The 285,956-nt window shown below is 41.1% G+C and overlaps 9 protein-coding genes, 5 long non-coding RNA genes and 1 pseudogene across 33 annotated transcripts; 5 read left to right on the top strand and 10 right to left on the bottom strand.

The window, feature by feature from the left end:
• Window positions 1–28,680: 28,680 nt before the first annotated feature.
• On the bottom strand, window positions 28,681–30,607 carry LOC311431300. Its single transcript, XR_014689335.1, has 2 exons — window positions 30,388–30,607; window positions 28,681–30,296 (listed from the first exon to the last, which is right to left on the bottom strand). It is a non-coding gene; the product is annotated as an uncharacterized lncRNA (long non-coding RNA).
• Window positions 30,608–56,610: 26,003 nt separating this feature from the next.
• On the bottom strand, window positions 56,611–68,661 carry LOC311431299. Its single transcript, XR_014689334.1, has 6 exons — window positions 68,499–68,661; window positions 66,768–66,902; window positions 66,359–66,502; window positions 65,391–65,427; window positions 64,538–64,702; window positions 56,611–57,222 (listed from the first exon to the last, which is right to left on the bottom strand). It is a non-coding gene; the product is annotated as an uncharacterized lncRNA (long non-coding RNA).
• A 16,453-nt stretch (window positions 68,662–85,114) lies between these two features.
• ATPSCKMT (ATP synthase c subunit lysine N-methyltransferase) lies at window positions 85,115–94,359 on the bottom strand. Of its 2 annotated transcripts, XM_084508653.1 has the most exons (5): window positions 94,102–94,359; window positions 93,475–93,758; window positions 90,788–90,925; window positions 89,711–89,761; window positions 85,115–86,075 (listed from the first exon to the last, which is right to left on the bottom strand). In XM_084508653.1, exons 2-5 carry the CDS (start codon window positions 93,754–93,756, stop codon window positions 85,878–85,880), a joined length of 669 nt encoding a protein of 222 aa, XP_084364779.1. In that variant the 5' UTR covers window positions 93,757–93,758; window positions 94,102–94,359; the 3' UTR covers window positions 85,115–85,877. The 2 variants fall into 2 exon arrangements, with proteins under 2 accessions (XP_084364779.1, XP_084364780.1); XM_084508654.1 differs by lacking the exon at window positions 94,102–94,359 and having other exon boundaries at window positions 93,475–94,015.
• Window positions 94,357–101,966, top strand: CCT5 (chaperonin containing TCP1 subunit 5). The gene is made up of 11 exons (XM_084508650.1): window positions 94,357–94,592; window positions 94,947–95,007; window positions 95,096–95,260; window positions 95,758–95,956; window positions 97,049–97,241; window positions 97,969–98,118; window positions 98,455–98,574; window positions 99,013–99,198; window positions 100,209–100,346; window positions 100,555–100,735; window positions 101,692–101,966. The coding sequence occupies exons 1-11, from the start codon at window positions 94,488–94,490 to the stop codon at window positions 101,817–101,819; spliced, it is 1,626 nt and encodes a 541-aa protein (XP_084364776.1). The 5' UTR covers window positions 94,357–94,487; the 3' UTR covers window positions 101,820–101,966.
• A 14,427-nt stretch (window positions 101,967–116,393) lies between these two features.
• Window positions 116,394–126,021, bottom strand: LOC311433058 (serine/threonine-protein kinase SBK2-like). Of its 2 annotated transcripts, none has more exons than XM_084511799.1 (4): window positions 125,908–126,021; window positions 119,633–119,822; window positions 118,663–118,865; window positions 116,394–118,402 (listed from the first exon to the last, which is right to left on the bottom strand). In XM_084511799.1, the coding sequence occupies exons 2-4, from the start codon at window positions 119,811–119,813 to the stop codon at window positions 117,833–117,835; spliced, it is 954 nt and encodes a 317-aa protein (XP_084367925.1). In that variant the 5' UTR covers window positions 119,814–119,822; window positions 125,908–126,021; the 3' UTR covers window positions 116,394–117,832. The 2 variants fall into 2 exon arrangements, with proteins under 2 accessions (XP_084367925.1, XP_084367924.1); XM_084511798.1 differs by lacking the exon at window positions 125,908–126,021 and adding an exon at window positions 125,229–125,259.
• A 17,333-nt stretch (window positions 126,022–143,354) lies between these two features.
• LOC311431297 (carboxymethylenebutenolidase homolog) lies at window positions 143,355–149,693 on the bottom strand. Of its 2 annotated transcripts, none has more exons than XM_084508651.1 (6): window positions 149,418–149,693; window positions 146,873–147,100; window positions 145,991–146,098; window positions 144,720–144,862; window positions 143,940–144,031; window positions 143,355–143,612 (listed from the first exon to the last, which is right to left on the bottom strand). In XM_084508651.1, the coding sequence occupies exons 2-6, from the start codon at window positions 147,085–147,087 to the stop codon at window positions 143,433–143,435; spliced, it is 738 nt and encodes a 245-aa protein (XP_084364777.1). In that variant the 5' UTR covers window positions 147,088–147,100; window positions 149,418–149,693; the 3' UTR covers window positions 143,355–143,432. The 2 variants fall into 2 exon arrangements, with proteins under 2 accessions (XP_084364777.1, XP_084364778.1); XM_084508652.1 differs by lacking the exon at window positions 149,418–149,693 and adding an exon at window positions 148,157–148,475.
• Window positions 149,694–152,099: 2,406 nt separating this feature from the next.
• LOC311432460 (carboxymethylenebutenolidase homolog) lies at window positions 152,100–158,263 on the bottom strand (annotated as a pseudogene). The gene is made up of 6 exons: window positions 158,170–158,263; window positions 157,854–158,076; window positions 156,925–157,026; window positions 155,317–155,459; window positions 154,469–154,559; window positions 152,100–152,268 (listed from the first exon to the last, which is right to left on the bottom strand). The product of its transcript is annotated as a carboxymethylenebutenolidase homolog (transcript).
• A 3,756-nt stretch (window positions 158,264–162,019) lies between these two features.
• On the top strand, window positions 162,020–179,141 carry LOC311431295. Of its 3 annotated transcripts, XR_014689331.1 has the most exons (5): window positions 162,020–162,739; window positions 163,662–163,798; window positions 164,246–164,279; window positions 169,436–169,547; window positions 178,625–179,141. It is a non-coding gene; the product is annotated as an uncharacterized lncRNA (long non-coding RNA). The 3 variants fall into 3 exon arrangements; XR_014689332.1 differs by lacking the exons at window positions 163,662–163,798; window positions 164,246–164,279; window positions 178,625–179,141 and adding an exon at window positions 171,519–171,645 and having other exon boundaries at window positions 169,439–169,547; XR_014689333.1 differs by lacking the exons at window positions 163,662–163,798; window positions 164,246–164,279; window positions 178,625–179,141 and adding an exon at window positions 171,519–171,645.
• Window positions 163,162–171,740, bottom strand: LOC311431294 (carboxymethylenebutenolidase homolog). The gene is made up of 6 exons (XM_084508649.1): window positions 171,604–171,740; window positions 168,208–168,421; window positions 167,465–167,572; window positions 165,550–165,692; window positions 165,039–165,130; window positions 163,162–163,550 (listed from the first exon to the last, which is right to left on the bottom strand). The coding sequence occupies exons 2-6, from the start codon at window positions 168,411–168,413 to the stop codon at window positions 163,371–163,373; spliced, it is 729 nt and encodes a 242-aa protein (XP_084364775.1). The 5' UTR covers window positions 168,414–168,421; window positions 171,604–171,740; the 3' UTR covers window positions 163,162–163,370.
• A 6,391-nt stretch (window positions 179,142–185,532) lies between the features above and the next one.
• On the top strand, window positions 185,533–231,443 carry MARCHF6 (membrane associated ring-CH-type finger 6). 2 transcript variants are annotated; one of them, XM_084508647.1, is made up of 26 exons: window positions 185,533–185,645; window positions 189,466–189,562; window positions 190,436–190,509; window positions 199,205–199,348; window positions 200,824–200,896; window positions 202,902–203,070; window positions 203,618–203,810; window positions 204,118–204,179; window positions 206,693–206,725; window positions 208,136–208,187; window positions 211,164–211,222; window positions 213,114–213,194; window positions 213,623–213,691; window positions 213,817–213,891; window positions 214,707–214,841; window positions 215,292–215,411; window positions 217,567–217,667; window positions 218,116–218,253; window positions 219,835–220,036; window positions 221,824–221,893; window positions 223,077–223,258; window positions 224,387–224,521; window positions 224,864–224,953; window positions 226,374–226,506; window positions 227,475–227,610; window positions 230,361–231,443. In XM_084508647.1, the coding sequence occupies exons 1-26, from the start codon at window positions 185,627–185,629 to the stop codon at window positions 230,449–230,451; spliced, it is 2,733 nt and encodes a 910-aa protein (XP_084364773.1). In that variant the 5' UTR covers window positions 185,533–185,626; the 3' UTR covers window positions 230,452–231,443. The 2 variants fall into 2 exon arrangements, with proteins under 2 accessions (XP_084364773.1, XP_084364772.1); XM_084508646.1 differs by having other exon boundaries at window positions 185,588–185,645; window positions 189,463–189,562.
• Window positions 231,444–246,472: 15,029 nt separating this feature from the next.
• On the top strand, window positions 246,473–254,790 carry ROPN1L (rhophilin associated tail protein 1 like). Of its 3 annotated transcripts, none has more exons than XM_084507466.1 (6): window positions 246,473–246,724; window positions 247,568–247,725; window positions 250,431–250,554; window positions 250,735–250,899; window positions 253,237–253,412; window positions 254,289–254,790. In XM_084507466.1, the coding sequence occupies exons 2-6, from the start codon at window positions 247,595–247,597 to the stop codon at window positions 254,350–254,352; spliced, it is 660 nt and encodes a 219-aa protein (XP_084363592.1). In that variant the 5' UTR covers window positions 246,473–246,724; window positions 247,568–247,594; the 3' UTR covers window positions 254,353–254,790. The 3 variants fall into 3 exon arrangements, with proteins under 3 accessions (XP_084363592.1, XP_084363593.1, XP_084363594.1); XM_084507467.1 differs by lacking the exon at window positions 246,473–246,724 and adding an exon at window positions 246,971–247,149; XM_084507468.1 differs by lacking the exon at window positions 246,473–246,724 and adding an exon at window positions 247,167–247,268.
• Window positions 250,335–251,988, bottom strand: LOC311430668. Its single transcript, XR_014688928.1, has 4 exons — window positions 251,954–251,988; window positions 251,383–251,572; window positions 251,033–251,224; window positions 250,335–250,933 (listed from the first exon to the last, which is right to left on the bottom strand). It is a non-coding gene; the product is annotated as an uncharacterized lncRNA (long non-coding RNA).
• Window positions 254,781–261,180, bottom strand: SNRNP48 (small nuclear ribonucleoprotein U11/U12 subunit 48). Of its 2 annotated transcripts, none has more exons than XM_084507464.1 (9): window positions 260,974–261,180; window positions 260,757–260,870; window positions 260,485–260,545; window positions 259,595–259,669; window positions 257,895–258,083; window positions 256,853–256,974; window positions 256,361–256,476; window positions 255,208–255,372; window positions 254,781–255,078 (listed from the first exon to the last, which is right to left on the bottom strand). In XM_084507464.1, exons 1-9 carry the CDS (start codon window positions 261,007–261,009, stop codon window positions 255,039–255,041), a joined length of 918 nt encoding a protein of 305 aa, XP_084363590.1. In that variant the 5' UTR covers window positions 261,010–261,180; the 3' UTR covers window positions 254,781–255,038. The 2 variants fall into 2 exon arrangements, with proteins under 2 accessions (XP_084363590.1, XP_084363591.1); XM_084507465.1 differs by having other exon boundaries at window positions 255,208–255,369.
• Window positions 261,181–263,945: 2,765 nt separating this feature from the next.
• On the top strand, window positions 263,946–270,216 carry LOC311430701 (uncharacterized protein). 8 transcript variants are annotated; one of them, XM_084507532.1, is made up of 5 exons: window positions 263,946–264,717; window positions 264,838–265,045; window positions 265,447–265,529; window positions 268,581–268,639; window positions 268,906–270,216. In XM_084507532.1, exons 1-5 carry the CDS (start codon window positions 264,432–264,434, stop codon window positions 269,020–269,022), a joined length of 753 nt encoding a protein of 250 aa, XP_084363658.1. In that variant the 5' UTR covers window positions 263,946–264,431; the 3' UTR covers window positions 269,023–270,216. The 8 variants fall into 8 exon arrangements, 4 of the variants coding, with proteins under 4 accessions (XP_084363658.1, XP_084363657.1, XP_084363660.1 ...); XR_014688951.1 differs by having other exon boundaries at window positions 263,946–265,045; window positions 265,447–266,145; XR_014688952.1 differs by having other exon boundaries at window positions 263,946–265,092.
• Window positions 270,217–279,012: 8,796 nt separating this feature from the next.
• On the bottom strand, window positions 279,013–284,091 carry LOC311430702. Of its 3 annotated transcripts, none has more exons than XR_014688955.1 (4): window positions 284,016–284,091; window positions 283,752–283,808; window positions 280,953–281,098; window positions 279,013–279,408 (listed from the first exon to the last, which is right to left on the bottom strand). It is a non-coding gene; the product is annotated as an uncharacterized lncRNA (long non-coding RNA). The 3 variants fall into 3 exon arrangements; XR_014688956.1 differs by lacking the exon at window positions 284,016–284,091 and adding an exon at window positions 283,960–284,000; XR_014688957.1 differs by lacking the exon at window positions 284,016–284,091 and adding an exon at window positions 283,916–283,960.
• Between the last annotated feature and the right edge of the window lie 1,865 nt (window positions 284,092–285,956).

The following is a 285,956-nucleotide window of genomic DNA, read 5'->3' as shown; positions in this document are numbered from 1 at the left end:
ACCTTTCTGAAACCATAAATGGAACTCTGAGGTCTCAGAAAAAAAATAATAATAATAATGAAAATACTCATTTTTTCAAAGCAGATATTCACACTTTATTTGATCTCAGCAAATTTCCAGTACAAGTTTAGAGACCTTTCTTTTTTCTTTTACAGACATCAAGACCTTCTAGAAGCTTATTCCCACATGAAATGATAAATCTATAAGTAAGAAAAGATGCCTAAAATTAAGAAGCCCAAGTTAGAGCTCAGAATTATCATTCTTTAAATATTATGAAAGAGGTAAGCTAAACATCAGAGAGAAAAACCTGAGAGAGAATTTATTCAGGCTGCTCATCTATGAACACTAAGTGACAAAAGCAGTTTTCTGGTAGTCATTACACTCAGTTTGAGTTCCTAAAAGGCCACTTACTCTGATACTCTTACAGTTACCCATGAACTAAATCAGAGCACTACTTCATACGTAATGATAAATTCAAATGCAAAACAGGAATGTGAATAGTGGCACAATAACAATCCTCGTTTACATGAATTCACCTCCATAATTTTCAGCAAATCTACAAATTCAGATGGATCAGTTATACTTAATCCTGGAGAATAATTGAACTAAAAAGCCCATTTTAAAAAACAAACTACCTAAGGATTGATTGCAATATTTGGCCAACTCTTTTGCAGAAAGACTGTGACAGCAACCTCAAAAGAATCACCGACTCAAAATAATCAAGGTTCCAGCAAGAAAAGTGGAGACATACTGAGAATGAAGAAGCAATATGACCTTTTTTGGCCAAAGCAGATTATCACAGAATCACAGAATCACAGAATTTTCTAGGTTGGAAGAGACCTCAAGGTCATCGAGTCCAACCTCCAACCTAACGCTAACAGCCCTCCACTAAACCATATCCCTAAGCTCTACATCTAAGCGTCTTTTGAAGACTTCCAGGGATGGTGACTCCACCACTTCCCTGGGCAGCCTGTTCCAATGCCTCACAACCCTTTCTGTAAAGAAGTTCTTCCTAACATCTAACCTAAAACTCCCCTGGCTCAACTTAAGCCCATTCCCCCTCGTCCTGTCACCAGGCACGTGGGAGAACAGGCCAACCCCCACCTCTCTACAGCCTCCTTTAAGGTATCTGTAAAGAGCAATAAGGTCACCCCTGAGCCTCCTCTTCTCCAGGCTGAACAAGCCCAGCTCCCTCAGCCGCTCCTCGTAGGACTTGTTCTCCAGGCCCCTCACCAGCTTCGTCGCCCTTCTCTGCACCCACTCAAGCACCTCGATGTCCTTCTTGTAGCGAGGGGCCCAAAACTGAACACAGTACTCGAGGTGCAACACAGTACTCGAGGTGCTGTTGCATCATGTTACAGTACTCGAGGTGCTGTTACAGTACTCGAGGTGCTGTTACAGTACTCGAGGTGCTGTTGCATGCTATCATGTTGCATCAGTCAACACAGAAAGAATATGAAAGAGGTGATAGGAAGGGAATCCATTGCAGCTCTGGAAATGCAATTATAATTCTGGGAAATGAGAACCGATTTACAGGCAGCTCTGACAAATGTAGTCCTTATAAAGTTGTTTGAATGCATCAGTCTATGAGTCAGTACAAATATGCAATATCTGAACTGATCTTTTCCCTGCACTGCCACATTTACCACTTCAAGAATATAATGTATATAGTACATACATATATTTTTAATAGGTTTACTGTACTTTTTATTTACAATAGTTTGTCGTTTTCTTTTTGGCAGCTATGATATGCTCAGCCAAAATTTTTACTCTTTGTATCGCAAAAGCATAAGTGACTTTTCAGGGCAGAAATTCTTCGTATCTCTGTTCTGCAGTCAGGTGTGGAGGATTGCCACACCGTGGTTTATGTCACAAATCAGCAGGTCAGGAGGTCACTCCTCTGAAATGGTTATCCACACACCCACATTGCCTAGAGCTATTGTCTGATCTTTTACTGCCCTTTCCTTCCAAACCAGCAAGGAAGTCCCGTAACATTTCTGACCTGCTGCAAAACTTAATGTCTGTTCTGTGAATGGAATTCAATTTACACCCCAAACATCATTCTTTTCCCTTGATTCAGCATCAGTTTTTACAATGCCATACTTACACCAGGATATAAAATGCACTCTTCACACTAATGCATTCAGAAGTAATTTCAATGACAAATGCTGTTATCAGAGATGTGCAACATATCTGACATACTGCTGCAGGACTATCTGTTTGGTGCCAAAGCATTAGCTGATAGCATCCATTCACCGAGAAGAGTTCAGCTTCTCAGGAGGCATTCTCTTAAAAGTGGGTTTTAGCCACTTCAGTTTGACAACTTCTGCTTGGGAAAAGACTAACACAATAGAACTACCTAAGATTTTCAGCAGAAATTTGGAAAAAAAAAATCTCTTATATTTAAACAGGTGAAAAACAGCAAGAGATTACTTGACATTTTAAGAGAAGGTAACAACAAAAACAAATAAGACTTGTCATGTTGTCCTACACAATCTTACTCTTAGCACAACACGTACAAAACCCAAAGGTGATATGTGCAGAGGTGTTAAAGAACAGAGTGCTTCACTGCCATGCTGGAGATTGGTGGGAGAAACCAACAGTTGTCATGTGGATCTGAAAAGTAATGAACTCACCTTGAAGTGACAACAATAAACCACCACTAGGTACATGCCACTGCTGCTGGGATCCAAACTTACCATTAATTTGATGACTGTTGTTCATTATCAATAATAACTGATCATAACATGACCCTGCATTGACAGACATGATCCAAATGGAAGAAAAAGGAGTCCTTATCTCAGATAGTGAAAGGTTTATAAAGATCAACAAATGTAAAGGAGTAATTCAGGAACACGATGAAACAGGTGTTCGAAGTTCTGGTGAGCACTAAAGCCAAATAGCAGCAGCAGCCCTTTTCCTTGCCATCAAAGAAAATAAGGGTTTTGATGGAGGCAGATAAAGAAAAGGTTTGTGGTTTTGCTAAGGCATACCAAAGAATATGAATAATTTGCAGACTACTGCAGACTATGTCATATATTAGATCTGGGTGGAAAAACAGATTATATCTTGCATGTTGATAGAGTTGATTTGGGAATATTCTCAGGTAAAACAGTAAAATCAAATTAAAGTTACTTACTGTTTATTCTGCAATCTAAATGCAGTAAAATTTTTTTAAAGTGGTCAAAATGACTAGTAGTAATACACAAAAATGTGAAAACAGATCTCTCTTCTTTTTTATCTCTATGGTTTAAATGAGATATCTTTTCCATTTATTCTCAGTATTATCATTACTCTCGTTGTGACTATAGCATAGACAGAATATGTTCCTCACCTCTTATATATACGAAATTTGCTGGGCAGAATGCCTCTGATGAAAAAAAAAAAAAAAAAATCTTTAAAAAAGAAGAAAAGCGAAAAGAAAACCAGCAAGACTGCTGAGATTAGCTTTTCCAAAAGAAGAAAAAGAAAGATTAAATATGGCAAAGTGGGGAGTCTGGTAGAGAGAAAATGAAAGATTTTACCAATAGTTGCTTCCCATTGTCTAATTTAATATGTAACTTTAACCTTTTTTATGAAATACTGAAAAGTAGGACCTCAAAAATAATGCAGCATAGCTTAATGGCATAAAGATTTTAAAGCAAAACCATGCAATGTTACATTTGTGACAGAAGGAGTGGGGGTGCTTTAAAGAACAGGGAACTTTTAAAAATAATGGCAGCAAGTAAAAAGGGCTTTAAAGAAGAAAGCATTCAGACAGAAGATAAGTATCTAATGTTGAAAAGAACTATTTGTAAACAGATATCTGAAATCCATTTTGATGAAGAAAAGAGTAATGCCAGCAAGTCAATAGTACAGTCAGACACTAAAGATTTTCTCATACTGTGATAATGATGCAAAAGCAGCATGCTCTAAATATTACACATATCTTTAGTAACTTAATTACAACTAATGGGATATTTTTTTAAGGCCAAAACACAGGAGAAACCTTGGAAGGAATTTTATAATTGCTTAGGGATTGTTGTTATGGTATTTGACATCATATCATTGCCATAAAACCAGTATAACCACTGGGGAAACAATATGTAGGTTTGGAAATCAGACAGGCAAAAGTGAAACTTTTTGTTTGAAATTGAGCAAGTTTCCATGCTTCCACGTGGAATATTTACACGATTTGATTTTTGTGTATGTTTTATGCTCAGCTTCAAGTATAAAAAAGCCTAAACACATTTACACAAGATTTTCATCCATACTCACTCATGATGTGAGTATGAACAAAGAGAATTTCTTTCCGGTTGAGTTCGTGGAATAGGACTCCATTTACTTATACAAACATGAAATCAGTGTTCAAATGATTCAGCTGAGAACCAAAGGAATGAAAACATGAGAGAAGAGATGGAGCTGTCCTGATCAAATACATTTAAACAGGAAGGCTTTCTCTTTAGGCATGCTTATAGAGGCAACCAAGATCCATCCTCTTTCTGTCCTTAGCAAAAAGGTTACCCTTTTACTTTCACATCAGGACTTATCTCCTGCTCTTTTGGATGCTACCCTTTAAATCCTAGACTGCCTTTGTTAACGGCTAGACAATTCATTGATTTGCTGTCAATATTCTAATACAAACTTTACTCACACTGGTCACGCATGCATATTTATCCTCAGATTGCAACAAGCATTGGCTCCTGATGAGTGTAAGTGGACTTGCAGAATGAAGATCTCGGGAAGTGGACAATCTATTGATTCTTTCCCCTCTAATTTGAAAGAAGGTATACAAAATAAAACATAGATTTCAACTTTTTTATTTTAAAGTTTCAGATAGGAAACAAAGAAGGGTCATGTGCATGTGTTAGGAGAGATGTGCTTTTTCTATAAATAAAATATCAGCAATGTCAAATTTGATGATTATCCATTTAAAAGGACTTTCTGGTGAGCCTGAGAACATTCATTGCATTTCAATTAAATTTTGAGAAACCTATGTATTTGAACAAGCTTTTCTCCACTTAAATTATAACATATAGAATAAGTGATAAACAAGAGTCAACATAACCAAAAAGGCAGACTAATTTATATAATTATATATATATATATCTTTTCAGATTCTCAAAATAAAAATTCCAATAAGAAGAAAGTAGGGGGAGAGAAACTCATCTTTCCTCTTATAAGTTTTATTTAGTGTATTTTTACTAAGACAAAGGCAGAAGCAACATCACTTAGCATACTGAAGAATATTCTTCTAAAATTGCCACATCTTGTTCCCTAGAAACTACCTCAAACTAACAGGCAGCACAGAAGTTATCTGGTAGAGTTTGAAGACTGAATGTACATATAAATACATGTATTTGCATATATACATGTACGTATCCATCTGCATTCAAGACCATCTATTTAGAATAAGGTTAAGGGTGTAAATTTATGATTACTCAGTCTGTCCTTTAACAGGTTCCATCATTACAGCTTGCAAGAAGAGGAGGACAAGATTCTGGTGAATCAGAAGATGAAAAAATATCTAAAAGACACTGTTTTATGAAAAAATATATATAAATTTTATCAGAAATTCTCTATGCACTCTGGACTGTATGTCCTTTAAGAGCATTATTATACTTTCTTCAGGTGAAGTGTGGACCAGCAAAAAGATGACCTATGTTTTAATCACAAAAAAAAAATCATCTGAAACTGTTCACATTTATTTTTTCTCTTGATTTACAATATTAGGCATTCAACTGTAAGGTAGCCATAGTTATCCTTGTAAACACCTATATTGTGGGAAAGAGGATATTTACAGTGGGATGTGCTCCCTGAACACACTCTTTAAGAATAGAAAAGGTGGCAAGAAAAAACTTATCAAGTTGTACAACAAGGATTATTACTTTATTTCAATGAGGCCAGAACTCTTCCTCTCCTCTAAATCTCACTCCAACATTAGAAATTTAAGTTCAGCCTTGCTTGTGGTGAAGGAGAGGGAAAATAAAAAAATCAGCATATTCCAAGAAAGACTCAGCTAGAGAGTCACAAGGGAAAAGATCGCTGTCACTGTTGCCTATTTTGCATACAGAAATAAATGATTCACTGAGACAACAGAGGGAGGCAGGAGGGTGAGCAACAATCTCCAGCCTTGTGATTAGGCTGCACATACAGGAGTGTGGGAGACGACGTATTTTTTTTCCTTTTTTTCAGTGGCCTTCTTTTCAGTACCTTCTTATTTATTTATTTGTTTGTTTGTTTGTTTGTTTATTTTAATCTAAAGACACATTAGCCAGCCCAGACACAAGTGAGCATGCAATGTGTGTCACAAGTATCCTGTTTGAACATTCTACCATATGTCCTGGTTAATCAGCACCAGGGGTACAGCACCATGACTTCCTCTGCCAATCTTCACCACCACCACTAGACTTCTAGACTTGCACAAAAAAAAAAAAAAAAAAAAAAAAAGAGTTCATGAAGTTCATGCATGTGAGGTACAACAGCAATGCAGTCCTGGAGATCAGGACTCACAGGCATCACCTACCTTGGTAATCTCACACAAGACAGCTATAATCTCATCCTTGTTTTATAGCAATATGTTAGTGTTTAAAAAGCACAAACTGGTGCTTTGTGTGAGTATGGCAACATAGCTCTTGAATCAGCTGAATTGGGTACTGCAGGCAAAGTAGCTATGTTGGCATTGTGACCTTGCAGAAAATCTATATTATCTGTCTCTGAGGATCCTGAATAGTATGTTATTTTGTATATATTTCATATAAAAATGAATATGGTGTTACAGAATAATACTGAAATTTGGAAGGCAATGGATAGGAGCCAAAAGGTCAATCTCCTGTTGAGAAGTTATCTGGAAGATTTCAAAAAATCTCAGAAGAAACTTCTTAACAGGTGTATATGTGCATGAAGTGCAGCACCTCAGAAGAGCAAATACTGAACAAGTCGTTTTTTCTGATCAAGTACTGTCTTCTGAAATGTGGAGGTCTTCTGAAAAACTTGAGGTCTCCTGAAACTTCTGACACCACATAAGTGGCAACAGTATCACTAGTGACATCCAGTGATTACTGAAATGTAATTCTAAAGGACAATTTGCTGATACAGTAGAAAGAGGGAGAAACTGATTTCCCAGGAGTGTTGTACTGATGATAAATACATCTGATTATAGGACACCATCTCTTCTTCTTTTGAATAATGACTTGTACATGTAGGACTAGTTTTCACTGTCCTAGACTGGCAGAAGACTTTGTGGGCTTACATACAAGATGCCTCAGGTACCACAAATAGTCTTAACTCATGTCTGAAGTGGTCATGTAGTCATAATATGCTTCATACCAAGGCAGGAGGAGTTGCAACCATGTCAATAATCCATAGGCAACACAATGTCCAAAGCTAACAGGACAGGCAGTAGCCATTTAAAGCCAGGTTGGATAGGGCTTTGGGCAACCTGTTCTAGTGGGAGGCGTCCCTGCCCATGGCACAGGGGTCAGAATTAGATGATTTTTAAGGTGATCTTTAAAGATGAACTTAAGAAAAGAAAAAGGGGAACATTTTTTTCTAAAAACTCAAGAGCTAGCAGGGAAAAAAGTCTGTACAACTGAAGTAAGATGCAGGTCAAGATCTGAGAGGATGAAAAATTTGTTCTTACTCAGTGAAAAAGCTGAGGTGAACTCTGAGAGGCTATTTACTCTTTCCCTCTTTGAGATGATTCATGGATAGCACCTCTCAGAGATGGGGTAGGGATTTGTCTCATGGGTGTTCCCAGGGAAAACTTCTTCAGCAATACTCACATATAGTCACATACCAAGTGTGGACATCCATGAAGATAAATAAAGGAAAATAAAGGAAAATTCCCACTAAATAAGACTTCCTGGAGAAAAGCAAAAATAATCAGATGAAAGACTAAACCATATGTGTTCATTTATACATATATATATGTGTGTGTCTTAACATCACATTGAATAAACTGTTCTTTATGTCCTTGGCAGACACTAAAATAATAAAACTACAGCAAGGAAGAGTTAGGCAGGGCATTAGAAAAACAGAAAGGATATTCAGGCACTTGAATCTTGCCATAAAATCTCCAGTACCCAAGAGCAGATCAGACAATCTGTTAACATCAAAAATACAGCTGAGCTCTACTTGCAGGGGTAATATTGAACGGGGGGAATCCATTAGCTGGCCTCCAGATCTCTGTTCTCACCCTATCTTTATCCCCATGATTGAGGAAATAGTTCTTAAGGAAAGCCTTGCTACAATGAATCTTAGGAATGCTTTATTTCTGTGACAAATTCCGAGCTCAATAGTGTATGTTTTCCAGCAGTAGTGATTTCAGAGGTGAGGTTCTATGAACAACACAGAAAAAGCTGGTTTAGCTCCCTTGAGACCTCTTCTTGGGACAATTTGTGTTTGTCAAACATACACAGAACTTGCAGCAGGAATTGGAAAAATCTAACCCTGTGATAAACTATTCTTAAATAATTCATGTGGCTCTGGACAGTGACCAAAGCCTTGTATGTCTTTTGGGAATTCTGATATAGCAGGAAATGTAACTTTTTATTCTCCACAACTCAAGTAGTTAAAATAAATAATTCTAATCAGCTCTGTTTCTTAAGCCACAAAATCCTCTCTAATGACACCATGCATAATTTACCAACTAACTGTCCATCCTCATGAACAAAGTATCACTATCTATCTGAGATGTACCTCAGGAAAAAAAAAATAAAAATCACCCTGACCATATAAGTATTTACAAGTCTAACTTTTAACTGACATTCATTATAATCAGTTTTTTAAACCTGATATGAGAATATTCTCCCCTAAAGTCATCATCAGCATTCTGGGCATAAGTTTCTTCACTGAGGCATAAAGAATGAAGTGTTCTAAGATTAATAGATATATTTTATAAAGTAACATTAATATGATTTACATTGTAAAGCAAAAAAAGTGCAACTTGTTTTTACAAAAATACATTCCTTTCTATTACTTGGAGATCTGACTGCCCTAAGCATCCTGGGTCTAAACCTGCTATTTAGTCTCTGCTAACTTAGCCTGTTTTGCATCAATCCTTTCTGCCAAACACAGTTCCCATGGGCACAAGGTTGCAAGAGACAAAATGGATCATATGTTAGACCTAAGTCTCTGCAGATTCTGATCTCAACTGATGGGCAGCTTGGGGTCCTCAACAATACTTTTAAACTCAAATTATCTATATTTATTACCAACGTTACATGGTTTTGAAAGAGAAAAGATGACTATTTTGGTCCCTGAAGAGACAGATGGGTAAGTACAATGCAGGATTAATTCAGAGCATCATCACACTTATTTCAGTGAAAATCCTGGTATAGTTGTGGAAACACCAGAAGATCTTTGGCAACAAATTTAATAGCACTAAAGTCATGGTATGTCTATCCCTGCTGTCCAATGTACACTACAGGATGCAACCTAGATGTTAGCCTTTTCTGTTGAAGCATTCCAGAACTAAAGAGATATTTAGGGATAATTTCCCACACCTACTCAGAGAGAGGTATTTTAAACAATTCAGCTGCCTTAATCTGGAAGAAGAGACATCTGTCGTAGTCTAAACCACATCCTGTCATTCTCTCTGTTTCCTATTCTGATGGTGAAGTTCTGTTGAACCCCAGGTTTAGGCATCTTCTTTCCTCATACAGCAAGCAGCATGACATGCCTAAGCCATGGCCCATGGAGACAAGTAGTGCAATGTCCACTCTATCTGTTCTTTCTTCTGTCTACTTAAGGGAAAATGATGCTGATTAACATAGAAAGTCCTTAGACCTACATTTTGTTGTGAGTTTGTGTGACTTTCTAGAATATCACTATTTTTCCTGTTAGACAAGATAGTAAATTTTGTTGGAGGAATTGTTTGAAGACTGTGTCTTCATTCTTTCTGATTTTTTTCAGCGTTGATAATGTCATGTCTTGATCACAAAAAACTCTTCCTAGCCTCACTTGATCTGTTTTCAGTGGTAATCCATTTCTCCAAAGCTGGTTTGCTTTGGCTGTCTAACTGCAAATTCCTTTGTATTTCCCATATAAGAATATGTATACACAAGGATGAGTACTACCACGCCCAGTTCAAGTCCCATTTATGCCTTGGCCTAGTCACAACCTATGTATGTTGACATACTCTACAACATTAATGATACTTTTTCAAAAAGCATTGGGAGAAGTAGTGAACAGAATGAGCTAGGACCTGCTGCAGAGTTAAAAACAAAATAAAATTGCATGTTAAAACTGTCTATGTTGATTATGCATAAATGATCAGGATTTGTATAAGCATTCACTCTTCAGATTTAATTTAAGCACACCGATGATACTCACTGGAGTATACAAAAATATATAGGTTACATCAGGTTGAATGGCATAGTCATGTTAAAATTCTTAGTCGACGTACTGAGAAACTGATAAAACAACCAAATGAAAGCAAAAACCTGGCATTAGTATTTGCAATATGCTAATTTAAAAACTAGTTTTATGGGACATAGCTCCAGCAGTAGAAACCACCTCTAAACACTAATGTATCAAATATACTAAGAAAATAAAATGAATTTACTACTGAGAACTTCCCAAACTGGTATGTAGTTTTAGTCAACAATTCCAAAAAGGTGTGGAAAACACTTAAAACACAGAAGTAGATCAACATTTGACCTGAAAATGTAAAATAACTAGAGAAATGAGTGAAAAGAAGATAAAATGTGAAAATAAAAATGAATATTATAGAGATGCCCAAAATTAGGATAAAAAAGATAAGGTTAGTCTACCCAATAAAGACCAGGTGATCCATCATTTTTATATAGGTTTGAGGTTTTTCACTTGTTTAAATATTAACAAAGTTCATATTTTGTCACCAATATAGGATGCAGAGTGGAATAATACAGCTTTCACAGCAATCATCAAACTCTTCTTCATTTAGTGGGAAAGAAAGCATAAATAATGCAGAAACAAACTATTCAACTCAAGTTCGAAACATTACTGTATTTTAAAAGCAGTCAAAATATGAAAGGCTGTTACATAAGCATTTATCATTTATACTGTTCTGTGCTTTTTACTTTTTATATTATGGATCCATAAAATTAGGTAGGGAACTGTAAAACATAATTCTCTACCCTGTGGCAGAGTGATTATGATTAAGTACATAAATGAGTGTTGCATATTTAAAGGTCAATTATTTCCATTTATAAATGGATTAATGCAGTTCTATTTTGTTTTTCAAAATAAAGGTTTATTCTTTTAAAGAATGGCATTATTCTCTTATTTCATCTGTCTTTTATAAACCCTTTTTATGTTGATGTATAAAAAACATTTGGACCATTTTTCTTATTGATACGTAAAGAACCCTAGTACACCTAAGGGGGAAAAAAAAAAAAAAAAAAAGAAAAAAGAAAAAAGAAAAAAGAAAAAAAAAAAAAAAAAAAAAAAAAAAACAGGAGAAAAGTATGATGTTGTAAGAGAAGCACCATGCCCTACTCAGACAGTAACATCACATGCTTTTCTTAGTGGTTCCTTTGAGTGCTAATAACACTTTGTATATCACAACTTTTAACAGTTGAGAGCAAGTGGCCCCCAAAAAGTCAGTACAGAGTAAGACAGCTATCAGAGCAGATGTGCAAAAGTTCAGCACCTCAGATTTCTTCCAGCTGTATTTTGGGAGTAAAGGGGGCTGCCGAGTTTCTTACAAGAATGAAGCAACAGGAGATGCTTCTGACTTCCCAGCACTGAGCAGACAACCTGGTTCCTTTTGAATTCTCTGCAGCACAGTGCTCTCAGGAGCAAACCTGGAGTACAGATACTACCTATGTGTGTATAGATGCTGGTGTCTCTGTTTAGGTATGGCAAAGAAGCAGCATGCTGATATTCTCTTGTACATAACAACCACAGCCTACACTGTTCAGGAACATTTGTCTCTTTATGTTGCCTGAAGGAACAACTGTACTGTTTTTTATTACTTTGTCCCACAACATGCCTTAACTTTAAAGGGTAAATAGAAAATTCAGGAATGTGCTAGAAGAATTTGCAGTTTGACAGAAAGATAAGGTTCAAAAACCTCTAAGTGCCTTCAAAACCACTACTACCTATATTAGTTTCCAATCTCCAAGTACTTAAGACTTTCACTATGGTGTTTTTTTATTTTTATTTTTTTTTTCCTTACAACAGTCATATAATCAACAGTTACAGTATTGCCTTACAGGAATAAAATGAAATGTTTATTGGCTTTTCAATGTGGTAATGTCAGAGCTTGGCACACCAGAACCCACTGCTGATGGAGTCATTCTTGCTTGTGACCCCAAGACCACAGAGCCACATTACATCCTCAGCACAATTCACAAGCAATTCCCATTCCTGCCCCTGTTGTGCCCATTGCAGTGTAAGCTACTCTATGATGCACTTCAGCAGCACAGGCAAGCTCCATAACGTTTTCTGATGAGTGTAGCTGCCTTATGAAAATACAACTCTACAACTCACTGTTGTGAAATTTTCTTCTTAACTGCATTTATTCTTCTCTACACTACATTATGACAGCTTGGAATAGGAACATCAACTTGAAAAACAGACCTTAAAACGGCATGCCTGAGACACCAAAAGCTTCAAACTTCATTTACATGTACCAAACTGTTGTATGAGTACAGACAATACTTCATTTAACAGGCTTAGCAGAGCTGATTAAACTTTGCCTCTGCAATGATGCTTCCCAGCCACTCTCAGTGTCTGTCTGTGTCTCTGTGAGTGGTACATGTTAAAGTACAAAATTGAAGGGCTAAAAAGATGGCATACAAAAAATCCAAAAGCATGCAACTTTAGAAACAATTAAGTAGGATGCACTATTTTGTTGAAAGACAAAGCCTTTACAACCCAATTTTCCCCTCTACATGTGAAAATACCCTTGTTACAGCTTTTACTCCAACCATGTCAGCTACGAGCTATCAACCGTTCTACCACCACTCATTTCTTACTTAGGTTTTATTAATAAGCCTGAAGTTTCAAAACGCAGAAGAATGTGACCTATGCAGATAGGGACCTATGGACTGTATTTAGTTTTTCTTCTTATTTTTTTTTTTGTTCTTTTTCTTTTTTTTTTTTTTTTTTTAGGGGGGGCAAGGGCGGAGAGGGGAGGTTCCACTACAATGAAGCACATCGCTGCTGCGTCTTATGTAGGACCATGAAACACTGGGGTTTCACTGATGATTTAATCAAACGAAAAGGCTGTCTGTGGCTTTTTTAGGATAAAAAAAAAAACAAATGCAGAAGGGCCTCTAGTCCTGCTGCTCTCTTGCATGTAAGTAGAATGGATACACACCTGATTCCAACATGTCCATTTAACCACATTGCATATGTCCACACAGGGTAAGCAATCAACAGGCTTCCCTGATGCAACATTCCTTCTCTGTTGGAAAAAAATAGAGAGAGAGAGATCAGATTAAAATATCTGTCAGAATCAGGGTAGGGCATATCACTGGAAGAGATCACAACCTGCTTTCACTTCCTGTGTTACAAAGGCCATTGTGTCTGGCCTGTATCTTTCAGAACAGTAAGTCTGGACTGAAAGACTTTCAATGGTGATAAAAATCGTCACTCTCAACTGTTAATTGCTCTGTCAGTCACACACATAGCTAAACAGCTATTCCTCTTCTAGATTAAAGAGCCAAGCTGCATGGGAGAGTTTCTCCCACAGATCTGCAGTTCCATCACTTGCACCCTCCCCATGAAGCCCCAGTTCCTCAGACTGAAGCGGCTTCTCACAGCAGTGTAGGGAGCTCAGTGTCTCTGCACCGAGCCACATGCATGGTAAGGGAAACCATCAGAGGCTGCCTGTGGACTCATGATTGTGTGTCACTGTTTGTCATAGGGTGTACATGTGGGTGCAGGGAAAACATCGTGTCAAGCAACAGCTGCTTCAGCAGCTAACCAACTTGCAAGCCAAATAAACAGGACTCCCTGCCTCTTCATACTGTCTGCAGGACAGGACAGAGGTTGAAAATGTTGTAGTGTACAGTGCCACCACAATGGCCTCAGCCTCTAACTGGTGCGTTTGAGGAGCAGAAGGTGCTGTGTGGCAGGGTCTCTGTATGGAAAGACAGGAGCATGGCAGTGTCAGAACAGTTATGTGCACCACTGACTTGGTCACCAGTATTGACCTCATCTAGAACAGCAGCAAGGGAATCAGTTTCTGACATAGGTGTTTCACAGTCATGGCTCACTTACTCCAGGGAGCTGCTTTTATAGGGCACAGGATCCCTCGCAGTCAGACAGGGTCAGAAAACTCAATCAGGGTGAAGACAGGAGTGCTGGAAGCAAGAGGTCATTGTTAATGCACATCAGAAAAGTATCCCTGGATGTGTTATGCTTGTGAGGGATCTTGAGACATGAATCCCAAAGCACCTCTTTCAGACTCTCTCCTACATGACAGTTTGTCCTGGTTTCAGTTAGAACAGAATTAATTTTCTTCCTAGTAGCTGGTGGAATGCTGTGTTTTGGCTTAGGATGAGAAGAGTGCTGATAACACCCCGATGTTTTAATTGTTGCAGAGCAGTGCTTATACCAAGCCAAGGACACCTCAGACTTTTGCTCTGTCCTGCCAACAGGCAGGCTGGGGGTGCAGTAAGAGCTGGGAGGGGACAGACCCAGGACAGGTGACCCAAACTAGCCAAAGGGGTATTCCATACCATCTGACGTCATGCTAAACAATATATAGGGGTGGCTAGCTGGGGGAGGGGGCCGGACTGCTCGGGGTTAGGCTGGGCATCGGTCAGCGGGTGGTGAGCAATTGCATTGTGCATCACTTGTTTGTACATATTATTATTAGTAGTACTATTATCATCATTGTATTATTATTATTATTATTATTTTCCTGTCTTATTAAACTGTCTTTATCTCAACTCACGGGCTTCACTTTCCATTTCTCTCCCCCGTCCCAGAGAAGGAGGGGGGAGGGTGAGCGAACGGCTGCGTGGTGTTTAGCTGCCAGCCGGGTTAAACCACGACACAGTTCTAGGAGACAGAGATATAAACCAACACCTGGCTAGGTGATGCAGGGTGTGGCGGGGGGGGAGAGATCCTGCAAAGGACTATGGCAACAAAAGATAAAATACGGAGAAAAAGAAAGAGGTTATATACCAGGAAAACTGTAGATGTATAAGGAAGGAGCAGCAGTCAAAATGAAGCACTGAGAGACAGCAAAGGATGGCAAAATGAGGATGCATATGACATTTAGTCCTTGATACAGTGCAAGAAATGCTTCAATATAGCACAGGAGTTCTCAATGATTCAAGAACATCCTTCTGTGTGTTAAGTACTGCATGGTGAGGTGGCACGTTGTTGGTTCAGACCCTTACAGTTGTTCCAAATGGGCTCCAGAGTTCTTCTGGATTAGTTTTCCCTGAAAGAAATCCCGTTCACATACAGCACGACCACCCTGAAAACTGAGTCCACGTGCAGTAAGTGGAGACATTCAGGGGGGTTGCTTCAGAAACGCATTACTGCTCAAAACCAGGCTGCTAATGTACACACAGCCCCAGAGATTGAGATCAATATTCAGCTACTGTTTACTCAAAATGTTGATACCTAATAACAAAGGAAATACAATATAAATGTTTGAGAGTGGTACATGATGATGCACTCCCTAAACAATTAACTCCAATTTGATAAGTTCATGGCAATAAATTCCCTAATTGCAAAAGGAAGTGCTACAGTCTTCTAATCGTGACTGAATACAGGAAGATCTCTCCATCATACATTATTTAAGTGGACTCAATCAAAACAACCCTAAATTACGTAAATACAGATCTCACCTCTGGAAATGAAGCCTACTTGGAAAGTTAAAATTAATTCAGTAGTGAGACTGCAAATCATTTGCGTATCCCAAATAGAAAACCCTACATGCACTGAACCGCAATCTTGTTATTGTTAAAGCAAAACTACAAATATGAGTCAGCTGCTGGCATAATGTCACTCTGAATTTTAAGCTGAAAACATCCTTGAATGGAAATATGAGAAATGCAAGAAACTCTTCTCTCAGTGGAAGAGTTCAAGGCTGCACGATCAAGTATAGGCACTGATATATTCATTATCTATCCAGCAATTTCCAGATCTAGATATCTTGTCCTTAAAATACCTTCAGGTGTTTTCAAACCACCTGCAAAACCCACAGCAGCAAAGACCAATCACAGAACTTAAATATGGTAATAACAAGGGCCTGGAATAAAGAAAAATAGAGCAGAAATCCCATACATTTGACCTGTTTGAAAACATCAGCTTGCCAGTCTGATTAATTTGTTTATCTTGATTTAATATACCAGCGAAGGGAACTAGTTAAGAACAATTCTCACACTTCACAGTTTACACTGTGTTTGCAAGAAAATGATGAACGTTCATAGTCAAGGCACTGTGTTTGAGAGTAACAATTACAGTGAGATCACACAGAGCAATTAAGAATATATCTAAATATATGTCATTGTACCCTTCAGGATTTCCTATCACAGTTGACTGCCAGAAAAACTGATCCCTGGAACACCTCTTTCCTGAGGCCAGCTCCCCCAGTTTATCAGAAACTCGAAGACACACTGGACATGAGTCTTCCATGCCCTTGCAGATGTGCAGTGATGGTCGGATTTTTCTCAGTAGTGTAACAGCAGATAAACATTTCTGTTGCATAAAGCAAAATACAAACCATCCCCATTTTGACTCTAGCCAACTACTCTCACAGCACGTTTTGCACAAACCATATATTTCTAAATCCTTTGTAGGTGTTACTGAAACAATTATTTGCAATAGCCTCAGTTACAGGAATAATTGATCATCAGGCAAAGTCCTTATCAGACAGCAAATAACTATGAGGATGCCCTTCCTTTAACAATGACAAAAAGGAACTGAAAGACAGAGGAGTTGACAACCCACCTGTTTCCAAATAAGCTCCCATAAGCTCCATAAATCTGGAACTGGCTCCAAAAAAAGAAAAAGCCTCCTAGCTGAGGCTGTCCTTTCCTAGAAGATAATTCCTGCATGCAGAATTTTCTCATGGATATTTATCATACACTTAAGCTGTCATGTCAAACTCCTGGAGGTGAATCTGCCACAGTATAGATATAAGGCAAATAAAAAAAAAAAAAATAAAAAAATAAAAAAAATAAAAAAAAAAAAAGGAAAAAGGAAAGGAAATGGAAAGACAAATTAACTAACATGACAAACAGTAGGAATCAAGACAGCTGAAGGTGTTATATATTATCTTAACCAAATTTCATATTTCCATAACAAAATTCCCTGTTGAAATAAAATGATACTATTAAATCCACATCAGTGGAATAGCATCTGCTAGTATCAGAAGGAACCCCATCGATTTTGTTTCCTTTTTCTGAAGAGCGGGAGAAAAAAGCGTCTTCTTGCAACAGTCACTGCAAAACTAGTGTAGTAGATATACAAATAGAAAATTATGGTTTGTTAAAGACATTGAATATACAAAGGCCAAATGGTTTTAACTAACACATTTGCACACACAGACAGACAGAATTGCAACTACTTATAGCCTTCCTGCCTCGCTTTTCAATAGAGGCCCAGCAGTCATATTCTTTCACACCTAACTGTTCTTTGGCGTCACTGCTTTGGGTCTGGCAATGCCAAGCCCCTTCTCATTCTCATTCTTCTTCTGTCCACTTATCCCAGTGTGGTGTGTAGTAGTGATGTGTTGCTTCTTATGGCTCTGCCAGGTCACTGAAAGCTGATATTACAAATCAGAATTTTGGGGGTGGGGTCTTGAAAGGAAAACAAAAGAAAATGTTGGAACTAGGCTACTCCCCCATAGCTTGGAAAAGAAATAAACTTTATAAAAGAATAAAAAAGTATTTCTCAGAAGAGTAAGCAAATACAAACAGCAGCCTTTATTATTAGAGTTTTCAGCAAAGTCAATACTACCCTGCAAAGCAGAAAGCTTTCTGACCGTACAAAAATGTGTATTTATTCATTAAATAAATGAATTGCACTATTCAGCCTGTAGTCACTCTGAAAGACCACACAGATCTTACCAGCAGTTAGAGTCTATCAAAGGCTAAAAGACATCTGGAAATGTTTGTGTGTTTTTCGAGACAGGAAGTCAAGTTTGGGGCCCCCCAGTGTAAGAGAAACATTGACAAACCAGAAGGAGACAAGCAGAGGCCACTAAAACAGCTGGGGACTAGAGCACATGGGGCAGGACAAAAGACTGAGGGGACGGGTTTATTCAGACAAGAAACAAAGGCTTCAGGCTGATTTCATCACTCTAGTCATCTATAGAGGGAAGCAGGAGAGGGGACAAAGAAGACGGAGCCAAACTCCATGTAGGAGTGCACAGCAAAAGGACAAAATGTCATGGCCACAGGTTGTAGTAAGGGAGATTCTGACTACAGATAAGGAAAAAGAAAATTTATGATGAGTGTGGGTAACAGCTTGAACAGGTTGTCTGGAAAAGCTGTGAAATCTCCATTCCTTGAAGATTTCAAAATTTACCTGTATAAAACCCTAACTTTGAAGGTACCTGCTTTGAGCAGGGGGCTGGATGAGATAATCTCCAGGGTTTCCTTCCAAATCTAAGCCAACCCTATGATTCTAAGTGCAAAGAGTTGTAATGATACCAGGGGATGACTGTAAATCAATGTACTGTATCAGTGAATTCATTCTGCTCCCTACTTTATATCTAAAACCATTACTGTAGATGTTAGACAGATGCAATTCATCATGCTTTCATGATAGCTTCCTGCAAGGATAATAGTGTAATCCATGATGAATATATACTGCTGTGCAAAAACAAACCTGCACACACTGTTATACACACAGAGCTTCTCACTGAAAGATTAAAAAAAAAAAAAAAAAAAAAAAAAAAAGTGTCAAGACTCTGAAGCAGCAAGGGAAATAAAAAAAGAAAAAAAAAAAAAAGAGTGTTCTATCTTTGAAATCTTCTTTTTCCTTCAGCATTAATCTATTACTAGTCCTTCCTGTCTGGCTGAAGTTCTGGCTCTCAGGTAAGAAGTCCAGGTTACAAGCCCTTTGCATGCAGCCTGCTCTGCTGCACAGCAACTCGGATAAATCAGTGGACTTCAGGGTAGGGAGCACAGATGAAAGACCTTAGCAAACAGGTCAAGGTATGAATGCAGAGTCTGCAGAGCCAGGTGGGGAGTCTGAGAAAGAGTCGTGACCACTTACAACTCAGCAGTACAAATGTCAAGCAGTTCATTCCAGCTTGCACAGACCACACTTCACAGAAGAAAAAAAAAAAAAAAAAAAAAAAGAGGAAAAAGCAGAAGCTGTGTATGGTTTGTGCTATGGCTTCCCAAAGAGTGCTTCGTTTACCAACCTGCTGGTTGTTTTCAGATGGCTGTTCATCAGCTTTTCCTGGTGAAGAAGATCTGCTTTGTATAAATATTTAAATGGTATCAGAAGGAGATAGTGAAGAGGAATGACTTTCTAAAGCTAGTAGCCAAAATGCTCACTTAAAAAAAAAAAAAAAAAAAAAAAAAAAAAAAAAAAAAAAAAAAGAGAACTTGGACTCTGGTTACATTCCCAGGAAATATTTACACGTACTAAAATAATGTCAATAGAATTTGAAAACATTTTACAGTCTTGCCTCTCTGGAGACTAGTTAATTCATTTTCTCTTGGAAAATGAAACATGAGTTTTAAAGCCCCTTCAGACAGAGAAAGACCTGAATTTACACTTTTCACATTCTGGATCAATATTCTGAGGCTTGTGCTCTCGATTAGAAGAATATTACTGTTATCACCTCCCATTCCTAGTAGCAAGTATTTGTTTCTGCATTTTTTCCTGAAGCCTCTCAAAGTAGTACCAAGCATAAATCGAGTTATCACATAAGGCTCCATGCAAGCAACATGTGCAAAAGCACATTAAGGCTTCTCCTCTAAAAAACGATTTTCGTTACCAGCACAATACTAAAAGCATTGCATTTCTCCTTTGGCTGTTACCACTTTCTTTCACTTTCCTGAACTCTGCCATATGTAAGAAGATAAATTATGTATTGATTTTTCCTTTGTTTAATAGCCTCATGAACAAAGAGGCAGTGATGTTGAAGATGGTGCTTCTGGGAGAGAATGGACATCAACAGCAAAGTATTTTGAAGCATAGCTCTCTTCTGGCTGTTTTTTCTTCAAGCTAACAGACTTATCACTACAGAAGCACGCTTCCAGAAAGTGCATTCTACTGATTACTCCCTGCATTGGAGCAAAGGAGAGCCATATGCATCTATCAGTATAGCTTTTCTGCCAACAGTCTAGCACAGCTAATGATCCTTTTCTACCTCTGTCCCCCTCCCTTTGCTCCTTCATATGTTTTATGAAGAGCATACTATCCTCAGTGTTGGTACTTTGGGGCTACTCCTGTACCTGGTAACGTTAATGAGCCCATAAAAACTATTCCACTGCTAGAACTGCCCCAAGTTATGTATCACTGGCAATTTTGGCCTTAGGTGAACTATCACTCTACCATTATTCAGCGTGCTGTCCACAATTATGACTACAATAGGTTACTTCTTTATTGAACACTTCAAATCCCTCAGCTATAAATGGCAGAATTTTTAACATTCAGCAGTCAAACATATTCAGTCTGTCTCCTCTTAAAGCATATTTTTTGATGGTGAGTTAATTTAACCAGGTTAACAAATACCATGAAGATAGCCCCCTCAAGTTTTTTTGTAATTTCTTATTTGTTTTGTAGCACCTTCTGAAGTCCTCAGCCAGACTAGAGACCAGCTTTGCCAGAGGCTGTATGAATAAAGTCAAATTGTTTATTAAGCCGTACTACCACAAGAGAGCTACCACAAATTTTTAGGCTTTGCTTCAAAAACACACTAACACTGTCAATCTTCTTTTGATCTACAAACCAAATAGTTGCACGTATCCCAGTGGGACCACTCTATTTCATATCAATATTTAAATGCCTGTACTCTGAGATTCTTCTTTCAAAAATTCAGTAGAGTATTTAATTGTATCTTGCTCTTGTACTAGGAGATACAAAGGAAAATATTATTTAACTTGTACCAACAAATGTGACACTAAGGAACGATGTTCACCCATCAGCTCAGAGCACCACTCTGTGCTATTTTTCAGGTTGAGAAGTACTTTACTCCACAAATAGCCCCATTTGGGTCAATGGTAAGACACTATACTCAGTGCATAAAAGCAATACATTTAAGCTTCCTGGAATTAGCTATTATGAAATTAACTATTAGGAAAGGAAAACTGCAATGCATAGGGAGCTATCTGCATAAATTATATTATTTGATTTTTTTTTTCACTCGATGCAGAATCATTACTTCCTGTTTAACTTCCTTCTTTCTTACACAGAAAGAAATACAACAGGACAGACACAATTTTGGTTATGTCAGAAAAGCGTAAAACTTAATGAAAATCTATGTGAATCGCAACTAGAAAGCTGAAAGCAAATCCATTCAAACTTTGTTTCCCTCCACTCTTAGAGATCCCATATCCAGTTCAGTAATTCAGGTTACATATCAATGAAAACAGACATTTGTAACAATACAGTTTGAAATGATGGGATTCCAAGAGATATGCTACACCCATCACCTATAAAATAAGCATTTCAAAAAGTTTATTGTTGACCAGTTGCATATGGTTTTTGCTGGAGAACGCATTTAGGTGCAACACGGTTCCTTGACAGGACCCACAAAGTGCAAAGTGATAATACCAACATAAAACACAACCAACAGCATTAAAGCCTGGCTTACTTTTATTTCTGTTAGGGTCACTGTGTCACTAGCTTAGGTGTGTTTCTCTGCTCTCCTCCTGTGCCTCACCTCCTTCGCATTTTAATTTTTATTTTTTGAAAATCCAAGAAAATTAAAACTGAATTAATGCAGCATTAAGGGCAAACATTTAAATATGCAGAGGTCAGGAAAATCAAAAGCTATGGTTCTCAGAGCAATATTATTTAACCATACTGATGACACTTTACATATAATTGATTGCATGTGCTGCTACTAACAATAATGTTAGATAATATAAATCACTCACCACAGCCAAGTAATTATTACTATGGAAACCTTTAGATTTTTTAATTTGCATGACTTTTTATAGCTATATTTTTAATTGTGGCAGTAGAAGATTTTAAATTTTCTCATTTGCTTCATAGTTTTTCTATAGTATACTTCAGCTCCTCCAATACGCTCCACAAATAGTTACTTGACCACTCAAAATGGAGAACTGGAAATGCTGGGATTTTTACTAGATAGAGCAAACGTCAGGAGATTTCAAAAGTTCTCATTTACAGGTAACCAGGAACTGTGAGTGTATTATCAATGAAAATTTTGGACATTTCGCTGCAAATTTATAGAATTCTCATGAAAGAGTTCCCTCACTGTATACAACAACTCTTCCAAGGTTTAAGAAAAGTTCAGAATGTGTTTTAAATTCTAGCAATAAAAGCACAACAATTGTAAAGGCTTGGAGATACTGGGAATTCAAATTTATATTCAACCATCAAGAGAAAAACACTTCAGTGTAAAAAAAAAAAAAAAAAAAGGTGCTACCAGCTCATGAAAAGTAAGCAACTTCCTTTTTAAGGAAGAATAACTATGTAGAACTAGCAGCAAAAAGGTCCATATCCATCTCATTACAAAATGTTCTGAAAAACAGCAACAATAGGAAAGGAAAATCATCAAATTCAAATGCCAGCCCAATCATCAAACTAGGAAGCTAAGATTGTATCTTTGGGGTTCTTCTGATAACAAAGCACAAAATCATAAATCATGAATTTTATTTTTCTTTCCTTATTGAAAGGAAAAAAAAAAAAAAAAGAAAATACCACTTGTAGACGTCCATGTATTAAGTCCATAATATTTACAAATTGCCCTCTGAGCACTAGGCTATCTTGGTTATGTTCCTTAGAAGCTGGTACTATAAGATGGCTTCTAATTCTCCAAGCAGTTAATAAACACTTAGCTGAGATGCAAAAACCAAACCCACAGTGGACTAGGCTTTCATACAATGAAAACTGAGTTACGATCACTTAGACCTTCACAATTGGCTTAAGCTGACTGTATCACAACAACCACCATCAAGAAAAATGGGGTTATTGTCATAGGGTACTCCTTTCTGAGGGGAACAGAGGGCCAGACCCAACCCACAGGGAAATTCTGTCACCTCTCTGGGGCTAGGGTAAGTGAAATCACTATAAAAGTCACCTGATATGGCCCTCTGATTATTACCTATTATTGTTTTTTTCATGTTGGCTGTGATGAAGTAGCAAAGAGAAGTCCAAGGACAATCAAAAGGGACTTCAGGGCTTTGGGACAATTGGTTAAAGAATCAGGTGCACAGGTATCATTTTCCTCTATCGTTACAATAGCAAGGAACGATATTGAAAGGAATAGGTCGAATAAGTTAATTATACATGACTCCAAGGGTGGTGCCACTGGCAGAATTTGGGGTTTCTTGATCATGGGAAGGTCTACATGACACCAGGTCTAACGGCACCTGATGGGATGCACCCTTCTCATAAGTGAAAAGGAATTTTGTGCCAAGAAAGTCTTGTGGGTGAAGTGGCAAGTGGTGGCCATTTTAGCCATAGTGACCATGAAGCAGGCAAATTTAAAATCCTCGGTGGTAGAAAATCCTTTGGTGGCAGAAAAACTGCCACCAAAACTTCAATCCTGTGTATAGGGAAAGCAGATTCAAGCTGCTCAGGGAACTAGTTAGTAAGGTCTCCTGGGAAACTGGTTTTGAAGATATCAAGGTCCATCAGTGCGGGTAAATTTCTAAGACCATCTCCTAATAGCACAGGAACAGGCAATTCCAAATTGTCCAAAGTCAATCAGGCAGGGCAGAAGGCAAGTGTGGTGGAATATGGATCTTCTTCTAGAGCTTAGGTGGAAAAAGAAAGTGTATAGCTGCTGGAAGCAAGGTCAGGTGAAATTGGAGGAATACAGGGACGCTGTTTGCCTTTGTAGGGAAAAAATTTGTGTGGACAAAGCTCAATTATAGCTGAAGCTGGCCACTACTGTGGGGAACAATAAGCACTTTTTTGTTGTTGTTTGTTTGGTTGGTTGGTTTTTTAATGTCAACAGCAAAAGGAGGACCAGAAGCAACATTGGTCCAATACTTGATGAGGATGGTCACCTCACAAACGAGGACATAGACAAAGCAGAGATGTTTAATGCCTTCTTTGCCTTTGTCTTCGACACTGATAATGGGCTCTGGGACCCCAGATGCCCTGAGTTGGAGGACCATGACTGTGGGGGGAATTATAAACTCCCAGCCAATCCTAAACTTGTGTGGGATTTGCAGCTCCACCTGAACACATATAAGTCTATGAAGTCTGATGGGATTCGTTCCAGGGTACTCAGAGAGCTGGCTGATGCCATCATGAGACCTCTTTCAATTTTCTTTCAACAGTCATGGGAGTGGAGTGGTCCCAGTTGATGGGAAGCTCACAAACATCATTCCAACTTTAAAGAAGGACAAGATAGAAGACCCGGGTAATTACAGATCTGTCAGTCTCACTTCAGTGCCTAAAAATTGTAAAATTGTGGAGAAAATTATTCTGGAAGTTACTGAAAAACACCTGAAGGACAATGTGGTCATTGGTCATAGCCAACACGAGTTCACATGGGGAAGATCCTGCTCAGTAAATTTGATTTCTTCTTATGACAAGGTCACCCATCTAGTTGACCAAGAGAAGCCAGTTGATGCAATCGTTTTGGATTTCAGGAAAGCTTTTGATACTATTTCTCACAGTATCCTTCTGGAAAAAAGTTTCAGCATACAGCTAGATAAAAACGTAATATGATGGGTGAACAATTGGCAGATGGGTTAGGCTCAAAGGAGTTTAGTAAATGGGGTTACAAACAGGCTTGCAGTCAGTCACTAGTGGGGATCCCTAGTGTTTCACTCTGGGGCCAGTTCTTTTCAATGTTTTTATAAATAACTTAGATGTAGGACTAGAAGTTGCTTTGAGTAAGTTTACAGATGATACTAAATTGGGTGAAGCTGTTGATTCCGTTGAGGGTGGAGAGGCCTTGCAGAGAGATCTTGACAAATTAAAGGGCTGGGTAATCACCAGCTGCATGAAGTTTAACAAGAGCATGTGCCAGATTCTGCAGCTACAATGGGGTAACCCTGGCTGTATGTACAGACCGGGGGATGAGGGGCTGGAGAGCAGTCCCATGGAAAGGGATCTGGGAGGTTTGAGTGGCAGCAAGTTGAATAGGAGACAGCAGTGTGCCCTGGCAGCCTGGAGGGCCAACAGTTTCAGTCCCAGCTCAGGAAAAGAAGGCCTCTATCAGAGCTAAACACAGCTCAGTAAATGAAGCAGGGAAAACTAATACATGTTTGTTTCCTGGTACTTTTGAAACACAGAGCCAATAAAAACACCATGTATCAACCAAGCACTGCAAAATAAAATACACTTCATAAAAGGAAATAGAGTGGGGTTTTAATTTAAATTCTCAATGTTTATGGGTCAGACAAAGAATAACTTAATTAAATCAGTCTGCAGATACTGAGTTTTACTCAAGAGTTTAATAACATATGCTGTGCCTGACTGGGATGGAGTTAATTTTCTTCACAGCACCATACAGGGTGTTGAGTTTTAGATTTGTGAATTTGTGACTAAAACAGTGTTGATAACACACCAGCATTTTGGCTACTGCTGAACAGTGCTTGCACAGCATGGAAGTTTTCAAGGTTGTTTTTTCTTTTTTTTTTTTTTTTTCCCTCACTTCTTTTCTCCCCACTCTGTCCCTCCAGGGAAGTGGGCTGTAGGTGAGAAAGAAGCTGAGATGGGACACAGCCATGACAGCTGACCTGAACTGACTAAGGGGATGCTCCATACCACACAATGTCATGCTCAGCAATAGAAGCTAGGAGAAGGCAGGGAGTATAATATGTAGGGTTACATTTGTCTTCCCAAATAACCATTACTCGTGCTGAGACTCTGCTTTCCAGGAAGGGGCTGGAGATCTGCCTGCCAATGGCAAGTGAGGATAAAGTTCCTTATTTTGCTTTGCTTGTGTATACAGCTCTGCTTCACCTATTAAAGTCCCTTTGACTTGACCAATGACTTTTCTCACTTTTCCCCTTCTGATTCTCTCTGCCTACCTGCTGGAGGTAGTGAGGAAGCAACTGGGTGAGTGCTTACCTGCCAGTCAGGCTCAACCTAGCACATAAAACAAAATGAATGCAATAATTAGATTCTGCTACATATACAGAGCCAAAGCAGACATATGTGATTTTAGTTCCCAGCTGTTATATTCGGAAGAGTAGTCTAGAGTGATAAAGTTAGTTGGTAGTGCAAAATAACAGGAAAAAAAAAATTAAAAAAATAAAAATAAAAATAAACAGATTCTCAGTGTCATGCATCAAATTCATGAACTTTGATAAAGGCTTAAGGAGAGAACATCTGAGTGGTTGCTGCCAGGCAGTTCTAACTATTAAGAAAATTCATTAGCAACAGACAGAAAATTAGAACTAAGTGCAGAGAATGTTAGAAACACCTACTGTAAGGAGAGGTCTTTTACTGAATATTAACATACTGAGAGGGAAAAGGAGAAAGATCAGAGGAAACAATGTAAGAAAAAAATGTAAATGATTTCATATTCTCAAGAAAATGGAGGAATATCCCTTCACTTTTGGACTGGAAGAAAGTTTCTTTCGAGGAAACTTATGGCCACTGCTAGAGGGCCTCAGGAAGGAAACTGTTCCATGAGCACCCTAATAGATTAATCTACTAGTCACCTATACCATATTTCATACTTTGGCCACCACTTTCTTTTCCACTGCAGGAACAATTAACATCACAGAATGAGAATCTTCCAGGAGAAATCAGAACGGAACCTCAGAAACTTGTCACTCTGTTGAGTTTATTCTTATAAAAAAACAACACCAAATGCTAAGCACTCAACAGCTTGTACTTATGCACAGTTTGGGGTTCTCATGCATAGCTGATGCATGTGCATCATACGTTCAAGCACATCTTTATTCAGGCCCAAGCTACAAAAATGATAGCACAGTGAGAGCAGAGACCCCACCTCACAGTTCTTTGCAGAAACATTCATAATGGCTTTTTCTGCCCCAGGAATAAGGCAGTTATCAGGTTTCTGGACTTCATAATTTCTATAGCTAAATCAATAAGGGGTGGGGAAGGAGCCCAGAAGGCATGCCATGCACAGAAGAAAAACAAAAAGTCTTGAAAAACATTGCACTGTTTGCTAGGAGTGGCAGACACTAATGAATAAAAACAGAAGAGGCACTACAGAGGATTTTGCAACCCTCATATTGAAGTGTGGAACTGCTCCACAGCACTGGATACAGTGAAAAATACAAAACAAACGTGCATAATTTTGAATACCTAGTGAAAAAAAATAGTATTAGCTACCTAAAAGTTGTTTGCTTGAGTGTCATTTTCCATGAGTTGTGCTACATGTAATTGCTCTAAAACAAATGAATCAAGATGTGCTCTTGGGTATTCTGCAGCTTCTTCAGTAATTAATTCAGGCCTCTCACCACCTGCATTTGATAGAGGATCTGACGGTAAGAGAAGGAGTTTTGTTTTTGTTTTCTATAGCTTGTCTCATTATGCAGCTGTGTGAATGAGCCCTTGTCCGTACAGTCAGCAAGCAGAACAGAACTGCTGAGCACTAACAACTGTGACTGAAATCAATAGGAACTGCAGGGATATTGTGACTTTGAGAAACAGTTTATCCTTCTTCAGGAGCCTAATTATAGAAAGGTTGATTCTAGAGCTGCATACGAAGTTTTCAGTACTGGTGAAGTTTTTTCAGTTTAGATTCATTTCTGGAGGACAAGATCAGGCACACTGTGTCAGACAGGCTAAGTCCCAGGGCATGGTCAGAAGGAAAAAAGAAGACCTTTCAAGAAGGTCAGCAGAGTTCAGAAGTACCCTTGAATCTCTTTGTGCACAAGGGCAACAGGTCCACAATCAACAATGTATTCTAAGAGCAACACATAACTGAACATTGCAAATGAACAGGCCCAGCTGGGGTGCCCATGAGAAAAATCCTTCTTTTATCTATGTTTGTGTGTTGCACGCATTTGCCTAGCTAAGTTAAGTGTGGAGCATTTGGCATTCGAAGTTGATGTAATGAAGATGTCCTATCAAGGGAATTTTAAAGCTTGTCTTTATTCTCTCTCTTGTAAAGCATTGCTATCAGAAGGAGTTGAGTGGTTCATAGTGGTCATAGCACAGGGGTCAAAAGGCCAAGCTGTGCAGCTATAGGCAATTCTTTAAGGAAAGACCTTTGTTTTAGAGTACAAGAATTGCAGATAGCACTGCAAAACATTACATCAAAGAACATGAATGCATCAAGAGGGAGGTGTAAAATATAAAGAGATTACCCTGATCTTTCAGCAAGTTCTCCTGGGTTTGGATTCCATCCTTTTCCTGGCATGGGGCTTAAGTGAGAAGTAGCAACACAAAATTCAGTGGACAACACGAGCAACTCCCTGGCTCAGGCAGTGGGATGTGGCTGTCAAACAAAACCAAAGAGATACTCTGCTGAGACAGAAGATGCAGAACCTGGCAATAAGTTCAAGAAGTCCTGAAGATATAGGCAGCCATGGGATAGTTAATTGAAAGTTAATTTGCATTATCTGCAAATAGTGTCTCAGGAGGAAATAAAGAGTAGTTGAAATGGCACAACACTCCACCTACCTTATGCATACTGCACACAACGGAAGATAGGAAATAAACATATTCAATGTTTATGAAAATATTCAACAAATCATACAAGAGTAGTCCAATAAACCTACAATACCAATGCGGATAAGGAACACTATTTGACATGAAATATCCAGAATATACACAAAGTTTCAGCTTACTGCTTCTAAAAAGTTACTTTTTCCTCCTATATTTTAAATCAGTAGGCCCTGATGTGCAAAATACTACTCCACATTCCAGTGTATTAGGATATATGCAGAGGACAGTGCATTTGAAATCTTTGTAGCTTTGAATTTTAACACATTAGAACTTGAACGCTATCTACTTTCATCTTTTGTTTCTTGACATCCAATTTCCCTTTGTCCATCCATTCCTGCTATTTCATTTTTTCTCAAGAGCCTCTTAGAACAAACAAACAAAAAAATCCCAGATAGTTAAACCCAGTGGCTCATTACCACTCTTCTGCATCAGTGTCCTTGTCATACCAGTCCTTTGTCCCTGATTAACTTCAGCAATGTCTCATATTTTCCCACGTCAGACTTTATAGATAAGATTATTATGCAGAACAAATGCATTTAGAAGTACACATGAGAGTATTCTGAAGCAATGTATTAATATCTTATGTGAAATGCCTAATCAATTACAGTTTAATATTGAATATTTAAATTAGCCCTCATTCCATGACTGAAGAGAGCTTCTTACAAAAATGCTGATATTGGTTGCTTTTACAGGAAAAAAAGAGCAGATCTCCAAAAGGCCCTGCTGGAAAGACAACGTGGGTCAGGGAGCAGCAAGGGCGAGTGCCTCCCTTTGGGATGGGAAGCCAGCAGGGCCTGGCAGCCAGGCCCCATCCTAGGGTATCCTAGGGATGGGCCAAGGCCAGGCCCATGGCCAGGCATGCTGGAGGCCAGCCTTGTGCAGCATCTATGGGACAGGCAGCTCTAGGGGGTGGTCATGCACAGTCAAGGCTAACTGTGCCCCCAGAGCCACGACAACTTGCACAACACCATCAGCAAGAGCTGGAAAGCAGAGCACATGAAAGTTTTGTCTAAAATCATAAAAGTTTCACAGTCACCTAATAAAATTTTACCTGCTGCTTGTAAACCCCACAACATCCAGTTAAAGGTCTTCACATTTATTTGTTTTCCAGTATAAGAAGTGCATGGATTTACAGTGGCTTCACAGAAAGGGAATGTCTCATTGGAGACTAAAAGTAGAAAAACACCTGTAAAGCTGAGCAAGGAATATATGGGCCTGCTGCTGAATGAGGCAGGTGATTTAGCAACACCAAACACAGATAAGGCCAAGGTATCTAATGTCTACTTTGCCTCAGTCTTCACCATGGTATCCCACACCCCTGTGATTAGTGAAAGGAGTCATGAAGATCTACCAGCAACCTGTGTGGACTCAGCTAGGGATTACTTCAGATAATTCAACTCATGCTAGTCCATGGGATCCAACAGGCAGCATCCAAGAGTACGGAAAGAGCTGGACAATGTCCTTGCAAGGTTACTCTGTATTTTCTTAGAAAGCTCATGGATATCAGGTGGTACTTGACAACTGGAGAAGGGCGAATATTGTATCCATCTTCAGAAAAAGCCAGGAAGTAAACTGAGGGAACTCCAAGCCCCGCTTTGCTGGAAAAATCACAGAGCAAGTCCTCTTCAAGCATGTTTCTGGGCACATGAAGTAGTTGAAGGTGACTGCGAACAGTCAGTACAGATTTACCGAGCACATATTGTCATCTAGGATAAAGGATTACATTCATAGATGAAGAAAGAACAGTGGATATTATCTACCTTCAGCTTTAGAAATATGGTTGACTGTCTCCCACACTATTCTTGCATCCAAATTAGGATGTTAAGAACTGGGTTGGTAGGCAGATAGATGGGTAAAAAGCTGCTTGGATGATCAGGCTCAGAAGACACCAATTAGCCCATCACACTCAGTGACCTTGAGAAAAGTGATGGCATGCATTCTCAGCAACTTTGCAGATGACACCAAATCAGGAGAAACAGCTGAGATGCTTAAGAGCAGGACTGTTGTCAAAAGGGACTGAATAGGCCAGCAGGAGCCTTATGAAATTTAACACGGATAAATTCGAAGTCCTGCACCTAGGAAGGCTGGTGAACAGCTCTACTAAAAAGGCAGACAGCCAGCAGTACACCCTGACAGTAAAAAAAAAAAAAAAAGTCATGGACTCAAAGTCATGGACTCCTGGGTTGTGTTATCAGGAGCATAGGTTGCAGATAAAAGCCCTTATTAGAACACATCTCACATATTGCATCCAGTTTTGCTCCCTTCCATACAAAGAAGACATTGATGAACTGAACCAAGCCCAGCAGAGTTCAGTGCAGTGCTACCAAGAGGTCAGGAGTCTGGAGCACTTGTTGTAATTATACTGTCTTATAGTATAGAAGGTCTCAAAATTTCTCTAGATCAAGGTGTGGACTTTTTGCAAGTGCTGTCATGACAGTAATACTGTTCTTTTCCAGAACATTCTAGATTATATAACCCTTTGACAGACAAGTAAAAAAAGGAAATCACAGCTGAATCACAAAATCACAGAACTGTTGATATTGGAAGGGTCCTCTCACGATGCCTAATCCAAGCCACCTGCCCCTGCCCAAGTTTGATCAGATAGATGAGGCCACCAAGGAAAAACAACATATGCAGAGGAATTTTTTATTCACTCTCCTATTAAAGAAAAGTTCCTGCCTTTCTGGAAACCTTTGTTTAAAGAAGAAAAACAACATGGCACCTCCTCATCTGGATGTGAGCAAGCTAATCTGTCTTCTCTCCTCTAAACAGTAACAAGAATATATTAAGCACTGCTAGCATAAAGTTGGTGAAGTACTAGAGCTGTGCAAATCTGGCAGAAGATGAGTGAAACAAAGACAGATAATTCTTAGGAAAACAGAATGGTTATGGTCTCTCAAAGATCTGATTTTAAATGTCCAAACGAACTTTTGGGGGGTTACTTTCTTTCAACTCATTGAAACCTGGACACACAACTACAGTTAAGAGCCAAATCCTTCACAGATCAACCAAAAGTAGTGCTATGGATCCCTAATTAAGAATTGTCAAATGCTAGAGTAGCAAAGCAGATCATGCCTTTGTTCAAACTGAAATATTACCTAGGACTGAATTATATTTTTTGTTCATCTTAACATAGGCATTGGAGAAAATAGGAAAGTAATGAATTGAACAATACGAGGGCAGGGCTAACGAGCTTTCCCAAACTCATCTGGGAAGGTGAATTTTAAATATATTAGAGAATGAAATTATTCAACCAAGAGTTATTTCTTCCCCACAAGAAGTTACACTTTCTCACCTCGAGTGCACAATAATTTATTTATGAACCGATTAACTTTTAATTTCACAATTACTAGTCGATATTTCATCCAAAATAGAGAAAAGTATCACTTTTTTTTTTTAATATCTGAAGGTTTATTAGTTCATTTTCATAACATAGGGGCAAAAAAATATATAATTAATACATCAGTGAATTCTACTGTGCAATATAAAGTTTTGTAAGTGACTTACAAATATAACATTTCTAGGACCCTCTTCCCAGGTAGCTGTGTTTCCTAAAATGTCACCATATTCCTGGAAAAATCATACCTTAGCCAAAGGCAAACCTTTAGCTTTATGCAGAGTTTCTTTCCTTCTTCATCAGGATGGAAGTTATCTATACCAGTAAAGCAGGTTATTCCTGCTTCTCCCCTCCAGAGATGAAATGCCTCTGCTGCTGCCAGTAGTGCATTGCATTTATGTGGCCTTGTCTCAATGAGAATATATCTTTTCTCTACAACTCATGTTAAGACAAAAGGGAATCAATATTTAAGAACACGAAGTGACAAGTTCATCAGGAATAGTTAGCAAGGATTTACCTAGGCCAAGTTGTGTTTGACCAACCTGATTGCTTTCTATGATGAAGCAACTATCTGTACAGACAATGGGAGAGCAGTGAATATCAGGTCAAGGGAGCTATCACATTGAAGAGGCCACAGCTGGTAAGCTGTGTGCAGTTTGAGGCTCTGCAACCCATGAAGGATGCTGAGAAGTGGAAGACAGTCCAGTAGAAGACTCTCCAGTAGATGGTCAGCACTTGACCCATGAGGAGAGGTTGAGGGAATTGGGCTTGTTTAGTCTGGCAAAGAGGGTTATACAAAGGTAGGTCTAATAACAGACTACTACAGCTACTTGAAAGGTAGTTACAGTGACAATGGAGCCAAACTCTTACAGTAGATCATACTTGGCAAACCAAGAGCAACAGGGAGTAGTTGCACTTTGGAAGACTTATGGACATCAGGAAAAAAATCTTCACTAGAAAGATAGTTTAGCACTGAAATATGTTATTCACATAGGTGGAATCCATCCTTAGAGGTTTTCAAGACTGGCTAGAAAAAAATACAGCTGACTTGATTTGGAATATATAACAGTCCTGCTTCAAGCAGGAAAATGGACTAGATGGCCTTCAGAGGTAACTTCCAAACATTTTTATGATTCTGTGAAAATGTGTGAGAAAAATGACATTGGCCAATGTAACTTGCTTTTCACAGTAATGCTTAGAAGGATTATGGTATATGCCTCTTGTTCATGAAGCATCCTGCATAAACGCAACCATATTTGCAAAAGGACTAATCCAAAACAGATGGATCTCCCTTTACGCTACCTATAAAAATAAACAATGATAATGGTTTAGGACAGTACTTCACCTACTTAGGAACTGGACGTATTTACTGAATTACTAATTAACACTGAAAGGCAATTTCATAGGCCGAATGTAGTTTAGACTTGCTTCTAGAAAACAGCTTCAAATGTCACTCCCTTTTCTACATACTTAAATGTATCAAACTTTTTTTTTTTTTTTTTTTTTTTTTAATAAACATGGCACCTTCATCACAAAAGTGCCAAAAGCTTCTAGTATTTGCTTAGGGAAAAGAATCATAAACATTATACCTCAACTTCTTGGCAGCTCTCCCATACAAATATTGTTTTGCTTCTTTTAAACAGGACTGGAAATAGCTACACACACACACAGACTTGAAACTAATAAACTATAAATTAAAAAAGTGAATTTAAATCTGCAAGAAAGTAATGACATAATGAATTTCATTCATGTTTTTCAGTGTAAGTATGGCACAGTGTTGCATTCCCACTGACAAGTAATAAACATATACCACTGAATTTGGCTTCTTCCTGACTATGAAGGAAACCCCTGGATATGATGCCTACCCTGCCAAGTTGTCTTTTAAAAATCCTGCCTCCTACTATGCACATTATTTAATACATACATATTAATATACACACATATTAATACATACATATTCTAGTGTTATGCCAAATGCATAAATGGTCTATGCTGATTATTGACTAGTGATTCCAAATAATTGAAAAGTAGAATTGTATTTGTAAACTGCATTAATTGGTAGTATCCACATCATACCTCCACAAAAAAAAAAAAAAAGCATTAGCACAGGACCACATTCTCCTGTACCCCAGGATCAGAACTGACAGCAAAATCCCAGGCAGTATCAGTTGGTATCAATGCACACTGTCTGACTCCAAAATCAGTTCTCCACTGCTCTTTATACTTCAGCATATATCCACTACAGCACTTAACTGCTCTTTCAAGGAGCAAAGGGTATGTCTGGCATTCACTACTGTAACCACAGCTCACGTAGACATTCATGATAAACCCAAAGCACAGAGGCTGGATACTGCTGACGATGCAGCCACAGCAAGACGCATGCTCAGGCCAGTGGGTAGTTTTTAACCAGCTTTCCACTGCAGCTGTAATGCTGACAGTACCTGAGCTAAGCAGCTTCTAGCTTGCTCAAACTGGCTCACCCGAACCGCAGCTGCTGTAACACAGCCATACCACAAGTCCGGCACTCGGCAGCCATAGCCATCTCCAGAAGCATCCCTCAGCTGCTGACCAGCCCGGTGCTGGTTGGAGCTCCCAGGAGCAGGCAGAGAACAGAGACTGAGGTGAAGCGCAGGCCCCAGCGGGACTGTCAGAGAGCCCCACTGCCACCCCTGGGCCCGGCCTGTACCCAGACACCGAGCACACCCCAGGGGGCAGCCCCACAAGCAGATAAGGGTAAGATCCCCCCCTCTACCAAACCAGAGGGTTTAGTCACATCAGGCAGAGGTAAACTAGTTTTAAATGTGTACACATGCAGTTGCACAGCCTCAGCAAGAAAGGCACTGAATGCCACCCCAAAGCACATCACCAGCCTCCGCCCTTTCTAGGTGCTTGTGTGTGTGTTTGGCAGTCGTACTCCAGCTCCTGGATGAACTCTCTAGGAGACAGCTTTTTCTCCGCTCCTTCCTAAGTGTTGACAGGTTGAGAGGTTCCTGACTGACAATCCCGAGTGGAGACAAATGCCACTCTCTGGCCACGAGTTCAGCACTTCCTTAGCATTTCGCACTCTCTAGCTTAATGGGCTGTGTACTCAGCTACAGTTTTGAGTATTTCTATTCTGATGTGCATGGCTTTCCTCAGCTACTTCACAGATAGGTCTTCCAAAACAGGATGGTGTTCCTTAAAAAGCATTGTTGTACCCATTCCTGAATCTGGACAGCGTCTGGACAGATCCCAGTAGTAGCAACATGGTCATGGCAAATGTTGCCCAGAATATGGATGTAAATGTTCCGCTCTAGTGTCAGTGGAACAAATTAGTGTTTCCCTAAAAACAACAGGAAAGTACTTCGTGCTGTATAGTCCCATCAAACAGATAGAATTCAGTAAGCTGTACACAACTCAGTGCGTATGTATATATGAAGCTACATTTCACTCAGTGAAAAAAACATCTTACTTGAGCTGACATTAAACTATTTTGTTAATGCTTGAACAGTTGCCCTAGTAAAACATTAGTTTCTCAATTGGATCAAACTAATTTGACTAAGAATAAGCAGGAGGAACTGTTTAATTAGCACTACTGAAAATATTCTGCACCAGACTTGATTTTCTTCTCAGCATCAGGCTGAACTCATTAAAAAAAAAAAAAAAAAAGAGAACTGAACCTTTTGCTTATAATCACCTTTGGAAGACCAGCACTTCAGACAATTTTCTAATTGCAGAAGAGAAATTGCACAAAGCTACTATTCAAATGCATCTATTAATTTACTTTTATTTTCTGCTCAGCCTTCCAAAACTAATTATCTAGAACTGAAGTTAGAAAATTGGAGAGTGAGCCTCAAGAGGGTGGTTTCCTAAAAAATAGCATTTAAGCCTTAGGGGAAGGGGTATTCTACAATATAATGTTTGTGAAATTGCCCCCTCCCCCCCCAACAATCCCTGTAAAGGGCAAGCACTTCAGCATTGTGTATTTTTTATTTTCACGCAAGTGTCTTACAAGATCAGATAGTTATGTGGCAGATGAAATACACAGCTGATAAATGTAAAGCAATGCATATGGAAAAAGAGTTTCACATACAGAATGATGGGCTCTGAGGTGACTATAACTAGCCAGAAAATACAACACAGATTTGCATTATGACAGTAGCAGCCATGAAAGCAACCACTGAGATTGCCTCTGATAAAGAAAAGAACAATGTACAAAAACAAAAGCACAAAAGGCAGGGTTTCCTGCTCTGCATTTATTACTTAGAAGGCGTGCACTGACTACACATATAGCAATCTGGGTGCAAGAAAACATAGGAAGCCACCATTTTAAATTAAATTTTAAAATAGATTTTGTGACTGTGAGGAAATTACTTTCACACAATGTAATTCATCATCACCTAAGTGGCTGGCATAATGTTCATACATCAGTGCTCCCACTGGACACCCTTAATCTGGACAGTATCTAGAAGAAAGGGCACAAGAATTACTACAGTAACTGTGTTACCCAAATGTTTTCCATTGCAGGAAGCAATCCTTATACCAAGTTTAAGACTTACTTTGGCTATGTTTAAAGCACAGCCAAAGATCAAACTATGCAGTCTTAACAGTAAAGAATGGATGTCAGCAAATGGTCTTAAGCATCTTCCAAGATTTACCTCTGAGTCTATACATTGTCTTTTGAGTGATCTCAGTGTTTTCTTGCTTACAAGAATGATTTCTCTTGCTTAATGCAGCAAATATGTCTTACAGTCATCTGACTGTGTCGATCTTCTTAAACACCACTTACCATAACTATAGCTAGAGCACGGACGGGAAGCCACTACTAAGAAATGTGCAAACACCTTCTAAAAAGGTACTCTCTCTGCTAATTTACTTCAGTAGCAACTTCATCTATAAAATTATTGACAATCAATTCTTTTTTCAATGTAGAGCTTCAAGTATTGGTTTCTCAATGATGGAAAGAAACAACACCTAACATTGTTCATTAACAGGTGCTGCAGAATTCTGCAACTCCATCTAAGGTAATTGTGCATTTTAATGAACAACAAAGTGAATCTACATGTCTACATTAGGGTTCAGCATTGACAGCAGTGTTCAATACATTCACTAGCTACAGTAATATTACTATTCACAATTATCAAATACAGTTAATCAACTACTTTCACATAAGCATCAATAAAGAAGATGAGCACGGGCATCACAGAAATCTTCACTCCAGCTTAAAGCTTAGAGAAGAGTAACTGTGATGGTTACAGATCATGCAGTGCAGAGAACACTGAATAGTGACAAGGAGCACTGAGATCAAAGAACAAGCCAGTGCCCTGGCTGGGCAGTACCAAGTCAAATCCTCAGACAGTCTAACCAGAACCCTGTGCAGGAATCCTGTAGCTTAAGGAAAGCACTGCCCCAAATCCACATGAATTCTATCCCATATCTCACTTGTCCAAAATCACCACAAGTCAACAGTAATCTCTGGCAGTATGCTACCTAAATTTTAGCAAGGAATTCTATCTTCTTTAGAGAAACTGAAAATATAGTTTTTCATTTCACCTCATTAATTCTAGTTTTCTTTAATTGCATCTCTTATACAAACCACAGCTATCTACTCATAAACTAACCATGGGGACTCTTGCCCCATGACAAGAGTAAGCCTATGGCTTGATGGTATTTTCATTTATGAAAGCAGATCTCTCTTTACATTTTGTGGTGGAATGGGCAGAAAGGGCTCCTCATTCAGACCAATGTGACTGACATCAGAATCAGACTTTTACTCTTTCTCCTCAGAAAGAGACTTGGAATCAGTAAAACCAGGCCTAAGCTTTTAATAACCTTCTCGAAGAAGAGCTTGATTTGAAAATTTACACCACAGAAAAGCAATGGAGGATTACTCAGCACTACGGGATAAGATTTGTTGTTAAAAGAAATAAAGAGAAAATGCAATTTAAGAAAACCCTAACTATAAAAAGAAAGGTAATGCGGTATGACAAAAGCACAGGAATTATATCTAGAATAACGCACTTCTTATAGCTGCAATTTAATTATTATGAAATATCTTACACTAAGACTTGAATAAAAATGGAAAGAAACAGGAGTAATATCTAAAGCATAAAAATTATTATATTTTATGGTGTTTCATCAAAATTATACCTAACAAGATATAGAATTATGTACTTCACAAGAATAAATCATATGAAGATTTCGAATATGAATTTAACCACAAAAAAAAAAAAAACAAAAAACTTATGATAGGCCCTGAGTAAAAGTCTTTTTTTTAAATTCAAGACTATCTGTAGCACCCAAGTAATTAAAAATGAATATGATTCAGAACTATTAAAGGAAGAAATTTGTGTAAGATAAACTAAATCCATTTCAAAAGTTCAAATCCTTCATCAGTGAGATAGTGCATTGCAATCCCTAAGAGCCGCATGCACATGAACAATACTCTGTATGAACATAAATATTATTAAATAGGTATCACTATTACAGGGTAAAATAAAATACTGTTTTTTTTCTGTAAATGTGTCTCTTTTTAAAAAAAGGGGCACACTCTTTGTGCCCCTGCACAAAGAGTAAAAGAGACACATTTACAGAAAAAAAAACAGTATTTTATTTTACCCTGTAATAGTGTCCCTGCACAAAGAGTAAAAACACAAAGAAAGATGTGCTTGCAATAAATTAAAGCCCTAGATGCATCTAAAAATAATTATTATATGAGTCTTCCAGCATGTACATGCCAAAAGGCCTGTTAGCTCTAAGAAAGATCAGGGGAAAAACGAAATTGAGCATTATCCTCTCGCAGGGTAGAGAACACTATATGCCTGAAATGTAATCAAGACTTAATTTATTTGGGCACCACTTCCTAACAATCTTAAAGAATATTTCCACTCCAAACATGGAAGCATATACTAAATATGGAGTTTCCAAATCTTCTTTTTTTTCCCCTTCTATCTCCTGACCTCCTATAGAGGATGTCTTCACTTCAGTGGGCTATGGATCAGGCTTTTAATTAAATGACCACCTAACATAAATTTTCAGTATTCAAATGGTCCAAAAATACTTAGCCTGATCCTCTCCTTCCCAATTGATCCTCTTCTTCCCAATTGCTTCCTCTCTTTGTAAGCAGACCAGTACTTGTTCCCCCCAAAAAAAAATTGTTTTAAAAAGATCAGCAAAATGAAAGAGCTACGAGAATAAAAAACCTCTCAAGGTTTCCCTTCTGCTATTCTTAGAAACAGACTCACTCCTTCAGAACTGTAACATCCCTTTCTTTCCTTTTAGGAACTACCACAGTTCAGAGGGAGAATCCAGCTAACATCTGCAGGATGTTGTGAGAACCATGGCGGTGGTCATGAGATGAGAACTCCAAAACTACTACAATTTTTAGGTGACTCTACAGGAAGCGTTCTGTTATTTTGCTCTTGTTTTTGTAATAGACAAAAGACATGTAAACCAGGTGGCATTATAAGATAATGTATAAAGGAATAAGAAGTATAAAGGAATTCCAGTGATGTCCATTAAAACTGAATTCAGCTGAGTGCTTTTGCTGTGCTTTAAGAAACTTCTTTCTAGATTTTAGAATTTCTATTATGTATGTAACCTGTATGTATTGAAAAGAGGCAGAAATATATTGCGAGCATCAAGCACATTAAAAAGACCTAGAAAAACATGACATTTTCATGACATCAAGATCATATTTGTTCTTCTCATATCTGAATATTTATAAAAATAATTCAAATTGTGTTATTAAGGTTTGGAAAGAAAGTGGCAATACACTAAGAATGCCAAAATGAGAGTTTGAATCTTCATCTCATCTCAAACTTTTTATTTTTTTTACCCATTGGATGCATTCAAGAAACAAGAAGAAAAGGCATTTCTGATCTCTCTGAAGTTCACCAGCCGGCTGCTAAATAGCAGCATTCTAGTTGCTAGGCTACACCATGTTTTGCAGGTTCCACGCCGCCTGAAATTCATAGCAGAGGACATTGAAGAGAGACTTGTCTGTGGGCAGAGCACCATTTCTGAGGGTGGCATGCTTATTGGCAATAAGCAACCAAAAATCAAACCACCACAAAGCTAGATAAGAGATTCAGCTACATTGTCTCCACAGTCCAAGGAACAGTAAAAAATAGTTCACCAGGTGAAAAGAGAATTCAGTCACTATGTTCAGTCAGTCCGCTGCAAATGGAAGTGTTGAGAACAGGATTTTTCCCATGGGGATACAAAATGGAAAACTAGTTTGTTTTACCTAGACCTTTGCATTCCACTTTTTCTCAGCCTCAAAAGGAGTACAATGGTATCGGTTGCTGGAACACTGATGTAAAAGTACCAGTACAACATAAAACCAGAAGCAAAGGAGTCCCCAGGTGCCATTGCCGGGCCTTTCAAACCATTCATTAATCTTCTTCACCTGGAATATACAGGTATATGGACAGTGAAAACCATGCTGAGGAGACACTGGGGAGAATCCTTCTCTCTTGGCTTCTTTTGCCTTCACTTAACTTGAAGAAAAAGCCTTCTGAATGCTGAGATGGGACCAGAGAATGGTGTTGAAGTTGTTTGGTAAATCCAAACTTTTTTAAGAATAGGGAAAAAACATAAACTAGCATCTAATTCCTCTTGGATAACAACTTCCAGATATCATTCACATAGGCATTCTCTGATGTAATCATGATATAAATCCTTTCTAAGCTCTAATCTGCACACCTGCCTTGTGTCTACCCCAACTTCTCTGATGTTTTTCATCCCAGACTTCAGGTATTCAGTTCTGACTGAACCTCAGCCTCATTTCTTCTCCAAGTACTGTTCACCCTGATGTCCCAGGTCATGACAGGCCTTAGCAGTACCCCAAGTCCCCTGCCTACACTAAATGTAAAAGAAGGAAAGAGTAGAGAAACTGTGCTACTCACTAGCTACAAGGATTCTGCAGACTGCTCAGTTCTTTCTGCCATTTTCTTTTGTGCTCCAGATGCAGCAGGAAAGAAGAATGAGTTCAGCATATCTCCATGGCAGACTTAACTGGATGCCACTGCCTCTGAAAGTGAGCAAACAAGGTAGCACAAGGCACTTTTTTTTTCCCCTACTACTGTTCCACCCATTTTCAAAAGAAAAGAAACACCACCATCATTCAGTATGACAAACAACAGCAACAACAACAAAAATGCTTAACAGTGCAAAACTAAAATTGCTGCTGAAGAATTCTGTAGAGGCTAAGTCCTGTGCACTGATTAAGACAGCTTTATCCACCTTGCGGTGAAAGGCAGCTATCTGGCATCTTCAGCACCATGTGTCTAAAGATTGCTGCGGGTAGCACTTTTCAATAGTAAGGCAGGCCAGTTGTAGCACTAAAAAAAGGGGAAGGGGAAGGACAGTGGAGCTCCATCATATTAAATCCTTCTGCCTCGTTAAGTTTATGAAGATAATAAATATATTAAATTGCAATATGGCATATGAAAGCTGTAGGGAAGAAACGTCTGAGGAAAGAGGAATCTAAAAAGGACAAAGAACAAAAGGGTTAATTTTTTGTATAAAAATTGATCTTCCTAGTGCTTGTGTAGAAAACAAAGTCTTTTGTTAATGATAGCAACAATGATGTCCAATAAATCAATCTAACAGGGCAACTGGTGCAGAATTTACAGCAAGAAAACACACAGGAAAATATTCAATTTTCCCTGCAAAATTTTCACCGCTTAGTACCTCATTAAGTACAAAATATGTCACTGAAACTTTCTAAGCCATCTTTGAATAAATATCTATAACCTGTAACTTTACCCTAGTGGAAATCTTTAAAAAACTTATTTTGCAATTTCTAAAATACTGTTCTAGCATTTTAATCAAACTTCAGCCATGTAACCAGAGTAACCTCACTTTTCTAAAACATAACGCTCATCAATATGCTAGATACATCATTCATTCCCGTCAGTCAATCAGAAAGTCGGGTGGATGAAATGTGAAGTAAACATTCATTTGAGATAAAACCATAATTGGTAGATTTACATTTTAGTCACAAAGCTGCACTTCTGTAGTGTGATCTCTTGCTAAAAAATACTACTGCTCTGCCCATTTTCGAAAGTACATGCTACATTTCACTTTTAAATTTACTGGTGTTTATTCCAGTAATTCAGAAGTAAAGAACATAGAATTACACAGGAGCGTTCAGAATAAATTCAAGATAATTTCTTGGTAGAAACACATAGAGGAATACAAATAACAGCTTCTAAAACAAAAAGAACCTCCATATTTTATTTCTAACTCACGGGCATTAAGGATCTGAAATCTGAGTCATGACTGCAGGATATTCATCCAGGATGAAATTCTTAATCAACTGTTGTAAAAATTAGCTCTCAACATCATTCTGAATTAAGTATGAGGGGTATTTTTTCCCTAAAATACAACTGCTACTGAAGCTTAAGTGGTTATGGTGTTCAATATGCTCTGCAGTTCCTCTCTTAAAGACTTAATCACTGTGTGTACATACAGAAATTGTTCTGGGACTAAAACACTGGAGCTAAATACTGTATCATTCCAATACTACTTGTTAAGAAAATACAGACAGCCTTTAACAGGAGACTGACTTTTGGATTGGACATTTGAGTGTCCTATTCATTTCAAACCTTATTCATTTTCTAAACCCACAGTCAGAAAGATCACATTTGTTAACTGAATGGCCCTCTTGCCTTTATACTAAGTAGTACATTAAGTCATTCTGGAAAAATAAGTTCAGGAAGGAGTGAAACCACAATATACCTGTAACAAAAATGATAATAGCAGAATAATTTCACATTATGATAGGAACATTTAATTTTTTTAACCTGTCTGGCTACCGGACGAGTGTGCAAATGGAGGACTGAGAGATGAATGCTTAGGATCGATGAACAGACAATTCAGAATAAACTGGACTTTTAAAATGCCTGGGAAACAGCACAAATGGATATGTGACTATTTTAGTCATACAGTTCATTTTATAACACTACCTGTAGTGATAACAATTTAGCATCTGCTGCAGACAGGGTCTTTAAGAAGATGTGAATTAGAGTGGTAAGAAATAATCTCTCCCCCCAACACAGAATAATTCCAAGAGCTGTTCCAAATAGGAGAGAATAGAGTAACATTTGGTCAACATGAAAGCGATCTCATATGACAGCTAATGAAAATGAAAGCAGAACTGTAACCACGGATTCTTACTCTGTCTCTATGTTGCAATATACAAAATGGATTATTAGAGTACTCCATTCAGACTTTTAAACTATGATTTTACTATTGCTATGCTCTTTCCAAAATTTGAGTGGAATGCAAAGCTTAATAGCACTCTGACTGAGTTATACTTCAATTACACATGCATGATGGCTCTGTGATGCTATTCAGACCCATTAATAGATGAAATAGAGGAACGGAACAAAATCTGTTTAAACTACAAATCACAGGCAATTATTTCTGCATGTTTTGCATCCCCCTTTTAAAATAGCCCTTCTTACTATTAAAGAATGAGGAGAGGGACAGTTGTCCAGACTGCAAACTAAACAATAGTATCTGCTAACCAATAGTAGATACAAGAAACTGCTGAGGAAGAAACAAAAAGCAGAAGGAACCAAACAATCTGTTACAATGTTCCACTAAGCCACTATGTAAGAAGAGCTCCCATCAAGACAACAGATCCAGGCTAGAACAACTGGGACTGATATGGAATTCCATATCCTGATATGGAATAAATCTTCCATCAGCCTTGCAGATTTAGGAATAATATTAAGGACTGCAGAATATTGGGAAGATGAGCAGAATCCCTCACAGAAATAAAAACAGGAGGTCTTGCTGATGAAACAGCGAGAGAAAAGCTATCTGTAAAAGATGGTAGATCCTTGCAATTTCAATAATGTTTTTCTGCTGAAATAACATCATGTTATTGTTAGATTTACATTTTAGTCATAAAGCTGCACTTCTGTAGTGTGATCTCTTGCTAAAAAATACCACTGTTCTGCCCATTTTCAAAAGTACATGCTGCATTTCACTTTTAAATTTGCTGGTGTTTATTCCAGTAATTCAGAAATAAGGAACATAGAATTATACAGGAATGTTCAGAATAAATTCAAGATAATTCTTTGGTAGTAGCATTTCAGTCTTACATAGGAATGAAGCAAAGTTTCATTGTGGCACCAAAACTAGGTGTAGTGTTTCCAATCAGAAAATTCAAGAAATTCATGGGGATGGGTTGTGCTAGCAAATGTTTCTTCATTTAAATAAGCGTAGTGCCATAAGGTTATGCACCCAATGACTTGGTAAAGGGGAGTTCAGGCTATTTGTATAGGTACTACATGTGGAATCAAGTACAATGAAAATGCAAAACAAAGCAGGATTTTTTCAACACAGACATTGTGAACTCAAAGCACATCATGACACTCACATACAGCAGGCTGACAGGAATATTTCTTAATGTGCACTCAAATAAATTCATGCACACATCAGACCAGATTGAAGATGTTTTCTTCAGAGGAATACTTTACTAGAATGTACTTTAACAGAAACACAATACACCAATTACTGTGGAAACTCTTGCCAAAATGTTTTAGCATCAATTTTGAAAGGGCTGGCAATAAAAGGAAACAATGAATTCATACCAATTTATAATGATTGAATTACACTGCAGAACTCCTTAGCTAACATATGTATGACTGCATAAAGTTAGGCACAGCAAAGAGAGTGACTACATTGCACTATTTCCTTTGCAACACACTATTACATTTTGATGTTGAAAGTCAAAAAAATGACAGCACTAATGAAGCAAATGACAGTGCTAATCTCTCTCTTCATCTGAGTTTTGAAAAGAAAATGCCTCCTTACTCATTTCAGGATCTCAGCTTAATTGCTACTCAAAAAGCATATGTGAGACTGTACATTAATTGTGATCTAGAACTGTCCATGTACACCAGATAACTGTCTGTTTTATAATTTGCTCTTAATTAGCTTACAGAGAAAGCAGAATGTACTATGTAGTAAAAACTCTAACTTTTTTAAAGTTTACAGACACTTACTAGCATGATATCAAATTGATAATTAAGCCTGGAATAACAGCACAATATTACTGGGCTGCAGTATGGCTTTTACAACTAAACCTCATGAGACAATTCAGCAACCTGCCCAAAGACTGTTTAGTAGACAGGCAACCACTCTAGGGATCTGGGATCCCAGCTGTGATCCACCAGACAGAGCTCTGCACTGATTCAGGACACCTAAATTCACCACATGAACTTTGAAGAATCATTTCAGATTTCTGTAGAGCAAAACCAAAATTACTTGTCTGCTTCTGAGAGCTAAGATTAGAAGATAAACAGCAAGAATTATGATAAATACAGCTGGCAGGATTGCTTATAGTTAAGGTTGCTATACTTTACTGTCTGAAACACCCCTTTCACTTTAATAAAAACGTTGCCAGACTTTAAACAATCTACTTCCATGCTGCATCTCTGCTTCAACCTCTTGCAACTTCTCCTTTCTCCACTCTTGCATGCAACCCTAATTTAGTATCATTTGATGTTTCTGCACCCCCTGTCATGCCAAACAAAGCCTGACTTTTTGCCTGTACAAGGGGAGAAGATGCCTCTCCTGGGAGTCACTCACTGTAGTCTTCAATCTGTGGGACACTTGCATCCTTTGTTACGGGACCTGGAAAGGTCTGCACCAAATGAGTCATGGGACTGCAGGAGACAGAAGGATGGTCATATGATTAAGGCAATTTAATACCTTCCTGGGAGGCCTGATTTGATCTTCACCTCCTCAGACCTGAAGCTCTCAGTCTTAAGCAAACTAAACTTCTCACAGCTGATCACCAAATGTTCTGCGTGTCTATCTGCTGAGGCTCCAGATGAAATGCTGAAAATGCTGATCATGTGAAAAGATACATCTGAAGACCCTGGGAAGTCTATTTTCATTTATATATATATATATATATATATAATGCCATGCCTGGTCTTTTAAAAGTGCATATAAAACTCAAGAACGTGTGACAATTTCAGCTTTAAGACTCTTTGTACCTCATTATTTTCTCTGTAAAATGAAGACAAATTATTGCTTTCTTAGCATATTCCTTTCACAGCACCTCTGTGATACTTGTAAAACTATCATCCTCAGTAGAAAATTTATATTAAAAAAAGTGTTTTCAATTTTCAGGAGAAAATTTAAATCATTCATTAAATAAGGTATTGGGGTAAGTATGGAGGGGATTCATTTACTACAAATTGCTTTGCTATTCTGTTTGCTGAACTCTGTGATTTGTATTTAAGCACTATCCTAATGCTGAACTAATCTTCATTTCAATATTTCCCAGTTTCTAGGTACTCTGCTTATGCTGCCGCTCTGCTGTCCGAAAGATCACCAAGCTTTATATCACAAGAAGAAATATATATTAAAGGGCATAGAAACAAGGAATATTTGTGGAATATTAAAAATTACTGAGTGTGGTTTCAAGTTCAGATCAAACTTTCTCAGTAATTCACATTTGATGTGCTCCAGCTCATCCTTCCCCAATTAAAATTTGTACGTTTGCCAATAAAGATTAAGAGATCAGCAGTTCATTTATCATGTTTGCTTGAGTTACTCATCTCTAAATCATATGCTGGTTCCAGCTACTTACCACACAGCAGTGCTGGAAGGATTGATTAAAGACCCTGGTTTCTGTTGCTAGTGACAACTACGATAAAAGCACTTTTGACTGAAGAGGAAGGATTGGATCCAATGCCATGAAAATACTGTGTGGAAATATAGCAAAGTTTTTAAATCTAAAGATGAAAGTATGTTCCAACAAGACAGATGTACTTGCTCTGATAAAACAGAGGCTATGAAAAACACGGCCTGCTAAATACAAATTGTGTGAGTTAAGGAAAGATAAATAGAAAATTGTGTGTTCACCTGAAAAATCTTATATATTCCAGTAGCTGAAAACCTTAAAGAATATTCAGTTTGTTTAAAGTTTTCTAAAAAATTCATTAACAACAAAACTAAGTATGAAAACTCATCACCAAAAGCCATGGCAGGGAACAAGGAATTAATGTGTAAAGGGAAATAGAAGGGAATACTACAAGGATAGCAATTCCTGTGATCATACTGATAAATTCACTTGAACCTGTTTGCTTCCCATAGAGGATCCAGTGCTCAGCAGTGAACATTTTTTCTGTCTTATTTGCAATACTAAACAATTTGAAAGATTTGAAATCCATCTCTTACTGATTCCACTCTGTTTTGCTGCAGGGTATTTTTTTTTTTTTTTTTTTTTTTTTTTTTTGGTGAGGGTTTTTTAGGTTAAGTCAGTCAGATCTTAAGCAGCTAGCTGTATAGTACATCTGAAATATAAACCTTTCATCCACTTTGGCAAAACTCAAATTATAATAATGACTGGAACACTTAAGCAAAGAGGAGAAATCAAAGGATTAAATCTGACTCTCCAGGAGAGTCTCCAGGATAAAATGAAGCCCTAGAAGATTAGAAGTATTCATGCAACCTCTTCAGGAAAACCACTCTTTAAACATTTAGAAATGAATGTCCTGGATAAACAATGCTTTGTTGTGTTTTTTCACTATAGAGGTACCAGAAGAGAATAAAATACACTCACCCAAGAAAGTGCACCTCAGGCATGTTTTTATCTTATTATTCAAATAGGAATTTTCTGACCTACACCCTCGGTTTACTTACTCAGCAAAGCTGCTCATGGTTTCAGTATAGATTCTACCTTCATAAGGTGCATGTGTAAAGAGTACACCAGGAAAGTTAAGTGGCAGTAATACCTATAGAGGACAGCTCAAATGCATCCACTTTAAAATTCCAGGCTATTTTGATGATGCTCGTGAAATTTTAGTAATCAGCTCGTGATCATAGTTTAAAGGAGGCACCACTGAAATTATAATAATAAAGGCATACACATATAAGAGTATGAGTATATACTTTTCTGAGTATATTTTTTCTCCAAAAGTTAAATTTTAAGAGTTAGGAAAATACTGAATTTGGCAGTTGTTCTTTGCTACCACCTTGCATTACTATATTGACATTACTGCATGACCCTGGCTCCATAACAGACTCTGAAAAAACACAGCAATTGGTCCAACTAGACTTTTCCACTCTTGCTGTTTCCTCACATACCCATAAAGTATCAGTTACCCACCTGCATTCTCAGGACTTTTAAAAATACATTTAACATGCTAGTGAATGTTTTGATATAGCAAAAATACTCAAATTTTACCCACCTACTCCAGGGTTTTCACCCTAATGGGCAATTGAAATCTACCACAACCAATCAGTCATTTCCCCTCCTCAAAGGAAAAGGGGGAAAGAATACAGTGAAAAAGGGCTCAAGGATTGAGATAAGGACAGGGAGATCGTTCACAAATTAACATCAAGGGCAAAACAGACGAAGCGTAGGGAGAGTAATAAAATTTATTGCCTATCAATAGCAGACCTGATGAGCAAAACTAATACCTTCCCCATTCACCCTCTTCTAGCAACTTTCCCCAAATGGCACAAGGGAATGAGGAATAGGGGCTGTGGTCAATCCATGACACTTTTCTCCACTGCTCCCTCAGGGTCCCTCCCTGACCCTGCTCCCCGTGGGGTCCCTCCCACGGGATGCCGTCCTTCCCCAGCTGATCCCACACGGGCTGCCCACAGGCAGCAGCTCCTCAAGCACTGCTCCCACATGGCTCCGTCCCACGGGGTCCATCCATCCATCCCCCAGGAGCAAACTGCTCCAGCATGGGTCCCCCACGGGTGGGCGGCAGCTCCCCCCAGACCCCCTGCTCCTGTGGGGGCTCTCCATGGGCCGCAGCCTCCTCCAGGCCACATCCACCTGCTCCACCGGGGGCTCCTCCACCCACGGGGGGGCTGCAGCGTGGAGATCTGCTCCATGGGGGACCCATGGGCTGCAGGGGGACAGCCTGCTCCACCAGGGGCCTCTCCCTGCACAGCCCGCAGGGGAACTGCTGCTGTCTCCTGCCCTCCTGCTGCACTCACCTGGGGGGGCTGCAGGGCTGCTTCTCACTCCTCATTCTCCCAGTAGCTGTTGTCACACAGCAGACTTTTTTCCCCATCTCTTAAATCTGCTCTTCCAGAGGCCCAACCAGCCTCGCTCCTTGGCTCAGCTCCAGCCAGCATCAGCTCCCTTTTGGAGCCGGCGGGAGCTGGCTCTGATCTGACATGGGGCAGCTGCTGGGCTCTGCTTCCAGAGGCCACCCCTGCAGCCCCCCTGCTACCAAGCCTTTGCCACATAAACCTAATTCAGGTACATGCCAAGGACCTTGCCTCTGAACACCCTGCAGATCCTTGCAATTACATGAAAACAACATTTTGGGTCACAACATAGCTGTCCTTTTAATGGGTGACGCTTCAACACAATAACAAAAACTATAGCGAATGATACCCTTAGCAAACATCCTTCAGGGGTTTACAAATAGGAATGGAATTTAATTAATTTCTCAGTAGAGTTTTGCAAAGGTGCCTAGGCATAACAGGCTAGGTCTGTAGAACCTGGAGAAGGCTGAGAGGGGATTTTATCAGTGTATATAGATATGTTAGGAGAAGGTGTCCAGAGCATGGGGTCCACACTCTTTTCAGTAGAGCCCAGATACAGGATGAGAAGCAGCAGGCACAAAGCGAAACAAAGGAAGTTCCATCTGAACATGAAGAAAAGCTTTACTGTGAGGGGGACAGAGCCCTGGAATAAGTTGACCAGAAAGACTGTGGAGTCTCCTTCTGTGGAGATACTTAAAACCTGCCTGAACATAGTCCTGGGCTAGGTGCAGTAGGTGACCCTGCCTGAGCAGGAAGGGGTGCGCTGGGTGTCTTAGGCAGGCAGGAGCTTCCCCCTGGAAATGTGCCTGAAGGCTCCCAGTCGGGAGCTACTTGTGATTCTTCCAGCCAGACAGGAGAGCTCTTCCTCTGAACGAGAAAGCAGAGAAGCCACAAAAACGTTGAGAAGGTTTCACCTGAACACTAGCGAAGAGAGCAAGGGTGAACCTCAGACTGACCCCCCCCCACCCCTCCACCTCCAGGCCCCGAGGACCTCGGCAGCCCTCCCACAGACTGCCCGTGTTGTGGCGGCACAGCAGCGCAGAGACCAGGCGCTCTCCTCCCCCATGCCTTGGGGCACAAGCGATGGCACCTCTTCATGCTCTGGGGGCAGGGGTACGTGTGGGAGATGGCCCCTGAGAAGGGCTCCCGCAGGACTTGAGCATCAGCAGAGCTTTTATTGACCTGGCGCCACCTGGTCGTGCCTCCCTTGCCCATCTGCAGGGTGTCTGGGTGCTTTGCCCCCTCTCAGATGCTGTCAGCACGGGGGGCTGCACCACTTGCAGGGAGCCCAGTCAGTGGCAGGGGGGTAGTGCAGGCCCTGCCCCTCCAGAAACACTGCTGCCACCATCTTGTGGCACAGGGAGCCCAGGCACAGGATGAGGAGGGGGCTGGAGGGCAGGGCACAGGAGGGGGCTGGAGGGCAGGCCCTGTGCCCCAGGGGCAGCCTGTCTCTCTGGCAGGCAAAATGGCCAGGGAGAGCCATCCCCAGGAGAGGGGCCCTCTGCCCCCCGACCCTCCTCCTCCTGCCTCGTGAGGGCGTCTTTCAGGCCACCGACACCTCTCCCAACACAGCCACGTCTGGCCATGCCTTGGCCACCGTCACAGAGGCTTCCTGATGTCACAGTGGCATCTGCCCCCCGGATTGTTCCGGGCCCTATAAAAGGCCCCTGCGCAGGGCCCGCCACTCGCTGAGCTTCCAGACCCTCTTACAGCCATCATGGATGGGAGAAAGAGGGCCTGGAGCGAAAGCTGCCCACGCTTGCGTGGGTCAGGAGAGGATTTGGTCCTCAAAGCAAAGAGAAGAAGGCCACTGCCTGCAATGAGGAAGTGGAGGAGAACCAGCGCTCGTGGCAAAGGAGCGGTGCCCTGCGCTACAGCTAATGCTGCGGAGCCCATGGAGGTGGATCTGCCTCCGGATGAAGACCTGATGGAGGTGGATCCACCTCCAGATGAGGCAATGGAGGTCGACGTGCCTGGGCTCCCTGCCGCCAAGATCCATCGGCGGCACCGCAGGAGCAGCCAACCAGCTCCATATGCACGGCCCGGCTGCCGTGCCTCATAGCACGGCCATCCTTCCCTTCCCTTTCCTGTCCCCCATCCTCCATCCCCCACCCCCACCTCGTCCAGAGGTGTCATCTCTTCTGCACAGAGTCTCAAGGAGTGGACGAGAGGGGACTTGGCTTCCTCTGGGATGCTGCACCAGGGCGGCAGAAGGAACCCCTCAGAGAGCCACGGTGGACCTTGGGACCTGGAGCCCGGCGATGTCTCTGTCTGAGGACAAGAAGGCTGCCCCATGGCTGCTTGAAGAGGAAGCCACACCTTCCATGGCAGAACACAAAGAAGAGCTGCAGATCAAAGCTGTTAGGGAGACAGCTGCTCCTCTGAAGAAGCAGAAGACTTCACGTCTGCCGGGAAGAAGTGCTGGAGCGCAGCGTCACTGTTCATTCAGAGAAGAATGAATAAGAGCTTCATTAGTAGGTCTTCCAAGACCGGGCAATAAATAGCAATAAATATATATATATATAGTAATAAAAATAACAGAAAACCAGTTTCCTCTCTTCTTTGGGGACAATTTAGTGACTGTGTCTGGACTCCCACATCCCCTTCTGGTGTTCCCAGTAGAGGAAAGATACTGATGTGCGTGCAGTGTGTGTAGTGTAGTGTGCCCAGCCCAGGGCATTCAAGACAGCCTGGGCCCGGGGCACACGGCGTACAAGGGCAGGCTGAGGGAGCTCCTTGGGTCAGCATTAAGGAGAGAAGGCTCAGGGGTGGACCCGACTGCTGCCTACAGCTGCCTACTGGGAGAGTGTAGAGAAGATGAAGCCTGAGACTTCTCAGTGGAAAGGCAAACACCCCCATGGCCACACTTGCCGATGGAGACATCCCCATGGATAAAAGAAAAAGATTGTCCCCACAAGGGTGCTCAGATAGAAGAGGTGTCCAGATAGGCAGCACAGTCTCTGTCCTGGGGGACACCTGAACTTGACTGAACAAGGTTGGATGTTCCCAGAGGTCACCTTGCCCTTGGTATGCCACTCAGGGATCTTCAGGCAGATGTAGCCCCTAGGCTTCCCAGATAAGGAGGGGAGGCTGGTCAGCTTGTTGCTTCTTGGACCCTCTGATTTACCTGTCCTGAAGATGGTCCCAATGCTTGCCTCTTTCTAGTGCTCAGAAACCTGCCCCTGCTCCACGTGAGGTCCCTCCCACAGGATGCTCTCTACTGATCTTCCAGATAGATGGGGAGGACGCTGCTTCCCGTAGTCTGAGGGGAATGAAGAAAGATTTCAAGGCCTTGGGACAGTTGATGAGAGTCTGGGGCACAAATCATTTTCTCTTTGCTCTTTCCATTATGGGGTGATGACGTGAGATGGAATAGAAGGATCCAGTCCATAAATGGCTCTGTGACTGGTGCTACAGGCAGGGCTTTGGGTTCTTGGGAAATGGCTGATTTTATAAGACACCAGGCCTGACAGTAAGATGCAGGAGAGGTTTATCTCACAGGAGCAAAAAGATTCTGGGACAGGAACTAGCAGGGCTCATTAAGAAAGCTTTCAACTAGATCCAAAGGGGGACATGGTTGTAGCTGGGCTTGCACCGCTACATCTCTGCATCACTGACCTAGCAGTGATGAAGACTGGGAGACCTCCCACCCCCTAGGGTGACATCAGCTTGCTCCCTGAAGTGCCTGTACACCAATGCAGGGAGCATGGGGAGTAAGCAGGAGGAGTTAGAAATCCATGTTCAGTCGGGAGACTACGATCCAGTGGCAATTACAGAGACATGGTGGGACACCTCACGACTGGAATGTGGTCGTGGATGGGTATGTCCTTCTCAGGAAAGAGAGGCCAGCAGGGCGAGGTGGCAGAGTTGCTCTTTACATGAAAGAGCGACTACGTTGTATTGAGTACTGTCTGGGGTGGATGAGGAGCGAGTTGAGAGTCTGTGGGTGAGGATTAAGGAGCAGGCTGGCATGGGGAATACTGTTGTGGGTGTCTATTACAGGCCGCCAGATCCAGACGAGGAAGTTGACGAGGCCTTTTACAGGCAGCTGACAGCAGCCTCGCGATCACAGGCCCTGGTTGTTGTGGGGATTTCAACTACCCTGACATTTTCTGGAAGGCCTACTCAGCCAGCCATTCACAGTCCAGGAGGTTCCTTCAGTGTATTCATGATAACTTCCTGATGCAACTGGTGGATGTGCCAACTAGGAGAGGAGTGCTGCTGGATCTTGTCCTCACTAACAAGGAGGGGCTGGCTGAAGCGGTGAAGGTTGAGGGCAGCCTTGGTTGCAGCGCACGCAAGATGGTGGACTTTAGGCTCTCATGTGGCAGGAACAGAGTACCAAGCAGATCTGCAACCCTGGACTTCAGTAGGGCTGACTTTGGCCTTTTCAAGCTATTTGCTAGGGGAAATCCCATGGGACAAAGGAAGGAAAAGGGGCCCAAGATAGCTGGTTAGCATTCAAGGACTGCTTCTTCTGAGCCTAAGAACAGAGCATCCCAACAGGTAGGAAATCAGGAAAGAGAGCCAGGAGACCTGGATGGTTAAACAGGGAACTACTGGGCAAACTCAAGTGGAAGAGGAGAGGCTACACATCATATAAGGCTGTTGTCAGAGGATGTAGGGAGGCAACTACGAAAGCTAAGGCCTCCATAGAAGGGTCAAGGACAACAGGAAGGGCTTCTTCAAATACACTGCAGATAAAACTAACAGTAGAGGCAATGTAGGCCCACTAATGAATAAGGTGGGTGCCCTGGTGACAGAAGATAAAGAGAAGGCAGAGTTACTGAATGCCTTCTTTGTCCCTGTCTGTAATGCCAGAGGCTGTCCTGAAGAGACTTGTGCCCCTGTGGCCCCAGAGGAAGTCAGAATAAAGGAGGAGTTTGCCTTGGTTGATGAGGGCTGGGTTAAGGACTGATAAAGCAAGCTGGACATCCGTAAGTCCATGGGTCTTGATGGGATGCATCCACGGGTTCTGAGGGAGCTGGCAGAAGTCATTGCTAGGCCACTCTCCATCGTCTTTGGTAAGTCGTGGGGAATGGGAGAGGTGCCTGAGGACTGGAGGAAAGCAAATGTCATTCTGGTCTTCAAAGAGGGCAAGAAGGAGGACCCGGTTAACTACATACTGGTTAGCCTCACCTCCATCCCTGGTAAGGTGATGGAACAATTTCTCCTTGGTGTTGCCTCTAGTCATATCAAGGATGAGAGGGTCATTAAGGGCAGTCAGCATGGCTTCACCAAGGGAAAGTCATGCTTGACACCAACCTGATAGCCTTTTATGAGCATGTAACCAGGTGGATAGATGATGCAAAGGCAGTGGACGTGGTGTATCTTGATTTCAGTAAAGCCTTTGACACCATCTCCCACAGCATCCTCACAGCTAAACTGGGGCAGTGTGGTCTGGACAATCGGGTAGTGAGATGGACTGTTAGCTGTCTGAAGGGAAGAAGCCAGAGGGTTGTGGTCAATGGGACGGAGTGGAGTTGGAGTCCTTTATCTAGTGGAGTCCCTCAAGGGTCAGTACTGGGACCAGTGTTGTTCACTATATTCATAGATAACTTGGATGAGGGAATGGAGTGCACCATCAGCAAGTTTGCTGATGACACTCAGCTGGGAGGAGTGGCTGACATGCCCGAAGGCTGTGCTGCCATCCAGCAGGACCTCGACAGGTTGGAGAATTGGGCAGGGAGAAACTTAATGAAATATAACAAGGGCAAGAGTAGAGTCCTGCATCTAGGCAAGAACAACCCCAGACACCAGTAAAAGTTGGGGACTGTCCTGCTGAAGAGCAGTGAAGGGGAGAGGGACCTGGGGGTCCTGGTGGACAGTCGGATGTCCGTGAGCCAGCAGGGTGCCCTTGTGGCCAAGAAGGCCAATGGCATCCTGGGGTGTATCAGAAGGGGTGTGCTTAGTAGGCTGAGAGAGGTTCTCCTCCCCCTCTGCTCTGCCCTGGTGAGACCACAGCTAGAATATTGCGTCCAGTTCTGGGCCCCTCAGTTCAAGAAGACAGGGAACTGCTTGAGAGAGTCCAGTGCAGAGCCACGAGGCTGATTAAGGGAGTGGAGCATCTCCCTTACGAGGAAAGGCTGAGGGATCTGGGTCTCTAGCTTGGAGAAGAGGAGACTGAGGGGTGACCTTATTAATGTTTATAAATATGTAAAGGCTGAGTGTCAGGAGGATGAAGCCAGGCTCTTCTTGGTGACATCCAGTGACAGGACAAGGGGCAATGAGTGCAAGCTGGAACATAGGAGGTTCTGCTTAACCATGACACAAAACTTTTTTATGGTGAGGGTGACAGAGCACTGGAACAGGCTGCCCAGGGCAGCTGTGGAGTCTCCTTCTCTGGAGACATTCAAAACCCACCTGGATGTGTTCCTATGTGACATGATTTTAGGTGTTCCTGCTCTGGTAGGGAGACTGGACTAGATGGTCTTTCAAGGCCCCTTCCAATCCCTCACATTCTGTGATTCTGTGATGCCGTCCTTCCCAAACTGAGTCTGCAGGGGCTGCCCACAGGCAGCAGCTCTTCATGAACTGCTCCCACATGGCTCCGTCCCACGGGGTCCATCCATCCATTCCCCAGGAGCAAACTGCTCCAGCACGGGTCCCCCACGGCTGGGCGGCAGCTCCCCCCAGACCCCCTGCTCCTGCGGGGGCTCCTCTCCATGGGCTGCAGCTCTGGCCCGGGGCCTGCTCCTGCGGGGCCTCTCCACGGGCCGCAGCCTCCTCCAGGCCACATCCACCTGCTCCACCGGGGGCTCCTCCACCCACGGGGGGGCTGCAGCGTGGAGATCTGCTCCATGGGGGACCCATGGGCTGCAGGGGGACAGCCTGCTCCACCGGGGGCCTCTCCCTGCACAGCCCGCAGGGGAACTGCTGCTGCCTGCCTGGAGCACCTCCTGCCCTCCTGCTGCAGTGACCTTGGGGGCTGCAGGGCTGCTTCTCACTCTTCTCTCTCCCAGCTGTTGTCACACAACGTTTTTTTTTCCCCATCTCTTAAATCTGCTCTTCCAGAGGCCCAATGGGATCTCTCCCTGTCTCAGCTCCAGCCAGCAGCAGGTCCCTTTTGGAGCCGGCGGGAGCTGGCTCTGATCTGACATGGGGCAGCTGCTGGGCTCTGCTCCCAGAGGCCACCCCTGCAGCCCCCCTGCTATCAAGCCTTTGCCATGTAAATCCAATACACACTGACACATAGGTACCCATGTAAAACGCATATATGTGTGCATGTGTGTTTCTCTGTATATTTATTTATATAGTCCTTAATTCCATGTCAGGCTAAGACCTGAATATACATATCTGGCCCTTTCTTCTCCGCTGAAAGATTTAAGGGAAGGAAATAAATCACATGGATCCAAAGAAATTGGCAAGGAAGAGGAGCACTTCAAAGTTCCCCTGCTTTTCGGTATAGCCAGCCACTTCTTTATGGTCTATTTAGGCAAGCAACTTAGTCGCTTGAACGATATGGAAAAAGTATCTTTTGGCAAATGTGAGCTGTGTCTACAGCCAGTAGACTTTGCTGGTAAAAACTGTATAGATTAGATCTAAATATCTTGCTCCATACCAGACACCTCTTTTTATTCTGCAGTCTCCAGCTGTTTCTTGTACTTTATTCAGATACCCAAAGCTTTTAAAAGTTGGACTGAGCAGCTTGATAGAAAGGATGTAGGCTTGTCTTGAATCTCCATTCAGAGAAGAGAAGCATTTGGGATTCCTGCAGCCTCAGAGGAATTTAGTCAGTGTTTAACCACTGCATGCAAAAACAGCAGGGTGCAGAGGAAAAAAAATGAGTATTTCCCCTATGCAGTTTGATCAATACATCTCAAACCGAACTTCCATTTCAGCTGCAATTTACAAATTAACAGAACTGTAACATTTTTGAACAAATGAGAAACAGGGAGTCAAAGGAAAGTGGGGGGTAATACTGTAATTAGATATTGTAGCTAGAATTCAGATCCCAAGGTGGGACTGAGACATCCAAAGAAAAATCCTACAGGGTGAGTTTTCTTCTCTCACTCAGTTCAGTGATCAAACAAAAATAAAGTAACACCCTAAATCCTTTTCCCATAAGAAGTTTCTTCAAGACTTATATGTTGAGTTTGGAGATAAGGTAGTTCCTCTTCACTTGTTTTCCTTTCTCAAAACCAAATGGCATTTCTGTGTTCCTGGTAACATGAAAATGATTGGTAGCATACATCAAGCAAATAAATTAATTGAATAAAACACATCCATTCTCACAATTACATGGATGTGATTTGGTTAAGGTTTTTAAACTCAGAAAATAAAGAGACCTTAATACTAGCGTAACAGAAAATCAATGCTTTTCCTATTTGAGGAGTGGAGGTTTCAGCTATGGATCAACAAATCCATGCCATTTCCTGGTTTTCTCTATATAAAAAGAATCATCAGTCCTTTGAGTCAGTCAAACCTCTGAAAGAACATATGTCCTGTTTTCTCTCCTGGAATAGCACAAAAAAAAAAAAAAAAAATCCTTTGCGCTATTTCTAGAACCTCTTAACTACAGATAGATGGACAAACACCTTTTAACTTATTCACTGCCAACAGCATGTCTGGTATTTGAAAACATGTCATTACAGGTAAATAGAGACAAGCAAGAAGTGAATGTATATAAATAAATTCTCTTTACTGCTTTTTTTTTTTTTGCCTTTTTTTTTTTTTTTTTTTTTGCTTTTTGCTATTATTTATATGTCCTATCTATTTTGAAGAAATTATTTTCATCAAAATGAATCTGATGTCTTCTGCTGGAGAGTGAATACACTAAGAAAGGTCAAAATGCATTATCATCTTGTAATAATTATGAATACATTTTTTCCCCATAGCTGGAAGGTAAAGCTAATGCTGCCATTAAAGATTTCCAGATACAAGCTGTTTCTTTGGACTACTACACAGCAAGTTATCCATTATCCATGAAGAACTGGTTGGTGACCTGCTACGGCACTTAGATGTGCACAAGTCGATGGGGCCGGATGGGATCCACCCAAGGGTACTGAGGGAACTGGCAGAGGAGCTGGCCAAGCCACTGTCCATCATTTATCAACAGACCTGGCTATCGGGGGAGGTCCCAATCGACTGGCGGCTAGCAAACGTGACGCCCATCTACAAGAAGGGCCGGAGGGCAGACCCGGGAAACTACAGGCCTGTCAGTTTGACCTCAGTGCCAGGAAAGCTCATGGAGCAGATCCTCCTGAGAGTCATCATGCAGCACTTGAAGGGGAAGCAGGCGATCAGGCCCAGTCAGCATGGATTTATGAAAGGCAGGTCATGCCTGACGAACCTGATCTCCTTCTATGACAGAGTGACGCGCTGGGTGGATGAGGGAAAGGCTGTGGATGTGGTCTACCTTGACTTCAGCAAGGCTTTTGACACTGTTTCCCACAGCATTCTCCTCAAGAAACTGGCTGCTCTTGGCTTGGACTGGCGCACGCTTCGTTGGGTTAGAAACTGGCTGGATAGCCGGGCCCAAAGAGTCGTGGTGAATGGAGCCAAGTCCAGTTGGAGGCCAGTCACTAGTGGCGTCCCCCAGGGCTTGGTGCTGGGGCCGGTCCTCTTTAATATCTTCATCGATGATCTGGACGAGGGCATCGAGTGCACCCTCAGTAAGTTCGCAGATGACACCAAGTTAGGTGCGTGTGTCGATCTGCTTGAGGGTAGGAAAGCTCTGCAGGAGGATCTGGATAGGCTGCACCGATGGGCTGAGCTCAACTGCATGAAGTTTAACAAGGCCAAGTGCCGGGTCCTGCACCTGGGGCGCAATAACCCCAAGCAGAGCTACAGGCTGGGAGAGGAATGGTTGGAAAGCTGCCAGGCAGAGAAGGACCTGGGAGTGATGGTTGATAGTTGGCTGAATATGAGCCAGCAGTGTGCTCAGGTGGCCAAGAAGGCCAACGGCATCCTGGCTTGTATTAGGAACAGCGTGACCAGCAGGGCTAGGGAGGTGATCGTCCCCCTGTACTCAGCTCTGGTGAGGCCGCACCTCGAGTACTGTGTTCAGTTTTGGGCCCCTCGCTAAAAGAAGGACATCGAGGTGCTTGAGCGGGTGCAGAGAAGGGCGACGAAGCTGGTGAGGGGCCTGGAGAACAAGTCCTACGAGGAGCGGCTGAGGGAGCTGGGCTTGTTCAGCCTGGAGAAGAGGAGGCTCAGGGGTGACCTTATCGCTCTTTTTAGGTACCTCAAGGGAGGCTGTAGCGAGGTGGGGGTTGGCCTGTTCTCCCACGTGCCTGGTGACAGGACGAGGGGGAATGGGTTTAAGTTGAGCCAGGGGAGTTTTAGGTTAGATGTTAGGAAGAACTTCTTCACTGAAAGGGTTGTGAGGCACTGGAACAGGCTGCCCAGGGAAGTGGTGGAGTCATCATCCCTGGAAGTCTTCAAAAGACGCTTAGATGTAGAGCTTAGGGATATGGTTTAGTGGAGGGCTGTTAGCGTTAGGTTGGAGGTTGGACTCGATGACCTTGAGGTCTCTTCCAACCTAGGAAATTCTGTGATTCTGTGATTCTGTGAAGTTCTGTAGCAACAGACTAAATAAAATCTCCTGAAAGCTTATGAGGTTCTACATAGACCTTGATCTTCCCTTTCCACCATATTCTCCATCTTTCATGTCAGCATGTTAATAAGTGCCCTGGATTGCTCATTAGTTTTATGATCTCTTGAGATAGCTCAGAAGTGGAGGAAACATTTCATTGAATAAACTAACGGTGGCAAAGATCTCCACTTTACAGGTATCATTGTGCCACATTATGTTTCACATCTAACATACCAGGTTTTCTGTTCCCTTTGCTGCATAAAGCACGATTTCTTTCTGATATTTGTATTCAGGACAGTAATTGGATTGGAATACTATTTGAGCTGTGAGAGTATTTATCTTTGTATCAGTTTTTTAAAAAATTGACACACTTGAGTAGTAATCCACAATAAAATAATATTGATCTATATGAAATACATGACAACTTGCTGAAAGTAAAGCAGTAATCACACAGAATCACTACAGTCACATAGCACAATCACAACTAGTATTAGTCTGGTCACTGGTCATTGTTTGTGCCATTATAAGTGGCAATCTAAACTAAAGGTTTCAGGTAAATTATTGCATATATAACCTTGCAAATGTAGCACCGAACATAAAAGAATGGGAGCTTGCAAATACATGGGAGAATGTGGACAACATATGATTTAAATAGCCATGTTCTCAACAAAGAATTTGGCATTAATTCTATATTCTAGTGCTAATTTTACAGCACCAATGGTGTTATTTAGTGCTATCAAATTTATAGTTGATAATTCAGCACAAACAACTAACACAGACACTTGTTTTGTTACCCAATAGCAGAACAGGCAAGCAGATGCACTTAGAAATGTACAGAATATAAAACTGAGTTCAGAGTCACCTGATGTCATAAAACACCTCTATGTTAATTCCCAAGAAAAATGTAAAAGGGCATTGCACATGCCAAAAGCCCTAACTGACCTTGAGAATGCAAGTGGTGTCATCTGCAGACTTACTGAGGGTGCACTCGATCTCCTCATCCAGATCATTGATGACGATATTAAAGAGGACCGGCCCCAGTACCGAGCCCTGGGGAACGCCACTAGTGACTGGCCTCCAACTGGACTTGGCTCCATTCACCACGACTCTTTGGGCCCGGCTATCCAGCCAGTTTTTAACCCAACAAAGCGTACGCCAGTCCAAGCCAAGAGCAGTCAGTTTCTTGAGGAGAATGCTGTGGGAGATGGTGTCAAAAGCCTTGCTGAAGTCAAGGTAGACCACATCCACAGCCTTTCCCTCATCCACCCAGCGCGTCACTTTGTCATAGAAGGAGATCAGGTTCGTCAAGCAGGATCTGCTTTTCATAAACCCATGCTGACTGGGCCTGATCGCCTGCTTGCCCTGCAAGTGCTGCGTGATGACTCTCAGGAGGATCTGCTCCATGAGCTTCCCTGGCACTGAGGTCAGACAGGCCTATAGTTTCCCGGGTCTGCCCTCTGGCCCTTCTTGTAGATGGGCGTCACGTTTGCTAGCCGCCAGTCGACTGGGACCTCCGAAGATAGCCAGGACTGCTGATAAATGATGGACAGTGGCTTGGCCAGCTCCTCTGCCAGTTCTCTCAGTATCCTCGGGTGGATCCCATCCGGCCCCATCGACTTGCGTACATCCAAGTGCCGTACCAGGTCACCAACCTTTTCCTCATGGATAGTGAGGGCCACATCCTGCTCCCCATCCCCTTCCAACAGCTCAGGGTACTGGGTATCCAGAGAGCGACTGGTTTTGCCACCAAAGACTGAGGCAAAGAAGGCATTAAGCACCTCTGCCTTTTCCTCATCTTTTGTAACTAAGTTCCCCCCCGCATCCAGTAAAGGCTGGAGATTCTCCTTAGTCCTCCGTTTTGCATTAATGTATTTGTAAAAACGTTTTTTGTTGTCTTTGATGGCAGTAGCCAGATTGAGCTCCAGATGAGCTTTGGCCTTTCTGGTTTTGTCCCTGCACTGCCTCGCAACATCCTTATAGTCCTCCCGTGTGGCCCGCCCTCTTTTCCAAAGATTGTAAACCCTCTTTTTCCTCCTAAGCTCAAGCTGAAACCCTCTGTTGAGCCAGGCTGGTCTTCTTCCCCGCCGGCTCATCTTTGGGCACGTGGGGACAGACCACTCCTGCGCCATTAAGATTTCCTTCTTGAAGAGCGCCCAGCCTTCCTGGACCCCTCTGCCCTTCAGAACCGCCTCCCAAGGGACTCTACCAACCAGTGTCCTGAGCAGCTCAAAGTCAGCCCTCCAGAAGTCCAATACAGCGGTTTTACTGGTCCCCTTCCTGGCTTCTCCAAGGATGGAGAACTCTACAATTTCGTGGTCACTCTGCCCTGGTCAGCTTCTGACCACCACATCTCCCACCAGTCCTTCTCTGTTTGTGAAGAGAAGGTCTAGCAGGGCACCTCCCCTGGTAGGCTCACTAACCAGCTGCGTCTGGAAGCTATCTTCCATGCTCTCCATAAACCTCATAGACTGATTTCTCTGGGCTGTGTTGTGCTTCCAGGATATATATGGGAAGTTGAAGTCCCTCACAAGAACAACCGCTGACGATTTCGCAACTTTTGTCAGCTGCCTGTAGAATTTCTCATCCGTCTCCTCATCCTGGTTCTGTGGTCTATAACAGACCCCACCAGGATGCTTCCCTCATTGGCCTTTCTGCTGATCCTAACCCACAGGGACTCAACCTTGTCATTCCCAGCCTTGAGTGCCACAACATCGAAAGATTCTCTAATATAGAGAGCCACACCACCACCCCTTCTGTGCTGCCTGTCCCTTCTGAAGAGCTTATAGCCAGGCATTGCAGCACTCCAGTCATGAGAGTGGTCCCACCACGTCTCCGTGATGGCAACCAAGCCGGAGCCTGCCTGCCGCATGATGGCTTCCAGCTCCTCCTGTTTGTTACCCATGCTGCGTGCATTGGTGTAGATGCATTTCAGTTGGGCCATTGCCTTCTCTCCCAGCCTTGCCATTGTTACCCCTGGCACAGCTCTAACAAGCCTTGTTTCAGCCCCGTCCCCCTTCTTACCTAGTTTAAAGCCCTCTCAATGAGCCCCACCAGCTCCTGGCCCAGGATCCGTTTTCCCCTTAGAGATAGGGACCCGTCTGTGGCCATCAGGCCGGGTGCCGAGTAAAGCGCCCCATGGTCAAAAAAAAACAAAATTTCTGTGCTGGCACCAGCCTCTGAGCCACATGTTTATTGTGTGGGCTTTCCGTGTCCTCTCTGTACCCCTCCCTGCCACCGTAGGGATAGACGAAAACACCACCTGTATTCCCACTCCATCCACTAACCGTCCCAGTCCCCTAAAGTCCCATTTGATGGTCTTTAGGCTTCTCTCTTCAATGTCATCACTGCCAGCCTGGACTATTAAAAGAGGACAATAGTCAGAGGGGCGAACCAGGTTGGGAAGCTTCCTGGCAATGTCCCTGACCCTGGCCCCAGGGAGGCAGCAGACTTCCCTACGGGTAGGGTCAGGCCGACAAATAGGGCCTCTGTTCCCCTGAGAAGGGAGTCGCCCACAACAATCACCCTTCTTTCTGTCCTGGTGGAGGCAGTCCTGAGGCGTGGAGTTGACCTCCCCGCCCTAGGCATCCTCCTGGGTACACTTGCTACCTCTTCCTCAGCTACCGGTCTCTCAAGCTCGGGGGCCTCAAACCTGTTGTGTAAGGGCACCTGGGAAGGCGGGCGGCATCGCCTGCGATGTCAAGCAGGGACCTGTCTCCATTCCTCCTCAACTCCTAGGTCCCCTGCCTCTGCCCGACAGCAACAGGGCAGGGGGTCCACCCCCATTTGGGGTGTCTCACCCCGGTGCCTGTCCTTCAGGCCACACAGGGAGTCACTCCACAAGTCTATCTCTCGCTCACACTCCCTGATATCCCTCAAGGTCTTGACCTCCTTCTTGAGTTCTGCCACCAGGCAGACCAGGTCGTCCACCTGCTCGCACCTCACGCAGGCAGTCTCTCTGGCCCCCACAGGCAGTAGCAACAGGCTCAGGCACTCCCTGCACCCGGAGACCTGAACTGCTGCAGTTTTGAGCAGGCAGTCGGTCTGCGTGTGTACAGACTTCCTGGAGAGTGCACTGTGCCTGGTGTTAGAGAAAGCACTTTCATAATTTCAGGGCTGTTTGAGGATATCCTGGCAGAGCTAACAGGGGTTTCTAAAGAAACTAAGGTGAAATACTGCAGGTTGTGATCACACTGTCACCACAGGGACAGTAACAGAAACCCAATATTTGCCCATGGGGGTTAACTGTGATTTGGGAAAGTTTTTTGTTGTTGTTTCAAAAATTTAATTTTCTTCAGTCTTCAGAACTGTCAGATTGTCTTATATAAGAACTTTCTTTTTATAAAGTTAACTACTGTTGTGAAGCATAAGCCAATCAAATCTACTATAAACAAACCAAAAAAAACAGCAGATGCCAGAAAACACATTCGTCGAAGGTAGTGGATTGTATTCTGATACCTGCATGATGGCTGATAGCAATTCCTCTGATCTATTAGCTGGCAGAACGTGCTGCTCAATACAGAGGCCATGTTCCACGTCAAGACTGTTGTGGAAAACAATTAATTGTATGCCTTTCACATATCGATTTATCTAGCTTGACCTAATACACACTAAGTTCAAACCAATACAGAGACAAACAACAGAAAGATAACACTGAACTCAGATAAGAATCATATTCAAGTAGGCAGAGTAATTATACAGCATACAATCAAATTCATATACTTACATAACCTAGCTTAGCACTGTCTCTTCAGAAATGGAAGAACTATAGGAAATCTGGAACGTAGTACAAGGTTTAAATAATGGACATTTTTAAAATAATGCAAAAATATGATAAAAAAAAAAAAAAGGGATTCTATTTGTTAATTTAAGTGAAAAGCTATGCATGCTGCCTTTATATTATGCCACTAGTAAATTATTGCGTAAGAGCTATTAGCACTTACTGAAAGACATTGTTTTCACAGTGTGCAATGTGGTGGTACAATGATCCAATCTTTCACTGCTCAAGTCAAAAGCTTATCTTTTCAAACAAATCCAAGAGCAAAGTGCCACATCTGGGTCGGGGCAATCCCAAGGACAAATAGAGGACGGGTGGATTGAGAGCAGCCCTGAGGAGAAGCGTAAGGGTGTTGTTTGATGAGAAGCTCAATGTGAGCCAGCAATGTGTGCTCGCAGCCCAGAAAGCCAACCATATCCTGGGCTACATAAAAAGAAGTGTGGCCAGAAGGGCAAGGGAGGTGATTCTCCCCCTCTGGTCTGCACTTGTGAGACCCTGCCTGGAGCACTGCATTCAGCTCTGGGGCACGCAGCACAAGAAGGACATGGATGTATTAGAACTAGTCCAGAGGAGGGTCACAAGGTTGATCAAGGGGCTGGAGCACCTTTCCTGCAAAGACAGGCTGAGAGAGTTGGGGTTGTTCAGCCTGGAGAAGAGAAGGCCCTGGGGAGATCTTATAGGGGGCTACAGGAAAGCTGGGGAAGGACTCTTGTGTCAGGGAGTGTAGTGACAGGACAAGGGGGAATGGTGTTAACTAAAAGAAGGGAGATTTATTTTAGATATAAGGAGGAAATTCTTCACTCAGAGGGTGGTGAGGCACTGGCACAGGCTGCCCCATCCCTGGAGGTGTTCAAGGCCAGGCTGGATGGGGTTTTGGACAACCTGGTCTGGTGGGAGGTGTCCCTGCCTATGGCAGGGAGGTGGAACTGAATGATCTTTAAGGCCCCTTCCAACCCAAACCATTCAGTGATTCTCTGCTTTTAAATTCTCTAAGAGTAAAAACTTCAGGAATGTCTTACCTTGTCTAGGTCTTCCCATATCTCCATATTCACAGGGCTATTTTGGGAAAAGAAAGATGAAAAACCTTTTGTGAAACTTTAGAAGAAACATAATACCAGTCTGAAACCACATATGATAAATGTCAGAACAGACATAACCTCTAGAGAAATTTAGAAGATTTTAAGTTACATTCTCTTCATGTAACCTTATAGTTTATACCTGCAGCCCCAGTATGTTAACATGTTTCTCAGAATCTAGTTCATGGTGTCAGTGACAATGGCAGCTCCTGATGTAGCTTGCAAGAGTGGATGTCAGAGTAGTATATCTGATGGTATGATTTTGAAATATACAGGGACTTGAGAAACAAATTCCTATCTGTTTCATAATCTCCCTTGAAGGAAACATGACCAAGAAATGTGAGCTCTACAGACACCTGAGGGAACCATTTAATGGTCTCCACAGACACAGTAGTAGGTGTGGAAAATATTTGAGGGAGATTTTTAGATGAAAATATAAATGCTTTGCAGAAACCAATACGGAATTTTGAAAGTCCAAGATTTAGAACCAAAGTAAAGAGTACAAAAATAGGTAGGAACAGAAATCACTGGGACACAGCCATATGCTATAAAGAATCGGTAGGATTAAAAGGGCACTAGGAAGGGCAATGTATGAAGAAAGGAACGAGGCCCTGTTCCTTCAAAAAAATGCTGCTTGTAAGCAAAATGAGAATATGGGAAATACAGAAGGTAAATGAAACAAATGAGCTTCCACCCCAGGTACAAATTTAACCTCTTTTCACCAGTTCAGGAATACTGAATTTTCTGCAGTCCCCTTCCTCTCCTACAAACTCATAGTGATCAGAAAAGTCCAGGGAGAAAGCTGTGGGCTGGGCTGCAACTGCTTTCAACACCGAGCAGCAAGGCAAAGAAGCCTGAGGCAATGGAACTGCACTGACAGGAAACTAAATGGAAAGTGTTGTATTAATTACCATGAAACAGATAAGCTCAGAGATTCAGTGATGCCAGCAAGGATCCTGTCACTCTCCAATCCTAAACAGTTAACTGTAGTTCAGAGAGCTGAGTGTATCTGATTTGTCTCATGGCAACAATCACTGGTAAATACTTCTGCAGACCTTTAACAAAGACAACACAACAAGAGCACTTTAAGTTTAAAACGAAAGCCTAGCAGTATTTCAACAGCAAACTTTCAACTGCAAAGCATTTCAAGAACCTTTCCCTTCTCCATGAAAATCCTCAGAAGAAAGAGCACTAGCTGAGTTGGGGTAGAGCTCCTGCTAACATCTGAATCACTTTGCTTAACACAAGACAATACACCAAAGAGCAATGAAACTAGAAAAAATATATAAAGACTTATGGTAATCTTCAGGGCTGACTCACTCAAATTCAGTGCTGGTCACAGCAGAGTCTTATCAGTGACTTCAAGTTCTGGCAAACAGACACTGCCCTCTGGCTACAACTGGCTTCTCAGTTACTGACTGGCAAAGATAGATTCCTCTTAATAAAAGGCAAAATCTGTAACATAAGAGAAACAACTAGTAAAACAGTGAAGAAACATATAAGAAAGGAAGGTCAGAAACTTTGCAGTTGAATTCCAAATACCTGGAATTTAATAAAACACATGTGAAATGATGGTTAGAAAATCCATCTTAACAAAAAATAAATAAATAAATAAATAAAATTGCAAATACATAACCCACTGAAAGACTTCCATCATCACAACTTGCTCATAACTGATCAAAGTTTGCCTCTTGTACATTTCATGGAACAGTCTTAAATTGAAGGAACAGGTTTTGTTTTCATAAATGAAAGTTTTTCAGATACCCCTGAATGTTTTTATTAGGCTTGAAGGTTTGTCTGCTAAGACAGTTGGTCTCCCTTTACTACTCGAATTAACCCTGACCCAGATTCCAATAGGAATTTAAAATTTGTATAATACGTCAGATTTAAGCCTGAGTTTTGTTTTTTTTTTTTTTTTTTTTTTTTTTTTTTTTACTGTTTCAGCTGAAATCAGTGGGACCTGGGGTATTCTCATCACCCCAAAGCTGTTCAAATACAATTCTCAGGTGAGGAGTAATTCTGTCTTTTCTAAGCCCTTGACAAAGTATAAAGCTTAAGGGAGTATGTGAGATTAAGTGAAGCACATTTAACATATACCAAAATGAACTTGGAAAGATGCTTGTCTAAACATAAGCAAGAGAGCATTTAATGCTACACATAAGCCCAGTATCCCACAGTGCTCCTGTTCTCAAATCTGGTAGTAACAAGGTGATATTAAAGAGTACCCAGCAGAAACTGCAAGCAGATTTAAAATTGACCAAAGAGGTTTCCACAGAGAATACTGACAGGACCAGCACCACAAACACATTATGTACCAATATGTGCCAAAGAAATAACTGCTAATAAATGTAAGTTGTGTTGGATATGCTACTCAGATTTCTTACAGTGGTCAGAAAAAAAAATGAAAGATTTACAGCTACTGTAAAATCTCCTTGGATGCTGACATCTACAGAAGGACACTTCCCTGCACTTCAGACACTTCTTGGGCACTTCCCTGTTCTTCAGACATTTTTCTGCAAGTACGTCTAGAGTTTACAATGCCCAAAGAACTGCCAACTCTCAAGGACAGGTAAAAACAACTGTGAATGCATAAGAAACACTGTTATTTTTATTGAACTATTTCTAGGACAAATTCTGAAAATAAATAAATAAATAAATAAATAAATAAATAAATGATGGAAGTATTTAAATATTTTCCCTTCCCATACTTGAAATTTCAGCATAAGAATTTCAGTATATCTTCTCTACTTACACAATTAAATTCAAGATGCATGAATAGTAATTATTTTTTAAATTAAGAACTCATTACTCTTCTCTCAAATGACAAATTACTAGACATAGCAATATCTCGGTAATCATCTGAATACTTATAAAGGCTTTTTTGAATTGCATTCACCTGCCTGAAGTACCAAAAAGTAACCTTTAATCTCAAACTTTTGAAATACATTGAACATATTCAATATTCATACACATTATGGGCAGATTACTGAACTCGGATAATGACCTCTATTCACTTTTCCAATAAACTCATACAGTTAGGTCTTTATTTACCTATAGGCATTTTTCCATGCAAAGATTAAACATGCTTCCAGCTTTCTGATGATTGCTTGAAAATACAGAATATTAATGCAGATATGATTGTCTTCAGACATCCAGTTTTCTGCAAAACAGATGCCATTTCTCACTGTAAAAACTCATGTCCCAAAATACTACTAAAAGAAAAAAAAAAATCTGGTTACAACAAAGTTAATCTTCAAACATTAAGAAAACAACTACTGCAGAATTTGCATTATTTAGAAGATACTGTGAAAAGTTTCCATCATATTAGGGGGGAAAAAATATGGGTCTTTTTTTTCCCACCTTCATAATAATGTGAACCATATTCTGTACAAAGACTATCCCACTCAATTTTCCCAAGGCTTGACATACTTTTTGAAAAAGTACAAATTTAAACTTGACAAAATTTAAAGAAATCTAGTGTGAGACCTGATATTTAATCTTCAATACATTTTAAAATATATTCATTGATTTTTCTGCAGCAAGGAAGTCAACAATTTTCTTCCAATTGTTGTGTTTACATGACAACTTAATTCTAGCCAGCAAAATCCTCTGCTTAACTGTAACGACATCAAAACAGAGACTTTTTGTTATATAATAGATTAGACCACAGTTGGTAAAATATGATTTTGTTCAATGTCAATGTGCTTTCACTTCTTCATGGGAAATCAATTGCTAAAAACATAGATAAGTAGGCAAGAACTTGGAACACGGTTGAAATAGATTTTTTGCAAATATGTGTATGCATAGCCTCAGGTCATTGTTGTTAATGCCAAGGTTTCCTAAGCAGCTCATTTCTCCAATAAGCCGTTTACCATAAGACTAAAGCATGAGGTGATATACTACATCAAAACCTCTGATTTTAGAAACACCTTCACAATTACTGATCTCACATTTAAAGAAAAGCAATCCAAGAACATTAACTGCTTGAAGACCTTCCAGCTACAGAATTATCAATAATTACAGAATAACTATGTCTCTGTAAACAATCCATCATTTCTTTTTATGATACTCAAATACTTCAATGGGAAGTGTTTGTCAGGTTGAGACAGTGACACAAAAATAGATATGCTACAAATGGATTTATATAGGATCCCTTAATGGTAAAAAGCATGTACTACAGCATATAGGCACTGAGCTGCAAGATTTACTTTCAAATGATACAGACTTGGTGTTATTCCACTCCTGTTTCCTTATCATTTATCTTACCTACCAGATATACCACACTCTGAAATTCTGTTTGCTTTACAATTCATTTCATTGCTACAAGAACTATCATTTAAAATCTTCACATACTTTCCACGGCTACTTTTCTTTCATCTTTTACCTCATTTTTTTCTTCTTCTTCTCTTTAACATCTGTCTCTATTTATTTCCAAATAACATCCATCTTCAAAAAGTAACATTATAGGTTTGAGTGTCATTCAATCACAGGTTGCCAGCATCAGATAGAATATTACCACTATTGATCTTGCCACAGATACTTAGGTCATACTCAGCAAAATTTTTGCACAAAATATATCAAGCATTATCTGTTCTTACTGGTAATTATTAACATGAAAATGTGTCACAATTAGCTCTGTTTTCTTACCTAAGCATGTAATGTACATAGTGACTTTAAGTTACTATGCATTGCCTTGTACTTCAGCATTCATAGGCAAATTGTCAAAATTTAAGTCAATACAACAGAACAACAACAATAAAGAATACCAAAACAAACAAACACCTTCCTTCAGCCTACCACTCAGATCTACTACACAGACTATTTTCATTGAGAATAAAATATGTACAGTTCTTGCTTTATTTGGAATTCAGTTTGTGGAAGGGAACTCATGACTGACAGATGAAAGTTTTCCAAGTAAAATACATGAACGACGAAATACCTTATTTACCTTCTCAACATGAGTGTAAGACACTAAATTGTGTAAATAACAAAACAGGAACCCTAGTTCCATCTACTGACCAAATGTTCTCTAGTTAAATATGTCGCTCTTGTCTTAAAGAGACTGGTTTAAGAATCTGCTAATATATGAAATTCATTATAAAGATAAATAAACAGAAGTTTTATAGTTAATTATCATGAATTATAATGTTTTCATTGCAACACAGTAGTAAAAACCTTTGCTTGGGTTTTATGTTTCTGTCTTCACATAGTATGCTAAAAAATAAAGTAATTCAGGAGGGAGAGAAAAAAATCCATCTTTAAAAGACAGCAGACTACGATAACCCTATTAACATGATACTGTACATTTCTGTTTTGACTGTGCTACAATGGAATGCTATGCTGAATTATGGATTGCAAGAGAATATAAAATAAAACGTATTATAAAGGCCTGCACATTAAGGTGTTAATTATACTCCATATGCAAGTTTTCACATCAGTAGGTTTAAGCATATCATAAGATCAGGAAACCATGACAGCCTTTTCAGTTTAAACTTACCATGTAATTGTTAGTCAGAGTTGAGGACTTAGGGCACGACCCAGAGTGGCATTTGACTGAATAGTAGTACAGGTACCTGTCTCGTTTGTCGTTTAAGTCTAAAAAAGATTTATGATGACAGAAAAGAAAGGGCTGTAAGATAAAAAGAGGAGTATTCGTGTTGCCAAAAAATGTTTATGGATAGAAAATGAGCAGGTTTGTTCTCCTGACCAATGGCATCAATGAAGCAAGGAGAAATACACCCAAGGGTGGCAGTAACCATTTCATGCACTCCCCGACTCTTTTGGGTGAAGGAGGAGACAGCAGAGCAGACAACAGGTCTTTCTAGGGGAAAAAGGTGGGGCAAAGCCTCCCTAGGAGAGAGCTGGAAGTTTCCACGTCACTTCCACACCATGATAATGCACAGATACCATTGATTTGCTGAAAATAAGGTGAACACGAGAGTTAAGAGAGGTTTAAGAGCTGCTGCTTGTTGTTTTCCTCTGGTGGCAAAGGGTCTGCTCTGTCAGCAGCCAGGATCCCGATGACAAGGCTCTCCTTCAGCACCAGTTACTGGGATGTGGGACTTCCAGCTTGCAACCCCTGTAGCAGGAGTTGCTTAATTATTCATAGCGAATGTAACAGCTCTGTGCCCCGGCACTATAGGGGCACAGACTTTAAATTCTCTCAGGCAGAGAAAGGTTTATAACACAGGCAACTGTAATATTTTCCATTGAAAAACAGAAGACTTCTGAATACTTAATTTCAGTAAGGAAGAATATTCCAGTTTCATTCAATTCAGTTATATCCAGTATAAAACCAAACATTTGTATCAACAAATCAGAAAACAATGCAATATAATAAAGATCTGATATTTATATAGATGAGATATTTTTATTCCCATTCTTCTACTATTACATCAAATAGTGCTCTCTGAAATAATATATAATCTAGGGGGAAAGGGCTATAATATATGAGTTGTCCTCAGCTTTTGTAAAGCTAGGATTGTCACTCACACTTTGAAAATGAAAAGATTGCAGCTAGAGCTGAATTATCTATATACAGCATTGTATGGTATGTTGCATAGAAACCTGTGCAATATTTATCAAGTCTCATTTACTTTTAGAAAATACAATTCCAGGGTCAAAGCTATTTGTACATTAGGTCACAGTTTAGTGAATAGCTTTAACTGAGAAAAATAGATAAATACAGAAATCAGAATGTTTTCCTTCAACATTTTCCTTCAAAAAGTTAAAATCCAAGAACATTTTGTTTACAGGCAAGCCAAGTATACGAACTATTCTTTGAATATCTACACTCTGTTCATTTTGCTATATACAATGATTTTTGGTCTGCCATTTTCATGGCCTTCATTACACTTGGCCTTTATCAAAGATTTAGATGTCATTGCATCAATATAATTCCTCTCCTTTACATACGTTCTGAAAGAGCAAAATAAATACCTGTGTCCCAAATTCACCTTTAAAAATGTCTTCAGCAAACAAGAATCATTTCAGAGGCATATTGTCTTAATGGCTCTAAATGTCATTAAAATACATTCACAGGAAGCAAAACACTTATTTTAGCATTTCTTCCAGATCAGGTCCTAGTATGTCAGTGTTAGCTTCCATGCCCTGTGAACAAAACTAATTCTATACAAAATGAGGCATGAGTTAAACACTTAACATGAGAAGAACACATATATCATGAATAATTCTGTCTTTCACAGACTTGTTATAACTAAAGTAACAAAAATTATTAAATATATTTCAAGAAAAATAGTTGAAGCCAATGTAAGACAAGCACTAGTTCTAATATCAAATCTACCAGGTAGGGGTAGAAGGAGCAAACACTGCAGAAGTGCAGGCTGTGAAGATATCAGGAAGTCAGTCACTGTACTTGTGTATGAGCAGTGCTACAATATGCATTGATGTCTCCATTGTTTAATCTTAATTAAGCTAATAAAATAGCAGTATCAAGCTTGTTATGCTACTATCCTTCACGTTCTGAGTATCAAAAACAATGAAACACAAAGCTGCACATTGAATAGGAAAAAGGGAAAGTAGTTTATCACAAAAGCAGAAAGAACATAGCATCCCATCTAAAATATAAAGGGAATAATTGTACAAGGGTTTGTAGAGATAACTGCACTGGAATAATGGCTTCAGAGTTAAATACGTTAACATACTACTGGTATTTTGCAATACTAAACAGACAAATTGTGGCCCGAGTTTCAAGCACAAAAGAAAAAAATTCTTAACCTGCCTAATTACTATGAGGGACAGAGTAGACAATGTACCCAAATGTGTGAAAACATATCGACAAACCAACACATAGAAATAGTATCTAAACAAAACAGAGTTCTGGCATTTAAATCTTTTGCAGAACACACTAAATTTGCATGCTTTTTTTTTTTTTTTTTTTTTTTTTTTAATTTCTTTCCAAAGAGAATAATGCCTTAGATGGTTCGATGGTTCAAACTAATGAAATGTGTACAATCTTGCTCAGAGCCATATAGCGCTGTGCGCCTCATCATTAACTCTTGCTACACCTGAGAAATTGATAGCTTGTAAAAACAAAGAAGGCCAAAAGACCAAGTGTCAGTAAGCAGAATAAACTTTTGACTTCTCATTAACCACCCAGTGCTGTCAGAGGTCAGGCCAGGAGAGGAGCAAACTCAGGCAGGCTGGTAATAAACAGATACTGGGCTAAGAACCAGGCCCTACACTAGGCAACATCAGGAGCCAGGTCATGGGAAGCAGACCTGGGAACAACCATGGAGTGCATCCATAATCAAGAAGCCTCTCACTTACAGAACGACTGAAATAAAAGCACCAAGCAGGCCCACAGCCCCATTTCCAGCCTGCTACACTCAGGCTTTCTGGTGTGGGTCAGGATGAGAAACAGCTGACAAACCTGTGGCTGCTGAGTCTCTGTCCCCTTCTCAGTACTGGTTGGTTAAGGAGGACTCTGAATTTGCCTTCAAACATTTTGGGACATGATTAGAAGCCTACTATAGCACAAAAGATTATGCGGGGAAGTTCACTGAGCAAATCATGACTTTTCACTGAAAATAAGTTTCCAAAGGGCACTGAGGTCCTCTGTGCTTCCTACCACTGGCAAACAGTTACATCCAAATTAATTATGCCAACAAAGTCTTTTCACATGTGGTTTGGGGCAAAGTACAACAGGATTCAGTCACATTTCAGGCTTACAATTGTTCCTGAATGCAAGTTATAAAAGTAAGGGCATTTATCTAGAGAAATCTGTGATAGAATAAATCTTACATCTGCCTTGTATTCCATTTCTTTCAACATCTCAGGCATTTTTTTTTTTTTTTCTTTGCCTATAGAGTGAGCTAGTGCCAGGAAGTGGGCAAACAGGACTGAATGCTGAGGTTGCCTCTTTTAAACAAAAACTACCACATCATATTGTCTTGTGATCTCATCATAAAAGCTTTCTCTGGAAAATGAAAGGTTACATCAAGCAGTAAATACAAACAATAAAATAATGTTGTCCCTTCACTGTTGATATCATGAGGATTTATCATACACAAGTATTTATTTTTAGCCATTTTCCCCATCTAACCTTTTATGCTATTATCGTTTCAGTATGGGGGTCAGGCAGATTTAGTACAATGACAGAATAAAGTTAACATTCAGCAGCTCTGTTGGAGTTCTCTGTTTAATGAGACAGAATTGTGCGCTACAAGAAAATAGTTGTTTGGATACCTTACCATTAACAATTGGCCTAGGAAGAGAGATTGAACTACATCCAGAAAGGCTTAGATGCAGCAAACTGAACACGCTCCAGAAGGATTATCCTGTACTTCAAACATATGTTGCACTACAAATATTGTGACATGCAATACCAACCAGCAAAAGGCTGAGGACTACGTTGATGCTGTTTAATTGAACAGGAGTAAAAAGACAGTGTTCTAGATACAAGGCTTACTATTGATTTAGAAGTCTGCATCTCAGTTACAGTTTCAATTTTCTTTCCAACAGCTTCAAATGGTACGATTTCTTAGTGACCTCCGCTAACATTCATGTACAAAATGAGGGCTGCAACCTGTTGAAAAAGGTATTTACTCTTTTATTTTTATATTATCCATACTGAATGAATACTAATAAAGGAGAATGTGTGAATAACATCAAACTCAGGAACCAGACAAACAGAATGAAGATTCTGAATTATCTAAATGCATGTAAACAGTAGACAAAATATTGACCAGGGTTTTGTTTTGTAATTTAGGTCTTGTTTTTGCTACAGTTTCATCAAATTCTGCAAGAGTAATTTGAGACATTCCAAGTGTAGGATTCAGCATAATTGTCTATGATCATATAAATCTCCACCTGCAGAAGCTGTCTGCAGCCTTGGCACTGCAATCAGCTTCATTTTCCATAGGCCAAAGGCCAAGGAACCATTCAATCAGCCAAGAGCCAGCAAGTATAAAAGTGTAGTAGGTGCAGACCAATTACACTTCAGAGAGATTTATCGCTAGCAAAGGCTAATTAATATCTTTACTCACTCCATCTAGACTTTTTTTTAGGAGATAGAAAGTTAATTCTCCTTTGTAAGTCACAAGAGCACTACCAGCTATTAATGTCTTGCCAACAGCAAGAAAATTATCTCACTTTTCTTTTATGTGTCATTGTTAGCAGCCTCTGCAGCATTTACTTCAGAGGATACACCTTCTCTTCATGCCTAGTAATATTTCAACCCTTGTAACTAGCTCTCACATTGGGATTTGGCCTGCTGGCATGCACTTACCCAGTTTGTTCCAGAAAATACCAGGAGACAGCAATTAAAAGAACCTGATCCTTCCAGTAGAGACAGAAGCCCACATGAAAACTCCCCTGGGTGAGCCTCCAGGTTCTCCTCACTTGCCAGCTGTGCATTGAACTGAGGCTTTCAGCTGTTCCAGCTGGGGCTCTGCCAACACACAGGTACAGCTCAGACCTCTGGCAAAGGGACAAACTCCACCTTGCCAGAACTTTGGCAGATGGCTCCTATTCAATCTACATACTCAGGAGAGCAAGACTGTAAGAAAAAGCAGTGCTAACATGAATAACACTCACTGAAGCTTGTATATTGAACATTTCCTTCTTTTCTGCATATTTCTGATGGACATCTGGTTTAGTAACATTCAGGATACCCATCCTCTCATTTTTCAGACTCTACTTTCCCCCCTTTCCTCCTCCCCATTCTTTAGTTGAGGCAACCAGCATCTGCAGCCTGGGCTGTATTTGCAATATTCATTCCAGTAGGCATTGAGAGGTCTTTCTAACGTTGTCTCTGGAAGATACAATCTCCTTTTGCAGGTTTTTGTTTGTTCTCTTCAATCTTGCACTTTGAAAAAATAAAAAATAAAATTCTCTATTCAGGAATGTCTTCTTTAAAATATAAATTAATATATTTGGTGAAGGCACCAAAGTAAATCCTCCTATTTATATCTTCCAGACTATGATTTAAGTAAACATTTCTAACATAGAAATAATATCTCAAGACTCTACTAGTTTAACTAAAACTCCATAAACCTACCACCTAGAAAGGGTGGGGAGGGAAGGTAGGTGGGTGGGTGGGCGTTGCAGATAGGCCAGTGGTAGACAGGACAGCACTGATATACAGGTGAAGGTTTGACTTCTGTCTGGAGAGCAAGTAACAGAATTTGATCCAGAGAGTGGAAGGCAATTGAAAATAGCAAGAACAATCTGAAAGAAGTAGAACAAGGATTATGGTCTTTGCAGGTTGTGCAACTTACAAGTCCCCTGTAAATATATCAACCAAACATCAACAGATTACTCATGGAACATGTTCAGGATATGAAACGTTTTATTTTAAAATCAGATGGTATAAAGTTTTTCTTAAAGTGCAAGTACATTTGTGCTATAGTTTTTTACATCTCAGTACCTTCTGCATTACGAAATATATGAGCTGAAATCTGTTTCTGAAATCTTTGGTGTCTAATGGCACCACGCACCAATAACACACCTGGCCCACAACACAGGAGGAAGCACATTTTTACTGAGACTGGTATAAATTCACAGTGCTCTGTGGGATAAACAAACCTAAGAGATATGGATTGTAATCTATTCTAGCAGACTATCCATACAAACATATTAAAAAGCTGGCATTTGCAGCACAGACATTTGATCATTGAAAATTAAAGCTCTGTTACACAATCACTCAGAAAAACAACAGCTTTCTTTAGAGCAAAACTACATGACGGTAGGCAGTGTTTTATTTGCTTGTTTTTTGTTGTTGTTCTTGTTTAAATCAATTTCCTACATTATTTTCACCCTTAATGAAGGGATCTCATCTTTCTTTTTAATGCAAACTGCAGGACAAGTGATTTTTCAAATAGTTTTTATCAGCATAATCTGTTACTATTAAAGCTGTCTAGTGAACAGATACTCCCTAATGCCTATGGATATAATAGATGGCTTAACAACTCCATAATAAGGAAAACAATTTAAATCAAGGGCTGCACATTTCTTCTCTATTACTTTCCAATAAGCATTTTGAAAGCAGGTAGCATAGGCTTCTTCCTTCTCAGAGGCAGATTTAATTGTTTTTCAATTCAGTTGGTCTTTCTGGGTTGTTCATTCTCTTCTCTGCCTTTGCTGAAAAAGTGTATTGATTTTTATCTGATCTTATGGCTCTTGCTGTACCATCAATATAGCATGACAGAAGTGAATGCTGAACATCCAAGCCTTACTATGGCTGAGTAACATTATCTAATCAGTGGGACTGAGCAGCAAATCCACTATTTTCCCTAGCAGCTTTTGTTTGTTTGTTTTAACTCTAGTGGTCTGAATAACGTGTATCAACATGTTGGAGCAAAGTAGCCTTCTGCATAAGGTGGTGCAGGGAAAAGTCTTTCCATTTGGGGGCTGGGGAAGGGCTGTCACTGATCTTTCAATAATTTAGGTTGCAGAAAACAGTTGCTGTGCATAAAACTGTCTCAAGCAGCCTTTTCTGTATACTCATTCTGAGCTGTTTTTTGATTTTGCAAGACTGGTCTGATTTCGTGATTGCTTTTCGTGATTTGGTGATAAGAGACAGAAATCAGCAATGGTGTTTACTGTTTTGCTGCTGGACTAATAACCTTTAATTATATTTACTTAACTGGTAGATAAAGAGCTTTGATTACCATGGTGAAAGTAGTGTATTTGTTCATGCATCATTCAATGTGGATTTTCCTGTATATGGTAGAGAAAGCAGTATTTTGTCTTGGGGTTGTTCGTGTTTAGAGAGGATAAACGTCAAGTTTTGACTCTTACTTTAGAAAAGTTGGCCAAAGCAACTAGCCTAGGAAGACACCAGAAATTTCAGCAGTCTGTTTTCCAAACAAATAGAGCACATAACATTGCTGGGTTTGAGTTGGTTAAGCTTATCACTGTCAAATAGGTTCTGAAATAAAAGATCAAGACAGTAGCTGTACTTTAAACCACTGGTAATCTCAGGGTGAAATGAGCTTGGGCTTCCAAAGACAGTGAGTTATAACAGCAAGAGCTGCAGCCAATTCTTGTGAACAGAAAAGTTTTTAATTCTGTTTTACGTGACATTTTGATAAAAGAAAGTCATTGAGGCCTAAGAAAAACAGTTCTTTGAGTTCATCTCATTTTTATCTATGAATAATTACAAACAAAAAATAAGAGTTTGAAATGAGAACATGTGAGTTTACAAATGCAGACCATGATGGGTCAATCCAATGAGTTTCTGAAGAGAAAAATCTTACTTATGCTGATTTAGTGACATGTCAACAAGGCATTAACACACAGACAATTCACAAAGGCTAAAATAAATAAATAAGGTAAGTAAAACAATACAATAAGAAGGTCACAATAAATACAAATTGTCTGCAATACAGCATAGTTAACAATGGTGGTTTGAACTTTTCTGTCATAAAAAATGGCAATGATCAATATACAGAAGAACCAGACTGAATCTCATAAGTTATGTGAGACAATATACATTATGTATTACATCTTGGTCAAGCCATACACTTAAAAAAATAAATTAGAAGTTTTATTATGAAGTTGCATCTATAAACAGTAACAGAAGGATCCAAATGCAGTTAAAAGGTAGTAACCAAGAGACATCAAATCATAAGAGCTATTTGATGTAGCAAAGGATATAAAAAAACATAACATTGAGGAATGTAAAATCAAAATCAGGAACATGACAGACACAACCACTGCAGGTGCCATGTCTTATGGTCATCAGTAAGAAGGCAGCACCAAATGGCAGGTGTGATCATCTGACCTTTGTATCTCTGGCTACATTAGTTGTCAAAATGCACAGGTACTGCAACCATTCAGCCAAAAAAAGGATTATTTTAGCTGAAGATGTGGAGATGCAGACATACCATTGCAGACTTAGAAGTCTTCACCATGGTCTTGAACAATTCAGCTCTTTGCTTCAGTTATTGCAGTTGTATAGGGTGAAGGCAATACCAGCCAACCCTACAAAGCATTGTGAAATTTACTATTCAGTAGCAGTTTGAAATTGAATACTGCTGTGTTAGCATCACGTTTTACAGCAGGGGTGAATGCAATGCTTTCCAACGACCTTATTTTTCTTTTTGATCTTTTTAAATGCATACAATTTCCCTCACAGTTAATAGGAACAATGCACGCTTACCAAAGGGAGAAGGCACTTGTGTCTCTTTCTCCAACCTAGAAACTTCCATTCAGTAACCTTTGGCTTTGTCTATTGCCAGAGTATCAGTGATTATACTTACATTTTCATTATGTCAATATATTGTGATATTTTTTATGATAGAAATTGTGCTGTAAGGACCAAAACTTAGGTTATGTTAGGTTATGTGGCAAAAGATCACCCGCACACCCACAGAGGAGCACAGAATGGCAATGGGCACAGCCCAAATAACCCCCTGCCCACTCCCATCCCAGCACCCTGCCAAAGGGCCCAGAGGCACCACGGCAGGCAGGAACCCTACAGGCAGGGTCAGTGGGATTCCCATCACCACGAGGCACAGGGAGCAGCAGCTGGAGTGTCCTTCATTATGTAATGCAGGGGAAGAGCATGTGGGAACTGCACAAGACTTGCTACACAATGTATAAGATCAGACAAATCCTCATTAAAGATCCAGTATCCAAGTCTCCTGTTTCCTGGAAGAGTGCTCGAGACTATCTAATTTTCATGCAGCAGACAAATAAACCTCAGAAGTGTGCTGTTTGATCAGGATTTTTATTAGAATGAGCAAACAACCTGATTTAGACAGTTTGTCCAGGAGGCTTACAAGAAAAGAGGGAGCACTTCTAAGAAACTTAAACCATTTGTTAAATCAATATGGATCTGACCTACGCTATACTTAACTCATGGTGAGCCAGCTGCTGAAGCCAGCAACTGTGTTCATATTAGAAACTATTTCTTCAGCTTCTCAGGGTGATAAATACAGTTTCCTTTTGAGTTGGTAATCTCCTCACTTGGAAGGGGTTGGGTTTATTTGTATTTCAACACGAGATCCTACCATCCCCATCATAAATAGCATTGGTATTCACGCATCATGAACGTTACTTGTTCTGTTCATGCTCAGAATCTTTGTAAAATTGCTTCAGTGTGAGATCTGTGTTTGCAAATAACCTTAATTGGTGTTTGATTGGTAAACAGTTATGAATTAAGCATGCAGGTAGTCAGAGTATAAATCTGGCTTCTACATGTGCAGAAGAAAAGGAAGAAGCAATGAAATATACAGGAACACAGATGAGGAGCCCTGTAGACAATTTAAAGAATGGCACATTTGTACATATAAATTATTTCAAATTGTGTGTGCACTCTGAAAAGCTTGGGGAAAAAACATGGGAAATAAAAGGTACACTTACAAAAAGAGCTATGTAGTGCCAGGGGACAAAAAAAAAAAAAGACGTAAAATTTTAGGTGGCTAGAGGAATGGTGACAGGGAAGGCCCCGTGCATTTTGATTATACCCCACACCACACATTTCTCTCCCAGAACTTACACTTCATGCTCAAGTGTTTTTGTTTTTCATTCCTTGTGCTCTCCTCACATTTCCATTTTCAAAGCTAGAATTGATTAGAATGCACCTGCCCTCACAGGGAGATACGAAGTTGTGTGCTTACAAGAAGAGGCAGAGATTCATACATTGGTATAATGCAAAGGTTCAAGGCTCAGCAGCCCAATGCAAGGGACAAGAGAAAGACAAGAAAAATCCATTCCTTTGATAAACTCATTCCCATTGGCCCATAATGTCATACCTAAACCAGTACTTTTTAGTTCAGTAACTCTCGGATGTTTGTTTAAGACACAGTAAAATTTTCCAATGGAAAGACAAGACTACAGTATCAAATACAAACCTACTGACAGTAGACCTGCCTATTAAATTACATCTGCACTCCCCAGAAGCAGCCCACAGACCTCAGGTTGAAAGCCATTAATTTACTGCTTCTGACCTTGCAAAGACCTCTGATGACCTCAAAACCTCATCCCACAGGCTTTACATGGGACTTCCAAAACTTACTTCATCTAAAAAAAAAAAAAAAAAAAAAAAAAAAAATCAACATACAGTAAGCGCAGAAGTATCCCTTCACATTTACTGGTAAGCAGTTTTTACTTTTTTATTTACATTTTTTTTTTAAACCAATCCTAGCAGTTCACTGGATTGTATTACAGTGATTTTTCAAGGACTACGCAGCAATTCACAGCAAAAACACCAGTTCAACATTTCAGCCAAAGCCTCTAATAGAATACCCAACATTACACTAACAAAAAGAAATCAGCAAAAATCCCACCTGAACAAATAACCCAAGTGAAAAGGACTACTGAATGGATAAAAAGCCTGTATTCATTTCCCAAGTGATGAAATATAATAAAAATGCTCAATTAAGTACTTAAAACTACTAAATGTCCAGAACCATTGTAGACCTAGGCTGTTTTTCAGTCTAATACCATATGGATGGATGTGTTTTTCTTTCATTTACTGGAAACAAAAATCATGCTATGTCAGCATACAGGCAGCTAAATAAATCAAGTGGGTTAGTTAAATACACGTTAAAAAATGTTTCAGAGAAAGAGGACATTCCTGCAATATATTTAGTATTTCTGCAAGGTTTGCTGGAAAAAGGCAACCAGTTTACAGAAAATGAAAGGAAATGGGAAGCCCTGATGAATTTATGAAGACAAATAGTCAAAACTGTTAAAGACAGTATGAAAAATAAAAACAAACGCTGAAATAAGAGGAAGATAGCAGAAAAACAGAATGCAGAAAACACTGTTAACTAACCATGTAAAAGCCTTCCTTGGTAAAGCACACAAGGATGAGTAGAAAGATTATCATAGGAAGAAAAATACTGAAAATACTTATTTTGCAGCTTTCACACTTGGGGTGATTTTTAACTGTTAAACACAGAGGCCACATTTTCTAATCAAGATTTCAAGAACTATTCTGGCAGAAACATGTTACTTCAAAAAAACAAATTGTGGTTACTTTACAAAACTGGAGATATGCTAATTTTGGACGAGTAAAGGAAAAAAAAAACCTCCAATCAGAATTTCTTGTCATTAAATCTGATGTTAGGCTGCTCTCTTTGATCGTGAACCCAAAGGATTCGTGGTACGGACCACTTGAACAATGCTTCAGTATTTGCAAACCAACATAAAAACAATCTAGAGAAGCCTGAGGTGATCTGTGAAGAGTTAGTGTTCATTCAAGCACCGTGGTATCCAGCTAACTCATTTCTAACTCCCATTTCATCACACCCTGTTCTTACTAAAGATGCACCCATCCACTGAGAAATGCACACAGCTAAGATGCGAGTCTGTCAAAGTGCTTTTGAAATAGTTCAGACTGCCATACATGGGCTGTGAGGCACCCTTCTTTTCTCCCCATACTTCAAAACATAGAAGATGAACAAGATGCTGCCTCTGCTTACTTCCTTCTTGGATCTCAGAATGGTATTGTGGTGGCAATATTTGTTAAAGCTTACATGCATGAGAAAAGTCTATGTTAACACAAAAACAAAACAAAACAAGCAAACAAACAAACAAAAAACAAACAAACAAACAAAAAACACACAGAATTTGGGAGATCTCTATCACCTTATGAGATGTGTCCTTCATTAAAGGCTTTCCCTAAGCCTGAGCTCTCGAAGTGTTTTCACACCAACCATACTCATTCAAGTGGCCTTGTGGAATGTGGTAGTGTATTTTAAATTTGATTCCTTATTTTCCTACCTGTCTACAGCTCATGAGTCACAAACAAACAGCAGCACAGAGACAGAGGCTTAGCTTCCTTGGAGTAGTGTTAGATTATATGACAGCATATAATCAGACTCCAGAGGGTAAGTCAAGAACTTCAATACACCTACTAACACAGAAATGCCCAAAGCTCATAAAATATGTGCACATTTCACAAACAATTCTGGGCAAGCTTAGCTGAGACTTATGTAGTTATACTGACTGTGCAGTACATACTGAGCGACCTGCATATACGATGGCTCTCTTGAAACCATACCACCGTCCTTCTCTCTAGAAAGTCAATTCGTGTCAAATAGAAAACTACAAGATTATGTAATAGGAGCATTGGTGCGACTGATCTTGCACTACGAAGCCCGTGGGGACACGACGTGCCTCAAAGAATAAATAAAAAATAATTTGAAAGTCCGAGTCCAAAAGAACTCCAATCCATTTTGTTTTCAAACAGATCAAATTCTACAGGATTTCTGGAAAGCATTACTCTTTCAGAAATGTAGCAGTTTTTTTGCTAAGATCTGGCAGCACAAGGAAAGGATGAAACAAGTGGCTCCCAAAAGTCAAGTCGTTCTACTAGAAGATGTAAACAAAGATAAACTACTGTTGTTTTGTTTTTTTCCTGCGTATCTGAATTACTTCGGTATTGAACAGCAGTGTAGCTTGGGGGTTTCCTTCTTGTGGCTTCAGACTTGTGCTGTAATTTAATTAAGCCAGTTCTCTATGGCTTTCTTGGTTTCCATAAGTAACAAATGTGTACTTCGAAGCAGCACATCAATGAAATCATAATCACCTGAGCAATTGGAAATGTATCAACATAATAATCTATACAGTGATAACTGAAGCCACAGTTGTGCTCCTCTGATAGTTTACTTGATTAAATACCAACACGAGTGATCATGAAAATTGAGGATGACATGACAAAAAGCGCTTTCCCAATCCTCCTGTGTAAAGCAGAGGAGCTTGCTTTCTGCTTTACACTTCAGCCACAGAAGCAGGAAATGCACTGCATTCCTCTATGTAATAAGGAATAAAAAAAACCTATGGACCACTGTATACTTCAGCAGAGACACTTAACAAAAGGTAAATGTCCAGAGTAAGAAACAGCCCTCTGCTTCACTTTAAGAGCCATCATAAATTTCTCTTTGCCTTGAGAACTGTACTTAGTGTACTTAGTGTACTTTAGTTCCTAAAGCTCAGGCCATCAAGTCATTAATTCCTTATCTCGCCCTCCTTAACAGGTATTTCTGGAGCCATAGGTGGTGACTAAGAAGCCCGCTCCAAAGTCTTTACATGTAGAATTCAGAAATTCAGATTTACTTTTTAAAAGACAAATAACTGATAATGCAATAGACAAATATATAGCCAAACAAAAAGGAAAACAAATATCTACTTCATTCCTTGCAAACTAACTTTAGTGACCACTGGTGAAAGCAAGCAGTAGAAACTTGGCCGAAAGCACTGCATGGCAGATGAGTCACAATTTACCAAAATCTTTTGCCTCTTCTCCTTTATAAACATTCAGGGAAGGACTCTTGGCTTAGTTACCCAACATCCCCTTTGTACCATCTTTTTGGTGGAAATATTTTCAGACTTCCTTTGTCCAAGATTCCAGCTGTATGGCCTTGGGATATTAAAGTAAGTGCAGACATTCAGATAAGCCACTGTAGTTCAGTCCTATCATTGTGTAGTATTTATAGCTCTTAGATCGTGGTGGAAAGAGTTTAGCGTAGTTTTACAAGACCCACTATGCTACACGGCAGTGAAATGCTGTAAAAGATGGTTTACTAGTAATCAGTGTTCTTCAGGACATACAGCCCCAGTGCTCACAGCTGTGCCTTGCCATATGTGAGGCTGAAATAATCTCTCCTTTCGCAGACTCCTGAGGATACATCTGCCCCTTTCTTCTCCTGTTTTGTATACAGTATAAGGAGAAAAAAAAATCTACTGCGTCATTTCATCTCCTCAGTGAGGATTTTATTTCACATTCTCCTTCCTCCTCCCCTCCCCCACACACACACGAAAAAGCTTGAGGACAAGTATACCTGTAGCTACACATCCCAAATAACAACCAGCTTCTCTTCAAGTCAGATACCTTAAACTCAAGAAACATGTTTTTGTAACTGCTAATGAAATGTCACAGGGTTTGTGTTGACCCAAGAGCAGCATTTCTCTGCTTCTCTTGGCCTGAGCTAATTTTAGGTATGGTAACAACCGCCTAGCAGTCAGGTGGCAACTCCCTAACTTGTTCAAGCTTAGATCTCCAGACAGCACTTGTGCAGAGGTCTGACAAACTTACACAGTCACTGTGCAGCAAAGGCTTTCTCCTTGGAGATACTCAGAAGCTGTCTGACACAGACCTGGGCAACTGGCTTCAGGTGGCCCTGCCTGAGCAGGGGGCTTGGATCGAATGACCTCTGGTTTTAGGCTAGCCAATTTGAGCATTTGAACTCACACATGCTTCCCATAACAGTACTGAACCCTGTTTTATCCTGTTTTCTATACTAAAGTTTTCTGATTCTGTAACACTTTCCAATACTTTTTACTAAACACACCAAGTCCTTTAACTAAACCTTTCTGTGTTTTCAGATAACCAATGTACTTCAGTTATTTTAGAGAATATACACCTCAAAATCCTGGTCTCCATTTCATGTTAATCTCATCTTCCAACTGGTGAAGTCAAAGATGAAAAATTCAGTACATTCGTACATTAGATGTTTAAGATTCTGTTGCTGGTGTTGTTTCTAAACTTTTACTTTCGCTTCCTCTAGGGCGCTTCAAATCATAGGCCCAAACGGTGTCTATTCCTTCTCCTGTAGTATGATCTGGGATCCAGCAAGGGAAAGGAAAACGACAGGCGATGATTCTGGCATTAGATTCAAGTTCTTCTTTGAGCTTCTTCTCCAACTGTGGCATCTGTGAGGCAGCAACAAAAAACTTTCAGGAACAGTACAAAACAGAAACATTCTCTAATCTAAGTGTCAAAGACAAGTCCAAGGTTTGAGGAATATTTGAAAAAAATAGGAAGTATTCCTGATACGTTCTGGTTTGATGCATTGACAAAGAGTATCTAAAACTAGAAAATGGTTATTTGCCCTGACCAGTGAGATCACTGCAACTGTAACTAAGTCTTTAAAATTAAATTACAGTAGATGAACCTTTAGTTTAAAAAACAAAAACAAATACACACACACAACCACATTAAGGCAAGACTTTGCATTTTCTAATTCATTATTTTCTTCAGTGAGATTCTTCCCTGCAGACAATTAGAGTTTAGCATCCGAAAATTATACAATTTATAACACCTCAAGTTGCGTGATACTCAAAGGCCGATGCTTTTCATGATTTCCAGTCTAACGCCAAGATATATCTTGGGAGGCTCAAAACCCCACGTCTGGTCAGCAGACCAAAGCAAGCATTCTGCTCTCACTGTATGGAAAAGTATTGGTGTGGTACACAGCACTGAAACTGTGCTTTGTTGGCTCCAGACTATTAACAAAAACGAACACCTAAGTCCCTGCACAGCACTATGTGAAACAGCACATACCACCCTGCAGCTTGCCTTGGTTGAAGACCTGCTCCGTACAACTTTCCTCCATTGGCTTTTGTATCAGCTCAATTTTTGCTACAGGAAATATCATTGCCCCTCCAGAACTGAGCAACACTCTGCCCAGGTACTTTATCTCCCATAAGTATGCCAAAAATGCCTCTATGGATTAAGTGAGAAATGAATTAACACATCTATTTTCTTTCCAACCCCCAGCTTGCTGTTATATTGGGGGCTGGGAGGACGCTGCATAGATCTATCCATTTCTGTCCTTTGCAAAAATCGGGTGTTATGCTTAAGTAGATCACTGCACATCCATTTGGAATTCCTTCTGACAAATGATATCTATCTCAGCGAGTAATTATAGCAGCGAGCTACAAAATTAAAATATTTTTACTTTGATATTGTGGCAGAGCATTTAACTATTAAAAGGTTGAAAGGATAGTAATTATCTACAAATACAGTTCAATTTAAGTCAGGAAGGACACAAGATAAACAAAAATTTCAAACCAAAAAATACAGAACACATTAGAAAACACGACTGGCTTTCAAAAACGTTTTCAAAGGCTAAAGCTAACTTCAACTCTCACATACACGCAGGGCCTACCTTTGATGCTCCATCCCACTATAGCTAAATTTAAGCTTACAATGGGATATTTTAGGAAAATTGTTCAGAGGTTACTCATGGGTATATTAGATCTATGAATGCCTTTAAGTATTCTGTGCTCTGATTTATTCCATACAGCAAATGCTTTTAAACATTTTTGCTTAAATAAATGAGAAAAATAAGCCCAATTTCATATCTCAAACTGAACTAATACACCAGAAGAGACAGGACTAGGTTGTTATAGCAATTAATACAGTCCACAAACATGGTCCTAGCCTAATCTTTACTGAGTAATTATGAAAAACAGTGGTATCTCATGTCTCAAATTAGAAGATTTCATTAACAGCTCAGCCAAAAGCAATTGCATTCTTGAACCAAACTCAAAGTAGTTTTAAGCTAAATCTCTCAGTAACATTAAGCGTTATAACCATACTGTATTTTATATCATTCAGATTTTATTTGTTACATCTATATAGATAAATAGCTTAGTAAAAAACTTTTGTACAGGACATATTTAGTTAAAATTCAACTGCAGTTGTGAACATGAACACCTGGTAAAAATTCTGTCATCCCACCCCGAGCAAGTAAAAGTCTCTCTGCAATGACTCATTGATAAACACATCTTCCCCCAGATGCTTGCAAGAACAGAGAGGTCTCAGAGTCTTCACTAAAGATCAATACATCCCAGTTCTGTTAGCTAATCTTGGATGTGAAATAAAAGCACAGTGTGACAACATCAAACCAGACCACTATTACTATAAAAGCTAAAGACATTTATTGCCCTCAGTCAAAAAAAAAAAAAAAAAGAGAGAGAGAAAATGCATTAAGAGTTTCTAGAAAATCAATTTAGTCATTCAGGAGACTAAGCATTCACAACAGAGAAAGTAAATTTAAAGAACATTATGAGCAAATTAATTCTCAGGACACACTGTAGTTCCTACGTTAGGGTCTGTTACATTTATGACAGTATTTTATTGGAAGAATTAAGACTAATATTTGCTGAATTTACTGAAGTTATTCTGAGACTAAAGGGTACTCTTTCTATCACAGTAGTATAAAAATGGGGTAAATTAGCTAATTTTAAAATTCAGCCAGTATTTCAACTAATCACGCTCACATTCTCCTATGGCATTTGTTTAGTTTACTGAAATATCTTTCTTCACTTGCACTTGTGCTCTTGGTGCAACTGCAGACTTTGTGACTGCAGATTCAAATCTTTATACTGCCCCCTCCTGGAATTCAGGCCAGAGAACACGCAGCATTCAAACCTGGGAACATCTGCAGCACGAGCACTGCAACAGCTCTCGCTAATACGCCACCAGAAAAGTAGGAAAAAAACGCATTTTCACTTCAGTTCTCACCACGAGTTACAACGTGAATCTGAAGTAGGTATTTTAATTCCCATGCTGCTAAAGGAAAAATCAGAGAGTAAGGAAACATCATTATGCTTCTTGTTGTGTCTTCCTGTTACTACCACACCAATGCATATTGCACAGCATAGCATCACGTAAAGCTCTTCACTCCACTTCATCCCACATCTGCCCTAGCACAAAAAAATAAAAAAAGCAGCAGTACGGAAGCATTTATATATTTCCATTTCACTTCTCCATACGCATTCAACATATATAGAAGTTTCTAATGATAAATATAGAAAATGTAATTTTTCTCTTCTGTAGTAAAAAAGAAAAACTAGATAAAGCCGAAAGTCAAAGTAAAAGTCCTGACTGAATTTATCTAATATACCAAAATAGTCTCTATGCAGTAATATCTACAGCAATTTTGAAGAACCCATGGGACACGATGAACATGAGCTACAAGGCCCTCCTAAAAAGCAAAGAAATTTGTACACTTGTTCTCTAGCAATTACACTTGAAGTATTTGTCTTTCTTCCTAAAACCCTCACAGTCTAAAATGAGCAAGGAATTATTTCAGAATACTAGCTACTAGCCTAATTTGAGGTCATCCCATTTTTAGATAATCTAACAAAAGTTCAGTAACTTCCACTGACAAGTTCACAGAAAAGCAGCTGTAGCCAGTTTCTTACTCCCTCCTCTCCCTGCAAACATTACTTTTTTTTCCCAGTATGAAAACCTGAAATTTTCAAGAATTGATCTATCACCTTCTCAAGGCAACTTAAGTACGTCAGTTTTCATTTTGATTCTGAACTTCACTAATTGATGGTAAATACAACGCTACCACTGCTGCCATCCAGGAATGCTTTTAGAGCTCCAGTCTGCACACCATCACAAGTTTTACCAGGTTTTATCATGGACATTAATAACCAACGATGAAATACCTAAATATTATTAGTACTACCTTTGACATTTTATAAATTGATTTATTTTGCAGATGAGTACCTTGATATTAAAATAACTGTGCAAAAATAATAAAACTTACCATTTGAGGTACCCCAAAAATAACAACATTTGTATAATGGGAAAAAGAAACCTGAAAAAAAAAAAAGAGCCTTAAAGAAATGAGCACTCTAATTGGAGAAGTTCTCACCATTCTCTCCTGAACCTTCTAAATACACTCCTTTGAACAGGGATTTAGACCAAAAATAAGAAAGGAGATCCAATATCAAGTATTCATCACACAAACTTCCACATACAGACAACTTTATTCTGCTGAGTAGCAGAAAACTACTGCCTGGTCAAGGATATGGCTCCAATTTCAGGAGCACGAAGAAAATCAATTTAGAAAACACTGTATGATTTTATTCACTGTTATGTTTTCCCACAACTCCTATATATGTTAACATAAGATATGTTTTAAGTTTGCCCCATCTTGTTAAATGTTAGTTGTTGGAGCTTCCCATTGCAATGGCTGGGTTCTTCTAGACAGTGCCCAGTTTTCCAATACACCTCTTCTGAATAAAGAGAAAAAAAGAGTATATTTACACTTTTTACCGATTCCTTGTATCTACTTTACTCTTTACAAAATGCTACTTAAAGAAAAAAGACTGATGGGAATAGCTGGGGGGAGACAAACATAAATATAGCAAAAACTAAGTCTCATTAAAGTCTCAATTTTCATTCAAATGAATGCACGTTGAAAAAAACAGCTTGAAGCAACACTAAGAATCAGGTAACATACTGCACAGCTACAGAAGAACACACATCTAATGCAATACCACAAGACAGAGTTCTTGCACATTAGGTAACAAGAGCCTTGTTACCAACTCCACAAAAGCAGCTCTCAGCAAAGCCTGACATTACAGTAGCCCACATCATTCAACTGGCAAAAGTACGATGTAGTATGCTCAGAAAATCTGTACTGGAAAAGCACAGCAAGTCACTACAGCACAAAACCAGCAGAGCATTGTAAACGTGCAGTGAGCCTTGTTTCTATGCTGAAAGCACTCTTCTCAAAGCCCAATACAGCATCTTGTGGCCAGACAAATACAATTCTTCCAAGAAAGTATCTCTGAACTATGGAAATCTCCCATTCATTCTTAGGTACTCCAGCACCTACCTTCCACAAGTCTGAGATATAGAATTTGGTGTTGTGATGTACCCCATCTCTCCAGGCACGGTATCTGGAGTACCAGACTAGCCAGGGATTTAACTCATAACCAACAGCTTTGAATCCCATTTTGGCAGCTGCTATCACCTACACGGAAGAGAAGAAATCTTCACTTAAAAACAGAGAGAGTGCTAAAAGGTATATTCATCCAAACAGGAGAAAGGACAGAATTTTATTTCCACGTCAAAGGAACGCACATTTGGAAGTAATAAGATTTTAATTCCTAAGAGAATGGTAGTATAGCATACAAAAATTCAGATTATATTTTGCTATTATGATTAGTTCTGTTGAAACTGATATTCACACAAACAAAATTAACCACTTAAACATTCACAGGACAAAACTGTAAGCTTGTACTATGTCTACAGCTCACATAAAAGTTTAATTTAACATATTCATGGCACTATCTTAGAATTCAAGAGTACCAAAACTGACCCTGGAGACAGTAAAACACATAAGCAGATACGCTCAGAATTAGAGCATTCAACCTAGTTGAGAAGCAGTGAAGGGTAAGGCACTTGAAAGATCCCTGCATCAAAGCCAAAATGACCTATCAATGGAAAGTCTGTGAAACCAATCTGTTGACATCCATAAAAATAAAAATTAAAGAAAAAAAAAATCACAGAGCAAACCTCAAAGTGTATCTTTTATCTAATGTTAAACTTCACACATAATTTTGAAAAGGCAAAAGGTAACTCAGTTAACAAAATGTATCAAGTATACTCCCTCAAATCAGACCTTAATATTCAGAATCATTACGCTGTATAGCAAATGTCTTCTAACTAAATCAAAGCTTTTTTTTTTTTTTTTTTTTTAAGGAAACTTCAAACTAAAACAGCACACTAATTTTTAGAAATATTAAAATCTAGGACTGAGCCATAATTTAAAAGGTTACTGCCAAGCTTTAATCAGGAAAAGCCTTATCAGCTATGAATTGCAGGCAAGGTAGAATCAGGAAGAAGTACAAATTTTTTAATACAACATCTCAAACAGCAGTATCACACAATGTGCTGCACAGTATTAAAATAACGCCACTTGCATCACACACACCAAATTTTCAAATATAGTAAAAGAATCTGACATTTTCACCATGCTTGAAAATAAAATATGTTCATATTTGTTCACAGAATACACCATGTAAGTGCTAAATATTTACAAACATGAACAGAAGCTCAACTTTTTTCAGTACAGATGCATTAAGGCAACACTGATCATCCAATCTGGGGCACCTGGCTCTCCAAGCAGCCTTCAGTCTCCATTTAGGCACTAATGTGCATATATACACATGTATATTTATATATATGTATATATATAGGTGCCTACATATGTAGATATATATGGAATTGGAATAAAATACACAGTAGCTAGTCAAATTAGGTGTCTCGGATAAGGGTCAAAAGTCAGAATGCTGAGTAGAGAGGACATCAGAAACTGCAGTTCTCTTGTACCTACGTACTTTTCCCTAGGCCTTACTTAGGTGCAATTCGTTCACAGATTTGGATGTCCAAATACAACTGCAGTATGGACAGATGGTCAAATCATTCACATGAACTATGGACAAAAGCAGTATTCAAGAAAGATCTTCCTTGTTTCCATCAACAACCCACTTAATGCACCATCCTGTTATGTAGGTGCTTTAAAAATAGTACCCAAAATGCCACAACTACAAAAAAATAAATACTATTCTCTGCAGTGCTCTCCCTCACCACCACTTTTGACAAATGGAAGGTCTGGGCAATGCCCTGAAAGCACAGCATCACTTTGGCTACCCAAAAATTTTCCCCCAGACCTCCCTAACTTCTTTTTGCATCTATTTCTGCCCCAAAACTCCACAGCAAGCTGTTGAGCTCAATCTTAAAATAATTTTGCAGTGGGTTGGATGAATCCTAACTTTGCCACATAATGATAAAGACCAGAAACTGACACTGAAAAATGGGTATTACAATACTAAAAACATTTGAAGCCAGTAAAATTGCCTGTCCTATATCCTAATTTCCATACAGAAAAAGCCTTGAACTAGCGTCTGTACTGAAAGTCTGCTGAGAGCAGAGAAGCCTTTCCACAGTTGTTTCCTACCATTCAGCTTTGCAGTGGCTCTGGTTTACCACATTCGTGTTGAAATGGGGCAGCCAGCAGTGTACAATGGCATTAAGACTACAGTTTTAATGATACCATGATATTTATTTTTGTAATCCATCATTCCTTTCTCATCTTTTTGTTCTTCTGTCACTTTTATGCAGTAATCACAGAGCTGCATCTCCAAAAGCAGAGGGTTATTTAAGCTCACAGCCTCACATGCTGCAGCTATAAACCTATGTGGAATACAGCTCTCCAGGAAAACACAGTGCCAATACTTTAATTACATCTTTTTATGTGAACGCAGTGCAATGCCTCCCAAGCAACAAGATGAGGTTATGATTTGGGATGCTACTTTGTCAAGCTGAGAGTAAGGCTGGAACAAAACTATCGATTGTTCACCTAAACTAAACGTAAACCATTCTCAGGCTTTGCATAAAGCTTGGTAAAATACAATGGGTGTGAAGGAAAACATTTGTAAATATGACAAAGCAGAGGCCAGTGGGGGAGTATTTGTCACTTTTCTGAGGTAGAGAAGGAAGGAGACGTCTGTAACTTACAACGCGGCCATCCCCGCTGCCAATGTCAGCTAGAGAGCCGCTTCTGCCCTGCAACATTTTCAGGACATTCTGGATCTGCGCTGAGGTGGCGGGGACGAAGGGCAGGCACACCTTCCTGAGGGCCGGCGCCAGGAAGGGGGTGACCACGGCGTACAGGGCCACCAGCACCCCGCCAACTGCGCCCGTGGCCAGCAGCCCCCACTGCCTTCTTCTGGAGGGCTCCTCAGGGCTTCCTTGTGCGAGTGGAGCGGGGCTCTCGGCCACCAGTGCTTTGGACATCATGCCTGTGGACAAAGATTAACAGGGGGATGGCTTCACTAACTGAGGGATTAACAGGCAAAACATCATGATGTGACACGTGTCACACAATAGGGGTGCTTAAACACTTCAGTTGATTCCTAGATCTTAAAAAAAAAGTTAAATATAAAGTCAAATTATTGCATATAAGAGGCTGAGGTACTAGGTTTATTGCTCATGAAGAAAAAGAAGAAAAGACACCTTGCCCTACTCCCCCGACCCCCCGCCCCACACCCCACAATGAGGGACCCCCCCGCCGGCAGCCGTATTTATGGAGGAGGACCCTACCACCCCTCTACGGCGGGGGAGATAAGGGAGGAGAGCGAGCACCTTTCTGCACACGCTGAAGAGAAGATCCGCACGGCTCCCTTCGGCAGCGGGGCTGTCCTTCCTTATTCTCTTCCCGTCACCTCGCTGCGGCCCGCCTGGCGCCCGAATTGCGCCTAATCGCATTCCCCACCCCCCCCGCGCCGCGCTAGTGGACGGAGCCGCGAGCGCCGCGCAGCGCCCGGAGCCCCCGGCCGCTTCCAGAAAGCTCCGCCGCGGGCGCCACATAAGTTCCCCCCGCGAAATATGTCGCGGGGCGGCCCTTTGCGCAGGCGCGGTGCCGCCGGCGGGCGAGCGCGTTGCGTCACGGCGCGGCGTGCAGGGCGGGCGCGGCTCGTGCTCGGGTGGCCGTTGGGAGCGGTTGGGGGCCGTTGGGAGCCGCCGCAGCCATGTCGGCCATGGGGACGCTGGCGTTTGATGAGTATGGGCGGCCCTTCCTCATCCTCAAGGACCAGGAGCGCAAGACGCGCCTCATGGGGCTGGAGGCGCTCAAGGTGAGCGGGGGGGGGGCCCGGCAGGCGGCGGCGGGGCCCTGCCGGGGATGGCCGCCACACGCGGCCGGGGGGAGCCGTGCGCTCGGTTTTCCTCTGTGAGCCTTAAACGTGCGAGTGAGTTGTTCTTCTATAAGCCTTGCCTCCACGTGTGACAAAAAGGCTTGTGAAATACCTAGCCTAAAAGCCATGTGCATGTGTAGGTCTTTTTCCAGTCATACTTCTCTGTTGCTACTTAAAATATAACATTTGCCATACTTAACTACCACAATATAATAGTTTTTCTCAATATTTCTTAGTTTAATACTGCTATTTGTGGACGCAAAATACTGATTTAACTTTTCCGTTCTTTTATAGTCTCACATAATGGCAGCAAAGGCAGTGGCAAATACCCTGAAAACATCCCTCGGGCCCAACGGTAATAAATCACTTTAATTATTTCTACTTACTAATTGTTTTTTTTTTCAGGGGTTTCTAGGTTTGTCCTCACGTTCTGTCTTTTTCAGGCTTGGATAAAATGATGGTGGACAAAGATGGTGAGGTGACAGTAACCAACGATGGCGCTACCATCCTGAATATGATGGATGTGGACCACCAGATTGCCAAGCTCATGGTGGAGCTGTCTAAATCTCAAGATGATGAGATTGGGGATGGAACTACAGGAGTCGTTGGTAAGAAAAGATTTTACATTTAGTTTGGGATTTCTAGTTTTAAAGCCAAGTTTCTTAAACTATTTTAAGAAATCACTTATGGAGTGACAGAGGCTTTTCTGAAGCACGTTTTTAGAGTATTTATTGCATCGCTATTCTTTTTAGTTCATCTGTTAGGAGGTTTTTTAATCCAAAAGATGCTTTTGTGTCTCTCTTAAAGTATGGCAGCATTTGAAGTTAGTGTTGGAAGGCCTCTTTGTACTTTCAGAACTCTTTGCATAATTTTCTTCCATAATGATCTTACTGTCTCCTGTGCTTTTACAGTCTCAATGCAGTCTTCTTTCTCAGTAAGTAGGGCATTGATGGCATTATTATTACCAATATTATTACCTAATAAACCTCAAACTGATACTGCAGAATAAATCCAAAGGTATACTTCTTAAGCTTTTGATAATGTATAATACAGGATGCCTCCATCTGTGGGAGAGTGAACATTATTTAAAAATTTTGTTTTACAGTTTTGGCTGGAGCACTGTTGGAACAGGCTGAGCAGTTGCTGGACCGTGGTATTCACCCCATCAGAATAGCAGATGGTTACGAGCAGGCAGCTCGCATTGCTATTGAGCATCTCGACAAAATCAGTGACAGCTTCCCAGTTGACCCACAGAACACAGAGCCTCTGATCCAGACAGCCAAGACAACGCTAGGCTCTAAAGTGTAAGTTCACAAAACCTTCAAGAATATTGACAAATGTTTATATTTTCCATACGTACATGAAAATTTACAAATACTTATATTTTCCACTTAAGTTGAAAGGAGAAATCCTTGATGCTTTGATGAATTATTAAGTTATTACTAGAGTTGCTGCTCTTTAATGTTTCTTTGATTTTGGCTGCTTTCTCAATGGACTCTTATCTCTGGATAAGAAACTGTGAAACCCTTGTTCTCTAAAGGGGCAAGTCCATGAAGTTAAACAGCTGCACAATCAATTCCGTTCTACCTATTTTATTCTGTGTTTGTGCATCATAGCAAGTGCAAACTTTGTAAAAGTAGCTACCTGTTAGTTCTCTTTTTTTTTTTTTTTTTTTTTTTTACCCAAAAAGACATGTAGTGTTAGTTACTGGTTCCATAAGTGCATTTTTATTAAAAATACACAAATCTAAATTAAGATCTTGGGGGTAAAAGTGAGCTTTCCATTTGTACTGTAACGTTTATTTGCTATATAGTATGGAGTAAATGAGCATCAGTGTCATTTCCCAGTTTTATTTCTTGGGACAGTTTTTGTCTGTCCCTCTTTGGGCACTAGCTTTCTAAGATATTGTGGAGTTAATACCTAAAATTATAGGAAACGCATGAGAGAGAGTTAAAACAGAAAAGTACAGAGAGGGATGTCTCTCATTTTTAATTACTGTGGGCCTGTTTTTGCAAAGTGCAGTTTATGATTGCAGTATCTTTTGACACATTGTAAGAGCTTCCTATGCAGACCTGTCTTAATGTTGGTTTCTGGGACTAGAGTATTTTGAGTAGTTAGTTCTCCTTGCTTGCTTCAAATCTGCGTCTTGCAACTGTGTTCATGAAGACATGTGTTCTGGTTTCTGTCATGTTTGGCATGTTCAGGTGAACCAGTGAGCAGGACACCCTCTCTTCATACAGCAAACAAGCTATTAGTAATACTAACATGTATATATATATGTATCTGCACATACATATATATACACGCATATATTATGTTTCATATTGACAGAGTCAATTTCTTTCTTCTGAACTGTATACATGTAACACATCTTCCTTGTATTCTCTTTTATTTAGTGTTAACCGCTGTCACAGACAAATGGCAGAAATTGCCGTGAATGCTGTACTGACAGTAGCAGATATGGAACGTAAAGATGTTGATTTTGAGCTGATCAAAGTGCAAGGCAAAGTGGGAGGTAGACTGGAAGATACGCAGCTGGTTAAAGGAGTGATTGTGGATAAAGATTTCAGTCATCCGCAGATGCCTAAAGTAAGCGAACACTCTGGTTGTCATCTGTAACAGTTTAAATGATTCTGCATAGAAATAGACCAAAAATGCTGTTCTAGCATTGAAGCATTTAAACACCGCTGTGGTTTGGCTTGTTGCTTCACTCATGTATCAACAGAGGAAGGGAAGAGGAATGTTAAATTCTTTGTTGGATAGGACCAACTTAGAAGTCACAAGAATCTTGAGAAATGATTGGGGAGATGATTACTGCACAACTAAGTGAGAACAAGCATAAAGTGCAAGTCATTGGTAGAGAGTAATGCGAAGAACTGTGTTAGAATTGAGAACCAAATGTCAGTGTACTGATTTTTAATGCAACTCAGTATCACAAAACTTGTACTGTTACACTCTGAGTTGGAGTGTTGTCCTGTTTGGAACACCATAGAAGTAGTATTTTCAATGGTAACAGTAGGTAGGAGTTTTTTGTTGTTTTTTTTTTTTTTTATTAATTTAATACTTAAAATAACTGGTAAAGATTGAGTGCTTAAACGGTGTCTAGAAGCTGTGGAATTTCTTTTGAATTAGTTCAATTTTTGATAGAAGTGTGTGGCTGTTAGTTAAAACTTCAGAAAGAGTCAAGTGATCTTCAAGGTTCTTTCTGTCTCTACCTTTTTAACAACGTCTGTACATTGTGCAAATACAAGAAAGAGGTGTTACTGTGATTAAAATGCAACCTTTTCATTTTATTTTATTTTATGTTAATGTACAGGAGCTCAAAGATGCTAAAATTGCAATCCTTACTTGTCCATTTGAACCACCTAAGCCCAAAACCAAGCATAAGCTTGATGTCACATCTGTGGAAGATTACAAGGCACTGCAGAAATACGAGAAGGAGAAGTTTGAAGAAATGGTGAAGCAGGTGGAGTGTTCAACGTTACTTCTCTGTTTTGTAATTTTTCATAGCCTTTACACAAAACAGCATAATGCATTGATTTATTCCTGCAAATGAGCTACTAATCCAGATAAGAGGCAGCATACAAGGAATTGTAAGGCTGTGAGTGAAAGTTAAGTTTATGGAAGTAATAGATAACACTCTAGTTTGAAATGTACTTTCAATTCTATATGTGCCACTTATACAGATACATGCCTTCTTCAGAGAGTTCTGTTTTGAGAAAAGTGCAATTAAAACTGTTAAGAAACTTGTCTTCCTTTCTGGTTTAGTGCTTATCTGTAGATTGTTGTGTGTTGATTTCAGATAAAAGACACTGGTGCAAACCTTGCTATTTGCCAGTGGGGTTTTGATGATGAGGCAAACCACTTGCTGCTCCAGAACGAGCTGCCTGCTGTTCGTTGGGTTGGTGGACCTGAAATAGAAGTAAGTAAAATCTTCAGAAACCAGGATTCGCACCAGTCCTCCTGTTATACAGCCATATTATACAACCAGCTTGTTGTGTAGTGCTGTACCAATTAAGTGTGGGCTTTTTAGGTAGAACTGCATAATGAGGTGTGATATTGGTAAATATTGGAGCAAAATCACTGGGAAGATCTAGGGGAAGAAACGAGGATTATTGGGGTTACAGTCTATTATTGGTGTCCGTGCGTATTGCCTGTTGCAGATTTTATGTGGCTGGAATTGCTTCTCCTTTCAGTCTTAGTGTTTGTAGAAACAAGGCATTGCCTGAAATCTGCCCTTTGACTGAAGCAATGAGAATGTAACTTTGGAGGCATTTGATAGATTCGTTTCTATTAGCTTATGCTATTTAAGCACTATGGAAAAGTCTTCTCAAAATAATTGATGGTTGTTTAATTTTAGTTAATTGCCATTGCAACTGGAGGGCGCATTGTTCCTCGCTTCTGTGAACTCACACCAGAGAAGCTGGGGTTTGCTGGTATCGTCCGAGAGATCTCCTTTGGAACAACAAAGGACAGGATGCTCGTCATTGAACAGTGTCAGAATTCTAGAGCTGTAACCATTTTCATTAGAGGAGGAAATAAAATGGTAAGGTGCTTAGTTTGTGTCCTCGTTTTGGCTGGGATAGAATTGGTCTTCGTCCTAGTAGCTGGTGTGATGCTGTGCTCGGATTGAGGATGAGAATAATGGTGATAATGCACTGATGCTCGCTTGCAGTTAGCAAGTGGCTGTGTGCTGTTTAGCTGCCTACCAGGTTGGATCACAGCAGTTCATTACTAATGTTTGATGCCTCAGTTGTTGAATGTGTAGTTTCTTTCATATTAAGAGCATGTTAACTCTTCAATTATTTTTATCTAAATTTTACTCTGCACTGTGGAAGAATTTGGGGGAAGTGGGGCTGTAGGCAACAGTGACTGTTAAGTCATGTTAAATTCATATCCCATATTTTTGAATGAAAACGTTATGTTTCTCACTATTAGACCATATTGTTTGTAAATAGAGAAATAATTTTATTTGTGGGTGCTTTTTTTTTCCTCATGGAAAGGTCATTTTTATGAGTAAAGATATATTAGTATTTTTGCGAGATCAGGTTTTCTGTGCTTCTGTATGTCATTTCTAATTTATAACAGTTTAAAAGAACAGAATGAGACCATTTTTAATGCTTCTCTACTTAATCTAGTCATTGACTGAACTGTTAGTGTGGAATTACATTTAGTATAGGTCAAATTCTACTTTGGGTGAAAAATGGGAAAAAAAAGAATTTTAAGTGCCAGTCTAAAGAGTTCTTTCAGAAAACAAAAATGCTTCATGAAAGGTTAGCATAGCTTGTTAAATCCTTCTACATCTGTTGGAGTTGACACAAATTGCAGTCTGAAAATAATGTTGGCATTTACATTTGTGGCTTTTGTCTTGGTATGTATTTTTCATTCCTTCTCTACTACTAGGAAGCCAACACTTCTGAAGTAGTATAGTATAGCAGCAGTAGAGCAGTGAAGAGATCCTCTAGTTCATGTGCAGTTTTTGTTTCTATACTCGGAAATTCATCTTCATATCAGTCAGTTGTGTGCTGTAAAGTATGTGCCATGTTCTAATTCCAGATCATTGAAGAAGCAAAGCGATCTCTTCATGATGCATTATGTGTGATCCGGAATCTTGTCCGTGATAATCGTATTGTGTATGGTGGTGGTGCTGCTGAAATTTCTTGTGCCTTGGCAGTCAGTGAAGCAGCAGATAAGGTAAGGAAGAAACATTCTACAACTCTCTTTAATTTCCCATGGAGAAAAAAAGGATTAAGACCATTTTAAGAGTTTCCAAAAAGCTTCAAAGAGCTTCCAGAAAAATGCATATTACAGAACTTCCTGACATTCTCTGATAACCAGCATTAAAGTTTTGCTTCCCCTCTTTGTAAAGTTGTTGCAAGTGCCTTTTTATGTTTTTTCCTAGTGCCCATCTTTGGAACAGTATGCCATGAGAGCTTTTGCAGATGCCCTGGAGGTAATCCCCATGGCCCTGTCGGAGAACAGTGGAATGAATCCAATACACACTATGACTGAAGTACGGGCTAGACAAGTGAAAGAAAATAATCCTGCTCTCGGCATTGATTGCTTGCAGAAAGGAACAAATGGTAAGATGTGTAATGGGGAGAAGGAGAGAAGCATAACAGGGTTTTCTTCCTCAAAAAATGAAAAAGGTTATATTTTGTCCCCCAGCCCCTTTTTTCTTTTAATTTTTTTTTTTTTTTTTTTAAGATGTCTGTCACTTCAATTATGAACTTTTTTCCCTTGTCCTGATAAATGGGAGTGGGAGAGACACATGATGTCTGATAGGAAGAAAACGCGTAACTGCTTGAACCAAAAGTGACAAGATTAGTTGTAGATCCTGCTGACCTGGTGGGACAGGAATAAAAACTATTCACTAAGAGGCAAAAATGGGATGTGTTCTTAGTACTGTATTTTTAGTGATCCATTTTACAGTGCAGTCCTACCAACCAACAGTTGTTTTGAGAAACAGCTTGCGAAGAAGAAAGCAAAAGGTTGGAAATGTCTTTAGGTAGTCTTGTTCACACTGCTACATGCACATGTATAGACCTATAACAAGCAAGTGAAGGCTACAAAATCAGCGTATGAAAATACGTTTTCATCTGAATTTACACTGTTCAAATTCTTATTTTCATGTTCCTTTCAGGAAAAAAAAAAAGGCAGTACATTTTGGAACACAGCATAAAGCCTTGTGTTTGTGTAATGCATAGCCCTTCCTTGATTAGATGTCTCTGCATTATGGCACGTCAGCTTTCAGTGGTCATTCTACCCCTAGGATGCTTCTAATATTTGTATATAGAAGTACAGGAAGGTGAAGTTATGATTGAGGAAGGCTTAATTGGGGAAAAGAGTTTGATCTTAATGTTCTATGGTCTTTGGGAAGAACCCAGACTTAAAGCTATAGTTTATGCAAAGTATTCATTAACTATGGTGGGCAAGAGTAATTTAGTATCTTTAAAATTATATAGTAAATAACTGTCTGGGTTAAACATTACATTCAGGTTTGAGGAAGCCATCTAATTCTTTCACATGTCTTTTACAGATATGAAACAGCAACATGTTATAGAAACCTTGATTGGTAAGAAACAACAGATTTCTCTGGCGACTCAGGTCGTTAGAATGATTTTGAAGATTGATGATATCCGTAGGCCTGGAGAATCTGAAGAGTAAAGGTTGAAAAGCAAGAAACATTAAGGGGGCCACAGCAGTAGCGAAGACGGTAGTACTCTGATGCTTCATCTTCAGCTATTTATTTTGGACACTGTTTCAGATACTGTAATGGCTAATTGTTGGAAATAAAACACAATTTAGCACTGATGGTTTCAGTACTAGTTTTGGAAGCCTCATTGCATTTTTTCTTAGAGGGGTGTGAATGTTCTTAGGGAAAAATTCTTGAATGTATGGGGAAGGAAAAAAAAAAAGCATGGATAATGCATTAATAGAATTTTGTAGGTCCTTTTTCCATTGCTCCTGCAGCTAATTCCTTTATCTGCCTGTGAGCTAAGTCTGCAGATTTTCATTTTAAGAGGTCTTCTGTCCCTCTTCAGTGAAGTAAGCAGAAAATTATTGTAGCCTCTGGTAATTCTTAAATATCTCAAGTATGAATTTTAAATTTGGCAATGAAAAATATTCGGATTACATGCTTCCAGTTCTCACTTGTGGTACTGAGTATGAGGTTTTTTTATATCAAGGCAACCTGTGCTTGTTGCATTCCTGGGTTTTGACAGCCATTGAGTAATTACAGTGTTAGAGCCATTTGAACAGTGGCATGTACGAATATCACATTACAAGAAACAAGCTACATAACCAGTTCTGCACCAAATATGACCATCTTAGAAGTTCAGGGTTTAGGAAACCCTAAAAAACAAGGTTTTAGGAAAGGGTTTAGGAAAAAAGATTATTTGGATCCTTGCAGAATCTTCAAACCAATTCTCTGAATACTTTAACTTTCATTGGGCCTGTTACCACTCACATTTAGTGTATTCCTGGTTGATGTGCAGGGAGGAGTTTTTTTACAGGGATATGCATTCAGCCATGCGTTTGGTTCTTTTTTTTTTCTTCCCAGAACTTACCTATGCTACCGAGAATAAATGTACGTACTTCATATGTCCCAAAAATGATTTTAAAAAGGAGGAGTAAAATTTACCTGTAAGCTGCCTTGCATCTTTGCATGTATAATTCCTAGTAAGAAGCAAGTAGCAAACCAGAAATAACATGTAGGTTTTTGTTGTGGGGTTCTGTTAGGTGTTCTGTTTTTTTTGTTGTTGTTTGTTTTTTCATAGTAGTACAGAGGAAGCTACTTCTCTTGCCTCTGTTAGCTAGCATGTTCTGTTTTAGTTGTGTTACGATTACCACTTGAGTGAAACAAAATCCTTCAGTGAGTGTCAGTAGAGGAAGGTTAGAGAAGTCTGATTTTTATGGTGTGAAAGTTCCAGTGCTGGTTATGATAAAAGTGTATTTCCATAACTATTTAAGAAGGAATCCCGCAAAGCTTTATTTTAATTAGTTAGAAACTGACTACCGTAACTTCTGTTCATCATTGTTCTCTTCCAAAATAGGTTTATTTACATGCAGATCAATGAACAGAACAGTTGCACAGTTTTACTGCAGCTGAAGTCTGGTACTTGGAATTGATTCATGGCTGTAATTGTGACTAAAATCCCATAAATCCATTGGCTCATGTAGAGCCAGCTCTTACTTTGCTTAATAGCTCCGAATGAACGTGGCTATAGCTCGGACTTCCAAGGAGTAGTTTAATTGTACTGGTGGGATTGTACATAAGATGGAAAGGAAGTGAGAAAATGGTTTGTTGTTTGTGTTTCATTAGTTTTTCCCTTCAAGTCTGTAACAGTGAATTCCATGACCAAATTATTCAAAAGCTTCACTTCTTTCAGTTATATTGTCTTTTGGCATGGTGTAGATGATGTGACCTATTTAAAATGGGAGATGCCCAGAAGAAAGGCAGTGCTGGACACTGCTTCTCTTGTTCTGAGTTTGGTATTCTGACCAGGAGATGTGAGGGAGGGCAGGCTCTGCAAGCAGCACTGCCACTAGAGGGGAGAAAGCTGTGGCGATGCTCCACACGTTGTATATGGAATTGGTTCACAGCAGCTTGGAGCCTACAGTTTATGTGTACACCAAATTGTTCTCGCTATCAAAAAGATCTGCAGCATGTTATGCTGGTAGTTTCTAATGATACATGAATTGAAATCTGGTCAAATTTATGTAGTGGTTTTTAATATTTTCTATCATTCCTGGGAACATATTTTGTTTGTAGCAAACTGCCTAATTGAGAAGTCTCTAGAACAGCAGGGAAAAGAGTACCAGAATTGCAAGATCACATCTTTTTGTTAATCTGACTTAAGGAAATAAGACTTTGTGCTCTGTATATAAATATTAACCTTCAGTCACACCTCAGTATTGAAAGTTTGAAGTTCAGTGGTGGAATGCTGGAAAAAAAATCTAAAAATGAAGAATTAGTCTTTTATTAGAGACTTTGATTTTCAACATTTAGTAGTATTAGCTACATTGTTATTTAACATACATTAGTTACTTGAATTTAACGTGTTAGTTGTTTAACATATATTTAGTTGTTACTGTTGCATAGGCAGTTAATTGGAAGAAAAGCAACATTCAACTGAAAACATTAATCCAGATTAATGGAACTGATGCAGCTCAAACTGGTACGCGCTCGGGGCTGATGTAAATGGATTTGTGCCTTAACAGGGATGTGGGAGTAGTAGTATTGTGAGTTTGTGCGGTGGTCTGCCCTAGTCACATAGAGTGGAGGAGACATCTGAGTGATGACAAAGCTGTGGCAGACAAACACAGAGGTTTAAATTAAGCGTGTTGTGTCTCTAAACATTAGTACTTCTGGGAAATGAAAGCCTTGCCTAGTGGTGTGTGCATTTGGGGCTGAGGACCACAAGCACCCCACATTCCCTTCAGGTCCTACTGCTGCTTTACACCAGGGAAAACACGAGGTTCGCCACTGGAGGGCGATGAATGCACACCCGTGTTGAAGGGACTGCAGACATGGTTAAAAGCCAGCTGAAGGAGCCGAGCAGCTCTGCCAGCATCACCCACATGGCATGCATTTGTCAGCAGCAAGAGCTGAATCTTTGTCAGGGGCTCAGTTGCTTTGACTGATTTCATACACGTTCCACGTGCCCTCTTAGATCCAGTTTTCCACATTGTCCTAGGGCCCTCACCCCAGCCCCTTGCTTTGGCAGTAGTTGTGCTGCCAACTGCCTTCCTCCAGCCTCACTTCTCAGCCTCCTGCTGTGCTCCTGAGGGCCTGAGCTCCTTCCCTCCTCCCCTCTCTGCTCGTGTTGGCAGGTGCACGAGGTGAGGTTGCCCGAAGCCCTGCCCGCAGGTTCCCCCATCCCTCAGTCACACCCAGCCCATGGCAGCCGCTGCCTGCTGTTGGTCCAGGGCCAGGCCTCGGGCTTTGGGTGCGTCCTGGTGATTCAGCTTAACTGGGGCTGAGAAGATTTTTTCCAGGAACAAGGTTATGCAGAGCTGTGAAACAACATTCTTGGTTTTCTGCAAACTGTTGCTTTCTAGTACAAACATATTTTTCCTACACTTAAGAAAAAAAATTGCTGTCTTTCAAGTTGCCCTTTTCTGACCGTTCTGCGCAGGGAAGGCAGGTTATGACATGAGCAGTTCCAGTCTCAGCAATCCCACCTGACGAACAGGCAAGCAACCACAACCAGGATCCTAAATGGAGCCAGTCCAGCAGTCTTGCTAAGCAGATCATGGCTTAATCAATTTTGCTGTACAGAACAAGTCAGGTAAACTTCCCTCCTTTGTCGCTGCTGTGCCACGCGCTGTTAAAAATTGCTGTTGTAGTGGCTGTGGCTGTGACAACCCCTGCCTGAACCCTCACCATCACCCAAAGAGGGATGATTCAGTTGTGAGGAACTAGCCTCGTTTGTCCTCTCTGCGTAGAAGCACCTCTCCATTTCACAGCTTGGAGGGTTTCCCAGGAGCTCTCTGCCAGGGAACATTTCTCGCCATGTTAAAGAGCCAATTAAATGGACTGACAGTGTTTGCTTTGTAAACAAGTCCTCTCTGTGATACAAGAGAGACGTTTGCTGAACACAAATGATTGGAGGGTAAAGCTCTAGCGTGTGCTCTGCAAGACACTGAGCCTGGGACATGTGCTAGAGTCTGCATCTCCATGAAGCTTCTCCCGAGGGTATTCAGGAGTGGTCTCTGTGCTCTGGTGAGGCTCCTGGTGCGCAGCGGGGACACTGAAAGGAACAGCTCTCTGCCAGCCGCCCGGTGCCTAACTCCTCTCTGAAGGTGGGACGCTGCTCTCAGGGCCCTGATGGACCTCCCCTTGCTTCCCTCCCAGAGCTTTGGCTGCTTGTGTCAAGGCACAGCTCTGCCACCTTGAGGTAGGCTGCTGGGAAAAGGGCAAGGGGTGAGGAAGAGCTGGGAGAAGCCCTGGGAGATGCCCTCCTCCTTCCTCTCAGGAGCTTTCTCTCTCAGCCTGCTCCTGCTGCTTCCTGACAACGGCCCCACATCAAGCCCGCGATCAGTACTCACTCTGCCTGATGTCTCTTGCGAGGGAATGAAGCCTTAACGCCAAAGACAAGTTTGGAGTGACAGAGGTTGAAAGGGATCATGAGTCTCAAATGATTCGAGGAGAGACACGGGAGTAGACAGACACTTTCATGCTCTCTTTCTCTGAGGTGAGCAGACTGAATAGAGAAACTAGATAAGGAGATAAGAAATAGAGAAAACCAAAGCAGATGGAGGTGAATGAGCAAATATAATCCAATAATAATAATGAGCCAATGTCCAAGGTTAATAATAAACCCCAAAATAAATATAAACCAAATATTTAAAGGTTTGGTTTGCACTTTAGGGTTTCATGCTCTCTGATACAGCATAGCACCTTTTTATACCATGCAGAGAACACTGTCAGTTTCCATAAAATTTATACATAACCAAGCTGGTTCCTCAAACACGACATTTATTCCTTCCCTCCGGGTCAGGAGGCAGCAGTCTCCCTGCTGGCACAAGCAGGGCCCGTGTACAGAGGGGAATATCTTGTGTCACCTCAGCTGCTCTGGCCGCGGGGCATCAGGGCCTCAGACTGTCTCAGTTTCAAGAAGCTACGTTGATTTATGTGCCTTATGCCACCTAGTTCTCCGTGCATCGTAAAAAACCCGTCCAGCATTAAAGCTGCCGTGTGCCCGCACTCTAACTGGACTGTCTTGGGATGAACTTCTCTGCCAGCTGCTCGTACTCGTCACTCACTGGCCATTCCCATCACCCAGCCCACAAGTGAAAAGCCCTCAGCAATCTCCTGACCTTTCCCCCACGTGTACACCGCCAGCTCCTCTGCTGCCAGACCCGTCTCCGTAACCCGGTGGCAGGAGCTGATGGCCCTCATGCTCAGCCGGGCTTCCAGCAAACGTAATGCTTCTCCAAGGACCCTGTAACCAGCGGTCTTAGCTGACGTTAGCTGGTTTCCTATTTTTTGCATCCAGCTACTGTGCTGGCTGGCATTTTGCAAATGCCGTGACTTGGTGATTAGATCCGTGGTCTTCTCATTAACACGTCGCTTGTAATTGGAAGAAGGCCACAGGCCAGGAAAGGCAAGTTTCCAGCAGTGCCTTTGTGTTAAGGGCAGCACTGGTAATTAAATTTTAAGAGATTGTGAGTTATAGTGGCCAGGAACACAGCTTGGCGGGATGAGAGGTAATGTGTGGAGAGGGCAGGGGAAGCAGCAGTATCTGAAGGGACGGAAAACCTGCTTAGGAAAGATCCTCTGCTGAGTAACTTTGGCACAGCATTGCAGTGGAACATCATCTTAATGGTGGTTGTGCTTTTCAGCTATGTTGACTCAGTCCCTAAGAAAAGCTACTGCGACAAATCCCATAGGAGCGCCATTCCGGGCTCCTCAGGATCTCTGTCAGGAGAGGGACAGAGCAGAGCTGCCTTGTCCTCTCTTCCTTGACAAAGAAAGCTCACAGCAATTTCTCCTCTTTTGCTAATGCGAAAAGTATGTAACCCTCCCCCCCAACCCAAAAAAAAAATCCCACTTTGAAGCTAAGCGGGGAGAAGGAGTTGCTCTGTTGATGGGCGTGATGGGGATGGCTTACCTCCTGTGAGGGTTTACATGGTGCCACAGATGAGACAGCAGAGGTCAAACCCACAGAATAAATAATTTAGCAGCTCTGGTGTCTCAGTTGTCCAGATCAGAGACCTGATCCATGCATGGTGAGTTCATTCTGTGTACAGTTTACTCACTGACAAAAAATGTGTATGTTTATCCTCTCTGCATACTAATATAACTGAATTTCGAGGCAAAGCTGCAGTCCCAAAAAAGTAGGTTTGAGAAGGCTTTGAAGACCTTTTTCAGGAAGCCATTCATTCATTCAACACTTCCATAACTGTTGGCCTACTCAGCAGCTCTATAAAGAAAGAAAATGCGGGGAGGTGAAGAAATACAGTTTATTCCTCATCTGAGAGGCTGTGAAGTCTGTCTCCAGACATGTTCTTAAAAAACTTCCTTCTCAGCCCCTGGACACAGGCAAGAAATCCTTATTTTCAGTAATGGCCCAGACATGACTGGCATGGTAGTTCTTGCCTGACAAGCTACACTGAAATGTGATTTTCAGTCTTTTAATCTTAGCAATATATCTTTACATAAGCTCTTGCCTTGTCTGCAGGCTGACAGGTAGTAACCTTGGTTCCTTGCTGCAACAAAATGATCTGGCAAGGAAACAATAAGCAGATTTTTGTCTGAAGCAAAAACATGTTCAAATATCATACACACACAAATAAAGACAATGAAGCTAAGGCTAACAAGGGAGAGTTGCAAAGCAATCTTTCTTTGAATCAGTGTAAACATTTCTGCCAGCATCCTAGAAGATCCTGGAGTAAATGGAAGAGCCAGAAAAGGGAGCTGAAAAATATCCTCCCTAAAGTGAGCCTGTCTTGAAAATGGTGTCTGCAAAGGTTCTGTACCTCTAGCAAAGAGTTTCCCATTTCTTCCTTTTTCATTATCATCTGATTAAGATCACCCATGTGAAAATAGTTTCCCCATGCCATTGTCCTCAGACCTTAAGAGCAAGCTGCAGGTTTAAAGGCAGGGGTGTGAAATCCAATCTAGTCTTGAGCATTTGTCCTGATCTGCTACTCTCCCCTCCACAATTTTAACATACAAATGTTCCTGCAACAGTCCCAGCCATCCCCCAGATAGCAAGCTGAAAATAGCCAAAAGAGCCACCAAAGAGAAACAAAATCCATATCAGAACTTGGAAAAATGAGTACCCATGCCAGAAAAAAGAAAATGAGAACACAGGAAACAGGACCTGAGTCCACACAGGCACTGCTCCTTCTGCTTTCCCCAGCATCAGGAATTCACAGCCTATATGGCTCTTGGGGAGGTATGTGCTTAACACAGCTGATATAAGATCCAAACAGCATGACTATAGACAGCTCTATTTTAAACAAGATGAATTAAATGAATCATTAAGTGACCTGGAAAGGAACTGCTAAAGCTGGTCAGAGGAAATTGCTTTGACTAAGCAGAGAGATGTTGTTTTCAAAGCCTTTCATATGGAACCCAACCCCAGCAATAGAAATGCCCCAAACATTTTGCTTCTGTGGGAATTACGTGTGGGGTTGTGTAAAGATATATCTGTGCCAGACTTCACGAGTTACCAGCCCACAAACCTTTCTTCAGCTACAGCAAAATGATTTTGTTTTAAAATGAGACCATCACAGACTTTTGTGTCATTCTTCCTGTATTTGCTGTGTGGCAAGAGCTGTGTAATTTAAGTCACAAGTGTCAAACTCAGGTTTGTCCTATAGTTATAACTATCACGTAGCTGGGTGGTAGGGTTGTGCACTTAGTCGCCATTAATTTCCTTGGCTCTCCAGGAACTCCGAGGCTGTTCATCTCCATGGATGAGGCAATGGACTGATCTGAGGCAGGGGGCTGCTGAATGAGATCAACCAATTGACTGAGCTCGTAGCCACCTTCACAATTAAGCATTTGACTAATTGCTGCAGGAGTCTTCAGATGGGAATTTTGGGCTGCCATGGAGAATCCCCCAGGCAGCTCCTGCTGTGCCCAGACCAACTGATGTGTGTCAGTGTGCAGATTAACGTCCTGGGTAGAGAATCTGCCCATCCCAGAGACTCTCAGGGGGCATCAGATGCAACCCTGATCAAGCTGTATGTAGATGAGATACTTAGAAAAAAAGTGTTCCTGCAGATGTAGAAATGGATGCACAGGACAATCTTTTGTAGATAGTTCAGGTACTCAGGAGATGTTTGGTATGTAGTTTAAGATAATTAGTAGCAATGGACTATGTACATGCTGGAACAGTTGGTGGTGGGTGGCCAGTCATGCAAGTGCTAAAATGTGGACAATGACATCCAACTAGACAGGTGAGATGAAAAAAAAAAATGTAAACTACCTCACTCCAGCAACAATACCTCCCCATCCTGAGGTCCCATCATTCCTATAGCTGCTGGCACCTGGCAGCCCCCACATACCACGTGCCATAAGATGAGTGATGGAAGGAAAGGAAAGGACAGGGGCATCCTGTTACAGCCAGGTCTCTGCCAGCCCTATCCAATTCCTGAGGTGCCCTTGTGCAGCCAGGTTCCTGTGGGAGGGTGGCAGGCTGCTCAGGGCCATCAGAACTGCTGCCTACCGCGGCTCCCTCATAATCCCCAGATTTCCATTATCCAGAAGAGGCCAACAATTTCGGCAGTCCCTGTGGGTAGCCCAGCAACAGCAAACTCAAACAGAGATTGTCAGTGGCTACCTTCAAAGACACGCAGAGAGCCACCAGGAGGCCCAGCTTCCCCCTGCCCCAACCTCCTCCAGCGCTGGGAATAGAAGTGCCCATCCTACTGCTCCCAGCAGTGCCCGGCCAGCAGCTGCTCCTCACGTGAGCGCTCTCATGAGCTTCTAGCTGAGTGATAAGCCACCCTGGTGGGATAAAGGTGCTGCAGTCTTCTCTGAAGCACTATGAGCACTATGAGAACGAGGGAGGGGAGCCCGGCCCAAATGCCCGAAACTGAACGACATGGGCAGGTGGTGAACTTCCGTGCCTTTGGAGCAGTCAATAGGGATTGAACACAAGAATTGCATGCTGTACTGCTGGTTTATGTGATGGATCCAGCCATGGAAAGACACGAGACTGTCCCAGCACAGAGTTCATAACATTATTGTGTATAGGCACCCATGTATTTGGGAGGCATGGCCATCATAGCTGTGCTATGCTTAAGGGTCTGGATTAACCAAACTGGGTGCCAAGAATGGCCCCAAGTACATGGGGCTTGTGCAACATTGCTGCTATGGACTAATATCCCTCACGCTGAAGAAGGGCACTAACCAAGGGATTCTTCCCTCCTTCAGGTCCTGAGGCACTTTTGGGGATCTTCCTTGTGTGCTGCTGTTTCTTTTCCTTCTCTTTCTTGCTCTGTGCTCCACCCTTCTCTCTCCTTCAGCCCCATCTCTGCATCACTTGCCCAGATCCATGAGCTGCAGGGAATTGACCTGTAGTTGACACGGGGCTTAGCACATCATAAAGGTGCAAGCCATTAAATGTGTTTCAGTTCCTCCTGAAATAGCGGGCTGAGCAGCCAGGAGCTATTCAGTAGCTTCAGAGAGAGGTGCATGGTAAAGCAGAGAGCGGCTCTGCAAAAAGGAGTGTCAGGAGATAGGAGTTCGGCCTGCCCTTGCTGGGCCTCCATCTCCCCCTCCGGCATAACTGGCTGAGGCAGGCACAGAGCAGGGCTGGGGACAAGGGCCTGGGGACAAGTCAGTCTGGGTTAAAACCCGAAAGGTGCTACCAGAGCCCTGTGTGCGGGCAGGAACACCGTGCTGCTCCACCCTGAGACACGGGGGTCAGCCAGAGACACGAGTCCTCGGTGTGGGGCAGCTTGTAAACAGCGCAGAGGGGTTAGAAGTGCAATTAGTCTGCGTGACAACTGTGACCACCTTCTGTCACCACCCTGGGCCGGGCCAAATTCCCCTTCCTCCTTCTCTTGCACAAAGCTGGGCCAAGGCACAGGGCCTATAAACATGCCCAGCTGCCCATCAGCCCGAGGGAAAAACACAAACACATCCACAGCAACGGGCAGCCCTGTATATGGGCAAGCCCAGACCATTGGCAGGCATGGCTGGCTGTCAGACAGACCTTGGATGGGGTGTGAGCAGGGAAATCCAGGACACTGGAGAACAGTTACAGGATTTAGTGGTGGTCAGTTCTCATCTTGCGGTCAACACCAGCACTGACAGTCCAACACAGCTCAAGGAGACTTAAAAATATATTATGGGTAGCAAGGTACTCTGCAACCCAAGCTACAAGGTGTGGAAATTATTGAACCGGTTCTTATGATCTCTGTGCCTAAGGCACTTTTCTCTGGTTCACACACCTCCACTCAGGGATGCCAGATGCAGTAAATAAAGGGTGATGACTGAAACTCCATGAGCCATTGCGTGTTTTCCCATCAAGGACCAGCTCTAGGAGCTCTAGGAGCAAGCAGCTGGGCTGCAGTCACGGCCAGCCTGCCCCTATGTCAGTAAGGATGAAAGGTAACAAATTCCCACCATCTGTATCCCCCAGCCACTGCCTCTTTCTATTCCTGTGCTCAGAGGGACACTTGTTCAGAGCAGGGTCATATTTTGTGCTTTGTTTGTTTGTGTGCTTGTTTTATCAAGGCTCTGGCCTGCTTTGTCTTTGAAGTGAAAGCCAAAACTCAAGAAAAAGCAGCGTGGGAGGATGCAGCAACAGGCACTTATACAGTCTTTCATCTGCCCTATCATATTCTCTGGCCTGAGCTTGCAGAGGACTGGTCCTTCACTAACCTTCCTAAGAAACTTCAGTCACAATCCTAGCAATGGCACTTAGCAGGATTTAGGTGGGAGGAGATGGAAGTGAATGTTGGAGTTGACATGGCAGGTGGCAGAAGGCAGAAGAAAGATTATATGCTGCAAGCTTCCAGAAATGAGACCAGAAGTTTAACTGGAGAGGGCTTGAAGGTTGGACCTGTGCTCTGCCTTTTGCTGCTGGGTCAGCCAGTCTAATAGGGTGGCTTTCATTAGTCTTCCTAGAAGGGGGAGATGGCACTGACACCACCATCCAGCCTGGTCCTGTCCTCCATTTCATGTCCTGAGTCCAGCCAGCATCACAACACACACTGTTTTCTGGGGGCAGCTCTGACCTGTGGTTAGTCCAGGTACTTTTCTAAAGCACTCCCTTGAAGACTCAGCATTTTAATTCCCAGATGATGTGTCTGTGACCCTGTTCAACCACTATTAAGACCTGAGGTCCTCATTCTTATGCGTGCCTTTGCTTTCACATCTCTGGTCTGGCCTAGTGAACAGCTTCCACTGCTTCCTGCCAACACTTTCTAACCAGAAGGATTGCTGTGACCAAGGGTTAAGGGTCCAGGCTCAATCCATCATCCTGCCCTTGCAACACAACACAAAGGTGCTGTAACTGGCCTTTCCTGCACCATGTAGGCTTTTGCTCAGGCTGCTCCTGAGCATGGCTATTCATGAGCCATACAGAGTGTGCAGTGGTGGAGGAGAGGGGGCAGAATGCCTCATGAGGTGCACAAGGAGATCAGGAAATGCAGACCATGAGTCCTACTGAGAGCCTTGGGATGCATGCACGGGGGCACTAGGGCCTGGGTTCACACTTCTTGTCCCACAGTCACCGCAGCCAGAGCCCACATAGCGCAGTGAGCTCCGTAATTGCCCAATTTATCTCTTCATTCCATCCCGGAGAGGAGTGAGGTACCAGGTCTTTCCCTCCCCTTTTGCAGCCACCTGATGCCTCTTTGGGGACGACACCAGATCCACCCCATACCTTGTGCCTACATGAGCTGAAGCGTTGCCCTTTACGCTATGGGCGCCTGGCCAGCCTTGCTGCTGTGAGCAGCAGAGCGTGCAGAGGGCCGGCATGTCTGCACGCAGCTCCCTTCCATTCAGCCTCTCCCAGCAGCTGCTGCGGGGGTGATGGGGCCAGCAGATCTTCTTTCAGACCCCCTGGGGGTAGGCTTCAACAGGTCTGTTTGTTCATTGATTTAAGAAATCCAGATGCAATTATGGGTAAGCCACTGAGAAAAGGAGCTGGGCACTTTGCTGTGCTCGCTGCTGTGCTCATTGTAATCCTGCCCACACCACCATCAAGTGCATGGTGCAGGCACACTGTGGATTTCATCACTAAGCTGTACACTGCACAGCTTTCTGGCAGCTGAGACCCCTTCCACAAATGTTTCAAGACTGTGACAAAGGAGACAGGCAAACAGTCCTGGTCATCGCCACTGGTCACTGCAAAACAGCATCTGCCACATCACCTTTGTCACCTCACCTTGATCCTCATCTGTATGATTGGCTCCTGCAACAAACAGCCTTGGTACTGATGGAATTGGACAGCTTGACTTGTTGCCCAAAGATGTCAGTGTTTCACCAGTTTAGGCTTGCTTTAATGTGTAATCAACTCTAATACCTGGCTCATCCTTTTTCCTCAAGCCAGTTTTGCACCTTGTGCCCAGCTCTGCAGAGACCACTGCCTGCAATACCGAGCAGGTCCAAAGCAAAGATACTGGGAGTCCTGCACATCTCTAAGTGCAACACTGAATGTCTTTGAAATGAAAAATGTTGCAGAATAGCAGAACAACTGATGGTGGACAGGGTCTCTGGAGATTGCCTAGTCCATCTTCCTGCTCAGAATAGGGTCGGCTAGAGCAGGTTGACCAGGACCTTGTCCAATCATGTTTTGAATGTCTCCAGAGATGGAGACACCACAATCTCTCTGTCTCAGTGCTTAACCACCCTCACTATAAATCCATTTTTTTCTCACGTTTAAACAAATTTTCCCATATTTCAATTTGTGTTTATTGCTTCTTGTCCCAGTACCCAATAAGACTCTGACCATGATTTTTTTGCACCCTCCCACTGGACATTTATAAGCATCAATAAATGTTCATAAACACAAAGGTGTCCTTCTATAAGAATGTTTTTTATTCCTATGTGCTTGTGCTGGAACACATTCCATCTACCTCTAAGATAATGCATCTTGTTTGAATACACCCACCCTATTAATTTATCCAGACCTCTTTGGAAGGCCTGTTTCTGTTGCTGTTTATCAGCCTATTCATGTTTCTGCCATCTGAAAGTTTTTGTCTCTGGTGGTTTTGTATATACCTTCAAGTCATTGATGGAAATATTGATCAGTTTTTATTCTGCTATTGATCCCTACAGAAACCAACCAAAATAATCAAACAGCATTCCCAACTGACAATCATTTCTTCTGTCCGTTGCAAGCTCTCAATTCACTTAATATATGCTTTATTGACTTTGCATAGTGAACCTTCTTACTCAATACAATGTACTATAATTTTATTTATATCAATAGGTCATGCCTCACAAAAAAAATATACCAGAAGACTATGAATTTACTTGATCAATCATGATTTCATCAAGCACAATTATCAAATAGAACACCGAGGGTCACATCGCACAAAGCCATATTCTTGTTCATTAATTCTCTATTAATAAGCACCTGTATTGGATTTTCTGTTGTTTTTCACTGGAAATAGTTAACCTATACTTGGCCTATAGATCCCTTGGTCTCAGTGCATCTCCTTTTTAAATACAGGAAATCCACTGGTACTTCTACACTCTTATGCTATTCCTACGGAAATCAAAGAGTAATTAGAGACAAATCTCTGTGGGCCAGAGTTGAGTATCATTTATTATGTTCTGGGATAATGAAAGACTCAGAAATGGAAGCAGACAGAAGAAAACTGTATCTTGAAAGTGAGCACTGTGCTGATTGATAATGTAGGGCTGGGAGTTGGAAGGAAGACACAAGGAATGAGTAACGTAGGGAGCAGGAAAAGGACAAAACAGTATGATGGTGATGTTGATGAGAGAGAAACGAAAAATGGGTTCATCAGGTAATGAGTGGTAGAAAAGGAATGTTAGTGTGGAAGCTAAGTAGGAGTAAAATTCCAGTGAGTGAGAAGAAGCTGGAAAAAGAGAGCCGGTGGTTGGGAATTACAGAAGAGCATGTGGAGAAAGGGACCTGAGGCGAAAGAAAAACTGAGATGGTAGAAAGTGTGGTGCTGGAACAATTCATTTTTTGGAATTTACAGAGTCACTGAGAATGGAAACTGAGCTGGGGATGTTTCTGGCAATGGCACTGTGCTGAGAGCTGGAAGAGATTACCAACTGTAATTGCCTGAGGACTGGAAAGATGTAGGAATGTAAGAAGAGCTTCTAATCCCTAATTCTTCCCTTGCTATCCTTTTCCAGGATTAAAATGTATGCCTAGAAGGATATTTGGAGATTAGGCAAGGAGTGTTGCTGGAGGGAGGGGAGGGATTACAGTAGTGATGAGAAATGGGATAAGGAAGGTCTTTTACAGTGTTATGCAGGCATCTAAAAGCACATAGAGGACATTGCTTTAGGTCCTGAAGGCAGTACAAGGGAAATGTGCTTGGTTGGAACTGGATAGTTTTGGAAATGGTTCCTTGGGACTGAAGGATTCAGGATAGGAAGAGGGAAGAAGTGGTAGTGGAGGCTGGTACAGAGAGGGGCTGGCTCTGTGAGGGGATTAGGAGTGGTCAGTCTGAGGGAGGATTAGGAGTGAGAGCAAGGCAACAGTGTAGGACTGCTAGGAGAATCACCAGGGGAATATAGCTGGGGTTAATAGGGATATTAATATGGATATTTAATATGGATAAAGTGGCCTGTGGTTACAGCTCTCTGTTAGCCTTTCATAGTGATGCCCATGCCAACCATCCTCACAGCACTGTCTTCTCAGCTGAATCATATATGTAGATGTTCACGGCAGTGAAGTCACCTTTCTAGTTGCACTTAGGCCACTTGAGAGAGAGAGGTGAGTTGTGCTTTATTGAGGATGATGGTGTTTGCAAAAGGCCATTTTCCTGAGTTAAAGGAGCTAGAGAGAAACTGAACTGACACTGGGACACCTGCTATTAACTGCCCATCATCCAGAAAAGCCCACCTCTCATCTGGTCTGCAATATAAGCAAATGTGAAGAAATGCGTGACCTGTGGCTCCCTGTGGCTCTGTCCCTTTGACGAGGGAGGCTTTCAGAAGGAAACTCCTACTGAGCAATCTATGTGGTTGGCATTAAGTATCATTTCAGGAAGAAAAGAAAGTATATGAAGAGAAGCCCAAGAAGTTGCGGTCACTGTAGACTAAACAGGACAAACTTCAGAGACAGTGAGGGGAGTGGGCAGCAAAGACATCCTTATGTTAGAGATAAGCCTTATGTCTAACTGCTGACAGGAAAATCCTCAAATGGTTTGTGCAAGAACCCATGATAGCTACCTGTATGCTAACAGCTGTGCAGAGGGAACATGAGTGGCAAAGATGAAGCCAAACCAGAGCTAGATATGTTTTAGAGCTCCAGAGGCAAGGCACTGATCAACATTGCCACAGTCCTCACACACACCTGGCTCCCCTCCACCCTTTTCCTGTGCTTATTTCCTCACAGCACCCTGTGAACACCCTGCCATATCCACTTGCTGCTACCAAGTTGAGGCTGAGGTCCCTCAGTTGCTCCTCCGAAACCCCACCTCAATGACTTCCACCACCTTCACAGCACCATTATGAGTCCCCAGCTACTGCCCACAGTGACATGCTGGGGGCTCCCAGCACCTCCATCCCACCTCTATGAAGCCACCCATTCAGGGACCCAGGCAGCATAGGGAGGCCCCTGCTTTGAGATGGCCAGAGGCTTTGTCATGCCCGTGCTCTCCCACAGTAAACAGCCCCCATTTTATTATGATAGAAGATGAGCCACATACAGACACACAAGGATAAATAAATATCTTACTCTATTTCAAGGACAAGACAGGCACTGCAGCCTCTAGAAACCACCCCTGAGAGGAAGAAAGTGGGTGCTTCACACAAAGATCACCACTTGCAAGAGAAAGGAGATATTTTCAAGCCCCAAGGAAGTACAAGGAGGTGGCACTGAGCAGTGGTGGTGAGGACCATGGCTCCATGGTGGCACGGACAGTGCTGTGGAGAAGTTTCTCTTGGGGTTACCATGGTCTCTCAGCTGCTCTGCTGGAGGCCCACCTTGATGCCTCCAACCCTGAAGCTCCTTGCAAGATGAGACTTGCCTTCCGTCCCCCATGGAGAGCAGTCTTTAGGGCTTCACAGCAGCCCCCTCACTGCACCCGTCCTCCAGCCGCCAGGGGCAATCGACATAGCGCAGAGCCCCGCCAACAGGGCCACGCTTGGCAGGATCTAGGGCCAGCAGGCTCCGCAACATGAGGGCAGCCTCTGCTGTCAGGCGTTTCCAGTGGCGAGGCAGGTTCTCCTCCAAGCCCGTCTCCTGCCAGAGCATGAAGTCCTCAAAGAAAGGGTCATCAGGCAGGCTTTGCTCCCAGGGGAAGTAGCCAGTCAGCAGGCAGAACAGCAGCACGCCAAAAGCCCAGGCATCCAAGCTGGTGTCGATGGGCACCCCTTGGGTATCAGCGGTGTTGCTCAGCTCGGGGGCAGTGTAGGGGATTACCCCAGCCACCAGCTTGAGCTTGGTACCCTTGGGCCGTGTGAGCCCGAAGTCAGTCAGTTTGATGCGCCGGCACTCCGGATCAAAGAGCAGCACGTTCTCCGGCTTGACGTCACGGTACACGAGGCCCCGGCTGTGGATGAACTCCAGCGCACTCACAAGCTGCTTGGCACACTGCTTGGCAGCCGGTTCAGGGATCCCATCCTGCATGGGGAGAGAGATAGGCAATAATGTGCCCTCATGGCATTTTGGCAGCCCTACTAAGGTGGTGGGCTCTCATCTTTACTCTGCATTAGGGAGTCTTTGAGTTTCTGGTCTTGTAAGCTTGAATCTTGTTCAAAGCTATAGACCCCAGAGGTGGGAGACCCATATGCCATTGACTCCTCTCTCCCTCTGACCCATCCAGTCTGCACAGAGGCCAAACACTATAGTCCCAATCCCCACACCTTTGTAGCAGCACTCACCCGGGGTTTGATGATAGAGATGAGGTCTTTGTGCAGCGCTGGTTCATAGAGGAAACCATAGTACTGGCTGGATTCAATTGCAATTCCAAACATGCTAATGATAGCAGGGTGGGTGGCAAGGGAGAGTGCCACGCAGTACTCATAGAGGAAGGTGTGCAGCTTGGTACTGGCTTTGGGCAGCAATTTGAGAGCCATCGGAGTCCCTAGGAATGGGAAGAATGGGTTAGACCCTGCTGAAAGTCACTCACACCAAGACCAGACAGAGAGAGCACGGGGCAGCCATGGCTGTGGAAACTCACAGCCACAGGGAGGTCTCTGGCCCAAAGTTTTGTATGGAGGTATGTCATACTGATACCAGATATGAAAACAGACACTGCTACTTGTGTGAGTTTTGAGCTAGTCAGTGAGTGCCATGGGAACACTGAGTAGAGGAGGGGAAATTCAAGCTACACAGACTCATCAGTCTGACCTGAGACTGCTGGAGAAGGCACCATCGGGGTCCTGAGAGCACATATATGCCTTAATGACCTTGACCAGCTCTACCTTGGACATCCATCCCCATCCCTGTCCATGGTCCCAGAGGCCCCATTTAAGCTCAAGCCCAAGGCTTCAATCCTTGTCTACACTGTGCTGTAGGATTGCTGGTTCCAGCTATATGATATCCATGCCTGTGCATGTCCATGAATGCTGTTGATCTTGACTGGTGGATTGACATCCCAGCTTGACTTTGGACCTACCTCATCACCTCAATCTTGCCTGTTGCTCTGGGCTGCCCTCCTGTCTTGACCTACTCCCTGGTTGGGGTCAATGGGATGGTCCCTGGCTGGAAGGCCCCTGCCCTGCTGGTTCCTCTGAGCACCCCCTGCCACTCCTGGCACTCAGCCCCAGGGAGCCACTAGCCTACACGGTGTCCTGGCAAGTGGAAAGGAGACGAAGCACAACAGCTCATAGGGTGCAGTCAGTTCCTTACCTCTCTGCCTGTGGGTCACTAGCACCACATGGCCATACTTGCCCCTGCCCAGCTCCCGAATAACCTCATAGTGCTCAGCCACCTCGGTGCGCACCAGGCTCTGAGCCGTGATCTCCAGGAGCTCATCTAGCACGGTTGGTGCTGCCGTCACTGTTGCTGGTGCAGCTGAGCTCTCGGCCATTGCTGAACGCTGCAGAAACACCACAGCCTAGGTCAGGAACAGCACACCATGCACAGAGCAAAAACAGATCAGACATGCCACAAACCATGCCATGGCCAGGGATGCATTGGAGCATCATCTGTGCTGGGGTTGAGTCTGTGCTTTTATACAGTGTACTTCTTGGCAAAGCCCCTCTTTATATCCAAGGTCCTTGTCCCTGAAGGGAAGCTTTTCTTGTTTAGCCCCCTAATCCTTCCTGGCCTCCAGCTAGGTGTTCATCTCTCCCTAATTATAGGCCCTGGAACCCCTCCTTTCAAAGACCCAGATGTGTCTATGTCTGTATTAAAGCTTAGCCTTCCAGGCCTCTTCTTAATCTACGTTCAATGGTGTTCAGCAACAAGCAAAACATGAACAGTGTCCCAGACTGCGACACGTGACCCAGCTGTATTGCCCTTCTTAGCCTACCACAGAGAGGCCATGTCTCCAGAGAAACCTGTCCCTAGCACTTACTGAAGGAAGTCTTTAAGGTAGCAGCATGGACATACTCACCCTTAGGCAGAGGCACAGCTAGTGCATGACAAAAGGGGGATTACCAGTCAGAGTATGGTGTGCACTAAGCAGGCCAAAGGGAGCTCAGTACCTCCTATGCTGCCCTTTCTGACCCAAAGTCACCCATCTGCGTGGCCAAGAAACTTAGGCAGGAAGGAAGGGGAGGTTTAGGTTAGATGTTAGGAAGAACTTCTTTACTGAAAGGGTTGTTAGGCATTGGAACAGGCTGCCCAGGGAAGTGGTGGAGTCACCATCCCTGGAAGTCTTCAAAAGAGGTTTAGATGTAGAGCTTAAGGATATGGTTTAGTGGGGACTGCTAGCGTTAGGTCAGAGGTTGGACTCGATGATCTTGAGGTCTCTTCCAACCTAGAAATTCTGTGATTCTGTGTGATTCTGTCAGTGGCATTTTGTGCTAGACCCAGCTGCTTCAGACCCATTTCAGAGAAATTCTTTTTTTGGTCTTCCTAGCCTAATACAAAGCAGCATTTCAAAGCATCTGTGACAGGACTCTTTCCCTCTGCTTCTTCTGCTATCCCCCTGTGCTATGAACACAGATGCTCAGTCTTCCTGGGCCTGGATGACAGAACCACAGAAACGCAGGACGGCTGAGGACAGAAGAGACCTCTGGGGAGCACCAAGAGCAACCTCCTGCTCAGGGCAGGTTGATCAGGACTGTGTCCAGGTGGGTTTTGAATATCTCCAAGGATGGAGACACCACTACTTGTTCCAGTGTTCAATCACCTTTATGGTTAAAAAGATTTTCCTTAGGCTTAAATAGAAATTCAATTTGTGCCCACTGCCACTTGTCCTGTCACTTAATACCACTGAGAAGACTCTGGCTGCATCTTTTTTACGCCCTCCCATCAGGTATTTATACATTATATACATTGATATGGTAATTCCTTCAAGGCTAAACAGTCCCAGTTCTCTGTGGGTCTCTTCATATGATGGTCTGGTTCCTTAATCACTTTTGTGGCCCTTAACAGACTCTCTTCAGTATGTCCACATCACTTGTTTGCTGGGGAGCCCAGAACTGGACCTAGCACTGCTGATGTGGCCTCACCAGTGCTGTGCAAAGGGGAAGGATCACCTCTCTTGAGCTGTTGACATCACTTTGCCTAATGTAGCCCAGGGTGCAACTCAAGAGCCTGAGGGCTGTAGCATTCTTGGGCCTCTTGGTGTACAGTAAGACAGAGCTGTGGTGTAAAATTAGTGCTCACTTCAGCAATTACGAACTCAAAATCTCTTCCCATGTAACATTCTGACTGACATGATGCCGTTACGGGAGGGAACAGGACCTCAGGTTGCTATAAGGCAGATGGCATCCTGGGAATATGAGTGGGAGCAGAAAGAAAGAAGCCATTTCCCTTAGGTTTTACATTGCTCTACCTGATATTATTGCAATTCCTTCACCTTACGGCCCCCACTGCTGCTAAAGCTGGTCATTCTGTACAATGCAGTAATGTCACAAAAGAATTATTCAAATCTAGGAAAACTGCAAATATGCTGGATTTTTATAGGAGCGTAGGGCTGCTTGTGGGAGAGCTCTCCTTCTTTTCTCTTCCCTTCTTGTCTAGATTGTATTGCTAAACTTATCCAGTTCAGAAGTACCAAGTAACTGGCCCTGGTTTTCTGAAAAGGCATTGGCTTGGTGTGAGAGCCAGCAGCAGCCAAAGTTAGCACAGTCCATAGGGAATTCAGCATTGAACAAATGTGTGCTTGGGAGCAGACAAATGAAGGGTGGGGAGATACAGTGAAAGTCAGTCTGGAAAGTATTTTAGAGAATTTGCTTTGATGTCCTCCTGTTTACTGTTCAAACACAACAGCCTGCAAAACTGCACACAGCAAGGGCACTGCAGAACCTATGTATGGGTCTGCTTTGACACTGACATTTGCAAACTGCTGTTGTGGTATTTAGGCATTAAACAGAATATCTGAAACAGCCTTTTAAAGAGTCCTATCTAGGAATATGGAGAACAACTTGAACTGTAATAGACCTTTGAAAAACAGACCTCCCCATGATATTAGATAGGCTAAAGTCATGCTAACTAGGGAACAAAAGGAAAGATGTCAGCTTGCCTTGTGCCAGATATGTTAGATTTATATTTGTAACAAAATATAAAAAGAAGACCTGTAAGACAGTAATTCTCCTATATCAAATTCATGGTCTTATACAACTTCTTGTCAGCAAATGGCTCACGATGTTCTCAGATAACTTAATTTCTCCAACTTGACTTAGATAAAATTTCTTTCCTTGTAGGCTGGCCACCTGTTAGTGCCATCTAACCCAAAGGCTGGAATCTTATCATTGCATCCACCTAATGAATCATTCAATGGAGATATAATTTTCAAGCACCTATATATTCACTAATCTGCTTTTATTAGTATTGAATTATTTAATATATGATTAATCTATTCTATATATTACATGATTCATTAATTGTCTCCTATTTACTGTGTGAAAACTTGCTTTTGTGAGTGGGAAGATATTCTTCTCTGTATATTGGTTCTCACTCCAGCTCAGCTGGAGCCAACTTGTTTCAGTCCATTAACTTTTGCAAGAAAAATAACCAAAAATCTCTTGTGTCTTTCCCTCTCACTTTTCAGATGAACTGCAATATAAATGGCAAGGATCCTTACCTTACATGGTTCACTGGCATGGAATTGAAGATTGTCCAGGTACAGAGAAGAGAATCAAAGTGAAATAGACATCTTGGAAAAATAGATCAGCCAGAGAATATGTGTAGAGTGTCTTGAGAGACAATGACAATCCTGTCTATCTGACCAGGACTCCATACAAAGGAAGCCTAAGCTGCAGCCACTCCAGAACAGTTTGCAGGATTTGGCCCTTGCTGTCCCTGAGCACTGATATGAAGTTAACATTTAGCTAGAAAGTTAAGTGAGGGCTACATTTGGGCTACCACTGAGCAGAGTGTGTCTGTGTGTCTAGGCAACCTTTGTTACCTTCTGGAGTGCCATTTGCCCTTTGCAGAGTGACCAGCATTGGGAAGGACGCCTTCAGGGCCCTGGCCAAGATGCACTCACCTTTGTTTGGCTGTGCTGTATTGAAGGCAGTAGGCAGGGTCCTTTTCAAAACTGTTCTTTCCTCCACTATCCTTCCCTGCTTGAGATCCTGATTCCAAGCTGTCAGTGTGTGAGAAATCCTAAGTCCACAAAGAGTGTGTAATTCCAGCAGAAAGAAATTCACACCCTTTCCACCATCAGGAGATGCTACCCAAACTCCTGAGGAGCTGAGGAGGAGCTAGCCTATGGAGATACAGTGTCTAAGTCTAGGTAATGTTACTCTGCTTCTTCAGCCAAAATGATTACTATATTTTGCCCAGAAAAGCACTTCATACATGTCAAGAGCCAAAGTAATCTCACTATAACAGAAACAGCACTGTGATCACAGAGTCACAGAATTGTTTAGGCTGGAAGGGACCTCTTGAAATCATCTAGTCCAATTCCCTTGCTCAAGCAGGGGCATCTGGGGCAAGTTTTCTATGAAGGTGTCCCTTTGTATTTGATCACCCTCACAGCAAAACAAGACAAAACAAAAACCACAAACACCACAGCCATTTTAGTTTGTTTAGATTGAATTCCTTGTGTTTTAATTTGTGCACACTGTCTCTTGTCCTATAAATGGGCTCTAATGAGAAGGGTCTGGATCCATCTTCATCACTGCCTCCCATAAGGTATTTATGCCCATTAATAAGATCCCCTCTGAGACATCTCTATTCCACACTGAAGAGCCTCAGCTTTCTCAGCATCTCCTCATATCACAGATGCTCCATTAAAAACATCTTTGAGCATACAGCATATAGGGACTATTTTTTAGTCTGACCTTCTATGGAGTATTAACCCAAACCAAATAACCAACAACAGCATTTGGGGCACCTCTTACCAAAAATCATGCAGGCTTGATACAAAGATAAACTGTGGTCAGCTATAAAAGCCAGTGTTAGTTTTATGTATTTATGTGATATCCCAATATCAGTTTACCTCCCTGCTGCTGTTCATCTAGAGAAAAGACTTTTCTAGTGCTCTATAAGTTTCTTCTGACTGTTGCAGGGTTTATAGGCATCATGGTCAGAGGTATGACTAGAGCCTATAAAGACATATTTAATCTACTTAGATTGAGTAAAATTAGCAGGGTGCAGCCTGATACTCAGCATCTGTATTTAACCAACACCTTGCTTGGTCTTTCCAAACCATCTCGCACACTGCGCTTCTGTAATATCCACATCAGCTAGTTTAAAAAGAGGTAGGATGTTTCCAGAAATTGTAGTCACATTTTGAGTTTTTAATAAACATCTTCATGCTGTCAGATCAAGATACCTGTAAGTCTTCTTATTGGTTTAACATCTTCCAATAACCTTCTGTCTAATTCTCAAACCAAGACCTTCTGTCCAACATATCTCTTTCAGAGTGCTGCCTGCCTTGTTTCTACCTCAATACTTTTCCACTGCCCTTAATGCAGCACATTTTACTTGAATAGACTTAGCATATCCAGTAATTCAGATCACTCAGGGACTCTGTTGTTATCAAAACACCATATTTCTGTTTCAAGGCTGTGTAAGGACCTGACCTGCAGGGATTTTTTCATGAACAACTAAATCTTTGGTGGAGGTTCTGAACCATTCTCAGCCTCATATTTGTTTATACAGCACCTACTGGAAACATCCCATCCAGTGAACATTCTCTAAAAAAAATCTGTACAAATACATTCTGGCATTAATCAAAATCAGTAAATCACATAGTTTGTAATGGATTTAAGAACAAGCAAACTTGAAAGACTCAGTATAGTGGAAATTGTCATGTTTTAGTGATGTCCTCATGCTACACGATTAATTTCATTAAATCCCAGCTCTGTTCTAGGACATTTACCTTTATCAATGATCTAGAAGAAAGCACTGAAGTCATGAGAAAATGCTTGCACATGACACAAAAATGGGACCAGGTAATCAATACATTGCTTGACAAAACTAGTACATGCAAACACACATATAAAAAATCATTATAAATGAACAGAAAAGACAGAAGTTTAGTCCGGCATTGGGGGAAGAAAAAAGTTAAATGTCATGGTAATCAGAATGATCTAAATTCTTCCTGCATTTCTGTAAATAGAATGGGTGCTGTGTAAACCCAGAAATATAGATCTGGTATACCCTTACTTCCTTTGTAGGCCTTAATGTGTTGGAAGATGTAGAATTGTATTAGAAATCGACAGCAGTGATACAGATACACATCTCAATGACACAGACACAAGTCCAAGAGAATAATGTATGAGAGTTACTAATGCTGAAGATTCAACCTTTGCATTCACTCTGATAAGGAGAACATCCACAAACAATCAGATGCACGAAACATCAGCCACAAGAGACAAACGAGAATTTTACAGATGTTAAATTGAAAAATAAGCTTCACTCTAAACCAAAAAAGAACAAAACAAGCAAACAAACAAAACCACCACCAACAGCAAAACAGATACAGCCATTCAGCCTTACTCGTATTAGTTACAATAGAAGGTAGCTAGATTTCTATTAGTTACAATAAAAGAAGATACCTGTTGTGAGACAATATGCCTCTTGCACTGAACTTTAGTTTCTGGAGAGTTTTCTACACACAGATGCCTTGAGACAGCGTGAAACTTAATCTCTGAAAATCAGCTGAGTTAGGAAAGCTGTATTTCTACAGAGCTGGCCACCTGCTAATGACTTCTGCACTGGAACTGAGAATATTGTGCACCAATGGCCTTTGTGTTTTCATTAGAAATGCATTCCTTTGGTTTGCTCTGCCTTGCATTATTATTTATCCACTTTTTATGGTGTGCTTTTTGTTTCTTTTTTTTTTTTTTAATATCTTTGGAATGTCAGAAATCTACTAATGTGAAAGCCTGGTTTCTCTAGGGTAAATTTCCTCAACCATTTTGGAAGGCAAGCTGATGTCTGAGGATCAACAGAGTTAGCTATCGGATGCTTGCTATCTTTTTAATGGAACTGGTGAGACCACAGTTCAGCAGACTAGCACTGGTGTGCACAGTTTGACTGAAAAAAAGACCGGAGAAGAACCACGAAAAGAACCATGATTATGCTAAAAGAGCTGACAGGAAATTTCCAGGGCAGCAGTCTTTTTTTTTCACTTATTATATAGATAGTGAGAAAGTGACTCGATGATTTTATGATCTGCACATACCTTCATAGGTACTAGAAATTTGTTGAAGAGGCTCTCCCACTAAGTCATTATAACAAATCCTGAAAGCTGAAATGAGGCAATTTCAGACCTCAGATGTGATGCAAATTTTATGAAGAAGGATATTTACCCCTAAGAAGCTCATCAAATGGTATAGAAGAATATTCCTCCATCTTTGGAGCTTTTAACCCAAGAATGTGAATTTTTTTTCCCTATAAGGTACACTCTAGCGCAGACCATGTTTAGTACAGGCAAGAGACCAGAGCATATTAGCACAGTGTCTGTTTCTGGCCTTTTTACTGATAGATTTACGAGCTGCTTTCTATAACAGGTCCGCAAGTTAGTGCTTAATCTCACCGAGGAGAACAGCCTGGCTATCTCCTCCTCAGCACCGCGCAGTGCTCTTCTCAGGCAGAAACACCCACCAGGCTCCCCACGGACAGCCCCATGAGTGTCTCCCAGGAAGCAGTAAACCAGAGCCATGGTCAAAAATCAGCAGCCATCTCTCTGGGAGCAAGCCACATCATGCTCTCCTCCCAGCCAACACGCCGGTACCGCTGCAGTGTCCCACCAGGCACAACCACTGAGCGATCCCCCATACGTAGAGCAGTGTTTTGGGGCAGAGACACCCAAGGAGCTCACCACCACCAAGACCATGCTGGGCACCAAACATGGGGAATTGGGGCACTCCACATTGTGCCGGCACACGAAGCCGGAGGCTAGTTGGTGAGGGGTGCTTGGCTGAGCCCCTTCACCTGCCCACCCAGTCAGTGTCATCCTGCCACGACTGCACCCTCTCTTCCCACACACCCTCTCCGTCCGTCCCAAGCCTCTCACCTTCTCCAGCGGCGCAGGACAGACAGCCGTGGACAGCCTCTCCTCTGCCGCCTCCGCTGCCTCTGGGCTGTGCCGAGCAGCCGGAGGGGCTGCCAGGCATTACAGGGCTGAGCGTGACGCTCCGCCCCTTCCCCAGCCTCTGGTCCAGGGGGCACACTGCCCCGGGGCTGAAGGTGACCGCTGGGGAGAGGAAAAAAGGGGCCCAGGGGAAAGAAGGGGGTCATCCATCAGCCCCCTTCGTGGAGGGGGAAGTGTCGCAGGGATCGGGGTGGAGTTGTTGTTTCTGCTCTAGCCGGGCCATCATGAGCCCCAGGGGTCCTTCAGCAGATCCACCCTTTCCAGACCATCCCTACAGCTTGGGCTATCCCTGCAGATGAGGGAGCAAAGCTGTTCCTCCGTTTGGTGCATGGTCCTTGCTCTGGGGCCATGTGCTAAGTCAGAGTATGGCTGTGACTGTAGGGCTGAGGGCCACTGTGCGCTACCAGCACTTTCTCTTGGCCACCAAGGGGACAGAGACATTTTGGTTTCAATTGCTTCTTCCAGTGAGCATCAGAGACTAGGTGCAAACTGTAACTGGCTCAAAGTCATGTCACGGGGGCAGAGGTGAAAGACAGTCTAACATGGGACAGCAGTACAGCACCTATAAGCATAGGTACTCTGGGTCACCAGCACAGGACTGAACCTTACTGCCTGCTCTCTGAAGGTGGAGGGGTTTCCCCAAGGGCTTGTCTCTCAGGGCTCTGGCCAGCACAGGGGCAGCAAGGTGAGATGCACTGGGCTGCCATCACAGACCTGTGAACAGCAAGTCTGCTGCCACCCAGAGATGGTGCAAGAAAATAGAGGGCAAGAGCAGTAGCATAGTCAGGCTTTCAGCTGTCCCCGTGCTTCTGGATAAGAAGGTGGGGAATGAGGTTGTGGTGCTGATGACCTAAAGGTCTCATGCCATTCAAGGCTGCCCCTTCACACTTGTGCTTGAAGGATGCCCCGGTGATTGGGAAAGGCCTTCAGCGTGCAAAGCTCCTACTGCAGAACATTACGGTTGGGCTGGTGGGAGTGTATAGGAGAAACCTATCCAATATCCAAGGAATCAGCTCCGGGATAAATGGTATGGTGTAACCATAGCTCCCCAGGAACATGGCTTCTGGCTGTGTGGGGTCAGAATGGGTGAGAGTACACAACTCAGCAGTTGAACTGAGAAGGGTCCCTGAGGACTTGCTTGAAGTCACAGTTACAGGGCAACACTGGGAAAAGAACCCAAGTGCCCTGACTCCACAGTCCCTCTCTCCCTCACTCCAGTCACTGATTCAGACCTGCTTCCAGATCTAGGAACTAAATACAGCAGTCTTCCTCATTTTCCAGCTGTTTTTTTTTGTTGTTGTTGTTGTTTGTTTGTTTGTTTGTTTTTGGTTGGTTGGTTGTGGGTTTTTTTTTTTTTTTTTTTTTTTTATTTAAGCAAATAGATTTCCTTTATTTATTTATTCTGTGCACAGAGCAGCTGTTGGAGGTCGTAGGGCTTGCTATCTTACTAATTAAGCCTGTACTTGGGCATTTCAGGACCTCCGTTAGTTTAACACCTACACCTATCTCACCTATGCTGCACACATTTTATCCCACTGGCCACCAAGATATTGGACAAAGTCAACAGAGGCAGAGCTGCAAATATAATATAACCAAGATTGCCTTTGTCTTTCTGAAAGTTTGTCCCAGCTATGAACTTGAGGATACCAGTACTTGAGTTTTGTTCAGACCTTTCAGAACCAGCTTAGTGCCTGATGCTGGGGTGAGAATAGCTCTTTGATTTTCCCCATTGCCTACCCACATCTTCTTCTATTAATAAATTTGTGAACTACAAACACTTGCATCCCCTCCAGCCCCAGCAGGCAGGCAGGCAAAACAATCTGCAGGGTGCTACAAGGTGGGGGCTGCCTCCTGGACAGGGAGCTGGGGCCCTGAGCTCTCCTCAGCACAGGCAGGGTGCTCGGAGGAGTCCACCAGCTGCACAGACCACTTGTGCTCTGAGGTCATTCAGCGCTACCCCATCGCTGAGGAATCTGCTGGCCGCCTTCCTGGCAGCGCGGTGCAATGTCCCACCTCGCCTGCATTCACACACAGAGGAGGGAAGAAAGATAGTCCACCAGCAGACACATTCCCCTCAGAAACAGCACTACACTCAGGGCTACAAAGCATGGGGACTGCACTGTTGGGTGCATTGGGTGCAGGGTGGTTGCAAGAGGCAGTGCTGCTCCCTTCGGTGATCGCTGACCCCAAGGCCTCAGTGCAGTGTTGGGGCAGGGCAGTGCTCAGGCGGTGCTGTTCAACCTCAGTGCAGGGATGAGGACTCACAAAAGGTGTATTTTAACCTTTTTCATTAGGATGTCTCCCAGTCACTCCTCCAGGGCTTAAAATAATATACAATATCCGGCAACCAGGGTGCATATCAACATTCTCCCTGAGGTTCAGTGACTTATCTGTCACCATAGGTACAGGCCTAGGGACTGTCCCGGTGGCAGCTCAGTGCACAGCACCCACCCCTACCTGGTGAGACAGTACCATCGCAGCAGGATGAGTTGGCGGGGTCTGGTCAGCTTGAGGATATCATTGGAAAGGAAAGGTTGTGGTGGGGCTTCACAGGAGAAATGACTGGGCCTGCAGGGGAAGAGTGGGACTTGGACAGTGGTGCAGAGACACCATGCTTTGCTGGGAAAGCTACCTTCTGTCAGGGCACAGAGAGGGGGCAGCTGGTCCCTAAACATCATGAAGCCAGGAGATGAGTGAGATACCAAGGCTGGCAGGACAGGGGCTGTCCCACCACAGTGCCTCTGCAAGGCATGTGGGACAGGCCCAGAGATGGAAGCCAAGTTCTGCTGAGGCAAGAACTCAGGCAAATTTGTGGTGATAAGCAGGTCCGAGGTCCAGCTGAGAAGCTGATCTACAAGTCAGGGACAGTCCCAGTGCTGGTAACCCATGTAAGATACAACCTGGTGACTGCCAGGCAGAGCTGAGATCAGGCAGGGACTAAAAGCCAAGACCTGAGCTTACCTGGAGCACCTGGTCCCACATGGTGAGGGTGTGAGCTGAGCCCCAGGTGAGGCTGGGCAGGGCCACCCATGCCCATTAGCACCCTGAGGGCACTGACACTTTTGAAGAAAGGGAAAATGACGGTGCCTGCCTGCCTTTCAAATTTGCAATGGTCTCATATCTGCCTTTAGCCATGGCTGCAAAGCAACAGATGCTGTGTCTCCCTGAGGAAGGCTCATCCTTGCTGTGCCACATCACCCCATTTCTATACCTTCATCTGCATGGAGCAGCAAACCATCTGCCACCCCTTGGAGACCACTGCTGCTGGGACACCATCCCTGGTGTCAGTGTCTCATCTAATGCCAAGCAACTGCCTGGGCTTCTTCTGAGGTTGTCGTCAATATCAGGAGAGAAAGACAGAGATGGCCCCCGTGGGGTGTCAGCAGTGAGCACTTGCTTTCTATTTGGGTGGCAGGGGCATGGGGAGCACTCACAGCTGCGCATTTGTGACACACATCAGCTGGCCTCTGGTGCTGGCTGGAGCAACACGGCATCATAGTGTGGAGAGGTCCCTCTCGAGGCCAGTTGATGCTTCCCAGTGCCCATGCTGGCCTGCTTCATTTTTGTTCAATTTGCTCTGAAAGACATCAAGTGGCACAGGCTCCTGATTGCCTGTAACAGCGCCTTCTTCTCTGGAGAAAAGATGACAGGGGAGAGAAACTGTAATAGATATAATAAATAGGTATAATAAAACTTTGCGGTTATTCCTTAAGGAATAAATAAGATGAAAGGATAATACTGCTTACTGCCTCTTCAAAGGACAAGATACAAGCACTAGAGGCAGGACCAAAACAAGCACAAGGCTTCCCCACCCAGGCAGCATGCCTTCAGCTGTGGACACCTTGCCTCAGGAGAGGGTGGGTAATAAACATTTATGTGGTTTCATAAAATAACTGGACAGAGACGCTGCAGAGGAAAAGCACTATTAAATACAGAGATTCAACATCTGTCTCAGACTGCTGGAGGCTAGGAGAATATTTGAGGGATTTACTACATACTTCCATGCTCTTATATCTCCCACAAGGAATTTGCCACTGGATAGTCTCACAGCCAGGCTATAGAATTAAAGGGTCTTTTATTCTGATCTGTCTCAGCTGTTCTCATTCATTCCACTAATGAAATGCTTTGGTGACATTAATATGCTGCAGCACCCCTTGGGCAAAACTAGCAAGGCAATAAGTTCTGTGGCCCCACTCCACAACCATTTATCCCCCAAAATTCCCATACCTCCTATTCAATTAGCTGGTGAGTGAGCTTTCAGAAGGGTCAAGGAGGTGAGATAGGAGGGAGCTTGTCTGCTAGGTGGATAAGAGATCTTACAGGACAGGTGTCCGGAGATGGAAAGGAGACTAGCCCTAAACTGGAACATCCTGTTTTGTTTGATGTTTCTTGTAAAGAGACACCTGGGAATGCTTTGTCTGCAGGATGGTGTCAGAGCAGTGGGCAGCAAGCCAGTCTTTCAGAAAACAATTCTTCAGTAACCGAGGGAAACAGGAATTTCTCCAACTTTTCTGAATCTGTTGAGGGAAAGGGATTACTTCTCTGACAAAGACAGTCTGGTCCACCTTGCTGTCTTAAGAGGAAATTATCTCCCAAGAACTGTAGCCACAGTGAATCAACCTTGGATATCTCAGGCTTGAAAGTAATTAAGAATGTAAGAAATGCCTTATTAGACCAAAGGTCCACCTAACCCAGTGTTTTACCACCAATAGCAGGAGTAAAAGATGATGCCTAAGAGCACAGGCCTAGCCACTTTCTGCAGTCTGTTTCCCTGATCCAGCATCTAGAAGTCTTGTGTTATGGAAGCTAGAGGGTGCAACCCTGCCCAATTCTTGTAGTATCATAAATGTGTTTCATCCTTTTTTGAACCCACTGATCTCTTTGGCCTCTACAACCTTCTGTGACATCAAGTTGCACAAGTGTACTCAGTGCTGTATGAAGAAATTCTTTTTCTTGTTTGTTTTAATTCCTCTTATACTAACTTCCCTGTGTACCATCTAGTTATCATGTTGCAAAATTTCATGAAGGACAGATCCGCATTCACTTTATTCACCATCTTTATGATTTTATAAACCTCAGTCATATCTTCTCTCAGCCTTACCAACTCCAAACTGACAAGCTGCAGACTCTCCAGTGATTCCTCACCAGACAAGTATTCCATCCCCGTGATCTCTGTAGTTGCCCTTCTCTTTACCTTTTCTAACTCCATCATCTTTCTTGAAGGAGACCAGAACAGCCCACACTGCTCAAGATCGGGATGCATGGAGGTTTTATCCAGCACTAAAATGGCACCCTCTGTCTAATTCTAATTACCAACATTGCCCAGCATTTCTTTTGGCTGCTGCTGCATGAGCCAATTTTAGAGGGTAATAAATGACAGGTCTGAGATCTTCTTCACAATTTGCAACTGTAGATTTGAGTTCTGAGTATTGGCATCATGTAGGCATGGGTTAGATTATTTTCTCTGAATTATTTTCTCTAAACCTTACATCTATCTATAATGAAGGTCATCTGAGGGTTTACTGCCAAACCTCTCTGTTTTGTGGGCACCTTCTAAAGTTCCTTGCCATTAGAACAGTATTTCACCACCCAAACAAAGTTAGTATCATCCTCAGACTTGACTTTACTGTTTAGTCCCTTGTCTAAATCATCCTTGAAGATGCTGAATAAAACTAGTCCCGGCAGCAACCCTTGGGCTATCCTCTCTGCTCATTCTTCTCCATCCAGGAAAGTGCCAGTGAGCCCTACGCTTTGCTTCTTGTCCTTTGCTCATCTTTCATTCCATAAAAAGACCTTTTGTCCAACCCTGTAGCAACTTAGTTCCTTTAATGACTTTTGATGAGGAAACTTGTCAAGGACTTTCTGGAAGTCCAAGTGTATTATTTCTCCTGGATCCCCAGTATCCACATGCTTATCAACTCCCTTCCAGAACCCAGCATGGCAGTAATGCAGAATTCCCCTTTACAGAAGTCATACTGACTCTCTCAACAGACTGTTTTTCACATACTCATCAAACTTACTTTTAGACACCACTGTCTTGTCACAGATGGACGTCAGACTCACTGGTCATATTTTATTGTGGGGGTTACACTGGCAATCCATCAGGGCTCTGGCATAGAGACATTAAAGACAGTTTATACAGCTTGGCCAGCAGTCTGCAATTTCACATTTGAATTCCTTCAGGACTTTCAAGCAAATGTCATCCAGTCCTGGTGACTTATTAACATTCAAAGTATCTATCTGGTCTTACTTCAAAATAAGCTGTCTGTTCTGACCAATCTACTGCAAATACAGCATCAGGAGTGGAAATCTCCCCAACAAACATGGCACTTCCTGCTCATGGGTGAAAGAAGCAACTGTATTCCAAGACTTCTCACCCAGACATGCATAAAAGGAAGGAGGGTGAAAGTTTCCTAAACTTCCTGGGAGAAGTATTCGAAGCCTGATGTCTTGGCAAATCCACTTCTCAAAAGCTGGCTTCTCATGTCTCTTTCCCAGAAGCATGACAGCTAGCGTGGCTGCTGCTGCATCTGCAAGGTCATACTATTAAGAGCTAGAGGCAAGAAACCAAGATTAGTATGGAAAAATATAATATGTGGAAACTGGACCCATGTGACTCTAGAGGGTGATATTAAACTATGGAAAAGTTCATTAGCTATATGGATTCACTTAGCTGCTTTGACATTGCCACAAATGTGAAATGTTACATCTAAACCCTTCAAGTATTCATTTTTTCTGAACTGGTGACCTCCCAGGGCACAAATCTCAGTTTTCATTGTCACTGTGGTCCAGTGATCCATCTCTGGTATGAGATGACACAAATACCTAGATACATGGATGGCTGAAGACCTGCAACAAAAGTGAATAGGGAAAAGACATGCAAACATGCAAGCAGAATCAAAAGAGACAGAAAAAATTCCTTGTCCTGGTGAGATGTCATTGGATGGATAGCATGTAAGGGTAGGGAACTCAACTTCAGCAACCTTGCTACCACAATTCGTCTGTCTCCACAGAAAAATGAGGCAAAAGAGTCTTGGCCATTTTCATCAGCACCTCATTCCTGATAACCTGGAGGTTTGCCTTCATGTAGTCACTGTCTACTACTGCGGTGCCTGGAGATGTACCAGTTTGCATGGTGCATCCAGGGAATTGCCCTCTGAGGAACAATCTGAAGGCATAACACAAGCTATAGGATGCCCAGTGGTGCTCCAACCCTTGGGAAACTCAGATTTAATTTGAGCCTTCCAGGGAGGAGATTTCCTCAGCCTCTGTGGCCATGTGAAAATGGATGCTTCGCTCCTGGGAGGCTCAGTGTCCTCCCTCTTGAGTGAGCTAGAGAAAACTGCTGCTGCGGAGAAGTCAGCAGGAATTGTTCCAGAGGTGGAAAGAACCAGTCCTCCAGGATAACCCTGACTTACCTCCTGCTTATACCCTGTCACAACTGGTGACTCCAACAGCTCTCAGCAATTTCACATACCTGGTAAAATATTCCCACGCTTTGTGGAGAGGCTTTTATCTTCTAAGCCTCAGTTTCTAATCACAGAATCAGGCAGAAAGGACATGTCCAGGATAAACATATCTGTCCTATTGTGGCCTGAAATGTGCAGGTCGTCATCTTGTTGGTGTTACCATGCAATGGAAGGTTCTTCTGCAAGATTTTTCCCTTACTTATGAGGAAGTTCAGATATTAAGATTAACTTTTCAAATAAATGTGTAGTTTTGTCTCCTTGTGTTGGACAGCCCAGAACCAAGCATCAAAGCTGCCAGCACTAGTAGTGAAGACAGCAAACAGTGCTCAAAACTTCTTAGTGATTCAGGCTCTGGTTGTTTCTAGTTGAACCCCCAAACTGGTTTTGTATGTACAGGTCTGAACACCAAAGCTGTCATGTGAAACAAGTACATGTAACATATTTGTATTTCTGACATATGGCAATGCAAACACACAGCTGTGAATGGATGTACCTAACAGGTTTGGAAAACTCCTGAGTAGGCTTGGCTAGTAGGAGTGGACATACTAAGATGCTAAGCCAAAATATATAATCTAAACCATATAAAAAGGGAAGCTAAAAAGACTTTTTGGCCCTGTTTCACATTGTATTCTTTTGCACCTCCATAGATCCAGTGTAACTCGACCAGCTACAATATACTCTCTTCATTCTGCAGCACACTTTGGCTCAAATAACTCTAATATTCCAAAGCTAGCTAGACAGATAGATAGAAGATAAGCTTAGAAATAAAATTACATTTTAAATAAATGTAATTTATTTAATAAAATAAAGAATATTAAATAAAATTACATTTTTTAAAAAATGTAGTTAGGGCTGGAATTCACGGTTCATTTTTAAAAGCATTTTATTTCCTGGAATCTTCTAGAGACATTTAATTATTTTTATTTTTTTAATATTTAATTAATTTAATTATTTTTATTCATTCTAAAAACAAAAATGCCCAAATTACTGGAGGAAAACAGAGTAACGAAAGCAACTGCTTTTGTTATTGCCCAAGCATCTGGTTTCCTGGGAGAAGTGACATTGCTGCTTCTTGCTGTAGTGCATGTCTAGTCCAGCACCAGCCAACTCCTGCTGAAAACCTTGCAGTGTGGCTGAGCTAGCAGAGATCATGGACCAGCACTGTAGAAAGCTGGTCTTCCCATGTGGGCACGTGGCCATTTCCAAACAAGTCTTCACTTATTTCCCAAAAGTTCACTTACGTCATTGCTAGCAGCATTAGCCATTTGCTCAGATGAGGCTCCAGGTGTTTTTCTCCATAGCCACTGTTCCAGACTGGTCAACACGACCAGCTGTCGGTGATAAAACCAGGACATTAAGTAGATATTTTCCTCCATTAGGAAAGATGTATGGCAAAACCTCTTCCATGCTAAACATACAATCTCTTTAAAAACTATCCGTCTCTTGGAGTCTCTGAATTACACTTCACTATTTCTTCAGAAGAAGAAACAGCTAGGGTATTTATTATGATCTGGCTGGAGCACAAATTAGGTGCCTCTGTGTAATGTTGCTCAGTGGCTTTCTGCCACAGCTTGGAAAGCTGAAAGCTCTGTAGCTAATGCATTATTTTCTTTCAGTGATCTCATGTTCAAAGCATCATTTCCTTAGCCGGAGGCTCTCCCATGGGGTCCGTAAATTCTACATTCAAAGAAGATTTTAATTACTTGGTGAGTGACAAGCTGGAATGGTGATGCAAGTCCTAATCCCTCTCTCGAGTGGTGAATTGAGCTTCTCATCATTAGTACTTCAGACATTATATCAAAAATATCATGGGAATAGTAGTCACCAGTTTACAGTAAGCCAGCTGGAAAACAAGACATGGAAGGTCTTCTCCCCACCACACCAGCCTGCAGGGGTCTCTGCCAGACCTTCCCCTCCTTCCTCCTAGCAGCATGGCATGATACAGTGCACACATATTTCTTCTCCTTTCTCTCTCATGTCTGTTCCTTCCTTCAAACCTACCTGCTTGCTTGGGAGAGAGAAATTAACATTCAAAATGTGTTCCACTTCATTCTTTCATGTTTTTTCTTTTCATTTTTTTTTCTTTGAATTATTATTTTTCCTTTGAATTATTTTCCATATCCTTGTCTTTTTTTTCAAAACATCGTAACATGTTCCTCTTCTACCTCCTGTGCTCCTACCTTGCTCCTTCCTTCTGTCAGAGATGCACAAACCCTCTCAATTCTGCATAACTCTGATTTTCAGCAGCCAACACCACTCTGATCTCTTCAGTGCCTGACCCCCACACCATTCTCTTTCCTAGGCAGCCATGTGCTCCCTTTGTCCCACCTGGTAGTTCCTCACTCCCTGCCTGTTTCAGTTTCATAAGAATCCTCCTGCCTTCTTCTTCCTTGTCCTACCAGAAAGAGCCTGAAGCTGTGCCATCTCTGCTTTTGCTCTCTGGCCTCTGCTGCTCCACCTGCAGCCACCTGCCACAGGTAGTTGCTTGCAGACATTTAGCCTGCAAAAATAGAAAAATGAGAGAGTGAGGTACAGAGAGATAACTAGGGATGGGCCTCAGCAGTATTTTGTAGAGTCAAGAAACAGGATTAAGTCAGCTCTAGCCATGTTGCCAGCCCCTGTAGTACAAGCCCAGTCCTACCTGGAAGCCCTTTGGCTATGAATAATGATTTTGAGCTGACATAACCTTCTTAGTAAAGCTCCCTGCTAACAAGGCTGCACAGCTTTAGCCTGGCTCGGGCTACAAGGGTAACAAGTTCATGGCTGCTTGCAACAGCCTTGACAAAGCCAAACACAACATGTTGCTCTCTGCCTCGATGTTATGTAGCAAAGCGACACCAGCACGCGTGGGCTGGAATGAGGAGCAAGAAATAACATTGCTGCAGGGCATTGCTACTTTCATTCTTCTGGCCTCGACTGATTTTAATGACGTGAATTTATAGCTGCATTAGCTCAGAGGGTGCCCCTATCATGTTTTATGTTTATTCTACCATTTATTATATTCCGCTATAAATCTATTTATCATATCTGAAAATATACAGGGTAGCAATGAAATCATCCCATTTTCCCATAGTCAAGTTCAATATAATCTTTAGTTCTTTAGCAGGTCGTGATGTGACCTCCAAGTACTTTGTGATGGAGAGAAAAGCCAGTAACAGATAAAGATAACAGACCTTTGCTTAAGTCACACAGTAGAGTACTGGCACAGACAAAAATGGGACCAGAAGGTCCACCTTGCACTGGTCCTTACACCAGGACATGCTAGGAACCCCACTAACAGTTATTTTCTCCTTGGCAGGCTTTCAATTATTGCAGAGAAATATTTTTAGAGTCCTTTTAAGTACCCTCAGATGACCTTGACCCCTTTAGTTTCAACATCCTAGATTTTTGTGCTACAGACACAAGCAGATACAACCTATAAAGTACAGAAACCACCATAGAAAAGCTTTCATCTCACCTCCTAGATGCTGAATCCCCCCCCGGCAATTTGTAGAATCACAGAATAAAAAGCTGGACCCAAGCCCCCACTCAAAGCACCGCTAACATTACTGCTTCCTCAGCGCCTCATCTGGGTGAGCCTTGGACACCCCCACCACCTCCCTGGGCACCTGTTCCATTGCTGGCTGCTCTCAAAGTGAAAATTAATTCCCTTATAACCACTCAGAGTTTCCCATGCTGCAGCTCTTGTTTGCTGCCCCTCAGCTTTTCCTCTCCATGGTCTGCCCCTGTAGGTAGCTGAAGAAGTCTGCAGCCAGGTAGAGCTGCTGAGGCCACAGCATGTCTGTCTCAAGACTCATGAAGCTCCTGTGTCCTCTTGGCAGCAATTTCTGCATTTGCTCACCACAAGGGTGCAAAACCAGACTCGGGCTCTTAAAGTACCCTGACTTACAGAGAAGACCTTTGTACAGGAATACGCCTGGACAAGAACTGATCTCTGCCTAACCTTGCTTTGTGGAGATTTCAGCTGTGGCGTACAACAGAAACAAGTCCATTCCTTTAATTTCAATCCAGGTTGTCTGTGTCTCTCAGGAAATAAAAATCTGAGTGAGGGCAGAGCTGAGCCAGCTGTGTGAGCAAAACAGAGACAACCTGGGACAACAGCAAGCACTCGTTCTGCTGAAACCAGCAGAAGCTGCTAACCCACCCTGGGCTGCTGAGTGCTACACACTACCATCATGGACAGTGACAGTCACAGTCACATGGAGATCTGTAACCACTCACGACTCTCTAAAGCAGCATCATAGAGTGCTGCAAAGTACAGTGTTTGCAAGTATAAACAACATATGAACTACCCATCCCCCCTGCATCTTTCCCCTTGCATCTCTTTCCCCTTTCCCTCCTCAAAAGAGTCAGAAGAAGCTACAATGTTTTGTCTCAGCTCTTTTTATTTTATTTTATATTTTATTTTATTTTATTTTATTTTATTTTATTTTATTTTATTTTATTTTATTTTATTTTATTTTATTTTATTTTATCTTAATGAAAGCAATTTTCTTAGTTGTGGTTGGCAGGCACCCAGCTGAGGTATTTTGGTAATTCTCTAATTTTTCTAAAGATTCTGGAAAAAAAGAATGAACATTAAAGAAATCTTCAACAATTTGTAAGCACAACACCTGGTAATAAATAAAAATAAAATAATAATAATAAAAAATAAAGAACAGTTTAATAGCACAGTTGGAATAATTTCCAATCCCCTTAACAAATAACATTATCATAGCTCTGCTAAAATTCATGGCAAACTACCAGCCCAGATGCAAAATTTCCTCATCAGCTCTCGATCTAGCTGTGGCAGGAAGGAAAGGAAACATATTGCCACAGGTGTCACCATCTGCTCCATGGTCTGAAAGAAGAACTTTGTTTTGGAGCTTTATTAGCCCATTCCACTCCCTGCTTTCTGAAGTTACATGCTCTAATATTTGCTGGGCTTTGATATACTTCAGTGCCAAAGACCAGAAACAGGCAAATAAGCGAAGTGTGCCGAGGGAGATTTCTAGGGGCATAAACAGGAGACAGGCACCAGACTCCCATCACTCTTCTCAGGTAGCTCTTCAACAAAGTACTCTCTGTGGGTCTACCTTTATTTTTCCTTACCTTAAATGAAATTAAGCCAGATTGTTTTGTGTCCCTGTGACAAGCATACTTCCCTGAAAAATGGTCTCCTTTCTACAAATTACTAGAGGCTAAGCTACCACTCACTGCCTGCCATGAAACACATTGAAAAGTCAATAGTTAAAGGAGCAAAGTATGGTTTGATTAAAAGCTATGCTAGATAGGCAACTACGGTCCTAAATAAGAAGCTTAGTATGCCTGTGGATGTGGCCAAAATGAATTACAATGAGGTCCTCAGATGGGCTGGAGCTAAATCTACTGGTGTGGTCACCTCTGCTACTTCTTCCATCAATTCCTCATGTTCCATCACATTCAACTTCTGGTTGCTCCTCACAGCGCTGAAACCCCTCTAATCCAGCACAGCAATCACTGAGCTTCTTCCTTAGGGCCTACTCTGAAGAAAGCAAAGCCAAAAAAAAAACCCTTAGAGACCCAGCAGCAGAGTACCCTAGAGCTAGATGTTGCTGCTGAGTAATGCAGATACAGCCTGGGGAAGGAGAGCCAGAAGGCCAGAAGATGTCTGAACAGTTCATGGTCTGAACTTTTGGGTAGACCTGTGCGGTGTCAAGAGTTGGACTTGATGATCCTTAAGGGTCCCTTCCAACTCAGGATATTCTATGATTCTATGTACTTTTTTTATACTAAGTAAGCACACATTATTTTATGGGAGTTTTGGCACTGCTGTGTGTGTGCATGTGTTGGGGGAGTGCATTTCTTTGTCCTATCTGAATTCAACCTGCACACTGAAAGCCCACCGCTGTTTAGAACCTGGAAGCCAAAGAAGCTGAGAATAGTTGTTAAGATAAAATATTGACTATCCGTTTTAGGTACCACAGTAAAAAGAAACAGTAAAGGCTAGCTTAATAGAGAGGAATACAGAAAATATAAAAGGGTTGAAGGAAGAGTCATCAAGCTGATTAGAAATTGTTGCTATAAAGATTATACCAAAAATCCATAAAAGAGTTACCGCTCAGTATGTAAAAGCAGAAGCAAATGAAGAACTAGTAGTAAAGTCTGGGTAACATAAAATTGATTATAAAGATCAGATGCTATCAAAATATTTGTGTCAGAGAGCAGAAACAAGGACACATAATTCAACTTCCAAGAAGGCAGAAGATCCAGTGAATCAGATTCAAGTTGTGTTTTAATATTTTCTTTAACGTAAACGACTTCAACCTTCTGGAGATCAGGAGATGATCAGCAGTGTGCATGATAAGTGTTCTTGCTCTTCACAATGCTGGTGTCCATCCACTATGTTCTGTTTTCCTATCTTTTCCCAATCCCTGTGGTTTTCCACCAGAAGATTTCTTTCACTTTAGCCTATACAGTTTCCTTCCTTAGTTTAACACTTTCTCAGTGGCCAAAATCCTACTCACCCTGGAAAAGGTGTGAGTAGGATTCTTCTAGGTTCTCTCTTCCTGCAAAGTTAAAAAACAATAACTACAGGTTCCCCTCAAGGAAGAGTTTGGCAAGTTTTCCTGTTATATTGGTTATTCAAGGCTGTTAACAAACAGCTTTGCCTACCATATTATTTACAGAAAGCAAAAACCTTCTGAGGTTCCTGGGTTGCCCTCTCCCAAGGGAAGCACGAGCTGGCAGCATGGCTATTCAAATTTCTTGTCACATGCTGCAGTCTCAGAAGGTAGAAATGCATATGAGGTGTTTTGAAAAAAAATTACAGCAGATTAACATTTCATCTTTCACATAATACACAGTGCCAACAGGGAATCCCTCCCAAAGATGATTAAATTGGAAAGGCACAGACTGTTTGAATTGGATAGACCTGTAAACGTACCTTGCTGGCAGAAGGATTTCTGTAACCTATATGTCAGTGCTTTCTAGACACAAATAACATTCTCAGGTGCCAGTTTTGTTAATGTGTGTGTGATTTTTAGTAAAGAAAATGTTAACACTGGCAAAATTCTGAATTTTCCATGTCAGGTCCCATATTTCTATGGTCCCAGTGATGGCAAATATGAATAAATGATGAAATGCAACACCTGCCCTATAGCAAGCCACTCTGAATTCTCCAAGGATGATTAATTTTGACAAAATACTACTCACAATACTATTCACAGCTTCACTATTCCCTTGTCTCAGAAAAAATTTAGAAAAGCTTAGCTCAGTTCCCGGAGACATCTGTCTGTTCACATTTAAATAAATAAATAAATAAATAACAAGAAACATAACTCCAATCTGTCCAATCTGGAAAGGCTTGCCGGCCAAGATATTACTGGTTGTCTCCCATGAAGCAAAGTGGTGAGCATTAAGGAAAGACATCAAGATCCTTTTATGTAAAATCCATGTGAGGCAATAGTTGTAGGGTGTTTCATTTCATCACCTCTGTCTGTTCTCATAGTAACCCTGGCAAATTGGGTAGGAATCCACATCTAGGAACTAAATTCACACTTCACATGTGGCTTTCTGAGCCACATACCCAAGTTGCTGCCTTCTGGGAAGGTTTACACATTGCAACCCTCGCGTTGCAGCGGAGCTACATAGACACACACATGGGACATGGATGCGCCAGTGAGCAAAGGTGTCTGCATGTCTCTCCCGTGCACCAGTTTCTCCTGTACGTGGACAGGAGAAAGGACATGGATATACATGTATTAGAGTGAGTCCAGAGCAGGGCCACAAAGATGATGAAGGGGCTAGAGCACCTCTACTATGAAGGTAGGCTGAGGGAGTTAGGGTTGTTCAGCCTGGAGAAGAGAAGGCCCCAGGGAGACCTCACAGTGGCCTCCCAGTAACTAAAGGAGCCCTACAGAAAAGCTGGGGAAGGACTCTGTGCCAGGGAGTGTAGTGACAGGACCAGGGGGAATGGCTTTAAACTAAAAGAGGGTAGGTTTATATTAGATATAAGGAGGAAATTCTTCACTCAAAGGGTGGTGAGGCACTGGCACAGGCTGCCCAGAGAAGCTGTGGATGCCCCATCCCTGGAGGTTCTCAATGCCAGGCTGGATGGGGCTTGGAGCAACCTGGTCTGGTGGGAGGCGTCCCTGCCCATGGCAGCAGGTGGAACTGGGTGACCTTTAAGGTCCCTTCCAACCCAAACCATTCAGTGGTTCTATACGTGCTGAGTCCAGGACCATGTCAGGACTGTCAGGAAGCACAGAAATGTCTGTCCAGCCCTTCCCTCTGCCCTTACATCACAGGGGAGCAACATGAACCCAGCCCAGTTACAGGGCCTGGGAGTGCAAATTTAAAGATCTTTTTTACAATTAAGGCTTTCTGTGATTGAAAATTTTTATGCATCTCCTTGGAAAATAAGTGTATGTAAGTAGTGTTATTGCAAAAGGGTTTTACAAAATATTTTGGGTTTAAGTACATTTTAATCAATATAATCTTTATTATTTTATTATTTCCTTAAAATATAATTTACTTTATGGACATTTTATGTCTTCTACATGTATTTATTCAGCCAGTTGATCATATCCTTTCTTCCTTCCTCAATATAAGGTTTATCCTGAGGATTGATATCTTCTCTTTTACGGTGTACAAAACCATGAGTCTGTCCAGGGTAAATTTTAACTTTATAATCAACTTTACAGTTTTGTTTCAGCTTCTGCTCCAGCTCGGTGACCTGTAACAGAACATATCATCTTGGCTGCATACTGAATTAGCATGTTATGTATTTACAGACCTCAAATCAACCTTTTTTTTTTTTTTTCCCCTCTTGCCTCTTTCCTCCTAGCAACTCCCACGTATAAAACAACTGTATTTTGCAACAGAAACAGAAAACATTTTTTAGTGTCACTGTAAAACTTTGGGGATAAACAACACAAATTTACATAGAACTACAGTAAAGAGGAAGAAAATTCATTTTCTGTTTTCTCCTAAGTAAATATACCAGATTACAAAACAAGGATGGAAAGCATACAAAGATAAATATCTTTGATGGGAAACTCACTTGCTCTAGTGGGATGATATGATCATTTTCAGCAAAAATGAAGAAGGTGGGGTGAAGCAAAGTGGATCTCTCGTCAAAGAACCTGATCACTCCTATGGAAAAAGCAAAGACATATGAAATGATTCGTGTTAGTTAAAGCGGTTAAACCACTATTAAAGATAAACAATCACAATGAATGCCATGACCTGGTGGCCTGCTGCCTGTGCAGACCCCAACACAGCTGACTTAGTGAAGGTCCCTGCACTCTGACAGAAGGATAGCAAAACATTGCAGAATATCACTATTGCCATGTCTTTTCCTGTGAGCCTAACAGCAGAATAGAGTACAGACACATATTTCAAAAAGATTTTCCAAATATTGAAAACCAGACAGTGGGCAGCATCCTGCCTGAAGACTTATGGAAATGGAGGTAGGTGAGATCCTTAGGCAAAGACCCACCTCACAATAGCTGCTGGATCCTAACAGTTATGAAAGATTTGTACAAAAACTATTTCGTTGTCACCAGTCAAGAGGAATCTGAGACATGGTGAGGCCCTTGGTGTCCCTTGTACTCTATGGTGCACAGAAGCCATCCTGGCTGTGCCACTCAAACCCTGATGTTTAGGATTGTTTCTGTGCAAGAATGTGGGTGCATAAAGACAAATTGTGTAAAGATTTTCTGAAATCATATCACCTTCCCCCATAAGATGTCACGTTAAGTTTCGTTACAGTAATGTTCCTCTAGGATAGCTCCTGCTCTGGTCATGTTCTCTCACAACATAACAAACCTTTGACACTTACCATAGAGGGACACCCCCGTCTTTAAATGAGGATTTTTCAGCATCAGATGTTGTACTGCTGCTCCACCCCAGCAGAACCCAATGGCACCAATATCCTTCACGCCACACTGCTCCTTTAGATACTTCAGGACAACATCAACTTCTCTAAAAAATATAAATAAAAGTGAGTTAAAGCTGGAGCCTGGTTCCACAGTGGCTGCGACTCAGAGGCTGATTGGGCATTGGTCTGCTTGTGGAAGGTAGAGAACTTTTGCATCATTTCTGTTTTTTCTCTTTCCTTCACTTATTAAATTGTCTCTATCTCAATCCACAAGTTTTCTCCCTTTTATTCCTCCTGTTCTCTCCTTGTCCTGCTTGCAGGGAGTCAGAGAGTGGCTGTGTGTGTGCTTGGCTGCTGGCTGGGGTCAACCCACAACACTTGCTTACAATTACTCATTTCTACATGTAAATTATAGGACAAACCACAGGTCAGAAGACAGGAGAAAGCATGTGAAGTCACTCTTCCCACATCGCTGTAGTTAGAACCTAAAGTGATTTTATAAACAGCAACAAAATTCACCAGTGGCAATATGTCCTATAGGCTTACATTAGGGAAAAAAAAAAAAATGTTTAAAAGAGACACATCCAGTCAAGAACATCCTATTATCACAAATGTGACTAGAGGTAAAGTATTACCAGGGGACACAAATACTTCATGGAATTGTGACAGCAAGTTTCAAATTGTTGATTAAAAATCAACAGCAGTATTATGTAATTAAGCCAGGTCAGATAAAAATGGTTAAAAATACAGCTAGAAAAATAGCAGCTAGAAAAATAGCAAAACAGTATTATTTAAAGTTGCTGGGATCTGATGGGGAGCAGGACAAATGTTCCCCAGTTAAATCCCATTCGGTGACTGTGTTTGCACCTTAACAGAAACTCATAGAAGATGTGCCTGCCCATAGGAATTGAATCAAAACAAAATGGAAGAAGCTTGCTGTATCCCCTAGCCTTTGTTGATTCTTTTCTTTTGAGTCATTGATCCCCCTTTTACTCTCTGCACGAGTAAATAGTGGTCACTTCTATTCTTGTTCAAAGATCTGCTTTTCTCCAAAAAGCATTCCTCACACAGCCTTCAAGCTTAACACTTGAACTGCACAGAATTTTTGTTTCTGGACATCCATCTGTATTTGATCCATTAATAATTTAGGACCTAATCCTGCATCTTTACTGATGCAAAAATTCCTACTAAAGAAGCACGTCCACAAGCTGGACCATGAACAACAGTTGTACTTGTCTATTTTGCTGGCCTGTCGAGTTTTCAGCCAATCATCGAAAGAAGCCCAGTCATTCGAAGGTTTCCACCCTTCTTGTCCCACAAAAAAATCCGGGCAGATGGCTCTGCAAGAAAAATAAAAACATTTTATGCCCATGAAATAACACTGAGAAAGGATCGAAGGGAAGTCTGTGTGTATTACAAAAAATTCATTTTGTTGAGTACACATAGAATGTAATCTCCATCAAAGCATTTTACATGCAACCCTCATTATTTTTCTGTCTGATAAATACAGTTAGCATAACTTCCAGATATTTGTTTTCTTTTTAAAATTCATTAATTAATCTGTCTTTTTTTTCTCTCTTTAACTGCAATTGAAAAACCTTAGTGGTTTCCTACTAAATTAGAAATAAAAGAAAATCTACAATTTACACAGTCGATACATTTGGGCAAGAAGGAATGCTAACCCAGTAATACAGGGAAGTGGATATACAATACTCTTTTCACGTATCTGAGACCTTATTTCTTTCTCTGGCACAAGCTGGTACAGTTCACTTTCACAGAATTACTTTCAGCTTGCCTGGAATTTTTGCCATAGCAGTGAACTTGCGAACGTGCTATGTAAGGGAGGAGGATGCAGCTGTTTCATGTTCACAGAGCCATTCCAGTACCCCAACTAAAGATGCAAAATAAGACTTTTTCCATTTCCTCCTTTCCTTCTTTATTTGTCTATTACCTCGTTATGGTGGGATTGCTCAACAATGATGCTTTAACAGGAAATTCTTTACAGAAGCCTGGAAATGAAGCCTACGAAATTGTCCATGTTTGTATGGTTTCAAAAATAAAATAAATTAAAAAAAAAAAATGGAAGGCATTTGCAAAAGAGTAGGATTTCTTACATGTATCCATTGGCTGTTAGCATATCAGCCATGTATCTCGTGTTTGGGAGTTGCCATCCAAATATATCATGAATCACGATCACAGCTTTGTCTGTGCTGGCAGAGGGTTTGGAAACATAAGCCCTGATGTGCTCAATTTGTACTTCCTGCCCACGGCCGCCGTAGTCAAACTTGTCTCCAATGTCACATGGGCAGGGCCTCAATTCGTTAGCCATGTGTGATATCACCCTGGGAAGAACAGAAAACATTCAGGTGTGAATATCACAGCACACCACGCTGAAACAGACCAAAACACAGAGGTGTCATAGACTGTTGAATTTTTGAATCACTACACTTACCAATCATTGATAGATCAAAAATGCAACATCAGTCAATCAGCATATCGGGATTTTTTTATAAGTAACAATCTTGTTGGTTGTCTTATAAACTATTATCTTATAAAATTGCTTATCTTATAAACTCTTCTGCAGGGACCTGGCACATAACTAGGGCTTGTGTGCCCTACAATAATACAGGAAAAGTAAAGAACAACCAGCCAGGCAACTGTCATAAATTAATTACATAGTGATGAAGCTAGCTCTTTTAATCTACATCATGCATGTGTCCCTGCCAGGAATGCGTTCTTTGTTATAGACAGTAAAGGCTTAATACAGGACCTTGCATTTTGGGAAAAAAAAAAAATATATATATATATATACATACACTAATAATAATAAATAAATAAACAACAACAACAACAACAACACTTGTGTAGAAAGACATAATTACACCTTGATTAATTGTGGTATTTTCCTGGACGTTTAAACTTCCTTTAGCAAACATATTCAGAGTCAAGAAATCCCTTTTCTAAACCAGCATTAGCCTCAGATATAGCAGATTTTGAAAGAGGATGTTTAAAAAATGCGTCAGAAAAATGTACTGATCAGTGGAAGTTGGAATATAAAATTTTTAATATTAAAAAAAAAAAAAAAAAGAGAGAGAGAGAGAGAAGGAATACATTCAATCTCCAAGATAGAAAAACAAGGGAAATGAATGTAAGGAAAAATCCGCGAGTTAAGCCAAACATTTTACGAACAAGGTAACAGTATGGTTAAATTATTACAAACTATTGCTTAGGTGAAAATAAACAAGTTATTCACAAAGGTCAAAAACCACCAACAGAGGCTAACACAGGTTGGTGTAGATCCTTACACTCTCAGGTTAATGATTTTATACCACTGACCTTAGATTAACCAACTGGGTGGTCTGACTTCATATTACTGCAAAAAGACTTAAATAACTTACCTGAATATGCACAGGGAACCTCCAAGTTATTCAAGAATGTGGAGAGAATTTAGGTAAAGCTTCGCCTAAACTTCCTCCAGACAAAGTGCAAAGGTCTGTGAGCACTGTCTAAGAAAACTTTGCTTAGTACAGAAGCAAGGATGTTCAGTATTGACTGCACCAAATGTGCTCACAGAGAGAAACAGGAAGAGCAGGTACCAAACAGTCCCTGAACTGGCATGACTTAAATAGCTGCAGCCCTAAAGGGACAGCTGCAGGAAAACCAACCAACAATCAACCTTACTGACGGGAGATTTGCACAGATTTCCAGGAACAAAGATGTCCTGTATTTACATAATTTACATTTCAGAATATCCCAAGAAGAGTTAGCAAAGCTAGGTTTTCACAGATGAAAATTTCAAGACAAGCCGTATCTTATTTGAAAGCTGTATTAACTGTAGGCACACATATATACAAATCCTCCAAGTTGCTTTTTTTTTTTTAATAAGCCACACTCACCTATGTGTTTTTCATATGCTGTAGTCTCATATAAAGGACTCATAATTTAAAATAAGTCTACTAGGAAAAATGAATTAATCAACAGAATTTAAGCCCAAATTTAGTTTAAATGCATAATCAAAAAGAGTAGATAACTGCTTTTCCTTAAAAAAAAAAAAAAAAAAAAAAAAAAAAAAAAAAAAAGTTAACTAAAATCAGAAAATATAACAAGATCAATTGAATATTAAAGAAACAAGTACTATTTCCAATTTCTGAGATTCTACTGAACTATTCCTTAAAAATTTATCTTTCCCTCCCTTATATACAATAAATAGTGTTCTAGGAGGAGCTGTAAGCCCACATCCATCACTGCACTCTCTCTGTTCTATCATCTCCACCTGCAAGCGCTTGAGCATTTGAAGGCCAAACAATAACTTTAGCTTTCAGCAACCTGAATCTACAACTAGAAAAATATAAAGATATGCTCTGTGGCTCTTTCACTTTCAAGAGGTTCTCCTGAGTCTCCTCCTGAGATGTCTTCCCCATCTTGAGAAGGAAACCAACAGATTTCCAAACTGCCACCTGGAATAATTTGGGAAGAAAGTAGCACTCTGGTACCATTTAAATGACCATGGACTCTTCAAAAATGCATGTAGATAATGTGCAAGTCCTCCAGACGCACCGAGTTCAGACTCAGCAGGCACTTGCTTTATGTTTCTCACGAGGAAAAGCTGTGAAAGTTAAAACCAAAACCAAAAACAAGCAAACAAATAAACACACATACCTGTAGCACAGCCAATGTGTGAGACAGCAGAGCCAAGCCACAAGAGTGTAGCAAGGACAGCGAGCACTGAATGGGATCACGAAGAAAGTGCTAACTCATAAAATGGAAGGGGTGAGTGCAAGGATCAAGTTTCTTCAAATAAGAGTTGCGTAATTTACTGACTTTATCTGTGCATATCACAGAGTCACAAAGCTAGAATTTCACTTTTTTTTTAAGCCTTTAATTTTCTTCTGAGTATAAGCAGGGTGTGCTACTGTGACAAGTCATGCTGTATGGGGATACAAAACGTTCCCTGTAGCTTATACAAAATGGTATTGATATTGGTAGTTCTTCTTAACTCTTACGAAACATGTTTACTTAGCTGAGCAATTCATTTAATCTTTTTTTTTTTTTTTTTTTTTTTTAAGGGTGTTCCTTTGTTTTTGAAGGTTGGGGTAGTATCACTTTCAAACATTATGCTCGTGTTTTTATTTCTTTAGACTATTTATCCATTGGTAATAGAGAAATCTGAAGTCATCAGCACGGCGAGGTAGTGACATAGAGACATTGTTTCAAAGCCCTATACAAGACAGAGCATAGCACAGGAAAAATATTTTCTCTTTCAGCATGAGAACAAATAAAATCTGAAAAGGCAGCAGTTGTGTAGATTGCTCTACATATAATTATAATAATTATTTTAAATGCTGATATATTTTTATCCTATCAGAACATGTTATATATTTTTTCCCTTTTGAATTAAAGTGACTGCCTGATCCTTGTATCCCTCCCATTTGGCTTTCTGATCTTCTTTTTGTTGCATAATCGGTTTTATTCTTTAAAGAGCTTTATGTAAAAATAGCAGTGAAAGTTCACTGTTTCTTCACAGGTACATCTGAAAAATAGCACTAAATGCACTTTTGTCCCATGTTGACAAAGTGACGCGTTTTGCAATTTAGTCCTCACATATAAACTGTTTGCCCATATTCTAAATAATTTTATCACTATGACTTGCTTACAATTCCAATTACAATTGCAGCAATTCTTCCAGAAACTTCTCTTCACTGGGATTGCTTCGCCCCATGCTCACTTCCTTGAGTGACTGTACTGTGCCTGTGGAAACTTTCCTTTATATAAGACTATTTTCCATGACCTTAATATTAACATTAAACTTTATAAATTAAACGGGTTTTAATTTAATCTCTTGTTGATTCTGTGTTCCCTGACAATCCATTCAGATTTTCCCCTTATAACTTTTAATTAGAAGTCAAAATTTAATTCAAAACATTCACACTTTCCGTATGCGCAGTTGATTGTACTTTGTACTATAAACTCACAATGCTAGATCTTACACAGTGAGTTACAGTTTTATCGTGAAGACTTGACCACACTTGTAGTAACTTGTATTTACCCTTTCAACTTCTAACAAATGCAGCATCTCAGTTGTTTTTTTTTTCCTTTTGCTTAGTCACAGTATTAGTTTTACAGTACACATGCCATTTAAACATTTATGAATGACAGCCGTTCTCTAAATATATGACCTGATCATCCTCTTACACAACAGCTTACCTTGTAATGCTAAGGGAGCTCGACTGAATTTAGGATTACCTAGGTTTTACACTGAGGTAATTAAGACACACCAGACTTCCAGACCTCTAACAATCTTCTCCTGGGAAAAAAAAAAAAAAATTGTTACAAGAGCTGTATCACCTAGGCAACAGGTAGATTAATACATTAGGTATAGACAGTATCTTATCAAAAGCAACACTTCAGCAGCAGCCACAGGCCAGAATTAGAGTTCTCCTGGCAAATTCACAGAAGGTAGGTCCATCAGTGGCTATTCAACACATTGCCCCAACAGGCACATCCAGCACAGAAAGACCCAAAACCGCTGCTTGCCAGGATGTGGAGTAAGAGGAAAATTCCCTAAGCAGCCACTGATGGCCACCAATGAAGGCTGGGTGTTGAGGTAGATGCAATCTTGAGATGATGCAACATAGAGATTTTTGCTGTATCATCAATGGAAAAATTACGTAACAAGATACATTGCGCAAAAACATTTAATATTTCTTCTTTAAGCAGTAACCATGGTTTGTAATCCACAAAATAATGCCGTTTGCCATTTGTATTATACTTTTGATTTCTGAAACTGTCGGGAAACTGTCTATACAGTATCACAGGACCAAAGGTAATGTGAGAAAGCAGTACCCCATTTGAATAACCTCAGACTCCAAATTTTGAAAAAAGACATGCACAATAAAGTCACTTGTTAAATAAATACCTGCCACCAGGGTACCAGTCAAAGAAACCTAGTGTCTCAGAAGGAGTTCCACCAGACAATCCATTTGTGTCCCTAAATTTTGGGCCTGTGATTTAAGTGGTACTTAGGTGAACAGTGGCCACAACATATAAACATTATTCTACTACTAGTACAACTTATTTCAAGTATTACACTAAAACCCAAAGAATTGTAAACCATTTCACAGCATATTAAGACACGACACTGTTAAGTGACATCTGAAACCACCTCAAAAGAATATAGCATGGAATTATGAGTTAGAATCTACTGACCAAAAAAAATAAAATATTGTTTCCTTTTTTCTTTAATTTCAACAAGCTCTCCCTCCTAATTTTCTAAAATGTGCTATCAAAAATCTCCACAATATGTTACATGATTATGTTATAAATTAATTGATTGCTTTTCTATTAAATATATTTATCCAGCCAGTTGATCATATCTTTTCTTCCTTCCTCAATATAAGGCTTATCCATCTCCTCTTCTGTGATGTACAAAACCATGAGTTTGTCCAGGATAAATTTTAACCTGATAATCAACTTCACAATTTTGCTTTAGCTTCTACTCCAGTAGGGTGACCTGTAATATAGAGCAGAGTCACAGTTACATTAATATAGATATATTCCATGCTGCCAGTCCTTAGTTTATTCATCATTCAACTCCCTGATTTATCATGCAGGCTAGACACTAATAATCAAGCTCCCTATGGAAAAAAAAAAAAAAAAAAAAAAAAAAAAGTAAAATTATATAAAGAAAAAACACCATTGCAATAAGGGTCTAGAAAATCTGTTAGAATATAAAGGTAGGTACAACAACTTACAAAGATATGGATACAATAAAAGTACTTCCTACATACACAACATATGAAAATACTAAATAAACTAAAACTCAATAACAAGCCTCAATCAGACACCAATGGATGCAATTTGGCTTATCATATGTGGTTTATGAGTGTATGTGCCTGGAAAGCTTGAAAAACATTTGTATGTATTGTTTAGAATGACATAAATGAGGGCAAGATATCTCTTTTTTCAAGTTTTAGGAACTCATGTCACTTTAGTGTCACTTCCAAATGTTATATAAACACCAAATTTTCAGGGACCTTTGGGGAATATGTAGTCTAACCCTTACTGTCAGCTACAGCTCAGGGCCTTGTCCAGCTGGGTTTTTAATACCTCCAAGAATGAAAACTTCACAACCTCTCTCAGATTCAAATATTAAAGCACCCTCAGAGTATTATTTTTTTTCTTATGTTTAAGTGGAATTTCCTGTTTCACTTTGTCCCCATTGCCTCTTCTCCTTTCACTGAATACCAATGAAAAAAGTCTGCCTCCATCTTCTTTATTCCTACCCATTTCTGTGTCACTGATGACTTCAGTTAGCACTTTGAAAACCATGTGTTCTTTCATCTCACTAAGACTTATTTAAATGTGTTTTATTTTATGGCTAATCAATCATGAGCATGACAGTTTACCTAACAAATCTTTCTTCTCTACATCAGACTATGTGTGCAAGTGTGAAAAATCCAAGTGGAAATTCCTGTAGACCAGATCTCCAGTTATGAACTTGGACTTGTGTAGGTAATGTGAGATATCCTTTTATGAACATGTACGCATGGGAACAAGCACATCATCCTGCATGATGGCCTCACTTCACAGGATACATGGAGACATCCACACGTAAGGCTTATTAACTATCACAGTGCAGACACTCATTAAGGCTTCACAGCAAGTAGTTGCCAGTAATGTTGGGGAGTGGAATGACCAAGTGCTCGTAAATCCCAGACTGAATGTTTCCTCAGCTGACCTAATTCTATCCTTTGTGTTATATTTCTTAATGTTACTTCTAGGGTGTGGGTATTTTATCATTTTAAAGTTCATCTTTCTATTTAGCACACAAATTTGACTAAGAAAATTTGTAAAGTGAACAGAATTTGTGAAAGCTGTATGAGACAAAGAATCGCATTAAAAAATCTCCTTCATTGCAGTACTAGAAAATTAATTAATATTGAACATTTTTTCAATTTCATAAGTATGATCTCCCTAGCATATTGGCTAGAGTAGAGTGTGCAGCAAGAAAAATTGATCATTTTATCAAAAATTGCATTTAGGCACATATATTTGCACACAAGGGAGAAGAGCTTATGTTGTAAGTGAAATAAAAAATAGTAATTCTCAATACAGGTGTTTTTCTGTGCAGTTTAAGTGTACCTTTTATACCGAAGGTAATTGCTCATGGGCTTACCTTGTTCCATTTGCTTTATACTAACTTAAAAAAAATTATCAAATGCAGATAAAAAGAAGAAACAGTCTTCTAAATCACTGTTCCTCATCATATCCTTGACTTTATTTAATCCACTAACTTTACACTTTTATGTAAAAGTTTTTCTTTTACATTTTTCTTCACTGTGAAGTCTGATAAAATTATCATGTCTAGATTACCCAGAATCAATAGGAAAAAAGAAAAAAAAAAAAAAAAAAAAAAGCATACAGCAAAGGATTGCTCCCTGAATAGTCCAAAACTGCAAGAGGATTTTTATAAAACTTTTTCACCTGGGTTACTGGAAATACTTTCAAAAAAGAAAGAGATTTCAGGAAAAAAAAAAATATATATATATATATATATATATAGTTTTAATTCTTTTTCTAAGTTATGCAATTCCTTCTAAGTCTGCCTCCATTTTTCTGCTTATTTTTTTTAATAAGGATGAGTTCTGGCTTGTAATTCAGGAGGAAAAATTAAACACAGAAATGAAAGAAGACAGATGTTATTCGCGTACTTCATGAAGGGGTATGAAGTCATCTTTTCAGCAAAAATTAAAAATGTAGGGTTCATCAGATAGGACACATCATCAGAATCCTTGATTAGACCTAGAAAACATTAAAAAAAAAAATGTCAATTGACTTTTAAGTTGAAATTCAGATTCAGCACTCTGTTTATGCAGTGAAAAGTTTTCCTGTCTTATGCAACATGTACCCGTAAATGTCATTATGTCAGGAGCTTTTTAACAAGCTACTGTAAGCATGGCTTCTAGAAGAACACCCTTCTAGATTAAAACTTTATTTTAGTTAGTTTCTTGAGCTACAGATTAAATATCTGAATTCATAGGACTTGAAAGATGTTTTCTGTGCATACAACGTTGAGTTACTCTGAACTGATGGGGGAAGTCAATGTTTTAATAAGTAGCCCCAAATCTACATTCTAAGAACAGTTTAGCTACCCCAGCTTCTTGAGCAGAGCATAAAAGGACAACTGACGCTAAAATAACCACTGTCTAACTACACGGAGTAGCTAAATCAAAAACAACACTTCCTGTATGTGAGTAAAGTCCTAGCCCTGCAGCATGCCGTTGCAAAGCAGTAGTAAACAGGAAAAGGGAACTGAATTGGGAAGGTGACCCAAGGACATGTATGTCTGTCTAAACCTGAAGCAAAGACGCAGATCCTACGATTCATTATGAAACTAGAAACAAATGTCCTCACCACCATCTTCCTTGCATAATATCCTTCCTACTTTGCTCAAAATATGTCATCAACTGAAAATCTAATTTGAAGAAACAATGCTAGATCAAGTACCTCAGCTATACAGTACACATACTCATGTGTACCTGCTTGTATTACATCCTTGAATAGAGAGGTACACCAGCCCTTAATTTGGGATATGTCAGCATCATGTGATGTGCAGCAACACCACCCCAGCAAAAAACGATGACCCTTAATTTCTTAACACCACACTGGTCATTTAGGTATTTCAGGACAGCATCAGCTTCTCTGGAACATATAAACAAATGCAAATTAAGCACCCATCGTAAAATCAACATTGTAAAATTTGAAAAGTAAATATAAATATGCATGTGTCCCTCTACCGTGTTGCTATTATATCTTTTTCATACACATTAAATAAACTATTATTTCAGGCAAATATTATGGCTTGCTAATCTGAAATCATCAAAGAGATAAAAAAACTAATGGAATTAAATAAAAACACAACATGGATAACATACATCAAAGGAAAGCTACACGGATGGAAAACAGCTGATTTTTTTAAACACCTACCTTAGAGGTAAAAATGCTTAAAACTCTCTGAAAAGTTGGATGATTTTTTGTTTTGTAAATGTAGGCACAAAAAGTAATAACAACCTCTCCAGAGAACACTATTCATTAGACAGTCAATATGTTGACAATAACTGTAAGTTCAGCTCGGAGATGCTTGCTGCAGGAAAGTCAACATGACAAACATGGAAGATGTTTTGAGGATTTATAGTGTCAGTTGAAATACATCTGGCCCAGATGCTGTATTCTGGAAGCATCCATTTACCCCTGAAGTACCCCGAAGGCCCCTGTCACCATGCAGAGGCAGTAAAGTATCAGAGGGAGAGAGGTAACAGTTAATTGTTTTATATCACCTCAAGACTATATTTTCAGCCTCACAAATACTACCTAATCTGTTGTCCCACCACCACCACATATACATATACAAATGAAGTGCCAAAAATTTTTCTTCACCATAGCTGACATTTAAAACATGTAAATTGCCTGTAAGAAATGCCAGGCAGAGCCCAACCCTTCCTTCCCATTCCAGCAGAGAGAGGACAGATTCCAAACTAAGAAGTTTCCACAACAACTGACCCCTCTGAGACAGGAGCTATCTGGATGTGATTCAATTATGCCTCCCATAACCTTCTCACCAAATACCTAAGCCCAGCAACCTTCAATGTAGCTACTCCCCACAGACCAAGAAAGAGATTTGCTCTCCCAGTAAGTTAATTAGTTTGATTTCTAATTAGTCTGGCCCCTTCACAGTACTGTCTTGCCAGCAGTTGCCTTCTGTTATTAAGGCAGCAGAGCACCTTTGCTAGAGACAGAAGGTCTTCGATGATAAATGCTTGAGCAGCGTTGCACATGTGCAAGTAACAGACATGATCTCTTCAGGGGCAGCACACTTTACACCCTAATATTAACAAGTTAAAATCATACACCAGGTTAATTCCAGGCTAACTGGAAACCAGGGTAGATCACAGATCACTGTTTAAGTGGTGTTCCTTGAGGACTGCTGCAGGTGTTAAGCACTAGCTTCTGTTTCACGGTGGTCCCAGTTTCCTCATGGAAGTGACATGAGAGTTGTCTGTCATAAGAACAGCCAAATGGCTGTGGGGTACTATCCATACTATCCCTCCTTGAGTTTAAAGGTTTAAAGATTTTAGTCAATGTGATATGCGGTTCCCTGACACCTTACTTGTTTATTTTTCTGGGATCTTGAGTTTTCAGCCAACCATCAAGCCTGGATCAGAAGGCTTCCACGCTTCTTTTCCTGCAAAAAAAGTCTGGGCAGATGGCTCTGTGCACGCAGACACACATAAACAAAATCAAAATTAAATAAATTCATCGACCCTTAGACTTTTTGTCTAAGGGTTGTCTTGTTGTGGCCCTTCATACAACAAAAAGCTTCTACCCAAGCAAAATATTGTTTTTATTTCTTTTCCTCAAGAAAGTCATGTTTTTAAATACCATTGTTAACTACTCTACAGAAATGCCTATATACTTTACAAAACATTTCTAAGTATATATATATGCTTTTTTCAATGTTTCAATGAGAAATGATCAAAGAGGGTCCTGATTACAATTTTAGATTTTGCATACAGCATTATACCACTTAACATAAATCCACCATTAAAGCATTCAAAATAAACAAAGGCAGCTACAAGAAATAGTTATTTACTACAGAGCACATGATGGGGCTTGCTTATGAGCTAGGGAAAAAAAAAAAAAAAAAGAAAAAAAAAAAAAAAGGATGGACTGACTGCTTTACTGCAGACATCATTTGGTGACTGAAAAAAGAGACATAGAGTAAGATCCTGCTCAGTACTGAAAAGAGCTCCTGCATCACAAGAGTAGCTAAACCCTGGCTCAGGATGACCTGAGATGTGCTGCATGACCAGCAGAAGAGGTGATGCATTCACTAGAAAGAAACAAACAGGGACTCTTGAGGATGCCGTCTTTAGGTCACCCTTAGATGTTGCTGTGTGCTCTCCCCAGCACAGCCCACAGGGCAGCAATGGGATCCCTGGGAAACAGTTATCTTTCATTTATTAAATGCCTTTGTCTCCTTTATCTTCTAATGGTAGAAAACAAAGAGTGGGATTTCTTGCAGAAAACATTTCTTACCTGTGTCCATTAGCTGCGACCATATCAGCCATGTATCTCATGTTTGGGAGTTGCCATCCAAATTTGTTTTGAATCACAATCACAGCTTTGACTGTGCTGGCAAGTGGTTTGCAGACATATGCCTTGATGTGCTCAACTTGTATTTCTTGCCCACAACACTCATAGTCAAATCTGTCTCTAATATCACATGGGAAAAGCCTCGATTCATTAGCCATCTGTAAATCTGCAGGAAAGCAAGCAGGACAAACAGTAATGTCATTTATTTGCATCAGTAACTATGCTTATAGGTCTTAATCTTCATGCAGTCCCCACATACCCCTAGTAAAATGAACTTTGTACCACAAGGTTAGAAGTAAAGCTCTAGGCAGCTTGTAAAGCAGCTCCTGGCGCTGGCCCTCTTTGGTTGCCATTCATGAATTCCAGTCAGTCAGCATAACCATAGTGTGCAATAAGCTCAGAAGAAGGGCTCATGTCAATCCACATCAATCCATCATTCCTAGCTTTCTGCTTGGAGCAATCCAACTTGTGCTAGCTACATTTCCATGTGAACTCCCAACAAACCATGCCTCTCTTGTGGTCTCCCACCTCCTCCTCATGGTCTGGCACCTGGTTGTCTTTTGCTGTTACTCCTGTGAGACTCCACTGCCAGCAAGCCGCTCTTCTGACTACTTTTCCCTTGTAGTTTTCACTGTGAGTGTCCCCTTTCTATTCCTTTATGGGGAATCCAAAGCTGCTGTTGCTTACAGGCACTTTGCTGGTCCCCCAGTATCACCTGTTGAGTACAGCCCTTTCCCAGGGAACTCATCGTTAACTGGCATCTCTAAAAGTTCCCATAAATCAGCTCAGAGAAGGTAAATCAGCAGGGGTTTCTCTGCACACTCTGTAATCTGAACTAGAATGGTAAAAAGAATGTAGGGATGTACACCAGGGTTGTTTACGAGTACATCACAGATACCTAAATTTCTAGAGTTGTACATTTTAAAGGACAAACTAGAAGCTACTTTATTTCTCCTCAAGTGAAGAAAGGTTTCCAAACAGTTTATAGCCTCAGAGATTTTCTCGGAAGAATCCCTCAAGCTCATTTTAATGTCTTGTTCCTTTCAACAGGAGATAGGCCACTGTAGGACCTTGTGTTTAAAAAACCCAGTTAACTTCTGGTGCCCTCTGCTCTCCCCCTTCCACCATGCAGTAGGTGGTCATACACAGCTTTTTTTTTTTTTTTTTGGGCCCATATTGGGAAGCTGTTTAACCTGATACAGTTGCCACTCTTGACAAATCAAAATGGCAATGTTTGCTTATTAACAAGGGACAGTCTCTCTTCCCATGTAAATGAATCCACTGGAATAATATTCCTTGATCTGGCTGGTGTCACTGCTAAAGTGAAATCCAGCATGCTGGCAATAAAATTCAAATGCGCTTTTCAATGATTAGATATGCTTGCTAGGAATGTATCTTAACCATTTATACCCTTCTGGATTTTCTAATTAATTCTAGCAGATGTCAGCAAAGACCCACAATATATCTCCAGTATTCTCTCCCCTCTTCAATTCCTCTACTACAAATATACATAAATAACATGGTAAATGGTATTAAAACCAAAACAGGAAAGCACAGTGAACAGCACCACAAATTACCCCAAATCCTGCCTCTTTACATCAGTTGTGCTGTCTTCACAGGGCAACATGCTGTGGGGTGACACATGCAGAGGTTCCCAGCACCAAGAACTGGCCCTCTTAGGGACGGCTCGCCACAGTGCTGTTTGTGAACAGAGCTTCCAAATCAACCTGAAAAAACTCTCCAGAAGATGCAGTGCAGTTTAACTAGACTAACTGCAGCTTTTCCAGCACCTTTCCCAAACCTCAGACAAAGCAATGGGAAGAGATTTCAAATGCACGCTGTACAACTGATCAGACCTAGAACAACTCCCCTACCACTGTGATTACTGTTTTCCCTCACTTTGCTCAGTTCATCTGAGCAGTAAGCTGGCAAAAATCCATTTATATTTAAGTAGAAGTCCCGTTTCTTTTAAAAGTACCCTAATATTACATGTCAAAATACAAGCTGTGTTTAAACAAAAATAATGGCATTTCCAAGGCTAGTAAACAAAAGAAATATGCTGTATTGATAAGTATGATTTTAGTCATGTAATGACTTGAAGAATGCTGATGAGTTATGTATAGAAAGGAGAAAATCATCTTGTACTGCTGAGGTTGCTGCCAGAAACATGCCAGAGTTCACTGCATAACCTGTGAACAGCAGTGAATGCCTGCTATAAAATATTAATTAAACTGACATAGATGTAGATTATAAAAGCTACATAAAATAGTTCACAAAAGGGATTAGTAGAGATGTTGGTTAGACAATGAAAAAAAAAAAAAAACACAAAAAAAAAAAAAACAACGACAAAAAAAAAAAAAAAAAACGACCAAAAAAAAAAAAAAAAACAGATTCCTCAACCCACTCTCAATGTAGAATTTATCTGGTACTGTTAAGAAAAACATGATTAAATAAAAATTGGAGGAAAACAGGATTATTGAAGTTGTTTATTAATTGAATTATAATTTCCACCCATGTGTAATTCAACCACCACAAAGTTAATGAGAAGGAGTTTGTTGGTTTAGGGATCGGACTGCTTTTGCAGTTTAGATCAGCTGCTTGTACTTGTAGTTGAGATCAGTTCATCGTGAAACTGCGCATGAAACACGGATCAAATGTGTCTAAAGCCTCAGACACGTGAACACTTCTTTACATATGAAGTACTCAGACTTGATCTCCACCTAAGAAATCAGATGCATTTAGGCCTCCTATAAAAATAAAACCAAACAATAACATGATTTTCATAAGACCTAGTTTTGGCTATGTCTGATCTGCGAATTTTGAGGTCATGGCACAACAGCATCTGTGCTGCTATCCCACCCACAGAGGGGAGACTGGAGCTCCAGTATCAATACAGAAATAGACTAAAATCAGCTCTAGTTTTAAACACCTCCGTGCCTTCTCCCTCATCCCTCACTTTGTTTTTGCCACTGCTCGAAAACACCTTGTCAGCCCTTTTGCTACTTCCTCTTTGGCATGCTACCAAGGTGGCAACTCCCCATCTTCTCATCCAGCAAGCCCTGGCCCTCTAGTGCTAAACGTGCCAGAGACAAAACTGGAAAAAAGTGGTCTCCATAGGAGTCTGCTATAGCAGGGGTTACTCCTGCCTTTCAGAGCACTGGTGGTGCTTGTATGGCAGAGGTTCAGACCTACTAGCTGCTGTTCTTTGGATGCTATTTCATCAAATATATATGTAGGTTGCCTAAGGTTTGTCCTCCTTCAGTTGTGTTTCAGTTTGCTGGGTCATCTTAGTGTGACTGAGCTATTTGGCCAAGCAAGTTTAAATAACAGAGAATTACAAGATTAACCTATCAGAGGGAACTAGTACTGTTTGTCATGATTAAAATCTCCCTGAGAAGCCCAGCATATCTCTTATTTACATTTGTTTGTACAAGAAGAAAGATCATACTCACGATGAGCAAGCATAAAAAGAGCACACTCAGAGTACAACTTAAATCATGCTTCTTACAGCTCATCGGCTTATCAGGCTTTTATGATACTCCAAGACAACCTGATTTTGCTGTGTAATGATAAGCTGATCTTTCAAATGATCTTTCAAATAATAAACATTCAGTCGTGCAAAATAAAACACAAGGTGTAAAGATAGTGTATCACAACCAGAGCTCCCTCTTATAAACTGGAGAGTCCTAAGGAGGTGAAATTCCACGTTTTATCAAAATCCATCAGGCTACAGTGCCTTGCTGCATACAGAGACAATATGCAGCAGCTTTCTGCTGACCAGTAAGCCAGGTTTCCTCTGGGAGTAGTACACCATTACTGCAGTGTTTGGCAGGGACCATTCAGAGCCTTATTACTGTGGTTGAAGCCGAACCTCCACCAACTTCTCTCGATGACAATGAAGGAGCAGGGCCCCATCTTGTGGACATTTCCTGGAGTGAGTAGGGCTGTGACAGCTGCTAACCACAGCGGTTGTAATGCAGTGCTGAAAAGCTAGCTCTGATAAGGATCAGCATCAGATCTTGCCTAAAATAGAGATTTACGTCTGGGCTGGATAGCTAGAATTTATGAGAAGAAAGCTCCTCCTTTCTCTCGAGGCAAACCATCCTCTCTTTTCTGCAGGTGTGGGGAACCCTGCCCAAATTAAGGGTTTCAAAGACCTGGAGAAGAGTTTACACACTGCCTGCAAGCTCCGTACTCATGCACTGGGGAAAGGTAGATGCAGGCAGATAGGAATGAACAGGAATGAAATCAAGGCACCCATCACCACCAAGGTGGACCAACCAAGCCTGGTAACAATTTAGCCCAGGCACCAGAAGCCACAGCATCCACAGCTGTGGGCTGTGAATGGCAGGAGAGCCTGGCTCCCCAGCAGGGCTTGAGAAGCCCTGGGCTGGCCACAATGGCTCAGACAGAGCATGTTTGGGGAAAAGTACTGGGAGGTTTCTACATCTCTTCTGTAAAAGCTGCTCGCACAACCTGCAGCTCTGTCTCACACGTGCTATGCCACAGCTGCAAAACCCGGCTCATCAGCTCCAACTGAGGGGGCTCCCCACAGAATGTGTATTTTGCTTTCCCAACTCCCTCAGGTTTTTTATTTTCTTGATAAGCAAAAAGTCTTATCATGCTCACACACACACTCAATTACTACGAAAACCATGTTAACGTGTGGCACTGTCTTCACCAGCCTGCAATATTTGGAGGATTTTTCTGAGGCTACCTAAGAACACGGTGACAGCAGCACCAAAGCCCAGAGCTCTCCCCCGGGAAGTGTGAATGCTGCAGGACCAGGGCCAAGATGTTCGGCTGAACAAGACAAAGCTGGTGACTTGGTATGGCTGCAGGTATCTGGGGTGGGGAGGCCAGGAAGGGCCCCAGAGCTGCTCTGGGTTGGGGCTGAGCACGGTGTTCGCCTTGCATTAGTGTTGTTGGACACACTCAGCCCTCTGAGGTTTGCAGAGAAATGGTGGGAAAATGCATGGGAAATGGGAAAATGCATGGGAAATTCTGTTCAGTACAGCAATACATGTATATTTGAAACAAATATGTTTCAGATAATAAAAGTACTGTCTTCATGCATGCAAAAACAGGGTGTTTTCATGATAGCACCTATGAATCCTCATACCGAAATAAAAACTGTAACTCAAGTAATGCCAAAATAAAAAGTCATACCCACAAGGACAGAAGAATGGATAAGCAGTTTCATTACTATTGATGTCATAATGCAGAATAATGAAGCAAATACGAAGCAAGATAAATTCAAGCAACTTTTTAATGTCTAAAAGTCCTTTAGTCCAACTTTGAGCTCACAATCTTCTGTGAGTCTTGTAAAAAATAAAGAACTATAAGTTAAAATGTTCCTAGTTTTCAAAATAAAATATCTTCCAACTGACTGATTTCTTCTCTATAATTTAATTAAATTGATCTCTAATTGTGAAGCCTAGTGTTACTTCATGGTTTTTGTCAAATAAACATTTTGATCCAGTCAATCATGTCCTTTCTAGCTTCTTCAATATAAGGTTTATCATCAGGTTTCATGTCTTCTGGCTTCAGTTGTGCAAACCCATGAACCTGTCCAGGATAAACTTTAATTTTATATGCAACTTTACAGTACTGTTTCAACTTCTCCTCCAGTAAGGTAATCTGTAAAAGAAAGCATTTTTCTGTTAGCTTGTGGTTTTGTACGTTTGCCAAACTTGCCATTACTCATGTTCCTACATCTTTGCCTTTTCTCCACTGTTATGTTTGAAGCAGGTTTTTGTTGATCAATAGATGAGAAAACCCTTCTGTGGAATGTAAGACTGAAATGGTTTTCAAAAGTATGGGTACATCTAAGAACCCTCAACAGTGACTGCGAAGAGTTGGCAAATCTCGTTGCTGTAAATGAACAGGTGCAATTATATTCAGAGACTTAATATGGCTTGTAACCTGATTTTAAACTCTGATCTTGAGAGAACATATTCTCTAAATCCCAATGATTCTCAGTCTAAAATATTTTGATAGTTAAGAAAAAACTGTTACTTATTTTTAGTTTACAACAAAAAGGCATTGCTCTTGTGCAATCTTCAGATGTTAAGTATACATACAGTGTTAATGATTATTTTCCTGCATACATATATATACATATTTTTGTGCTTATTCCCATGAGAAACTCAGAATATAAAAAGAATGTTCACCCCCGCAAGCTTAATTCTACCTATTGTGTGTTTCACCTCATGTAATATATTTCTTGTTTATGTTTCTTTGTTCACACAACCCTTTATTACTTAGTGCAGAAAACAATCCATTTGAGGACGTTTTTTATTAAACTCAGGATTTTTTCATAAAAAACTGCACAGGTAACTCTGAGAGAGAAAATCTCAGGAGGAAAAGGTATGGTTTCAAGGTGTAATGTGTGTATTCATGAAAACTGTGTTCCATGGGGGAGGGGAAGGATGACTTTAACCAGAAAAACGGATGGTGAATGAAGAATTTGTAATTACACCAGAGGTAGTATGTTATCATTGTCACTAAAGAGAAAAAATGTATGCACAGAAGAGTGCTCCAGTTTCTATCCATGTATTTATCCAACCTTTCAGATGAGCTTATGATAGGGGTTATTTAGGAATATAGTTGGCATCCAGGATTCAAAACAGGATCCACAAGTTGTGAGCTTGTTTTTTTATAAATTCACAACCACTCTTTTGACAGAGTTCATTTTGCCTTGTTGTACCAAAAGCAATTAATCACTGATCCACATCATCTGAAAGTTCTGTTTCTGAGTGCTGTTTTTTGTTTGTTTGTTTGTTTGTTTTTTCCCATTCTGGGTCCAAGTTCATTAGGTTTACTACCCATTCTCCCATCCATGGCAGTAATATCCATGTCTTTAAGGTGTTTGATTCATACCAGTTGGATCTCCCTGCTCAATTTCACACTCTATCCAGCCACTGAGACCAATCACTGGTCTTCACTGCATTTTTCAGCCCCAAAAGGAAGTTTTGAAGAACCTAAGCAAGATATGTGGGGAGTTGAAATAGAAGCAAAACAATCTAGTCTGTCTGTTTTTTTGTATCTGAAAATAGTTTCTAACAAGCTATGGTTTCTGTGTAGGATAGAAGAACAAAGGAAAAATAAAAATCATTTACAGCTTACCTGGTCATGAGAAATAGTGTGGTCTTTCTCACCAAAAATGAAAAATGTGGGATTTAGTAAGTTGTATCTTTCTTCAGAGTCCCTAATTATTCCTGTAATGTGTTTGAGAAACAGTCTGTCAGTGAGGTTAACGTTCTTGCAAGATGAAAGAAAAATTCAAAGACAAAATTTCTATTTAGGTTTACTTGTTAAATACATTTTTTACTTCAGGACAGCTTCTATTCTGATGGATGAAAAAAAAAAAAAGGAAAATATTGTTCCAACTCTCTAAACACTAAAAAAATACTTAGAAAATTTATGTGCCAAAGGAAATACTTTTTTTTTTTTTTTAATTTTACACCATTCTTAAATATTGATATCAATATAGCATACTGCTGAAATAACCGTAATTAAAATCTGCAACTCACCTTTGAGTTTAGTATTTACAGAAATCATTACAAAGCAATAACTAGACTTAGAAACTACATATAGTGGTGTCAGCCCATGTAAGTTTTCATGTATTCTACACTACCATAGAGGGACACCCCAGCGTCTAATTGAGGATTTCTCAGCATCAAGTGGTGTACTGCCATTCCACCCCAGGAAAACCCAACGATACCAATCTTCTTTGCACCGCATTGTTCCTTTAGATACTTCAAGACAACATCAGCTTCCCTAAGACATATAAACAAAAGGGAACTAAGGAATCTATAGCAGAATCAATATTTGACAATTTAAGAAGTAAATTAAAAGAGATACTTTTTTTTTTTTCCATCGGCACCCCCCAATTATTTAAAACAGAGAATACATTAAGAAAAAAAAAAAAAAAAGGCAAATTGCAAACCAAAGCAGTAGTTTCTATTCTTGAATGAGAGTTAACATCTGTGGTCCTAGTTTAGTAGCCATAAACAGTTGTAGGTACTAAAATACTTACCTGAATTGTGACCCACTCCTTTGTTTTCAAAAGAAGCATTTTTTTTAATTGAATCACTTTGTTTAGTACAGAACAAAAACCAAGACATATCTGCAAGAAGAACAGCACCTTACTTTATGGAATGTGGGAACAGATAAGCTTCACTGTGCTATCTCTACAGGGTTCACCTATTTAGATAAAGTTTTATCTTAAGTGTGTCATGCCTGTTGCATGAGTTAATATTAATAATATCTTACCAAGCCTACATGCAAAAATTCTATATCAAATTAGCGACTACTCCAAATTAAACTGTCAGCAGCTATAATGTTTAAAAAAATAAAAAAATAAAAAATAAAGATACTGTGTGAGGTATTGTATACAATGCATAAAGTATAAAAATTGTTTTTAGTGTAGACCAGAGCAGGTCACATTTTCAATTAATTTTTTATTACTAACTTCGTAAGTGTCAATAGTTTATATTTCTGATTATCTAAAGAATTTTAAATTAATTTTAAATGCAGACCACATATACTAATAACTATATTTTCAAGTATTAGGCATATTAGTATGGTCATCACAGGTTTGCTTAGGCTGACAAGAAAGCAGTATGAGAGTGATATGATCAGAAGATCATGTTCTAGGCCTGCAGGAGGAGCACACTGTGAATGGATGGGCTCTTTCAGAGCTAGTTTATTTGAAATGGCACAAGGAAAGTTACGGGTATGTCGGATTAATTTTTATAGGTATTAGTCATTTGTTTTTTCCAAAAATTCAGTCTCAGCTTCTGCAACTCTACTGTCAAAATCTATGCTGAGGGATATTGAAGTTAGGGTGCGAGCACTGGAACCTCTTGAAGGGGCCAGAAAAACACTTTGTGCTGTACAAGATGATAGCTGAGTAATAGGGTGTCACTGTCTCACTATTATTATCTCAAGTTTTAGGCTGTGGTAATAGATGCTGAAGAAACAGGGAAGCTTTGTTACAGGCACTGCTTGGATCTACAGGAAGTAGTTCCTGTACTTCACAAATAGAGAAAACCAGTGCAATTGATCATATGTCTCATAGATTTGGGTCAGTCTTGCAAATTTTGATCTAGTGCTGCTCAGGAGATTATCTCACCTACTATCATTTACAAGGCAGAAAGCAAGGTGAGCAAGTGACAAGTGGCAGATAGCTTTAGCACTTGTGGAAGAGTTTTCCTCCTTATCCTGAGGAGCTTAGGCAGTCTCAGCACTGGTGAGCGGAAGGGCTGTGAAACACCAGTTACAGGCCTGTGCAGGCAGCATGACATAGTTAGAAAAGGGTCCATGGAAACGAGATGGGGACAGTAAGTAGAGTGATGGATGGAGCAGATGATCTGTTCCAAATCTAAAGGCAGTGCTGAGGACCACAGAAGAACCACCCAGAATAAATGACTGTGTGCATGCAGCCATCTTGCCTCACTGTCAAGTGCCACTTTAAACACTTCAGACACATATAAATTCCCCTTGTTTGCTGAATGCTTTTTAAATTCAAGCACAAATATGCATCTTACCTATCTACTTTCACAGGATCATGTTCTTTCATCCAGTCAGCAAAGTCATGCCAGTGATCAGTAGTTTTCCAGGGGTCTTTCCCCTTGAAAAAGTCTGGGCAGATGGTTCTGTGTGAGACATGGAAACAAGTCAACTTTCACATCCAGGTGGGGTGAATCTGTGGATGTCTAAATGTTTTCTTATGTTTTTTCTACTCCAGAGTACACACCTACATGGTTATCATCTGAATCATATTCTACTCATCCTGTTCTGGCAATCGGCAGAGCTAAAAGTATATGTCTTGCAATGGAAATTAAAAAAAAAAAAAAAAAAAAGACACAATACAATAGTAAAGGGATAGAGCAACCCTCCTGATTATATATGAACAAATATTTAGCTCTTTGCTAGTAAAAGCTAAAGCAACCCTTATTGTTGTTTGGACTCCAAAAGGCCTGGTATGGCAAACTTACACAACTTAAAAGTGCATACCAACATTGTTATTGCTTATCTTTTAATCACCTGCACTGCCACATAAGCACAAACACTGGCACTTCATGACCCTCCTTCTAGCTTTTTGCTCAGGGAGACATTTCTGTTTGGTCAGTTTCAGTAGCTTTGGTGGCCACGGGAACATTTCTGTTCACACCAAGTAAAATGGTCTGGCTGCCCTATGTGTGTGGAAAACGTATACCATGCTTAGCTTTGGGCCTGGTGATCTATCAGTGTATTTCTTAACAGAAAAATGGTAAAGATGGGTGCTTACATGTATCCATGACCTGCAATCAAATCAACTATATATCTAATGTCTGGGAACTGCCATCCAAATATATCATGAATCACAATCACAGCTTTGTCTGTGAAAAAAGATGGTCTACAGACATATGCCTTGATGTGCTCAACTTGTACTTCGTGTCCAAGGCACCCATATCCAGATCTTTCTCCAGTGTTATACAGGAAAGGATCCGCCATTTGGAAACCTGGAAGGGGAAATGAAAAAAGAAGAGTGAGAAGTCTAATTTGCTAATACAAGATTAAGACAAATAAGGGCAAATGCAACCTGCAGAAAGTAATTCAATATTTTTTTGAAAATAATATTGACATCCTTGTCTGAAAGGAGAAAGTAGAATAATGCAAAAGCAATGTTCCTGTGCAGAATGGTTCTTAGTCTATAACTAATTAAGCTGCAAAGAGGGACAGAAAGTTACAAAATGACAAATAATATGTTCATGAATGTCCTAAGTCTCATGTCACTTTTGTTTTGCTCCCATGCAACTCTTCAGCACTGGCATGAAGCGGTACAGCTTCAGATGTTGTACTCTCCCCAGATGTAGGAGAAAGTGACCATTTGCAGCAGTCACATGTGTCTTCAGCTGGAATCACAAACTGTTTTCTCTGAATTATGTGAGGGTAGGCACAGCACTCAGCTGCTACAGAAAAGGATAGCATCCAGTGCTTCTTGCAGCCCATGGCACCCAGTCTATTGGGCACAGCTGGCAACTGGCTGCAGTGCTGGTTTCCAAACTAGGTTGCAAGGCCTTGGGCCCATACGGCTTTGAAAGGGATTGCAAGAAAGCAAGCAAATGCCAGAGAAGTTAAAGTCAGAAGTTGTTCTGACTGTGTCTGGCGCATGGAATGGACTCTGTGCAAAAAGTATAATCTGTATAATCTTATCTTTTAATTAAAAGTAGTACTATAATCCATCTGTACAATAAATCCAATTAGGTCTTCAGGAGCAGCTTGCTAAATTAAAACAGGTTCAATGATAGCATCACTTTTTTTTTTTTTTTTTTTTTTTTTTTTTTTTTAATGCATTTAGGCTGCTTTATGCCCAAGATAATCGGCCTTCCCAAAGTACATGTATCATCTAGGTACACCGTTCTTCTAGTGGAAGAACGGTGTACCTAGATGATACACTCCTAACCCTGGGGATGGAGTCATCAGGTCTGACAGGTAGAGCACTGACTTTGACTAAATATGCTTTATCACCACAGCAGCTCCTGGATGTTAAAGTGTGCTGCAGAGCTGTAGGAACTGGATGGATGTGACATTACTGCCAGAATCAAGCTGCTTCACAGATAGCCATGAGATGGGTGATCTTACACAGTGAGTAATTCCCTCTGCTGATAACTGAGAGCTGATTACACTTGTTAATTGTTCTCCCACATTTTCAACATCTGAATGCCTGGGTTGGTATTAGGAAGCATGAATTATCCTGATCTTCAGGACTAAAACCTCCATTGCTTTGGCATTACATGCAAGTAGATGTTGTAACATGTGGAAGAGTGTCTCCTAGCTCATGTTCCCCATAACAGGACTGAAAATGCTTGAATGATGTCTGTTTTTGCAAAAGTACTTCCTATCTTTTTTTTTTTTTTTTTTTTTTTTTTTTTTTTAACCTAAGATGAATGAGTGCAAGAGTCTTCTTGAAGAACTGACAGGTATCCCCAAAGTCAGCTAACACCACTGGCTTCTGAGATGGCAGCCATGGTCTTAACCCATTAGCACCTTTAGTTCAGAAGGGCACAACCTATGGTGTCCCCTTCAAGGAAATAGTGTTTAGGAGGCATTAAGTTTTGCAATAGTTGTGAAAAAGCCTACTGTCTATCTTTCGGTAGCTTCCCAGAAATCATTTCTTTGGCCTATCTTGATTGATTCCCAGCCAGCTGGCTCTTCTCCAGGAACCCGGCTGCGAAGACCTTAGTAAATAGCCAGCCACACCTGAACTGCTTAGAAGTCTTTGATGGGATCCTGTTTAGTCAGAAGCTTTGTTCCCTCCCGCTTTGATCTGTGCAACACGGTGTAGTGAAGCAACGACCCAGGATATTTCCTACCTGTCCTGTCTCACCTCATTCCCTCTTGCCACCGATTTCATCCATTGCACTTTTCCTCTTCCTGCTTTCCCCACGGCCTGGTTCCAGGCAAGCAGAACCTCACCTCTACAGCCTGCTTCTCATCACTGAGCTCTAGCATGGATGAGACACAGGCACTAGCACAAAGCAAGGAGCAGGGGAAACTACTGCTACCAGGGAACAAGCAGAGACATCCATGAGTTCCAGGGCATCCTTTTGCTGGTTTAGAGAAAGCCTCCTTATAGCTTCTTTGTCTCACTTCCTTGGTTTACTGAGTTCCTCAGTGCCACCCAGCTTTTGTGCAAGTAATAAAAAAAAACTGAGGAGAATCATTCAGTGTTATCACAAGGCAAAGGTGGGCTCCCTTGGATGGCAGGACAGACCCAAACTAATTCATTTGTAGGGAGCAGCAAATAACATGATTATAACCTGTCAAGTCTTAGTTTTCATTAAAAAACAAACAAACAAAAAACATAATTGAGAGGTGAGGCTAATATTCTTTCAAAAACAATCAGATAAAACTGAGGAAAAGATATTCCTAAGGATAATCCCCACTTCTCGTAAAGTGGATAGGAGCACATGATCTCATATTGCTTTGCTTTTTGCCAGGACCTAGCACTAATGCTGCCAAGATGTGACATGTCTGCCTTTTTCCTGGGTCCAGGGATAACATTTTAAACACCATGGGTAATTAATTTCAATGCTAAATGCTCCAGTGGACCAAACAAGGGAAAGAATGGGAATTCATTACCATAAGGGCAAAAGAGATTGTGGTCCTGTAGCATGATCTTGCTTCTGCTGGCTATAAAATAATGGCCAGTAATTCCTACAGAAAGCCCTCAGACTGTGACTGAAGTAGGATGCCTCCCACAAAGTCAGGCAGTCTAGAGTTAAAGCTTCAAGTGAACGTACTACCTCCCTTACCTATTTGTGCCAATGTATGATGACATTTAGAGGGAAAAGCGTTTGGGTTGTCCTCAGACCTATTGCTATGCCACAGCTGCAGACACTCAAAATCTAATTTTTCCCTAAGTTGATATCCTCTATCTTTACCTTATCTGCTCCTTAATACTTGTCTTTGTGCAGTTGTTTTTTTTTTTTTTTTTTACCTTTTTTTTTTTTTTTTAATGAAGTCAAAATAAAAGTCTTTCTTTAAAGGAGTGGTTTTTGCTGAATGTTTTGCATATTTTTCAAAGAGCTGTTTCTGACTGCTTAGCAATTTCAGATTTCTCCCACTCAACACAGTTACAAGCAGTTAGCCTCCCTCTGCTGCCAGCTCAGTCTTCGTGGACCAGTTTGCCATGACATACCTGGAGTACAGGATCCTGCGTTATCCCAGCTCGGTTCCTCTGCTCGGTGAGATACCAGCTAGGCTTCCCTAAACACGGCAAGAAGAAAACCCGTTCTGCTGGCAGTTTTGCTCCAGCTGCTGCTTCTGCTGCCCATCCAGTTTCCAGGTGCTTTTCAACTCTTCTGCAGCCCTGGGGATTGGGAGACGAGGAGGAGACGCTCAGCACACAAATCATCCTGACCGGAAGGGGTGGAGACAGATCATACAGAGAGGCAGGGTTTGGTGGATTCAGTAGGCTCCAAATCAATTGCCTTTTACTCCACCTTTTATTTATTTTTATTATTTAAGGAGTTTAGAAAGCAAGGTGCACACCGATGCTAAACTGCACTTATTTTTTCATCATCTCTAAAGACGTGTAATTCCTAACACAATAGCATGGAGAGGTTGAAAGAAGGACTAGTGAATCTTCTTACTAACAGACTTCAGTTTTCCAGTAAGATTTCCCTTCCAGACCTGTACACTACAAAGCAACTGGTATGTGCAAAAATGGTATGAAGCAACGTAATGGTGCGGCCATTTAAGACTGCAGAACCTTTGGACCTCAGCATTTTTAATTGACACATCTAGCACCTAGTGGCGCATCCGCTAAGGCTCTGTTAAGTTCAAAGATGCATTTTCTTATAGCATATTCACGCACTTTTGTTGTCCACGATAAACGCCTTTAATGGAATTTGTGCTGAATGAAGCCGAGTATGTCCTGGCAAACTTACAGCATAAAAACTAATGGAAGGCTCCCCAGCACACAGACGAAACATATTACGACCACACCCACAAGTATTCTCAACAAGTCTAAAAGTGTTCCAGGTTATTTTTGATCGGACTTGCTTTCAACAAGTCAAAAACATTTGAGTCTGAACCGGTTGTTATTGATGGTGACTCGCTGAAATTTTCCGTTCCGATTTCCATAATGGCTATGTATGCAAGGAACATTAGTTCAGCCCTCGGGCTGATGTCTACTGTAGGTTTAATTTTCTCTGTGTGTGCACGTGATTTATGTGTGCGAGCGTGTTGGGGTAGGGGAGAGAAATGAAAGAGACAAAAGAGCTAAATGAAAATGACCATATAAAGGTCAATAAACAAATTTTGATCCCAAGTGTGCGATAAACTGTGGGACAAACAAGTCCCACGATTGCTCTGTAGATCCTGGGCTGTACTCTGTGTGGTCGTGACCACAGGGTAATCTGAGAAGTGGTGGTGGTTGGGTTCAGTTCACCCAAACTTCAGACATCTGCAATTAGGATGGCCATGTCAGCAAGGTGTCTACACCCCCACAGATGCCGTTGCGACCTAGGGTATGATTCACACCCTATGGGTGTCTTTAGAATGAGGTAGATGGCCCCCAAGATGTCGCCAGATGTGCTGATCTGATTGTCACCAAGTTTAATGGCCTACTGCAGGTGTAGGTTGCTGCGCTGTGAACATCGCCAGTCAGGCAAGGCGAGTCCCACCTCTGTGTGCTGTGGGAGCCACATGCAACTCAAAATTAGGGTTTGTCACGACCAGAGAGAGGGTGTTTTTCTCTGTCCTGTCATACCTGTCATTAGCTTTGCACATCAAGATTGTTTAAGAAACGATTAAAAAGATTGCTTGTGTTGCAAGGGAGGGAGTGGGGAGACTTCACTGAAAAGATCTGGTTTGTATGTTGATATTAATGACATCTGGCTTGAGTTTGTCTAACCCCAGCTGGGTAGGCATCCTGTAGTCTGATCCACAAGACTCAAGCACTGTCTTTCTACTTTGGTCCCCCTGGATTTGGGTCCAACTGAGCTGTAGCCCCCTGTGCAAGGAATAGACCAGCAGTACCAGGCGTCTGATCCAACAAGCATTGCAGCAATTGTAAATCCTGTCTTTCTGCCCAGCATCTCTTTGAGGGTGGCTAGGCTGAAAGGAGAGCAAAGGGCTAGCTCTGCTGTAATGCATGCCTTTGCCTGCACGCTGTGATTGTTTGACCTGCAAACCCTACGTCATTCAGATCTCCCAGACTTGCAGAAACCACCTCTTTCCCCACAGGATGGAATCATATCTGTAATGGGCTCAGGGTTGTGGAGTTCACTGTACACATGCATTTCCTATAGTCTCAAGAAACTTATAAATTTATTTTTTAATCGTTCTGTAAATAACTCTGTTTTTAGGAATTTACAGAAAAGAAAAAAAAAAAAAAAAAAAAAAAAAAAAAGGATATTTGAGGGTTGGAGTGGTCAAATTTCTCCTTCACCTGAAGCACACAATGCGTATCTTCTTTTGCTGCTTGTTTTGTTGGTTTGGTTTGGTTTGGTTTGGTTTGGTTTGGTTTGGTTTGGTTTGGTTTTACCCTGAAGGTTTGCACCAATACTCCTGGTTTTACAGAATGGGGTGTGGAATAAAACCCCAAAGCAAAACCTCACAGCTGTCAGCTGCATTTTTACCTGTGTGTTAACATAAGAGACAAGATCCTAGGACATGCAAGCCTGCTGTCCCGAGGCAAAATAGACAGATACGCTCTCACAGATAACTAGTGATACATAAAAACCCAGAAAGGCAAGTACTCTGCTGGCATCTAGTGCAGAAGTGAAAGAGTCCAATGGAGAGGCCAATGTACAGGCTTAAACATGCCTCACTTACCTTCACCTGGTACAGCGTTTGGAGTGCTGCTGGTAGCAACAGAGTTGTCAGAAAGCTGAAATCATCACAAACACTATATTTACGATGTGAAAGCCCTGTTCAAAGCACCTGCAACGAGTGATGTTCTGCTCGCAACTTCAGCCCGCAGAAGCTGCAGGCAAGGGAAGGGGGATGGCGGGGCTCGTGGTGGGGTTGCTGCTGCTGAGGGCACCTTGTGGGAGCTGCCAAACAGAGGAGCTGGTGGAGAGGCTTGGAGGAAGGGAGAGCTGAGAGGGATGGAGGGGTAGGGCTCAGAAGGGCTCCGTGCTGCAGATACATAAATGGTGAATATTTACCTTTTGAGGAAAGAGCTTGTGGGATCTCAGAGGGTGTATTTTGTGAGCTTTACAGAAAAAATGCGGAGTGTTAAGTTTAATTTTGCAATAAAATGAAAACTATTTTAATGTTGTGGATGATATGCACAGAGGCATATCAAAATTACCTAATGCTGTCCAGGTGTTTCTAGGTTATTCAATGGCTCATCATTTTATTAAAAAGCACTTCTAATGGAATTTCAGTACAAGGCACATAATTCTAAATATTCATAATTATGAATATTAACAGATATATATAGGAAAAATAGTAAATTTTGAAGCAATTACTCCAAAATTCCTACTGACGATCAGAGAAGCATTATTGCAAGGAATGCATGAGCAAGACAAGAGAATTAAGATTACATGGATAATTGAATGGATTACAGGATCATTTCCCTCTCTAAAACCTACACATTTGTTTTATGCAATATGTCCATTATTTTTTCTTACCAAACATTTTGTCTTCTTCTCTAAAACTACTAAAATTCGAAATCCAGAGATGGCTGAGAAGTTCTTTTTCTTTCAGTTATTCATCTTTAGGACTATTATCTTCAACGGTGAATTAATGCCACATATTTAATTACTGAAAGCTGGATTTTGTGTGTAGAATCATCCCCACAAACAATGATTTAAAAATACTTGTATTTGGTCTAGTTTGGTCCAGGGAATGAGACCTTTTCCTTTTCCTTTTCCTTTTCCTTTTCCTTTTCCTTTTCCTTTTCCTTTTCCTTTTCCTTTTCCTTTTCCTTTTCCTTTTCCTTCTCCTTCTCCTTCTCCTTCTCCTTCTCCTTCTCCTTCTCCTTCTCCTTCTCCTTCTCCTTCTCCGTCTCCGTCTCCTTCTCCTTCTCCTTCTCCTTCTCCTTTTTAAATTTTCTTAGTACAAGTTCTCTCCTTAAGCACAGCTCATCTACTGTTCATTTTATATTTCAGGAACTTTCTGGGATTAATCAGCTGTAAGCAGGTCATTTTGTTCGCCTATAATTGTGGCTGTGTTTGCACTGAGATACATACACAATTTTGGTCTTCAATATAAACAAAATGTCTTGGATTAAAAGCTGGACCTTGTGCCTGTAGATTTTACTGCACTTTTCAGAAGAAGGAAATATCATGAGTAGAAATCTGGCTTTTCTGTAAACTCCCATTGTGCACTTGAACAGTTTGATTGGATTGAGAGAGATTTTCCAGGAGATCCTTTTCGAAACATAGAGGTTCCCAAAATTTCTGCTTACATATGACCCCCCATAAACCATCTTTCTTCTAGATGAACATTCAGAGGTTTTTTTCCTAGCTCAAAAAAGGGTAAAAGTTTGCTACCATCACTGGTTATTGGTAAATTCTGGCAAAAAAACTACTATACTAATCAGTGTTTTAAACTTCAACATTAAAACAGAATGACAGGAAAAAAAACCTTCCTGTGACTGCTTGTCTTTAAAACTTCTGTTTTCCAAACTTGTCTCCACATTAGTAATTTGGCCATAATCCAAACAGCTTTGGACTGTATCCCACAGAGCAATATAGACGCCCATATGCAACATCAAAGCAGCAAGTTAAAGGAAAGCAAGTATGAGGCCTTCTAATTACATTACAAGATAATTACCATACATAAATCAATTCAGAGCAACCAAGGTACTTTAATAAATACATTTGCAGAGAGCACCTGTTCTTACTTTTTTTTTTTCTTTTTAAGCAAAATAATGAACTTTGGGCTAGTATTAAAAAATTACGTTTCAGTGCAGGCCTGTAAATTGTTGAGTTTGTGCGGAGAGTGGGCCTGTTTGACAGTCTATGCAAGTTCAATGTAATAAATTTCTAAAATTCCTTTAGCATATGCTGAAGTAAATACTGAATGGAAGGTCTCAGAAGAAAGGTCCCAGGCAGTGGAGGAGCCAGCCCACCACATGCTTTATGCCACCATACTTTGGCATAAAGGATCAAAACAAAAGGACCTCAGGTGCCTGATAGACCTGTGAAGAGATTTCAGAAAGCTGAGAAGCAAAATGCTTAAGTCCACCTTAATCCTTTGCAAGATTCCTGTCTCAGGCCTTTTGATTTTCCTCCACTTCCCACAGTGGCTTGCCTGTACCTGACAGAGCAGCTACAATACGTCAGGCCCCTTCCAGAGCCTGGTCTTGTGCTGCGGTTCAGACATCAGGCCAAGCTCATCTGTTCATTACAGCCTGTTCTCCTGGCTCAGTAGGAGAAGAAAAAGCAACCTGAAACCCATCCCCACCAAGCTGGCATAAAATTTCCAATCACCTGCTTGCCTTCAAAGAGACCAACAGTCTGCATCACAACATATTAGCTTCCCCTGATCTCTTGGCTTGCTTGGAGGCTTGCCTGGGGAGCTGAGATACATGTTTTCAAGTGAAATCACAGCTTGCCACAGACCACAGTGGCTTTCTTCTCGTGCTGGTGCAAACCTTCCCACCAGCCTGGATATAAACAATGAATGAGTTCTCCAGGGTGTGGACGATCTCTGGGCTAGCTAACTACATAAATAGGGGGAGGGAAAAAAGGGAAATTAGCTATTTTCTCCCCAAAAGGAATTCCTTGTGTGTCCCTGCCATCATGTACTCTCTCTCATGAGAGAGAAATAGATTAACATTAATGAGATAGCATTTTCCTGAATGTCCATTCAAGAAATGAAACTTGGATATAAAGGAGACAGGAATAACTTTGTGGGAGGAAGTCTTGTGTAGGTCCTGAAAGAAGGACCCAGGACTTTCTATACAAGACATATGCTCATAATCTGGCCCTGAAGATTTACATAAATATACTAAGTCAGAAATTCTTGTTTAAGCTACTCTTTCTTCTATGTTCATTCATGTGTGGACTGCCATACCCACACGGCTATTTGTTACCCTCTTTCTTCTCTGGGAGATCTTCCCTATACATATATATATATACACACATTTATATATACATATATATATATATTCATGTGAGTGGGAACCAGAAGCCTCATTCCTTTTGTTTCAGTCAGATGTAGGTATACTATTAGCTATTCCAACACTCCCTCTATGGTTTTAAGCAGAAATCAGTGTCTGCTGCTGATCTCTTCCCTGAAAATTTCATCAAAAGTGGCATCAAAACTGAATTTTGGTCATGTGGATTCTTATGACAATATACATTTATCCTAAAAAAAAAAAAAAGATTATAGGCAGCTCATTTCTACTCGTCAGCATCAAAAACAACAACAACAACAACATATAGTTTAGCTACCACAACCATTTCTATATATTATGCGAAAATCATGAGTTCCTTCCTCTAGGAAAAGACATAAATGCCTGTATTTTCAAACTTAGGAGCTCTGAGACCTAAACAAACTCCCAGGCACAACTACAAATTATGTGAGCTGAGAGCAAACAGTAAGCATGGCATGACTCAGAAGAACAGCAATGAAACTGCGCATTCCTCAGTGAACTTGTGAATTATGCAAATAGAAAGTCAGAAATTAAACAAGCATCCTGCCTTGGCATTTGTAATTAAGACTCTTCATTAGCACACAAGATGCTCTTATAACATGTTTGTTAAAAAGCCTGTTTTAAGTTTTCTGCTTTGATGGGGTAAAAAGGTTTTGTCAAGTCTGAGAAACCACTGGTTTCCCTAAACGCAAACTAGATGCTGCACATTTCACCTGGGTACAGTTCAGAGTAATTTTGTATGTGTTTATGTTCATTTTCCAGTCAGCTGAACTATTGGCAGTCCTGCTGCTTACTCCTGGAAACCTCCCAGAGAATCTGCATGCTTCAAAGGCTGTTAGGAATTCTTTATATTCTTTAGATAGGGTATCTTTTTGAGGAACTCTTCTTTTTGTGATCTGCCAAGAGCAAATGAAAGCCAACAATTCTAATCTCCTCACCACAACCATACCTTTCTTTTCTCTTGTACTAAATGCCTCTCCATTTAAATTAAATGCTAATTTTAAAAGAGGAAAAAATACTTTTTTTTTCAGAGATAATTTGGAAACAAATAAAAAAGTTGTTGTTGTTGTTGTTTTGGTTGTTGGTTTGTTTTGTTTTTCAGCTTGTATCCAGATTTTAAAAAGAACATGACTGAGATGCTGAAGAAGAAGCCAAGCTCAAACGAAGCTCTGAAGAGACAAGCCGGTTTTTGCCCACATCTTACAATGCACTGCACTTTCTTGAGGCCCAGCTCACTTTTATGCCCTGGGCTCCATGGAGGAGTTTGATTTGTCTATGGAGCACAACAATAAATACATATGGCAATTTTGTAAGTACACAGTGTTTAGGATGGACATGCAAGTGTCAGCTTCCAACTTTCATTAAAGTATGGTCATGTTAATTAACTGAGAATGAGTAGGCAAAGAATCTTACAGAGCGTCTGTGACTGCATGTGATATTAAAGTGCAGAAGATTAGTAAATACCTCTGAGAAGTTGACCGAGATTAATATAGCAATTGGAATATAGTACACAGGGGAACTGTGATGGAAAAATAGATTGAAAAGTCGCTGACCTGTAGTTATGTTTTAGGAAATGGTTTGTTGTTCTGCATATTATAAATATGGGTTTTCAAAACCAGAAAGATTTCTTTGAAGTCTTTCTTCTTGTTTCTTTCAGTGACAAAGTAAATTCAACCCTATTTTGGTCATGATGAATGACCTAGTATTGATCTTACATCCAAAATTTACAAGCCAATCCAAAGTATACTGCAGGTCCAAAATCATTTATTTCATATCAAATCATATCAAATCATGGAAGATATATTAACATAAATACTTCAACATACGTAACACAAGCATACATTATTAAAATCCATATTTTGACTACAATGACAAAATCTAAAGCAGAAAGCCAACTGCAAGCTCTCTTTGCTGCACAGACTTCCAATTCAGCTACACTTAGAGATCGTCTTTGCTCAGACAAAATAGATAGCTCTGGATCCCTTCTCCCATGACCTACTTGGATTTCCTCCTGTAACTGCAAGGTAAAGGCTGCTAGTGAGGACACATCAGTCCACACATGCATGCTGAAAAGTAGGACTGTGCGGACGTGCTGCCAGACAAGAGCTCATTCATTACGACCAGATCCACACAACAAGCTCTTGGCATGAAAGCATTTGCTGTGTCAGTGCTGGAGTGCCTGCACTTGCCCGTCTCTGTCCTGTGCTTCTTTGCCTATGGGCAGCAAAAGTCTTCCCCCTGACTTTTGACTGCTTGACACTGCTGAGACAGCATTTCACCAGGTAGCATTTTGCATGGAAATTCCTAGATTTAAACCTGAAATCCACTGTGAAGTGGAAAATCTGGCACTGGCATGACAGTGACTCACTCCTACCTGAGCCCTCACCAAGGTTAGAAACCTTGGGCAAGGCTAGAAACTCCAGGCAGGTTGTCCCCACGTCACCCAGAGCAGAGTGACAAGGGACACTTCCCACAGCTGAGCAGAGGTGGAGGCCTCAGCCCAGGTGCTCCTGGAGGAAGCCCTGACTCCTCAGGTCTTTCTGGTTCATATCACCGTGCTCCCAGGCTCCACGCCTGGTTGGCCCATTGCAGGCATCTCCCTGGTCAGCTTCTACTCCAAGTCCCTAAGCCACCTCCATGGGCTGACACGGAGGTGCCCTCTTGTGGCACCCACACAGCACCCTCACCATCCTGCTGCCCTTGTGCTGCAGGCCCCAGCAGCCATGAGGCTTTCACCACATTTTCACCATACCAAGGTCAACAGCAGAGCATATGACCAGACTATCATCTTCTCAGGAGCCATTTGCGTTGTGCTGGCTTCGCAGTGGGCTGGGCCCTGCGCGTCCCCAAGCAAATTGTCCAGTTATCTCATTACAGAAGGAATTGGGGTGGTCAAACTTGATTTACCCTTCATAAATCCACACTGGCTCAAATAATGTCTTGTCATTCAAAGACTTGGAAGTAGTTTGCAGGGAAATTTGTTTCATGACCTTACTGTGGACTGAGGTTAGGCTGACTGACCTGCAGTTCCCTCAACTCTACTTGGCCTTGAAGATGGCTATGACACTTGCCTTTTTCTTTTCATCAAGGACTTCCCCCTAAAACCAGTTCCGGACTTCTTCCAGACCCTCTCCTAGCCTCTCATCTCCCAGTTCCCTGTATACACACATCTCCCCACTCTCTACACTCCTCTTGGCCATGCTCTTCACTGTAATCCTTTCTACCATATTTTGCATCTCTATAGCTGCTGACTGTTCCCACACTGCTGCATTGTAGGACCCTGGTATGTCTTCTTCCTTCCTGGAAGAAGATCAGTAATAGAGAAAATGAGGGAAGGGAATTGATCTTGAGGATCCAGGAAAGAGATGAAAGAGAAGGAAAACCCCATATCCACCCTGAATATAAGAATGTCGACTAGAAAAATCTTGTACAGGTTTCTGACAGCAATTTGTGTACTCAGGCCTCAGCTAACAATGAAAAAAAAAAAAAAAAAAAAAAAAAAAAAAAAAAAAACAGACTTTGAAAAGACTCCTACTTCTGATGTAGGAATAAAGTAGACACTAAAGTAGGGAGTTTTCCTGTTTTGAAAATGATAGTTTCCAAATAAGCTCGTTCTCAGGAGCTGAACAAGGATGCTGGGCTGAACTGCTCAATTCGTCAGATCATCTGAGGACAAGTCTGTGAGAAAGAAATACCAAGCACTGCCATTCCTGTGTGTATCAGCATCTTTGTAAGATGACTCCTCCTTTAGGCTAAGGTCCTGGCAGAGGCTCATTAACATCATGACTGCATTCAAAAACTCGTAAATCAAAATATTTAATTGATCCACAAAGAGCCAAGAAAATTTAGTTTTGAATGTTTGATTTTCCATATCAGTCATCCAAATGAAAATCTACCTCACTGAGACAAGCACTTTGTTCTCCTGTTTAGACATCAAAAGCATTAAGAGGTTTCTTCACTGTGTTTGCCAATCCTACAGGAAAGGCAATATATACAGTAAATGTGTTATTGCCGTAAGGAAAGAAACCAAAGCTAGCTATTATGTCACATTCTCAGTGTGGAAACTACAGTGAAAGGAAAGCTTCTACAGAAATCAGACGACCTCATAAAACAGAGGCCATTGACTAATCAACCTGTAATAAGTCTGACCTTTGGACTACAGCTCCCTTTTCCCTGGCCAAGACAACCCTCACCCCGTTTCCTGTTGCTACATATGTTTGAGAAAAAGTAATGACAAGTCATTAGAAATCTAAGCCCTTCCATATTTCCCTCCTACTCGGTGCAGGAGAAGCAGAGGCAGTAACACAGGTGTCTTTGTAAAAGCTATCTATAGTGACTATGTGGGTAGAACGAAGGTCGTTCTCCACAATAGACAAATTCTTATTTTGGCAATGCTCACAGTTTTAAATGTGGTTTTAACTTCAATTTAAGTTGGCTGGTAGGCCTAACCTCCAACAACATCCACACCAGAAGGTCAAGAAAGAGGTTTCTGGCAAAATAAGATTGCTCCTGCTAAATGCTAAGGATAAACCCTACCTGATGTCATCTGTAATGGTATCTTCAAAGATTTTTAAAGATAGGAAAACCAACATTCTCAGAAGGACTTTTAAGCAGTCACTTGACATGTAACACATTTCACACAACACCCCCTATTATCAAGGGGAACAAGGAGAACTATACAAAAATATAAAAATCATCGTTCTAATCTAATGACACAAATATCAAACTATCTAAGAATTTCACAAAAGGCTGATGGGAGTGTTTAAGGTACAGAAGCACATGCCTTAAATGATACTCCCTTTGGTAGGAATGGGGTATTCTGGAAGACAAACACAGGCCATTTTTTGAAGCTGAGAGTCTTTTGAAGAACAACAGCACCTGCAGAACTCTGAATCCTAGGCAGGTTAATAACAGCCATCGGCTCCACACTAAGCCACACAAGGTAATAAGCTCCACACAGGGAGATCACAAGCAAGTTGATAGGGCCTGTATTACATGGAAAATCCACTGTAACAAATACATGTGAAAAGATCTCTTCTGCACTTCAGCAGTGCAATTTGCTGATGTGCATTCTGCAGATTTTCAGAAGAACCAAGTTCTGCAAATACCTCTTTAATATGTGGAAATGGGTATCTGTCAGTCATCCAAGTATTATCTAGCTCCTTGAAATCCAGACACAGATAAACAGCCTTGCGTTTTCTCTCAGTCAGATCTGTTCAACAGAGATTTATCCCGTAACATCATTTTAGGTAATTTTTTTTACTTGATAGAAAATCATCATCTCTCACTGAAAGGAGTAGTGAGCATCATTTCTTTCTTGGTTGTGTTTTTAATAATCCATAAAACAAATCTCATAGCCAAGCGTCCCCTCAGAAATATTTTCTAAAATAAGCAGATCTGGAGCCTACATAACTGCTGTGTCTGATGGTGCTAGGCCACTACGTCCATCCCTAAATTTATATTGGGTGCATTACTGCTATGTATCTTATAGAATACATGCAAAATATGAAACAAAAGTCACATTTTCATGCAGGAATTTTGATACTTTAGGTAGCTACTACTTATAGCCTGGGCTCAGCACAATGCAAACACCAGCTGAAAGGAAGCAAACCGGTTCATACAGAGGCTCCAAAGTCAGCATCAAGCACTAATGCAACAGCCTGAGCAAATCCTCCTAATGTAGCTGTAAACATTTTTGTATGTACAGTATATCTAAGACTACTTTCCTCCATTTCCATGTCAGGAATCCTCTGGCACAGCAGATACCTGCTGAGTAAATGCAGTTTTATGAGTTATTGTGGCCAAATGGCCAGTCATCAGGACATGTGTCCTTCAAAAGACTCTGCAGCGCACCAGGAAGATCCGTGGTGACAATGGTTTTTACCCAGTGTCTTAGTAGTTCACAGAACTTTTTAATCTCTGATTTTGTCATGCTAACTTTCTGTAGGATGTACTTTATGCTGTATATCAGAGTGCTTAATCTACTTTTAACTTAACAGCACCTCCTCTGCCATGGGGACTCTTTCTAGATTTCCCTCACAGTGGTTGGTAAGTTGCTCAGGAACCAGATACCTATTCGCTCCAGATGATTTATTAATATAAACTAGAATCCACTTGGTTTTCTTTAAGATAATCCATCATGTTTTCCACATTTCTGTAACTTGCTGCTTATAACCCCCTGACCCATTTTTGTGATGAGTCAGGTGGACAGCTAAGGAAAAGAACTAGGACAGCACATTGGAAGTTAAGCTGCTGCCACCTCCAAATGAAATGTAATTTAAAACAGAAATAGTGGACATAGTTCCTTTTTTTTTTTTTTTTTTTTTTTTTTTTTTTTTTTTTTTTTTTTAAGCTGATTAAGAAAATAAATGTGTTCTGAAATGTTCAGCTGAAGCAAACTGAAAAGCATTAGCTTTTGCTGTTTGGCTTTTTCAATACTGCAAACTTTAAAACAACTCTAAAAACGTAAGGGACACATTTCTATGAAGTTATTTTAATACTGGAGAAAATATGGAAATGTTATGGTACAAATGCTGCATGGTTTCAATTTTTCAATTTTCATTTCATATTTTCTTCAGAGAACATTTGAAAATAGACAAGATATTTTCTAAGCATTTAAATGTCACAAAACATAAGTGTTTTGCCAAAATAGGACCACGTTCAAAATAATTCTTTTTCCACTCCTCCCACTCATTCTAAAGATGTCTTTCCTTTTGCCATGACCTTCTGTGATTTGGGATTACATCTATCACTATCTTAGGTTCCCACCTATAAAATTTCCCCGTTTCCTCTGTTACTCAGGTTATAACTTATTTGAAGCAGAGATTTTTTTTTTCGGTATGTTTGTTCAGAGCCTGTTGACACTAGTTCTTGACCTTGATCACAGTCAGAAGCAAATAACAGTCTCCTAACATCTTCCTCTGTACGAAAAGTTAAAATTTAGATAACCTGTATGTATTGCTCAGGTGAATAACAGGCAACATATTACTGGATAGACATGTATTAATAATATGTTCATCAAAAACACACAGAAGGCTCAGAGAGATTTAATTTAATTTACAACAAAATATTTTTTTCTGTCCTGTTTAAATTATAATGGGCTGCCTTCAACTCATGTTTACTAGTAAACTATTGTGTCGCCCATACTGAACCACTGGGTAAGAACAAATTTGGGGGATTAATTCTTTCTAACTGCTGAGCAGATGGTATAAGTGTAATGTTAGGTAGTTTAAATGGTGGAATAGATAGATAAAGGCAGGAATAAGATTATTCCCTGGCAGCATGTAGCAACTCATTTCAAAAGTTTTTTTCTGATTTTAAAACACTCTACCTTAAAAGCCTGAAACTGGGAGAATTGCGTACATTAATTATGGAGAATTACATGCGTTAATTATGGAGAATTACACACGCTCATTTTGCCATGGTCTTTAAATGCAAATGGTAATTCAGGGACCTGTAGATGACATTTAATTTGTATTTATTGCCAAGTGAGCAACAACAAAGCTTGCACGTTTGGAAGCCATAGAGTTGGAGCTACAAGTGAAGGTGGAAACTGGACTGCCCTGTGTCTTGGTGTGGTTTGGTTTGGGTTTTTCTGTGTTTTTTTCTTCTTCAAGTGTTCTTGCACAGACAACTTGAATACGCTGCCGTTTCTACAGTACCACAGTGGTGCTTTTTTAATATGCCGGGATAAATTGTTGGGATGAAAATGAGCTTTTAAAATAAAGTGATTTTCAGTCATAAATGGGAGAAGATGAAAATAAGCTTTTAAATAAAGTGATTTTCAGTTTTGAGTGGGAGTTTTTCCCCCCTGCCTTTTCCGGAGGGCGGACAGGAGGAAGACCTCCACTGCGTACGTGCGTTGTACTGAAGCGCTTTAGCTACACGCTGCCGGAGAGCCACCCCTCTCCTTCCCATTTCCTTGAATTTGTGGTGAATCTGGGGCTATTTCTGCGAATTTTTGTGCTCAGCGCAGGCCTTCCGAGTCCTCCAGCCCTCCGCGGCGGCTGAGCGGGGCGCTCTCCCCTCACCGCCCCGCCCCGCCCCGCCCCGCCCGCCGCGGGTCACGCCACCCGGCCGGCCGGCGCTGCGTCAGCCGCACAAGATGGAGACCGCCGAGGAAGGTACAGCGATCCCCGCCGCCTCCGCCGCAGCGCTCCTCGCCGCCCTCACCGACAGCCGGGCACGGCCGGGAGGGGGTGAAGGGGATCGGGAGGAGGGCGAGCGGAGCGGGACCGGGACCGGCAGCGAGCGAGTGGGGGGGGGGGGGGGGGTGGAGCTGACGGGGCTCCCCCCCCCCCCCTTTCCGGCTCCGTGCCCGTGCCCGGTGGCTGCGGGGGGCGCGACGCGAAATGGCGGCGGGCGGAGGGGGGGGGAGGGAGGGGGGGGTGCTGCCCTTATGTAACCGTCACCGTAGCGGTAACCGCCGCCCTCACCGCCCGTGTGGGGCCGAGGGGCGCTGTGGGATCGGCCCGGATCGGCAGCGGGGCCCTGAGGGGCCGCCGGGTACGGGATGAGCCCGGGAGACCCGCTGGGGCTGGCCCCGCAGCCTGGCGGGTGTGCGAGGCGCTGCCCCCGGCCCCCGCTGCCCTGCCTCGATGCCTCGAGTGCTCCCTTCTGCCAGGGGTAACGCTGCGCTTAGCTGCTCTACAGCCTGCTCGGAATACCCAAAATATAAAGCGGTGCAGGAGCCCAGGTGCTTCCCTCTGTCTTTTACAAGAGATGAGTACCTCACGTTGAAAAAGTTGTCCGAAAGATTGCAGCGACGTGTTTGTAACGCGTAGTTCCCGTTTGGGGGTACTGCGTGGCTTGAAGCCAAGCGTTACATTGCTGTGCGGCTCGAGCTGGCAGCGCAGACCCTTCATCATAAACCCAAACAAATAAAGGAGCTGCGCGGTGCTTCTCGGCAGCACAGGAGCGCTGCTTGCCATCCCAAGCAATACCTACAAATACGCGTTGTGGTAGCCGGGTAGTTCCAAGGAATAAATAGCGTCTTGGCGTCTGCTGATGAGGCACCATTTTCAGCGGAGCTGTTTATCTGCTGTCACTTATTTCCCAACTTGAGAGAACTGAAAGGGAAACAGTGGTCAAAATAAGTCAGTGTCTTTGCAGAGCGTCCATTGGGTCATGCTGTAAACAAACTGGGTACTTGTGGAAACCGGTGGTTTATCAAAATATTTGTGTGCTTAAAATCTATCAACTTCTACAACTGCTGCAACTCCTGAGCCTCTGTAGTCCCACTATTGCATGTATTGGTTAAATTAACAAAGTGACTGTTGAGATTTTGTGTATTTGGCATCTAGTCGTCCAGAAAACCTGATTTATAGCAGACTGTGAAGTCGATTCTCAGCAAGGATAAATTGAGTTCCCACTGTTCCAGTAGTTGGTAAATGCATCTTGGTGGACTTAAGCCAAAAAATGTAGTTGATCATTTGTAGTAGGCTGTTAAACCTGGTAGCCTTTGGTCGCGTGTGCTTCTACAAAACATGATCTGGTGAGCGGTGGCAAGACCAGGAAGAGAGAACAAAGCAGGGTTGTTAGTTACATTTTAGGGCATTGTCTTCATTAATTAAACCTTAGTGCTGTGCCCTGCACTTGGAGTTTTGGAGTTTAGACTTTTATGTGTTTTTGTGTGTGTTTTTTTTTTAATATATATATTTAGTATGTGCATTTATTATTACTGTATACAACACCTTACATTTAGTATTATGCTCTTGTCAATGTTACCCTCAAAAGCTCAAAAATAGTATTGAAAGTACGTAGGCTTCACAGTCACTGTCCATAAATACTGCTGGGACATGGTGCCTTCTGCTGGGGTTTCAAACTTCAGTTCCCACTATTAGAATTTCATAGCACTTGCCAATGAACCAAAGAGACTTCCCAAGATTAGAAAGCTTTAAACACTAGCAGCTGAAAAGACTTTGTGCCTTAAGGAAAAGGAAAGCCGGGCTCTTTATCGTGTGGCAGAGCCCCAGCTTCTGCTGTATGTTTCCAATGGACTTTTTGTGACTGTTGGTAACCTGTTAACGATGATATTGGCTCATTGATGATGGCACTTGGTTTCTGGTAGGATTGGTGGTTGACTGAGCTGTGTTGTAGAGTTAGCAGAAAACTCAGTGGATGGTAAGAGTTCAGAAAAGAGAGGCAGTTAAGGGCAGTAATGGGCAGCCCTAAGGGGCAGCTTCTTTGCCTTGGACCTGATGTGGAAGCTGCTCCTCTGTAGCGCCTGACAGCACCAGATAGCAGTGTCTGCTGATGACAGGTGCCCGTGCTAAATCATTTTTTTGCTAAATAGCCTGATCTTCAGTTTTGGATGTTACAGTGGTGAGCGTTTCATTAGAGAAATGTGATGGGCAGAGGAATGTTCCCAAGAAAGAACTGTATTACCCAAGGTCATTATTTCCTGAACGCATACATGACTAACAGGATGCCAAGTGTGTGTGCAAGTAGAAAAGCAGTGTCTGTTACACACTGGAAATCTCCCTGAAAGTGACAGTATATGGGTTTTAAGGTGAATAGTTTGACATGCTGACCCTCAGCAGGGTTTGTTGATTTGAAGTTGTGTTGCTTAACAGTCCAGATTGTTACTTGTTTTGTGTTTATTCGGGTTTATGGAACAAGTGGGAATATCTAGAAGTTCTCGTATCCTTTGAAAACGTAAAGTTTAGGCATAACTTACTTCAGTAAGCTAACAGAGGAAGGAAATCCTTTCCCTAATACAGAATTAATCTATTTTCAGTAAAGAATGCACCGTTCTTCCCAGCAGTTTCTGCTGAGAAAGCCAATGGACCATTAATGAGTGGGTTGGTTGAGAGAGCTCTGGGGGTCTGCCAGGGAATATGCTTTAAATTGCTTTCTGTGGTGTCAAAGAGCATCCTTAAGGCGGCAATGTCACGCCAGCTTAAGCCAGTGTAGCTGCTGGTTCCCACGTTTTCCTTCTGCCCCGTATGTTTGGTGCTGGCCCTAGTGCTGGCCAGACCCTTTGCAAGGCTGCTCTAGCCTGTCAGGTTGTCAACCTGCCATGGGGAAGTAGCCCTGTTAGGAGTGCTGGAGGAAGGTGGGGCTGCAGCAGCTTGAGGCTCTACCCTGGCTGTAAGCTGGAGAGAGCTGCCGTGGGCAGTCACCCGCAGGAACCCTCTGCGAGAAAAAGGAATCCTTTGCTTCTTGGGGAAAACCAGGGGCTTGTGGTGTTTGCAGCAGCATGATGTTGCTTAGTACAGCTCTGGTGGAAGTACTCCTTGTGCATGCTTGTAGCAGCACCGATGTGGTGCTGAATGTGCTTCTGGTGGCCTCACTCAACTGAAGTAGCAAGCTTACAAAGTACCTATTCACATTTGTTGTATTTTGGTTTGCTTTTCCTGTCATCAAAGAGCACAAAGGAACATGCGTGTAAGGTTCGGTAGTGGTAAATGTCTTCAGTAATTGTTAATCATTGGTAAATCCCTTCTGCTCAGCCTCTGTTTAACTTGTTCAAAACTCGGATAAAATTACTCCGTTTTGAAGTTTCTAGCCACATGCAGGGGGACTATCCTTAACAATCTAGATGGTGTTTCAGATATATTACTAGTATTAATTTATGTTTTTATGCAGAGTACCCCTACATATTGGTGTGTATATGCTAGAAATCTTAAATATATAATAAGACAGTGGGTTTTTTTGTTTGTTTGTTTGTTTTGTTTTGAATGAGATGAATAGGGAGATAATGTTCTGTTGTGTTTTTGTTTTTTTGTTTGGTTGGTTGGTTGGTTGTTTTTTTTTTTTTCTTCCGGTTGTCTCTGAGTCTTCGTGTCTTCCACCAGATGAAATCTATCTCCCAGACTTTTTCACTTTAAGTTACTTTGGCTTCATCTTGCTACACGGCAAAGTTTCTGTAGTGTATAATTTGTTTGGTAAACGTGAGTTCTTTAAGCAGAAGAGTAATAAGCTTTATGTCCTGCTCAGCAGATATATGCAGAGTCTGTCGGTCTGAAGGAACTCCGGAGAAACCCCTGTATCATCCATGTGTGTGTACTGGCAGTATTAAATTTATTCATCAGGAATGGTAAGTTCTGTCTTTTTTTTTTTTTTTTTTTTTTTTTTCATTTTTTAAATTAAATATATTAGCATATTTCTAAAAATGGTACCTCCTAAGCCTTCATGTTAACAAGTAAGAAAAGCAAATTCAGAGGCAGCACATTAGTTTTAAAGAGTGGGTTGATTGGTTAGTTATTTTTTAACACGATGGCTCATTATAGTTCACAAAGAATTTAGTTATTATATACAAAAAGGAAGTACTAATAGTTATGTGTTTCAGACTACAGTTTTGCTCACACATCTGCAGGAAACTATAAGCAGCCAAATCAGTATGCAGATTTTTTTCTATCTGCTTATAATTCTGAATGAAAATGAATACCTGACCTCATACCAAAAAAACAAAATGAACAAAATTTTGAGGTATGTGGTCTGTTAGGGAAATGCTAAAATGAAAACTAATTCTGGTCTGTAACACACGCACATATGCACACGCTCTTTTTGATTGTATTTTAATAGTCATTCTTTCATGAATACAGTGGTTTTAAATCTTCATTGTGTGCATGTGTGTCATATCTTGAAATATTTCAAGGATTGGTGTCTGTGAGGATACATGCTCTGAGGTGTTGGCCTTTTCGGTGACTTACATTACTGACGATGTACATTCTTTGTGTAAGTTAAGTAATAGAAGACATGTCATTGTTACTCATAGTCAGCTCATCTTTTTCACTTTTGAAACTTCTGTGGCCGAAATGAACATAATAAGCATGCTAGTTTAAGTCCTCCTTGCTAATACCAATATTCTTTATGTTTGAGGGTAGAGAATTGGTGTGGGTTTTGTAATGGAGGGAAAAGGGGAGAGAGATGCAATAGCGTGTATTAATGGGATGACTTTTTGTTGCAGCTTAGTTCAGTGGCTTAAACACAGCAGAAAAGAGTACTGTGAATTATGTAAGCACAGATTTGCTTTCACACCAAGTAAGTATGTTTCACTGGTTCTGTTTCTTCAGAACTTCATTTCTTTTTCTCTTAGTATTTGTGAAGTCTTTTCATTCAGCATGCTAGACCCAAAGTAATTGTTTAATTTCTGAATTCTTGTTTGAATTGCAGCTCTTATTATTGCAGACTGGTTAAGTAATACAATGCTTTCATAATGTTATGCGAGCCGTAATAGAAGTCTTTTTTCATACATTTCCTAACTGCCTCAGACCCATTCTTCTGTAGTCAGCATTACAGTGGATGGTATGTTTTCACTTTATTGATAAATTTGAGCATTTGGACCTCTGAACGTTGAGGTGAAATCACAGCAAAATTCCAGTTTGAAACACAGCTTTCCATTACCTTTGAACTGCCTGCCTGCAACACTGCTTCGTGACTTCTGTCAGTTTCACTTCAAATGGTTTTGACAGATAATGTAAACAATAATTACTCCACTTGCATTGCACTCAAGGTACAGTGTTTACCCAGTGTTACATCACCTGTTATGTTAGATTCGGCTGAATACCTTAGTCATCAAAATGACTACATCTCTAAATAGTTCCCAATAGGATTCTTAATTATATTTTGACCAACAGTAGTAGAACTCAGCGGGGCCCTTTAGCCTTGTGACAGGCTAGGCTCATTATTTAGTATTGCCAACTTATTAACTGTTGAACGGATAAAGTGATTCTTGTGTATGCTACATATTTTTCTCATTAAGCTCATTTGTGCCATTTTATTCTTCACAACTGCTGAACTTGGCTCTTCACAGTGCAAAATGTATAATTATTTTTTTTTGACTGATCAGTATCTGCACTGTAAAAGCAGTCTTGAGTCGGGAAAGATACTGAGGTTTGAGTATTTTAGGTGTTTGGTATGGTCAAAATAAAAGCTCCCTTTCAGTGCAGCTGGTCCCAGTTAAAAGGATCCTCCCTGTTTAGCCTTTAGCAAGGGTTTGTTTATCTTCCTGTGTCACACACTGGTTGCTCCCCAGACTTAGCACCCTCAGTGGTTTTCTTCTTGGCTTCCCACATTGCACAAATTAGAAACAAACAAACAAAAAAGCTTTTTTTTTCCTACTAGACATGCTACCACCGTGTGCAATGTCAGGTACCTAGCATAGACTTCTCTGCTCCTCTACACAGCATGTCTTGTTTCATCATTTCCCTCACACATAAAATGCATGCAATGACACTTTCCTTAGTCTCTGTTATCCCTCTGCATTTGGAGGATAATCTGGATGTGCAGTTTGGAAACTGGATCTGCTTGTGGGATCTGGGAAATAGTCACAGATGCTGGAGGGAGAATGGCAAGGCAGAGAGGGAATTGGAGTTGTGGTTGATGTATATGCCTGTCATCCAAAATGAAGATGGATCTGACCTATAACCATGCCAGGTTTAAAACACTTAGCAGTTAATTTACCGTGGCATGTGGTGGAATAAGCACATGTGTAATCAGTATCCATGCTTCAACTGGCAGGCACTAAGTTGAGGAAATGTAATTGTGCAGTAATACCAACCAGTCCTCTTTTAGTTCAGCTTGATTTGCTTATTGAGGCTGTCGCTGTCATTCTGGCAAAAATGATCCTTTGCTAGTGTAAGAGAGTGTGTGGAGTATTCAAAAAATATTCCCGGTGTGTGTATTCTTTAAGTCCTTCACTATCTTTACATTCTATAACATCTTGGGACTTGTCTGGGTTTGTTAGCCTTCGTAAGGGAAGGAAGACGAGAGTAGGAGGTTCAGCCCGCATCTTGGAAGGGGCACAAAGAACTGATTTTTCTTTTGAATAATAGCGTCATTCTCTAAAGTGTCTGGCCATGTAGGCAAGTGGCCTGATTTTCAAATGCACGCTTTGAAGCTTAAGTTTATATATTTTAAAATTCATTCATTTTTTGCTGTTCTTCAAATTATGAGTTCATCCAAAGCTATTTTTTTAATAGTTGTATTTTTGAATGATGCCAAGGGGTTTGTTTGTTTTTAACTTGTACATTTTCTTCCTGAGATTTTGAAAAGCAGCTATTTTATATTCTTTTCCTCCCCACATACGTACTTTCCTCTTTGTGATGTGCTGAGATGTACTTTTCTTGATGTCACACTAAATATACATAAGCACTGATCCATGAAAAATGAAGCTCTATTTCCCATGAGGAGGCAGTTTCTTTTCTGTAGAACATAACATTAACATAAATATCTTCAGAAATGCAAATACAGAGGTAGACTAGTCTGATACTCAGCTACAGATGTGGATGGGTTGATCCCTTTGCTTTCTAAGCAGCTGCATTGCTGATAAGTGGTGGATGTGACACTTTAAGCTTAGTAAATACAAAGGTGGTAAAATGGAAGGAAGCTGTGTGGGGAAGGTGTTCTTCAGTTTATAAATCATAATCTGAAATAAGCTTTTGATTTATGCATGGAAAGCTACTAATTCAAGGTTTGCATACACTTGGAGTTTTTTGTTTGTATTGTTGTAATCCTAATTTGTTACTGTTCTTTCTCTTTCTTGCTTCCCTCTTTTGTTCACATGTGAGAATCACAGGATGGTCTGGGTTGGCAGGGACCTTAAAGACCACCCAGTTCCGACCCCCTGCCATGGGCAGGGACACCTCCCACCAAACCAGGTTACCCAAAGCCCCATCCAGCCTGGCCTTGAGCACCTCCAGGGATGGGGCATCCACAGCTTCCCTGGGCAGTCTGTTCCAGGGCATCACCACCCTCATTGTAAAGAACTTCTACCTGTATCTAATCTAATTCTACCCTCTTTTAGTTTAAAATCACTTAAACTAAAAAAAAAAAAAAAAAAGCCATTTTAAAGCCATTTAAACAGAAAACAGTTGCAAGCACATGTAACTGTTAGTATCAAAGTTTGCTGTCTCAGGAACTATTTATTCCTGTGAATCATATAGAATGAGCTCCTGAGTGGTCCTGTAGCAGACTGAGATTCTCCACACTGAATATGTAAGGTTGTTTGCTTGTTTTTCTAATTAATCCATTAACCTTTATACTTCTTTAGATTCTCTTAAAACCTTCTGGATGTGACTAACATGTCTAGCGTAATGTGGAAGAATTCAAGGTTCATAGACTATGACAAAGAAAAATAGGTATCTCTGCAAAATTGTTAAAATGTAATTGTATATTCATGTTCTTAAGTAGCTTATGCAAGAGCATGGCTTAGTAATTGCATGTTGTTTGTTGTAGTACTTCATTTATTAAGCTCTAAACTGCTGGATCTTTAGCTTTATACAAAATGATCTGTGAAATGTTACATGATTATACTAAAGTGAGTGACCTGTTTTCTTGGGCTCGTTATCTACAGTAATTAAGATTTCATGGAAGGATATAATGGAACAATTCTTTTGCCTGGTCATTTGGACAGACTAACACAGTAGCCCATATCCTCAACCTATCTAGATACTCTAGTTTGGAAAAACAAACTTCTGAAACACAAAATACTACACGTGGGTATCGGATTTATCTGCTGACAGCTGCAGGGTGCACAAAGAACATGCAGTTGAAACTCATGAGATTGTTAATTTCAGACATTGTGTTAGGGCTGTGGCTTGCATGAGAAGGGGTGACGTTTTTCTCATTTTGCATTGGGAGTCTGGAGCAAAGTCTGTGTGTATATCTCAAGAATGTAAAACGTACCTGTTTTTATTCTGATGTATATAGACTGTCATGGTCAGGGCACAAGGATGATTGAGGTGGTATATAAATGACTTGCAAAAGTAAGGGTAGATGGGGAAATCTGTGCATAAGGGGACCGTTGAAGTGTGGAGATTCTATGAAGTATGCTAAGTGACAGTTTTATCTAAGCAAAGTAAGATGTTCTGCTTTTTTCCATGCTGGGCACGCATCTGTTTAAGTTATGGGCAGATAAATAGGCAGACTCAGATGGGAAAAGAGTGAGAAATGAAATGGGATACAATTGCATTGTGACAGCTGTGAGGAAAAATAAAACTGTTAAAACCATTTGAGCCGTCGTAATAAATAGTGATTTATTATTTTTTTTTGGATACAGCATATGTCTGAAGATTGTTGCTTTTCTTTATGCAGCTCTGCTTCCCTCAGTGAACAGTAAGATGATGTGTAGTAGGAAGAAACTCGTAGGAGGCATGAAATCCGTAGGTATAATATAAACTGGCAAAAAAAAAAAAAAAAAGACATTCAGGATCATTAATTCCTTCTAGGGAAAGATTTGCATTTTCAGAATGCTGCTGGCCAACAGCATGAAAACCACAGATAACTCTCCGTTGTACTTTATTAGCTTGTTATGATCGTATATCTGAGTTCTCTGCAACTGTTTGCATGCTTCACAAATCAGCCACTTACTACCTTGTGTCAGAACTAGCCATAAGTGGGGGAGGTGAACAAGCTTGTAGCTTGCTTAAACCTGCACAACCTGTTCTAATTCACTGGGAGTAAGCCCTTAGGACACAGGGAGATTCTTGGACAGTCACTTTGGTATCAGTTGAGAATTGCTGATGATTCTTTGTGGAAGTAGGATTGTGGAGGGATTGTACTGCTGCTGCTTCCCACGGCCTTTTTTCTTTTTTTTTTTTTTTTGTAATACAAGTAATAAATGTGAAGTCTGAGGTTAACTGTTTTTATAATATTGTTACGCTTTATGTCATCATAACAGTCTTTTTTGAATACCTGTATATGTTTTGATTGCTTAGGCATTGCTCTGATAAGAGCTTCTTTCTGTACTGCCCACATCATCAGGGCTAATAATTTCTGTATCTCCTTGGAAGGAAAATTGTGTGTGCAGTGTAGTTTTTCTTTTGGATTAACTTCTGGTACTTGGAACAGGCTGGGAAGGAGAGGTTAAATGGAAAGTGTTAGTTTGTTTTATTTCTTGGTAAGTTTACTGGGAATTACTCAGATTCAGCAGATTACCCCTATTGTGTTTGTCAAAACACAGTTGTGTGGTGCTTCTGCTAAATAGCCTCAGAGGAAATTGGGAATGCTAAGAATGCTTCCTGCAATAATTCTGAAAGTATCAGTCACTTTGGTAAGCTAGAGCGTTGGGAATTCTTTTCCACTTTTCTGTTGTGGATTTTTTGCCAGCTGAAATTTATTGATAGCTTGCTTCCCTGAAAAGTCATTGTCTAATCGTTGTCTGCCTTCCTACTTTTTTTTTTTTTCTAGGAGAAGGAAAATTTCTAAAGCCTGCCCTGTATTTTTCCGACTTTATTGGTGTCAGTGTAGTACCCATTATAAGATTAGTGGCATGAGCTGTTTGTTTTGGAGAAGGAAAATTAATATTCGTATTACTGAAAATGTTAGAATTGCAGGGAGGAAAAAAAAAATTAGTGCTCTGCAAGTAAAATAGCTGCAAGCTCTGCAAGTAAAATAGCTGTTAGAGTGCACAGTTGTGACCTAAGAGTCCAAGAAGCTTCTGGTTGTTCTCCCATGGCATTGACAGCTGAAAAAAGCTGAGCTAAAGCTGTGAAAACTCATGCTCAGCCAAAATCTGAATTGCAAGCTAGAACTGTAATAGAAAAAAATACTGCTTCAATTGTCCTCCAGGAGAGAAATCTTTATCTGGAGGAACTGTGGTAAAATAACTCAGGAGATTGACTTCTCAAACTGTTCTAGGAAAGATATTGGGATGGGAATTAAGGGATGGAGGAAGGAATGGGAGGACAAGTATGAGAAGGAGATAAATGAAGGATGTAAATAGGGCAAAGTCTTGGGCCTTATACTGGTGGTGGGAAGTGGAATGTGGAGAGAAAAACATACAAGTGACAGACACAAGCAGGGGTGATTGCCTGTGAAAATCATTGGTAGAAAACTTCAGTGCTGCAGATGTTTGCACACCAGGGGTTCCTGTAGTGCTAGGAATTTTTTACATTTTTACACCTACCTGAATGGTGCAGGAAGAGTTCTATCTTCTCAGCATGGTTCTTGAGTCCTTTTGAAGTAGTGGAATTTGGGGTGGTAGTCACTCAGCAGCTGCCCACATTCTTTTTTTGTTTGCTCTGTGAATCAGGATTAACACAAATCCATCTGAGATTTACACGCACACACACACCCCAAACATGAGGTACAAAATTGGGAAACTTTTGAATTGCAGAAGTTGATACTAGGAGGCAGTAATGAAAGTAGGCTTTTTCTCTGGCTTTATTAGGTGGACATGATTTGGAGAGCCCTCAGTAAAACAGGAATGAAAATACTAGATAGGGATAATTTCAACAAACGTGTATGGAAATAGGGAGGTGACTAAGCACCATTTAGTTTGTTAGCTTCCTGGACTACTGTTTGTTGTACCTTTCTGTTTGGATGGCTCAGAGGGGAAGAGAAGTTGAAATGAGCTAGAAATAGCAGTAGAAGCTTTACATATTCTGAGGTGTGGCAAAGCAGAGAAACACAACCCTGCTCTCTGCACCCACCTACCCAGCTCCTGGCATCATCGAGAATCACCAAACTGTTAAGATTTGGGGAAATGTAGCTTGTCTCCTCTGAGTAGGAGCTAAATTCAGCATTTATCTGAATGCTGAGTAATAATCCTAAAGCCTTTAGAAAAATTGGTTTGTAGAATTACTAGCACTTATAGCCACTGCAGCTTTACTGAACTTTACTGAGGATGGGCATCTTCACTCACAGAGGGGACTGTCATGTATGAGTTTGGAGTAATTCCTAAAACACATTTTTTGTTTTTGTTGTTTAGCCATTCTAACTTCTCCCTAACAATTACATCATTAATGCTTAGTTAATATGTTGTTGTGGCCTCTTTTGGAGTTCCAAAGAATTGATCAAAATATGTTTTTTGAAAAATGAAAAAAAGTAAGCTTCAGAGTATCTGCTGAGTTCAGTTTTGTCTGAGTGACATAATAAATCTGTGACACGTGCACATCAGGTAACTGCTCTTTCAGTATCTCTAACAAACGTCTGCTCATCTACTTTTTAAATTATCAAGAATGTTAGTTCAGTATGAGCTGAGTGTTTGCTAGCAAGTCTTTTAACTAGTATTTTCTATGGTACTACCAAATTGTAAATTGGCAGACATCAAAACACGTGCCCTACTTTTGAATTGCTATTCTGTGTTCTCACACCTGTGCTTCCCTAGCATATTATATTTTAGTCCTCTTCTTTTTCTTTGAAATTTAAAACCAGTTACTGTTTGTCTTACTGTTTTGCTGTTACTTCAGTCAGATACAATCCACATATTGTTGGAATGCACCAAACTCCACATTCTTTGGTATATTGATACTGCTCTGCTGTGTTCTCTTCTTCTCTTTACAATACAGCAACTCAGGGAAATATCCCTGGAGAGAAAAAAGGTCTGTTCACGTAGGGGCTTTCTCTCTGAGATTAGTAAAAGGGTGATTGAGAATGCAGGTAGAAGGGATATTCATTAGAGAAAAGGGGGATGCAGGTAGATTTCATGAAGCAGTGTTTCTCAGACTTTTAAGTCAAAGGATTGTATGAGAAGGAAAGGAAAAAATCCCTTATAGTTCTTAAAAAATGACATTGTTTATGTGGTTAAAAGTATGTGAAGTTTTTTTTTAATTAAAAAAAAGTTTAGTGGCTAAATATATTGAAGTCTCCAAGTTCAGCTGTTCTTAACATAACCTTTAAACATCCAGGCAGCAGTGTCTGTACACTTAACTGTAGTTTATCTTCTTCGTTCAAGTCCAATATTGATACTGTACATTAAGACTTCTTGGCATCCATATTAGTGTGTAGAAGCTATTTAAATGTAATGAAGTTATTAGAAGTAGATTTCTTCTAATTGTTTAACGCATAATGAAAACTTCAGGTAATCAGTGTCTGTAATCTGAAAAATATGATTTCATATTTTCATAGCATGTGGGGAAGGATAGGTTACATGTAGAGATATCAGAGGTAATTTGATAAAAGTGAAGATATGCTCAAGGTTAATGACCTATCAGGCAGCATTTTATGTACTGACTGTGGTAATAAAAGTGAAAGCAAAAGAAAAAACCTTGTCACCCTTTTTCTTGGCTTTTGAATATGGTGGAATTTATGTAATACATATGTGTTGACTTAAAAGTTGAGAAAATTTACTATTTTAAGTGTCTGTGTAGACTGAGAGACTTGCCTCATGTTCCTTACTAGAAATTTATATCCATTGAAAGTAAAAGCCTTTCTACATAAATTTCAACATCTGTAGTTAATTGGTTGCCTTCATTTTTTCCTGTTTTTTTTTTTTTTTTTTTTTCTGTGCTTTCACTTTGCTAGATTTTGTGCTGTTGGTTGGCAAGTGGAATCTAAATTATCTAGCACAAATAAATTGACAGAATGCAAAATTTGTAATTTATCTTGTTCCATGTGCTCTTTTGTTGAACTAGATTTGTAATTAACAGAGATCTCTTTCAGGTAATATTGAGTTGGAGGACTACTGAATTCAGCATCTGCTTTTTCATGCAGGCATGAGCTTATTTTGAGATAATTAGACTCTGCCATTGATGTAATAAAGCTACTAAGAAAACTCTTAGTTAAAAGCTAGCATGGAACCTATTAATTTTCCTGTTGAACTCAGTACACAGTGTAACAAATGTGTCATGAAGTTTTTTGTTATTTGTTTGCAGTGATCTGTTGGGAATCTATAGAATATGCTTTTTCTTACAGTAGGCTTTTTGTCAAGTACAAACATTTTGTAGTTGGCAGGACTTTTACATAAATGCTTCTTTAAAGGAAAAGCTGTTTCATAAGTGCCTTTTCTACGCAGTTTATTCCCCAGATATGCCTTCACGGCTTCCAATCCAAGACATCTTTGCTGGACTGGTTACAAGTATTGGCACAGCAATACGATACTGGTTTCATTATACACTTGTGGCCTTTGCATGGTTGGGAGTAGTACCTCTTACTGCATGTAAGTATAAATTTTTTGCCTTGTAACACTCTTATATACAGAAGAACGTGTTGCTTGCTGCAGAAATATTTTGTGTGGCCAAAAAAAAAACCACAACAAATAGTTCAAAGACATATCCAACTTACTTTCACTCAGAAATTCTAGCTATTTGACTCTTGAGCCAGCCCTGCAATGCATTTAAGGTGTTGAGATAGGACAAAATGCATAAAGGGGCTTTTAAACTTTTGTTTCCCTAAAATGCATCTTCAATTATCATCTCTTAAATCTGCATGGAAGTTTTAATTTGATACTCTTTATTAACATTTAGCTAGAAGAAGAACTGTCTTTTTTTTCTAACAATTAAAAATGAAAGTGCAAATTTTCTGTTGGTATGAACATTATAATTCTTTATAGTCGTAAATAAAGTGAGCAGTGAAACTGCATAGAAAAATTAACTAAAGGCCTATAGATAGTAAAAGAATTTGGCAGAAAAAGGGAGGAAGTTTAAGTTGCTGCAATATCTAGTTTGAAATTTACTTTTCAAATACAAACATTTCAACAAGGTAGAAATACCAAGAGGATGAAAAAGAAGGGAAAAGGAATACAGTGTTCAGTGAAGGAAATGATTGGAAAGGCATCTCGACAAACAGAGTACCCCTTGAACAAAAGAGCAGGAAGCCGGTAAATGAACCTCCCTAGACAGTTTCTCAGTATGTTCTGTGCTTTTAGTAGTAGCTGATGCTGGCTTAGTTCGAAAGTAGCACAGTAGCAAGGTCAGCTGTAAAAAGGTGATCCTGTTTCTGCAGCCTGTCCTTTCTGTGCAAGAGAAAGAACTTCTCTGGACATGGAGTAAACAAGATTACAAACTGCCCTAGACCAAAGCAAAAAATATTTTCAAGTCTTTCCATGGCTGATTCTGAAGTAGGCTATACATATGGGTAAACTCGTTTTAAGATTGTGACTGAAAAATGGCAGTAAAAAGCTAACATTAACTAGTATTAAGTGACAAAGCAGTGATCTGAAACACCTAGCCAAGAGTTTCACCATTTCATTATCGTGATACAAAATGCGTATGCAGGTTCAAAATATGATTGAACAAATCAATAGGAAAGAAATCCAACAAGGATTAATTAGCACAGGTATTTTGGCAGTGAAACATGGGAGAATGTACTGAGGAAGTATACTGAGCAAGTACCTTTAACCTGTTTCCATACTCTTCCTTAGGCGTTTGTTGATGTGACCAGTGTTGGAGACAGGTCTAATTGAATATTGGGTCTTACAGCACGGCAGTTCTTTTAATGTCACCTCATCAAGTACAGCTTTGTTCCATGTGTCGTATGTGGTCTTGAGTTCAGCTGACACACCGGAAGTTAAGATTTTTGCTTGTGCTACAAGTTATTTAGAAAGTCAGGTGAAAAGAAGGTACCTGTGATCCTTCCCAAATGAGGTCATAACCAGAAACAACTTCATACCATGCTTGTGTTTCTGTTTTGCAGGTCGTATCTACAAGTGCTTGTTTACTGGCTCTGTGAGCTCACTACTGACACTGCCATTAGATATTCTGTCAACGTGAGTACTTCACCAGTTTGTTACAAATTGCCTTCCTCATCAGATAATGGTGAAAATGGTCCCTCAGTGTCCTTCTCTTCCAGCTTTTTATCTTCCATTGTCTTACACTAGGAACTGTCCATTTCCCTTTGCATAATGGGATGTTTGGCACTCTGCTTTACAGCACAAATCATTTCAATTTGAAGTTCTGTTACTCGATAGCTTTGGAGATGGAAAGCTGGGTTTATAAAATGGGTCCTGGTTAGTGGCTTGAAGATCTATATGTGATGTTAAGAAAACTTACGTGGCAAAATTGTTTAATTATTAAAAATAATAATAATAATAATAATCTCCTTTAAGTACTTCTACAAGATTTTATAACAGTATAAACCCAATGCTACATAGTAGAATGTTAGTATATATTACTATGTATAACAGTGGTATACTGTTTGCTTTGCTCCATTTTTATATTCTGAATTTTATCTATTCTGAATTTCTCATGTAATAGAGTTTTTTTATCTGTTTGCATTTTAGTTAGCATTTATATTTTAATGTTTCAGTCACCATACATTGTTGAGTATTGTCCCCTTTTGTCTTTTTTAAATCAATATAATTTAAAGAACTACTAAATTATCAATACAACAGAATTTCAGTTTTTTTCTTAGATCTGTTTTTTTTCATTCTCTTAAACCTGAGGAAGTGAAACTCGGTTTGATTAGAATCACTTGCTAGTTCAGCAGATGCTGAATGAATGTCCTGTCTTGTTTAGATAATTCATCTCATTTTTTTGTTTAAGTTACCTGCAGTTGAGCTATTTGATTTTTAGGCACTGGGGCGTGTTACATTTCATTAATTTTTGATAGTCGGGAGAGATGCTCACTTGAGCATGTCTCTTACAGCCTATGGAATCTATATTTAGGGAGAGAATAAAGGATTCAAAGTTTCACACGCTATTAAGATTTGACACATATTTCTTTGACAGAGTCTATTTCCATAGCATCTCATGTCATCTTTTCATTTCTGGTCCCTGTGGTATTAACCGTGTCGTGCAGGCAAAAGTGTTTGTGTGGCTGCGTGGAGAGTCAGGCTGATACTTCACAGGGGAATGGCAAAGTACAGTGATAGCATATTTCTTCCTTATTTTAAATGAATTAGTGTCATCAGGCTGTTCCCTGAGCAAATTCACTGTGGCTAAAGAGTAATGCAAGGGTGGAAATAATTGGGAAGGGATACCCTGAATAGGCATGAGGGTTATTTAAGTTAATTTAAGTACCTATTGCATTATTTGGAGCCTAGTTTCAGCTAGCTAACTGAACTTTGTTTTGCTCCTGCTTTACAGTTAGATACGACTTGATAGATTAGGATTTTTAAAGTGCATTGTGGAACAGTAAATGTCTGGTGTAAAAGACTACCTGAAAAGTAGAGTCAAAGGCAAACCCAACAGTTCCATTTGTTTGGTTAGGATAGCTCAGCAGATAAAATGTTTCAGTGGATGAAATTATGCATCTTGCCATTTAGACAGATCTTTTATTGTATTGAATCCAGATTCTATATCTAGAAGGAATAACTTTGATATAGCGATTTAGCTTACTTAGTGACAATTGTATTTCATTTGCATACCTTGGAAATAGTTTTTCCTGAGCTACACTTGAAGCTTCTCTTCATCTTGTGTCACCACTTGTTTCTGAGGAATATTTCTGTTTAAACAGTAATTTAATTTTGAAAGCCAAACTAGAGGGAAATACAACGTTTTTCAAATCAGTGTTTGTCTTGGCGCTTAAGATCATTTTTATACAGGTACTTAGAACCTTCCTAAATGAAACCTCCTTTGAACAGATTTTTAAAAACTAAATAAAATTACATCTACATGGTTTCTTTACCTCGATAAACTAATAAAACCAACTTTTCACACAAATGTATGCTTTTGTTGATTTGAACTAGGAATATCTGTGTTAGTTAACAATGACTAAGTGCAGTCTTAATAAACATTAATTATAAATTTATTTTGCTTTTCTCTCTTTATCAGGGAGAACTTACTGGCTGACTGTCTGCAAGGTTGTTTTGTGGTGACATGCACTCTGTGTGCATTTATCAGCCTTGTTTGGTTACGTGAACAGATTGTCCATGGAGGAGCACCACAGTGGTTGGAACAAAATCAGCAGCAGCCACTCAATGGTGTTGGTCAACAAAATGAGGTAAAACTTAACTGCCCAGTAGTTCATAATAAATTCAGGAAATATGTTGATGTGAATAAAAAACACTCAGGCTGGGCCTTGTTCATTTGTATAGGTCCTTGATCAGAGGGTGTAGAATATGGAGGCAGATTCATCTTGTAGTATTGAGTGACAGAACAAAAACTAATAGGCACAAATCAAAATAGGAATTACATAACGCCTTTTTTACTGTAAGGGCAATCTGCTGCTGAAACAGGCTGCCTAGAAGAGGTGATGGAGTTACCAAAAACCATATGTAAACAGCACTGAGCAACCTGCTGTAGCTGATTTAAGTAGGTGGGATGACTAGATGACCTCTAGAGGCTACTCCCAACCTCAGCTCTTCTGTGAAGAAGTCTTGAATGTCTCTCTTTTTTTTTTTTTTTTTTTAAAGAGATAAATTGTTGCTTCTCAATGCTTACCTAAATAACTAAATACTATTTGTTACACTTTTTGTTTTTCCTGGATACAAAATAAAGTATAGAGAGTATGATCAATTTACCTGAGTGCTAGTCACCTGTTTCTGCAGGCTCAGGCTGTTGCAAATGGTGGTGTTGAAAATGCCGTGCTTGATCAACCTGCTAACCCAGCTGCTGAGAATGCAGTTGTAGGCGAGAACCCTGAAATTCAAGAAGAACAAGTAGATGAAGAAGAGGAGGATAATGAAGATGAAGAAGATGCTGTAGTAGAAGATGCAGCAGATGCAAACAATGGAGCACAAGGTAACAGGTGACTCAAAACAGTAATGTTCTAATTTTTTTTAATATAAATGAAACTTGAAAAATCAAGCTGTCGTAACTCAAGGAAGCTAATTGTATAACTTCCCACTTCTTATTATTTACCTTTTGGTTTTGCAAATTTCATATATTTCTTTTGAGTATTAAAGCATTTGCTTGCTGAAAAGCTATCAGCATTCGTGAGTTGAACATTACGCACATAAGCCCTTTTGTTCATTTAAAGCATAGCATGGAGTAGTTGAATCTGGTTTGGGGTGAGTGGCAGCTGTAAAAATGTTTCTTGTCTCCTCAGATGACATGAACTGGAACGCTTTGGAATGGGATCGAGCAGCAGAAGAGCTTACTTGGGAGCGAGTGAGTAAGAATAACTTCCGTGACTTATTTCTACATATTTCTCTCTGATTTATACTTGAAATGATTTGCAGTATTTCTGTAATAAAATCCATCAGGGATATATTTGGATACTGTTCTCTAGTGTGAAAACTGGTAGTAAGAGTCCTCTACAAACCTGAAAAGGTCATTGTATTAGAAATAAAATATAACTATACCCTTAAACATCAAAAAGTCATTTCATTGATGTGTAGTTCAGTAACAGCTTAAAATCTATTAGCAGAGACCTTTCTGAAGTCTTCAATTTGGTGAGGTTTAGAAATCAATTACAGTTCGGATTAAAGATGCTAGGTCAAATGAACAGTGCGTTGTGTTGTTGATTATAGTTTAATACTTCTATATTCATGAAAGTATCGATAACATCAAAACTAGTAAAGAAACCTGAAATTTTGGTTAGGTACTTTATGTATTTGAAAAACACAGATATACTTCATAAAAAATGATGGAGCATTTTAATATAATACTGCTTCTCTTTTGTTTATGGATCAGAGGTCCCATAGTTAGACATGAGATGTACGCTGTAATCAGGCAGCAGTGTAGAGGCTCAAGAATTAGATCAGATATTGATCTAAGTGGCTTAGATCAATATCTGAGCTCAAAGCTCACTGCACACAACAAAATCTACCTGAAGATAGATGAAACGGCTTCATTTCGTTTACCATTACCACTAGTGCCCAAGGCAGACAGTTGTTTGTTACAGTTGTTGCCTTGAACAAGGTCAAGAAATTCAAGTTACATCATGAGGGACAAGCAGCTAAGTACCAAACAGCCACTCACTCACAACCCCCAGGTGGAGTGGGGGGGAGAATAGGGAAAGTGCACGAACTGATGGGCTGAGATAAAGACAGCTTACTAGGTAAAGCAAAAGCCATGCAGACAAGCAGAGCAAACCAAGGAATTTGTTGCTGTTTCCCATCAGCAGGCAGGTGTTCAACCACTCCCAGGAAAGGAAGGCTCATCATTAATGCATGATGTCTTCTTGAGAAGACAATCATCATTCTGAATGTCCCCACCTTCCACCTTTTTCCAGTTGGCTGTTATTGCTGAGCATGACGTATGGTCTGGATTTATCTGTTTGATGAGTTTGAGTCAGCTGTGCTGGTTGCATCCCCTTCCAGCTTCATGTGCACCCCCAGCCTCCTTGCTGGCAGGGCAGCACAAGAAGCAGAAAATTCTTTGACTCCGTAAGCACTGCTCTGCATCAACTAAAACCATCAGCTTGCTATCACCACTACTTTCATCAAAAATCCAAAATACAGCATCGTATAAGCCTGTATGAAGAAAATTAATTCTATCCCAGTCAAAGTCATGTCAGGGACAGGTTGTGATCTTTGCATATATCTAATGGAAAGATGCTTAGCTTGTTTGGAGAGGTATTCAATGAAAAAGAGCATACATACACTCAGGTTTCTGAAGCCCTTTATTGCGTACGTCAAGAGGAAAGTCTTAATTTTGAACTTAACTTATGTTCTAGGAAATGTTGATATATTCCTAATGGAAAATATTTTGATGTCTCCACGAATATATAAATACATTTTAGGAAAGTTGCGGAACCATTTCTAATCCTATTGCTGGCATAGGCAATAGATCTCTAACATTTAAGATCAAAAGCGGGGGAAGGCTTCTCTGCTGTTTCATCTTGTGAAAATAACATGCAAGCTTTCTGAATTTTCAAAAGTCTCTCTGCATCTTTGTTTACTTGGTACAGTATGTACAACTTGTAGCACAAAACCCTGGAACAAGTTAGCTTTGAGCCTGGAACCTTATAGCAGTAATCATATGAGTGTCAGGACTAAAATAGTAAAAAAACCCTTGAAGTGTGGAGAAATAGACTTCCTATTTTTGGCAGTTCTGTGGATGCTTCCTCTAAGAGCTGTGCAGAATGATGGTGGATTTGTTTCCTGTCTTCCCTAGCTGTAAACCAATTCTGTTCTAAATTTAGTAGCATACAGAATAGCAACATTATCCAGTTACTAGTTACTTTTTGCATCGAAGGTTAAAATAATACTCTTCCACTTCGCTCAGTGAAACATAAGGTCATATTTTGAAACTAGGAAGCAAAATAAAGTTGTTTCTTGTTTTAATACCTTATTGTTTAGGTGATTTTTAAATAGTTCAAACACTAAAATTTCTTACAGAATTTAACAAAGACTTTTGTATTTATAATGTCTTGGATAGAAGTAGCCTTATAAATTAGGTGGTTACGTGGGTGGTTTGTCATATATAGGTACATATATATTAAGATAGTCTATATGGTTATCACTGCCTTTCATCAGCTAAGTATACTGTATTTAATGAGAAATTAGTTTCTACCTTCATCATTAAGAATTTGTCTCTGGATTTTGTTGAGTGAGCAATAGAAAAACTCTTGACTATTGGACATTAAAATTAGAGTGTAAAAGGCTTCTGTGATGCCAATATTAGACATGTTACTTGCATTTTTCTGATGTATAAAGATAACTTTCTTATCTTCACAGATGCTTGGGCTTGACGGATCCCTGGTTTTTTTAGTAAGTGAAATCTTGCATTTCAAGAATTTCTATAACAAGCTTGTCTTAAAAAAAAAAAAAAAAAAAAAAAAAATTATATTTGAAGTCCTCATTTTCATTTAATGTAGATTCTTTAAGGAGATCTTCATGTAATATCATGACCAAGCAAATTGTATATTTTTAGGAGTTTCACTTTGTTATTATTGAAGTAGTGAAGTAGTGCCCTCATTTTGCCTTCTCTAGTTTGCTTTAATACCAACAAAATAGCATCAGTGATTTATTTTTTTTGGTATACACCAGATTTTAAAATGTAAAATATTTAGTTCTGTTTCTTGACTTCGTTGGCTTTTTTTTCTTACCCCCTAGATTTTTTTCCCTGTTGCATGTTATTTTAATTGATATCAGTATTAAATCTTGTTTAAGATCTTCACAGTAATTAGCATAATGAAAATTATATCTTTTGAATTGATTCAATTTTTTTTTCTGGTTAAGAAAATTGAGCAAAGCATTCCTTTAAAATTGGCTTTTTAACACTTGTCTGTTGGTGAGCCCATGTTGATTATCTCCTTGACAAACTCTTAGGTACAATGCATATCATCTAGTGGGCAGTTTCTTACAGTTTACTTCTAAGATTGTCTCTGCTGCCCATCCCACCTGCTTGCTGGGGATACCAAACGTTGAGTTCAGAGGGAAGGGAGTGCAGAGTCAATGGCAACAAACTTTAACTAATCACAGTTACATTCGTCAGGTATCATCTGATAGATCTCTATTTTAAAAACAGAAGCCTTTTATATTTTAAAGGGAACAACAAGTTTTGCTGTCTTCCAGCGGTGTAATTTTTGCTTTATTTTGTGCGCGAAATAAATAGAATTCTTAAATATTAATCTATTTACTACATAATTTAGTGAATAAACATCTCATGTTTGAAATAAAGTAGCTTACGTGATTAGTAATTGATCTCAGTAATAATTAAAATTCCGGTGTACTTACAGCTGAGTTCACATCTTAGCTAAAAGTTCTAATAGTGCTATCAGTTCTAGAGTTAATGTTGTCAGTTTTGTTGATAGGTTTCTTTTTACAAACTAATTGTTAAAACTCAAAAGAAACTTTTCTTATTTATAAAACAAATATTCACATACATTTTGTGTAACTGCTTTTAAAGGGAACAATTTATATTGATTTTAAAATTAAAGTTTTTTCTGTAAAAATAAAAATGTTAAAGCCAAATGCTAATGTTCTTATCCAGGTATGTGTCCATGAAAAAAACAGATGTTTTCATAATCTGCCCTAACATGAGATGTGCAAGTTCTGGTAATAAGAGAGAGTTAAAATATGTTTAGATAAAAACAAGAAAGTGAAGTCGCTTTTTTTAAAATGACTGACATTTATGTACTGTTTTCTTCTTCCCTTCCTCCCCCATACTCCTTGCAGGAACATGTCTTTTGGGTGGTATCTTTAAATACATTGTTCATACTTGTGTTTGGTAAGTATCATTTGCTCTTAGTTTAAAAAAAGTTATTTCTTTGTAAAGTAATAATTCAGCCTAATTTTAAAGCTAAACAGATGTCGTGACTTTTAAAAATAGAACCACAAATGCACTCAGAATACAAATAATAAATCTTCATTGCTTTTAGCATTATCATTTAATTCCTTTAAGTGTTTAGTTTGAAATAGGAAATCTAGCAAAAATTTAATGATGTCAGCTAGATCAAAGGAAATAGCATTTTTGGAATACTGGTAAATTAGAGGAGGAACCTCATGGAATTTCATTTGTGAGCAATTAGGAAAGAGTTGGGTACGTTTCTTTTTATAGTTTTCCTTAGATACAGGCACATCACTTTTTAGATCAAGAATCCATTTTTGGAGCTCGAAACTGAAAGGAGAAGGCAGGAAGAATGTAGCTGGCTCTGTAAAGTTGTCAAATATAATTCCATTTTGTGTCCTAGACAAATACTGAACAGCTTTACTTAGTTCATACAACTAAATTAGTCTGACTTTTTTTTTTAGGCAGGTGGTGCTAACAAATTTAGAAATGTGTATTTTTTGAGATCCTCCTGAGAGGCATTAGACTGTGGTTCAGCTTCAGTTCTGTTTGTATGTTGTACCTCAAGTGACATTGGAGAATAACAGTCCTTCGCTGTGCCTTAATTTTGCCTGATTCACCTCTGCTACTGTCTTTCTGAATACAATGGTCAGGCTCATTTGTGCTGTTAATTTGACACAAGTTTGTATAGAAGCAGCATTATTTTACATGCAGGGTAGGTCATTTTATAGTCTTGAAGAGATACTGGAAGCAAAATTTCATTTGCTCTTAATTACCATCATAAAAGTAGGTTGGTTATGATGCCTTTTTTTTTTTTTTTTTAAGTGGTCTTTCTTGGCAAAAGACATAGAGCTTTAAAAACTGAAGCCATACTGTAGATAGGATATTTTCCCTTTAAAGTAAAGCTCACAATACCAAACCAGTGATTTGAGCATTAAGTTACTGAAACAAATGAGATCAAAATAAAGTAAAAAGAATCATAATATAAATTTTAATTCACTATAAACTATAACTTTTCTAACAAGAATGTAGGAATACACTTGAGTTCTTTCGTTCTGACAACTACAGATTAAAATTAATTATTAATTGGCAAGCTTTTATTTGCTATGAAATTTAGGCTTTTTCATAGCTGATAACTCTGAAATACCTACATCTTTTATTTAAATTTAAGAACAGCTGAATAATAAGAATAATCACCAAAGTTGTCATATAGATGGTTTTTCAGTAGCTTGGAATGTGTTTTTCAGATTGGAGACTAACAGAATAGAAGGTGAATGACTTTCCAGAGCAAGTGAGACGGAGATCTGGGAATTTAATTTGTGTCTCAAACCTATTTCTAGTATCTTCCTCGCTAAGTAATGCTGCCTAACTTGGAATTGCCAAATCTTTAGTTGTTAGTTTTCACAGTCGTGGTGAGTTAAGTGTCACAGGAAGTACTTACTAGTAGATAAAACAGAGGGAAAGAATTTGGATCTTTGGAAAGAACGTTACTGGTCCAAAAGTTCTCCTGTGTTGTTCTCTTCAAGTTGATTATGTTTTGAGTTAATTCTTAAGTGCTGTAGCTCATTACAGTACTCAGAGGGATTCCTTCATGTTTCCTATTAAAAAGGGGCTATTAAAACTTCTCTTTTAAAGAAAGTTATTTTAGAAAACATGATAAACTGTGTACTGTAATCTCATAAAACATTCAAAATAAAAAACACATGGCTTCAAAGTCATGAATTTCCTGTATGTAGGAGTTGTAGTTATGTTTTTTCATCTGACTTTTCTCCTGTTCTCACTGAAGAATTTGAGGCCTCTGCCTATCTTTCACATTTTTGCCCTTCCCAGTAACTGATGAGTCTTTTTTTATTTTTTTGAAAGGGCCTTAGATTAACAGTTTCTGATTGTTGTTGAAGGTAGTGCATGTCCTGATAAATCTTTTTGCAGTTTTTTAATATGTTGGTTTGTATAGAAACGAGGAGAAGAGAGAAAATCATTATGCTTTTCGTTTAGGGATATGTTTGGTCTACAGTAGTACACAGAGTGGGTTATCATAGAATCACTTAGGTTGGAAAAGACATCTGAGGTCACCATTGAAGGCAGAAGGCAAAAAAGAAGGTTATAGACAAAAATGAATGCAAAATAGCCAAAAAATGCAGTTATTGCTTCTCTTTTACTTTCTTGTTACATCCCTCTAATCCCATAGGAAAGTCAGCTTTGAACTCTTGAGTCCTTTGGAGCTTAGTTAGACCACAGAGTGAGCTAAAATGATTGTTTGATCTTGTTACAAATGCAGAGATGTCTGGAAGCAGTGAAAGTACTGTGTGTTTGAATTCGTTCCTTCTGAGACCTCAAAACTGGCAAGAGCGAGTTCTCAGGAATGGTGATAGTTCTTAATACAGTAATTCAGGGTAGAAGTAAAAGCCTGAGATGCTCAGTTTCTCTGTATCCCTTCGCTGGACTGTTGTTTCTCCTTGTCATCTTCAGAGCTTTCGTTTTTCATAATCCTAAAACTGAAAGCAGTAAAAGTGAATCGGAAGCGTGGGAAAGTAAATATTCGTACAGGTTCCTATAGCAGTGTATGTATGAGAATGATACAATCTAGTATGTAAGACTGGGAAAGGGAATTAATTTACACTCTGCAATATGAGCTAAGAAGACTGTCATCTTAGTTTGTGCAGGTTTATATTGTTTGTAGTCTTCCAGTGTGAGTTCTAACCTGACATCATAAAATAGTTGAAGTATAGCACAAATATTTGTGTAGTTATTTGAGGTTTTTTATCAAAATTGATGAGAATTGGAATAATTACCATGTTGATATAATGTGGAATAATTACCAGAGGAATAATTACCATACATCCTGCAGATAAGACTCTGATTAGCAGTTCTCATGACCTTTTTTTTTTTTTTTTCCTTTTTGCTTACATTATGCAGCATTTTGTCCATACCACATTGGTCACTTCTCCATTGTTGGCCTGGGCTTTGAGGAATATGTAAGTGCTATTTTATACTTTCAAAATGTAAAAGCTGCCACTGTTCGTATAATCACAGTATTTTTGTAGGATCTTTACACTTTTATTTGTGATACGAATTGTAACCTGGAAAGTCTACAACTTCTTGTAATCTATGTTTAAAAATGTTCTCTCACTCTTTCACACTTGTTCTATTATTTAACTTTTAAGTGAGGTTTCTTCCTTTTACAAAAAATGCATGTATGGTCTTTGTGGTTTTGTTAACAGCATCTTGTTCATGTACATTTTTAGTGTGTAGTGGGTAACTTTTACATTTGGTGGTGGTAGTTAGTGAAGGCTAGGAGGAGGTGTAAGATAATGCTTTGTTTCATATATGGAGTCTAATGGTAGAATATACGGAGTTGAAGTGATCCACAGGGATCACAGAGTCCAACTCCTGGCTCCACACAGGACCACACAAAAATCCAACCATGTGTCTGAGAGCGTTTTTCAAATGCTTCTCAAACTCTGTCGGGCTCGGTGCTGTGACCACTGCCCTGGCAGGCCTGTCCCAGTGCCTGACCACCCTCTGGGTGCAGACCCTTTCCCTAACCCCCAGCCTGACCCTCCCCTGTCCCAGCTCCATGCCATCCCCTCGGGTCCTGTCGCTGTCCCCTGAGATCAGAGCTCAGCACCTGCCCCTCCGCTCCCCTCGTGAGGGAGCTGCAGGCTGCCATGAGGCCTCCCCTCAGCCTGCTCTGCTTGGGGCTGAGCAAACCAAGGGACCTCAGCAGCTCCTCATACATCTTGCCCTCCAGACCCTTCACCATCTTCATTGCCCTCCTTTAAATACTTTCTAGCAGTTTTTTGTCTTTTTCATACCATGGCGCCCCAAATTGCACACAGTGGTCAAGGTGAGGCTGCAGCAGCACAGACCAGTGCAGGACAATCCCTTTTCCTTGACTAGCTGGCAATGCTGTGTTTGATGCAACCCTGGACACGGCTGGCCCTTCTGGCTGCCAGGGCACACTGCTGGCTCATATTCAACTTGCTGTCAACTGGAACTCCCAGATCCCTTTCCACAGGGCTGCTCTTCAGCCACTTGTCCCCCAGTATATCCATGGTTGTCCCTTCCCTGGTGCAGAATTCAGCACTTGCTCTCATTACACTTCATGTTGGTGATTGCCCAGCTCTCTAATTTGTCAGGATCTCTCTTATAAAAACATAAGAGATATGGCCCTAAAATGGAGCCTTGAGGAACCGCACTAGTGAGTGGCTGCCAGCTTCATGTAAGCCCATTTACTAAAAGCCTTTGAGTCTGACCTGTCAGCAAATGGTTCACCCATTGTATTAGGTGTTTGTCTAGATGTATGCTGGACCTTTTGTCCAGAAGGATACTGTGAGAAACAGTATCAGAAGCTTTCCTGAAACCCAAAAAGATCCCATCAAGTGCCTTCCCTTAGTAAACTAGTTGGGTAACGTTGTTACAAAAGGAGATTAAGTTTGTTAAACAGGACTTTCCCCTTCTGAATCTGTATTGGTTGTTACCAATGAATAGTTGTCTTCCTGGTGTTTTTCAGTAACTCCTAGAATAATCTTCTCCATAAGTTTACCAGGCACTGGTAAAATTTACCAGTGAGACTGACAGGCCTCTAATTACTGTGGTCTTCTTTCTGCCCTTCTTGAAAATTGGGACAGCAAAAAGGTTGTTACACGAGTGAAGAAAAGTGTTATGTGGCTTTTCCAGTAAATGGAACGCTTTCTACTCTCGATGGAGCTACCAAAAAAGTAGCAAATTAAAATATGTAAAAACTAAATTAACTTGTCATTCTTCTTGAAGAGTTGAGATTTGGACTCTGTCTTAATTGTGTAAAATAGAGATGTAATCTTCTAAGAGACTGATAAATCTTCCCTTTTTTTTTTCCCCCTCCAGGTTCAAGCATCTCATTTTGAAGGGCTGATTACAACTATAGTTGGATATGTTCTGCTGGCAGTGACTCTAATTGTTTGTCATGTATCCTTTTGCCGTTAGTTACCTGATTCAGGTTTTACATGAGTCATCTTTCTGGAGATATTTTGGGGATGTTCAGAGGTGTTGCAGATGCAACTGATTCACCATTTTGCCCTGCTTTTTCTGTGAAATTAGAAGAAAAGCTTTCAGTTTTCCTGGACCTTTTTCAAGTTGTGAGTGGAACTGCATTCTTCAGAACCGCTCTACGTCTTTCATGAAACAAAATCCTAGGATATTATGGGGGGTTAAAAGCATACTTGAATGCCTCTGGGTAAATTTTGAAGGTCTATCCAAGAAGGCTAGTGAAGAAGCCTTCCCCCCCTCCACTCCCCTTTGGTAAAAGCCACATAACATAATATTTTATATTAAATTAAGAAATGCTGGGCTTGTTATAAAGTGCTTTTCAGTATTTTCTTGACAGAACCATTTAGGGTTTGGCAGCGCTTGTTAAGTTCCAGCGATCACGTCGTTTGTTAGGAGTTTGCTACATTGTTGTCAAGGTAATCCCTTTTTTTGTGTAGCAAAACAAATAAAACACCTTTTTTGCATTTAAAGTTATGTTATAATTTTCTTAATTTCTGTCAATCTGAGTTGTTCTTTACTTTTTTTTTTTTCCACCCCTAAGGTTTCCTTGTTAGTGGTGGTAGAAATTGGTGTGTTTCCTCTCATCTGCGGCTGGTGGTTGGATATATGCTCTTTGGTAGGTATAGAAATATGGGATAATTTATTTTTTTTAAGTGTTTATATTTAAAGGAAGAAAGTTCTAATGAGAATTGTTGATACGAGTTGGATGACACATTTACTGTTTTTGTAAACATAATGTTTCTAGGGTGAGAAGGTTGGGTTTCTTGTAGGCACGTAATTTTGTTTGCCTTTATGTGACTCATAATACTAACATAAGTTAACCTAGTAGAACTAAGCTAATAAGATTGTAACCATTTTTACTGCATTTACAAGACCACTGTGATAATAAATTTACAGGCAAATTGGTGCACTGAATATTTATGGTAGCTGTCTTGCACGAGATGCTAATGACTTCATGGTATAATAGTTACATGATCTCTTTTAAAAAGATTCTTGCTGTGTTTCCTTTGAATTAAAAAGGACAGCTTAGTAAAATTTGAAAAGATTTTCCAGAAAAGATTAATTCTAAACAGAGAAAATTAATTTCTTCTACCCTTCATAGAACTGTAATTTTACTTGTTTTATTCCATCACAGTGCTACGCTGTTGGAACTGATTTATAACGTATGCAGTGTATATAAATGCTTGAGTTGGCTTTTTTCTTCTCTCTGTATGTCATGGATCAGAAATTGATCTTCACTTGCTGTTCTTAATGTATTTACTTAATGTTCATAAGTATTCTTTTTATTTAAATGCTATAATTATTTATGGATGCATGACTCAGACATCTAATTTAAATGTCAAATAGTGTGTATGCACTAGGATAAACAAAATAAGTAATTGTAGAAGTTCGCCAAATTTTATCTATATTTGTTTATTACTTACCTTTTAGGAAATGTTTGATGCCACCCTGAAAGACAGAGAATTGAGCTTTCAGTCTGCACCCGGTACCACGATGTTCCTGCACTGGTTAGTTGGAATGGTTTACGTCTTCTATTTTGCATCCTTCATTCTTTTACTGAGAGAGGTAAGTCTATAAGGACAAAATTGTTAGGCAACATTAGTTAGAGAAGCTAGCATGTTGAGCTGTTAGATCTTTTGCAACTGGGTATTGCTGCTATTGTGTTCTCTGTGGATTTCAGTTTTGTTTGAAAATGGCAGCAGTGGTTCCTACTGCACTGGAAAATTATGACAGAGTATTCAACGTTTTCAGATTACAGAGTCTTCAAAAATTTCAATTGTTAAATATTAACACTTGAAGGCGAAGCTTGTTAATAATTTAGAGAATTATTGCTTCTCTAGTCCTCTATGAAAATGCTTTCCTTATTCTTTTTCTATATCATTTTGTTGAACCATGTTATATTTATACACCTGTTATTTTTTTATTGTGTAGCAGAGTTACATAGAATGTAACATGAATGATATGAAATACAAAGATAATTTTCCCTTGATGATTGTTTTCTATTTCCCACTTTAGGTATTGAGACCTGGTGTCTTATGGTTTCTCAGGAATTTGAATGATCCGGACTTTAATCCTGTGCAGGAAATGATTCACTTGCCCATTTATAGACATCTCAGGAGGTTTATATTATCAGTGGTAAGGACTTTTCTTACAAACTTCTGTACTTGGAAAGAAAACTTCATCTGCTACTTTTAACTCCCATATACAATACTACATATTTAAGGAAAAACATTTTCACCATGAAGGTGATCAAACTCAAACTGGTTGCCAACAGAATTTGCAGCTTTTGAAATAACGAAAACTCAACTGGATAAGGATCTGAGAATCTTGATGCAATTGGGTTTGCTCTGAGTAGAGGGTCAGACTAGTTTGCTTTAGAGGTTCCTTCCAAAACAAATTATTCTTGAATATCTTCCCTTTACACAAAATTGCAGCAAATGTTTGTGTATTCAGCCAACAAGTGTTTATTATTATGGGTATTGTAAATCACTTAACTGCTTCATGATGCTCCCAGTAATTGCAGTAAACATTTTTGGTCTGATTCAGCTAAAGCAGTGCAGAAAAGGTAGAGTAACTTTCTGGTTAAGTTTTGTGTTGAATTGCACTGATGTAGCCAGTGGTGTCTGTTTCCAGATACCATTCCATGATACTGGAATCAATGAACTTTTTTGTGATTTCCTTTAAATTCGTTTGTGTAAAGTCTGCTTAGCAGGGCAATAGAGGGAAGTGTCTCAGGCTATCTTTAAAATAAGGTCCTGCGAACTGTGAAAACCGGTGTACTGGAAAGTTATTTAACACACAGCATTACATGCACCTGAAGTGCTGTGAGCAGTGAAAGCTCATAGAGAGATCTTAGCACTCTCTATTAGAGAGCCTGTCAGAACATTAGAGGAGTTGACCTGTTTGCCTTTAAAAGTATTTCCTTTGTAGATAACCACAATATTCTAGTTCCATTAAACATTGTGTAACAGCAAGTGGCACAAATATTGGCAGGCATCTGCTTGTTCCCAGAGGTCTTAAACATACGTTCTGTGACTGCATTGGAACTGGCTGTTACTTGAACTTCAGCTTACGGTTTGCTTAGCTAATTAATTCAAGAACTTTTGCTGGCCTCATGCTGGAATACGAGGCTCAGGATGGTGATGGTTTACAGGTTGCCATTTCAAAAAATATCAGACCTTCCAAGTTGTTTCTTTTTCAATGTTTTTAAGGAGGTTTTTGTGTAGAACATGAACTATTAAGTCCAAAAACAGGATTTGATTTCTTCCTTGCATATTAGGTATGCAATACTTGCTGAATTTTTATTCTCTAGTGGCATTTTTGTATACTGTGTAAGAATGTATTTAAAAATAATTAATTTTTAATTTGGTTCCTTAAGGAAGTGGAATTTATAAAAGTGTGTGGTTTCCATACTTCCCTCTTCCCCCCCCATGCTTTGATCTTTCATCTAGTTGACGAAATGAAACCTCAAAAAGAGTTTTGATTTTTTACAAGTTGCTTGAAAACCCAGCTGCTAGGAAAAGAGAGAAATCCAAAATTCATACTCCTGGTGTTGAAGGGGAAAGAAACTAGAACTGTTCAACATTATTCTGTCAGTGCTTATTGAGCCAAAATCCTGTTCGGTGCTCGAAGGTGTTCACCACAAAATGCAGTGTATTTGGTCTGCCTGGGGTGGAGTTGATGTTTCTTCAGAGCAGTCCACGTCCTCCTGCAGTTTGGATTTGTGGCTGAAAGTGTTATAATACACCAGTGTTCGTGGCTATACTTGAACACTGCTTGCACAGAATCGGGGTTTTCCCTTTCCTTTCTGCCCTGTTCCCTCAACCTTCCAGCAAGTAAGCTGAGTGTGGGTAGGGTTTTAGGAGCAGGAGATAAACCTGGAACAGCTGACCCACACTGACAAAGGGATGAGATTCCATGCTGTATGGCTTATGCTCCGTAATAAAAGCGCAGGGAAAGGAGGAAGAAAGGCAGAGTTCATGGTTACGGCATTTGTCTTCCTGAGCATGTGCCCTGCTTTCCAGGAGGTGGCTAAACATATGCCTGCTGATGGGCAGCGGTGAATGGATTCTTCTTTTTATTTCACTTGCACATGCAGCTTCTGCTCTCTCTATTATTGTGGTTATCTCAATCCACGAGCCTTCTTTCCTTCCTTCTGTTTTCTCCCCATCCAGCAGGAGAGGGGAATGAACTAGCAGCTGGGTGGATGATGGGCAGTTAGCCCAGGGTGGGCAGCAGAGGGTTGGTTGAATCTGCTACTCAAACTAACTGGTTACCTTCCTTGTTGCAGATTGTCTTTGGATCAATTGTACTGCTCATGCTCTGGCTTCCTATACGCATTATTAAGTATCTTCTGCCTAACTTTCTTCCATATAATGTTATGCTCTACAGGTACGTATTTCGTTTCAGAAAGATGTTTTCTCAATGTCCATGTAACTAGAAGAAAAATGTATTTGAGCTCTTTGAGCATTAATGTGACATGTTTTCACAGCTAAACCAAACTGTTCTAGAAAAGTAAAATGTCAAACCGTGTGGATACACAGTATAACTTGTCAAAAAGCTGTTAAGAAAAACAGCAGGCATTTGGGGTTATCTCCATAATGATAACTGTTTACTTTCTGTATTCCTCCAAAACAGCTTTCTCTTAAACTTTTTCACAGGGAGGTTAGTGTGTTTGTTTTTCATGTTCATACCTGATTATGAATAAAAGAATGGCTGTAACTGCATTTATTTTTAATGACAAGGTTATCGTTATATTATTGTTAGTATAATTCAGTGTAACAGATTACTAACAGAATGTTGCCTGTGTTTGATTTCCTGCTCTTCCTGTTGTTTCTAGTGATGCTCCAGTAAGTGAACTTTCCCTAGAGCTCCTTTTACTTCAGGTGGTGCTCCCAGCTTTGCTAGAGCAAGGGCACACAAGACAATGGTTGAAAGGCCTCGTACGAGCATGGACTGTTACTGCTGGATATTTGCTGTAAGTGCAGAAAGCCAAAATCAGCTCCAAGCCTTGTGTCCATCTTAGCCCTTTTTCAAATGAAGGCAGCATGCTTTCAAGAGAAATATCCCAACAAGTAGCTTTAACAGTTGTTTTATAGATAGATATCTGATTTAAAAACAAACAAACAACAACAAAAAAAAGTATAGTAAGTTCCTGTGTAGGTACTTCCTTCTGTGTTGTACCTCAGGACTAGTCCAGTAATTTTTTGGTACGTTATTAGAGCACTTGCTTAGTAAAATTATAAAAGTCTGACTAACAGGTTGTTAACTCTGTTAAATATGTTAAATATTAAGCTGAAGACGCTGATACCTTAAAATTAGGTGTTTTAAAGGTAGATATCACTCTCTCAAAAGACAACTATAAGTGTGTCTTTGTAACGCGAAGTAAAGGAGTAAATGCACAAAATGAGGTTCTTTAATTTTGACTGCAAGCCAGACTTAATGTACCTGAAATGATTTTTGAATTCATGTTGTAGTCAAGAAAGAAAAAGTTGATTTTGTTGCTATATTTTTTTTAATTTAACTTCAGAGTAGATTGGCATTCTCTTACCAAGTCTAAGCTGTCTGAGACTCTAAGAAAATGAATGAGAGAGACTTTTTACTCCATTGTAGTCCAGTGTATTTTTTCAACTTCTCATAAGGACCTGAAACTGTCACCACCACATTCTTAGTTTGTATTTTGGAGAGTTACTCTTGGAATGCATTTATCAGTGTTTTTATAGTATTTAAACGTGACAGAAGAAGAGAAATGCAGATATGATAGAAATGGGTTTGCTTTCTTCACTATCACAGTTGCTAAGAACAACTGCAAAATATTTCTGTAGCAATTACAGTTGAGCAAAGATTAAAATTCTTTACTTGGGTTTTATTGAAAAGCAAGCAGTGTTGTGAAAATGCTTTCATTGTCTGGTATTAGAATATCTGCATGCATCTCACTGCTATAAAAATTCTGCTGCAGCTGAGGAAAGTTAACTTCTAAACATTCAAGATCTATTTGCTAACGAGGTATGCAGGGAATATGAATAGAATGTGTTTTAAATAGATAAACTGGTTCTGGGGCTGATGTTCTTAAAAAGTTGTGAACGGGTTTTGAATGGTTTGGAATCTTCTTGAAAGATAGTGTAAACGTGTCTATGGTAAAGCAGTATTGTCCCTGTGCTGTTGAGGTTTGAAGGCAATTGTTTCCAGTAGAGCTTAGTAGCAGCAAAATAAAATCTTAGTTGAACTGTCTGCTTACGTGAATGGGAATATTGATGCAATTTCCCTTTTATATGCACAACTTTAATGCCAGGTTATGTTTTAAAGTAAACATGAGTGATCTTTGACTGTATTTCCACTGTTCTAATCTGCATCTGCACTGGCATTTTCCTTCCACAGTCTGTGTTTAAGAAGACATGGAGTAGTTCATCAGAAAATGGTTTATTTTACTTTTTCAAGATTCTGCCGGTATTCCTCTATAAGTTTTGTACTCATTCAGAGTATATATTATGGCATTTATGCATCTGTAAGATTTTCATTCATATCAAACAGGACAAAACTAAGATTTTGGTTGTTGCAGAGACCTCCATTCTTACCTACTTGGTGACCAAGAAGAGAATGAAAACAATGCGAACCAGCAGCCAAACAACCAGCATGCTCGCAATAACAATGCCATTCCGGTTGTGGGAGAGGGTCTTCATGCAGCCCATCAAGCCATACTTCAGCAAGGAGGACCCGTGGGTTTCCAGCCTTATCGCAGGCCTTTAAAATTCCCACTCAGGGTAGGTATATCTAACAGATTAGTAGAAGGGCATTTGAAAAATAGCTGTGGATTTTAATTTTTTTAAAGATTTGGCCCACACCTTCTCAGAAGTCAAGTGGCAGATCATGTTTTGTGTTCTGTACAGTTTGCAACTTCTTGAGTTTTAGATTTTTCATTATATTCTCACGTGCAGCTTTTTTCAGCTTTATAATGTGACCTTCAATTACTATTTTATTTATAGATGCTACACTTACTATTGTGTATTTTATTGAACTTCATGTCTTATTTTCCTCATGATTAGTAATGGTGTAATAAACTCCAGCAAACAGGTGCCTCAGGAAAATCTGTAACAAGGCATAGCTTTCGAGAGGGGGTACTCCAGTCTCATAGCTGAAGCGTGTTCTAAACTCCTTTCCTTTGTTGTAAAGTTAAATGGAAAACTTCTGTTGTGTCTGTATTACACAGAAAGGTGTTAAATTACTTTAAAGTTCTAAATGTCTGCTATTAGAAAGGAGATGCTTCTTGGCAAATACTTAACAGTCAAAAATAATATGCAAGTCAAACTAGATAAATTGTTTTGGTTGTACCAGATCTCTGACTGAGTTAATCAAATGTAAATTTTAGGAGAGCTCATTTACCGTGGCTTCAGATACAGCTCAAGGGTGGGAATAGTGGCTGAAGTTAGAGCAGTGTACTGTTGGCCTCTGAAGTTTCCTTAAAATGCTTAAGCTAAAAGAAATCTCACAACAGTGTACAAAGGAAAGGGGTTTTTTGTTTGTTTGTTTTTCTGTAAGACTCAACTAAGTAGAACTGAAAGCAAATCTGGAAGGATTTCAGGACTTAACAACAGTTAAGTCTGTGCCTGTTCTAAGTCGGGGCTTTTTTTTTTTAATTCCCTCCACAGCTATTTTTACTCTTTGAAATATCTCTCTGCAGGAGAGCATGAGCTACAACAGTTCCCACTGTTGCAGAAAGAACAGTGGGAGGCAGTAACTCAGGGATGAAAGGACTAGGGAAACAGAATGAATTTGCCCCCCACATAGGAGATGCTGCTATACCTGTTTAGTCCTACCAGGAAGTCAAGGCATGCTTTTGACTCAGACCAATTTAACCTAGCATAAATACGTTGTTCTTACTGAAAGGAGTGGTCCCAGTCTTACTTCTACGGCAAGTGCTCCTTTCTTCCCTTCTTGATATGCTGATCAGTAAAGTGGTCCAGATGAAAATGGATGCATACACACAAGGTGTTGGTTAGACACATTTGAAGATTCAGATAAGATTATGGTGTTATTTTTAAAGAAACTATGTTGCTTGTAACATTTTGAGTTTGAGTCAAGTTCATACAAAGTTGCCGGGATGATGGACAGGTTAATTGAATTTAGTTTGGCTGCTAAGGAGGCAATTAGAGGGCAGTCATATCTTTTGTGACCTGCTAATACACAGCAGCTGTAGTGTGGATATGCTACTTTCAAGGGGAACAGGTGTGTTAAACCAGAGGCTTGGAAAGTCCACCTTTCTCTAAGTGCCTTTGTATTTTTTTGTTGTTGCTTGTTTGTTTTGCTTTGTTTTTGTGGATGCTTCTGGATAAGGATATGGGCTGAAATCATCGCCCTTTTAAATCATTGCATAGTATAAGTTTTCAGTAATTTGGGATGCTGACGTTGAACTGATGATGATAACTAAGCAGTTACTTGTTCAGCTGCCAAAGATTTTCTGTTCATCTGGTGTACTTTTCTGTGTCTAACATTTTAAGTTGTTCTTCGCAGACTCCTTTCTTATAAATAGTTTTTCTCTTTCTTCTTTCAGATATTTCTTTTGATCGTTTTCATGTGCATAACGTTACTGATTGCTAGTCTTATCTGCCTTACCTTACCAGGTAAGTTCGTTATTGTAAAACTGTGATGAAAAATGCAGACTAATGCTCAATAATAACAGGTGTTTCCAAATCACACCATAAAGTTAAAGAAGAAAATATGGAGAAACGATATCTCGTTTTGAAAGGTACACCATAAAATTGTAGAAGCCTAGAATTTGAATGATAGAGTTAGTACCTTTACATAAATGACAACTCAGTAGAGAAGAGATCAATATTTACTTTACTTAGTTACGTTTTTTGTTTTGTATTTTTTAAGGGAGAGCTCCAAGTGTTGAGACTCTTTATAGTAAAATTGTGAGAAAATTGATACCCCTTGCGTTTGCTTTGCCATTTAGAAAAGGAAAATAAACAGGCTGTTACCTGGATTCCTACAGTATCTTAATTAAATATTTCTGAAAGTGTTGCCATGACAGGTCACTAGGAGACTTTTAAATAATATATGTGCTGCTTCCAAATGTGTATGAAGAAGCAGTTTTAACCAAGTCAAAAGTATTTCAGAGTTGTTATAAATAATTCGGAACAACTTAAGACATGTAAATTTGTTGGAATTCTCTTAAATCTGGCTACCGTAGTACCATGTCACTTTTACCTCCTTTTATTAGTGATCCTAAAGTCAATACTATATTGAGGTGTGAGTTCTAAATTTTGTAGTGGTTTGAATAACATTACATAAAAGTAATTCCGTGGTAGTATTAGTGAATAGAAACCCTATTTAAAAAATGAAACAGCAAATGTGCCTTGCCATTTCATTAGAGTGCTTCAGAAAACCTGATAGTAAACCTTAAAAATAAACAAATAACGTGAGGCAGTGAAATAGCCTAAACATCACCCATAAGATTTCAGTTCAAGCTTATGCAGTGATCCATTATTGCCTTTGAAGTTCTGAAGATTGCTATTTAGGCTCTGAATAGCACAACATTCAGTGCTTTGTTTTGTGCTAGGTCAGGTGACATCATTGGGGTAATGAAATTTTAGAAGAAAATATCGTATGTATGTATTCGGCATCATCTACATGGTTATTTCTGTAGGGCTTTGCATGTTCATGCTTTATGGGTATAGTACCAAAACACCATTTAATGCTAAAAACTATTTGTGGATTGATAATTAGCAATGAATTTGGTAAGTATTGTTATAGGCATCCTTCCTTAATATATCAAAAGTACTTAAGTGTTTGTGTTTTCAGTATTTGCTGGGCGATGGTTAATGTCATTTTGGACGGGCACCGCCAAAATCCACGAACTGTACACAGCTGCTTGTGGTCTTTATGTCTGCTGGCTTACCATCCGAGCAGTGACTGTGCTGGTAGCCTGGATGCCACAGGGCCGTAGAGTCATTTTTCAGAAGGTCAAAGAGTGGTCTCTCATGGTGAGTCTTATGAAATATTTCTACTGAAGTATCAAGGGGAAAAAAAAATAAAGTAGATTACATAATTGTTCAAATTTTCCTTGCCAATTTTGCCCTGTAATGTACTATGTTTTCCTTTTTGAAGCTTGTGCAGGTTACATTCCCATTGCATGGGCTAACTTTTGGAAATGTTAAGCAGTGTACATGATTTGCATATATGTTTGTTCACGTCTTTTTTTGTTCCTGTAAAGGTGAGTATGTTGCATATTATCCCATATGTGATGCGTCCTCAAATATATCGACATTTTCACATGCACCTGAAAGATCAACCGTTACTTCATTAGTAACTCAATGTTGTCAAACAAACAAAACAAAACAGTAAAATAACAGATAATGAATATGTCTCTGAAAAGTAACTTGGTGCATGTTTTCAGAAAGATCTTTATAATCTGTCTGATCTTCCAGAGTATTGTTCAGATTAAGAATTTTATAGAAAAAATCCTTTTATTTTCAGGAGTTCTTGTGTAATACAGTTCTTGTGTAATATTCTACCTGTTCCTTAATCTGAACGTCTTAATTAGGTCATACTAGTTTTGTATCTGATTTTTGGGTGACATACGTAAATTAAGAGAGAATTCTAGAATGAAGAAATATTCAGGCATGTTATTGTTAGTAATTCTTTTGCTTAAGTTAGATATATTCCATTATGGATGAACTTGTAAGATTTGGTTTTAACTGGAGAAAAATCTGTAGTTTTGGAAAGATTCTTCTAAATGCTTGGAAAATATGTACGTTCCTCTACATTCTTGTAAATGTTTTAGAAAAGTTCAACATAATAATGCCATTGGATGGTATTCCTTACTGATAAAATGCAAGTCTGTGGTTTAAAACAATATGGATAGTAATAGGTACAGTCATGTCTTTTTCTGGAGAGGGCTTAGAATAGGACCTGGTCCTGAAAATTTTTGTTGCAGATATTTTATGTTTATAATTGCTTTTATGGGTGTCTATGTATATGTGAATTAGAAGTCTGTAGTGTTTTTTTTTTTTCTCCAGTTTTATCTGGTTTTGTAGTTCAGGTTACGTTTTGAAGATTTAAAAATAACAAATCATGACAAACATACTAATTGCATGTCTTGGATGTTTTAGATAATGAAGACGTTAATAGTGGCTATACTGCTAGCAGGTGTGGTTCCACTTTTGCTTGGTCTTCTGTTTGAACTGGTCATTGTCGCACCTTTGAGAGTTCCTTTGGATCAAACGCCTCTCTTCTATCCCTGGCAGGTCAGTTGCTCTCATTCTTCTGCTGCTATTGATCCATTTCTTTACTTCAGATTAATGTTAGTCTGTTGCTGTAAGTGTAAGGCTTTAATTTTCTAATTACTAGCAGAAGCTGATCTTCCCAGTTCCAGGGAGTTGAGTATTTTATAGATGTTAAGTGAGGGTGAGTGTCCTGTCTTTCTTAGGAAATGGCAAAAGATGATGCCTCTTTCAAACAAATTCCTCTGTAAATAGAAAGTAATTTTTTCATTTCCAAGTAATATTAAGAAGTTACTCTAAAACTTTTCAGTCATCAAGGTATTTAAAAAGTTATTAATGCTAACTAACCCATTTTTATGAAATTAGGACTGGGCTCTTGGAGTTCTGCATGCCAAAATAATTGCAGCCATAACTCTGATGGGTCCTCAGTGGTGGCTGAAAACTGTTATTGAACAGGTAAGAAAAAAATGTCAATGTGAATTACCTGTAGAGTATGTTTTGACAGATGTTTTTTTGAATGTGTGAGTCAGAAAATTAAAATCACTGTTGTAGCAACTGAGTAATTTGAATAACTGAGTAAAACTCAACTAGTCTTGTAGAACTCCTTTAAGTTGCAAATCCAAGTCCATTATGGTACACGTAAGAATAAAAATAAACCTCAGAAACTGAAAATCAAGAAATGCTGTGTGTATGTATATGCAGTTTATCAGGTTTTTGTTAAAGTGAGATACAGTTCTTCAGATGAATTCACATGTGTTCATATTGGGGATATACATAATGTTCACTGCTCAAAAACAAAATCTCTGCGGTCACTGGAGCTGTAGAGATTCCCTCATGCATACACAAAGATCTGAAAGATAGTATTGCCTTTCCCCTTTGATTAAGTTGGTATGAGTGGTTACGAGTTGCACAGCTTGTTGCGCTTTTTGGCACAAGTAATTTTTCCTTGAGTGCAACCTTTAAGTTCTACACTTGCCTCAATAATGTATCTCACTTGTTTCTTGGAAAATAACTTTTCAGCCCTGCATCAAATGTAATGGCCATGGTGCAAGTCTTGACCTCTGTACAAAAGGTTCCTGTCTTCATTAGATGTAGCCCAGAGTCCCAGTTGTTGAACCACTTGCTGATCATTTTAGGTGTCACACTGTAGAAATGTAGCCTTAATTTTCTGAGTACCTCTTGCTTCATGGCACAGCTCCTTTCATTTCAAATGCTTTTTTTGGGCCTGTTTGTTATACATGTGCTCTTCTGAGTCATCCTTAGAAATAATTACACCCAAGCTGTGGGACAGAGGCCCTTGTCTAGCTCTGTGTGGTAGCTGTTTGAAAATGATCGTGTCCCATGATTAGTCACGTTCAGACATCAGCTTCTAGTCATAATTACAGAAACCCAGGAGTTGGGGAGGTGCTGTCTTCACAAGCAGAGGCTCTGGTCTGCCCAACTGAGTACATACATCCAAGAATATTTTAGAACCTCTTATTTTTGGCCTCCATTGCCAAATATAATAGGTTTGCTTTACTAGCAGCCACAGGATCTTTCAGCACAGTTAACAGCACAAAGCAATCCCAGGTCACAGACAAAACCGCCATTCCACAGCTCTGTTTAATAATCTTTTGGGTAGTCTTTTACACTGCTGCAACCAAATCCCAACATTATTTCAGATTGTTATTCTCCAGGGAGCTATTCAAATGATTTCCTGAGACACTCATGGTGTAGATTGGCATTTTTTTTTCTTCAACTCTGACTGTCATGGTTTTCTTCACGTTGGGAATATCGTTTGCATCTCATGAGGAAAGTTGTGTAAAACCTTACTACTTTAACCACAAGGTGTGGCTGTCTTGACTGATCCGTTCTGTTTCTATCTTGTTCTTCTTAGGTATATGCAAATGGGATTCGCAACATTGATTTGCAATTCATAATCTGTAAACTGGCAGCACCCGCGATCTCTGTTCTGTTACTTTCCCTGTGTGTACCATACATCATAGCTTCTGGGGTGGTACCTTTGTTAGGTATGTATACATCGTGAATACCTGATTATCCTCTGATGCTGTAGGGCAAGGTAAACATATCCGTGGAAATAAAACAGCAAGCTCTAGGTTATTTAAACAAACAAAAGAGCCAACACTATTCTGCCAGCAAATGTAAATGCTTAAGGGTTTCTGTCATCTTAAGTCTGGCAGCTTTTTTGTTTGTTTAAGAAATTCAGTATGTTATTCTGACTGGCTTCCTAACACGCAGAATACATCAAAAGTATGGGATTAAATAATATCTAACTGCAGAAATGTAGGTATCTAGCTGGCTTGGGAAAGGGATGTTTTATTAGTTTCCTTTGACAGTCAACCTTAAATTTTATTCTTTCTCTAAGAGCTATAACTGAGCTGAGGACATCTTTTCTGACTTGTCACATTTTGAAGGAAGGTTAGAAAAGTGAAAATACTGGTTTTGGTTTGAGACTTCCATTCAGTATTAAGGTGTTTCCTTTTTTTAAGTGTAAATATGGATTTTTTTTTTTTTTTTTCCAGACTTTCTTATCCCCTTATACTTGAATGAAATAAGTTGTATTAGAAGAAAGATGTGCTTTTTCATCAACTGGCTGCTTTTTTGTTGTTGTTGTTGGTTAGTTTTGATGATAACGGGATATTCAAGAAGTCCTGTGTTACTCTTCAGTCTCTCATTTGCATGCATGCTTCTACAGTGTCAACTTGTTGTTGATACGAGGTACAAAAAAGTCAATAAGGAAGAAAAGCTGATGAGGGCCACTGTTTGCTGGGGATTTTCACTGTATTAATGGAAAGCTTTCTGCTGTAATGCTTACGATGACCAGGACAGACAGTTGTCATGTTGGGTATCTGGGATATGTGGACATGTTACTTCACTGCCCTACCACTGAAGTTACAGTATAACAAAAAGCCGAAGCAGGAATACATGTTACCTTCAGCAGTGCCAGATTATGTGAGGGTTGTATTTTCTTTTGTAGGAGTTACTGCTGAAATGCAAAACCTAGTTCAGCGTCGAATTTACCCTTTTCTGCTCATGGTGGTGGTTTTGATGGGAATCCTCTCCTTCCAAGTCCGCCAGTTCAAGCGCCTTTATGAACATATTAAAAATGACAAGTGAGTATATAGTATGTTTTTGTTAGGGGTTTTTAATTTATCCACTTTAATGATAACCTTAGATTGAATTTAGAGTCTTAGGGCTAAAAGCGATTTTAAGAAGTTTTTTAGACAAGTGACTTTCCAAGGCAGATTTAACAGTAAAGTGTTCTTGGCAAGTGTTTTACCTGTTCTTCAGGCAGACAAGCAAAGGAACAAACTCTCTTTATAAATGGAAGATACTCCCCTATGTCTAACTTGAAGGTTTGTTGTTTGTTTTTTTTTTTACCCCATATGATGCTGGTTGCTTGTCTGTCTCCTCTCTAAGCCTTGAAGGGCAAGTGAGTGTAAAAACTTATTACATATTTGGAAGTAAAATCTTACATCCATCTGCTGCTTATAAAACGGTTTCTTCAACGTTTTCTGCATAATGTTTTTTCTTATTCTTTCTAATTGTTAGTCCAATTAACCTGTTAAAGTTCAGGTGAATGGATAGTTTGTCTTTACCAAATTTTGCACACTTCTATGATGATTTTACTAATTATTACTCTGCATTACTCAGATGCATGATAAAAACTATTATTTTCCCATTGTTTTTCTGGTTAGCCTGAATAGTTTCTAAGCTTTTGTTGTTATCCTTATTACCCATGTTTAAAATGCTTGTTGTTCTCCAGTCATTTAAAAACATGCCCTTCTCAAAGTTGATCAGTAATGCATCAGGTGTTACAAAGGATCTGTTCCAAAGCATTTTGGTATAAGTATGATTTAGTTTTTTAGATTTGAGTGCAACTAACTGATCAAATTATTCTGTAACTTTTTTCTATTCTAGACAATTCCATTTTTAAGTTACTAACCTACTCCATTCTCTGTTTCTACATTACATTTTTATGCATCTTATCTTAACATTTTTCTGAAGTTGAAAGCAACAAGAAATTAAATGTCCCTTTTTTTTTTTTCAGCAGGCATGTTGTTTTCTCACTTTTAACTGTTGAGTACTAGAACTTTTGTTTCCATCATGTTTCTCGTGCATACAAGTACATACTTCCTAGGGCCTTTTCCTTAAGACATTTTATTTTATGTCCCTTCCTAATTAGTGCAGTGTGCAGTTCCACTGCTTTGGGGGTTATTTGGAAAAATAGTTTTAAACCCCAGCAACTAGCTTTCTTAGTTTTGTTTTGCTCTTTTTTTTTGTATAAAAAAGGAATAAATGTGTTACATGTTCATGTCCTGAGTTGCCATACAACAGATCTGCCTTCCACTGTCTACAAAAAGAGTCAAATCTAAAATGAACTTATTTGAACCTTAAACGTTCTGAAGTTACTGATGCTTTAAAAGTGTGTGGTGTAAATGTACAATTAATAAAATCTATAAATATTAGAAGAGTTTTTACTAAAATTAAACCCTAGGCTGCTCAATGTATATTTTAGTACCTTGAATTTTATCATGCATTTTAAATCTTTGTTCCCAATATGCCTTTATTTGTGCATGTATATATATATTTTTTTTACAAATGTGCTCTCAGCTAAATGTTAATATATTTTAGGCAGAACTCATTGAATTGCAACTTGAATTAATATTGCAAGTTTCTTTCTTGCAGCCTACAAACCTGTGAAAATATCTAAGTGTAAATTACTTTGATATTAAATGAACTTATCAAGGAAAGTATTGTAGCCACCCTTGTAGACAAGAAGGTTGTGTAACATAAGTTAATGATCTGATTATGATTACAGTACGCAAAGCAGGCATAGTCATGCTAACCTGTAGAGATTTATAGTCTAGAAATATGCTTAATTACGTCTTTTACATAACAAATTTCAAAAGAATATACAAATTTTGTGACGTTCTCCAACGTGCAAACAATATGTCATGGTTTGATTATGTTGAAGTGGGAAAAGGTGCTAAAGGAAATAGTAAGTTTCAGTTGGCAAATTCATGGGAGCATATGGTTCTTTTACACATAGAACCAACAGACAAATAGGAAGCACATAAAAGAATTTATATGGCAAAAAGTAGATGTATGAAATGATATAGAGGAGGTAAGGAATAATGTGAAAGATGAAATCTGCTAAGCTGATGAGGCAATGTGATGTGGAAACGGAATTTAATAAAGTAATCGTACAGCCCTTAGGCCCAACCCTGACATGAAATAGCATGAGAATATTTTCTCTCCCTTTAAGAAGGACTGAGCCATGGTAAAAGATCTTCATTTACGATACTTACTTTTTTTTTTCCAACAAAGGTCTGTTTTCATTGGATATATGAGCTGAGCCTCTTGTACTCGTATGATGCATGTTCTGCATTGTGCCAGATTCTTTACTGGAGTTAGAACCTCATTAACACTCATTTGGTTTTGTATTGAGTTGTTGTTACAGATGTTTTGTTCATCTGGGTGAACACTGCAAAAGTGTTCATAAAAGTATCATTTAGCAAAAGGGACTGGCTTTACAAATAATACTAAACACGTTCCTTTTATATATATTTCAAATCTTATTTGAGTTGTGTATTTCTGATACGTATGACTCCCAAAGTTAAGGCTCTAAACACAACCCCATAATAGGTATATATTCCATTGTGAAATACCTGAAAGTTGAGGAAAAAAAGATGCAAAGATGAAGACTGTTGAAGGCAATTGTTGGGGTGGGGAGTCATGTGTAGAATAACTTCTACTGACATGAGAAAGCTCCTTCTGCAACAAAGGAGATAGAGTGGATTTATGGTACAGAATTGTAGTAACTTCTGTTCAATTATTGCTGTTTTTATTATAATTTCAGATACCTTGTTGGACAACGACTTGTGAATTACGAACGGAAGTCTGGTAAACAAGGCACGTCAACAACTCCACCTCAGTCTTCACAAGAATAGATGGTCATATTAAACATCTTGACCTTCCCTTTGCCTTTACATGTCCTTTTTTCATAGACTTTTCTTCAGTTTTTGGATATCTCTCCCAATAATACTCTCAGCAGTGTTTTGGCTTCTGTTTGTAGCATCCAGATAGCAGTTAAGGCACTGTTCCTTATCTGTGTGTTCTGGTGTTATCAATGCTGTCTGAGGTCTGTATATGTGTAAATAGAAGTATCCTGACACCCTAAAACCTTGGATTAAAAAGAATGTGCATTGTACATCTTTAAAAAGAAAAAAAGTATATTAATTTATTAAATCTAGTTGTCACTTTATTTTGGACTGTTGTTCTGTTGACAAACAATGTGCCACAAAGCAATAGTGCAAAGAGGCAAGATGTTTTTATAAAATTTGGAGCTTACTTTATGGTGTTCATAACAGTTCTTATTGTAGTAAGATCGTATGATTTTTCATGGATGGAAAGGCCACACAGAGAATATCAGAAGTAAATAGCTGTCTTACAGTCAGCAGTGAAGTGGCTGTGGTGAGAACATAATGAACTATGTCTCTTGCGGTCAAGTCTTTTTTTTTTATTATTATTTTGTATAACACCAAAGCTGTTGTACATTTTCTATTGCCTGATTGTTTTTCATGTGTCTGAGTTTGTAATATTGTACAGTTACTGTTAAATCAAGAAAAGATGTCCTTTTCTGAGAATTCAGATGTACTTGTTGAGGCTCAGCTGGGTTTTCTGTTTGTTTGGGGGTTTTCTGGGGCTTTGGGAATCAGGATTTCCTGAATTGAAGCAGTAAGTAAAAACTTACTGAAGCTAGGTGATGGAAGCATTTAAAGGTACCAAGAAAAATTAGATAGGTTTACCACTTACCAGTAGTAGAATTTTTCAAGACCTCAAGAGAAGGGATGAACCTTATCTGATGTGTTTGCACAGAAACAAAGAGCATAGTATAAGCAACATTCTGACCTGGTCTTTAATTAAAGAGTTGGAAATCTTTTTTTTTTTTTTTTTTGTTCCTTCTTTCCTGTGAGTTACCTAAGTTGCAAATTACAGTGTGAATTTTATATTATACAATTACATTTAAAAATATATATATTCTTTCAGAATTGGTCAGCATGAATTTTTTATGGGAGTAACCCTGAGGAAGTCATGCATCACATGCCATTGATTGCCTCTGGGGCAGGGGAATATATGTTATTATATATGCTATTAAACAGGCAAAGAAAAGTTAGGTTTCTTTGCAAGGACACAAACGAGCCACCAAAACAAGTTTGTGTTATTTCTATATAGAGATAGAGTTCTTTTGCAGTAATTTTTAATGTAGATGTTTTGAAGAAAATACATACCAGTATCACAAGGCTTTAAGTACCATCAAATCTAGTGCTAAGGTTGCAATACTTTTCTTAGATTAAATGGGGAAATGCAAGTATCCATTGCAGTAATCTGAAAATCGATGGAATGATTAAATTTGCTACTTGGTACGTTGTCCTTCAGTATTCTGCACTTAACTGTATGTGTATCTAATTAATACTTGAGAATCTGGCAGGTGCTTGGAGCGTGTCATCTCCTTTTATTAACGTTGCATCTCTGATCTGATGTGTTCTGCGCTAATTTGGTCCAGGCTCTGGTGGTGGTGGTGCATTTCCCAGTGTGCGGGCTGTCCTGTTGTAAGGCAGTGAGCACACCAGCCGAAAGCATCAGCACCTAGTGTCAGGAGGATGGGGCTGTCACGGTCATAAGGACAGAAACTACTGTTATACAGAACTATTATTTTCCTGAAAGCTTTGAACCCATAAATACTAGCTTTTGGAGTGATTTATTAGGATTTTTTCCAGTGAAATGAAGTAATGGAAAAATAGCCACAATATTTCTCTCTAATTCACCTTTGCTGCCTAAAGGCTAAATTGAGTATTTACCCCCGAATATTTTTGATGTGCATAAATGTTGCGTTTGAATATTTACAGTGGCGTACGTTGTGGGACAAGTATTTTTCACAAGATTGCATTCACTGGTAACATCCATCCTTAGTTATGCCACAATTCTGTCCTTGACAAATCTTTTGTAAACAGTTCCAAACAGATCTTATCACTCAAATATTGCCAGCACTACTGTGCATCATGCGGAATTTTCAGTTCTTGTAACATTGTGTTTTTATCCAAACTGGTCTTAACATTAAAATTTATTAAGAAAAAGCCTTTGTGCTGTTCCTTATTGCTGTTGATTTTACAAGTCATGGCATGAGAAATAATTACTTGGTCCAGTCTTGTAATGTGAACTTGTAGCTATTTTGTGGTGGTTTATGTTATCTGTACTTGCTCTTTGTTAATGAGAGCTGGTTTCAAATGAAACTGTTGTTTGGTTTTGCACTGCATTATAGATGATGGGTGTGGAGTGAAATTTCTGAAACTGTCCCTTGTAAGATTCCAAAGAACAATCTCATCTGTCTCCTTACATTAAGTGTGTTTGGGGGAAGAAAGCTGTATAGAACAAGAGCTAAATGTGACATAACTTTTTTTTATTGTTTTAAATTTTAATAGTTTGCCTTACTGTGCTGTGTACTCTTCTGGGATAGAAACTTGATAGCAAGCATGCAAGTGAACTGGCTGTTGCTAGGACAGCTGACAGGCTCTGTACCAGTGGCTTCCATCTGTGCTAGTGACACAGCGTGCAGTGGGGGAGAAACTGTGCGATTTCATCACAATTTGTGCTGACCTTGGGTCTGGAAGGGGGGGGCTGGAGATGTGTACTGGCTTAATTGTGTCCCCTCTGTGGTTTTGAGTGTCTAATGCTGTTAGTAGGTCTACAAGCCTTTATCCGCAACTTGTCGGATGGCTTTATAGCCATCTCTTGCGTAACGAAGAAGTTAATTGCAGCATGGCTTTGACTGTTTTTATACAGGATGTTTTATATTGATTAAAAACAGTGAGAACTCTGCATCTTTTCTCTTGACTACCCCTTCTCCACTGGGTAAAGCCTAAGTTACTTGTTTACATTTCTGAGGGCCCTCTGGAACCTGTAACTATTTTCCGTCGGCTGCCTCCTCGGCGAGGTGCAGGCTCCAGCAGAGATTGCAGCGCTTGCATCATTTTTCAGTTGAGTGCATTCGTCCCTTGCTTCCCCCTGTGTGTGAGCAAAGGTCTTCATAAAAATGTTCACAGCAGCCCTGTTACTCTTCAGAGAATTCTGGGGAAAAAGAAACAGAAAAAAATAAAAAAAAAAAACACCTTTACCTTGTGTTTACAGCTGACAGTAGCTTCTTGATTCCACTGTCCAGCGGGCTGATAGTGTTGCTGCCCTGTACTTCGCTGTCTGTCCATTTGTTGGTATCTAGGTTGTAAATTCTTTGTATCATCCGAGCAATGACAGGGGTTCTTGGCAGAATTTGTAATAAAAGCATTAAACAGGGAACTGAGCCTTGATAATACAACAAAGTTTAGGATGCAGGAATAGAAGCTGTCTTCAGAAGCAGATAAATTAATTTTTACAGTGTCAAGGTAAGTTAGCTCTCTTTTCCTCTGATATCTCAGTTATTAATTAGATCAACTGGAACTGAAGAATTGCAAAGTTACAAGAATTGTATTAAGTCTGGGATTATTCCAGTGACAAGCTATGCTTGTGCTTTTAATTTCTTTGTTTAGAAGTCAACATCAATTGGGAAATGAGATGCTGAAATCAAAGTTTCTTAATAATGGGTATATTCAGAAGATATTTCCAAAGGTCAAATATTTTTCCAAAATAAACAATGCTTGGAAATCCCCCAATAATAATAGGGGGATGGAGCAGCAACAAGACTTCACAGCTGTACACATCGGTTTTGATGCCTAGATGCTTGCTGTTGATGCTTGTTGACTGCTGTCCAGTGCCAAAGCTGCATAGGCTTTATTTTGTTTTCCTTCTGTACAAGAAGTTAAACATATTTGGAGTTGTCTGACATCAGGTTGGAAGGTGGGAGTTAACCTTACTAACAGGATGAATATTAGCTCACTTGGTCTTAAGTATGGGTCCTGCTCTTGGAAAATATGTTTTACCAGGAGGGAAGAGCTTCCTTGTTGCTTACAAAAATACAACACTGCAAAACTTGAGACTTGTTTATGTTGAATAGAATTTGTATTGGAGTCTTGATAGTGAATATCTGGCATTACATGTTAAGAATGTGCAAAATTGGTTAAAGGTCTCAGTTAAGTTCAGTATGAATGGGCTGAACTTAAACATGCTGCTGCATTGAAGTGGAGTTTTAATAGAGAATACTTTGGCTAGTTGTGATTAGGAGTGGTGGAAGCAGGAAGAAGCTGAAGAATTTAGAAGATAAAATCAGGTGATCCTGCTATAAACCAAGTATGTCCATAGATACACTTCCCTTCCTTGTAAAAATCATTTAGTAATTGGTAAAGTGCAGGGGTAAAAGTGCTCAGTGTCTAAGGCAAGAATTTGAAGTACTTCCTTCACTTGAAGCTACACTTGGGCATATTTATACCCTGTGTTATAACGGTTTTATCAGCTTTATTTTGTTCCCAAAATTGCCTTTAAAACTTAGGGCCAAGATTCTCAAAATGTTGTATGACTGTCCCTCATAATGTGTCTTTGTGATCTCTTTCCTTCTTCACCAAAAGGGTTTTTTTACCTACCAGCCAAATGACTAAACTCTGTAATCCTCAGTTTCCTTAAACAACCTAACATTGACCTGTTTCATTGGCAGCTGTCATCACACCATGACTCCATGAAGCTGAAGCCTCACTCCCTTACTTACCTGTTGAACCTAATTTTACTCACTATTTCAGAAGTGACTGCTTTCTTATACATGTATCTCTGAGAGGTCAGGATGACCCCAGAAGATTGCTGAGAAAGAGGCAAGCATTGGGACCATCTTCAGGACAGGCAAATCAGAGGGTCCAAGAAGCAACAAGCTGACCAGCCTCCCCTCCTTATCTGGGAAGCCTAGGGGCTACATCTGCCTGAAGATCCCTGAGTGGCACACCAAGGGCAAGGTGACCTCTGGGAACATCCAACCTTGTTCAGTCAAGTTCAGGTGTCCCCCAGGACAGAGACTGTGCTGCCTATCTGGACACCTCTTCTATCTGAGCACCCTTGTGGGGACAAACTTTTCCTTTTATCCATGGGGATGTCTCCATCGGCAAGCATGGCCATGGGGGTGTTTGCCTTTCCACTGAGAAGTCTCAGGCTTCATCTTCTCTACACTCTCCCAGTAGGCAGCTGTAGGCAGCAGTCGGGTCCACCCCTGAGCCTTCTCTCCTTAATGCTGACCCAAGGAGTTCCCTCAGCCTGCCCTTGTATGCCGTGTGCCCCGGGCCCACGCTGTCTTGAATGCCCTGGGCTGGGCACACTACACTACACACACTGCACGCACATCAGTATCTTTCCTCTACTGGGAACACCAGAAGGGGATGCAGCAGTACAGACGCAATCACTAAATTGTCCCCAAAGAAGAAAGTGGCTCTCTGTTATTTTTATCACTTTTTTATTTTATTTTTTATTGCTGTTTATTGAATTATTATTATTCCTAATGAAGCCCTTATTTCTTCTTCTCTGTGACGCTGTGCTCCAGCACTTCTTCCCGGCAGACGTGAAGTCTTCTGCTTCTTCAGAGGAGCAGCTGTCTCCCTAACAGCTTTGATCTGCAGCTCTTCTTTGTGCTTTGCCATGGAAGGTGCGGCTTCCTCTTCAAGCAGCCATGGGGCAGCCTTCTTGTCCTCAGACAGAGACATCGCCGGGCTCCAGGTCCCAAGGTCCACCGTGGCTCTCTGAGGGGTTCCTTCTGCCGCCCTGGTGCAGCATCCCAGAGGAAGCCAAGTCCCCTCTCGTCCACTCCTTGAGACTCCGTGCAGAAGAGATGACACCTCTGGACGAGGTGGGGGTGGGGGATGGAGGATGGGGGACAGGAAAGAAGGCCACCCTGCTGGCGAGCCAGCAGGATGGCCGTCGATAGCTTCTCAGCTACTTTGAGGATCGGAGGCCAGGCCGTGCATATGGAGATGGTCGAGTGCGCCTGCAGTGCCGCCGATGGATTTTGGCGGCAGGGAGCCCGGGCATGTCAACCTCCATTGCCTCATCTGGAGGTGGATCTACCTCCATCAGGTCTTCATCCGGAGGCAGATCCACCTCCATGGGCTCCACAGCACTAGCTACAGTGCAGGGCACTGCTCCTCTGCCGCGGGCACCACTACTCTTCCATCTCCTTATCACAGGCACTGGCCTCCTCCTCTTTGGCTTGAGGACCGAGTCCTCTCCACACCCACGCAAGCGTGGGCAGCCTCCACTCCAGGCCCTCTTCCTCCCATCCATGATGGCTGTCGTCAGAGGGCCTGGAATCTCAGCGAGTGGCGGGCCCTGCGCAGGGGCCTTTTATAGGGCCCGGAACAATCCGGGGGGCAGATGCCACTGTGACATCAGGAAGCCTCTGTGACGGTGGCCAAGGCATGGCCAGACGTGGCTGTGTTGGGAGAGGTGTCGGTGTCCTGAAAGACGCCCTCACGAGGCAGGAGGAGGAGGGTCGGGGGGCAGAGGGCCCCTCTCCTGGGGATGGCTCTCCCTGGCCATTTTGCCTGCCAGAGAGACAGGCTGCCCCTCGGGCACAGGGCCTGCCCTCCAGCCCCCTCCTCATCCTGTGCCTGGGCTCCCTGTGCCACAAGATGGTGGCAGCAGTGTTTCTGAAGGGGCAGGGCCTCCACTACCCCCCGGCCACCAACCGGGCTCCCTGCGAGTGGTGCAGCCCCCCATGCTGACAGCATCTGAGAGGGGGCAAAGCCCCCAGACATCCTGCAGATGGGCAAGGGAGGCACGGCCAGGTGGTGCCAGGTCTCCCAGCAGTCAATAAAAGCTCTGCTGACGCTCAAGTGCTGCGGGAGCCCTTACTGTATTATTAAACCATTCATTAATGTGGTAGATAAAAACTCCGTTGCACTGAGAATCTGCCGTGGCATCACAGAAATCATAGAACCATAGCCTCATTTAGGTTGGAAAAGACTCTTAAGATCATCAAGTCCAACCATCCACCTAACTATCAAGTCTACTACTAACCAATGTGCCTGTGCGCCACATCTGCACATTTCTTAAATCCTACAGGGATGGCAACTCCACTGCTTCCCTGGGCAAGCCGTCCCAATGCCTTACCACCCTTTTCTTGAAGAAATTCATCCTTATACCCATCTAAAACTCCCCCGGGGCAACTTGAGGCTGCTTCCTCACGTCCTACCATTTGTCACCTGAGAAAAGAGACTGATACCATACTTGTTTCAACCTCCTTCCAGGCCATTGTAGGGAGTGGTGAAGTCTCCCTTCAGCCTCCTCCTCTCCAATGTACCCTGCTTGGAAATGATGCAGATATGCCATGACATGAAAACAATAATGCGATGTAACGTAGCATTGGGCTTTTCAACTTGTGGAATATTTCTGTTGTACTGTTTAGAATATGTACCACAGTCAATTTCCGCTTTAAAAAAATCCTTTTTTACCAAAATTGAATCTTGGCAGTGCAGTCTATGAAATGATTACTAAAACATGACAGAACACAAAGATGAAAAACTCTTAGTGTAGCATTCACTGCACTGACTCCGTGTCATTTTAAGTTCCTGATACAGTTTTTAAATGTGCCTGGACAGCTTGAACTGTATCTCTGGTACTCAGCAAATAGCAAATGACTGTACTTAAAACACCTGAAACTGCACCAGCTTACATACAGAGTTCAGTGAGCAATGCACTTAGGCATGAAGGAGGCTGTCACCAGCCTTTTATTTCTTCAATATAATGCAGGAAAAACCTATATTTTCAAAGCTAGGCTTTATAGCTAATTTCTTATACTACTATTGCAGTGTTTAAGCACCTCCCAGCCTTCACCTCCTCTTGTAGTGTCTCTGTAAGATAGAAGAAGACACCTTGGACACTGAGATAAAACAGAATCACAGAACCAGAGCATTACTGAGTCTGGAAGGGACCTCTGAATATCATCTCGTCCAAATTCCCTGCTCAAAACAGGGTCAACTAGAGCAGTTTGCTCAAGGTCATGTCCAGTCAAGTTTTGAATATGTCCATAGATGGAGACTCTACAACTGCTCTGGGCAAACTGCTCCAATGCTCGCTCACCCTCACAGTAAAAAAAAAATACATATACATATTGACAAGATCCCTCTGATCCTTCTCTAAACTGAATAATCCCAGCTCTCTCAGCCTTCATCATATGAGAGACGCTCCTGTCCCTTTATAATCTTTATTACTTTCCACTTCACTCTTGCTTCAGTAAGTCCATGTCCTTCTTGTAGTGCAGACTGGGGGAGGACCCAGTGCTCCAGGTGGGGCCTCACCACTGCTAAGTAGAGGGAACATCACCTCCCTTGACCTGCTGGCAACACTGTTCCTGATGTAGCCCAGGGTCCTGATGGCTTTCTTTTTTTTCAAAGGCACATTACTGGCTTGTGTTCAACTTGGTGTCCACCAGGACCCCCAGGTCCTCCTCTGCCAAGCTGCTTTCCAACCAGTGCTGGTGCGTGGGGTTATTCCTCTCCAGGTACAGAACATAGTATTTTCCTTTGCTGGGCTACTACTCTAAGAAACTTCCAGGTCCGAGGAACTGGGATATTTTCATGAGTAAACAATGGATTAGCAGAGCTTTGAGAAGTCAGCGTTGGGCTTTGCACCTTAGTGCCCACGGGCATGCAAGATGCAACAAAGCCTGTGGTAGCATTTTGTTCTGCCCAGGCTAATTGGATTTGCTTGTCACTTCAAGTTGTGCCGTAGCAGAAGACAAGACTACCTGTTATATGACAAGGAAATACTGGAGGAAAACCAACTTGTTTCTTTGTTCTTTCCAAAACATTAAATATAAGGTGTAAAATTAAGCCACACTGTGTATATATGAGTGTGACCATATACAGAGGGGACATACTTGACAAGCAGAGGTATTGTGGTACCAGTACTCTGAAAACTTCTGATGCAAACCTTGGAAACATTTAGTTGGGATAATATATCACTTATTTACTGCCTTTTTTAGTTATTCAAGAAATTTAACAAACTAAAGCTCTGCTCCTCCCTATCTAGGAAAAAAAAAAAAAAAAAGTAAAAAAAAAAAAAAAAAGTAAAGGCTAAGTATATTTAAAAAAAATGTTTTAAAAGCAGAAACACAATTGAGTAGTACCTGAAGAGAACAAAACCAAGGGTCTGGGGTGGTTGTCGGCTTCTGTCAAACATTTATAACTATTCCATAAAGACGCAGTCTTAAACTGCAGAAAGATTATGTAGGATCTAATATTTGTCATATTATAGTATTTGAGCTATAATAATCTTAAAATTTAAACAATCCACAGTATTTATTTAAATTGATTTTTATCTGCATTACTACTTGCAGAATCCTTGGGGAACATCTCACATTTTCATTGAAAACACTGAAAATAACATTGACACATCACAGGCAACTGATTTATCACCGTTTGAGGGATAATAGTTGCAATAGTTACTGGAGGATTATTGAGTTTATCACCAGGCAGACTCGAAAGAGAAAGTTAAAGCACATATGTAATACGACATAGAATTGTAGAGAACAATACGCGGCTTCTTATCACATCATGTGTATACTGATGTTAAAGTTAACAAATCTAATTATATTCACTTTTCTCTCTGTTTGCAAAATGTAGGGCACACACACTATTAAAAACATATCGTCACTGTAGCAGAATTTCGCTTCTGGCAATATCATAACTCCATTTAATATCCTTAATTTAGTATTTTATGTTTAACACGCAGCTCTCTCTGGCTTAAAAAGATCTTCAGGTAGACTTATTAAAATTTTGAAACTCTGCATCTGAAATGGGCTCAGATACTATAACATAAATAAGTTATTGTGCTCCATACATGCTATTACTCTGCTAATACTATCTGCAAAAACAAAGATACTTCTGTGCTTATATTTTATTTGGACTTCCTGAATTTCCACAGAGTAATGCAATAAAACATGAATAACCATAAAATATATAGTAATACAAACTGAAATTTTAAATTTATATATGTTTTGTATTTTGCTAAGTCATTTCAAGTTATCTCCAACATATCAAAATTGTCTTGAACTGTAATAGCTGTGTCACCCAGTTTAATGGCAGAAAAGTAGCAGCTGCTGTGGTTTTGGTTAGTAGAATTGTTAATCTTAAATCTCAGAAGAAAAAATACCACAGGTTATTTATTTATTTATTTATTTATTTATTTATTCATTCATTCATTTATTTATTTATTTTACCCAGAGGGATTGCTGAGGGACTGAAATTTGATTAAATTGTCTCTGAGTACAAAGAAGTTTTGCTCGCATTTGAAAAAAGCAATAAAGATGAACTTGGTGTCAGGTAGCTTTGACTTCTGGTAGACTTAGTCCACTGACAACTAACCATCAGCTGTCTAACTAGATGGTTAGACTGAAGCTAGTCCTTTAACTGCAGGAGAGGGAGGAAAGTGGAACATTAAAAGTTGACCTCACAAATGACAGCTGTTGAAGCTCACATTGCAGGGGGCAGGTTCCCAGAGTTTCCTTTCTCCTGTTACATCAATTCCTACATCTAACAAAGGTAAAGCAGTCAGGAGCTGCAGCGAATCCTCCCACTGCCATGGGTCTCCTGGGGCTCCCTGCTCTCTGCGACACATTAGGTCATGCCCTGGGGCTGCACTGATGTGAGCATAGAGGTTCAGAGGGGTGTGTGGGCCACACAGCAGGGAGATAGGCTCCTTGTCGACCAAGTTGGGCTACAGGGCACTCCCCAGTGCTGCCAGGTCTTTTTCTTGTCTGGAAATCAACTGGTAAGATCCAGTTCAACTCTAATTTGCATGTGTGGGCCAGAAGTGAGACCAGATGAGATGAAGGACAGACATGGCCCTCACCACAGCACCAAAATACTGTCCACAGTATTTTGCAGTAATGCCATGCAGTAGTACAGTAATGCCATGGATGCTTCCTCACTTAACCCCATTGCCTAAATCCCCTCTGCTCTGTCCCGGGGAGCAAATACCATGGAAGGACTGGCATGCATACAGTTGAACCCTTCCTTCAAAAAACAGTGTGGCCTGACCCATCATGATGACCCATAATGGCGAATAGTTTATGATCCTTGCTAACTCTATACTGTGTCCTGGCACTTTCTCAAAGAGTACCAGCCAGTGCTAGCAGAAACTCTGGACATTCACCAGGCAACATCCTGTGAAGCTGTGTCCTTCCCCCATTTCACTTCTTAGCCAGGGTGCAGCCCCATTTCCTGCTAATCTGGGCAGGTTCACTTTGCTGAGGAGCTCTGGGTGCCTGCAGCATCAGGCTTCCAGCACAGGCTGCGTCCTTGTAGCATTTCTCCATGAAGCTGCAAAGCTGCTGGAGTGCTTAGGTTTGAGGGAGCTTTAGGCAGAGCAGAGTGGAGGATGTCTTACTCCAAGACTGGCTCAGCACCATCAAGGCACGCTAAGCAGCATGTTAAACCACCTTCCATGCTCATGGAGATGGGTCAGCATGAGTCTGAAGGACATGATCTGTTCCTGACTTTACCTCACAGAGATAAACTCTTTCTTTCCTTATATACCAAACAGTTAGTTCATACAAAAGTTTAAAAATTTATATATAGAAATGTTTTGGAATATATAATTATATGCATGTAAATCTATATTCATTTTACAAGCATGAGGACTTGATTTTTACAAAGTACTTTTACAAATGAAGTAAATTAAACATCACCTTGGAAATGAGCATGTAGCTACCAAAATGAGAGATCCTGTTTCTCTACTACCGAGTACACACAACCTGATTCAAACACTAATGAACACTAATGTTGTTAATCCTATTGCTACCTCACAAAGCTCCCAGTTACCCCAAGCAAAGGTTTTCATGTCTCCAACCTGAAGTGTTACTATGTTATGTACTTGGGCAAAAGTCCAAGTTCCCCTGTTGTGTGTCCTTCAAAGGGAATAGTGGTTGGACGCAGTAATATACTACAGGAGCAGCACCAAAGTCTAAAGGAGATGGGCTCCAAAAGTCTCAGATAAATTTAAAACCACTCCAAAAGCAACACACCAGGAGACATCTGAAATATTTTCTCTGGTCGACAGAGGCAAAAATAACTCATTGGGATTTCTGGCAGCATTTAACAGCAATGAAATGCAGGCATCAGATGGACTGCTATCCAGCATACAATAAGATGAGCTAGGCCTGTCCTGGGAAGAGACCAACACATTACTCTGCACCGAACCTCCAGTTTCAGGAGGTTGAAGGAAGTTCCATTTTCATAGTGTTGTCACATAACTTGTAGTGGGAGAGGGAGAGGGCCTGGCCTGCCTGGGAGCCCTGAAGCTAATGTGCTATACTTGGAAGACTTTGTTAAATAATATGGGTATTTCAGATAAGAGGAAGCAGGATAATTATATGTAATATTTTTTGGTATCTTTATCAACAGTCATATCAGAAGAACAAGGTTTGGGCACTTCAGTTGCCATCCAAATGGTGACACAGATACCTGGAACTGGAAAATTTCAACACAGCACTACAGTCAATTTACAATATTGCAGTTAATTGTACCTGACAGAGCTGAAATAGTCTATAACTCTGAAGGACAGTACTGTGCTCAGACTGCATTATTCTAATTGGCAAACTACTTAAAGTCCCCATTTGGCCCTTGTTATTCTTTTTATTTGAAACCTGTAAAATCGCTATGTTATTCATCCTCACAACACTGAGTAGAGGGGTATCTAATTCTAAATTCTTAACAACTCCTTTCCATCTAATGAGCTTTTTCTGTTTCTAGAAATCAAGCTACTTAGATGTTTAAAGTTGTACTATTGTACACGGACTAATCCTTTCTTGGGAGCACACATGCACTTTACTAGGACAGGATTCAGAAACACGTTCAAGCACTCAGTGGTTGTCTTACACTATTCTTGCTGCCATGTGAAGTTTGCATGCTCCTTAGCATGTGTCTCTCCCACGCCTACCAGCAACCTCTGAAACAGCTGAACCAAAGATGAAGACCACTAGGAGCACTGGCAAGACCATACTAAATCCGTTTGGCTGGGAGCTGTACTGGGTTTGCTTGGTAGCAGGAGGGCTACAGGGTTGCTGTACAGGCTCTCAGTAGGCAGCTGTAGGCAGCAGTCGGGTCCACCCCTGAGCCTTCTCTCCTTAATGCTGACCCAAGGAGTTCCCTCAGCCTGCCCTTGTATGCCGTGTGCCCCGGGCCCACGCTGTCTTGAATGCCCTGGGCTGGGCACACTACACTACACACACTGCACACACATCAGTATCTTTCCTCTACTGGGAACACCAGAAGGGGATGCAGCAGTACAGACGCAGTCACTAAATTGTCCCCAAAGAAGAAAATGGCTCTCTGTTATCTTTATCACTTTTTTATTTTATTTTTTATTGCTGTTTATTGAATTATTATTATTCCTAATGAAGCCCTTATTTCTTCTTCTCTGTGATGCTGCGCTCCAGCACTTCTTCCCGGCAGACGTGAAGTCTTCTGCTTCTTCAGAGGAGCAGCTGTCTCCCTAACAGCTTTGATCTGCAGCTCTTCTTTGTGTTCTGCCATGGAAGGTGCGGCTTCCTCTTCAAGCAGCCATGGGGCAGCCTTCTTGTCCTCAGACAGAGACATCGCCGGGCTCCAGGTCCCAAGGTCCACCGTGGCTCTCTGAGGGGTTCCTTCTGCCACCCTGGTGCAGCATCCCAGAGGAAGCCAAGTCCCCTCTCGTCCACTCCTTGAGACTCCGTGCAGAAGAGATGACACCTCTGGACGAGGTGGGGGTGGGGGATGGAGGATGGGGGACAGGAAAGGGAAGGGAAGGATGGCCGTGCTATGAGGCACGGCGGCCGGGCCGTGCATATGGAGCTGGTTGGCTGCTCCTGCGGTGCCGCCGATGGATCTTGGCGGCAGGGAGCCCAGGCACGTCGATCTCCATTGCCTCATCTGGAGGTGGATCCACCTCCATCAGGTCTTCATCCGGAGGCAGATCCACCTCCATGGGCTCCACAGCATTTGCTGCACCGCAGGGCACTGCTCCTTTGCGACCGGCGCCGGCCCTCTTCCACTTCCTCACCAGAGGCAGTGGCCTCATTCTCTTCGATTTCAGGACTGAGTCCTCTTTCGACCCACTTAAGGGTGGGCAGCCTCCGCTCCAGGTCCTCTTCCTTCCATCCATGATGGCTGTCGTCAGAGGGCCTGGAAGCTCAGCGAGTGGCGGGCCCTGCGCAGGGGCCTTTTATAGGGCCCGGAACAATCCGGGGGGCAGATGCCACTGTGACATCAGGAAGCCTCTGTGACGGTGGCCAAGGCATGGCCAGACGTGGCTGTGTTGGGAGAGGTGTCGGTGTCCTGAAAGACGCCCTCACGAGGCAGGAGGAGGAGGGTCGGGGGGCAGAGGGCCCCTCTCCTGGGGATGGCTCTCCCTGGCCATTTTGCCTGCCAGAGAGACAGGCTGCCCCTCGGGCACAGGGCCTGCCCTCCAGCCCCCTCCTGTGCCCTGGCCTCCAGCCCCCTCCTGTGCCCTGGCCTCCAGCCCCCTCCTCATCCTGTGCCTGGGCTCCCTGTGCCACAAGATGGTGGCAGCAGTGTTTCTGGAGGGGCAGGGCCTCCACTACCCCCTGCCACCGACCGGGCTCCCTGCGAGTGGTGCAGCCCCCCATGCTGACAGCATCTGAGAGGGGGCAAAGCACCCACACATCCTGCAGATGGGCAAGGGAGGCACGGCCAGGTGGTGCCAGGTCTCCCAGCAGTCAATAAAATCTCTGCTGACGCACAAGTGCTGCGGGAGCCCTTCTCAGGGGCCATCTCCCACACCTACCCCTGCCCCCAGAGCATGAAGAGGTGCTATTGCTTGTGCCCCAAGGCATGGGGGAGGAGAGCGCCTGGTCTCTGCGCTGCTGTGCCGCCACAACACGGGCAGTCTATGGGAGGGCTGCCGAGGTCCTCGGGGCCTGGAGGTGGAGGGGTGGTGGGGGTCAGTCTGAGGTTCACCCTTGCTCTCTTCGCTAGTGTTCAGGTGAAACCTTCTCAACGTTTTTGTGGCTTCTCTGCTTTCTCGTTCAGAGGAAGAGCTCTCCTGTCTGGCTGGAAGAATCACAAGTAGCTCCTGACTGGGAGCCTTCAGGGGCATTTCCAGGGGGAAGCTCCTGCCTGCCTAAGACACCCAGTGCACACCCTAAGACACCTAGAGGAGGGGGTCTGGGGCACTGCCGCCCGTGGGGGACCCGTGCTGGAGCAGTTTGCTCCTGGGGGATGGATGGATGGACCCTGTGGCACAGAGCCGTGTAGGAGCAGGTCTTGAAGAGCTGCTACCTGCGGGCAGCCCCCACAGGCTCAGTTCGGGAAGGACGGCATCCCATGGGAGGGACCCCACGGGGAGCAGGGGCAGGGAGGGACCGTGAGGGAGCAGTGGAGACAAAGTGTCATGGGTTGACCACAGCCCACATTGTCCTTACCCCTGCGCTGCTTGGGAGGGATGAATGGGGGGGAAGGTCGTTTTAGTTTGCTTCACTTTCATATTCTCTGGTGTTCTGGTGTGCTAGTGACAGGCAATACATTGCATTAATCTCCCTATGCCGAGTCTGGTTTGCCCATAACGACACTTGGTGTGCAATCTCCTTCTCCTTATCCCTAGAGCCCTCCCCACCATATTTCTCCCCTGTTCCCGTTGAGTAGGAGGGAGCGGGAGCGTTCAGCTGCCCAACAAGGTACAAGCACCACAGCAGCCTCTGCAGCATACCCAGGTTTTATCAAAAGACTACACAGGCAATAAAAAGCGTGCTCTTTGTTTCCCAGAGACTAGTGAGTGCTTTATCCTGATCCCGCGTGCCCTTCATCGTCCAGCAGCTGGACGCCCACCCAGGCGGGAGCCGGGCAAGGCGCCCCCGGCCCGGGCAGCCACCCCAGCACCTCCCCTTCGGCTCCGGGCCCGCCTGCTGCCCGGAGCCAGCCCCGGCCCCTCCCTGCCGACCGGCCGCGTTGCCCGGGCAGCCTCGGCCGAGCTGAGCCGGGCCGGTGAAGCTGCGGAGCCCCCCCCGGCCCCGGGGCCGTCCCCTCCGCGGAGACCTCGGGCAGGCAGGACGCGGGAGAGCGCTGCGTGGGGCGCCCTGCTGGAGCCGGGTAGACCTGGCGGCCCCCAGCGGGCCCTGCCACCCTTGGGCGTTAACGGCGTGTTACAGCAGAGAGGGTCACGCTCTTGTTTATTTATTTATTTTTTTTTTTAAACTGCTTTTTCTTTGATTAAATTCGGATTCTTCTCCTTGGCCGGTTCCCGAGGACACATCAGCACACACAGGTATTCCTTCCTGAAGGTTTTCCTGCTAAGTCTCTATCTTATCCTCAAAACGAAAGCGTGTGACCAATGTAGTATTTAAAAGTCTGCCCCTGATGCAAACTTGCTGTGCCAGAATGACGAAGAGGCTGTACCCTGCACCCTGTACCCCTCTCGGCTTTCTTCCAGTCCTCGGGCACCTCCCCTCCTCTCCACAACCTCTCAGAGGTGATGCAGAGTGGCTTAGCCACATCCTACAGCTCCCCCAGCACTCATGGGTGCATCCCACCCAGACCCATGGATGTCTAGGTATCACGTCTGCCTAAATGGTATCTAGCCCGATCCTCCTCAACCGAGGGAAAGCCTCCTTTCTCCAGACCTTCTCTGTTGTCTCCAGAACCAGGGATTCCTGCGGGCTGTGAAGACTGAAGCAAATTTATACACGCTAAGTTAAGAAGTTAATCTGTACTGAAATGACAAGCGGTATTCAGTTGTCAACACAGGTGTTTTTCACACTTGTGTATGGTTTGATTTGTCTGAACTCATTGTTCTACAAGTGCATACGGTGGTAAGTGTGAGGAGGAAAATGAGTTATCTAAAGATAGGTGTTAAAAGTTGTAGTTCTCTTTGCCTGGAGCTATGGTTGGAGACCTAGCTCCAGTTTTTTGCTTGGTGTTACCATCGAGATTAAGGTTTGTAGAGACTTCCCATTGTTTGTCTGTTTACCCTAACAAGGTTATGTCCTCTAGCAGCCCCAATAAGAAAGGAGGCAGTTTTGGTAGTAATACTTTTCCCCCCATGCATGCAGACAGTGTTTTATTTTCATCCTGCATATGTGACCTACTGTTTTGTTGTTATTTCTTTCAGGTCCTGGTAACTGAATTTGAAAAGACCATGCCTCTTCCAGAAACCATGTTTTGTGCTGAGCAGATCAAAATCCCCCCCGAGCTGCCAGATATTCTGAAGCAATTTACCAAAGCTGCTATCAGGACTCAACCTCGTGATCTTTTGCAGTGGTCAGCTGCGTAAGTATGGTGTTCTCGTAATGATGTAGTGTTATGAATACGGAACCACAAAGTCTTGATGGTCCTTTTTATTGTACAAGGGAGCTGAATTGTACATTAAACAACATGTATTGCATACATGCTTCTGTGTATTAATGGAACCTGTTAGCCTTTCAAAAATAGTATAGTACTCGATGTATTTTCTGCTTCACTGACATTTAGGACTGGCATATCTGTGGAATAGCTTGATTTTCATTAGAGATAAATGACTCTTTTTTGTTGTTGTTAATTGCTATCCTGAAGACCAAACTATTTTTTTTCTCTCACATGAGACTTAATTCTCAGAATATAAAGGACATGTAGAAATAGCCATTTAATTCTTAAACTTGCTTAGATTACTTTTTTGTTTATTTCCAGGAAAAAATCTCCTTAAACATTAATAAAAAAGGAAAAGGTCCTACAAAGTTGTGACTTACAGGTGCTAGTCCGTATAATAAATTTCTCACTGTGAAGTTGAAGATGTTTAAGATGTTTCTGCTTCTTTAAGTTCTATTTTTCTTTGACCTCAACTGCTCACTATCATTTTGTCTTGTTGTTGTGGTTTAACCTGGTGGTCAGCTCAGCATCATCCATCTTCTCACTCCCTTTCCCCAGGTGGAGTTGGGGAGAGACTCAGAAAGGTAAAAGTGTGAGAGCTCATGGGCTGAGATAAGGACAGTTCACTGGGTAAAGCTAAAGCCGTGCACACGAGCGAAGCAAACCAAGGAATTTGTTCTCTGCTTTCCATTAAGGCAGGTGTTCAGCCACTCTGAATAAAGCAGGGCTCATCACACCTAATGGCTCCTTGGGAAGACAAAGAGCATCACTCTGAACATCCCCCTCCTCATCATCCTCCTTTCCCCCAGCTGCTATTGCTGAGCATGGCCCCACACAGTGTGGGGCATCCCTTGGGCCAGCCTGGGCCAGCTGTCCTGGCTGTGTCCCCTCCCAGCTCCTGGATCACCCCCAGTCTCCTCGCTGGCAGGGCAGCACCAGGAGCTGGAAAGGGTATGGCTTTGTGTGAGCTCTGCTCTGTGACAACTAAACCATCAGCGTGTTATCACCACTTTTCATCTAAAATCAAAACAGCATTGTGTGAGCTCTGTGAAGAAAAGAAATTGTCCCAGCCAAAACTATGGCACTGTCCTACAGCTTGTGTGGAGAAGTGCTCCGAATGGTATTTGTGAGAATGTCTAAATTGTGAGAAACTGAAAACTGTCTGTACCTGTGTCCATGAGGGAGGAAAAGCTGTTAACGAAGCTAGGTTTGAGTCTAGCTAGTCCATAAAAGAAGTGCAGCCAAATTGCTACAACTGCAGCGTTGGAGGAAGACAGTGGGAACATCTTAACAGTGCACTGTTAGTGCCTTGTTTTATACCACGGGAATATGATACTCATGGTGCATGGTGTACCTCCTCATGAGGGATGGGTAGGGAACATGCTAAAACAGAAATCAGCAGAAACAGCTACTGCCAGGTTGCTTAGGGAGACTGAAATACGGGTCTGATTTGAGCAGGGGCAGCACCGCACTACCCTGGCTGTGCTGCTTTCCATGCTCGGGCTGTGGGACACCTTGGTTAAACATTGAAGCAGCTTGGTCAGAGCTGCTGAGGAGCCCCCAGCAGCTCTGGTGTGCACCCTTTTTTCTGGAATACGTTCTTATGTGAGAGCACCTGAGATGGAATAATGCCCGGATTTGGGAACCAAATGAAGTAGAGGCAGGCCATAGTTTCATACGTGGTGCCAGCATTGCTTGAGGAACTTTGTGTCACCTTGTGTTGTAGTGTTTGTCCATAGGAATAGTCAGATGGGAAAACTGATCCAGCCGAAAAATAGCCCAGCTGTTACACCAACATACATGCAATGTATTTATTTCTGTTTGGTTAAGTGAGTGTGGTTCTGCAGTGCTGTTTGCTGTGCTTTTTTGGCAAGTATTTGCACAGCATGGGGTAGCCATGGCATGGACATGAATGACCAGCACATATGAATGAGGAAGAATGAAGAAATGCTCGAGTTAGACCCACGACTGCCTGAATGAAAACTGTTTTGTTTTGTTTTGTTTTGTTTTGTTTTGTTTTGTTTTCCCAGTTTAGATTGTTGGCTACTTTATGGCAGAGATGGTAGCTCTAAAGGCTGTGGTAGCCTTATAATTAAAAGGATGTGCATCTCATTCTCTTTTCGCTCTATCCCTAAATTTTATTTCAGAGTGGACAGAAATAGCACCAATGCTTATGTGAATGCTGCAGTGCTAACAGCGTTGCCAGGGGTTTTTGGGTAGCGTGTGGGGGGAATGTTCATTAAATCAGCAGTAAGATGCTCATCGGTATAATAGGAAAAGTCTGTGTGAGGTTGTGCAAGCACATTCTGAAGTTAAGAACTTGCTGTCCGCCGTTGCCAAGCAGGGCTGAGTGTATTGTGCATAAAATAGGTTAAGTTACTCAAGAATTATTAGAGTATTATAAAAAGGACCATGTAAAGTCTTAAGAGTGTGGTTTCCACCAAAAGAAACAGTGGAATTACCCCCTGGGCAGGGGAGAATAGCAATCCTGCATGCAAAGAGCTCACTGAGCGCTGCTGCCTATGTGTGGGACCGTGGAGATTCGTTTATAGAACTGTAAGACCGCTTACTTCTGTGTAGCTTTTAATCATCCTACGCATTAAGGTATGTTGCTGTTCCCATTCATGTAGGTACTTTACAGCGCTGGCAAAAGGAGAAGCCCCTCCTGTGAAGGAGAGGGTGGAAATGCCTTTAGCGAAACAGAAAGAAGACGCTGGTTTGACCCCAGGGCTCCTTAAAGTCTTGCATAAACAGGTACAAACCGGCCTTTGGCAATTGTGACAAATGCTAATGTGGTTTTCTGAGACAAAAAAAAATGTTGTAGACAGCTGGGGAGACTGTCAAATACTTGATGTATTTTGGGGAGGGACTTGTGGTCTTAGTTTCACTCTGGTTTTCAGCGTTCTTAGTGTGGTGGAATGGTTTTGTTCACAGCTTTCTCCTAAGGGCATGGTTAGCGTTGAAGAACTGAAGGAAAAATGGAAAAACCTGTGCTTGCCCGAGGAGCAGCTGGAAGCTCTCCTGCAGTTGGACGTCCATGATGAAGGAGAGGTGGAGTGGATGAAGATCCTGGCACTGGGGTGCAGCGTGCTTGGTGAGGTATGTTCGCAATGAGAACCTTCAGGACCAGCACCTAATGGTCACGTATGAGTATAAGTAATGCAAAGGGACCTTGGGGTTAGGTTGTGTAAAGGTGCTTTTGTGTCACTTGGTGTGCATCTGCAAGCTGCACCTGGCTAAATGGCTCCTGTGTTTACTTCTGCTCTCTGACAGCTTTTTTTAACCCAGAAAGGGCAGGCTGTGTCCTCACTTCACAGGGTGGCAGTAGAACAGCAGGCATGGCTGTGGGGAGCTTAGCTCATGAGAGACAGGACGATGGAGGCATGGTGCTCATGGCTTCGGTGCAGAAGTTCACAGAGCAGAGCTGGAGGGAGAAATTAAAACATCAGTTTCTAATTGTGTAGCTAATTACATTTTCACAGAAGCAGTTAATGTTACTAAATCTGCATTTAATTCTTTTAATGTCAGTAATGCAATCTCAGCAGAGCATTTTAACAGAATGATAGATTATAAAGTACTTACACTAAGCTGATGTTCTTCTGAAGGATAATATTTAAAGGCTTCTGCAATAGGGAATAAGGGCTACTAGGAGGAAAATATTTTTGAATGTTGAGATATCCAGAAGTCCTAGTTCTCCACTTGAACTGTATATTTCTTGATTCCAGCTCCTCCCTTTTTCATTTTTGAAAATGAATAATTTTGCATTCTTCCCCTTGTTAAAAAACAAAATGAAAATAAATAACAATAAAAAAAGCAACATAAAAAAATGCAGTCACAGGAGCATTATTCTGATGAAGCTGTGCAGCCTAGATTTACTTCCTTTGTCCATCCTTTCAGATATTAAGAGACTGATTAGATTTTGGCTCTACATAACAAAACTTAAACTTCAGTTTCCTAAACCTGAAAGGAAGAAGCTCACAAACTGTTAGATTCATTTCCTCCAGTTGTAAATAGCATCCCTATTGGAGTAGGGTCACAGTTAAGATACAAGACTAGACAAGTAGAGTCCTAACCTAGAAGCGTGTGAACTTCTTCATAACACCAGTCAACCGAAGTATTTTTCTGTAAAACTGATCTGTATTTTGAGTCTTACCTGTTGAGAAATAACCACGAGTAGCCTGTTAAGATGCCTTTAAAAGGTCGGAAATTGAGTGGGAATAAATCTACTGCGTTAAGTGAGGAAATGAGTAGCAGCTTGGCATGGGAGGAGGAGGAATGGTGATAAAGTGGTAGCAAAGTGCTGAGGCTAGAAGGCCATGCAGAGATTCACATCGTGTAAGCAGCTGTTTCTCTGTCCCCAGAGAGACCTCCTGTAGGAGGAGCTACATTAAGTAAAAACTTCAGGAAGAGGTTTTACTGAAGCTGCTACTGCTTCAACTGTTAAGGGATTATAAAAACAGGACTTCTCCGGCAGGTATTCTAGATTGTTGAATAGACATTGCATTTATTTTGCTTTTTTTTTTTTTTTTTTGACTATTAGGGATTTTTTTTTATATATATACAAAGTTGTTGCTGGCTTATTAATGAAAAGGTAAAGGTAAATTTTGAAAAAGTTATAACAAAAATATGACTTCCTGGGTTAACAAAACCCTGTTTGTTTGTTTTAGTAGTGTCAAACCAGTCTCTCACTCAATGCAATGCCATGGCAAATTTTTCCACACTTCCCCATATAGCTCAGTATGGATAGGGCAGTGGATGATAGACGTTGTATGGAATAAAGCATTTTTTTAAGCATACTTTGAACTAACACTTTGAGGCACGTTTTTTGTTGCTCAGAGAACTTGAACCTTTTTTGGCTTTGATTAACTGAAACATTCTTGAAGTGTTTTTGGTCTCAGTGTTTTTTCTATTAACTATTAAAATGGAACTTGCATACAAGTAAGAAAACAGTGAATTCCATCATTCCTAAAAAAAAAATAAATAATAATATACTGATAATATAATAAAATCTTTTTTTTTTTTTTTTTTTTTTTGGTGGATTTGTCTGTCTTAACTGCTGCTACAAATTCATTTAGACCCGTTGAGATAATGTGTGTGTATAGATGGGTATATCAAGGTCTGAGTTTTTGCAGTAGCAGAATAGAGCAATTTGGCCATATTGGAGGTATGGCTCTGAGTACCCTGTGTGATCTTTAAGCATTACAGCATTATGGTATTTTTTTATTTCTGTCTGTTACTTGAACTTTAGTATTGTTTTCACCTCACAACTTGTACTGGTTTGTAAATTTGATAATGAAAGCTAGGTAATGATGATAAAGTCTTCATTTCATCTGCACTGATTTTCAGTGGCTTACGGTCTGTGTTTTGTCATGATGTACAAAGGATGTTCATGGCTCTGATACTTCTTCTCTCGTATCTTGACTGTCCCCCCTACAGTCTTTGCTGAGTTCGATGAAGCATGCCTGCGAAATTTTAACAGAGGACCCAGAAGGTGGAGCGGCTCGCGTTCCCTTCGAAACGTTCTCCTACCTTTACTCCTATTTGGCCAGTATCGATGGAGAGATACCGGATGAGAAAATTCAGGAGTTCCTCAATGGAATTAAAGAACAAGCGTAAGTATTCAATTCAGCCATCAATTTTAATATAAGCATCACTTCTGGGCTCTCTGCAAGCCTTTAATTGTAGATGCTTAGTCTAGCTTCTCTTGGGTGTAGCCATACTTACATGAGTAAAAGCTGACTAAGGTTAGATCAAAAGTGTCAATAGTTATTTTCTCTGAGTGGTCAGCCTTGAGGGTTTGAGCTGTTAAATGATAAATTTTTATTTTTCCACTTCTGAAATATTGAAGTTACTGCCTGGTGATGTGGCTTTCCCCTTAGGAAGCAGTTACACACTGCTTTGTATCATCTGTGTGTTAATGGTAGTGGAACTATCGTGTCTTATGGGCTGCTCTTGTGGTGGTTGAGATCATAAATCAGAGAGAAAATAGGAGCTCCCACTTGAAGTCTGTGAAGTTTCTATTGTGTTTCTCCCATATTACTTCTCCCTGGTACTTCAAGGGGGGAATATTTAACGTATAGCTGGCCTTAAAGAGTTTGGCTATGCGATTTTTGTAGTATTAGCTATGGTAAATTGTCCTTCTTGGAATGGTCTTGGCATTGGTTGCCTTCAGTGAGTATAAAAGACAGACTGTGCATAGTCCCACCTGAATTCATCCTGTTTTGGTTTTCATACCGAGTTAGTCTTTTTGGAATGGGTCTTTGCGGTCAAGACAGAACCAACTTCACGCATAAGAATCCAAAAATGCACAGGCACACACATGAACTGAACTTTTGTCATTAGATACCAGATTGCTATTATTAAAACATGGTTCTAAGTAAAAATCACTTCTGCTTGCAGTTAATATAGGCCTCAGTTGTATCTTGCCTTGCATGCTAGGATTTACCATATGTGCTTTTCTAAGACATCTGGTTTTTATTCCTTTCCAGTGACCAACAAGATGGCATGGTACAGCTCAGAAACTTTCTGAGCCAGCCTTCAACACTGTTTTGATCAAGCCTACCCTTCTGGACCAGGTGAGGGTGGAAAAAATAAACAGGATTAAGTAGCATACAAGAAGATTCTTTTTTCCAGGATTTTTTTTTGTTTTTCTGAAATTACCCTTTATCAGATGTTAATTGAATATGTGGTTATATTGATTTCCTGCCTCTCAAATAGATGCAGGCACCCTGAGAGTGGTACTTTGACTCATTTGTTTATACACAGTGAAATGTATTTTTAATGAATCTTTCTATCTGTACTTCATAAAGACAAAACTACGTGTAGAGAAGACTGGACAGTGACAAGTGGTGCATTTCTCATTATCCTTCTGTACAGCACTGATTTTATTTTTTTATTTTTAACTGGTGTAGGTTGTCTTTTGACTACCTTGTCTGCAAATTAGTCTGACAGAGATGAATAAAATCTGAGAGAGGCTGTACTAAACTCAAATAGACAAGAGATCAACATAATTTATTAATAGATACATTAGTCTTACACATTTACACATTTTCTGGCATACACTGCTTCCATCCTGACAACCCCTGAACACTATTTCATTTTGTCTCCGAACACAGCTGTGAAGCAACACCAGTATTATGTTCACAGAATTACTGGCCCTGGCACAACACAAGTAGCAGTATGTTCTGTGCAAGTAATTCTTTGAACAGCTGGCAAACAAAATCATTATGTTCTTGGTCCTACTTCCTTCTTTTATGGCTGTGATATTTGTCTTCTTCCCTGAAAGGAAAAAAGAGAAGTGTGCATGCTGTTAGACTGATACCTTATTCTCTGTACTAAATTCTTACACACAAGGGCTACAGCTGCCTGACTCGGAAGCAGGAGTCAGCTGACACCATTTAAGCTCACCTCTCTCTTTTTCTCCGCGACTCTCTGTCTTTGCCTCGTTCACGACTCCTTTTTCTTTTACTTGGACTCCTGCTGGTCTCTCTCCTGTGTCTGGTGCGTTCAGTGTCCTTAGAGCTTCCTCCAGACTGCCGCGAGTCCACTGAAGCTGACCGTCTGTCTTCCCTTCTGAAGAACAGTTATTGATTGGTACTGATATTATTCAATAAGAAGCTTTGCAATCACTATTGTTTTCAGTATCACTTTTGCAATATACTGCCTAATAACAAGAGGCTTAATGAGTCTTCTCCATCTCCCCCCAAAATGCAATACCCCCCCCAAAAGAGGTCCTGGGTCAATACCCTTACATGCACCCATTTCAGCAAACTAACTAATCCAATTATCATTTCTTACAAACCTTGCTCCTCAAAGCTGCTCTAATATTGCAGTCTTATCTCTACTTAAGAAACAGGAGAATGTGGAAGGGATTCATTCTGTTTTGCTTTAAATCCCCAAGTCTTTAACCACCTGCCCTGAGCTGCTACCTCCCATTAGAGGAGCCTGCAAGCTTGACCTAATTCCTTTATTCACCTTTACTTTAGTGCTGAAAACAAACACCTAAAGTGTCACCTTTCAGTTTGTTTCATCTCAGTGAAGAAGCGTAAGTAGACCAGGTAATAATTCCACTGACAAATGCATTGTGTTAAGAACTCAAGAAGGTCCAAATATTTAGTAAACTTGGAAAGCCTTTTCTTTGAGGCATTATATTTTACTGTACCACATGACAGAATATGCTACAGAATAAGAAGAAATCCTGCACTTGTATTTTCAAGTATCTTTCTGTTCCCAGCTATTATGTGTATGTTTGGACACAGGGAAGCAGTGCTTGTTCCCCAGCTACATCAGAAACTATCTATCCATGTGGATCACTTTCAGCTCATCTTCTCATCCCTGAAAGAAAAGTATTAATTCTTTTTTCTCCGTCCTTTATGTAGTCAGAGCTGCTCAAGCAACAGCTTAACAGAATTGGCATACAATAAACTGCATGTGTCTTAGCTGAAGGTAGTATGTGCTATATAGAAAGCAGTACAGGATAACACTACAGGCTGTCAGGCTGCTCTGTCCACGCAGAAAGGACATTTTAGCATTCATGAGAAATTTGCTATCTGTGACATACCTTCCTGAAGATTTTGTCTTTCCTCCTTCACACATCTCTGCATTATCTAGCCTATTCTCTTCCTGCCACTGACTGCTGAGTTCTTCCATATGTACACCAATCACATCCCGAATCACCTGCAGATTAAAGAAAGATTTTAAACAACAGAAAAGCAGCATGCCATGGTAGTTGCCTATGACATACTATATATCTTAAAAACAAACAAAAAAAACCCACAACATTTCAGCATAAATTTAATAGCACCATTTCACAACAGTCTGGTGTATCTGGTTGGCATTTTCACATTCAAAATTTACTAATGTCAGAAATGCTTCAGTTATTTGTAATTTGCTTCAACTAACCAAAACAAGAAGATTTCTCTATAGTTTGCAATTCTTAAGGCAGAGCACAAGAAGCAGAATAGATGTCTTCTCTCAATGGGTGTATTGTTTATACCAATATAAAGTATACAAAAAAACCCAACAACTCATATCTTTGTCTTAAGACACTCACCTCAGTGTAAGACTTCTTTGTGATGTGAACGTTCTTAGCCCTGTACGATTGCCGTCGCCGTTTGTAGTCTCGCATTTCAGCCAGAATTTCAAGATGGGACTTTGGACCTTTCTGACTGTCATCTAGCAAAAAATTAGAAGTAAAACAAATGGCCATTAGCACAACATTAGCACCTGTGGGTAAGCAAGTCTGCTGGATTTAGTAAAAGGAGTCTGAAACAAAATACACTGTATTGTTTCTGAAGTTTCTCCAATACTTAGTAGCAATTATGGACTTAACACAAGCTTCCTTTCCAACTTTCTTACTGTTTATACAAGGCTAGAAAAACACCACGCAGATGTTACTATGTGATCTGTCTCCCAGCAGTGACCCAAATCAACATACAGGGTTGCAGTTTGGTCAAAATGCTACAAAACACAAGCCATGTATCCAAAGCTGGTATTACTGTAAGAAACAATGATTGAGAAAGCCAAGTTCTGTTGAACAGTTACCTGTATAGATAACAAACACTATCTGCTAAGCACAACAGGGTCACAGAATAACACAGAATAACACCAAGTTTCACGTGGTACAGTTACACAGCAGCACGTCTCAATAGTGGTAGGAGGCCTTGTCCACTATATCCCTTGCTATGATGCTCAAGAATTCAACTGAATGACTGCACCAACCTGCCTTGTTAGGCTTTTTTTAATTTTAAATGATCTTTAATCTTGCCATCTCTTATAGTAAATACTGTTCCAAACTTCACAAGTAATTGTCAGTATTAAGACACCTGAAGTCAGTTGCTATGACAGAAGATCTATCCATTAAATATACATAACATCTATGCCAAGGAAAGAACACCACGGCTTTCTCAGAGCTGTCAGCACAAAGACTACCAGACCAGTATTTTCTGATGCCAGATTGTCATTGTGGCTTTGAAGAACAGTATGTTTTTCCTCAATAAAAGTAGCAAAATTCATGTTGGCTTTCACCAAAAGTCATCTACCTATATGACATAAAAGCTCCGAGCAATAAAACAGCAGTAGGCCATCTTCCAAACCTTGGGTGATCTTTGCTGCTAAATCCACAAAGAGATCGCTGTCATTTTCTGTGATTTGTGACTTCGACCTCTGTTTCTTTGTTTCCTCAACAACATAATCATAAAGAGCAAGGCGGTCAGCTTGAGTCAGGTCACAAGTGTAACGCTTATGATTTTGAGGAACTTCTACAGGCAGTGATGAATAAGATCCTGGAAGTTGAACAGAGAACTGTTATTAGTAAGACAGCATAATTATACAGGGAAAAAAAGGAAAAGGTCAGCAATGCCATAAACATGCATGCTATGTTCATCCTCCCCTTATACATCTGTAAGGAGTTAAGTCCTTCTTCACTTGAAAGGGTAACACAGGAATTTTATTTTTAGAATGCACTGTTCTTACAGGGTCACAGAAGCCCATAAAAGCACCCTAACAGTTATGTGCTCATGATTTTACAAGAATCCTACAGCTTATGATCAATAACAGCCTTCCTGTCCTATTATACAGCTACTTTTTTTTTTTCCCCATTTGTCTTTGTTGACAAAGACTTCCAATTAAACAAGCAATCTCAAGTCAGTAAATCTTAGAATAGGCCAAGACACCACAATAAAAATCACTCTGTATAGTTTTAGTGAGATCTTCACAGAAGTGCAAACTTGGAGTGAAAACTGCACAGCAAACACTGGCATCTAGTGGCTCACTGACATATCTTTGTGGTGCACCAGGTGACAAAAGGCTTATTTTCTCTACTTGGATATACACGTGTCAAATTGAGTTACCACTTCTCTCCAGAGCAAAATACACTCGACGCACTCCAAAAAACACAGTGCCAATCAGATGAAGGCTTTGCCAAGCCAGAGAAAGAAGAACGACGCGGAAATCTATGCCTGAGCAAGCGCTGCTCTATTTGTCAGGTCAGGAAAAGTACAAGTGCACTTTTCCTTCTGCACATGTGCTAGCCAAACCAAAAGTGTACAGGCACAAAATGCTGCATCTTTTAGGTGTTGCAGTAACTTCCAAACTACATGCTGCAGCTTTACACTGGCTCCTATAGGTGGCCCTACTTTTCTACTCTTAGCCTCAACTCTTCAGGAGAAGCATAGGTCACAGTCAACCTACTCTACAGACTAGTCACAAAACCCACTGAAAAATGAGATAAACTAATGAGCTGAGAGCATCGGCAAAGGACATTATTATATTTGTAGATGTGTATCTATTATACAACTATGTAGAGCCTTGAAACGATCCAACATAATACTAATGTGAACATCACTCAGTTTTTGATCTACGAAGTGTTGGACAATGTTTATCAACTAATGTTTAGCAACTAATCCTTAAACAAAATTAAAAACACAGTCCTCCTTTCTCCTTTCCTCCTCATCCATTCCATGAACAAGAAGTCTGGAGGCTGCTTGTGAAGAGCTGGGGCCACACAGGGCAGAACACAGTACCAGAAAATACAGGCAGAAAACTAAGTGTATATAATGGGATGGGAAGGAAAGGACTAGTGCTTCCGAAAACTCTTGAGTTTTGCATCTGAAGAGAACTAGAAGTCTGAGTACAACAGACTCAAATTCTTTTACCTGGTTGACCTGAATAAAGAAAGTTGTTACGCCCCAAAATAAAGACAAGAAGGAATATTAAAAATTGACTTTAAAAGATCCTTCACAGCAATTCCACAAGAGAGCTAAAGAAATCATCTCCATACCTGCATTCTACTTACCTTCACTGTAGCCTATGCCTTCTTTCACACTTTGAGCTTTAGCTTGCTGAACAATACGAAACTGGAGATCTTTATCTGCAGATAGAGAAGAACTTTTACATCAAGTTGTTGGTAGGGCCAGTCTTTATTCCCCAACCTCTATTATGAGATTTATGGTATTTTACAGAACATTGTAGTTTTATTGATGCATAAGGGAGTCTAAACTAAAAGTGTTTTATTCTATCCCATACTTGAACTATGGGGAGGAGGGGTAAAAAAGGAAAGGATTTCTGGGTTACAGGGATATGGAAAGACGTGTATGTACATTGGAACTCTCTCCTGTATCGTTACTGTATGTCCAAACTCTAGGGCCAGTTTTTCTGCCTTATTAAAGTGCTTTTTAATGCACTTTCTGCACTTGATGTACAGAAGAACCTAGATAAATTACCAAAGAAGAAAAACGATTCTGTTTTACTATTAAAATGGCCCAGGGACCTACAGAGCAGAATTACACAATGAAAGAGGTTAAATGAATAAGGTAAAGTAAGGCAAAGCACAGTGACAAGACAAAATAAATCTATGTGATGGAAACACTCAGTTTTTCTAAGATGTCTTGGAGAGTTTATGGGCAAGGTAGTGTAGTGCACTGGTGTGAGGACACAGGCTTCACCACACCTGAGGTGCTCCACACAGGCCACCCCACAGGAGCAAGGATGGTGTTAACAGGTTGCCCAGAGAGGTTGTGGTGGCTCTCTCACCTTGGAGAGGCTCAAAAGCCGTTTGGACACTGTGCTGGGCACGCAGCTCTAGGTGGCCCTGCTTGAGCACGGCGCTGGACCAGGCGACCTCCAGCATCCCCTTCTGACCTCAGCCCTGCTGCAAAGCGCCCCCACACCCACCCACCCGCTTACCCATCGCAACGCCAGGCACCTTCAGGTTTTCGTAGAAGAAGCTGGAGTCGTACATCTCAGCCTGCAGGACACAACAGCTCGGTCACAGCACAGCAGCCCTACCTCATTGAGCCACCCGTGGCGTCCCCAACCCACAGCCCTCACTTGGGGTCCCCGGGGGGATCCGTGCATGGGGGCTACTTGCAGCACCATAAAAGCCCCTATTACCACCCCCCCCCCCCCCCCCCCCAATTCCTCCCACAACGCAGGACCCTCCGTAAACAGCATCGCACCTGCTCCTGGTCGGAGTATCCCATCTTGCGGAGGCGGCAGGACGCCGCATGCCTCTCCAGCGACGCCCGGGGCACCCGGTGATGGCTGTCGTAGGGGCACACCACCCGCTCCACCTGCCGGCCAAACACAGGTCAGCGCCCACGGACACCCCAAGCTCCCGCACCCCCGAGGAGCCCACCGCCACCGCCAACACCACCGCCGCCCTCTTGCCGTTACCAGGTCGCCCAGCCACACGGCGCTGCCGGCCGCCATCGCCACCGAGCGCCACAAGGAAGAGGAGGGAAGGAGACGCCGCCGCCGCCATCTTTACTCCGGGCGCACCCCGAGATGGGGCGGCGCCATTTTGTGAGGCGGCTTCAGCCCGGCTGCTGAGGGCAGGGAGGGAGGGAAGGGGCCGAGGGAGGCGCCGATCCGCTCCGCCCCGGCTCCTCCTCAGCCTGCCCCGCCGGGGGGCGGGGGTACCAAAGGGTGGTGCTGCATGGCACAGAGAGGGAGTGGATGTGCGTTTCGTCTTGGCACCATCCCCACACATGCACAGCCCAAGGGACAGCGTGGGAGAGAGCCACAGAGCTGGCACATGCCCCCAGGAATCCTGTCTGCTGTTTGACCAAATTACACAAGCCTTCCCTTAGATGCTGAGGGACCATTAGGACTCAATAAAACTGGAACATAAAACAAGGGAAGAACAACTATCCTAAGAAATAAATTTAGTGTGATTGACAGTTTTTGCTCGCCTATTTCTGTCATCTGTGAGAAAAGCGCATATGACTCGAAAGACGAGTCAGTGTAACAAGGCGGGGTGGGGTGGAGGAAGCACGACAGATGTAGCTGCCAGAATGACTCTTGTACATCTGCTTTCCTTAGCAGATTACAGCCATTTCTCTCCTGCACTGTGAATTTGAGACTCAGCTGGGATTTTAGCCCTCTGGGAGATTTGCTGGCTCTTGCTATGTTTGCCTGAGGATCTTTGACTTCACACAATAAAGAATACTTGGAGCTGAAGACTTCCCATCTGCCCTTGCCGTTTCATCTATGCTGTAGCAGGGTGTGCTAGCTAACATTAGCACATTTTGTCATAAGAGTAATGAGAACAGCTGGGCAAAATGGTGCTGACCATCTCATCTCCACTGGAAAATGCTGTTTCTTCAAAATTACAAAAGTCAAGTTCAACAAAATATCAAAGCAGTTTTTTTTTTTTTAAATATTGATAGAATTAAACTAAATTTATAAGTAAAAAATATAATATCAAAATAAGATGATATTTAAAAATCGAGATCAGTATAGATAATTTGCTCTGTTAAACCAGAACATTTTGTGTGATTCAAAATAATCCTTGGGTGCTTTTTCCCCCCCCTAAAATAACAGCTCCTGTGATCATTTTTCCTCTGGCCTGTATGGATTTGATGAAATGGCTGAGCAACAAACCACCGGGGTGAGTGTTCTCCTTTCTAGAGCTCTGGGAGAAAAAGTCCAGAGAAGCTTCATTCCTGTGATACAGTAAATCCAGTTACGAGGCCGCTAGTGCACAGACCACAGTGGGGCCTGGGCTAAGATTAAGCCTCTGAAATAGGTTTACAAGAAAATCAAGGACAAAAGGTGAGCCAAGGCCTTTAAAAAGTCCATCGGGATACTGTGAAGCAGCTCCACGACACAGCAAGTCAGTGTGCAGCCTCACGGGGATCCTCTGCGGCAGCACCGAGTGCCCCGCACCCCTGTGCCAGCTGAAGTGGTGACAACGCTCTGGGAGGAGATGCTCCAGCTGGTCCTTGGGTAGGGCTCCCAAAAACTGGAGGACAAGATTTTAGGTTCAGCAGTGCCTTGAGAAGTGGCTGTAGTCAGAGTGCATCCCAGGGATGCCCTCAGGGCAGCTGTGAAAGCTGCTGTGGCTCTTGCTGCGTTTGTCACTTTGGGGCATGAGGGGATAAGGTGCTTCCATGAGCCACTTTCTCAGCTCACAAAAATTCACAGCACTGCTTTCCCTTACAGGCAACAGCACACTTACATTGGTTTCCCATCAAATGGGAGGTGAGATCACCACAGACGTTCAGCTACATAGCCTTTTGTGGCTGATTCCAGCCTGTGGCATACCCTCCCCTGCACGTTAGGACCATGCTGGCTGCAGGCCAGCAGCTTTGTGAGCCTGTGGTTGAACGACACGGCTGATAACACACCATTGAGTTTAACACATATCTGCCTCCGCGGTCCCTTCTGAGGAGGAGAGAGGAAACAACACAGCTGCATTTCCCCACGCAGAACAGCCTCCCAGAAGGGGGTACGTGAACACAGCCTGCCCCCCTTGCAGTGCTGCAGTGCTGAGTATGCTGGGAATCTGGTGCTCTTTCTGAGCAATATTGATCTCCTGAGGAAGTCACTGCAGGAACCGGCCCCAAATACCCTCACAGTGCAGCAGAACAATCTGAAACTGCAGGATATGCAGAAGGCACAACAGGGAAATAGCGCATACATTATGGCAGCATAAAGGCTGTACAGCACTCCTGGGGAACTCCATAAGTGTACCACCTCTCCTCCTCCTCCAGATACAATTTATACTGCTAGAAAATCCAGCTGCTTACACATCTGATACCCTCTAATACTGCTCATACAGGCCAAACCTTTCTGATGATCATGCACCAGGGGTGGGAGTCTCATTCTGAGGGACAAAACCCTTCCTCACACAGATCACACAGGGAGGAGCATCCTTCACCCATGGCTTGCATTTTTATTAATTCGCTGATAACAAAACCTTGCAGGCACTCTGCAGCCTTTTAAAGATGTATTTAGAAGCATATTGGCTTCTTGAACAAAATGATTTGTTTCCAGTGTAGCAGAGAACACGCTTTTCATATTTAACATTCCCTCTATTGCTTAGATTCATTCTTAGAGGTGTATTGTGTTAAAAGTTCCTTCTGGAAAAAACAAACAAACAAACAAAACCCACAAAACACCACCACCAAAAAAAACTATGAAATCTCAAACTATTCATTCTTTTTAACATGTTTCTGGCAAAGAGAATTTAAATAAGCATTTTAACACGCTTTTCAGGCCTTGCCATGGCGTACTTGCATGTTTCTGGAAAGAGAAAGGTCCAGGGAGCAAGGGAAAGCAAGCTGAAAGATGAAAAGATGCTTCTTGGGACTACTCAAAGGCCAAAATGGAAACAGCCTGGCTTATAGCTCCAGGCAGCCCATGCTGGCTTGGCAGGTAGAAGACAGCTTTTGACCTGCAACTAGAATAGATTAGTGCTGGGCCCCACCCCAAGGTATCTGGCGAAGCTGCAAGCTAGCACAGGGCCTGGAGTGAGCAGCCTTCTCCTGGCAGCCACCAACATGTCCTGAAGCTGGGGTGTGCTCCACCAGGGCATAAAACTCATTTTCTCCAGGGAAGATGTGGTGCCCGGGTTGATAACCCAGGGTTCACTCAGCAAACTACTGAACTAGACAGAGATTTTGTCAGGAGAAAGCACACAGGCACTTGAATTTTATTTTTTGGTCAGTGCAGCTATTGCTCCCTGCTCTCCTAGACTTCAGCTAAGATGCCACGCTCCAAATCCGTAGCACAGGCTCAGCTGGATCAACCTTGTTATCTGCAGGGACATGAGGTGAGCTTCTCTAGCAGGCGTGAATCAAATTAGAGAAATATTCTTCACGGCATAAGCAGACTCCTCAAAATTCCCCATGCCAGATTTGTTACCAGAGATTAATTTCCATCATTTGCTGTCTGAGTTCCAGCTTTGCTGCCCTTCCAGGTCACCCCCAGCCCTGATGTGGGGCAGAGCAGGTGCTAATGGTAAGCAGAGAAGTCGGAGATTGCTCTCAGGCCTCATTATTTCCTCTGCCAAGGGAGCCCAGCTGGTTTATTCATTCAGCTGTGTATCACCCAGAGCCTGCTATGGGTCCTTGGCTCCTGCATCGTACTGCTTGCTGTTTTTTACCTTAGCCCCGTTCACAATTACAGCCCAAGGTGTATGTTACAAACTGCACTATGCTGGACACTCCAAAATTGATTTACAGGTGGTAGCTCTAGCACTCGCTAATGCCTTATTGATTCCTCTTTTTGTGTCTCCTGTGATCTCCGGTGGAGGCAGCAGATTTAGATCGGCGGATCAGATTGGCATGACCCTTATCTTTAAAGATAAAGAATCTGAAAGCTTGGAGTTGCCCCCGCATGTCAGATTTGCACGGAGCCTGCATGCCAACCTGTGCTTGCACACGACAACGAGAGGTATTGCTGCAGGAGTACTGCCAGAAAACAGCCTCGCATGGTGGACCTGGAAACTCACTGAAAGCAGGTGGAAGCAAATCCAACCTCCTTTTGCATGCTGAAGCTTTAATGTGGGTGGGTTTGCTCCTGTGTGGACTTTTCCACATAAGCCCTCGCACCTTCATGGCTGCTGCACTGCGATCTTTGGCCCTTTCTCTACTCCTGCTTTGCAAGGAGCTCTCCAGCCAGGCAATGCCTGCTGCCTGCTCAATGCCGAGGTTGCTCACCTGCCTCCTTCTCCTGAATTTTGCTTCCAGCACGTTAATTCGGTTAATGCCCTCGATGATAAAGCATCGTGCCCTACACGCTCTCGGTGTGGCGACCCTTGTGGCACAGGGTTGCTTGTCCTCACTGCTGGATAGGAGGGAAGGGCATGCAGTCTTTCCAAAACCACACAAATGAGGTCTAATTGATTTTTTTCTCCCACAGAGGTGAGACCCAACAATTTGCCCATCTGCTTGCCATTTCCACACACCAGTCTTCCTGGGGTGGCTTTACAGCCGGAGCTGGAGGTGAGGCTTTGTAGCACACCCCACCAGGAGCTCGGTCTCTGCCGAGCAGAGGTGTCAGCCCTGGGGGCAGCTCCCTGCTGGTGAACATGGGCCAAGAGCCCTCAACGCCCCCAAAAAGCAAGAGCTGAGCATCCAGTCAGGCAGGGGAGAGCAGACAACACACAACCACCTCTGAAAATGCGTGTCACTGCCTCTCCGCTTCATTTCCCACAGTAACAGCAGCAAGGGCTAATGGATGAAATATTTGTTAATTTGTTACTTGGCCCGAAAGGTGTTGCCCAAGTGTGGTGCATTTCCCTCCCTCTGAGCATGTACCTGGGGCTGCAGCCACAGGCTGCTGCTGCTGCTCTGAGCGCTGCTGTCACGGCTTGACACCAGGCCTTTGTCCCTGGGTCGCTGCTGCCCATGCCTGGCGTGCGTTGGTAGGATTTTATTTTATTTCCTGAGCACAGGGAGCTGGCCCAGCTGATCACCTGCCAAAGATCAGCTGGAGCCCGTGGTCCCCTTGCCGCCTGCACTGCCCTTTATTAGCAGGGCACAGGGAAGTGCTTTCTGTGGGGGAGAGCATCCCTCCCTTCATGCCACCTGCGACCTGTGAAGCACCTGGAGCCGCGAGGTGAGCCAGCTGGGTCCCGGCCATGCTCCACGGCCAGCTGGAGCCCTTCCACCCTCCAGCAAATGCTCAGTGGCCAGGCACACGCAGGCAGAGCCGCTTGCTTCTGCTGCCACCACAGGCTTGTGCAGCTGCAGAGGTCGCCCTGAAAACGCGGCCTCCTGTTATTCTCTCAGTGAGCAGTGGTAGCTGCCCCTGGGTGTTTTCCTTTGCCATTTCTTTCCAGAAGGGTGTGCGAAGCAAGCGAAGTGATTTTTAAGCTGAAGCAACGCTTCAAAGGAAGCGCTCCAGAAGGAGAAACTCCACTCACCCACAGCAGTTTTGTGGAAAAAGGAGCCAGCAGCAGGCACAGCGCCGGGCGGGTTTTATAACAAGCCTTGTGCGCTGGGTGTGGATTTGCAGGCACTCCTACCAGCATCCCCCCCTTGCAGGAGGATTAGCCCCGTGGATTACGGATGCCCTTGAAGGAGGCTGGCGTACTCTCAGGTGCTCTCAGCACAAGAGCTGCACCCCAGCAGCGTGGCGTTTGGGACCACGAAGAGCCGGGAACCCCCTGCCCAGAGGTGCTCAAGGCCAGGCCGGATGGGGCTTTGGGCAGCCTGGTCTGGGGGGAGGAGTCCCTGCCCATGGCAGGGGGCTGGATTTATATTGTATTTATATTTATATTGTATTTAAGGTCCCTTCCGACCCAAACCACGCCGTGGATCCGATCCTGGGCTCGTTGTCGCGGCCTGACGCCAGGTGGAGCTGCACAAGCGACAGCGAAGCCCCGCAGCTCACCGAGGCGCTGCCCTTCAGCGCACACCCTGCCCGGCTCGCCCTCTCCCCGCTCCTGCCTGGTGCAGGCAGCGGTGGGAGAAATCAGGCCTGGGTCCCTCTGCATAGCAGCACAGACCCAGAGATATTTTAGTAGTGAATCAGTTACACCAACCCCTTCCCGTAGCTTCTGGAGGGGTCTGGCATCTTTACATCATGTAAAGATCCTCCCAGCATAAACCTTGAGCATGTCTTTCACACGGCCTTTTCCTGTTTTATTTGGGGGTTTTCTTTCCCGACTTCACAAGGACCCCCCGAAAAACTTCCCCATCCCCTTCCCCATCTCCTTCTCTGTCTCTGTCCCTCTCCTCTTGAAGCTGCTGAAAATTAGCAGCTCAATTTAAGAGCACTTCCGTGCTTGTCAGCAGCTTAGCCCGCTGCAACAGCGTCTCAGACCGCACAGAGGACACCAGAACCTGTCAGTGACTCTTTCATCTTTATTTTCTCTTCAGTGTGAAGTGTCAGTGGTGTAAGCCCAGCGGATTTTGGAGGGCTCTGTTTGCTATGACACGATCACGATGGGAGTGAGGCAAGGTTCCTCCAGCCTGGCACTTCTAAACCTTCCCCGCAGTGGCAACCCTTCGCTTCAGCCTTCCCTGCCTCTTGCTCAGAGTGCAAAATTTAAAAAACAACAGCAACAATTTCCAGAAATAAGATGAGCCTCTCAGTTCATCTGGAGGTATTTTTTCAAGAGGCTCTGAGCAGTTCTCTAATATCGCTTTGTCTCCCCTGTGCTTCTCCAGCCTCACTTGTGACCCGGACAAGCTGGAAGCTGGAGATTTTTAAATTAAGGTAGAAAACCCCCAGGGAAATGAGGCAGCTGTTCTTCTAATATGTACACAGATATCTAATGCATATTGATGAATTACATATACCATTTATATTTATGTTTAAAAGGTCAACGGTGTATATTTACGTACACGCACATATGTATGGATGCATACAAGATTGTACATAAAAGGTCAACAGCATGAATAAGAAAAACAAGTTGGTATTTCTAGCTCTTCTGTTTAATTTGAGAGACACTGGGGGTCACCTAGGACGGCAGCGAAGGCTGGTGGCAATCATCACCCTGTTCTGCAGGTCTGTAGGCTCACCTGCAGTGCCTTGTAGCCTCAGAGAAAATCCCCTCACACACTCTTTTTCCACTCAGCCTGGGGAATTCAACAGGGCACTTTATCATGGGGTGCTTTCCATCGACTTACTGGGGGGGAAAAGCAACTGAAAATTAGAGTATAATTTTCCCCAAACAAGCCTAATTTAAAACAAACTAAATGGCCTGTGTGAAACCAATCAAGGAAATAAATTAAAAAAAAAAAAAAAAAAGATCTGGTTAACAGATGGTCCCAGAGCTAAGGGAAGCTCTGAAATGAGCTCAACCACACTAAGCTGTTAGAGGCTCCCAGCAAACAGGCCAAAATAGCCACTGCTAAATGCCGGAGTCATTATCAAACACACCAATCTGCCTGTAAACGAGACAACGTTTCTACTGAAAGCAAGACTGTTAAAAGTACAACCTCCTCATCCTGCATATTTGTGGTGACTGCTGTTATTAGAAGTGGGTATTGCTGTTTAAGTGCCAATAATGAACTTTCATCCCTTGCTTCTCTTTCTCCTGTCAGCCCAATATAGGTCCGAAGGCAAGACGTGCATGGCCTTACTCTTCCAGTCTTACCAGGAGGTAGGAAAAAAGCAGTTGCAGTTAATCTTACTTTTATTCCCCTGTTCACCCCTCATCTAAAGATTGATTGGGGCCCTGACCCAACAAAGCACACAAATGCACGCTTAGCTTCGAGCAGGCCTCGATTTATAGTTCCAGTAACTTCCCAGCAATGGGAACAGGCACGTGCTGGCACTCCATGCTCAAGTGCTTTGCTGGATTCGAGTGCTTCGGGGTACAGCCTGCACAGTTCTGTGTTTCTGACCACTGTGTTCATCTCCCTCCAGAGAGCACTGGGGCAGGAACAGGACTCAGCTACGCCTGATGGTGCAGGAGGCTCCACTTCCAGATGTTGGATGAAGATCCCCTTCCGCTGCAGCTGTAGAAGAGACAACACAACATGAGAAGTCTCAAATTCTTCTCGTTGTCGCTTTTTTTCCAGTTTCCTAACGATGTAGGGGCAATGTGACCGGCACTGCACATCGCTGCTCTACTTCCCTACCTCAAATGTGCCAGAGGCAGGATTTGAATTTAAAATTGACAAACTGGAGAAACAGACTGCAAAAATAATAAGATGGAAATCTGTAAAGACAAGTGCAAAGCATTACACTTGAGCAGGAATAATCAATTTCCCGAGTACAAATTGGGACCAAATAGTTAGGAAGTGTTGGAGAACAGGTTCTGGGGACTGCAGTGGGTCATAAACTGAACAGACCCATGAGAGGGTGCTGTGAAATAAGTGAACATGTTAAGGGGGTCAGAGAACCCCTAGCTGCAGGAGAAAAACCCCAAGAGAGAGAAAAAAGGTGTAGTCACCAAAGATCTCCAATCTCCCTATAGAAACTTTGGAGCAGTAAGAGTTATACATGAAAAGAAATCAATGACTAGAATCACCTGTCCATGTTTATTTATGTGTTTGTTTACAGCTTAAATATATTTTTAATACATTAATAGCCTTTAGATAGAAAAAGCCAGCTATAGCAAGCCCCTGTCTGTTCTCCTTTCTCTATTTCACACTTCAGGCTTTGCAGACAGTAAGGAAGATATCCGTGCTGCTCCTCTGCAAAGGCGTTGATGGCAGTGGTGTTTCACGTGTTCCAGTGCCACAAAGGTTTCACTGCACCCCCAAAAAATACCATGTAAGAAAAATGCAAAGGTGCAGCAGCACAGACTAGGAAATGAGGCTGTGCTCTTGGCTTCCCCAGTGGAGAAGGATCTGGCTAATGGTGTCCAGGGAGATCAGATCCTGCCCAACTGCACATTGCTGAAGAGGAACATCCACAAAACCAACCAGCCAGTTTCCTAAAAGCGTGCCTCCTGAGTCCCTCACAGACTTGCTTGGCTTTACCCTTCTAATCTCGCTAGCAGGAAGGCAAATCTGATTGCAATTAATCTCACGTGACAAACAGAGAAGGGAGCCAGAAAGGCAGGAGGGCTCGCTGAAAGCAGCAGTGAGATGGGGCAGCACAGCCAGGACGTGAGCTCAGCCTCACCCAGCTGGGATCGCCCTGCTGGGCAGGGCTTCAGGAGCAGGCAGGCTGTACTTCCCCTTGCAGCTGTGAATAAAAACACCCAAACTGCCCATAAAGCAAGCATGTTTAGTTTTTTTTTTCCTTCCAGTTCTTCCTCTCCTTTATCACTACCAGCATATTCATGCCACTGTCCCAGATGAGTAAGATTCAACGTTATTTATTGAGTTACACTGCTGCGAATGTCTACTTCTCCTACGCAGCCACGTGCTCAGCAGCTCTCAGCTATCTCCCACTGAAAAGGAAATATTTTGGTAGAAAAATGACACTTGGCAAGGCTTGGTGCCATCACACTCACCAGGCTGAACTGGGGTTAAGGAGAAGGGTGAACATAGGGGAAAGAAAAATATTGCTCTCAGCATGAGAGCCTGTCTTCTATATTCACAGCAGTACAAATTGCTGCTAAGTACTGGTGTGAGGAAAAGTATTTTCTTATGCATATTTATAAAAATGCATAGAAATAATTTGAGAAGCAATAGATCACCATGTAATACAAAGTAAACTGACGTATATTTTCAGAGATTGGTCTCATAATACCTACACTTGCATTGAAAAGACTACAGAGGGTAAACTGCTTATCATACTCCTCTTAATACTTTATTCCTCTTCTTTTAAGGAATGTTTTTAAACTGCTGCATGTATTGCTTTTCACATTTCACTGTTTGTGTTAGAAGGTAAACCTGCCCTAGAATAATAGATTACCCCATCTGTAAGCGGTGCAAAGGTTAATGCAAAGATTTTTTGCTCTTGTTAAGCTGCATTAGCCAATATGATGGCTTTTTCTAAAATGTAGTTTCAATGGTTCTGCTATTTCAAAATATGTTTGACTATTTTGCTATCTTTTTTTTTGAAGCTCATTATTTCCCAGCTGGGAATAGAGCAGACTGTGGGCTGAGGCAGCTGGCAGATGGACAGGGAGGAAGAACTGCCATCCCCCAACAGGCTTCACCCACACTTGCTGGGGAATTGCTTTCCTCAAAGCACAGCCCCAATTTAGGTTAGCTGGAAGCAGCTCATTTTTAAAGAAATCTTATGATACCCAGTGTTAAGAGAAATGAAGTAAAGACTTCTGAGATGCATTGCTACTTCTAACCCCACTTTAAAGCAGTAACTCCCCCTACAATACATAATAGATTAAAAAAAAATAAAAATCTACCCCAAATGAAGACTTTTTAACTGTTTTCCCTCCTCATGTTTCCTTTTCTTCTTCTGTCTTGATCTATGCATATTCAGAACTAATTGGGAAACCCACTCTGCTAATTTTCCTTTGGGTTTTGGAAGGAGGAATTCATCAGACATTGACAGCACAGAAATACCAAGTACTCCAGTCAAGTTTTTTGAAGGGGCTGAAGAAGGAAGTCCATCCAAGCACACTCGTTTAGACATCTGAGAAAAGAAGTCAGAGTGGACTTCTGAGTGATGAGACCCAAGGATTCACAAGGAGCATCTTCACTGGTGCTATCTACAGCAACAGCAATAAACAAACAAACAAACAAAAAAAAAAAAAAACAACACTATTTGTTTGTTTGTTTTGTTTTTTGTTTTCTTTTCTTTTTTTCTGATCTTCCACTTCAGACACAGTTTGACTATGCAGCTGGAAAAGCAAGTGAGTCTCTTCCACATATGTGCTCCGTATTCCAAAACATACAATAAAATGTTCATGGTGCATATGGGGCTTGGCTGTGCAGTCACTGTGCAGGCAGCGAAGCGAGGGGCTGGACCACCGGGCTGGGCCATAAATGTACTGCTATTGCACTGGGGCTTTATTTCTGCCTGCAGTTCAGAGCCCTGCAGAGCACACCCCCAACAGGACGCCACGTCCCCTCCGAGTGAGCCCTCGCTTGACTGCTGCAAACTGTGGTGACAGTCCGGAGAGTCATGGCAAAACTGACACAGCAAAGTTCCTCTTTCACTGCCATTTACCTGTTAGCTTAAAAAAAACACAAATTCACGTGCCTTCATCGACACCAGCCGCTATGAATGACTAAAATTCATGACTTTTCCTAGACATTTCTCCTGTGGTAGAGTTGGCATGGCTAAATTATGGTCATTATTTGCTAATGACAATGTTTAGGCTCACAGTTAGACTGTGGATTTAGGAGCTTCCGTCTGTCCAGAGGGTAGCAACTACAGCGCCTTAGGTGAGTTGTTCATTTCTTTGTGGCTGTAACCACTTCCAATCCACAGGAAAGCGACAGCACATCCAGGAGTCCTTCAGTGACCAGCAGAGGCTCACCGTGACAATATTCACTGGGTGATCACAGTGAGTTATCGGAGTCATCCTGTGCTGCATTATGCTTTCTCAACCAAAAGCAGCCTCTGCTCTACGAGAAGATCAAGCATAGTAGCTGGGTCCACAAACAAGCTCTGGGTCCTCCCAGGCAATTTCCAGCTCGGCTCCAGGAGGGCTGTAGTGCTGTGACTGACTGCTCCCCTGCAACCGACTGCGCTGGCACGGCACTTGTGTTCTGTAATTTACAGGGCTAGCGCCTGAGGCTTTAAATCCCTTAGGACAGGAGACCTCTTTTAGCTGGGGTTATACAGAGTACATAATAATAGCCCTGTGCCTAGCACAGTAACAGCCTACCACGTCTACTCATTATTACTGATGATCATGTTACGGTGTTAGTAACAATTGTCTTTATGCCAAGACTTCTCCAGGAAGCAGCTGGATGGCAGAAGGCACTAAAAAGTTTCCCTCCGCTATCCTGCCTTGTGGCATGAATAGGTAACGCTAAATCCCTGTAAAAAAAATGCACAGCTCAGGCTTCCTTCCTTCTCTCATTAAAAGGCACTTTCTTAGGGGGAGGTTAATTATTTAACGAGCTGTTTGATTCACCTCCTTAACCCACTTTGCCTGGTCTTCCGAGGCTGGCTGCCCCGATGCTGCCCGTGCTGTGAGGATGCCAGGCGGTGCCTGGTGGGCATGATGCTGCCACTCCTGCCAAAGGCAGCTGAAGGAGGCTCCTCACAGCACAGCTGTAGGCTGCCATGGCTGCACATTTCCCACCTGTATCTACCACCAACAGCCCTTGCTGCGGGGACATGCGGCCAAGAAAATACACTTGCGTGTAGCAGGAACCTCCTTCCTGGGGCATGGACTCTCTTGGTTGAATTGCAGCTCTACATCCCACATGCTGGCCTCTGCCTCATCCCAGCCCTCCAGAACCTGCTCTGGTTTTAAAATGCTTGAAGATCCCACAGCATTTTCTACCTTAGCAAACACCTCTTTCATAAATCTTTCTTGATCAGCCACAGCAGATCCCTATCAAGTGACTTTGCTGGGAAAAGACCATTTTCCGAATGTTTAGAGCAAGTGCCTTGCTGCTGGCTCTGTGAGCACTGGTGTTTGTGTCCAACACGGAGTGAGAGGGCTGACTGGGCAAAGCACTGCCTTTTAATTTCTAGAGAAACCTGTGGTTTCAAGCAGGTCAGTGTTGAGGCCCCTCAGGAGAAATTAATTTCTGAGCTGGTCGTAAACATATTTTCTAAGCCAATGCCCTGTATTCTACTCCAGCACATATTGTAAAAATTACGGAAAAGAAAAAAAAAAAAAAAGTGCTTTAAATGGCAATTATAGACCATTAAGCATACTTTAGCAAGGCAGCATTAGGCCTAAAAGACAACCAGAGTCCCATGAAAGAGCCAAGGGAAAAATTAACAGCACCAGCAAGAACGCTCAGTGCTGTGGAAATCCATCATTAGCCACACGGCCGTGCTGCAGTGGCTCAGCAAAGCAGCCGGTCCGATGCCCATCCTGCTGGTGCTGACCATTTGCAGGACGTGGCTGGTCATAATGACTCGCAGTTTTCATCTCAGTACTGTAGGGTACATCCCAGTCACTCTAATATTGGTTGCCCGTAAAGAAATATCGTACCTGAATAGTGGAAATAAAACCTTACTCACAAGGTTTTATGACAGACCTTTACAGGATTTAGTTATATTTTCATCTGAAGCCCAAGTTAAGGCTTGCAGACTGTTTTTAAATAAAAGCGTGTTAACTGCAGATGATGAGAGCATTTGTTCCAGCTCAGTAAAAGACAAATTGACTTGATTAATGAGTACCTTGCTGGAACACTCACTTTAATCAGAAGCTTCATATCAATAGTTTTAATATATCAAAGATAAGGAGAGGTGGAGATTTGCTGATTGCTTGTTAGCATCACTCAAAGTTTGTCTGCTTCTGCCCTGCAAACTTTGCTTCTGTGCAATAAAGAATTTCTTGGCTCCTAATCCAGACATCATTTTTTCAAGGAGCTTTCAGGAAAGGAGGGCTCATAGCTAGTGTAAAGGTCTTACCTGTGTTTCTAAATGGAGCATTAATACTTTGTGTTATCTAGAGGAGCTCATACTGTTGGTTCCTTGAGTTTCCTCAGAGAGACTGAATACATTACTCCTATGTACAGTGGAAATTATTCCATCAATACTTGTAAGCAACAGAAATATTCAATGAAAAGTAGGGCACACGTGCTATTTCTTTTCTCTGTAGAAATTTCTTGGAGCATAATGCTATGAAACAAAACTTAAAACAAAATAAATCTTGCAATTTTGCTTCTGGGTGAGGTATATTTTCCTGACTTGGCCCCGTTTGCTGCTGCTGGGCCCACGAGTCAGCCCCAAACTGAAATACATTCACTGTACCACTGACAACATGGCTACCTCTATTTTTAGGATTTACGCATGCAGCCAGCGAGCTGAGCTAGCCACACATAATGCAAACCTCCCTTCCAGCTGCTGAGCTCATTAAAATATCACAAATAACACTGTAAGATGGAGCCCATCACTTTTCCAGCAGAGGCCGAGCCACCGATGTCCGTTTGGTGCTGTGCCTGTCTGTGGCACATCATGTCTGAGGTTACACCTCCGTGGTAGTCCATCAGCTGGAGCCATAATCATCCAAAGGTTTTAATATGCTCTGAGGAGTGTTTTTCAGGCACTCTCCTCTCTGTACAGCTAATGGGCTCAGACAGCTGCCCCTGTAACGAGCGTGTTCTCATTAGAGTATTATCTCAAGGTATCGTTCAGCAAATTTACTTTTCTGATGTGTTCAAAATGCTGAAATGAAATGAAAATATAAAATGGCACAGTATGGCTTAACACACTTCTGTTCCTGCCGTCAGGAAGCCCTGTGGCAGTCGTAGGAAGAATGTCTTACAGAAATCCCCAGACCCTCATTCCTAGGGACCTCAATGAGCTGTGTGTCTTGGCTCAACTGCACATTCAGCCTGTGGGGATAAGCTCCACACATAAATATAAAGGGAATTATATATGTGCCTGTGTAATACACACATGCTTTCAGGACCCCTTTCTATTTGAGCTGTAGGCATCAATCCATCGATTGCCCTCCCCAGTATGCTCACCTGCTAATGATCAGAGATAATATACCAACTTTTCCTGAGAGCATGCTTGAACTCTCATTACGTTTGGGGCACAAAAGACTTCTTTTGACTGCAGAGCTATGGAAAAGATCAAGCTTTAGGGAGTTTCGACACAGCAATTTAGGACTAGCTGCATGGCATCAAAGCAGTTGTCTACCTGAAAGTGCCCCAAACCAGATGTCAATAGGGAAAGGCAAGTGGGTATTCTCTCTGGGCACCCTCCAGAGGTCTGTACAGCAGAGAGAGTCCCTTTAACTTGCTTTGTAGCCCCTCTGCCCAATAACAGGTTCAGGCTGGAATGAATGAGGATTTTTTTTCACAAATTCAGCTTCTTTGACCACATGAATCATTGAGGGTTTACTGACAACCATTAAAACCAAGCGAGCTAAATGTTTTTATCTTGTAGAGCTGTCCTTAGGGTATTTAATTAAAAATAGGCTCCTGACCAAAAGAATTTCATCAGATTATTTCTCATGAAAGCATTTCTGTGAAAGAAGGTAATTGCTTGGAAAAGACTTATCCCATGGCATGTTCTTCTATTATAAAAGCTGTTTCTGCTTATATTCCAGGTATTCTGCCAAGAAATGAAGGACCATTACTGGATATATATCTTATTTTCCCCCCATATAGTATTTCAAGATAATACGACGAGGATTTGACAAAAAACAGTTGTTGCTTGTCCATTAAAGCAGCAATTAAACTCTTGGCTATCATGGGAGGTTTGATGATGAGGTTAAAATTAAAATAAAATGATCCAATTCTAAAAAACAGTGTTGGTAGAAACACGATTATAGGTTTTCCACTTTCTCTTGCAATTTAGTCACTTGTCCATGAGATCTTCTTGCTTTCCACCCCCAGAGATACTTCATGTACATGGAAAGCTACTTCAGCGTTCATTCATGCAGTCCTCCCATAACACACCTGTGAATTGCTTTTATTGTCGTGCCTATAGCTAGAGGAATGAGGCCTAGAGAAAGCGACCGCTCTGTAGCCACAGGAGAGGTCTGCACAGCACAGCAGCCATTTTCTCCAGTGTCCAAAGGTAAGATGTTAAATCATCTGTTGGAACACCCCCACTCGCTGCTGGCCAGGCCTACAACCTTACTCCTGCAGCTGAAAGCCCAAGCTATCATCTTCAGATGACAACGCCTTACTAAAGTTATTATTCAACAAACAGGACTCCTGTTTCACACCTAAATTCTGGCATTTTAAGCTGTATTTTTATATTGCAATTTAATACATGAAAAATAATTAAAAATAATACATTTTAATACCATATACAAGCCAAAAAGGAATATAGTAAAATGGTATTGTTGGAGGAAAAGATAATGTTAAAATAAATTCAATAATATTTTTGAGCATTATTGAAATATTTTTCTGAGATAATGAAAGTCACCAAGTAGATTTAGTTACATGTAACATGTGATTAAATATACTTTACAAAACATCTAACATAACTTTTCATTTTTTAGTTGGAAACAGGCCTTTTGAAAAACTTCCCCCAGTTCAAATCACCAGTGATTAAGATCTTGTAAGCCAAATGCTTTCAGTTCTACCTGTCCAATCTCATTTTTTTGTGATTCTGCATTTACAGAAAAATCTAACCAAGTTTTGGGACACTTACTGGAAACTTAGCTTTCCCCAAAAGCCGTCCATCTTCCTTCTGCCTTATCAGAAGGAAGGAAGAACACTTTATTCCAGCAGTCCAGAATTGCTTTACTTCTGTTTGGGGCACAACTCAAGGCCAGCTATCCTCAGTATGTGCTAAGTGCTTTAGAGCAGACTGCACCTTTTTATGCAATAGGTTCTGCCATGAGAGATGAGCAGTTCAAGCAAGGGGATGACTTGTCTTTCCTATGAACTAGCTGCTGTAGAGCTGTTTGACAGTGTAATTCAAAATGAAATTGGGCAGCTGGGTTTAAACAAGAAGGGAAGAACATTTTACAGGAGGTGCAATGAGTGCTGTACTTTATTCCCTCACTGGCCCAACCTGCCTGCATCAGAATCTAGTGCAAACTTGCTCTCTCTCTTTGCACTGGTGTCAGCCTGATGAAATCCATGTTTTTTCATACTTGTTCTTCGATAGCGTTCTTTTTGATCAAATAAAAAAACTTGCTCCTTTGCCCCCCAAACATCAGCAAGGCTTTATCTTTTATTAATCGAACATAGCACAGGTGACAACTTGGTTTGCCACCTTGATTTTGATAGAAATGCCAGGATGGCCTTCCCGTTCCTCCCAGCCCACCCCCTCGTTCTCACCAGCTCCCCCACCTTCTCTGGCCAGCAAAGGTGAGCAATAGGTCATGGTCCCCGGACTAATGAGCTGTTCCAGCACCTCTTTCACTGCCTTATTGCCCAACTAAAACTGGTCCAATAGCTATTAATGGCAAGGGAATCAGTCACCCAATTTAATGAGAGAATATTTTAACCTCCTGGGGGACATGCCACTCAGAGACATTATTTTTCCCTTTTCCCCAAAATATAATTAACCTCTGCAGAGTGTGGAAAGCATAGGCCCTGTGCACTGAAGCCTTTTTATTTATTTAATGAAAAATAAAATAAACACACACCTCCCTCAGCCCTTGGTGCACCTCATTATGCTGAGCCCTCTACTAAAGCTGATCTGGGATATTAGCACTAACACAGCCCTGCCCTAACGCAGTGAAGAAATGAGATGTCACAGCCTTAGAGGCATGGTGTGCCAAACAACACCACACAACGTGTAACAGCATGCCCCTACAATGTTTACCTCCATTTAGGCATAGACTGACCTTTTCAGAAGAAAGATGGCCATACACAGACATTGAACATATTAATAATGATAATTAAAGTGGGGTATTTTAAAACACAGCACTGGGTAACCCTGCTCACATCCAGAGCCCTGGCACAGCTGCCCTGCTGGCTGGATATCCTGGGCACAGACCCACAGAAGTCTTGAGGTGGTTCAGATGCACAAGTCCTAATGATCCGTAAGTGATGTAGGCACATTTATACAACTGCCCTCGCTCTGTTGGGCCAGTTTCCTCCCTCATTATCCCCCAAGAGCACAATCTGCCCAGGTGCTGTGGCAGAGACGTACAAGAGTTAGAGTAAGCACTCACTGGCTGCTCTCTGGAGCGCAGCGGGGTGGATATCAGACCTCCCTCCCGTGTAATTCGGCATCTGTGGGTTCAGCTCAGTTACTTTAACCAGGGACTAATCCATCACCGACGCTTGAGTAACAGCACAGTTATTACCAAACATTCGGTGTGTTTTTCTTCCCCTGGTAAGAGACTTTTACAATCTTAGCTGGCCCCTTGGCTGACATAATTCTGTACAAGCCTGGAATAATATGTTCTTCACTCATTTTGTCATATAATAGCCTCTACAACACTGAAGCAGATCAGTGTCCATTTTCCCTTATTTATCCCCCCCCAGAACAGTGCCTTTGTGTAAACCACGTCTTTCATCATTCTCCATTTGACAGCGGTAAGTTTCTTCACCACGCTAAGGAGGAAACGTTTTATTTACTCCACATAAAGCAAATATCCCAGAGAATTATTCCTTGATTAAGCATTAAGAAAGAGGGTAATGAAAGATCTTGTTTCACTGGACAACAAATTACACCTATTGGCCATGGCAGCCTAAGAGTAATGCAAGCAAACACAGCGATGCAATAATTCCCCTCGGGATATGCCACACACAGTTCTGCAGTGAAGTCAGCTGAGACTCTCTTGGTCAAAATGTCATTAGAGACATTAGGAAAATGCCACTGCTTGCTGATTTATGCAAAGTCCAGGGACTCCTCAGAACAAGAGAAAATGTTGCCTGTGAATTTTAAGTCCAGCAAAAATATGGTTTCATATTGTTTCTGCGAGTATTTTTTGTCATTCCCCTCTTTGCCCTAAAAAGAACAAAAACAAATCTTGATTTATTACTTGATTCAGACACAGAAGAATAATTATAAGAATATAATTATTACACTGGAATAATGGACTTTGCACTACAAAGTTGACAGAAGATTAAAAACTTTTTTTGTGGGGTGGGGTGGAGGGATTGTTTGTTTGTTTCTGGTTTGTTTTTAAATTAATACCATGCACCTCTCCAGAGGATATATATCTGACCATATTGCTCTTTATCCAGCTCCTGAAGCTTTAGGCAGAGGAATGTCTCTTCTTTCTTTTTTTTTTTTTTTTTCCCAGTTTCTTTTGAATGCCATTTACCCATGATTCTGTTAGGAATCAAGCATAATTAAATACATTTCTTTTGCATGGTGTTAATATAAGCAGAATTAATATATTTGATATGGGAGTTACAAACCCAACCTGCCTTTTAATTATATTTCATTAGAAATACCCCCGTGTCATTGGTAACAGTGATGCCAGGTCTACATGTCAAGGAGAGAACCCAGCTCCAAATGTCAGTTTTCCACCAAACCACAAACATACTAGTTCTGTAATTACACTGCTGAGCAGATATATTATTATTTGTCAGATGCAAATTTTTGTTTGTAACTTCTGAGTAAATAAATGCGTTCTTCCCTAAAAAAATTATTGGATATGCCACTTAGTTTATGCACAACTTGCTAATACTACTTGTTAATTTATAACAAATAGCCCTCTGCCTTGTATTCAGATGGGGATACAGACAGGAATTGCACATCACTTCATTCTGCTCTAGCAGCATTTTAATTGTTTAAGGGAGTGGTCACCTTGATAAAAAAGGCATGCAAATCTGATCCAGTTGTGGCATGTGGAATTCCCTTCCAGAGACATCAAACTCATCAGAAGCTATGTATTTAGCTTCTGATAATTTAAATTATCAATTAGCATTGATAATTTTTGTGGACTTTTTTTTTTTGGGGGGGGGGTTATTTACACTTTTATAGAGTTCTTGTTAAGAGCTCTCCTTAACCTGCTAGCAGAAGTAATACGCAATAAGATTGTATACATGCAAAACTACAGTTTTCTGATTTTGTCAGCTAAATCCTATTTCCTCCGAATCTTATGATTTTCTAATTAGGTTTACTGCTATGGTAAATTTTCTCTTTTAATTACTTTCTCTCTACATGGCACAAAAACGTAATTGAAAAGCCCAATGTAGAGAAGTTTTGCAAGCTATTCTAAGGGGAAAAAAAAAAAAAAAAAAAAAAAGATGGTCCAAGATCCAGTGAAGGCTGTGAAAAGCCTCCCTTCTTGTGTCTTTTGGAAAGGGCCCTAAAGGGCAGAACAGAGTGCTGCCAGACTGTCCACCCACAAAGGTCTGGGCTCCAGCTTCTGTTCCTTGCACAAAAAGGTGGAAAATAGCAGGTAACACTTCTGCTCCATGCCCATGCATTCCAACACACAAGCCCAATGCATTTATACAGCCACATACGTAGGTGCTGATACACCAGCCCTGTTCTTAGAGACTCTCACTGTAGGAAAATGAGAAAATAAACTACTTAACTGTGCAAGTAATTTCAGCTGGAGCCGATTATCCGTCTGCTAATGCAGTGCAGCCTGGAAGCTTTGCCAATGACAGATTAAGGTCAAACAAATGATCATTCCTAGGAGATGCGCTCCTCTTCCTAAACGTGTTTTTCTTTTCACATGCTGCCCAGCAGTGAAATCAAAGAGCCAACAATTATGTTGTATTAGTACATGTTTTGAAGTGAAGGTACAGCAAGTTCCTGGGGTAACACCAGGGTCCAGACAAGCCAGACAGGGTTTATAAGAAAGAGAGACCGGTCTAAAGAGCTCAGAGGCAAAACAGACAAAGCAGAGGAAAAACTGCAAGAAGACAGCACTGCTATTTTATTTTACAGTTGTGCAATAAAAGCAGACGCCTTGTGGGAACAGGGCATGAGGTGTGCAGACACTTAAATAACAGCAACATTAAAGCCCGCACCCAGTGGCAGGGTGAGGCCAAAACCCCTCTGTGATATATGCAGGGATAGTTTCCCCTGACCTGAATTTATGCCAACTTGTTTTTGCAGAAGCACTTTTTCTAAAAGGCCTTTAGAGATCTCTGACAACCCCAGCCTGAGCAGCTGGGTGCGCTCACACAAACTGCATACAACTGAAAGCAAAGTCTTCCTATGGAAACTTGAGCAAAGCGAGTTATAGGCACTGCTAGCTCTGCGGCCTGAAATATGAAGAGGTCAGACAGCCTGGTGATTAGTAGTGTTCAATTTTATGACTGAAAGTTTGCAGAGAGAGGTAATTCAGGCTTATGTCAGGCTAGGATGCAGGCAATCCTCATCCACTCAGGCACACTGCTTTAGAGCTCAACCGTTGTGAATCTTTGCACCAGCTGTCCTGCCTCTGACCACAAGAAAACACTATTTTTTCCCAGCCAGGGTGCTGAAGATGCAAGCTGAGGATGGCCACACCAACCTCCTTTTGCAGAGCAGCACAATACCCCCAACAAGGGACGGATGGATGCTGCCTGGGAGCCGGGTACCTTACGTAAACCCAACTCACACCACTAATCCGCAGATATCTCCTGAGGGCTTGTGTAATGGGCTGGTGGGGTGAGGCACCCACGGGGTCTCCTCCCAGAGAAGCTGCTTTGTACAGAGGGTAGGAGCCTGCTCAGTGCATCTTGATGCATCAGAGCCCCACACATGTCCTCACACAGGGACCACAGCACAACCTAGGTATGCAGAGTTGGGATTAGAAACAGGTTGAGTTGCATTTTTTAAGGGGGTAGAGTAAAAGGAGGAGTTTGCTGAAAATGGAGAGAGTCTGGCAGAAATTTGTTTTTTCTTACATTTCCGTTCTTCTAAGGTAGTGCACAAACTATTATAGTCCCCATCTCCCCTTAACTTTTATATTTCATTGTTAAAAAAAAAAAAAAAAGAGAGAGGAAAAAAGGAATAGAAGTGAAGTAAAGCCTTACTTCTTAAAGAGAATGGTTCACTGTGAAATAAGTTTTGTCACATACAAAAAAAGCTTTTTCAAAGAAGGTAAAGCATAAAAATGGGTCATAAACGTCCACTGATTTACAGTACGCTGCTGCTGGAGGTGCTTAGGACAGATTTTTTCAGTGCATGTAGGGTAAAGAAACATATTTGGATACCTAACACATGCCTAATTGCTTCTATCTTTCCCTCAAGAACTATACAGCACCTATATTTCACTGTTTCTCTATAACATGTGTATGTTTCATTTGCAGCAGTGAACGTTCCATACTTTCAAAAAAACAGATCAAGAGCTTTGAAAGGAAAGAATCAAGATCCTCTGAAAACAAGGAACATACAGCTAGTGACCACTAGAAAGCTTGGTGTAATGGGCTGAAAGAAAGTATCTTTAGGAAAAAGGTTTCATTAAAAATTTTATGGAAATCTGATTTAAAAAAAAAAAAAAAAGTGCTTTTTGTTGTTCCTAAAAATATGCCAGAATACAATTTTTTCCTTGAAAAGAGCAAAACAAATTAGGGTTAAAAGCAAACAAACAAAAAAACCACCAAATTTATAAAAGCAGACTTCCTAAAAAACAATAATTTTTGCCTGAGCATTTGAAACTCAAAGTTTTAAGGATTCCTTGCAATGGGAAAGTGTTAAGCTGCCTTAAGCATAGAAGGACCCGAGAGGCTAAACCTTGTTATGGAAGGCTTGGTATCGATCAGGAACTTCTCTTTGGAGGTCCAGCACGGATCTATAGCTAATGAAACTTGCCCCCCACTAACGGAGGTGGGTCATGTGAATTGACTTTACAATGTCCTGAGGCCACACAAAGAAGTATACAGTGAAGGAACAGAAATTAAAGGCTGACACAGAAAAGTAGCCAAGAACTTGGTGGGTTGTAGATGCTGGACTGCCAATTATTTCTAAGGGGGGAGCTCTCTAGCCAGGCAATATGGTGAGGGAGCACCCAGCTACCACTAGCCTGTATCTTCTTCATCAGAACCATCAGCCAGGTATACTTCTAAACCACTGATTCCTAACAGCTAAGTTATGCAGAGTTTTTACTAATTAATGACTAACCTGTGAAGGCATTGAGATGCTGCCTCACATCAGCAAGCATTCAGAGAGTGGAAGCTGCATCTCAGTCTCAACAGAATTAGTTCAGACAAATCACAAATTTGGGGGCTACTCACAGTCTGTACATCATTTTGTAGGAAATGTATTACGGTAGGTCACAGGTTTCAAGCACTGCCACATGCAAGCTTTCAAAGATCTTGTACTCAACAACAGAGTTAACCACATAATCTTCAAAATCACCAGGTATTTAAAATAGCAGACTTATTATTCCTTTTACTTACTTTTCTAGTTTAAAAATGCCATTACAGATAAGCTGGCAATTTCAGAAGCTCTGACTTCTGGTGGAAAAGGAAAAAAAAAAAAAAAAAAAAGAGAGATTATCATGAGACATCTAAAAACTGAAAAAGTTGGTTACCCGGGACCACAGCCTACTCCTATTGCTCACAGGGAGCTTCCCCACTAGCTGATATCTCATTCTCAAAGTACTACCAATGGATCCCAAAGCTTTTCAAAGCACTTTAAAGTATCCTTCAGTAAAACCTCACCCGGGACCCTTTAGCTGTGTCAGCAGCCTCCCTCACCACCTGGACCTGGCAGGTAATCCCTATTTCAGAGTCTTCAGGTGGGGCACATATCAGAATTGGCATGCAGAAAGATCCTCAGTCCTCCTTCCTCCACACCAAAAGTGAACCCACTCATGGCGCTAACGAGGGGAGGTGGATGGCAGGGAGCGGCAGCACCTGTGCTGTGTGGCCCCACCACCGTGCAGGGGGAGGAACACCACCTATGGCAGCACTCGTGCCGCCCTAGCATCTGCAGTCCAAAACAACTCACTGCAAAACATTCAAATAGGGAAACTGTGTGTGAATTGAATGTGTGTCTCACAGCACTCAGATCTTCATCTCTTTCAATTCTGTGGTGTTTCGAAGCATTGCAAATGCATTTGCCTTAGCTGTCAAGGGATTCGTTACTCAGAGGTAAACAAAAGTTGGGTGAAGAGCATGGCGTATGCCACTAGAAGGAAACCTAAATCCCAGTAACACAATTACAGAGTTAGATATAAATGGGTAAGCAAAAGCCTAAATTGTTAAATTATTAGGTTTCTTTTTAATTATTATTATTTAAAAAAAAATTAATTTAGTCAAGAACAAAAGAGAGGTATGGGAGGAGTTTTTTTTTAAAGTTAAAGGCCATTTCATTCTTAACTGGCAAACTGTCCTTCTCAATCGATCAGATAAGTGTTTCGAAATCCCAGGGAAACCTGTTAAAAGCTTATCTCTTATGGTTTAACTTCAGAGCACGCAGTACAGCGTGGCACAATGAAAAATCTTAGAGTGGTACTGACAGATTTGTTACAGCAAGAATGTGTTTCCCTATCTCAGTAATATTATTAGAAGATTTTTACCTTTACAACAAAAATTAGCAACAGTCTTTCTTTTTCTCAATTGTGTTGTAACCCATTGTTCCCAAAACAGCATTTTCAGCAGTGTTTGCAATCAAACACAGCTCAATATACAAGTCCCTGCTGGTAAACCACATTGCGAGGTGATAAACAACATAACGGTTTTATAAACCAGTCAACAAAAAAATAAAAGTCAGTTTGCTAGCAAGTTCCAAATTCTCTCTGACTATTTTTTCAGTAAAATCCCTCCTGGAAATTTCTAGGAAATGTTAAGGTTTATGCTTCCTGCTTGCATTCTGAAATGGCACTTTTTGCAGATCACTTAGTTCGCACTGAGCCCTTGTACCAATTACGCTTCATTATGTTGCTTGTATTGCTAATAAGTCCCCTTTTTAGCTGGCCTTGTGTTGGGCAGAGCATGCCCAGGATGCTCTGTGCCCCCAGGCAGGCCATGCCATTGCTGGGTGGTAAGGAGAAAAGGAAAGCCTGACTTGACTCTCACATCTTCTAGGGGGAGAGAAATGCACAGTGAGGGTGGTTGAAAGCATGTGAAGGATGAGCTAAGACCTCTTGTTTTGAGTTGTATCTTCTATACTAATGCACTCCTGTCATGTCTGCTGAAAATGGGAAAAACTTGGTTTTGGCCACATACATAACATGAGAGAGGGGGCTAAAAGGGCCAAGCAGTCCAAAGCAATTGTGTTTTACAGTTAAGTAAACCTCACACCTTTAAGAGTTCTACAAAATCCATGCATTCTTGCTATGCATTTTGAGTGCCAGATGGTCAGGACTTTACTAAAAAATTGCTCGTAAGCAAAAAGAACACATCGGCCGTACTGCTCTAGGTCTGTATCACTGCTTGCCACCATACTCTGGGCTCCTTTTCAGACTGGGTTTTTTGGATGCAAAAGAGAATTGACTGCCAATCCTGTCCTGAAAAGATGCCTTGACCAACCACGTCCCGTCCCTGCTACTCCCTTCTGGGAAAACAAGATGCTCTCTCTTCCCTCTTCTCTCGTCATAAGGAAAGTACGTGTGTTCATCTTTTCCACAGCCACCCACAGGACGGATGATACATTTTTCC

The sequence above is a fragment of the Aythya ferina genome, assembly GCF_964211825.1.
Source record: "Aythya ferina genome assembly, chromosome: 2".
Lineage (NCBI taxonomy): Eukaryota > Metazoa > Chordata > Aves > Anseriformes > Anatidae > Aythya > Aythya ferina.
This window is presented reverse-complemented; position numbering and strand designations above follow the sequence as displayed.

Excerpts from the sequence above, each read along its gene's own strand:
- ATPSCKMT (XM_084508653.1), bottom strand. The coding sequence starts at position 93,756 with ATGATGTCCAAAGCACTGGTGGCCGAGAGCCCCGCTCCACTCGCACAA. Across the intron at positions 89,762-90,787 it reads ATATCTCAGACTTGTGGAAG|GTTTCTTTTTCCCATTATAC; the intron begins GTAGGTGCTGGA and ends TTTTTTTTTCAG. Across the intron at positions 86,076-89,710 it reads TTTTTGGGGTACCTCAAATG|ATGCCACAGTTGGAGAAGAA; the intron begins GTAAGTTTTATT and ends GCTGCCTCACAG.
- LOC311431297 (XM_084508651.1), bottom strand. The coding sequence starts at position 147,087 with ATGGCTAACGAATTGAGGCCCTGCCCATGTGACATTGGAGACAAGTTT. Across the intron at positions 146,099-146,872 it reads CTAACAGCCAATGGATACAT|AGCCATCTGCCCGGATTTTT; the intron begins GTAAGAAATCCT and ends TTTTTCTTGCAG. Across the intron at positions 144,863-145,990 it reads CAGGCCAGCAAAATAGACAA|AGAAGTTGATGTTGTCCTGA; the intron begins GTACAACTGTTG and ends TATATTTTTTAG.
- LOC311431294 (XM_084508649.1), bottom strand. The coding sequence starts at position 168,413 with ATGGCGGATCCTTTCCTGTATAACACTGGAGAAAGATCTGGATATGGG. Across the intron at positions 167,573-168,207 it reads ATTGCAGGTCATGGATACAT|AACCATCTGCCCAGACTTTT; the intron begins GTAAGCACCCAT and ends TGTCTCACACAG. Across the intron at positions 163,551-165,038 it reads ACACTATTTCTCATGACCAG|ATTACCTTACTGGAGGAGAA; the intron begins GTAAGCTGTAAA and ends TTTCTTTTACAG.
- MARCHF6 (XM_084508646.1), top strand. Across the intron at positions 190,510-199,204 it reads CAGATTTGCTTTCACACCAA|TTTATTCCCCAGATATGCCT; the intron begins GTAAGTATGTTT and ends TTTTCTACGCAG. Across the intron at positions 211,223-213,113 it reads GCCTGGGCTTTGAGGAATAT|GTTCAAGCATCTCATTTTGA; the intron begins GTAAGTGCTATT and ends TTCCCCCTCCAG.
- LOC311433058 (XM_084511799.1), bottom strand. The coding sequence starts at position 119,813 with ATGGCCGAGAGCTCAGCTGCACCAGCAACAGTGACGGCAGCACCAACC. Across the intron at positions 118,866-119,632 it reads AGTGACCCACAGGCAGAGAG|GGACTCCGATGGCTCTCAAA; the intron begins GTAAGGAACTGA and ends TCCCATTCCTAG. Across the intron at positions 118,403-118,662 it reads TCTCTATCATCAAACCCCGG|GATGGGATCCCTGAACCGGC; the intron begins GTGAGTGCTGCT and ends CTCCCCATGCAG.
- LOC311430701 (XM_084507531.1), top strand. The coding sequence starts at position 264,432 with ATGCCAGATTTGTTACCAGAGATTAATTTCCATCATTTGCTGTCTGAG. Across the intron at positions 265,046-265,446 it reads TGGAAACTCACTGAAAGCAG|AGGTGAGACCCAACAATTTG; the intron begins GTGGAAGCAAAT and ends TTTCTCCCACAG. Across the intron at positions 268,640-268,905 it reads TCTTCCAGTCTTACCAGGAG|AGAGCACTGGGGCAGGAACA; the intron begins GTAGGAAAAAAG and ends ATCTCCCTCCAG.
- SNRNP48 (XM_084507464.1), bottom strand. The coding sequence starts at position 261,009 with ATGGCGGCCGGCAGCGCCGTGTGGCTGGGCGACCTG. Across the intron at positions 258,084-259,594 it reads AGGCATAGGCTACAGTGAAG|GATCTTATTCATCACTGCCT; the intron begins GTAAGTAGAATG and ends TTCAACTTCCAG. Across the intron at positions 255,079-255,207 it reads TCGCGGAGAAAAAGAGAGAG|GGAAGAAGACAAATATCACA; the intron begins GTGAGCTTAAAT and ends TTTTCCTTTCAG.
- CCT5 (XM_084508650.1), top strand. The coding sequence starts at position 94,488 with ATGTCGGCCATGGGGACGCTGGCGTTTGATGAGTATGGGCGGCCCTTC. Across the intron at positions 95,261-95,757 it reads TGGAACTACAGGAGTCGTTG|TTTTGGCTGGAGCACTGTTG; the intron begins GTAAGAAAAGAT and ends TTTGTTTTACAG. Across the intron at positions 100,347-100,554 it reads TCAGTGAAGCAGCAGATAAG|TGCCCATCTTTGGAACAGTA; the intron begins GTAAGGAAGAAA and ends GTTTTTTCCTAG.
- ROPN1L (XM_084507466.1), top strand. The coding sequence starts at position 247,595 with ATGCCTCTTCCAGAAACCATGTTTTGTGCTGAGCAGATCAAAATCCCC. Across the intron at positions 247,726-250,430 it reads CTTTTGCAGTGGTCAGCTGC|GTACTTTACAGCGCTGGCAA; the intron begins GTAAGTATGGTG and ends CCATTCATGTAG. Across the intron at positions 250,555-250,734 it reads TTAAAGTCTTGCATAAACAG|CTTTCTCCTAAGGGCATGGT; the intron begins GTACAAACCGGC and ends TTTTGTTCACAG.